General features: G+C 36.0%; 1 pseudogene; it reads left to right on the plus strand.

The window, feature by feature from the left end:
* The first annotated feature begins 31717 nt into the window (after window positions 1-31717).
* Window positions 31718-173734, plus strand: LOC129083533 (60S ribosomal protein L9-like; annotated as a pseudogene).
* Window positions 173735-288358: the final 114624 nt, after the last annotated feature.

A 288358-nucleotide genomic window follows, 5' to 3' on the forward strand; every position in this document is an offset into this window, starting at 1 on the left:
CTCTTATTTCCCCCCGATCCAGCTAAGTCCTATAACTTTGTTTCGGTCAGAGTAGAATGCCTACTGTAACAAACACTCCCTAAATCTCAGGGGCTAAATGCAACAGTTTTTCTAAGGCACCATCCAGTGCTACAGTAGATGAAGAGGAGCAGCTATGTTCAATTATCCATGAATCCTGAATTCTTCCATCTTGCGTTTCCGACATTTTCTTTGCTTCTAAACAACAAAAGTCGAAAGAAGAGCTTAGGAAAGCCACAAATGCTCTTAACAGCATTGGTCTTAAAATCATATATATCATTGACACACATATTGATCGACATGAAATAGTCACATGGCCCCATCCAGATACCAAGGGGTCTGGAAGTACAGTTTACGTGTGCTGAGAAAAAGAAAGATGAACATTGGTGGGCATATTAAAGCATTTTGCTAAATAAAGAGGGTTTCCTTACAAATAAATTCTCATCTCTGAGGGTAAGAAAATTAATTGATCATATGCTGCATTAAAAGATATTCCACATTTTGAAATCAGGAAAATATTCAACAATATTTTATAGTTATTTCATAATTTTATTATTTACATTTAAATATTGATATCCCTGGAATATTATTTGGTGTGCAGCTTCAATCAAATTTTATTCCAAAAATTCCATGAATTATCTAACACCATTTAGTGAATAATCTATTTTTAACATTTCATGAGAGAGAGTTACTTCCTGGGATATCAATTCCATTTGTATTCATATTTATATTCTCTTGGAAAAATACCATTATTATTACTGTAGTATAATTTATTTTGATACATACTATTAAAATACCCCTTTATCATAATTGCTTATAACATGTTTCCCTCTTCTGCTTGTTTTCTATACATACTTTATACAGATCTAGTTTTGTGTCTGGGGCCATATTCTTTTCACCTGAAGAACTTCTTTTAATAAATCTTAGAGCATAGGTTGGTGGATTATAAACTGTCTCCACTTTGATATGTTTACCCTTTATTCATATTCATTTTATAATGCATTTGCTTCTGTTGCTGGAGAGGGTATTGTTTTGTTATTTCAACTGAAATTTTGATTGAGATAATTGTAGACTCAGATGCAGTTATATTGGGTTGGCCAAAAAGTCCAGTTAGTTTTTTTGTAAAATAAAAGACACATTTTTCATTTTCACCAATAACTTTATTGATTTGGATATTTTGAGTATATTGGCTATCTCCTGCTATTGGCTTTTAGTGGTTATAGGCCAGGGGTGCTGCTAAACATCTTCCAATGCATAAGATAGCCCTACAGCAAAGAATTATTTGGCCAAAATGTCAATAGTACCAAGAAACTTCGCAAACCACTTTTGACACATATGATCAGTCACAGCACCTTTTCCAAATACTGCAAACATTATATATATTTCAGTTGCATTTTTACCTTCCTTGAAATAATAAAGCCTAATATGCTGAAAGTATTGCATATTTTCTTCCACCTTCAATATTAAAATGGCTGCATAAAAACTCACCATTTTTAAATGCATGCTGATATCACAGCTGTCACAATATAATCTAACAAAATTGTTTCAAATGAAGTTAGAGACAACTAAGCACTACTAGAGCCATCTTATAGAAAAAAAACAAAAACTTTTTGGCTAACACAATAATAAATAATCAGAGAGCTATCACATACACTTTGCCCAGTTTCCCCCAGTGGTAACATTTTGTGAACTACAGCAAAATATCACAATGGGGATATTAACATGAATACAATATGCTGATCTTATGGAGATTTCCTTAGTTTTCTTGCACTCATTTGTGTGTCTATGTGTGTGTTTGTGAGTGTATGAGTACATTAAATTTTACAGTTCCATCAATTTTATAAGTCTGTAGATTTCTCTTCTTTTTTTGAAAAGTATTTTTTTTTTTCTGGGCATAATTTTCTTTAACTATTTAAAGGTGTCATTCAATTTTCTTCTGGCTTCTCTGGTTTCTGACTAGAAGTTAGCTACTCCTCTTATATGAGTATTTTTCCTCTGTAGATGCTGTGCTTTTTTTTTCTCTCCCTGCTTTCAAAGTTTTCTTTATGTTTGGTTTTCAGCAGTTTGAACATGATATTATCTAGAAGTTTGCATCAGTGTATGTGTTCATAGAGAAGGATAAATTCCAACCTGTAGACTTGTGAAAGGAATAAAAATTCATGAATAGATTTGTTACCCAGAGGACTGGAAGGCATTAATGCTTCCCCCTGTGAAAGGACAGTCATTCTTTAACCAAATAACAAATGAGGTTGTAATAAAGGAGGTTGTATATTTTGCAGCTGAGGGTTTATTTTACTTCACTTTGCTTCACTTCACATTCATCACTATTACATCACTATTCTTTGAAAGATTTCCTCACACCTTATCTAGAGTACTTTCACTGTAAGAGATCCACCCTAGAAATACCATTATTTCCTTCTTATCTTGAGCAGACTAAGCAAACAGCCTATCTGTAATGACATTTTTTACATTCTTAGTGACATTCCACAAATAGAGAATACAATGACAAATTGATAGTGTATTTTGTCGTGATTTATGTTTACCTTTACAAATTTATGCTTATCATTTTCATCAAAAATCCTAAGCTGCATTCTAAAGCAGCTAATGATGACTATGAACCATAGAAACATAAAAGCATTGCAGCGTAAATATTCCTAGGTCTATAGTCAAAGAAAAAGAAAACTTAGCAGTATGCAATGCCAGTGACAATTTTGAGAAAATCATAATGAAGCCACAAGGCCTGATCACCCACACTCCCAAAGAGCTTGCAGGATACACCACAACATACGACTCTCTTCTAGAGGGAACAATGATCCAATCTCCATACCTTTATGTCCATGAAAGAAAACCACTGTTTCCCAATATTCATTCATGCACTGAACAGATACTTATTGATGTGTTGATTAAAACACAGTTATTTATGAGCTAAGTATTTAACATGATTATCCATAATAAGTGAACTGCAAAACCAAGCTACCTGCTCTCATTGATTCTATATCTAGTAGGGAATTTTTATGAAATTATAAATCAAATACACACATATGTAAATTTTAACAACTCTTTCTCTGCTTTCTCTGCTTTTCTAGTCTAGGTAGTGATTCAAATCCAGTGTCTCTAACTTCCAATATTTTCCTCCTAAAAGATATTCATTACTTTCTCACCCTTGAAAGAAACATTTTGAACTGTGAGACACCCCTCGTATTATTTTTCCTTGTCAGATAAAGCAACAGGAGAAAGTAATTACATATTTTGACAGAAGGTAAACTTGCTTAACAACTGAATACTATTGGCAACTCTGAAGAGAACACAAGGAGGAAGAAAAGTACCACGTACTTGGACACCACGTATATTTGTGATGTCCAAGAAACTCCAAGGACAATTAAAATTTAAGATACATTGAATATATCCAAACTCTGATAAAGTTGTGGTTAGACTAAGTGGTAATTAAGAATAGTTGCAAATGTTCTTATTCTGAAACACAGAGTATCCTTTGTTCCGTACACTGAAAAATATAAGACACTAATGAGAGAAACTGTAAGAGACAAATAAATTGAAAGGCATTACATGTTTAAGGATTGAAAAATTAATATTGTTAAAATATCCTTACTGCCCAAAGTAATTGATAGATTAAATGCAATCCTTATCAAAATTCTGATGTCAATTTTTACAGAATAGAAAAATCCTAAAATTCATATGGAAGCACAAAATACCCTGTATAGCCAAAGCAATCCTGAGAAAGAACAAAGCTGGAAGCATCATACATCCTGATTTCAAACTATATTATGAAGTTATGGTGATTAAAATAGCATGGTACTGAATAACGACCAACAGAAAAGAGTACCCAAAAATAAACCCATGCATATATGGTCAACTAATATTTGACAAGGGAATCAAGAATACTTACTGGAGTAAAAATAGTTTCTTCAACAAATGGTGCTGGGAAAACTGAATACATGCAAAGAATCAAACTGGATCCCTCCTTATACAACTCACAAAAAATTAACTCAAAATGGATTAAAGATTTGAATGTAAGACCTTAAACCATAGAACTCCTGGTAGAAACATAGGAAAAATGCTACTTGACGCTGGTCTTGACAAGGATTTTATAGATATGACACCCAAAGCACAAGCAATAAAAACAAAAAAAAAAACAAAAATAAAAGTGGGACTATAGCAAACTCAAAATCTCCTGCACAGCAAAGAATCAACAAAATGAAAAGCAACTTATGAGATGGGAGAAAATATTTACAAAGAACATATATGATAGGGGATTAATATCCAAAATATGTAAGGAACTCAAAGAACTCAATAGCATAAATAAATAATCCTGTTATAAAAATCGGCAGAGGATCTTAATGGACATTTTTCCAAAGAATATAGTCAAATAATTGACAGATACATGAAAAGGTGTTCAACATCATTAATCATCAGGAAACTGCAAATCAAAACCACAATAAGCTATCATCTCACACTGTTAAAATGGCTACAATCAAAAAGACAAGTGGTTACAAGTGCTGATCAGAATGTAGAGAAAAGGAATCTTTGTACGCCCTTGGTGAAAATGTAAATCAGTGCAGCCACTATGGAAAACAGTATGAAGGTTCCTCAAAAAATTAAAAATAGAACAACCATATGATCCAAAAATCCCACTTCTGCATATATATATTTGAAGGAAATGAAATCACTGTCTCAAAGAGATATCTACACCCTTATGTTCATTGCAGCATTATTTGCAATAACCAAGACATGGAAACAATTTAAATAGCCATCAGTAATGAATGGGTATAGATAGATGATATATAAAAATCACTACATTTTACACATTACAAAATTTTAATACTATTTTTATGAATGGTTATTTATATAGAATTAAAATTCAAAATACAAATGTGAAATAGATTGATACTTGCATCTGCATGGAATGTAGGACTCTGGGGAGGACTCCATTCTGAAGCAGTCAACAAGAATGTCAATCACAGCGTGATCTCCTTTCGACCCAGTGGGAAGCACAGTGGCTTAAACTAGTAAGTCATAGCCTGAACACCACCAACTTACCCAGATTTTGGGGTAGCCATTTGCCCAAATTGGAGGCCACGATTTTCTGAATAAATAGCCTCTGTAGCGTGTAATTCAGTAAATACAAATGTAGAAAAATGACAGCAAGTGATTTGTAAATTTAGTGAATGTCTCTTAGGAATGAACCCCAGAAGAGAGCCCTTAATTTCTAATAGCCAGTCTACAACCTGTTGGGAAGGAACGCTAAACCCTTCTCTATGCACTGAAGTGGGATTTCAAGCATGTTAAGACTCTTCTGAAGCATGAGTCATTCTGTTTAGCACAGACTAAAGCCTTATTACAAACACAGACCATATAACTAGATAACTAGGGAATGGATATAGAGTAAATCCGAGATAGAAAGTTGAGACTTAACTAAAGAACAAGGCTGGGTTGGTCTACACTGTTACAAAGACCGCCCCCCCCCGCCCCCCCCCCCCGCCAAATTGGAGGGCAGTATTAAGGGTTAAAGGAGTATCTTTTTTCTATGTTTTCCCCCACCCCAAACAGTCATTTCTGCCCAGATTAACTCAACAGCTACCTACTGTCCTTGTCCAGTCCTGTCCTACTATAATATATTCTATACACTTCAGTGAACATTCTGAAATGTAAATCAGATCACATCTTTCCCCTGCTTTAAAATTCATACTCGGTTCCCCGTACCTAGAGGATTAAGTACACACTTTATCATTGTGTATTAGTTTTAAACAAGTATGTGGATACAGGTTGGTTCTTTAGAGCTGATCCCAGGAAGCACAAATGGACCAGTGAGACAGGGAGGGCAGAAAAGTCTATAAAGGATGTATTAACAAGCAGGTCACCTCTGCGGGTAACTGGGACTCAGTCCCACTGCAGACCCTCTGTGTATAGAACACACCTTATAATTGTGTTGCGGCTGGGCTTTTTTACTCATCGACTACCACCCCATTTGTTGAGAGTGCTCTGAGGTATAGTAACAATGCTTCCAATTTGCAATTCTTGAAAGGGAGCCATCTTCCCTGACAGTAGAGAAAAATCTCAGGCACAGAAGACAGAAGCAGATACTTCTGTAGTGGAAAGATGTCAGTGTTCCAGAAACTCATCCTTCCGCTGCAGAGGTCACAAAAGCTGAGGAGAGACGGCTGGGGCATTCATGAGTTTGCTTCACATGACACTAAAGAGCCTCATGTTCTGGCATGGAACCTAGTAAACTTGCCTCTATTTGATTCTATAATTCACCTACATTAAACTATCTGCTGGTTCTTGAATGGCATCCACTTTTTCAAAATTGCAAATTCACATTTTGCAATCTGATTCATTTTTCTCTGTTGACACTGCAGGATGATATATATTTTATTAGAGTGCTTATCTAACATTATAAACCAGCTAAAGTCTTCATACCAAGTTTAACATAGACAGTAGCATAGAAGGACACCCAAATGTTCATTGAATGAATAATAAAAAACAGAACAATCACTTGGTAGGATTGCTGACAGAACAAATAAACATGCTTAGTATGATGGCATCACACAGAATAATTGCAGGTAGCAAACGGAAAGACAAAAACAAAAATGCTTTACCAGTGTATTGAAACACAGCAGGAATCTGTTGGACAACACATGTGACAGGTAGACAAACTAGATCCTTAAATGTGGCAAAGAGAAATAAGTTTTCAAGTTTGGGGTCATCTGTGAGTCTGAGGTTCTTAGAAGGGCATGAACAATTCATCTCTTTTATTTATTATCAAAGAGGTATTGTTAAATATCCAAACTGCGTGCTTTCTCCCTGGTAGACATGGAGAAGGCTCAAGGTGCCCCACTACTACTGCCAGTTGGCAAAGTTATCACTACTGCCTCCAAAAACATACAGTAAATCAGAAAAGAAAAATCCAGTTGGAAGAATCAAATACTCAGATTCACTGAAATTTCACAGTGGAAGGATGTTGTGTCAGGTTTGTAGGATGACTCATAAACCTGTTGACTTTAGTTCTAAATCTAGGAAGCAAACCTATTTGGCTTCATTTGAACTCCATCCTATAATTGGCCAGATCCCTTTAGGCTGGTGATGGGTCTCAGCAAGATAGTCATGTGGGCACCAACAACAGTCACAGCACTTTTCTATTTCCTTCTGGCTGATTCAGGAGGTATGTTGTAAAGTTGTAGGAATAAAATATGTAGGTACTTGTGTTTTGTGTGGGTAAAGACAGAAGATTTTAGAACGGATGGATCTTAAATAAAACACATCTTTAGTAGAAAAGAAAACAAGCTGTCAAAGCCAGGCTTTTTAGCCAATAAACTGGGATTTCTTTTTTTTACTTTCTATTTGAAAACAAAACATCCTTTTGCTACTGTAGGCACCAGTGTGTTCACAAGTGTCTTGGAGTCAGGGTACTGAGCTATCCACTGGAGAAGTATATTCAAGGTTTCTTTGAGTAAACAGAAAACCAGCACCTGGACTCTTTTCGCAATAGTGCATGTGAAACAAGAGCTACTTAATGATTCTATGAAATACTCGCCTAAAAATAAATTCCCTAACAAGGCACTCACAGGCAAAACATAGTTGATAAAAGTGACAAAGGGATAGGTGGATGACACTAAAGAGCAGGGGCAAGGCTTTCACACAAAATGAAATCTTTCATTCAGACACAGAATGGTAAAGAAAAGCACATGACCTGATGTTTGTGCTAAACAAATGATAGAACACAATATACAAACTCAGCTCAAATTATTGCTTTTGTAGTGTGGAATGTTTGGGAGTTAAAGTTCAAAAGGCCAACATATAAAATTGTTTTAACAATATTTCTTTTAATGTTTAAATGAATGTTAATCATCCTCATTTATAGAATCTCATAAATGCTTATGACCAAAAGAGAACAGAATGTGTTAATGACTAAACTCTGACTCATCTTCCACCCTGTACATTTATTTAGTTTATTGCCAAAACCTATCCCTTCTTTCTCAAAATGGCTTTTATAATTATATCTTTCCTATCTAGCATCTATGTGGTTTATAATACACATACATGATGTCAGTGGAGTCTTATAACAGCACTGAGACACCAATTTATACATGACCGTATTTTGCTGTGTATAATGTGTACTTTTTTGGCCCAAATTTTTGAGGGAAAAATAAGGATGTGCACTATATGTGGATATAATGATTACATACAATGGGTATAATAATCCCATGTATAATAAGCACAAAAAATGTGGGTGCACATCATACATGGCAAAATACGGTAATAAAACTGGGCACCAGCAATATTAGAAAACTGGTTCAGTGTCAAAGTAAATAATATCATCTAAATTTCTCATCTGGAAGATTATCTTTGATGATCACACTTTCCTTTTTTCCTTTGTCTGCTACTGTCTTAGTATTAGGCTTGACCATTTCTCACCTAGGCGACTGCAATTACCTCTTTATCTGACAGCAATAACCTCAGGAAACAAATCTTCATTTAGCCCTCTCATTGTGTCACACTCTTGTTTGAAACATGATAATAGCTCTCTTTGCAATTGTTATAATAGTTGGGATATTCAGCCTTTTTTTTCTAACCTCCTATTAAAGACTGAATTGTATGAATCTGGCACCACCCACTCAGGCAAGGCCATGCCCTCTTAGTTTATCATAACTTATGAACTTATTGGTTCATATTTGCATATCCCACCTTCATGATCCCACCCTATCCCCACCCTGAGGTTTCACAAAGTTGTCTGATGTACAAACATATGCATTTTATTTGACTTCACCTAGTGGACATCAGCTTCTTCTGCTTCTGTCTTCATTTAAATAACATTTCAAGCCCCTCTAAAAAAAAAAAAAAAAAAAAATCAAGCTCTCCCAACTCTTTACTTGACCTGGCCTAGTCCTGTGTGAAAATGGAAATAGCACAGTATGCTGTCAGCTACAGACAGCAAAGTCCCATAGAGCAACAACAAAGCATATTTATCTGTACTTCGTAGAACAGAGAAAATTAGCACTCAAAAATGTGTTAGATAAAGGAAAACAAACATTTATTTTGTTGTTATCTGTTACGTTTACGTGTGATGTTTTGGAAATACTTTTGCTCAAAATACAAATTGAAACAAATCTCAAGAGGCTTTAACACAGTTATTCTAAAAACCTCTCTCTGAAATTGAAGCCTCAAGATATTTTACTTCGGTGGCACGATATTTAATGTAAATTTGTGGAAATTTTACATAAGGATGTATTTGCCATGTTTACTTGTACTATTTAAGGTGTATGAAGAACAGCATAAAAGTGATGTTATTTTTAACATGTTAATATATGCTCTTTCCTTTTTGCATTGTGGGCCTGTGCATCAGAAATACAAAGCGTAAAGAATCTTCCAGACTAAATGGAAAACTACATGTGGGTAGTAATTTAGCATTGTTTTTGCTACCATTATATCCCTGGAACCTTTTTGACTTAGAATAAGCCCTCAATAAATATTTATTAAACTCAACTTTAATAGAAAATGCATTTTTAATTTCTAAGTAATGAACATGACACAAGTTTTAACTGTAATGCCAATTCTGTGCATGACACTTTCTCAAAGGCATGGGTGCTAATTTGAAGATGACTGGTCCAGGCAACTAGGTTCAGCCCTCCCTAACAGTTTATGCAACTCCTAAAAACAGAATAGAAGTGACTACTGGTTAAATACTATATCCAGGTCACCATAAAAATTCCATAGCTTTCTTACTACATGTTTTCGATCCATTTCTCATATCCAGTAAGTTTCAAAAGACAAAAATTTCCCTTAAAAAAAAAATGTTCTTCATGGCCATGCTTTTATTTCCAACTCTAAGACCATTTGCCTGATGCAAGTCTGCCATCTTCTTACACAGGAGTCATTGTAGCAGAACCCTCAAAGACTTCCTGACTCTCAGATTCTCCAGTTCTGATTCATTATTCCCAGTATTGTCCAACACATTTTTCTTTAAAAAGTATAGTCCATCAATACACTTCCAAAACTTATTATGAGTTATGATTTTACTGTTCATCAACACACAAACTCTAAATTTTTTGAGCTTCCTGTGACCTAGTAAAAGAAATCTAGGCCCATCCTAGACTTCTTTCTTTTTATTACCAACTCTCTTCCCAAATTAAGCTCTGACCTATCACTAAATCCTATCTATTCTACTCTCAAGGTCAAGATAATAGAATATCACAGACTACAGCATGTCAGTATCATTTCCTGGTTTTTACTTACAGGACAGAACAGGGAGTAGGAGCAGAGACTGCTTCAGTTCAAAGCCTAGTCTTGCCATCTATGAAACATGTAAACCTGTTTAAAGTAATTGACTTCTTAGTGGCTTAATACATTCATCTCTGAAATGATGGGATAATGGAAGGACCCAGGATGGCAGAGGAGTAAGTGGGAGCTACACTAACCTCCTCCCAGGACTAAACTGTAATTACCACTGAATTAAAGAAAATAATCCTGAATAACCAACTGAATACTAGCTGGAGAGAAGCCTTATAACCAAGGGCATACAGAAGAAGCCACACTGCCACATTTGGACAGGTAGCGAGTGCAGAGTTGCAGGATGGCTGGCTGGTCTCCGACGGAGAGTACTTAAGTATTAAGGGGATATTTTAGCAGTGGGGGTAGTTCCCCTGAGAACTGTGGGGTCTAAACTGAAAGCTGGGCTCCCCAGCCTACAGCACCAGAATGAGGAAAGGAACCAAAATAACATCCAGCTGTGGAGAGCAGCAGGGTTTCTGTCTGCAAAGAAGAAATGGCTGGAGAAGCAAAGAGCCTCTTAAAGGGTCAAAACAAAATTCAGTTTACGCCCACTTTCTGACTTTCAGATTTTCCAGTTCTGATTCATTATTCCCAGTACTGTCAAACACATTTACCCTGGGCTCTGGCAGAGGGAGGGAAGAGTGGACTAGAGACGCATGGGGAGACTCTGGAGTTGGTGGCTCTTGGGAGACAGCTGAGACATCAACCGCTAGGATCCCTGTGCTGAATATTCTCCATACTACAGTAGCCAGGTTTCTCAGACACAGCACTCTCCTCCAAGTGGCATTAGCCTGAGGGGAAGCAATAGCCCCATCTACTAGAATCCCTCTTGTCCAACTCTGTAGAGCTTAAGTCAGGCTACAGAGGAATGTAGCTTGGGACAATTTCAGTGTCTAAGCTTAACAGAAAGCCTGCAGGCAAAGGCAGATCTCCAGGAGTCCTGACACTTTAGCTGATACTCCTCTGGGCCCAGTGTTGGTATAAGCTGACCTTGGTGTACAGCCTGGTTCTTTCTGTCCCCACCTAGGTCCACCAGAGGGAGCCACAAGCTGTGGATAACTGATAGCTCCAAACAGGTTGCCCAGGGCCAGTCACAAGCAAGTAAAACATAAGTCTGCACCCAAGTCTTTGCAGATCTACCTAACACATACAAACAAATACAGAGACACAGCCAAAATGGGAAGACAAATAAACAGGCCCCAAACGAGAGTACATGAGAATTCTCCAGAACTAGATGGAATAGAGGCAAGCAATTTATCAGATACAGAGTTTAGAGTAATTATTATAAGGATACCAACATCATGAAAAGACATAGAAACCAAAAAAAAGGACTAGTCAGAAATAAAGAATGCAGTATCTGAAATAAACACTACATTGGAAGGAATAAACAGTAGTTTAAATGAAGCAGAGGATAAAATCAACAGTTAGGAAGACAAGGTAGAAAAAACACAAAAAACACCCAGACAGAGAAGCAAAAAGTAAAAAAAAAAAAAAAAAAATTTAAAAATGCGGAGAGCTTAAGAAACATTTGGAACAACATGAAGTGTAACATCATCTGCACCATGGGACTACCTAGAGAACAAGAGAGTGCATAAGAGATTGAGAACCTATTTAAGAAATAACGATCCAAACCTTATCTAATCCGGTGAAGGAAAAAGACATGCAAGTCCGGGAAGCCCAGATGGTATTAAACAAGATGGACTCATAGAGGCCTACACCAAGACATCATAATTAAAATGGCAAAGTTTAAAAACAAGGAGAGTATCTTAAAAGCCTCAAGAGAAAAGCAGATAGTTACTTGGAAGGGAGTTCCAATTAGACTATCGTCTGATTTTTCAACAGAAATATTTCAGGCTAGAAGGGATTGGCATCAAATATTCAAGGTGATGAAAAGCAAGGCCCTATAACCAAGGCTACTTTAGCCAGCAAGACTATCATTTAAAATCAAAGGAGAAATAAAGAGCTTCCCAGACAAGAAAAAGCTAAAGTGGGTTGTTAACACAAAACCAGTATGGCAACTAATGCTTTAAGAAGAAGAAGAGAAAGGGGAAAAAAAAAACAAAACAGAAAAATAGTTAGAAAATAAAATGGCAATGAACATGGACTTATCAACATTTACCTTAAATATAAATGGCTTAAATGCTCCAACCAAAAAAACACAGGGTAGCTGAATGGATAACAAAACAAGATATATATATAGATATATCTTGTATCCAACAGACCCAACTCAGATCTAGAAATACACACAGACTAAAAGTAAAGGGATCGAAAAAGATTTTTCATGGAAATAGGAAAAAAAGTTTGGGTAGAAATACTTATATCTGATGAAATAGACTTTAAAACCAAGGCTATAGTAAGAGACAAAGGACACCACATATTGATTAAGGGAACAATCTAACAAGAGGATATAATCACAGTAAAATTTATGCACGCAACACTGAAGCACCTAAATATGTAAAGCAAATCTTGATGGACATAAAGGGAGAGATAGACAGAAATATTGTCATAGTCTGGGATTTTAACACCCCTTTGACTTCAAGGGGTAGATCTTCCAGGCAGAAAGTCAACAAGGAGACAGCAGCCTTAAACAATACACTATATCAAAATGATTTAATTCATCTTCAGAGCATTTTACCCCAGAGCAGCAGAATATGCATACTTTTCACATGCATATGGATTGTTGTCTATGATAGACCATGTTAGGACCCAAAACAAATCAATAAATTTAAGATGATTGAAGTCATATAAATCATCTCTGACCATAATTCCATGAAACTAGAAATCAATCACAAGAAGAACACTTGAAAACACACAAAGACATGGAAGTTAAATAACATGTTATAAAACAATGAAGGGGCCAACAACAAGATCAAGGAAGAAATTAAGATACCTTGAAACAAAAGAAAATGAGAACACAACAACCGAAAATCTGTGGGACACAGGGAAAGCAATCCTAAGGGGGAAATTCATAGCATTACAGGGCTATCTTAAGAAAAAATAAAAAGCACAGATAAACTAACTTTACACTTAAAGGAACTTGAAAAAGAACAACAAAGCCAAAAGTGAATGGAAGAAACAAAGTAATGAAGATCAGGGCAGAAATAAATTAAATAGACTCTAAAAATGTGAAACAAAATAGCAAAGAATCTAAGTGCTGGTTCTTTGAAAAGATCAACAAAATTGATAAACCTTTAATCAGACTCATCAAGAAAAAAAGAAAGGACCCAAATCAATCAGAAATGAAAGAATAAATAACAAGTGACACAAAGAAATCCAAAGGACTGTAAGTAAATATTATGAACAGTCATATGCCAAAAAATTGGACAACCTGGATAAAATGGATAAGTTCCTAAAAACATACAGTCTTCCAAAACTAAATCAGGAAGAATCAGAGAATCTGAATAGACAGATTATACTTAATGAAATTGAAGCAGTAATAAAAAAAGCTCCAACAAACAAAAGCCCAGGATCGGATGGCTTCACAGGTGAATTTCATCAAATATTCCAAGAACTAACACCTCTCTTTCTCGAACTATTTTATAAAATTCAAGAGGAGGAAAGTCTCCCAAGCTCATTTTACAAGGCCAGCATTATCTTAATTCCAAAACTAGATAGACACTACACTAGAAACTACAGGCCAATTCCCTGATGAACATAGATGCTAAAATCCTCAACAAAATATTACCAAACAGAATACAGTAATACATCAAAAAGTCATACACCACAATCTACTGGGATTTATTCCAGGAATGCAATGTTTTTATAACATTAACAAATCAATAAATGTGATACACCACATAACAAAGTGGAAGATAAATCATATCAATAGATGGAGAAAAAGCATTTGATAAAATCCAGCACCCATTTATGATAAAATCTCTCAGCAAACTGGGAATAGAGGGAACATACCTAAACATAATAAGGGCTATATATGACAACCCACTGCCAACACCATACTCAATGAACAAAAAATACAAGCATCCCCCTTAAGGTCAGGGAGATGAGAGGGATGCCCTCTTCTATCTCACTTATTTAGTATAGCACTGGAAGTCCTAGCCAGAGCAATCAGACAATAAGAAATAAAAGGCATCCACATTGAAAAGAAAGCATTGTCTTTATTTGCAGATATTATGCTATATATAGAGAACCCTAAAGATTCCTCTAAGAAGCTACTAGAGCTGATAAGTGACTTCTGCAAAATAGCAGGATACAGTATTAATATCCAGAAATCAGTTGCATTTTTTATATAGCAACAATGACCTATCAAAGAGAAAAATTTAGAAAATCAACCACATACATGATTGGTTCAAAAATAATAAAATACCTAGGAATAAATCTAACCTATTATGTAAAAGACCTCTACTCAGAAAATTATGACACTGAAGAAAGAAATTGAAGAAGATACAAATAAGTGGAAGTACATACCATGTCCATGGATAAGAAGAATTAAAATCATTAAAATGTCCATACTACCAAAAGCAAGCTATATATTCAATGCAATTCCTATCAAGATACCAATGATGTATTTCACAGAACTAGAACAAATATTTCAAAAATGTATGTGGAACCATAAATGGCCCAGCATATCAACAGTGATCTGGAGAAAAAACAAAGTTGGAATAATCATACTACCTAGAATCAAACTATAGTTTAAGACTATAGTAATTAAAACAGCATGGTACTAGATAAAAACATACACACATAGCAATGGAACAGGAGAGAGAGCCTAGAAGTAAACCCACACCTTTATAGGCAATTAATATTAGACAGAGGAAGCAAGCACATACAATGGGCTAAACATAGTTTATTCAATAACTGGTGTTGGAAAAATTGGACAGATACATGCAAAAAAAATGAAACTAGACCACCTTCTTACACCACACTCAAGAATAAATTCGAAACTGATTAAAGGCTTAAGTATTGACCAGAAATGATAAAAACCCTAGAAAAAGAACATAGGCAGTAAAATCTTGGACATTGCTTGTAGCAGCATTTTATCTGCTATTTCTCCTCAGGCAAGGAAAAAAAGAAAAATTGACAAATGAAACTACGTCAAACTAAAGTGTTTTTTCACAACAAAGGAAAACATCAACAAAATAAAAAGACACCCCACAGAATGGGTGAATATGAATATATTTACCAATACATCTGATAAGGGGTTCATATTCAAAATTTAAAAAGAACTTATCAAACTCAACACCAAAAAACAACAACAATCCAATTAAAAAAAAAGGGCAAAGGACCTGAGTAGACAATTCTGCAAAGAGGACATACAGATGGCCAACAAACATACGAATAGATGCTCAACATCACTAATCATTAGAGAAATGCAAATTAAAACCATAATGAGATATCAACTCACACGTATCAGAATGGCTATTAACAATAAATCAACAAACAAGTGCTGATGAAGATGTGGAGAAAGGGGAACTCTTTTGCTCTGTTGGTGAGAATGCAGATTAGTGCAACCACTGTGTAAAGCAGTATGGAGATACCTCAAAAAATTAAAAATCGATCTTCCTTTTGACCCAGCAATCCCACTTTTGGGAAAATATCCAAAGAAACCCAAAACATTAATTCTAAATAACATATGCACCCCTATGTTCATTGTAGAATTTTTTACAGTTGCCATGATATGGGAGAAGCAGAAGTGTTCCCCAGTTCATGAGTTGGTAAAACAAGTATGAGATATTTACACAATGGAATACTACTTGGCCATATAAAGGAAGGAAATTTTACCCTTTGTGACAGCTTGGGTGAAACTGGAGAACATTATGCTGAGTGAAATAAGCCAGTCAGAGAAAGGCAGTAACCATATGATTTCACTTATATGTGGAATCTAATGAACAAACTGGTCTAACAAGCAAAATAGAAACAGACTCATAGTTAGAGGGCAGGCCAACAGTTATGAGGTGTTAGGGTGCGCAGGGATCATGCAAAAAGGAAAAAGGACCCATGGACATAGACAGCAGTGCAATGCTTCCAGCAGGTGGGGCACATAAAGGGGATAAATGCATGGGAAAAAATACAAGAAGAAGATATAAAAATAAAATAAAATGATGGGACAGTAACAGTACCTACTTCTTAGGTCAAATTAAATGAGAATTAAATTAGTATTTGTAAAGAGCTAAAATATTGTGTGACACATATTAAGTGCTCTATATAAAGTTGCATGATGGTGATGATCACTGTTCCTCCAACTTACTACATAAAAAAAGAGAATCTTTTTAAAATGTCATATTTGATTATATTCTTGCTTAAAATGCTCCAAAGAATTCTGATTAATAGCACGTAGAACAAAATCCAGATTCTCCACTCTGCCCTCCGAGTCCAGCGTGACCCATGTCCTGTCTATCTAATTCATCTTCAGCCATTTGCTCTAGGCTTTAAACTTCTTTTAGTTTCAGAACCCATCAATCTCATTCTGTTCCCTCATCACCCCAGACACACTGCTGACTCCTTTCTCAACCCTTATATCTTAGCTTGCAAGTTATCTCCTTCGAGATACTTTCCCTGACCTCCCCCGACATAAAATATCCTCCCATTTCCAATATTCTCTGTTGTAGCATTTAGTTCATATGTTCCTCATCATCATATTATTAGCAGTATTATTACTGCTATTATTGCTTACCACACATTTGCTTCTTTATTTGCTTACTTTTGTTGTTGTTGTTTTGTTGTTTGCTGCACCCACTAGAACATAAGTGGCATGAGGTCAGTATTATATCTGTCTTGTCCACCACTGGATCACCAGCATGGACAAAGCCTATGCAGGTCATCATAATTTGTGGCACATCCTATCAATGGTTTTATTTTATTCAGTTATTTGTCTCTACTCCCAGATTCTTTCTCTCCACTGCGTTCAGGCCAATCACCTTCTTTCTGTATCAATGTCCACCCTTTTCATCTCTAAGGTTTCACTCAGCCACCTGGACAGTAATAGTCAACCATTGCAGCTGGGTGTATCAAAATTCTGAGGAAGTCTTTAACACTTTCATGAAAACTCTTGCCCTTACTGATCTTTTGCTCCTTAGCATTTCTACATCACCTAAAATTTCTCCACCAAATTCTAATCCCTATAGGCACAAAATATTCTAATTCCTTAATATGTATTACCATCATTTCCTCACTAAACTCTGTGTGTGTGTGTGTGTGTGTGTGTGTGTGCACCTATAGTGTTCCTTGTGAGAGAAGCAGATTCCAAATTACTGATCAATTCAGAATCACGAGGGTCTATAATGTTCTTTGTATAATGTTTGGACCTATTTACTCCTAGAATGTACACTGTCAAAAATGTAGATAAATTTAAATTAGATAATATTATATTGGAAGAATGGTAAAGAAAATTATAACCTATATGTATATTCTAAAATTCTAAATAACCCAGTAAAGATTTCAGCTCAACACCTTCACATCTATTTTTTCTTAATACATTCATTTCTCTAGCCAAAAAGATTCTTTTGTGAGTTTTGTAAGAATTTAGTTTTGCTTGGGTGGTGATGACACCTAAGCTTCCCAAAGTATTCCAGACTCTAAAAATTGCAGGAACAAAACATATTGGAGACCATATGGAAACAAGTTCTGCAAGAATTCTGTGTCGTTAGCATCTGCTTCTATCAAAATTGGTACAGAAGCTGATAACCTTGACTTTTTATTTCTCTTAGGCTAATGCCTAAAGAGCAGTTTAATCCTGGAATACTATTAGAAACTGTTGTTCCAAGGTCTTAATTGCTGAATTATTTTTAAATTTCAGTGATAACTCATGCTTAGTTCTAATTTAATTCAAGCTGGTTAATGTCTTTTGACCATGCCACAGTTTCGGTACAAACACCTGCTATTCTAAATATCAGTACTGTTGACTCATATTTCCTTGCCTAACATGAACTCAAAGATCAAGTATAGCAGCAACTTTAATAAACATTCTGAACCCTTGAAGACAAACGGAAACACACTTTTGTGACCGAGGCACCTGTCTCTCAGAGTAATATGCAGGGCTGTATAACCTCAACTTCTCCTACATATCAGTTTTGCTCTAGAGATCCCTTATCGTCAAACTCAAAATAATTATGGGAAAAAAAAGAGAAAAATAAAAGAAAAGTTACGGGCAGCCAACTCAATGCCAGGCACTCTTCTGGGTGCTAATGCTAGTGAGGGTGAAGACAACGTTCTTCAAGGGGATTCACTGCCTTTCATTAGTAATCTTAGCTCATTCTTCTCTAACACAAATGTTCATCAGGATCTCAATTTTTCCCTGTTGAAAGACAAAATAAAATCTCTTTCTCCAAAATTTACCTCCTACTTTTCTTTGTAATTTATATTTTCTTTTAAATACTTAGATATTTCTGATATTAATAATATCGAGTTCATGAATCTACGATGCTGACATTATAAGAATACATCATTAGCCCTGGCTGGGTAGCTCATTTGGTTTGATCGTTGTCCTGATACACGAAAGTTGCCAGTTTGACTCCCAGTCAGGGCACATACAACAAATAATCAATGAATGCAAAGATAAGTGGAACAACAATTCAATCTCCCTCTCTCACTCTCTTACTCTCTCTCTCTTCCCCTTCCTCTTGCTCTCTAAAACCAATAAATAAAACTTTTTAAAAACCATACAATTATATTATGTACCACTAAAAGGAAAAAAATACTACTGCCAATTAAATTATGTCATAATGCTTTTTATCACTTGTAATTATATATTACAAAAAGATCTCACTTAAACTTAGACATAAAGGCATTATTATATATAACTGGTATGCATATAAAAAGAAATAAGTATAAATTACTTTTAATGTTTCTTCACATTCAAATTCCAAATTACTGATCAATTCAGAATCACTAGGGTCTATAATGTTCTATATAAAATTGTCCTGTGTCATCCAGATTTTGGGTGAAATAGCATTTTTTAAAATTGTGCTTCACTATTGTCTTTGGAAGTCCCTTGCAAGCTATGCATTATAGAGATAGCAATACCTAGATACCTATATAGAGCAATATACATATATAGATATATGAATATATAAATACAAAAGTTTTCATGCCCACATGAAGGTAATAACTACATCACAACTGCTGCCTAAATGACAGTAAGTATATGACATATTTTGATTTCACACGTTAAAATGTAAAAGAAAATGTAACTCTCAGAAATGATTAAACATTTCACACTAAAAACATAGACCAATCTTAAAAAAAAATACACATTATAGCTACAAATTTTAAAAGAAAATTATTCCTGATTCTATTCAGAAGTATCCACAAGGGCAATGTCAGTCTTATGCAGGTAAGCAAAATATAGTTAATTCCAAACCTTTGTTAAAAACTGCCAACAAATGTGATCACTTTCATTAATTCCTAAGGTAGAAACAAGAAATGTGTTCCCCTTCAAATGTTACCAGTGTCTGCTGTTTATTCTGAGGAAAATGGCTCAAAAGTAAAACACAGATCTGAGACTGCCTACAGAATCAGCTTTGCCAAGAATCTTAATTTAGCATCATAACATCCTAGAAATGGTAGAGAATTTGTAGATTGTCTAGGTCCAATACCCTCCTTTGCCCCTGAGGAAACCAAGGCCTGCAGTCACAGAGATAAACCTCAAGTTTCCTGAACCTTGTGCCATTGCTCTTTCTACCACACATTGCTCATCTTCTTCGGGAGTAATTCCAGCACTTAGGTAGTAAGTACCCCATTTTCCCCATGTGATAGTATTTGGCAATAAAAGGACACTTACTGCTTTGCTGTACATCTAAAACTAATACAGAAGAATACTGACTGTAAACTGTAGTTGAAAAAATTTTAAAGTAAAATTTTTTAAAAGAGCACTTACTGCAATTAGCTCCTCTGGGTTAGATTGAAAATAACTGAAAAATGCCTTTAAAACATCCCCAAGGCAGAATTTGAAATGAGTTAAGGATGTAAATATTTATATCCTTAGCTCATTTCAAATTCTAAGGACCTCTAGGAAATACAGAACTAATGAGCAGGAATCAAAACATCTAGAAGAAAGGTCAGTAAACTAATTTATGGGCAAAATTCCACCTGCAACCTGTTGTTGAAGGTAAAGTTTTGTTGGAACCCAGTCATGTCCATTTGTTTCTGTATGGTTCTGAAGCTATAACAGCAAGGTTGAGTAGTTACAATAGAGACCACATGGCCCATAATGCCTATAATATTTACTGTCTGGCCTTTTATGGAAAAAAAGTTGGCTGTCCCCTTACTTAGAAGATAGGCTGTTAAGGACAGAGGCAGGAATAATAACAGGCTGCAGCTTCAAGCTCCAGTACAGATTACAGTGGTTGATGGTATGCAAAAGACTATTCCCTTTAAACTTATATGCAACCCTAATGCTTGTTATCCATATTTCATACTCATAATTCATCATCTCCTAGGATAGAACATGTATATACACAAACACACATGCACATTTGCAGAATAAAAAGGGTGGCTTTTATTTAGTTACCTGTCATAGCTCATCTTCTGGTCATATGCCAATTAAATGATACATTTCTTTACCTACAAAAAATTTATCATTTGGTGTCTTGATTCATTTTGTTCCTGAAACACTTGACCAGTGTGTTTGAGTTCTCACTTCAAAACTTTCAACACTCCCCTTTCTAGATCATCTGAAACAGCAATCTGCCCTCTATATTGGCTCTGAAACAAAATTCTTGTCTGAGAGACAATGATACTTGACTGCATGTATCTGCAGATAGAAACTCTCCATTGCCATAAGTAGGCTACATAAATGGTATTAATAAAAAGATTGGAAATTAAAAATACTTTTATTTTTTTCCAACAAATTAATGAATATGTATGGCACCTTTCTAGAATATAATCCTATGGCCATCCAAAGCTAAGACCTTTGGAAAAACTGTTCTCACTTAGCACAAAAATATCCACTATGCTAAGCAAATCCAGAGAATGCCTTGATAGTGAAAACTCAAAAGGACTTTCTTAGCATTATCTACAAAAATGAATAAAAAATGTAGCTCACAAAAGAAGAATCACTGGATTTATTTGTAAATTGATTTCATGATTTTTAGATAAAAAGTAAAGATCATTCTTTAGAAAATTTTATGAAAGTTATGAAATTAGGATTTGGGGAATGGTACAAACTTCCAAATATGAGGTAACCTACTAGATGGAAAATATATACCTAAGTGGGTGCTTCTTGAAGTGCAAAATCTCCCATTGCCTTCAGTGCAACCTGCTATTGTTTTACAGGCAGCCCCTATGAGTAGAAGCATTTTTTTTATTGTTGTTCAATTACAGTTGTCCCAATTTTTCCCCCCACTGCCCTCTCCTGCCCTGCCCACTCCCAGCTCCCATAGTCAATCCCCACCCTGCTGTCCATGTCCATGGGTCCTTTATACATGTTCCTTGACTAGACCACTCCCCTCCTTTACCCCATTATCCCCCATCCCCCTCCCTTCTGGTTACTGTCAGTTTGTTCCTTATTTCCATGTCTCTGGTTCTATTTTGCTTGCTTGTTTGTTTTGTTCATTAGGTTCCACTTATAGGTGAGATCATATGGTATTTGTCTTTTACCCCATGGTTTACTTCACTTATGATAATGCTCTCCAGTTCCATCCATGCTCTCACAAAGGGTAGGAGTTCTTTCTTTCTGTTGTGTAGTGTTCCATTGTGTATATAGGTGCCACAGTTTTTTGATCCACTCATTTATTGATGGGCATTTAGGTTGTTTCTAGCACTTGATCATTGTAAATGCTGCGGCTATGAACAATGGGGTGCAGAGGTACTTTTGAATTGATGTTTTGGGATTCTTGGGGTATAATCCCAGCCATGGGATTGCTGGGTCAAAAGGCAGTTCCATTTTTAGCTTTTTGAGGAAATTCCAAACTGTTTCCCACAGTGGCTACACCAGTCTACATTCCCACCAACAGTGCACTAGGGTTCCCTTTTCTCCACAATGTTGCTGGCACTTGTTGATTTGTTTATGATGGCCATTCTGACCAATGTGAAGTGACATTTCATTGTGGTTTTAATTTGCATCTTTGATGGCTAGTGATGTTGGGCATCCTTTCGTATGTCTATGGGCCTTCTGAATGTTCTCCTTGGAGAAGTGTCTGTTCAAGTCCTTTGCCCAATTTTTAATTGGATTGTTTGTCTTCCTGGAGTGAAGTCATGTGAGTTCTTTATATATTTTGGAGATCAAATCATTGTCCTAGGTATCAATGGCAAATATGTTTTCCCATATGGTTGGTTCCCTTTTCATTTTGCTGGTATTTTCTTTAGCTGTGCAGAAGCTTTTCTGAAATGTAATTAATTAAATGAGTCCCTCAACCATACTTTTAAAAAATATTCTGAACTATAATTGATTCTGCAAACTTTCCAACAGAGAGCTTTATGTATGCTAATAGAGTGTTGGCCAGCAAATATCCCCAATAATTTTGCTTGGGTATGTAAACCTGAGAGAGTTTGGCAGCCGTCCCCACTGATGTTCTCCTAAGCCTGCAAGAATACCTTTAAATGCTGCAATTGGTGAAAATGGTCCTTTAGGTATTCACACTTAACAGTCCTTCATTTTCCTCCCAGCTTGATTTATCATATTTTGGTTCATTCATTCTCAATCCAAAATAAAATAAACTCATTGAGGACTAAAGGAAAAATAAAAGATCTAAGGATGCCGAGAGCACAAGAGAAAGAAATGTGGCACTGGAACATTAGACAAAACTTGCGATAGAGATGCAGAAAAAAAAGGATAACTGATTTACTTGAATAAAAGTAGGATCTAAAAAGAAAGAAGCCGGATGGACTGGGAGAGGAGAGGGTGGGGAACAGAGGAATCAGGGCAAATACAATGCCCAGATGGAACAGGACTCCTAGCTGTTAGTGCTTATAAACATTGCAGTGATTTAATGATCTCCTTGGGGGAATTATAAAATGTTTTGTTTCTGGAAATGTTTACATAAAAGGTAAGCTGATGCAGAGAAGTAATTTAGTTGACATCCCTAGATGTCCTTCCAACTCTGATTCTGTGATTTTGTAACTTAAGAATGACTAAGATGATGCCAAAAAAGAAAAAGAATTCATGCTTATGTTAAGCATACACATAAGATTTATGGCCTGCCTCAGAACTTGATTCCAGACTAACATGGAGTGAATTTCAAATGGATTGTTCTCTGCTGGTAATCATTTGTTTAAAGTGCTAAGAGTGACTCAATACAACTGTGTAACAATATTCATTCTATACACGTCATTGCCCTTCTGGCTCCCTTTATATTTTAAGTCCAATTTTCTTCACCTCCAAATTGAATGTGTCTAATCAGCTTTCCAATAGTCTTCTCTAAAATATCACAATTTCTACCCTGACCAGCATGGCTCAGTGGATTGGGTGTCCACACTTTGATTCCTGGCCGGGACGCATGCCTCCCATTGGGGGAATAAAAGAGGCAGCCAATTGATGTTTCTCTCGCATGTCGATGTTTCTCTCCCTCTCTTTCTCCCTGCCTTCCCCATTCTCTAAAAATGAATAAATAAAATCTTTTTTTAAAAAAAATCACAACTTCTGCAGACTCTACTAGATTATTTCCATATTATTAATTATAGGGCCTACGCAAGTTAAACCAGCTCCAGAACTTAATGCTTATCAATTTGACAAAACGTTGCCTCCACTCTAATGTAATTTTACTCTACATTATGAGGTACACTTTCCTGAGAAACTGCAGCATACTTATGCTTTCATCTCCAAGTGTTGTAATGGGTTAAATTTGGGGAATGAAAGGATAGTGTGTTTTGCTTTTTCTCTCATCTGCATTTTCAATAATATATGTATCTATTTTCCTTCAGGTTTGTTACACACACACACACACACACACATTCAAATATTCATGTTAATTTTCTTCCATGCAAACGAACATGACACTAACAACAATCAAGTTTTAAGGTGGAAGCATTCTTCCAAATTTTAGTCTGTATTACTAATTTTTAGGCCTGCTTTATCAGAGGTAACATTGTATTTCGAAGGCCCATGTTTGATTACATATGGTGTTCAAAAGCTTTGAGATATTCAGATTTGGCTGAAATTTTCACCAGGATTATATCCAGACCCTTTCCCGCTATTGTTTTACATGTGTTTTTTTGTTGTTGTTTGTTTTGGTTTTTTTTACCTACTCTGAATGATACTCAACTACCCATTCATTATTTCTTTGGCCACCTCTGCTATTTTCTGTTCCCTTCCTCCTTTTACTTCAGTAATTACTTGCTTTCAGTTCTTTTTATAGGCCAACCAATTCATCACATATATTCGGTATTTTCTCATAATTTTCACTCTAAATAATGTCTTACATCTTGCCAATATCCTATTGGGTCCCACTATTTCTGCATTTATTTGAATGCTAATTATTTCAGTCTTGAACATTTTGGAAGAATTAATGAGTATTTGGAAAAACTGGTGGCTCTAAAATTTTAAGGTCAGCTACATCATCAACTTTCAGAAAAGGTCCTTATAGGAGGGAAGGTGATTATCATTCTGATAACATCTTTAGTTTTTTTAAAAAAGGACCTATCTTCTCTGGCATAGCTAGGATTCATGGATTTAAAACAAATTTAGTAAATGTCAAGAATATTTTAAGACATTATTTATCAGCATACTGTTTTAATTTTACACAAGAGAAAATAAATAGATTAATTTCAGTAATTAAATACAAGACAGGAGAGAAGGAAAAAAACACACAGTTTGAGAACAGTAAACTTTGGATTTTTTTTTCCTTGGACATGCAACAGAGCCAATCAAGATACTCACAAGGACACAACTTCACAAATTTATGAATTCTCTGAAAAACAGGAAGAGTTCTGCAGTGAAGTGTAAGCAACTAGCTGTTTATATATGACTGCCTGTGACCTTTGCTAGGCACTTGCATCTTAGGCTCTCGTGTAGCATTTCTCTCATAAAAGTTTCTCAACTCCCTGCAGTTTGATCAAACTCTGCTCCTGAGCCAGGATGGCAATCAGAGCATCAGTTCCCTCTCACACCGTGATAGGAATTGAAAATTGCTTAGAAACAATGGCTTTGTATACACACAGTGAAGTTGGACAAAAAGTGTAAGGACCTACTTCTCTCATGTCTTTTTGATGTGACATCAGAGAGTAGATCCTTACTCTCTAGTGAGAGAAGGTGCCCCATTAGTCTTTGGGCACCTTCTCGCATCTGGCACAAGATGTTATTGAATCTTCTTGAACTCTCCCTGTCCAGGCCTGAATTCAGCCATTTCTCTTGAGAACTCTCATTCTTTTCTGTTTGGGAATGTATTTAGAAAACAAATTCTGAGCACAAGGTAGGCTCATTGCTTATAAGGATGTTATTATTTCTAGGCCTTTCTAATGTATGGAGCAAGAAAATACACCTGTGCTTTTAAGTCAAATTCAACACAAGCAGGTCAATGAATGATTTATTGTGAAGCTAATGAGTTCTTTCTACGGTCCTGCACAGACTTTTGTAATATTTACCTTTTTCCTTAAAGAGATCCTCCAAAATGTATAAGCTTCAAGTCTCACAAAAACTGCATTTAGCCCTGTACCCCCATACCCTAACACAGGACCTTCTTCATATCCTGCAGTACCATTTTTAAAAATCTGCATTGTTCCACAATAAAAACCCTGATTCCCCATAAGATCAATATATTAACTCATTTGCTTTATCTTCTAATATACATAAAATAGTTTTGGAATAACAGTAATAGTAGCAATGCTTACAACAAACCTGCAAAGTTTAGGCTTTTATTGCCATTTTGCCCTCAGGATATATTCCACAAAAATTTGTTTAAAGTTACTTGAATTAAATTTTTACTTTGTGTAAAAAAGTAAGTTGACTGTGTTATCAATTAACATATTAGGTTATGTGTATGTTAAACATATAAGTGTATGTTTAATTTTAGGTTTTTTAATTCTTGTATTATTTTAAGTAAGTAAAATATTTACATGACTCAAAACTCAAAATAATAAAACCACAGATATCACTCCTCTCCTTCTTTCTTCCTTCTGCTCCTACCCATCTCAGGCCTCCAAAATGTCACATCATCCCTGACTACTAGGCAGAACAGCAACTCTACTCCCTATTTTTCCTTATCACACTTAACTTGCTTTAATGTTTTTAAGACTACCATCATTATGTGACATAATCATATATTTTTCATTATCTGCATGCTTTAACCATAATATAAATTCTGTGAAAATAGTCTGTTTCATTCATCACTGTAACCCAAGCACCTAAAGTAATTCCATGCACAGTGGGTACTCAGTACATATTTGTTTTATGAATTGTGTGAATAACATTTTTATTTTATACAAATTGTTCAATCTTATAAAGACTGTTTCTTTGGCTTCTCTATTTCCTATACTATTTTTAACCTCCCCCTGTCTGTATTATGCCTACCAATTATGCTTCTTATTCCCTGTACCTTTCCTCACTGATAATCCTCCATGTGATCTCCATTTCTCCGATTCTGTTCCTGTTCTAGTTGTTTGCTTAGTTTTTGTTTTTGTTTTTTAGGTTCAGTTGTTGATGATTGTGAATTTGTTGTCATTTTACTGGTCATAGTTTTTGAACTTCTATTTCTTAGATAAGTCCCTTTAACATTTCATATAATAAGGGCTTGGTAATGATGAACTCCTTTAAAAAAAAAAAAAAAAGACTGTTTCAAGTCTTGTCTTTTTCATACAGTACCTCCTGATCATCTCACAAATTTTCCACTTATTTTTGAATGCCTACATAATATTCCATGGTAATTAGTTTATTTAACCTGTTCCTTATCAAATGACATCTAGGTTGTTTCCAGACTTTTGCTTCTACAGACCCTACTGTAATGAACATCTTTTTACATATAGCCGAGATGATTTTTATATTTACTATATTGTGAATATTAATATTCAACAAAAATTGGCATATAATGAAGAAAAAAGAATAATCTAGAAATATTTTAATGAATAAACATTATTTCAAAGATATTATTTATGATAGCCTCTTCAGATGTGGCTCTAGGTTGATAGAGATGCATATTTGTTTCACACATTCTAAAATTACAAATGGTACTGTATGTGAGTGCAAATCCTTGAGAAGACTAGAATGAACTTACTTCTGTGGTTCCATGTTCATCACCAATACTTCATGGTACCATATGCTTTGTTGGCTCTGTAGAACATACCAGATTTTTTTACCTGATTTTTTTAAGGTATTAATTCAACAAAAGATACAAGTCTTCTAAAATATTTAGAGCATTTACATGTATAGGTAGTATTAAGTTTCTTTAATTAGTCAGGTGTTTTACAGCAAAAATGGCAGTAATGTATAACATTAGTGTTCTTTTTTTAATCTGAGAAAAGAGAAAAGGACAAGAGGGGTGTGTGTATAAAGTAAATGTGCAACATGTTAACAATTTGGACATCTAGGAGAAGGTATTCAAGTATTCTTTTCAAAATTTAAAAAAAATGGGAAAAATAATGAAGGTGAATATGCAAAGCAAGGAGCATGTACTGTACATGGTGAGGGATGCAGACATCTCCTACTTTCTCACTTTTCTTTTTCTCACCCCTACATTCCCTCTAAGAAAATTACAGTAAATTGCCTCCTCTGACAAAAGCAAACATAACCCCATATACAGTTTGCTATAAATAATGCATTCTATAAAACTATTGCATTTGAAAATACAAAATGTTACATTTTGTGATTTCCTGGGAAGTGGAATTGATATTTGATAAAAATTCAAACATTAATATAAATACTATAATAGCTGGTTATTTTATGTTTATTTGATGGGCAAACTGAAACACTATCCTAATTAAAAGCAGTCCCTATTGAAACGCATTCTGCATACATAATAGTAATAACTTTAACAAGACATTAGCATTTACTCCAAAGTCCAAGGGTGATTTAGGTAATGTTACATATTATACATTCCAGGAAAGTGTCAAATTAAACTAAGCAGGGCTGGCCTCAGGCAAAACTGTGACATGGGCAAGTTTACTCTTTATTCCCAGGCTTCTCACTTTTAGATGATTCCCACAGCTCCTGGGTTGCCATCTAAAGCAGGTGTTATTTATTCATTTAATTCGTTTCTCCTCACCTCTGAAAACTTCACTGTGTCATGTGCCTGTGCTACTAAACCCCATGCTCCCTGATTCCCACAGCATTGCACAGAAATTTACTTTTTTTTTTTATCCCTTTCCTTCATGGTCCACAGTATTTGCTAGCTAACACTATAAATCATTCCTGCTTAGCATGCTAATTAGAAGAATAGGTGACCACTCCATACAAGTGTTAATGGAGGACAAAACCATGACTTTGGTCTAACCCTCAGTTACATCAAAGTTATTCCTTACCTTCCTCTGTGAACCAACAGTCCTTTGACCATCTTTTTTTTTTTTTTAACATACATTACTTTATACTGTAATCATTTCTCTAGGTCTTTATGTCATCCAAATTAGACCAAGTTTCTTAAGGGCAGATATTACATCTTGAACACTTTTGTATCCCAACATGTGGCCTGATACTTAATGTATTATAAACACTTACTAAAAGACTATTGAACTTAATTATCAAATTGAAAACAATTTGCAAGCATACCTCATTTTATTACTGTTTGATTTATTATGCTTCACAGGTGTTGTGGTTTTTGTTGTTGTTTTGGTTTTGTTTGTTCTTTAAAAAAAAAACTTCATAAACAAGACCCTCCATGAGCAAAAAGATTACAAATCACTTTGTTGTTATCTCATTTAATTACAGTGGTCTGGAACTGAACACACAATATCCAAGATACGCCTGTATTTCTGGAAACACTTCAGCGCAGAAACAGGCACTGCCTATCAGAGAGAATTCTTTGTTTTAGGGAAAAAATAACAAACTAATAAGGGCAATAATGGGTAAGGCGGCCAAACACCAGAAGCCTTTCCCAGATTCAAAACAGCTTTCTGGTTGAAACAAAGGGTAGCTTTATAGGAGGAACATGCTTAGTACCCAACCTTGCGACAGTCCAAGAACAACATAAGCAGTGAAATGTCAGACATTTCTTGGAGCATTATTTTTTTGATATATTGTTTCAGGCAAGGGAAACAAAAGAAAAAATAAACAAATGGGACTACATCAAACTAAAAAGTTTTTACACAGCAAAAATAAAAAGACAACACACTGAATGGGAGAACATATTTGCCAGTGATACATCTGATAAGGGGTTAAAATCCAAAATTTATAAAAAAACTTATAAAACTCAACACCAAAAAACTGAACAATTCAATTGAGAGAATGAGCAAATGACCTGAATAGACACTTCTCCAAAAAGGTCATACAGATGGCCAATAGACACCTGAAGAGATGCTCAATGTCCTTTAATCATCAGAGAAATGCAAATTAAACCACAATGAGATATCACCTGATACCTGTCAGAATGACCCAACAATACATCAGCAAACAAGTGTTGTAAATGATGAGGAGAAAAAGGAACCCTGTTGGTGGGAATGCAGATTGGCACAGCCACTGGAAAGCAGCATGGAGTTACCCCAAAAACTTTAAAATGGAACTACCTTATGACCCAGTGATTCCACTTCTGGGAATATATCCAAAGAAACCTGAAACATTTGATTCAAAAGAATATATGCACTCCTGTCTTCATTGCAGTGTTACATACAATAGCCAAGACTTGGAATCAACCCAAATGTCCATCAATAGAGGAATGGATAAAAAAGCCATGCTGTATTTATACAATGGAATACTATTTGGACTTTAAAAAAAAAGAGCTCACATTTTGCAGTAGCATGGATGGACCTGGAAAGCATTATGCTAAGTGAAATACACTCATCAGAGAAAGACAAATAACCATATGATTTCACTCACATGTGGAACCTAATGAATGGACAAACAAAATGGAAATAGCCTCATAGATACAGAGAACAGACTGATAGCTATCAGAGGGGTAGGGTGTTCAGGGGCTGGGTGAAAAAAGTGAAAGGATTAAGCAAAAATAAATAAATAATAAATAAAACCTCATAGACACATACAACAGTATGGTGAGTGCCAGAGGGAAGGGGGGGGGGCAACGAGGTAAGTAGATGAGGGTATGGGGGGGGTAAGTGGCAATGGAAAGAGACTTGATTGTGGTGGTGAACACACAAAACAATATACACATGATGTGTTGTAGAATTGTACACCTTAAACCTATATGATTTTATTAACCAATGTCACCCCAATAAATTCAATAAAAGGAAGGAAGGAAAGAAGGAAAGGAAGGAAGGAAGGAAGGAAGGAAAGTCTGTTTCAGAACAAATAGATTTGGAGCAATTTCCTGTTGAGCCTTTGCTTTTAACAAGGTGATTCTTCTTATTAAACTCAGGTAACAAAAAATAAACTTTACCAAACAACTTTTTAATAAGAAAAGTACAACATATTATATATGATCACCAATTTCCTCTTGGAACTTAAAACCTTAATCTATTTAACATCCTGGTCCTACAAAAAGCAGCAATGCCTTTAGAAAATAAGGGAAAGGGAAGAAATTTTGTTTTGAGGAAAACAGCAATGATAGGTTGATATCTACAGTACATTGCAGTAAGGTCGAGATTCTAAAACTTTCAGCTCTGGAAAACGACATACTATAGTTCTCTAGACCTGAGAGATTTTAAGAAAGAACACTGGAGTAAAGGCAGAGGCAGAGCACCTGAACTCTAGACCCAGTATCAGCACTTCTGTTGCCTTGAGCAAAACATGACTTACCTGGACCACCGATTCTCAGTTATTTCAAGGTCTTTTTAAGATGTATCATTAAATATTCCATGTTTGATTTGTCTTCTTTGAAAATAAAAAAAAATGTAAATTTCATCAAAAACTGTATCAGCATGTACAAGTTTGTAGTAAGTCCAGAGCTTCACCATCCAGATCTGGCTCCCCAGACCAAGGCTGAGATCTCGCTGCTTTATTCTCGCGATTTTTATGATCGCTTGGAGCTGAGGGGAATGCTGGCTGCAGAAGGCTCACAGCTGAGTCCCTCTCAAGCAATTATCCTCAGGTGCAGGGAGTTCACTGGCAACAAAAGCTTCTTCCCAAGGAAGAGTTGCCCCCAGCTACTGATGACTGCAGACATACAAGGATACGTTCAGTCTGCTTGCCTCAATTTGGGACAACTTTCAAAGTCCCCTCCAGGTCTAGAGCAACTCAAGGATTCTAATGAAATCTAATGCAAATAGAGCACAGCTTCTCTCCCATCTTAATCCTTCTCTCACTTCCTTTCGGGTATTGCATTGCATTCCCCAATATCCTGCTGCAAACACTCCTGCATCTCAAGGCTGTGTCCCAGGAAAGCCCAGGGCAGATTGTTCGCACTGCAAGTGGTCCTAGGAAGCAAATTATAAAACAGAATTCGGGGAAGCTGATAATGAAGATCCTTTTATTGGTCATAGCTGAAATATGTATTATTCTCGGCGTGCTGTAGTGGTGCAATTATTAAAACTTCTACCTGCGGTAAATTGAAACGAGACATCAGTGCATCAGAAAGCAGCAGCAGGTACAGTATCTTACATCTTTGAGAGGCTTCAAAGGAAAAGCAATTATAAGAACTATGGAATCAGACAACATTTGCTGGCTACTACCAATGAACTGTAAAAATTCAATGGCACTCTGAGGGGGATTAATCTTAACTTTAAAGCTAAATATGAAAGTCAGAGGGCCTCCTTGGAAGCATGTAAAAAGATTCTCATCTACTGCAGACAGAGGAAAGAAAAAGCTTAAGGTCAGCCCCAACAGTGAATTATAGGGAAAGCAGAGTCCAGCTAAGAGAACCTGAGTTCTCAACCCTGGCAGGTATGACACCCAAGCTGGGACTTGGAAGGAGGACATCTGGGCTGGCACACTTGAGAACCTTGACCCCTCAGATCCAACTCCACTTGCTAGCCCTGCAGAAGTGGCTTACTCTTCTCAAAGCTTATTACCCCTGACCTTGCTTGAAGATGCTGCAGAGCCTTGATAGAGAATACACACCCTCTCAGATTCTCCCCCATCGCTAACCATAACTATAAGACTAATAACTTGGGTTAAATCGCAGCATCGCTCAGCCAAAAAAGTTCTGGGCCTCCAAGGGGAGAAGAGGGATGCCAAAGCTGCTGCAAGCCCCAGTGAGCGTGACTCAGCAGGAGGCAGGAGAGTGCTCATAGGGCTGAATCCTGAGGGTGCCGGATCAAAGATATGGAGCATGAAGTCAGATAAGAGAGAGTTTATCAAGTTTATCAATATGGGGGTGAAGCAGTATAGGAATAATACTAGATTCCATCATGACTGAAAAAACACTTTCTTAGAGGCTTGACTATGACTGCTTGATTCCAGTAAAATTTCGTAGTTGAAATTAACTTAACCACATCCTCAAAGGAAAGAATATACCATGATAACATCCTTTCTTAACATCATGTTCTGCAAAATGGTTTTGTCCATTAAATGGCAACCAGAATGTTTGTGCAAGCATTGTTTTATAGGTCCTTGGAGTGGTCCTCTGTCCATGGAAAACATCTTGTGACTACCCCAGGATCAATTGCCTCCAGATGAGCATGGGACAACTGACCTCATGCTCATTCTGAAGCCCTAACCACGATGCAAGGCCCCAGTATAAGCCATCCACAGGAACTCCTCGGGGAGTTTCTCTTTTCTGGTTGACTCCCTTGTGCACAAGCTCTTTTCAATAAAATGCTTGATCTTGTACTGAGTTCAGTGTTGATTTCTATGGCATTGAGACTCAAGAACCAGGCACTCAGGGTCTAGTAACAGGGCACTCTCCTGTGACACAGGACTTAATAATCTGACAAGAACCCTGGGAGGTGGTGCAAACACACTACTTAGATGGCTCTGAGAAGGCTGGAAAAAGCCATGTGGCTCACACTAAGAAAACTAAAAATGTCAAAATGTCTGTGATAGTGAAAAGGGCTCAAAATGATCGGGAAAGGTAATATGATAGGCAGGACATTCTAACAGAAGAGGGAATATGAACCATTATTCACTGGCCAACTGTGCGCCACAAATAGGTGTGAAGGGCAACTCTTCACTGAAACAATGGGGAATGTGCTGGTGAGAAAAGCACCAGAATCGGTGAGAAACGTATTTCTGGCTATTCTTTCTAAGACAGGACTAATTGTAGGAAATGCTGTAAGGTATTGACCTACTCAATAGTAATAGGAATTTTGCCTTCTTAAAATAATAAAAGCCAGGATACAATACTTCAGAAACAAGGGGTATGCAATTATCCAAATGAAAAGCAAGGTGGAGTTATAAGTTTACCTTATTGGGTTCACTATTTTTTAAAAATTATTCTAAATCTCTACAGTTAAATTACTTTGAAATGATTTGATTTTTGTAAGGATTTCTTTTAAACTATGTTAAGAGAGACCAAAGCAGCCTATAGTCTAAAGTTCAGTTTTGCCTCACTAATGAGGCAATAAATACCCTCTGAGTACCTAACCCCACCCCCACTGCCCATCTGGCTGTTGGACATACCGACAATTCCTTTCCCCTCTTTGTGCTCAGGGGATTGTTTTGCCCGTTCCCTTTTGGTCGCTCTTTCCCAGCCTTGAGTACTCAGCTGAAGACCAGGGGGTTCTCACAGATGTTTGGAGCCGTGTGTGTATGTGTAAGGATTTCTCCTATTCAGTATTCCTCCTCGAGAACTTTAATCATGTTGGCCTTCCAAAACTCTCAACTCTGTCTCCTCAGCTCAACATATTTACAAGTGAGAACAGAAAACTATATTAAGAAAATGTGACAAGACAATCAAATTGACCAAGTTTAGGCATCTACTCATGCAAATCTGTGCAAATTTTTTCAAATAATTACTAGTTGGTGTGTTACTCTTTCCCAGAAATCTCAGAGAGATCTGAAATACAGAATAGGTGTTACAAGAGAAACTCTAGTTCTTCTTGCCAGCACAGTAAAGAATTATATATCAGCAAGCCTATTAACGAACATGCAAAATTTATTAGTGCTAAGTTCTAATGGGAGAGAAAAAGCAAGGTGGTAAGGGCACGAGCGGCAAAAGCAGGGTGGCCAGAAGCCAGGTGGCCAGCACCTTGATGGCCAGCACCCAGGCAGAGGTCCTGGGTGGCCAAAAAGGGGGGTGGCCAGAGGCCTGGTGGTAGAGGTCTCCAGCCCAAGGCCAAGTGGCCATGGACCCCCCCATGTGGCAAGAGAGCCATGAGCCAAGAGAAGAGGCCAAGGGCACAAATCTTTTGTTCTGAAGACTTAAATAGTTGGTGGGGTGGGGGTGAAGAAGTTACATATTGCTTGATGGGTAAAGTTGGTGCCAGCTTTCTGTGGAGATGTGACTGCCTAAATGTAGGATTGGGTGGGGATCTGGTCGCCCAAATCTTTATCTTGCTCCCGACTGTATTTGTTCATTTTGCATATGTGACGGGGATCAGGCAGTTAACCAAAGTTATTTTATGGATTTTTTCTTTGGTTACGGTGGAGTCCCTCCCCATCGCCCTTCCAGGCCTTGAGATGAATACATAGTCTTAACGTTTTCCTCTTCCTGCCAGTGGAGATGATACACATAGACTTTCAAAGGCTTTCCTCCCTCTCCCCTGCACTATCATAGTTAACTTGCGTTGTTTGGAACACCTGGAAGTCTTATAGGACCAGGCTCAGGACTACTGAGTTATGTGTGAGGCATGTTTTTCTTTTCTTTTAGCCTCCTTTATTAAGTTCTATGATAGATTGCAATGGTAAGGGCCCTGCCTTCATTTCCCCTTTGGCCACCCATTTCTAGCTGCTACCTAAGTGTTAAAAGGTGTTGCCTGGCAACCAGGATGCTATAGTTGCTAGCCAGCAACAGCAGAGCAGTCTCAGGTCTCTTCCTACGCTATCTCCTGCAACATAGGTATGCCTCCAGGAAGCTTTATTAAGATATTTAATTAGCAGAAACTACCATAAAACACATTTATATAACCATTTAAATTTATTGGGTTATTTCAATCTGCAAAACTCAATACTCTTATACTGTGGATAAATTGCTAATATCTAAGCTTCCATATTTTTCCTGTGGCCTCCATATTGCATGTCTTTGTAGTAAACAAAGATGGAATTCCTGGCCAAACAATACCGCTATTTCCAGAGACTTGTTGCTCACTCAGAGTGGTGGAACCCTGCAGTCAGGTTGGACTCACATGCCCTTATACCACAAGGGGTAGATATACAAATTTCTACCTACCAGAAATTTGGAATGGGACATAGAGGTACCAATTAATGTCTTAAGTATATGAACTGAAGTGATCTTTACAACTGCCTATAGCTGTCACATGGAAAAGCAGGGAAAGTTGATCTACAGAGAGATGCAAAGAGAAACAGACAAGTTGGGAAAGAGTAAACAAGGTTATTGATAGCTTTCCAACTCTTGGTAATTTCCTTGTATGAAATATATCTATGTTTCCTGACATTGAGTTCTAGTAAGAACCCATTTCAATAAATTCTCCGTTCTCCACTTAAACTAGTATAATGTTTAAATTGACCTAGTATGCCTTGTGGGGTATAATCAAAATGCATCTTCATTTGTTTCCCATCGTCCCTTTAAAATTTATACAATGAAGGAAAATTCACTTTTGCCCTCGGATGAATTGTTTCTCTAGTAGGTCCCATAAGTTTTTGTTCTCATCTAAGGTATAAAATGTCCTCTGGTGTCTAAAACCCAAAAATCATCTCAGTTCTTTTATTTAAATTATCCATGCCTACATAATAACCCAAATTCAACTTTTCCCTGAGATTACTACTAAAGGTTAGGTACTTGTAAATGGAGAGGGAGAGAAGCAAAGGGTGCACATCATCTTCTCTACTAACCATGTCTTCTCCTCTCCTAACTATAGTTTCTGACATCCCCAGGGTTGAATCCAGGAGGAAAAAGAGCATGGGGTCAAAAGCAGTCACATATGGTGGGCACAGGTTTCGTTTGGCCATGAGTACCTCTAAGTGACAAATGTACTGATGCTGACCTATTCCACCAGAAACTTTGTGAGCATTCCAGAGAAATACTACTCACCCCATGCTAAGTCCCTCTGGCTGCCATTCCTGTCATGTGATAAATACACATATTCTTCTGGTAGCCCTTTCCTCTTCACCGCCTCACCCCTCGGATTCCCAGTAGTCCAGGTAATCCATGCCACACAAAATTCCCTCTTGGAATACTTTTGGAGGCTCTCTTGGGCATAATCACAAATGACTCCATCAGTCCTGTCTTTCCTGTGAGGTCCACCCTTGGTGCACAGGAGGCGTGCATTCTTTGCACAGGTGCCTCTGGGAGTGGGTTGTTTTCAAACAGCCCTCTGGTCTCTCTCTGCACCCTGCTGCCACCTGCTGAGAGCAGCCGCCTCTTTCCTAGATCAGCAGATACATCTTATGTTTTTTTCTGAATTATCCTATTGGAATACACCATCCTAATCTCTTTCTCAAGAAGTGGGGATCACAAATCCTTTTTTTTCCTTCTATGCAATTGACCTGGGTCATGGTCCCTAAGAGGGGCCAAATGGACCAAGATATATTTGCCCACTTACTTTGAATTTTTTCATTTCAATATCGCACTTTCATTTCTGTGAAACATCCATCGCATCTAATTACCATGGTCAAGAGTTAAATTTTATCACATAACATTAATGTTAGTTAGCTTCTGTTACTATTCCTCCCACTCCTGCCAAAGAACATTAATGAAGCACTCCTCCAGTATTCATAGTAAATACCTTCATCACAGGCTTTAATGAATCTATAGGCAAATCTCACTATTGAATGACTGTGAAGGTTCATGCAATATAACAATTTGCTGAGTCAAGAATTTAGCTAACAAGTGAACTAGCAAACTATTCAACACCCTTCTCCATATGTGATCTTGATTTTCCTTACCCATAATGGGATAGAAAATAACTTTTGTGAAATGCTTTAAGAAAAAGATCATTCCTCTTTAGAAAATAGAAATCAAAGACTGTAGTGTAGAATATGACTGCAGCTTAAATCCATGGCTTTTAAACCACAAGATCTTCCATTCATTGAATAAAATAATAAGTGAGCACCTAGCATGTACAAGCCACTGGGATGGGTTATAAGACTAGATGTTGAATAAAATGCACATGACTCCTGCTCCTTTGTTGCCTGCTATCTATGTTTGGTCTGGCTAAAAAGAAAACCAAAAAGGAGATTCATGAAATTATTTCCACCAATGCCCTACTTACTTATCAAAGGAGAATGAAAACTGTGATGAAAGGGAAAATCTGCTTAACTTATGATGTGCAAATACACACAGGAAAGATGTGCCTTGAGTAAAAAATGTGAATATTTAGAAAGCCAGGTGCCTGTACAAGTTCTTTTCATAAGGCAAACAATTGAACTGACCTATAACAGAGTAATGATAAAGACAGGTTAAGAAATATTTTTGCTGCGCATAATATAAAGTTGACAGGAAAAATAGAAGGTTAACCACAGTTCTGCAGAATTGCTCTGTCCCAATCTGAAGAAACTAATGAAAGATGAGAGCTGTAGCTTGGAACAAGTAAGTACTCAGTGTCCGTTGGAGAACAATGCCTTCTCAAACACACACACACACACACACACACACACACACACACACACACACACACCCCCCCATTTGTACTAAAACAAAAGCCCTCCTCGTTCATCAGTGCTGCTTTTATCTTGTACATTCAAGGAGGTTGAAGGTTAATATTATAATAATGATGAACTATAAAATACTGTAGGGTTTATTTTGCACAGAAATCTAATCTTAAACTTCATGAACTACCTTATTCCTTCATTTTGGGGTTAAACATTTCAATTACATGTTGTTCGATTAGAGAGATACATATGGCATGGAGATTTTGAAGAATCATCCCTAAGATTATCAAGAGATCTAACTGTTGTCTGTATATATTGCCAGTAGGTACTGATTTCTTCCAATGCTGGTACCTAGAAGCAGTCAGACAAGCCTCTTAAGTCATGAATATTTAATAACCTACTTAAAAAAGACTTTACCAAAAATGAGTGCTGGAAACCTGCATTGGTTTTCCTGAGTACTTTCCTGAGTACTTTGCATGTATCTTCCAAGACCCACTATGATTAAATACTAATTGGTGATTTCTTCCTGGATTGTGGGGACCTGAGCTGTGCCTTGAGGAACAACTCCACAGTAGGACTAAACTATAACCCAGCCTAGGGCACTCTTGAGACCAAAAGTGGGAGCTGCTAATAAATATGCAAAAAAAAAAAAAAGGAGTTTAAACTAGCCAACAGCAATTTATGGTGACTCGAGCTGAGTCTTCAATCAGACTACCTGAATGCAGAATCTACATTTGCTTCTCTTGAATCACAGAAACAAAAATGCAATTCCATAGACAAGAGGAAAGATGTCAAAACGTGAGGACACGTACGAAGTGTGGAGACTCATGGCTGAACCGCGTGTATCCTCAACTGCTGAAACTGCTGAATGTGGTAGCAACTGAAGAGAGGAAAAAGTTTTGATCTGACACTCCCTGCCCACACACCATCCACATCCCCCAGGTACAAGTGGTTAACTCACAGGATCCCTCAGTGATTAACTAGAGCATTCAGGGGCTATTGCCCTTACTCCTGGGAAAGAGAGATACAGCTGTATTTGAACAAATTACTTTTAAAGATTGTCTTGGCTACTGATCCCATATTGATATAGAAAATCATGAATTTATAATATGTATTTTTCTCCTCTTTATTCATTTGTTCATTCACTCATTCATTCAACCAATATTTGTGCCTATTACATACTAGGCATCGTGCTTGGTTGTAAGGACAAATGATGAATAAGGCACAGTGTGGCTTCTGCCCTTATAAGAGCTTTCCACCCAGTGAATGAGACAGATCACGAGCAAGTAAACTAGCCAACAGGTACAAGGCTATGGCCTGAGTCACTAAAAAATAAAATGGGGGCATGTTTAGATGGAGTGGTCAAAGTAGGCCCTTGGAGGAATTGAAATTTAAGTCAAGACCCAAAAGGAAAGAAAGTCTCCACTTGCTCCATTCCTTGTTACTACCCTTCGATTTTCTCTTTTCTGTTCATTTCTGCATATATTTAATATTGTGTTGTACCACCTTTGCACTTGTTTTCTTTCTCATCCATATTTATTCTACACTCTTATCTTGGCCACTTTGTACGTGGTCTCTAGGCAAGATCTTAATAAAATCCACCATTTTTCTCTGGAAGATAGAAATTTAAGTCAAATCTTTATTCATCATTAACCTCATGTTCATAAGTTGGTCTTATTATACCAGAAAATACTGTTTTAAGATATAAAACAAGGATTAGAACATATTCTGTAACCTTTTATTTGAAATTTCTTGTGTGATTAGAATTGCTTTCGACAGAAAAAAATAATAATTGTATCAGTTGGTGAGGCTGCTTGTCTCATGAACATAGCCTGGGTTCCTTTTCTTCTTTCCTTCTGGCTCAAGATTCTTATGGCAGACCCCTGAACATTCGCAAAGCATCTGCAACATAGGACATAGGCATAAGAAGTTATTTCTGATCATTTCTTGTAACCGATTCAACAAATTCATTAAACTCTGTGCAATGGGGAATACAAGCACAGCCTTGCACTCCAAGCTTATCAGCAGGCAGAGCAGTGAAATTTGCTTTTATTACTATGTAACACAGATTTTACCCGGCTTTATTAGTCTAGTGGTAATAAATGCAGCTCATATTAACAGTAATAACTCTAATTTCACTAATTCTTGTCTAATTGCTGACTCATGGCCTTCAACCTCATGCTGAGCCCCCACTAATGTTTTTGCAGTCGTGTCTTCCGGGTACTCTTTTTTGTTCCTTGCAAGTGGCCCTGGTGCTCTGCAGTGTCTGACAGCCTCTGTGATCTCACACAGGGAGCACGGTTTCCTCAGTGTTTGTATATAACCCTCTCTTCTTCCTAGTGCCCAGCTTTCTTATTGACCTGGCTTATTGTGCCTGGCTCCTGCTTTCCTTAGCACAAGTGCTCTCCAACGGACACCTCGGGCCCCATGCAAGCAGATGTGAGCTGTCAGCTCATCTAAGCAGGTGGCTGCAATTGGCTAAACTAAACAATAATGGTCTCTGTTTATTCTGACCATCCCAGGACTTTCACAGTTGTCATCTGAAAGGAAGGGCGTGGAGTGATGCTCCACTTCCCCTGAGTTACTAATCTCAAGAAAGGCATGAAGGTGGAGTCTCCACATTTGGTGGAAGCTCATTCCTTTACTAAAACTGGAATTAAGACCATGCCTCCTCTAGATCTTCTACTCTCTTTACCAGAGGTCAGGAGGAAGGCTGTATGATGAGACTAAGACCACATGTCAAAATAGCTTTAATTAACACCTTGACCTAATTTTTCTATTAGTCAGTCCACGAGGGAACCCCAAAACCCAACAATTTCTTCTCTCCAAAACTCACACCCTTTCCACAAGCTGTGTGGATTCAAGCAGGACTAACCTCATTATTCCTTTTGTCTTTATAATGTTATCATAACAAGCTAGGTCTCCAGGATATCATCCATCACCCATTCTCTAATCTCCACTAGGAGATGCAGTCACATCCCCTGATTCTTTCCCACATCACCACTCCAACTTCTAAAACTTTTCTACTATGTCCTCTGAAATTCACCATTCATCATCACCAAAATCCTGTATCTTAACATTGCTTAATGTTTACTTCATTTTCTGGATCGAATGAAAATCTGATTATCCCCTGTAGGCTTATTTTTCCCTTTCAAGAATTTCAAGTCTTGGATTTTCTTTTCTTCCCAAAGTCGTTACAGTATTGGTCTTGGTGATTCTCCTTGTTCTCATTGTCACTTCTACACTATTCTCCATATAACCTCCATGTTAGTAAATCCAGCACTTAATCTTCGTCTTATGTCACCTCTCAAATATATTTGATGGAGTGAATAACTTGCTCTTTCTCAATATACTTATCTCATATGGCATTCAAGACATCATCCTCCCTTGGTTTTCTTCCAACCTCTTCTCTACTTCCTTTGATAATTATTTTTCTTCTCAACTAACTCTTAATGGAGAAGAACCCTGGGGGTCTCTTCTCTATAAACACATTCTTGGTGATATCACTTATGTTGTGTATTGTGTATGTGTGTGTGTGTGTGTATCTCCAGCTCAGATCTCTTTCCTGAATTCCAGTCTTGTATATTCAATAATTCTCTCTATAGTTTCACTTGGTTGTCTAATTAATACTTCAAAGTTACCATATTCCAAAATGAACAATTAATCTTACCCTCCAAACTTGCTCTATCACACAACTTTTCCTTTCTCATTTGAAGGTAATTCCATGTTTACTGATTCTCAATTTAAAATTTGTAGAGTCATTGTTGATACTTTCCTTCACACCTGTATCTAAAATACCGGCAAGTTCTATCGGAGCTGCCCTTAACATAGACAAAAATTTGCCCACTTCTTGCCTCACCCACTGCTTCCACCCTAGTTCTATTCCACATCATTTCTGGCATGGATTTCTGCTTTTCATTTTTCTTCCCTACTGTCTGTTCTCAACCCAGCAGCTAGAATAGTCTTTGTAACATATACGTCATCTATCTGTCACTTCTCTGCTCAAAATCCTCCATTGCTTCCCCATTTCTCTCAGAGTAAAAGCTTTGTCCCTGATGGCCCCTATGACCGCTCTGACTTGACATCCTTGCTTTCTTCTCCTTGCTATAAAACAGGCACACTCAGAAAGGGGGAATTGTACTATCTGTTCCCTTTTCCCAAGATAGTCACATAGCAAATATCCCCATTTCCTTCATGTTTTTTGTTCAAATTATCTCCTCAAGGAGACTTATCTTACCCATTCTATTTCAAATTTAAATGGCTCCCTAAAACCACCCCAGAACTCCTGATTCCCTTTGCCTTGATCTCCTTTTTTTAATTTTCCATAACATTTATCATCTACTCATGTAACTTATTTTAATGTGTATTAGTTATTATCTGCCTCTTCTGCCCAGAAGGGGAGGGATTTTTCCCTTGTTCACTGATACAGTACAAGTCCTCAATACAGTATCTGCCATATAGTATGTGCTTATCATATACCTGTTTAATTATGTTAAAGCTGATATCCCAGAAGAAGTACAGTAAAATGTGGTATGTGTTTTCAAAAAGGGTAAAATATAATATTTCTAAGATAAGGACAAGGAGATTTTATTTCTCCTAGAAATACCAAGTAAAGCTTCATGAAAAGGTAGAATATGATTTGGAGTTTGAGAAGCGGGTAAGATTTTTTTTAAGTAATGATGATGAGAGAAGTATATTCCAAAATAAGAAAAAAGATTAAGAATTAGACAAAAAAAAAAACCAAACAAAAGTGCATGAAGTGGAAAGTACTTTCAGTTGGCTAGAATGTAGAATTTAGAGTAGGAAGACTAAGATGTACAACTGAAAAAAATAGAATAAGATAATTTGGTCAATGGACTTTAATGTTACAAAAAAAGGTTAGATAATATATATAGTATGCCACAAATAAAAGCCTTTAAACACACCAAGGGACTGGGATGATGCATTGGAGCATAGAGAAAAGGGAAATAGAGATTCTCCTGGAAAGTTATTGCAATTTTCATGTGAGGAAGTATGAGGTACTTAACTAGGCAATACTAGGAGGGAATTTTTTTAAGAAGCTATAAGCTTGATATATTCAGAGAGAGTAGAATTAACAAGCCATAGAGATTGAAAAAATTAGAAGTGATGAGAGAAATGGAAATGGCAAGGTTTCTATTCTGAGTGACTGAGTATAAGAGAGAATACAAGATGAAGAAGATACATGAGAGAACTTTGATTCAAAATTATTTTTGAGAAACCCAGGAAACATGTTGAAAATATGTGTTTGAAGCTCAGGAGAGAAGTTTAAGCTGAAAGAATAAATTTTGATTTTGTGGTTAATGAGCATTACTGTGCAGTATCTGACCACTGAGGTCAGAATTTACAGAGAGAAACAAATAACAAGAGGAACTACCTTATAAATATTGAGAGAGGTGATGGAAATGTTGCCATAACTCACTTAAAGAAGAGGAGAAAAAAATGGAGGTAGGAGAAAGATAAGAGTAGTCAGGGAGGAAATGTCAGTGTTCCAGGTCCTTGGTAGTCAAATCTAAGTGACAAATTCTATATGCTGAATAAAAATAGATTAAGGTCATTAAAGTAGAAGGCACAATAGACTGCTGAGATCAGAATGATCTTGAGTCATTAACATGAGTGCTAAAGTCTGAAAGAAAAGTGACAAAGGTTTGGGTGAATAGGAAGACTTATTTACCCACAATGTATAAGGGCTATAAATGTGGAACACACCAAGCAAAGTGATAGAAACATGATTTATATCTGTGCAGTTCCTTAAGCAGATGATACAAAGGTATCAAACAGCTTTTACATTTTCAAATTAATGATCTGACAAATATATTAAATGGCACTGCTCCAAAAGTGTTACAGGGCTCTCTAATATTAAGTACATAGGAAAATAATAAATTAGCTACCTTATAGAATCATAAAGAAAAATTACGACTTTTCTGTGATCACACATTCAAATGTCAAATTTGTTTCATAGGATTTAATTTCTTATTATGTGGTGTTTTATTTATGTGAAATGTTTAGCCTTTATTAGTGGGATATAAATAACTGATATAAATATGGCCTTCTATGTAAATAAAACAGAACTTGATTGTGATGAATGCCTTCAATTACATTCAGAACCTAGGTTCAATTGGTGACTCTGGAGATAGAAACATACGAGTTCTACAAAAGATGAAGCAACATTCTCATATGTTTTTTAAGTCCCAGATTTGTATTTTATGAGTATTTCACTTCATGTCTCTATATGTATTTTAAATTATTAGGGTTTTTTTCAGTATTTTCTTAAATCTTTCATTGTAGTTCTCCACAAAAGTCACTGGCCAAGTTTTTTTTTAAATCATAAATCCATTTTCTATTTGATGTCTTAGTGTGTAACCATATGATTCTCTATAATTATGAATGATGATTTTAAAGCTGAAACTTATACAAAAGCACATCTCAACATTAAACATTAAGACATCACTTTAAAAAAGTAAGAGGCACAGGCAGCAGCAAAGATAATTAATACTACAAGGAAAGAACTAGACAGGAAAATAAATGATCTAAGGATGATTCTGGGCTGTCAAAATTTTTTTTCATAATTTGAAATAACAGAAAAACTCAGGTCCTTATGTTCTCATTACTCTCTTCCCTTACTCTGTTGATCCAATCTGCTATCAGTCTCTAGTGCTCAAGACAACCCTTAGACCTCAAGTAAATATATACAGATTTTCTTTAAAACTTTTTTTATGATTACTTTGCCTTCAGAACAGAAGAAATGGGAGTTGCCGGTTGTCAAGTATGTTTATGTAGCAAATGTTTTATTTGTGAATATCTTGCCTTAAGGAAAGAAGAGATAGAAGCTTTGAGTTGTCACATTGATTTTAGTGTTGAATATATTACTTCAAGAAAACAAGCATAGCTTGTATTTGTCAGCAATTGCTAACAATAAAAATGTGTCTTTTTCTAGCACGCCTGCATTTATCTCACTAAGAAGTCAAAAGCTAATGAGTTGGTAAAAATAAATCTCCCATTTATTGTGGTTGAAGTAGAAAAAGACATTCCAAGGTCAAAATCTGTGAGCAGAGCAGAACTGTACCAAATGGTCTCTCCCATTGGTCTGGAGCTTGTAGGAAATCCAACACAATAGTTCCACCTTTCAATGAACGTTAGCACCATGACCACTAAGTCAGATACAGGCCAGTGAAATTCCTGACTGTCACATGCACTGCCATCTCATCTAGATGCACACTACTAGACCCTGCTTACAAATGTTTTCATCCCAGTAGGGGAAATAGCAAACTGGATGATCCAACATTCAGTTTTCTACATTAACATCCATACTGCAATAGTACTAATCTTTGAATAGTACTTATTATTCAAATAATAAGAAAAGTGAAGCTTGGATTTTCCTTAATGTCTCTCTTTTTCCAAGATTTTATTTATTTACTTTTAGAGAGAGGGGATGGGAGGGAGAATGGGAGGGAGAGAAACATCAGTGTGTAAGAGATACATCGATCGGTCGCCTCTTGCATGCCCCCAGCTGGGACCTGGCCTGCAATCCAGGCATGCGCTCTGACTGGGAATCAAACCAGTGACCTTTTGGTTCATAGGTCAGCACTCAATTCACTGAGCCACGCCAGTCAGGGCTGCCTTAATCTCTTGATTTGGGAAAGTTTAAAAATAAAAATAAAAAAGAGGCTGCAACGATTGGAACGTTCACTGAAGCACCCTCTAAACTCTTTATCAGGACTGTGAAGTAATTTTGGGTAGTACAGCCCAGAAAGGTCAGCAGTGCACTTAGTTCCCTGAGTCTAACTGATGACAAGTGACCCTCGATGCCCTGTGCTCCCCAAGGGGCTCCTATTAGTTCATGAGGCTCTGCAAGTAACAAGGATCAACTTCAGAAGTTGCAAAAATTATTCCTATATTTGGTGAGGCTTGTCTGGAGACCCTCTTGGATCAGCCCTGACTCTTATTCATAGGCTGGCTTCACATTCTGAGAGTGAAGCCCTCCATTTCACAATATACGCTTGAAATCTAACAAGGTCAAATACAACTCCAAGAACAAACTTCTCTCAGTAACAATATTTTGTATTAATCTCTCCCTCCACATGACTAAATTTAAGAAATCATACTCAAATGAGAACTTAATATTTTTCTACTCACAAAAATGGAAATAACGTATTTGTAAATCCACAGGATTAAAGAGCTCTTTTAAGAGTAGAGGACACAGTGTTTCATATCTGAAAAGTATTTTATTACACAGCAGTATTATTAATCTTGCTTGCTTCTTCATCAAACTTGAGTGATCAGGCGTCCTGTCTGTTGCTTTCATTATAATGTGTTCTTCAAAAATGAGCCAAAGATAGATGTCAAGAGTGAAGAAGAGGTTCATTTACCTTCATGCACTTTGCAGGGAAAGCCTTGGATGATTATGTAAGACACCATCAGAATTAATTATCAAATGGATGAATGAATTTTAAAATGATGTTATAATTCATTGACCAGATTCTTGTTCACCATTCTTCAATTATGGTGGGCCTATTCCATCTCAGATTAACATTCTTCTTTCTCCTTAATTGATCTCTTGTCATCTTCAACAAAAAGTCATTTGTTAGTACAGGGAGCAAAGTTAAACAACGAACCTACTGATGTTGACCCACCCTGACGGCACACGTGTTTGTAGTGGATAGAAATGGATATCACACACACACACACATACACACACATATCTCATGTTGGGATTATGTTAACCAAGGTTTATATTCAAAATATGTAATAACTAGTATAGCATGGATCCAACCATCAGAATGAATGAAATGCTTAGTCAGAATGAACATGGCATAATCCACTGGTATAGCCATATTAATACATTTCAAATATTACCTTTGAAAAATATAATTTGTTCTCATCTTTATTTTAATTTAAAATTAAAATGTTATTATAACACTCAAGTAGGATTCTATAATTATGTAATCTTCATTGATATTTGCAGTGTAAACTGGGAGATGCAGCCTCATGTGCTATAGGGGCAAGGCAGAAAGAAAAAGGCAGGAAGAGCATAAGAGAGCTGGGAGTGGGAAAGTGTAAAACATATGAGTGGATTTCCTCAACCAGAAATATTCAAATTCTTCATGTTCAAACCTATGAGCATGACAAAATCCAATTAATACCTTCGAATGCTATAATGTTTCCCAATCTAACCAAGAACTTCTGAAATGCACTGCATTCCTCATGATGGGCTATGTCATTAGTCAAGGGGGTGGAAATATTTATAATAAAAATAAATAAAAATCAAATATAAAAATTGTCCTAATATATCTCTTAGACAATAAACTGGGAGGTTAGGGATCATGTCTTATAATCCTTAGACCTTCCATGGTATTACTCTGTCAATATAAAATGAGTACAGATTTTTTTTCTGTTTGCTTGTTGTTTTACTATTTTAACATAAGAAGGTTTTGATTTTTCTAAGCGAATGATTTTATAGTAGAAATAGGGAAGTGCTTCACAAAAACCATTAAAAATTCTAACGGGTAACATAAAAATGTAATTTTATGTTACCTAAATTACTAAATTTACTAAATTTACTAAATTACTAAATTTATATTACTAAATTACAGGTCAAATTACTCAATACTCATAAAGGCTATATGGAGAAGGAATACATATGATCACAAATGCTAAAATTTCTTTACCCTCTCAGAAAATTGCCAACACCCTGTGACAAAACACTGCTATAAGCATCTTGAAACCTACATATGAAGCTATCCAGGTTTGACAAACCAATATATTACTCATTCATTCCACAGGATTTCATGAAAAACACAGAAAATTTGTTAAAACATCATGGAGTCAATAAAGAAATTCCTTGAGTAGGCCTCAATCCTAAAGGGACTTAAAGGAAATTCTTTCGGTCATGAAATAAAGATGAAGAAACCCACAATTCACGAGGGACCACTAGAATAAAATATAGTACCCATTTCTCCAACAAATCATGCACAAAGGTGTCATCCAATTAGAGAAAAATACAATGCATATTATATTTACCAAGTTCTCAAAACCAAAAAGTCTGAGGATTTTTTCATTTGATTCCAACATCCTCCTATGTGTATGTCAGACCTCAAATCTGCAATTTTGTGGCTAAAAATTAACTCAAGGATTTGAAGAAAGTAGAGTGGGAGAAATACATATAAAAAAAGGCAAAAGGATTCGGTTAGCATAACACAGTGACGTTCATGCTTGATCACTTGATAAAAGTCTAATGATGACCACATCCAAGGTCATTGGACGAATAATAAAAATAAAATGCAGAAACTAACACAAGTTCTCTCCAAGGCAACAGCAATTAGGACATTGATCTCATACCAAGAAAATGCACCAAATAAAACACTTTATGAATCTTAATGGTACAGAATTAGAAACTATACCATATACTCATAATTCATATTTTAAATGTATTTTGAAATAACACTGGTCTATTACACAAACTGATGGTGGTTCATCTCTGACTACAATGGCAGCATGTATTTGTGGTAGGTAATTAAAGACTATTGTCTCCATTTTGACAGTTGATGCAATCTGAAAATATTTCTTACACAGAATATATAATAACAACAATAATCAATTTTCAAATCAGTTGATTCTCAAGATGATACCACAGGTTTTAATCCATCTTTTTACTATCATTTCATAAGGAGAAAAATACAAGATAATGAGTTTAAGTTTCTATTCTAAAATAGCTGCCAACTTTTAAATGCTTTGATATAAGGGAAAATACCAATTGCTTCAAAAAATCTTATTTTCCTTGCATCTTTGTATTGTTGGTTAGGATCCACTTTTAGGTGAGATCATATAGTATTTGTCTAGACCAGCAACACTGAAAGGAAAAGAAATCAACAGAGACAAGAGGGGGGGGCGGGGACAAGGAAGGGAAGGGGAAAGTCAAGGAACATATAGCAAGGACTCATGGACAAAACCAAAGGGGAAGAGCTGAGGGAGAGATGGAGAGAGGGGGCAAGGGAAAGTGGTGGGGGGTTGGCAGAGACAAATGTATTTGAAAAAATAAATTAAAATAAAATTTTTAAAAAATAAATAAATAATTAATTAATTAAAAAAATTTTAAAAAATCTATCTCGAAGATAGAGCATTAGCTAGAGAACTTCAATATAAATTAGAAAAAAGATATTATTCTAAAAATATTAACAAAATTGTACTTAGAATTATGTCATATCCTGAAATGAGCATATATACCTACCTTTGCAAAATAATTACTCAGATTGATTTTTATTCACGTCAACAAATTTCACAGTCAATTCTAATTAATCTCTTGAATTTCTGTGGATTGAGTAAAACAAAGATTTTTATAATCTAGAAAAATACCAACATTAAAAACAAGTATACATGCAGGCTCCCTACTAAAAAGAATAAAAATCTTCCATTATTTTAAAGAATAGAATGCACTATTCTCACCAAATGACCAAACCCTAATATAGAAAAATGTTAATATTTTGAAATGTATTCTCTAATACATAGAAGATAATTGAAATAAATGTTCTTTCCAAGATTCAGATAACTCCAAATTAATTTATAAATTCAATAAAATCCTAGTAAAAATTCTATTTGGATTTTTTGAGGAAGTTAACTATTCTCTAAAATAAATATTGAGGAATAAAGTCCAGAAATAGCAAAGTCAACCATAAAAATGCATGTGGGCCACTTAATTTATCAGATATTAAGAAACAAAGTAAGCCACAGAGGGATGGCTATATATAACATTGGTCCAAAAACACACAATTAAGTAAGTGGGATATAAAAGAGAACTGAGAAGAGAAAATGGTTGGGTAAATAATAATAACAATAAAGGCAGAGAGAAATCCTGAACTGTGAAAAGAATCACAGCCCAATACGAGAAGAGCTTATAACACCAGAATAAGCTGAGTTGAAGCAAGATTAACCAGGAAACCCCACTCAGATTGTGACTTAAGCCAAAAAAAATAGTCTAACGGTCCACAAGTTTCTGGTGGCTAGCAGAGCTCCTAGGAGCCAATGAGTAAATGCAGGACTGTATGAACCTTGGAAGACCCAGTGCAAGATAAAAATGTGGATCCCGAAATGCTGGAGAAAAAGTGTTGTTAACAATATTAAAATATAAAACTTCTTCCTTTCCCATTTTCTCTCTCCATGTGTGATGATGTTTTTTACTATGTAATGTTATCCTAAATAAAGAAACATTTTAAATGTAAATTATTAGTATAAATTTTACCATTATTTTTATATTTGGCAATGCCAGTCTTAAATGCAAAATCAAGAGCATTTATGTCAATTAAATAAATTACAGAATTATATTTTACGTAGCTTGCATATGAATACGTATTATATTCTCATAAGAGCAGTGGAAAATCTGCATAAAATTGACACAAATTTTTATGACATACTCACCCCATCAATATTCTTTAACTTTGGCATATTAATGAATAAGGAAGGGTTGAAAAGAAAAGAAATTATGGGTTTCATTACCTGTCCCTTTCTTTCTTTCTTATCGTTTCCTATAAAAGCAGTTGGCTAATGCAGGGAAGTAACATGAGGAAGAAAAGTCATGACAGAGTTCCTTGGTTGGTTGTGTTTCGGAGAGTCTGTCAACTGAATTATTTCCACAGTCAGGGCAAGTTCATTTGAACAGAATGGATGGCTCTTGGGGCTGTTTGTGTGCTTGCTCTCTCAGTTCTCAATGCAACATGCTTACTGTATATTCACTTTGAATCTTTTGGAAACTCTACACATCATAGATGGTGGGTAGAATATTAAAATAAGCTGCCCCTGGTTGCACATACCCTGTATAATTCCCTTACTTGAATAAGGTGGGGCATGTGAGTGTGATGGAATGTCACTCCCATGACTATGTTACATTATAAGATAAAGGGAAATGGGCTTTGCAGATGTAACTAATATCCCAAACCAGTTGACTTCAAGTTAATCAAAACGGTGTTTGTCCCAGGTGGGCCTGAACTAATCAGACAAACTTTCAAACTCCAAGCAATAGCAGAATGTCTCTCCCTCTCTGTCCCTCTCTCTTTCTCTCTCTCCTCCTTTCCCTTTCCCACTGCTTCTCTTTCTTCCACTCTCCCCACTGCTCTGAGTCTTCGAAGAAGCAAGCTTCCATGAATTCTACTGTCACAAGAAAATGAATGTTGTCAACAATCTGAGGAAGCTTGAAAGCAGATCACTTCCTCGTCAAGCCTCCAAATGAGAATGCAGCTAGCCCGCCTTAAACACAGGCTTGTCTGCCCCTAGAGAACCCAATATAACAATGCCTAGACTTGACCTACAGATACTGTTGTACAAAAAATGTGCTTTTTTATACCTCTAGGTTTGTGATAATGTATTATGCAGTCTATACAACTGCATAATATATAAGTCCACTAGAACTCTTTGCTTGTGGTGAGCTGTAGATGCTGTATGAACAGGGCAGTAAGGAACAGTAGCAGAAGCACATATTATGTGCATCTTCCTTTTCTAATACATAAGCTCCATTGTCCCATATAAATTTTCTTTCAAAACACAAGCTCAAAAGCAAAATTATTAAGAAGTTAAAATTAGGACCAGTAAAGCATTAAAGCAAGCATGGACTCTTTTGATCATGGGCCTCTGTGCAATATTCATGGAGTTGAACTTGTCCAAGTAGACAAGGACAAGGGACCAAGAATGATTACTCCCAAGGACAACAACTCCTCTGCCTAATGACGTATTTCATATTACTTACTCTTCCCTTGCCTCCCCCATAAAACCAACACTGTCTTAGGCAGAGTAGTGAGCAATGAAGATAGCAATCTAGGTACCAAGCATTATCCAATTGAACTGTATAAATAGCCACATCAAACTTACTTTACACTAAATTTTATACTTAATTACTTCACTGCTTTCTTTCCCCCAATCCCAACAAATGAGCTCCAAAAGGAATGCCAGATTTGTCATTAACAAAATTGCAAAATTGCATTTTCTCTGAAATCCTAGTTATAATGTCAATAATGTACTCTGGCCCCATTTCACTCATATCACAGCTCTTAAACTATTTTCTAACAAACCCTTTAAATTTATACAATCCCTTGAAGGGTGAATACATTTAACTCACCCTCTAGAATTGTATTCAATCATCCTTCTCAGATGATGCGGCCCCTAGAGACTCAATAAGGACAGACAATGTTATAAAAGATTCATTGAAGAATTTTAAGATTAGCAATCTAACATCATAAAATCAACAATTTCTAAATGTTTGAAAAATCACAAGATGAGCTTTCCTGGCTATTCCAAAGGCAGAATTCATACAGAAGTTTTGTTTTTTAAACTGCCTTGGCATTTGGGAAAATATAGGTGCTAAGCCCTAAGTTATTTTATTCTTCCAAGGGAGAGAAAACAGCTGAAGGAAAGCATTCTGATAAAAATATGCCAGAGTAATTTCAGTCCCCAGACCTCTCTCAAGAGTTGCAACCCATGAGCAGCAGATCTCAAGTGGCTTGAAAAGTTCCAAAAGTCCATCTTTTATACTCACTCTATCAAGAGTTGATTCCATCTACAGTCAGAATGAATGAATGGTTCAGCATCCATACAGAGAGAAATCTAATTTCTTATGTCAAATTTCTCCTGCTTTAGGTCTTAGAGTTAACATTTATTTTTTTCTACTTTTGACATTTTTTCTTCCCTTGACTCAACTTTCCTTTATCAATACATATCTATTTCTTTTTTCCATTATGAAACTTAAGACTCACCTCATACCTGAATCACTTCAATACCTTTTTACCTTCCTAAGGTTCTTTTTTCTTCTGGGACACTTAATAGAACACTGACAGATCAATTTCTCTAAAATGCCATCTCTGGAAATTAGCCAAGTGAAATTGTGCATTAAAATCTCTCCTTAACTAGGACTCTACCCACATTTTTACCTTGGTGGTTTCCTATGCATTGAACACCAGGAACTAGCCCACATAGCTTAGTAAGTTTCTCTGAGAAATAATATTTCTTATAGGGAAATTCAATCCAATTCTACATTTTTAGATTCAACTAAACAAATATTTTTAAGTTCTCAACCATATGCCAGGCACCAATCTTGACACTGAAGAGGCAACAGTGAGTAAGACATGACCCTGCCTTCAGAGGGCTCATCGTGGTCAGGAGAGTTGAAAGCACCCCCCACCCAGACACACACACCGCCACAACTTATGTGGCAATTACTAGAGAATAGGATGCATAAAATTCAATGAGATCGCAAATGACAGGAATAGTAGGAGTAAAATTAGAGAGAATGAACCTAGAAAGACCATGTAGGAGACAATCAAACAGGTCATTTGTCACGCTGATCAGGTAATTAGGGCTTCTACATCTAAATAGTATTCGAAATAAGAGTAAAAAGGTCATCCTCATAGCAGGGCATGTATACAAGGTTGTGGGTTTCCATTGGCAAGGGATGGATACCTAAGTTAAAACAAAAGATGCAAAGAGGGAAAGTCAGGAGATAAACCACTATAATAAACAACTTACAAGATTGTGACCAACAATGTGGGAGAGAGCATGAGAGAGAGAATAAGTTGGGCTCCAAGTTCTCAGGTCTGGGTGTCCAAAACGAAATAAGATCTCAAGGCAAAACATTGAGAACCAAACCAGGGCTAGAGAGAGGGAAAAATGTGACATTTTAGATACACTGATTGAAAAGATGCCTCTACCTATGGCGGCAATTTATAGATGAGACCTAGAATGCAGTGTTGGTATATATTTGGGGACATGATGAAAAGATTAAGAAAAAGGAGGAGGGGAAGAGCAGGGAATGGAATACCAGGATTCAACCACATTTAAAGTCAGCAGGATCTGGTGAAAATATTGGAATAAAAGTAAGCAGGAGCCATCAAAAAATTAAGAGAAACAGGACATAACCGATGACCTGTCCGTGTTTTCAGATATTGCTTTAAAATAAAGATGATGAATTACTCTCTGCTCTAGTAAATTCCCTCACCAAGAGAGTTTTATTTTTTTATTTTTATTTTTTTGGCCACTCATTTGTTAGTGGCCATGGAAACAGAGGTTAGCTTTTGAAAATTCATTTCAAAATACAAAGCAGGGAATTTTTATAGTATGCACAGGTATGTTTTTCATTACAAAGTAACAGTATGAAAGAAAATCTGATGAAATACACTATGTAATTCACTTTCATTTTATGGCAAAAAATAGAGACACATGGCTTCTCTCCAGCTTGTTTGACTTGTTTGAATTGCCACACTGCTGTAAACTGCCACCAGCAAACCTTAGACTTCAAAACAGTCAAGATAAAAACCATATAAAGATCTACATAATAAATATAGGACTGCATTTAAAGCCAGTGTGTTTTATATTTTCAGGCCTAAGCAGAGGCCTCTTTCTTATATTAACATTGAAAAGAGCTACCAACAGTTCATAAATCCAAGCCTGTAAAACTGTATGCCTCCCACTGATATTCAATATTACAGTTTTTATAAGCTCTTTCTGGAGCAGAGCCCTCAACTCCGCAGGACACACACACACACAAAGTGCTGAATATGACTGGCCTGTGTCTATAGGACAAAGACTTCAAGTATATCTAACTCAATATATTAGTACTAAATAATTGAAATGTAATCTAACCAACCCACACATTAGATATTTTTTTCTTTCTTAAACGGGAAGCAGTAATATTTGGAGTCAAATGGATGTCCAAATTCTAGTTCTGCTACCTAATAGTTACATGACCTTGAAGATGTTAGGGACTCCTGGTTTCCATATATGAGAGATGGATGCTTTTCTATAAGTTGCAGGGTCATGGGGAAGGTTAAATGAGGTGCATATATAAATTACCTAAAACAGGGCCTGCTACATACCTGCACTATATAATTGGGTGAAATTATTTTTAAAGAATGACATTAAAAATGTTTGCTCTTCTTTACCACAATTTTATTGAGTTTTACTACCAAGAGATAGAAACATTTTTGTAATATGACATTTTCAAGATTCCACATGATTAACGCAATTTCCGCCAAACTGTGTTGTTAATTTCTCTAGCCTTTATGACCATCTATGATTAATGATTTCTTAGCTCGTAATAAATGTGATAATGTTATGAGTTCTGTAACTTGAAACATTATAAGTAGGACAAAATGAGATGATTAATGCAATCAAAGACAGGTAAAACAGCACATACTTGACCCTCATTCAAGAAATATAAAGTAATTTATGATAAAAGTACAGGACTATTTAGGAGAGAAAAATACATCATGCAAAGAAAAAGAAACTATATTTTTAAAAGGTAGCACGAGCCTTAGTTGATTATAAAATAGAGCAGGATCATTAACAACATCCCTGGTTTTAGACACATGTGCCACAGGAGAGTCATTGACATTCTCTGTGCCTCAGTTTCCTTGTCTGTTAAATGCCAATAGCAATATTTACTTCATAGAGTTTTAAGGATTAAATGATTTAATATATAATAAGGTACATAACTGTAAAGAACACAGTTATTTCTCAATAATTGGTTATTGTTAGTACTCTTTCTTGAATTCATTAGAATACTGGGAAGAAACATGAAACATCCCCCACTGGAATTATGAAAATTCTGAACTATTTTCAGAGGTGTGGGCAGTGAGATAGTGGGGAACCTGGGGACTAGCAATAGTCAGAAGCAACTATCACAAGGTCTGTAGAGGCAAGCAAGCAAAGGACAGTGTTACCATATATGGTAGACATAAAGAGACACAGAGCCACACGTTGGGAAAGGGAGGGGAGTAGTATCTCTATTTCCAACTGACCAAACCCAACAAGAAAGCAGAGGGCAAGGAATTAAAGTGCGGTGGTCCATGGGAATCAGCACCTAGGGCTTCAAATAGGGCAGAAAAGGTCACAGAATGGAGTGGAAGCCTTTATTTTGAGAAACATAGTTCTCTTTTACTATTCAAATTTATAGTAAAAAGGAATAAAATTCTTGGTTATCAAAAAATGCCATAAGCCTGATAAATCTAAGTTGTCTATATGTTCATGCAAAAGACAGAGGTGTCAAAATCTAGCAAGCCTTTTAACATTTTTCAGTGATTGCTTAGCAAACAGAGCAATGGCTCACTTTAATTGTGGTCATTTACTAAACTCTCCTCTAGGTGGTGATTCCTAATTCTATTGGGTTTCAGGGCAGGCTGACCCAAAATACACCAAAGTGGCATATTAATTTTTTTAATTAAAGTTACTTGAGGAACAGCTGGTACAAAAAGAATACTCTGACCCTCCTGTCTCTGTGCCCTAAAAACAACACATAAATCTCATGAAGGGTACCCTTCCCAAACCAGGAGACAGAGAGACATCCTTATTGCCAGAGATAGGGAATTCAGGGCTGGGAGGCTCTACACACAAATCTTGCTACTTCTTTACTAATTAAGAACCCAACCCTTTTTTGTCTTGTCAATTCCTCATAAATTTATCATTTCTTTGTCTAAAAAGTATAAAAGCTGCCTGCATGGGTCATTTCTTTAGGTCTCATATCTATGAGACTTCCATAGATATGAAATCAAACTATTAGTCTTATGTCAATTTAATTTCTAAACTGACTAAAGAACCTAGAAGATAGACGAAAAAATTTTCCCCCTCATCAATTCCAAAACCCAATTTTAGCCAAAGATTTTACATTCAATCATCAAGCAGCTTAATGAATCAGCCTGAATCTTAGTATTTGATAAAGACTCTCTCCTTAACCCTTAGTCAGCCTCCTCAGAGTTTTCTTTTTGACTAGGATTTTCCCTTGAGCTCTGTCCTTTGCCTGTTCAGTCCAGTTTTATCAAGAATCCTGCATGGTCAGTTTAGCAAAAATTCTTCACCCTTGGTATCTGATCAAATTCCTTATTCTCCACCTTGGATATCTTATCACACTGAAGCTTTTAGTCAGTTTAGCCAGAATCCCCCCTTCTCCCTGATATTTCCTCTTAGTAATTTTTCATTCATTGACTCTTACTCTGCTTTTTAACTATAAATATCCACTTGCCTTCATATTCAAAGTTAAGCACCATCTTTCTCCCCTACTATAAAACTCACTATAGTAGTCTCCCTGAATAAAGTATTCTTTGACAAGTGTCACAAGTAATTTTTTTCTTTAACATATTAGTAGTCTGAATAAATTGATACACATTTTAATTTCATGTGTTAATAATTGTTATTATATAATATAAAATAACACATGAAATAAAAATGTGTGTGTGTATATCCCCCAAAAATGATTAGTGGAAGTCTTCAATAGAAAACTAGGCACTTTCTAGGGCATACCCTTCCTAGCTATTTAATTCTAATATATCTATGTCTTTCATTGACTTTTGAGATTTTTACAACTCTGTAAATTGTAGCTATCTGATTGAAATGGAAATAATTCTTGACCATAAACATGCAAATGAATTCCTTCAGTAGAAAGACAGAACTCCCCACCATTCACTTATGGAAAAAGCCAACATCTTACATATTTGTAAATTTATTAAAATATTCTGGATTACCTATATTTCTGCGGTATTTTAAATTCTCCCTTAAACCTGTTGTAATGTCCTTTTGTTCTCCACAATAATTAATGAGTAAATAAAATCTTTGGCACATGTTTATTTTATGTTTTTATAAGAGTCATGATTTTACCTTTTTAAAAATATTATTTAACAGGTATGACTAATATTCCCCAGCTTTACAAATGGAATAACTGAGGCTCAGAAAAATTAGGTAACTAGCCTATGGTGGAACCATTAATAACCTGAACTCATGATTCTTAAAGTCAAAGTACTTTTCCCAAACACTATAATTGTGTTAATATAAACAAAATCACATGGAGTTTGTAGTTGTAGCTAGAGCACTGACTAGAACATTGGATCATATACAGCATGGAAACCCAACAGCTAATAATTACTACTGATTAGATAATTACTGACTAGAATTTCTAATTATATTTCTACTTAGTTGCTGTATAGTAATAAAAGCAAAAAAATAATAGCTTAGTGAAGCATAAGGAAAGGAGCATAATGCAAATCCAACCATCAAATATATCAATAAATTATTTTAATTGGAACTTTAAGAAGTCTCAATTACATTTATCTTCTCTGCCTTGATTCCTGGGGTTATCAGAGACCATTGGCAGATTTTGATTGGTTTCATGCATACATAGTAAAAGAAAAGAAGAATCAGAGATGAAAAGAAAGTAGATGAAGAAAAGGAGCAGCAGACTTCAACACATGATAAACTAAAAACTGCTCATGTATGAGTCCAGAATTATGTTTTGCTATTCTATGACACTGGGAAAGTTACTTAATCTGAGTTAAGTTCTTTTCATATAATAAGGGCATAAGACCACCTAGCATTAACCTATGAAGATAAAATGAGATAATGATTATAAACTGTCTGGCACATACGTTTTCATTACATTTTAATTCCCTTTGTTTAACACTATACCTGCCCCAGGTCATCCATTCAAAATACTGTAAAGCAGTACTCAGCAAGAGTTTAGAATACATTTTACTATTAAGTAGTGCCAGAGATCACACAGTGAAACTGAATGTTCAACTAGATTTTGTTCCTACTCTGTACCTGTACAACATGAATTACCAGTAACACATTTACAAAACAAGTCATTTTAATACTTACATTGTAAATGTAATGAAAAATGTGTTTGCTTCAAAAGAAATGTTAGATAAATAAATGCCAAATGACTTAGAAGTTCTGATCTCCATCAAAGTGTCTGAAAGAAAAATTCACAGTGGTAACAGTGTGACATCCTGGAGGGACAACTTTTATGTTATGGGTTTTCTTTGCACACAGCTGAAGTGACAAGTAATACAGTCTTAAGACTATTTAACATGATACAGTGCTCTGCATTTCCCTGGCTGGGTACAGTTTTTTTTGAAAGGTAAAGGGATAGGAAAGTGTTTGTTTTGCATCACATTCCCAATTTAGTTCATGGAGTAGAAGTGGTGAAATATGGAGGACATCAATTCTTATTTTCTTAGCTTCTCACATTGTTCTCATTGACTTTTCTAATTTCCCCTTTCCCAACTCTCCCAGAATGTTACACCCTCATGAATCTCTCTTGAATTAAATAAGCATAGTAACTAAATAAAATAACTCTATCTAAGCTTTCTGCTAATGATCCAAAACTATCTTCATACTCTATACTAAATATAAAACATAAATGTAAAATACTAAGTAAAAAATTGTTATTACTATTATTGTATTGAGTGGACAATTCATAAATTGTTAACAACTTCTTTAAGGTAAATAGAGTTTTCCATAACATAGAGGGAAAAAGAATTTCCACAAAGAAAACACAAGAGGAGAACATAGGCAATGAGCCATTCCCTGGATCTCTGGCAATCAACAATAGAGTGAAAAGCCTTATTAGACATAGAGATATTAAACATGAAGCCATTTCTTCTGGGGAAAATTTTATTTCAGGTTTCCTGTGATTCAACTGAGTTTGAACTCATAACCATGAGGCTGCCATAGGATAGCCAATATATGTACATGCTGACTGTATGATCTATATTTATTTCCTCAAGCATTCTTGCTTGCCTGGATAGTAGAGAGGATCGGTCATACTGATCCATCACCAGCAAGGGCAAGGACAAAACCTCTGTCACTGGCACCCCTTTTCTCAGTGGACTGAATACCACAGCAAGTTCACATGGGCACTTAGCCTGATGCTAGTAATACTCATAATGCTGATCATGGAATTATTGGGTTAGCCAAAGAGTCCATTAGGTTTTTCTGTACAATGGCTCTGGTAGTGCTTAATTGTCTTTTTCATTCAAGACAATTTTGTTGGATTGTGTTGTGACAGAGTCATATCAACATGCACTTAGAAAAACTTATCAAAATTGGTGAATTTTTGTGCAGCCATTTTAATATTGAAGATAGAAGAAGACACACAACATTTTCAGTATATTATGCTTTATTATTCCAAGAAAGGTAAAAACACAACTGAAATGAAAAGAAAAAGATTTGTGCAGTGTATGGAGAAGGTACTGTGGCTGATCGAATGTGTCAAAAGTGGTTTGTGAAGTTTCTTGGTGCTATTGACATTTTGACCAGATAATTATTCACTGTGGGGCTGTCTTATGCACTAGAAATGCTCAGCAGCACCCCTGGCCTCTACCCACTGGAAGACAATAGCAGGAGATAGATGACATACTCAAAATACCCAAATCAATAAAGTTATTGATGAAAATGAAAAATGTGTTCTTTATTTTATGGAAAAAAATGTAATAGAATTTTTACCCAACCCAATAGTTCAGATGAAACTATCCAGCTATACCTAGTCAGTTAGTAGACTACCTAGAAGTACCTTAGTAAATAACTGAGATACAGAGTTCTAAGATTTAGAAAATAGCTGTATCTGCTAAGTGCCTTGTTATCTTCAATTAACAAAAGATGTGTCAGTGGGTGATTTAATAATACACCATTCTTTCAGGGTTTTCTGTTTCAATACCAACTAGTCTAACATCAACTAGTATACTGAAATTGAGTTCTGCCACTAATTATGTGGAATTTGTGTAGACCCCACATGTTCAAGCCTCACGAGAATGTCTTTACTTCAAATGCCAGCCACAGGTTCAAGTGATCCTCAGGCTGCCTCTACTACAGACCAACTGGCTACACATTTGAGAGTTTCCATGACTCCCCACACATTTGATAATTTGCTAGAATAACTCACAGAATTCAAGAAATCACTAAACATAGATTTAGTTTTATTAAGATGGATAACTCAGGGCAGCTAAATAAAGAGACACACAGGGCAAAATCTGGGCAGGCCCCAAACCCAGAGCTTCCATGCTGTCAGCCTGTGGGCTCAGGATGCATTACCCTCGAGGCACACCAATGGGTTCACCAACCAGGAGGCTCTGCTGAGTCTCAGGTACAGAGATTTTACTGGGGTTATATTATATCCTCGGCCACAAAATTGAAATTAACCTCCAGTCCTCCTCCAGCTAGAGGTTGGACTGGTCAAAGTCCCAACTCTCTAATATCACAATTGCCTTATGACCAGCTTCCTTTCTAAAGCTATCTAGGGGACAGCAATAAGTCATCACAAAAGAATAAACTCGGGAGTGTTGCAGGGAACTCATGAATAACAAAGGCACTCTTATTATGCAAGAAATCCCAAGGATTTAATCCCCTTCCCAGGATTTAGGGACAAATGTTAACCAAATCTTTATTATACAACTTGCGGACATGTGTTGTAATTTCAAATGAACCCAAGACAAGTCCTGGATGTGGAACTAATGATTTAATCACATATTGGGAAACAGTAGTCACCCCTTCTTCTGTACCAGAACAAAAAAATAAAAATGGTGTTTCATCTGTAAAATAAAAATTATGTCACCTGTAAAATAAAAACAATATAATTATACAATAGTGATAAAATGTCATATGTAGGACTTTGAGGCATTATGGAAGATAGAGTTGTTAAAACAGGAAGAATCTTGATTTACTCTGAAGTCATTGTGTTCATCAAAATGGTCATTGGCTATTTTTTCTGACAGACTGTTTTGGGAACAATTTACAATTTACACAGACACACATATACACACACTGGACAGACTAATTTTGGGGAGCTCTAACAAAAGTTCACTATAGAGTGCTGATGTGTATTCAGCAGTTACATCCCCACCCTTGTCAAAGCAAGTAGGGATAGATAATAAATCTGAAAATGTTTCAAAAACCTGCCAAAAAGGAATCCAAATACTATGTATTGAATGCCCAAATCTTGACCCTACCTATATAGCTCCTTCAGCATATATTCATGCAGAGATAAGTGGGCTCTCCATGGTAAATCAGATACTTCAATTTTCATCCTAAAAATGCCAAATCCGTCCCCTATATTCCTGATAGCTAAAGTAAAACATCCATAACCACCAAATATCTATATTTACAGCATTTTTCAAAGATCTCAGTCCAGAATTGACAGCCAGGTAGTTCTAACCAAAACATTGACTAAGACAATATTTGAGAATGTTAGTAAGCTGTGTGTCTGTTATTCTTTAACTTGCATCTCTTTCTGCGCTTTCTCCCATAACTTCTGTGTGTTTGCACTAACGAAAGATATTTTCAAGACCTGAGATGTAGGGATGTGAGAGGGAAATCTGCCTCCACTTGAGAGTAGTGCAAGAAAATGTGTTCCCCCTGAAGACAGTCAGGTTTTGAGCAAAGGAATTCTTTGCGATAACATGAGGATAAAGAGAATTTTCAGACAAGCAAGAAGGAGTTCCAGAGGTATGTGGAAGTTTGGGAACAAGTTTGGAAGGAGGTTCAGATCAGGACTGTGCAAAGGAGTATAGAGAAAGGATTCCAGGTGGTGACAGATGGCAAGGGAGGCTTGTACTTCTGGTGGTAAATGAGATAAACAGAGATGTGAAGCATGGGGGATTTGTTCTCTAAGTGAGGACAACCAATACTGCTACTCATGTCCAAAGGGAGCCTATAGGAATAGCTACCCTGAGACTGCAAAGCCTCAGCATGATGGGGCTACAGTGAACCTCTGGAGGCCCTACCATGCAGCGTGATAGCCTACCCCAGTATCAGCTCCCAAAAGTATAATAGCCCTCTAGACTGCTGAGATGGAGGAGGCAGGAGAGTGGGGAGGTTCGGTCAATGTAATGGTGCTCGTGACCAAAGGCTCATATTCTATGTATATTCCTTTTATTGCAGGCCAGCTTTTAAAGGTATTCCTGTAATTTGATGGTATCAATAATACATAAGATTAAAAATATAAAGATTTTTGAACTAACAAAGAATTCTTTTACCAGCCTGCTTTCCAACTATGGACCAAGAAAGAAATTAATGAATTTAGTTGGTTAAAAGGATTTCCACCTAAAAACAACATTAGACGTCAGTTAAAATGTTGAGAAATGTTTAAGAAATATATTCATATTTGCAAACGTCCCCCTAGAAATAAAGAAAACCACTATGAGTTAATGGGAAAAGATATAGTCAGAAACCATCATTGTTGAGGGAAATGATGAGGCTGCAGTACTGAAAATTCCCAGTTCTATTAGGATGAAAAATGTTTAACAGCACATATATCATTCAACAGTTATACTATATTAACTGAATAAAGCATTCCATTCCTGTCCTCTGAGCATTTGTTTTAACATATGTTTCACACATGGAAGGATCTACCCCATGATAGAATCTTGTCATCAGTTTTGCAAAACTGAAAAAATACAAAAACATGTTTCACTCTTTAACTTTGCATATTTGTCAACTTAGGGACTTTCCTATGGCTTTATATTATATGTGTATAGGAGCATCTACCTAGACAGCTAACTTGTAAAACATAAATGACAGCCTTGACCAATGTGGCTCAGTTGATTGGAGCATCATCCTGTACCACAAAAAGGCTGTGGATTTGATCCCTGTTCAGGGCACATATTTAGGTTGTGGGTTCGATCCCCATTTGGGGTGCATACAAGAGGCAACTGATCAGCGTTCCTCTCTCATATCGATGTTTCTCCCTCTTTCTAAAAAAAAGAAAAAAAAAATCAATAAATGTATCCTTGGGTGAAGATTTAAAAAAACACATAAATTATAGCCTCATTGTATAATTCTTCTATTGGCATGGTGGTGGATGTTAAAAAGAGATTAAATACATAAATGAGTATATATGTATATGTATATTTATATGTTATATATATATGTATGTATGCATATATATGTAGAGAGAGAAAGAGGGACAGAGGGAGAGAACCACAAATGACTCAAGTTATGAAATCTTTGGTGCCTCTCTCCATGAGTCCTGCTGGGTTGGGTGGCCCTCACTCAGACTTCTGCCCTGTGTAATTGAGGAAATAGCTTCTCTAAATGCCTTCCTCAGCAGTACTCATTGTCTCCGCCTCATTTTCCTGTAACAACATTGTAAAGCAAGACCTTCACAACAGTTCCCTGGCTTGCAATGGATGGGTACTCTTCCTCCTCTGCCCCATACCCCACCCTTATACATAGGTTCTTAGAAGGACTGAAACAGTCAGTCTCTGCTAGCCCACACTACAGGAGACCTGCATGCAGCTGAAGAATTGCATCTACAGCATATAAAGAAAGATGCCACTGAATTTGGCTACTAAGGCTGCTCCTTGGCCAGATGGTGTTTGCATCATCAAAGGAGAGAATTAAAACTAGGAGGCTGGCATCTCTGTAGGGAGACTGAGAGATATAACATGGCTCTAACGTGGCATCAAGATACATTCCAAAGTGTGAGGCTCCCATAATTTTACTTCTTCATTACTTCTCCATTGGTGAGGCATTAACCAGTTGCTTTCACAGAAGAGTCTTCAAATATCGAAAGGGTAAATAAAGTGAGACTTTCCCCTATACCAGGTCACCCTTGCTGAATTGAATGGGGAAGAAAGAAAGTCCTGTCTCTGGAACTGCCTGTGAGCACAGGGTAGAGAGAACACCATGGCAGCTGAGATACAATGAGATTAACAGGTGTAACTGCAGAAAGAAATGCCGTAGATCGGATGTCCCAAAGCATGACTGTGGGTTTGCTAGATAACCTCATAACTAAATAAGTGTTATAGAGCAGCACTGAGAATGTGGTTGCTGTTTTTAACTGAGCTTTAGGCCAGCTCAGCGCCTAAATATTAGAGTCACATATAACAACCAACAACTCTTTAGGAAGTGGAATACTTTATGTAAGCTTCAGATGTACAGGGAGAAAAAAACAATAAACTAACCAAGGAATCACTGATAGTAGCCTTATCTTTGCAAATGAGAAAAAGCAAAATGATCTAAAGCTATGCTGCTTTGAGGATCTGAAATTCTGCCCTACCACCATCTAATGGGGATATAAAATAACTCCCACTTTCAAGACAGAAATGTTCTTAAAATCAAAAAAACAAAACAAACAAAAAAAACCCCATGATCTTATCTGCTAGAGGCAACTGCTATTATTTTACCTTTCTCCCTTTTATTGTCTAAATATATTCTTACATGGTTGATATACTAAATATGGAACATTATACTGTTTTATCAGTTATTTAATAAATGTCTTCTAACGGGCTTTATATTTTAATACTCCTGGTTTACTTGTCAGACATTATTTCTGTCATTTTAGGTTATACAAAGTGCACAGTAGTCTACCTAATAAATGTAATGCCTAGTGATAAATTACCAAACAGTTTGTGAGCTCTTGCTAGGTTAAAATAAGGAGGCTAAACAGAAGACTCTAATTTCAGTAGAATTTCTGCCCAGCACAGTCACAAGGAACCCCAGAGACACTCATACAAATGAAAAGTTTTAAAAAACTCAGGGAACTTCCACCCTTGCATTGTGCCAGTCTTTATTTTGGCTTGTTTATTTGCAAATGGAAGAAAGCAAAAGACCTAAGCATTTTTTATGATTGTTCTCTGTCAACCCTCTACAATGCCCTGGTGTCTATTAAGACCAACTTCCGATATCACACTTCTACAACACTCCCTGATTCCTTCTCCTCCAGGAAGTCTCAATTGCCCCTTGTTTGTGCTCCCATGGAGCTTTAAAGAAAACTCTGTAATTCATTACATTCATTATATTATTGATTTGCTGCAATTAATTAGCCCTTTCCTGAGTCTATGAACTCTTTAAAGATAGAAATGTTTTATTTATTTTTTCTCAAAATCTAACAATGACTAGTAGAGAATATGGGCTCAATAAACATATTTTTGGGTAAATTGCCATTGAATAAATTTAAAGTATGTAAACGAAAGTTAACTTTAGACTGAAATAAAGAATAATAAATATTTACTTAAGCAAATGCAGAAGTAGTGTGGGAGACAGAGATTCAGGTAGACACCTACATTTTTGTCCTACAGAGACAAAGGGGAATGTTCCCACTCAGGTTCTTAATTAGCTCCATTTTATGTAAAAGAGGTATCCAAAGTGTGCATTTATGATTGGATAGGGCAGGTCTCAGTCCATTAGTGGAAAGATAAAACCGGGATTTTCCTACAGTGATTGTCTCAGACAGCATAAAGAAGCAGGGTGTAGTATAGGAAGCTGGAGTTCAGTCTGAGGTTCTTCCTGGCATAGAGAGTAATGAGTATCTGTCAACAAATGGCCACTAGACTCTTACTAAAATGTGGGACCTTGGTTGACCATCCCAGCAGTAAATTCTTTCTTGGGATTCATGTCAAATGAATCTTTCTTTGGGGTTCACAAGCAAAACCCATTTTCCTGAAAATTTGATAAAGTAATACTGCATACTTTTAATTATTAATAGAGATAAATATATCCAAATATAAAGTTGTTTTCAAACTACATACTTTTGTAGAATTCTTAAATCACTCTTTAAGGTCTCTTCTCTTTCACTTCCTGAAATATGCAAAAAATGCATAATAATACTTGTGTTTCAAAAGAATTAAATGGCTATTACTTCTTCTGTCAGCAACTTGGCATTGTGATGTTTAAAGCTGCCAAGTCACATAATGACGGAACCCACAAGACAGACAAATACTTTCCAGCTTAACAGAAGTTTAAGAAAGTTTCTCTTTAAATCTAGATTGCCAAAAAGTACCATAATATTATTCATCACCTTTTTCAACTGTCAAACTGCCATATCAATAAATACTAGATCCTGTTCAAGAGGACAGCATAGAACAGAGGACAGCTTAAATGGCTTATCTGTAATCACATAAATCTGGAAGGAAGTGGTAATCCGTGATTATATGACATTTCCTCAAAAGGATTTGGGACTTCTTGCAGTGATTTGAAAAGCTGTAATTCACGGCGGGTAAAAATCTGCTCTGATAGTTAAGAGGAATCTTCCAATATTGGTTCTTGATTCTTTTTATCCCTTTTACTTTTTTCTGACTTTGTTTCATATTCTTTTATATTTATTTTAAATTTAAAGAAGACAGCAATAATTTGTACATAAACTGCTATATATTATAAATACATATTTTATAAATAACATCAGAATGTTGAAAATTGATATAAAAAATATACTCAATATATATGGCATACTGTGCAGGAATATATGAGTTTCCTCACAGACATCCATTTAACTAATTCAATTTAAAACTCACCAAATAAGTTCAATTTTAATTTTGCTCAGTATTGATCCCAAGTGAAGTTAGTTCTGACTCTTTGGAGTGGAGTTATCTATTACAGCAATCACCAGCGCAGAGAACCAAAGAAGCAATTGAATTAAAGAAACTGTTTGCAAATGGACAAATTAATAATTTTTAAAGAAATGAACTCTAACACAAAGAAAGTATAAGCCCTGTTTTCTATTGACAGCGGTTTCTCGTTAGCCAGATAGTAGGAGGCTGATTGTGTTGTTATGGCAAAGCCATTTAAAGGCAGAGCAAATGTCTCTCTGGAAATGCCACTGTACTCACTAGCCCTGGGACAGCACAGACATCGCTGTACACCCTGGTGCTGAGACAACTCTTTCAAACTAGGGACTTTCCTTAGGCAGCTTCCTGCTGGGGATATTATAAAGACTCCAAATCTGGCCAGAGCTACACTTTCAGGGCTCAAGAAAGACACAACTTTCCCAAAAAGAACTATCATTAAGATAGTTAAAAAAACTATCTTAAAGAGCCATCATTACAGTGGAAGGCATTTGGGCAGGGCAATTGGAAAACAGGGTGTGATTGCTGATTGGAGAGCCCTGAGTAACCATCCCAGTCTGATTTAAGTATAGGAGGTTATAGCTCTACTGGGACATTTCAAATAGCAGAAAACATAAATCAACAAACAACTCTCCTTTTTTTTTTTTTTTTGCTATTACAACAGCCATTCTCATTGTCCACTTGGAACCAAAGCTGAAAAATATAGCAATCTGATATAAAGTATTCAAAGTTACATACATGATTTTCACCACTTTAAAAATATTTAAAATATTTTCCTGCCCTTTATATACCTTTTAGTGAACTTTTAATTTTTTAATTTCCAATAATAACTGAATTTCAAGTAATGTCTCATTTAACTTCATTTGGAAACATATTCAATGATTCTCAACTCTATCAGCCTTGGAAAGAAAAATCCTTACTCTTATTTTTGTTTATAAAAATGTTAATTAAATAGATGCAAGAAAGATTTATGAGTATATATTTTAAATGTAACAATAAAATGAACACTGCATGTCTTCCACCCAATTTAGGAATAAAACACTACAAATGGATTTGAAGCCCCTTATGTACCTATTCCCAGGCCCAACCCCTTTTTTTTCTTTGCTACTTAAGGTAACCACCAACCTGAATTATGTATTTATCGATCATTTACTAGTCTTTATAGTGTACTATATAACTATGGATCTCTAAATAATATAGTAGTTTTCCTCTTTACATAAGGAGTAACGCAGTATGTAATCTTTTGTATATATCCATTCTGGTATTGACAACATGTAGGCTATTTTCAGTTCCTTGCTGTAATAACCAAAGCCACTATGAAGTTGCTTCTGGTTGACACTGTTACAGGAGAAACTCCCAGAAACTTGGCTCTTTTCACCAACGTAGTAAAGAATTACAGGCCAGCGAGCCCACTAGCATACAAGCAATGTTTATTAGTGCTAAGTTCTAATGGGAAAGCAAAGGCAAGGGTGGCTGAGTAAGGGTGGCAGAAGTAGGGTAGCCAGAGGCCAGGTGGCCAGCTTCCTTTGTTCTGAGGACTTACATAGTTTGTGGGGTGGGGGTGAGGGAGTTACATTTTGATTGTCATATAAAGGAGGTGCCAGCTTCCCCTGGGGTGCCATGACTACTGAAAGGTAGGTATGGGTGGCAGTCTGCTAGCTGAGTCCTTATTTTGCTCCTGATTCTATTTGTTCATTTTGCATATGTGATGGGAAGCAGGCAGTTAACCAAAGCTGTTTTACGGGGTTTTTTTCTTTGGGCACTGTGAACCATCTCCTCTTCTCCTTTCCAGGCCTTGGGATGGATATACAGTCTCAAGGTTTTCCTTTTCCCAGCTAGTGGCGATAATACACACAAATTTCAAGGTCCCCCTCCCCCTGCCTCCTGCACTACCACAGTTTCACTTGTTTGGGACACCTGGCGGCATTATCGGCCCAGGCTCAGGATTCCTGGGTCAATGTGTAAGCTTTTGCTTTTAGCCTCCTGTGTTAAGTTCTTTGTTAGATTGCAGTGGTGAGGGCCCTGCCTTTATTTCCCCTCTGGCCATTGATTCCACCATAACATTCTTCCCTCAAGTAATAGGGACCCATATCTTCAGGGACTTCGGGTCCAGGGCTACTGGGTTAATGAGTGAGCAGTGTCTCCCTCCGCCTCCCTGCTCTGGTTTGCTGTCTATCCTACCTAACATCATTGGCAGTCACTTTTCAAGGATATATATCTAAAAGTGAAATTTATTGAATAATGCCAAATATTGTCCCAAGGAAGTTGAAATCATTTATATTCCCACCAGCAGAATATATGTTTCCATTTTTCTACATCTTCATCAACATTTGATAATAATCGATATTTTAACTTTTGCCAATCTGGTAGATTTAAACTACTATTTTATTGTGGTTATCACTTGCACTTGAGATTGAAGGGTCTTTTAATATTTTTGCCCATTTCCTCTTATGTTACTTGCTTTGCTAAAATTTGTACTTATTTCATAAAGATTGCCAATTATCATAGCAATTGTGTATTCTAGAAAAATGTTATTTTGCTGATATTATGTGTCAGAAATACCTTCTCTCAGTTTGTGGCTTTCCCCCCCTTTTTCACATTTTTCTTGCAATTAAGTTCTTAAAGTAAATGAGTTTATCAATAAATTTAAATGAATTTTAAAGTAAATAAATTTTATTTATGGTTTGTGCTGGGTTACTTTCTGTTTTAAAATTTTTCTTCTAAATCCTGAGTTCATAAACACATTCTCCTATATGTTCTTCTACAAATATTTCAACTTTTCCTTTCTCATTCAGGTCGTATTCCTTTTGGAACTAACCCCTCTGAATAATATAAATTAAAGATTCAGCTTTATATTTTTAATATGGATAATCAATCTCAGCACCATTTATTAAGCAATCCATCCTTTACCCACTGACCAGCAAGCCACCTCCACCATGAATCAAATTTTCATATACTCAGGAGCTACTTCTAGACTCTTTATTCTGATTTATTGTCTCATTTGTCTTTGTATGCCTCAATATAACCCAACCTAATTGACTATAGATTTGAGTAAGTCTTGGTTAGTGGTAGAGAAAGGCTCCTGCATTATTCTTCATCGATATCACTGTTGTGAATAGAAACTGCCAAGGTGGAGTCATTTATGTTGAGGGAACTAAACTGGGGTTGGTCAGCCATGAAGAGGTTTGTCTTACACACGTTTCACCCAGCATGTTTCTCCATGAAATTCTGAACTTTTTTAGCTGTGCCTGAGCTTTAATCTCCTCACCATGACAACCAGGCTATCTCCCCACTTCCGCCCCCTCCCCCCCCCGCCCCCGCCCCGCCCCGCTTTGAAAGGAGCCAACATGTTTTGCCAGCCAACATCCTTTGTTTGCATATTGGGCTCAAACAATTAACACAACCAGAACCCTTCATTTACATAAAGACTGGATTGAGGATAGTATATACAGCCCAAACCTTTACAGACCCTGCCTTTCTTTTTTCTCTTCGGAGTACACTTTAGGTTGCTACCTGATTCTGTGCCCTGGAGTGCATATTTGCCCAAATAAACCCTTTTTATTCTTTATTACAGCCTAAATATTTTTTTGTTAACACTATTTTAGCCAATCTTAGCCAATTATTTTAGAATGAGATTTTCAAGTTCTGTAAAACTTTTCATAATTTTGATTCAAGTCATATTGAATTTATAGATTATTTGGAGAATAAATAATTCTCCCTCCATAAACATGATACATTTCTACATTTATTTTGGTATGTATTACCTCATTTAAAGAACTTTCTATATTTTCCTACATGAATTTCTACATCTTTTGTTAGATTTGTTCTTAGATATCTTACATTTTTTTATCCTGTTTTAAATGGTAACTAATTTTTAAATTAAGTTTCTATTTCTCCCCTGTGTATGTAATTAACTTTTTATATTGATTTGCACCTGGAAAATTTGCTCTCATCTATTCTTCTAGTTTTTTAAGCACAATTCTATTTTTTCATGTAGACAAATATAATACTTTTAAATAGTACTATTTTTTTTCTCTTCCAATACTTAGATGAATTTTTTTCTCTTGACTTCCTTTGTTATTCAGGATTTCCAGTATACTGTTGAGTGGAGATGATAGAAAGAATCCTTATCTAAAGTTTAATTTTAAAGGAATTGGTTTTAATAGTTCATCATTATACACAATCTTTTATTTAACATTTTTTAATCAAAGTTTATTGTAAGTTTCCTCTATTCCTAATACCCTAAAAACTGTTATTATAGTGTATTATAAAGATTATTGCATTTTTTTATTTATTGGAAAAATGTTTCCTCCTTAAATCTATTTATGTAATAGAACTAGATTTTCTAAAGTTAAACCAACCTTGTACTTCTGGGCTAACCCCAAGTTGATCATTATGAATTATCTTGTTTATATAATGCTGGATACAATTTGCTAATGAGTTATCTAGGACACTTGCATCTTTAGTCATGCATGAGATTAGCCTGTAATTTTCTTTCCTGCTGCATCCCTTGACTGGTATGTGTCAAGGTTATATTAGCCTTATAAAAAAGAGTTCGAGAGTGTTGCCTATTTTGTTCTTTGGAAAAGTTTGTATAAGATTAGAAAGAATTGTTTCATGACTGTTTAATGGAATTTGCCTATAAATTTGAACCTGAAGTTTTCTGTGTGGAAAAAAAATCTAAATTATTTGTTTTACCTTGTTGGCTGTTACAGAATTCAGAGTTGTACTTGCTTAAGTCAATTTTGGTGATTTTTTAAGTTATATTTTTCCAAAAATTCTCCATTTTAAGTTATAAAGTTTTTATAATATTGCTTTTTCATCCCTTCAATCTTTATTGTATCCATACTGTGAAGATTAATAAACAGAAACCTCAGGTAAATTAGAGTTGGAAGGGTCTATAGGGAAACTCTCAACGTTCTACCACTCATTGTGAATTATCTCAAACAGGAAGAGCCATACATGTAGCTTCCAACAACAAGATGTTTTTCTATTCTACTCCTCTAGCGGCAAGAAGAAAGATCTCCTCACCCCTCAGATACTCAGCCAAAGAAAGACTTACAATTCAGCCAATGAAAAGCCACTGCACTTTGAACTCCTATTTTCCTCTAATGGACTCTTTGTTTACAACAGCCTGACTGTATCCCCCACTCCTTTCCTCTGGAAAAGAATATTCCTCTCTTTTGTTCTTGGACTTGTGCATGCTTTGCCATTAGACCACATGTCTCTTATTACAGTTCTTTGTTGTTCCTGAATAAACCCACATTGTTGGAGAAATATCTGGCTGTCCATTTAAAGTCAGCAATATGCCCTTTATTTCATTTCTGGCACTGTTATTTGTGTCTCCATTTTGCCTAATATTTTTGCCAAAGTTTTGCCAGATCTCTTCAACTTTTCAAATTACAAACTGTGGACTTCTTCAATCTTTTCTATTGTATTTTTGGTTTTTGTTCATTCATTTCATCTTTTATATCTCTAATGTACTGGATGTGAGCTTGTTCTGCTATTCTTTAATTACTTTATAAATTTTCTAATTTCTTAAATTTCCTGTTTAATTTTCCACCTTTCTTCTTTTCTAACACAAGCATTTAAAGTAATAAATTGACCTACAAGTATTGCTTCAACATTTACAATTTATTCATGTATAATTCCATAGAATAAAGTACACAGAGTTTGTCTTCGTTTTGATGAGTTTTGAGAACTGTACGTGTCCTTGTCATACAATTCATGTCAGGATCCAGAACATGTCTGCCACACTAGAAAACTCCATCATGCCCCCTCTCACCAGTCTTCCTCCCAGGGATACCCTGCACTCTGCTATCCTTAACTACAGATTAGTTTTGCCTGTTCTTGAATATCATATAAGTGAAATATTATAGTATATATTCTCTTCATCCATATATATTGTTTTGTTCTATGTATCAATAGCTTGTTCCATTTTATTGCTGAGTAGTGTTCTATTACAACTTGTTTATCCATTCTCCTATCAATATTGAGGCTGTTTTCAGTTCAGGGGTCTTATAAATAATTTTTATAACATCTTTTTATTTTTATCTATTTTTAAAATCCTGCTTTTTTTCTTGGTATGATTGTGAGAATTTTTTACATTTTCTAGACATAGTTCTTTATCATATTTAAGTTTTGGTAAATATTTTCTTATAGTCTCTTGGATTTTTATTTCCTGAATGATATATTTTAATCAGCAATATATTCAGTTTTGAGGAAGTCCAATTTGATTTGTGGGGCAGGTAGTGTATTTCTCAGTTTGTTAAAATATCTTTGACTACCCCCAAGGTCATAAATATATACTCTTATGTTTTTCTTCTAGAAGCTTGATTACTCTAACTTTTATGTTTATATGTAAATGATCTTAGATTAGTCTGTGCATGGAATGAGCTATAGGTCAATGTTTTTATAGAAACATGAGTAGAACAGGAAAACATCTTCCTGTTGGAGCTGGAAAGTATGGCTCTCCCTGTGTGAAACAATTGACAGTGAGTGGTAGAGTGTGACAGCTCCTCCTATAGGCCTTTCCCACTCTAACTTACATAAGGTCTCAGTTTATTAATCTTCACAGTATAGATCCAATAAAGAAGAAAGAGATGACAAGATAATGTTATAAAGAAGTTTATAACAAATACAATGAAAGAATTTAAATATAACTTTTTAATCTGTCTATTGAAATTGTATTTATTACATTTATTTCAAAAATTTTATTTGGATTGTTTTTAATTTGCTTAATGAGTTTCATAATACCTTCATTAATATTTTTATACACTTATCTTTTAACATCAACAAAATTACTTCTTATTCTGTGGCTATTGATTCCAATAACTGAATTATTTGAGAGTCTCATTTTTGTCATTTGTTTCTGCTTTCCTTTACTCTTTGACTTTAAGGGGTCCTGTGTTTAGTGATTTTCTTTTCTTTTTAAAACCGGAGCTCTGCTTTCATTTTGGAGCATTCTTGAGGCCTGTTGTTTTTTAAAATAAAATCTGCCCATGTTTCTGTCAGATGCTTAGGAGCACTACTAATCAACTGTCATTTGAAATAAAAATTTAGATGAAGGATTTTGTTCCCATATGGACAGTGTGAATTTTGACATTAAGCCCACACAGGACAGGATTTTGCTTACAATTTTTTTCCTTTGTATACTATTATGCTTGAGTTAAGGGAGTTTCATTTCTACCTGCCTCGGTGGGTAAACTTTTCCTTTTACTGAGGATGTAGCTTTTTAGGGTCCTGGGTTTAGTCAAGAGCCTCCTTTTAGATTTCCCAGTGTACATAGGCTAGGCTTTATATTCTTTCCCTAAACTTTGTAAGATTTTTTAATTGGGTTTTCAGAGTCATCATTCATTAATAATTTCCTTAAGATAACCAGCTATATTTTGTGCTTGCTTAATTTTCTGGATTCTTGTGTATCCTCTATTTTTAAACTCTAAATATTTTTACTTTCTTCCTGGTACAATAATGCATTTAAAATATAGCTCATATTTTTCTGTGTCTTAATTTATTTTGAGTGAAAGTTTTATTGAGAATATCCAATACACTATATTATCAGAAATTGAAAATCCATATTTTCATTTAAACTGTTTATGACCTCATCAACTAACATTGATGCGATTCATATAGTTGGCAATAAAAAAATACAAAACTAGATATATAGTGGGTAGTTTAATAGTTCACTAATTTTTATCTAAATATGATATCTGAGGTTCCAATTACCATTAAGGGTATTTCAAAAATAAAATATCATTTTCTTCATTCAGTATATCCAAAGACAATACTAAAAAATGGCACATGTACCTGTTGATTAAGAAGAGAAAAACAAATCAATTAAAAAAAATACAATGGGCCTAGTGGTGTAGACTTGCTGAACGATAGCCAATGTGCATAAAATATGATTGTGAACCAAGAGTAACCAGAGATTTCTGTTGACTGAAATATTAACACTACATTTGATGTATAACTTACCATAAAAATGAGTAGGAGGAATTGAGCAAAAAGGAAAAAGGACTCATGGACATGGACAACATTGTGGTGATTGCAGGGAGAGGAGACATAAGGGAATTAAATGGTAATGAAAATAAAAATTAAAAAAAATGAATAGACTACCCTTCTAGTTTAAAGTCATAGACATTTACCAGCCTGAATGCAAGAATCTGTTATAAGGTCTCCGTATTTGCAAACAAAATATCTATTACCTGAAAAAAAAGAAAAGAATAAAAAAAGGTATATGTGACTTTAAGAGCATATAGTGACTTTTGACATAGCCCCTGTGTCACAGGGAACTCTTGTTCTGAATAAAGATGGCAGTCAAAAGAAGGCAAAAGATATGGGGTAACTGATGAAAGTAGTACATCATAGGAGGGGCCAGATATGAGGAAGTTCCAGTGTGAGCATTTAAAAGAGAGGAGGCTGAAAGAGAAGGGATTCCACCATGAGGCCTGGTGTAGGAAGGAAGAAGGAGCCATGCAGTTTGTAGTGAAGAAGTCGAAGTCATAGGGGCTGAGAGAGAGACAGAAGCAACCATGAGGGAGGAAAGGGTATAAGGAGAGAGATGATGGAGCTGTGCAGCGACTGGCCTAACCAAGTGCAGATTGAACTGTGACCAGGAATGAAGACTTCTGTTTCTCTGAAGGATGTACAAAGAAGTTACTCTCATGGCATGTGTGCCTCCTTGGACTTCACCATGATCCAGTGTAACATGGCACATGTTTTCCTGAACATGAAAGCTGAAAACAACCTACCCCAGACCCTGAAGGAGAGAGCTACTGTGAGAGGATGATGACTCTGAAACCCGCAAGTGCACATTCCAGGAGATGGAGACCTGTTTGCATGACTGGCTTAAGAACAGATAAGTATATCAGGAACTTCTGGGCATGGTTTTGGCTTATCGCCTTTTGGGGAGCAAAGGAAGTACTGAGTTTTGCCCAAGAAGAGGGCTCTGAGCAGGAGTGTTCTCAGCACCCTGAGGTTGGAATCCTGTAAATAAAAACCTGTTTCCCTCAGCACTAATTGTTGGGTCACATATCAAGGTGCCAGGTTGCTAAGCCCTAGTTTGCTTGGTTACAAAATGACTGAACACATTATATTTTAACTAAATGAGCATAAAACAGAAATATAAACATATTTAGCCACATTTACCTTTCCTTTAGCAAAACCTCTATACAAATGCATTTTGTTTATACTTACTGTTTAATCTTTTATATTCTCCTCCCTCAACTTTATACATTTTTTTCTCATCAGTATATTCATACCTAGCCGGCCTTTGAAATCTGTTTTGTAGATTATCTTTTTGGTGCATATTTCTCTTTGGAGTGTTTTGCCTCTTGATGTTTTAATGGGGTTGGTTTTGTGCAATGGGCAGGTTCTTCTCCCACTTGGGTGTAATCACGCATCTAATAAAGACCTATGAATGAGCAGCTTATAAGTTCTGCTTTAGATCCCAAGAGGAACACTAAAGATGTTCTATTCCTCTGGCCTGCATTCTGCAAACATTCTGAATACTAGAATATAACCCTGTGGGAAATGTGCCAGCAAGGCCTACTTTCCTATTAGGCAGGAAGAAAAACCCTTGGTTCATATGTACAACTGCCTAATTCACCATGGTCAGGGAAGCCTTATAGGTCTTTGGAGGCAAAGCCGTCTGGCAATATCTTTCCACTAGGGGAGTAGCAAAACAAGGAGAAGGCCCCTACACATGCATCCACTCCCCTCTAAGTATAGAGATTCTAACGTCTAAAGAATTTTGGTGTAAATAAAGGTGACATAAGAAAAGAAAATGAAGGATAATTTAGTCCAAAGCCTCTTTTTTATATCCCATGTGAACCTGAAAAGAAGATAGAAGACTGAGGATATGTTGTTTCAATGTCTAAGCAATCTCTCGTAAATATGCTATGTATGAAAAAAATGAGCCATGTTCATAAAAAGAACAAAAAGAACAAAATTAAAACTACCTTCACTAAACTATTATACACAACAATAATTACTCAAATACATATTTTAATTCTCATTTTCACATTTATTTTTGCTTAAAAATATTACCTTGGGTGATTAGCACAATTAATATCTCTAATTCTAAAAGTCCCATCTCTCTTAAGGTGTTACATCAAAAACAGACAGGCCCTGGCTGGCGTGGCTCAATGGATTGAGCGCCGGCCTGTGAACCAAAGGTTTGTCGGATCAATTCCCAGTCAAGGCACATGCCTAGCTTGCAGGCCAGGTCCCCAGTAAGGAGTGTGCGAGAGGCAACCACACACTGATGTTTCTCTCCCTCTTTCTCTTCCCCTCTGTCTAAAAATAAATAAATAAGATTTTAATAAAACAGACAGGACTCACCTTATTATTCTAAGTCTCAAAAGAAACTATCCCCAGTCCTTTCTAATCATCAATGAGCTCACTGTTTACAATCAATTAACTTTTAATTCACATGAAACACTTTTGCTCATATCACTTTCAGAGATACATACATCAGTCAGGCAATCTTCATTGCCCCTTTGCATTATACTTCATTTCTACTAACAAAACAGAAGTTTGGAGAGTCGCCACACTCCAACAGGAACCTGTAAAAATTTAATGGAGATTTTTCACAGTAGACCAAAGTCTGAAATACCACTGGCCCTCCTCACCATGAGAAGCCAACACAAATTATGGCCATGCTAGTATACTTGAAATTGCAGTATAAAGATTCAAGATTGAGCACAGGATGATGAACAGTGTATTCAAGTGCCACCTACAGGCTATACCTCTCGTATAGTCTTTTCTTAGGACAAAATTAAAGGCAATGTACCAGAAGGGAGATGAATTATACTGCTCAGGAGAAACTAAAACTGATTCTTTTACTTGGGCCCTCCTGTAGTTCAACTTATTTTAGTGGTCTAGATTATTCTTCAATGGGCATAATTTAAAATAAAACAGAGACAAAAGTTTTTATATTATCAGAGGAAGTAAGTTAATTATCAATTCTATAGTATTGTGGTGAGTTTAAAAGATGAAAAAAATACTGAAATACTAGTAGATTGGCATTAATATTACTATTACTTCTTATAGTTTTTAACTTTCTTTTTAACCTTTGGTTAAGTATCTCAGTACACACATAGACTAAGTCTACATAGCAGTCAAGGAGGTGCTTAGATGCTATTATAGGTAATTTGTATAATAATTGAATAATAACTTATTCTATTAGTTATACTATGAAGTAGGCATGATAATAATGTGATGTGATAATACAAAAAATCTATTCTGGAGACTTGTGTTATACGGTTTGTCTATCCAAGTTAAAGCATTACAAAATGTACCTATCTTTATTGAAATTAAATTACTAAAATGTAAAAAGTAAGCAAACATTTGTTGAGAGTCTATTATGTCCCTAACACTGAACTAGTTAGCTCAAGCTGTATACTGCAATACAAAGAAAATTCCTTATTCCTATTATCAGATTGTTAACAATTTAACTGAGGAGAGAAGACATATAGAGATGAAAACATAAGGAGAGTTCTGGGGAGTAAGTGTTATAAGAACTGAGAAATACAAGAAATTATAGAAGAAATAGGATTTTAATTGAGGTTAGAATGGATATACTGAAGAGGAGAACAATAGGGGAAAATGAAAAAAAGGTATGGTCGCATAAACACATGCAGTATATGTGCTCAGGAAACATTCATGGCCAAACCACATTTCTTTAGCACCTTCTCTGTGACAGAACTTCTACATACTTCTTTAGGTCTCACAAAAACTCTGGGAAGTGGCTACTGTTATTATTCCTACTGTATAAATGAGGATATTGAGGCTGAGAGGGGTTAAGTAATTTGATCAAAGTCATTGAACTGCTAAGTAGTAAAATCAAGATTCAAACCCACAGCTTTATCATTCCAAAGTGGGTGTTCTGAACCACCATGCCAACAATAAATAAACCATCTGTCTTTAAGGGATGCAGTATACAGCATGAGATAAATTTAGGAAGTGTAACAGCCAGGCAACAGATGGCACATTCAAATTAGATTATTCAAGTTAAGTTGGATACAGAGAATATTTACAAAGGTATGCGCAAGGTAAAGGGAAACCACAAGAATGAGGTGGCATCCTAGCCCTACTAAAACCATTTCTACCCCTCAGTCTGAAAGGTGGAGTGGAGAGTGGGAGTTATCAAACTCCAGAAGGATGGAGGGATGCCAGACAAGATGCCTGACTTTTAGTAGGAAGGAAAAATCTGGGGGAATAAATTTCCTGACTTCATTCTCCTCCTTCCTTCTTATTTTCTGCTAGGGTTCCTGTTGATACAACTCATTCAGATCAGCCCCTGGGGCCACGGAGCGGCTGAAGAAGGGTGGACAATGGATCTGGAGAAGCAAATGGAAACTGGGAAACACTCAGATAGTCTGTGAGGTTCTTGGGTGTTTGGCTAAATTATTTAGACTTCATTCTGTTGGGAATAAATGGTCAAAAAATGTTGGGGGTGAGGGAATTATTTATGAAAGAATTGCTTTAGGAAAACTAAAGTTTTATTAATATGGATAGAATGAAAAGGCTGACAACAAGAATGCTTTGGAAAAGGCTTTACAGAAGGTTTGGTAGAAGAAATTAAAGATAATCCAAATAAATGGAAAGATATGGTGTGTTCATGAATCAAAACATTAAATATTGTTGTCACTTCTTGCCATATTGATCTGGATTCTCAACACAACTCCAATTAAAAATGTCACCTTTTTTTTTTAAATTGACAAGCTGATCCTAAAATTCATATGGAAATGAAAGACCAAAAATAGTCCTAACAGCTTTAAAAAAGGAGAGTAAAACTGGATTTCTTACACTATCTGATTTTACAACTTACACAGTAATAGTGACAGTAATCAGTATAGTGTGATTCTGGTGTAAAAATAAATAAATCAACAAAGCAGAATGAAGTTCAGAAATAGCCCCACACACTTACATAGTCAATTGATTTTCGACAAAATTACAAAGGAAAATTCAGCAAATAAAGGGTAATTTTAAATGGTGCTGGCATAATGGAACAACTTTATGCAAAGTGCAATCTCTACTCCAGATTTCTGGATCTAGAAGTGCCCTACTTATTAGAGAACACCTCTGGTTATTCTCATAGAGACTAAGTATTGCATTAAGTGATTATGTCATCTGAACTACTTATCATCACAGTTCTACTGAATTGTAAGGTCAGAGGGTTGTAAAAGCAGTTCATTTATTATAAAAGGAATACATTCATACCCAGCCTTGAACAGGTCCCTGAGTTTAAGAAACCAAAATTTTTATAATGTTTTTTGCTCTTAGAGAGATACTATCTCTATCTTCCAAGGCTGTTTGTTATACAATGATGTCTAGTAACAAAAATATGTCCAGTCAAAGGCAATTAGTACTTCTACTCATATGATGTGCAGAAATATGAGACCCACGAAGAATCTCTCCCAACGTACAGCTAGTGGGATGGAGAGATTCTGATTAATTCACAATGTGCCCCATAATAGAACACTACTTCTTTACTAATGAAGCTAGCTTACAATTGTGATTGTCAAATAGGATTGTCTCCATTGCCCTTAACTCCCCTATCTCCTCTACCATGAGCACCAAACCCATAAGACATCAGTAACGGAAGCAGCAGAGAAAACATTGTGGAGGATGTTCACGAGAAAGAGAGAATAAGCTGACAGCATTCCACCCATTCTCCAGATCATTCTACGTTTATCTCACTCCAGCTGGAGGGAGGCAGCATGACATTGATTTCTGAATGAATATTGGCATATTGACTATTATATGAAACTAGGTATTCTAGACTGATCTTTGTACCTTAAAATAACTATGAAATTCAAGTAATTTCATAAGTTTCCATCCGGGAAGGAAAAAAAAAAACTAATCGCATTGAGCACATTAAAAGGCTATGGGGCGGGGCGGGGGGGGAAGCAATTTGCTTTCCACTTGGATACTACCAGATGTCTTGATATCAACATGACACTAAATACACACAATTTATGCATTAAAAAAAATATCTTCAAGGGAATTCTCCTGGGGAATTAAAATTTTATTATTTTACCTTATAGGTTGCAGCAGTGTTTGAATTTTTTAATAAATAATTTATATTACCTTACTAATTTAGAAAGAAATTATCATGTATTGAATACAATAAAATAAAATAAAAACTAGAAAAAATTTATATGCCCAGAATAAATTCAGGAGTTAACACCCTCTGAAAAAAATCATTCTTTCTTCAAACATCATAATCTCATATTAAAGGGCCCTTAAGTAGAGTTGGAAATATACTTCGTCAGCCATATTCAAGAAGTTAAACTGCATCCAGCACATATCTCAATTCTATAACAAAGAAATAAAGCCTTGTTCTAGGAGAGCAAAATCAGCTTCAGCATGTTAGCACTTCAGAGAAACATGTCAGATTCTGGGGAAGAGACAGCTGAGGACTGGAATTTCATTAGCCGTTGGAAATCAACAATGCAGAAAACAGAGAATCTAGAAGCATAGCATGGAAAATAGAGAAGGCAAAGCAAATGTCTTTGACATAAGACTCCATTTTGACTGCAGCAGCCCAAAGCAGCTTCTCTCTGAGAAAAAGTAGAGCTTCTGATATAAATGTCTATGGGAATCCATTTATCCATTGGGCTACTCTAACTATTACTCTAATCAGCAATTCTATATACTATTATTCAATGTGATTTCCTGAATTAAACTGAAAATTAATGCAGTAGCACTTAATTTTCATACCCAGATTCACTCAGAGGCACGGTATTTAATATATCAACACAAATGCTCACTAAGAACCAGCTTCAGCAGGATGCAACAGGACACTGATTCCCTTCCATCCTGAAAGAAATTGGTAAGAATGATCTTGTCTAACTAGAAATGTCATGAAATGTCATCACCTCTAGTTACTTCATATACAACAAACTGATAAGGCAAAATAGTTTCCTTGCAAATGAAGCCCACCTATTGAAAGACTGATCTAAATAGTAATGTTTCACAAATACTAGAATTTTTTAAAATCTGATCAAATCAATGCCAACTGTACTTATAATACCTCCACCGATCAGGTTTTAATTTGTGCTACAATGAGATAAAAAACAAATAAACAGGAGTTCCTGCTTTGGGGGACTTGAGAATTATGTCAGTAAATTGGGTATTTTAAGGACATAACAGAATAATCAGTGATCCAAAAATTTCACTAACATACATTAATAGAAAAGGAAAAACACTGCATTGAGCTTTAGTCAAAGATTTGAAAAATAAGTATATTGTGTGGGACTGGTAAACTGATGAGTGTTACTTGTTTGGAAAAGCTAAACTTAAATTCCTGATAACTGAGAAATTCCCACTATTCATGTGGAAGTTGTCCTATCTCTTATCCTGGGAACACTGGAGGCCGATCTCCCAGAGAGCAGATTGTTTCCAAATTCTAGAACCAAAATACTCTCTGGGTGCAGAGAATCTTGTGTGTTAAAATTAAAAGAAGGTGCAGAACCAAAATCATGCAGGAGAGACAGGACTCAAAAAGGCAGAAAAGGAACCTAGAAAGCTCCCCAGATTAGAGGACACCTAAGGGAGACGTAAACACTCAGGCACAGGAACAAGCATCAGAGCCCAGGCTGCCGAGAGCAGACGCAAAGCACTCCGGCACGAGTGATGTGGGGTGGAGGTGCTGAGCAGCTCATAGAACTGTGAGGTCAGGCTCACTCTGGACCTGTCTCACTGGGTGTGGCCAAGTGGGGTGTTTTCTTCACAGCAGGCATGGGTGTGGGAGGTGGTCTCAAGGAGAGTTATGCACACTTACCAAATGCTTAGAGAGGATTCTTGGTCTGTTTTTCCAGGAAACAGGGTGAAGGGGGAGCTCCCCAACTGTTTTCACAAGCCTGGCACACAGGTTAGGTTTGAAATAGCATATAACATAAACATTAAAAGGGAATTGTGTTCTTTGCAGAACAAAAACTCAACATTTTATATAGGATATATGGCCTGATAAGGTCTTTTTTTATTGTATTTTTTTCCACGATGATTTATTCCCCTTGTCCCCCCTCCCCACAATCACCACACTGCTGACCATGTCTATGAGTCCTCTTTTTTTTTTTGCTGGATGCCTCCACTCCCTAAACACACCCTCCTCCACACTGGCAATAGAGCTATTCAGGCCAAATTTTCTTTCTCTTTATTTTGAGGATAAGTGGACATTTATTTCTAACATATACTGGTTATATGCAAATACACGTGAGTCATGGCCCGTTGCTGCAAAACACACTTCTGGAAGCAATGCATACTAATTAAGTAGTTATTGAAAATCACCATTTGACAACTATAATTTTGCCACCACCTTTCCAAATCATAAAATGAGAAGTATTTTGTAACAAATATATTTTAACTAAAATGTACTATATTGCAGCTGCTAAAAACCTCTGATGCTGAATCTTCTCTTATGAACAATGTTGATTCCAAGAAAACAAAATAAATCATAGTAAGGGATACCATATGACATTTTCAAAATACTAATGATTCAACTGCCCAATAATTGTTTATTTTTAAGACTAATACCCCTCCTGGGTACACATGATAATTATTAATAACAAACGTCTATAAAACAATACCCAATTAATATTTATTGAGGGCAAACCACATCACAGGCATTGTGCTAAGCAGTTCCCATAGATCTATCCATTACTCTGTCTGTCAAGTTATTTATCATCTTATCTATCTGTCTAGCTATTGGTGCAAGCTAGATAATTGTTCTTTTTTAAAAAATTATTATATTTTATTGATTATGTTATTACAGCTATCGCAATTTTTCTCCCTTTCCCCTACTCCACCCAGTGCCCCCCACTCCCTCAAGCAGTCCCCATCCCATTGTTCATGTCCATGAGTCATGCATATAATCTCTCTGGCTACTCCATTTCTTGTACTGTACTTTACATCCCCATGGCTATTCAGTAACTACCTATTTGTACTTCTTAATCCCCTAACCTCCTCACCCATTACCCTATACCCTCCCATCTTTTAGATTCAGTTGGTGACAGGTATGTATTTAAAGCCATTTTATTGTTCTTAGTTTTCATCTTCTTTTCTTAAATAAGTCCCTTTAACATTCATATAATAATGGTTTGGTGATGATGAACTCTAGTTTTTTCTGTCTGGTAAGCTCTTTATCTGGCCTTTGATTATGATACCAAGAAATAGAGTCATAGCAGTTCTACCCAGTACATAGAAACAAACACAAGGAGGCTGCCAAAATGAAGAGACAAAGAAATGTGGCACAAATGAAAGGACAGATCAAAACTCCAGAAAAAGAACTAAACAAAATGGAGATAAGCAATCTATCAGATGCAGAGTTCAAAACACTGGTGATAAGGATGCTCAAGGAACTTAGCAAGGACCTCAACATCATGAAAAAGATCGAGTTAGAAACAAAAGATACACTAATTGAAATAAAGAACAATGTACAGGGAAACAACAGTAAAGTATATAAAGCTGATAATCAAATCAATGATTTGGAATAAAAGAAAGAAAAAAACAACCAGTAAGAACAACAAGAAAAAATAATCCAAAAAAAAAATGAGGGTAGTGTAAGCAGCCTCTGTGACAACTTCAAGAGTTCCAACATTCAAATCATAGGGGTATGAGAAGAAGAGAAAGAAGGACAGATTGGAAATCTATTAGAAAAAATAATGAAAGAAAACTTTCCTAATTTGGTGAAGGAAATAGACATGTAAGTCCAAGAAGCAGAGGGTCCCAAACAAGATGGATACAAAGAGGACCACACCGAGATACATCATAGTTAAAATGCCAAAGGCTAAAGATAAAGAGAGAACCTTAAAAACAGCCAGAAAAGAAATTAGTTACCTACAGGGGAGTTCCCATAAGACTGTCATATGATTTCTCAAAATAAACTTTGCAGGTTATAAGGAACTGGCAAGAAATATTTAAGGTCATGAAAAGCAGCGACCTGAAGCCAAGATTGCTCTACCCAGCAGAGATATCATTTAGATAACTCTTTTCAACTATAATTAATTATAAGCAATTTGAAAAGAACCAAAAACATAAATGACAGAAAATAATCCAATTCTCTATAAGTAAACATATTATAGAAATTGACTAAAATATAAAAAGCATTCCCTAACTGGTGTGGTTCAGTAGGTTGGGCATCATGTTGCAGACTGAAAGTTTGCCAGTTTGATTCCTGGCTACGGCACATGCCTGGGTTGTGAGCCAGTCCCTGGTTGGGATGGGGCAAGATGCAACCAATCAATGTTTCTTTCACACATCGATGTTTCTCTCCCTCTCTTTATCCTTCCCTTCCCCTTTCTCTAAAAATAAATAAAATAAAATCTAAAAGAAGAGGCTGAACAATTTCAAATGTTCAAATAGGCATGGTTTACTTAGCATGATGATAAACGATAATAAACTATCCCTTACAGCAGATTTCAAAGAGAAAGGTTTTCAAAAACAAAACACTTCAAGTTGTCATAAAAATATTCGAAATACTGGTAAACATTTCCATTCATTATCCCAAACAGTATATAAAATAATCTTGGGGAAATAGAGGCACTTCGTATTCTTATAATTTTTTTGTCTTTGAGTTTTTTTTAATTTAACTAGTTAAACCTGCTAACATAACAAACATAAAACAAAACTACAGAGCAACTTATTTATGAATACATGTTAAATATCTCCAAATATTAATAAAATATTAGCAACTGAGTGCTGCAGTAAGGTAGGTATAGTGATTATACATAGTATTTTATTGTTGTATAAAAGGTATACATTCTTCTTGTAAAAACTAAACAACTCAGGAAAAGCAAAAATCACTTGAATTTCCATTACCATGATATAATCAATACTAACGTTTGACAGTGTAGGAATGTTTATGCATTCTTATATTAACCAAGAATTCATTTGAACACCAAATGGGAAAACTATTATTACTATACCTAAAAACTAATAAAATAACTAACTAAAAAGTAGAAGAAAATAATTATTTGTTGAATGGGGCTTGCCCATTAGCTATTATTCAAAAAGAAGCCTCCAAACAGTGATTTAAAACATGGAGTATTTACAATTGCTCACAAGTCTATGGGCCAGTGAGGTGGTTCTACTGAACCGAGCTAGGCTCATAACTGAGCTTGGCTCAGCTCATTCATGCATCTGAAGGCAGTTAGGGTGTTGGCAGGGAACTGACACTTCAGGAGGGCCTCTATGCTATTGCAGTTATGGGCTTAAGCTGAACAGCAGGGTCGCCAGGGTAATGAGTCTTTTAGCATCCAGCAGGACAGATTGAGCTTTTTCAAACAGCACAGAGAGAGAGATCCAAGAAAAAGAGCAAAAGTGTTAGGTCTCTTGAGGCCAGACCTCAGAACTGAAGCAATATCACTTTCAATGTCTTTTGGCCAAAACAAGTCACAAGGCTAGGCCAAATTATAAACACCCATCTCTTGAAGAGAGAAAGTGCAAGGTCATATTGCAAAGGGCGTGGATTCAGGAAGGAGTAAAATATATCATCCCGTTTCTAATCCATTTATCACATCTCAAAAGAAAAAGGAAAAGAATTCTGATGGTTTTCCCATGTGCAATGTTAACATAGATCATATAAGGTTATATACATATAAGGCATTTTTTCTGAGAACTGCCCACCCTAACTATAGAGTATGCTGTTAATAGCCAGGTCTTTTCTTCTTTTATAAAGGAACATGACCCTCTAGCCAGAGTGAACATATGATTCAAGATGGGCCAAATTATCACTCAATAATTTGAATTAGATGATTTAGAGACCGGTACTTGAGATTAATGGCTGAGCCCTAGTATAGGGAATATATATTAAATCTTCTGCTGAGATTCATGGACCTGGTTTGGACTCCATCTTCTATAAGATCTGATTATTAATATTTCCTTTGCTTGTGTGACATAATCTAGAACCATGCCAAAAAATTCCCTTTCTTGCATAAGCTTGCTTATATTGATTTAGATTACCTAGAACCAAAGCAGTTGTGAAAAAAATAATGTACATGGAGTTGAGTTTTTTCATTCATTCACCTTCTCTTCATTTTAACGTTTTTCTCCTAATACAAAGCATCTTCACAGATATTAACAAAGGCAAAGAAGTATCTCTTTGTCTACTTATTTTTATCTATTTTTGATATTTTTTAGTGATGGTATTTTTTTACCTTGATCACCAAACAGAATTTACTTATAGTATTCTGTTGTTAAATAATTACAAATATTCTAAACAGCGATGTCCAGACTTTTGGCATCTTTGCACCACACTGGAAGAAGAGTTGTTTTGGGCCACACAGTAAATACATCATGACATATAATCACAAAAAATTCTCATAATGTTTTAAGTAAATTTATGATTTTGTGTTGGGCCACGTTCACTGCCATCCTGGGTTGCATGTGACCCATGGGTCACAGGTTGGACACCACTGTTTAGAGTGATAAAATGGGACTGTTTTATAAATGCATAGAATCTTACAGGCTACAGAAATAAAAATTGAAGTGATTTACTCCAGATCGCAAGAAATTAGTGGAAAAACTGCTTCATATTCCACTGATGTTTCTACTACCTTCATGCAGTGAAGTGGTTTTCATAGGCCATTTAAGGATTTGGCAATTAATTTAGCAACCAAAAATAATCTTTGTTGTGACAACTACTCTATATCTGTATTGCATATAAAACAAGCATAATAAGAATACTTACAGGGATGTTTTGAGAATTCAGAATGAATTAATACATGTAAAGCTTACTGTATAACAGTGGTTTATATAACAAGTGCTCCATACATATTACTACTAGGCATTTTCACCTGTTGTTTAAATATATAATTATAAAAATCAACTTCATTGAGTATAATTTACATACAATAAAATGCATCATGTTAAATGTAAATTTCAATGAGTTTGGACAATTTTTTATACTTTCATATATGCCAATCACCACAATCAATATAAAATGCATTTTCATCAATTACAACTTTTAACATGCCACTTCTCAGCTGATCTCCACCCCAGGAAATCATTGATCAGTTTTTTGTCACTATAGTTTAGATATCTATTTTCTAGAGTCATTTGTGTCAGGCTTCTTTAACTTAGTATTAATGTTTTTGAGATTCAATTATTTTTATTTGTTGCATAGTTAACTCCTTTTCACAGCTGACCAGTATTATTTTGTATGATCATACCACAGTTTGTTAAACTATTCATATGTTGATATGTCAATCTTCCCTTCAAATTGTTTTAGCTATTCAGACTCCCTTACATTTTTATTTAAACTTTAGAATCAAATTGACAATTCCAGCAAAGAAGATTCTGATGTTTTGATTGGAACTATGTTAAATTTATCCTCAGTTTAGGAAGAATTGATATCTTAACACTATTGAGTCAGCCAATACATGAATATGGTGTATCATTCTGTTTATTTAGGTATTTATAAAATTTCTCTTAGCAATGTTTTCTAGATTTCAATATATAGGTGTTGAATACATTTGCTTTAATTAGTCTTTAATTTGGCTTTAACTCTTTAATACTTTTTTGGTGTTATTGTAAATGTCTTTTATTTAATTTCTAATTTTTCTTTGCAAGTAGGCAAAAATACCATTTTATATAGACCTTGTACATGTCTACCTCTCTATAATCACTGGTTAGTTTTAGTAGTTTTTGGTGAATTTTTTGTGAATAAGAAAAATTTAATCATTCTCATCTGTATGTATTTTATATAAAAATCTTACCATATTATACTACCCAGGATCCCAGCAGTAAAATAATGAATTACAGAGTTTTTACCCATGTAAGGGTTTAGCAGTCATTATTTCACCTTTAGGTATGATGATTGTTATGTTTTTTTATAGTGCTCTTTATCAGATTAAGGTCTTAGGTTACTAAAAATCTACCATAAATGTGGGTTGAATTTCTGTGGAAAATGCTCCTTAACATTGATCTCGGAAATAATTTTTTTTGATATGACACCAAAAGCACAAGCCACAAAAGCAAAAATAAGTAAGTATGACTATGTAAGCTAAAAAAAAAAAAATCTTCATAGCAAAAGAAACAATCAAAATGAAAAGGCAACCTATGGAATAAGAAAAAATATATGGAAAACATGTATCTGATAAGGAGTTAATATCTACAATATATAAGAAACTCATGCAACTCATAGGAAAAACACAAACAATGCAATTTAAATATGACCAAAGAAGTATTGGTGAGGATGTGGAGAAAAGGAACACCTGCACACTGTTCACGAGAATGTAAATTGGTGCAACCATTGTGGAAAACAGTATGAAGCTTTCTCAAAATATTAAACATACAACTACCATGAAATCCACGATTCCACTTCTGGGTGTTTATCTGAAGGAAAACACTAATTCAAGAACATATATGTAATCCTATATTCATGCAGCATTATTTACAGTTGCCAAGACTTGGAAGGAACGTTAAATGTTCATCAATGGATGAATGGATCAAGAAAATATGCCGTATGACCCTGCAAATTTCCTTTCTGAGTAGTTATCCAAAGAAACAATAAACACAAATTCAGAAAGATATGTGCACTTGTATGTTTATTGCAGCAATATTTACAATAGCCAGGATATGGAAGCAACCTAGGCTAGCATTGATAGATGAATAGATTAAGAAGATATGGTACTTGTATACCATGGAATATTCTTCAGCCATAAAATAAGACTGAAATCTTCCCCTTTTGTGGCAACATGGATGGACCTAGAGGTTATTAGGCTGAGTGAAGTAGATCTGACAAAGATAAATAATTTCACATACATGTCAAATCTAAAAACCAAGACAAAAAGAGAAATAAATTCATATAAAGAGAAAAAGCTGATGGTTAGCAGATGGGGTGGGGGAAATGGGCAAAAAAGGTGAAGGGGGTTAAAAAGTACAAACTGCAAGTTATAAAATTAGTCATGGGGATATAATAATGTACAATATGGGGTATATCGTCAATAATATTGTTAATAAGCATGTACAGTGACAGATGAGTACTAGGCTTACCATGGCGATCACTTAGTAAGTCATATAAATGCCAATCACAATTATGTACATGAAACTAATATAATGTCATATGCCAAAATATAAAAAACTTAGACCTCAAGTATTTAGTGTGTGAAGAAAAACTACAGCAAGGAGCTGGGGTGAACATTGTCTATATAATCAAAATGGTAATCAGTTATGATTTTATTATACAAAGCATTACACTTTTTTCTTTAAATTCAGAATTTCTCAAAAACAATAAAAATGAATCAGGATAGGGTCTTCTCATGGAGAACTGTGTCCTCCAGGACTATTTTTTATTTTTCGCAATCTCATCCACCTGTCACATATGCTTGATTCTGGGAAACTTTAATCGAGAAAACAAAGAATTTGGTATCTATGTGTTTGCAGATTCTGTTCTGAACAGAAATATGTATAGTTGCTTTTATGTAAATTAAAATATCAAGATTCTCTGGTAAAGGCCACTACAAAACATAATCTTAAGGTTGACATATTTGGTTTCTGTATTATTTTTAAAATCTCACATTTCCAATTCAGCTCTGAAAATAAATAAGTGAGACTACATCAAGAAATCAGGAAGAATATTAAAAGATAAAAACCACACAGAATAATCCCTGGTACTCACTAGTACAGCCAACATGTTATAGATAAGCTAATTTGAGAAGATATTATAACAATATAAAGTGTTCTAGACAACAAATTTGAGCCTTATCAAATTGAAATGTCTTTAATTACCAAATAAAATATTTTGGTCTTTCTGAAATACACAATTTATATAAATCACTTATTAACTACCAACACTTCATAAGACTCCATCTAATTACATATAAAAGAAATATATCAAAAAATCTTCAAGGATATGTAACACTTTAAACTTTAAGAAGGATATTTGATTATGGTTATTATAACACTAAAAAACACTTTTACAAGAAGTTATGTACAGAAACATGTTATTAAATTAGAGGTGGAGGTAATATTTACAAAATTAATTAATATATTAATCTGTGGAATAGAGGAAAATATTAAGGTGAAGAATGGTGAAACCAAGCTTTTATAGCAAATAAATGAACTTACTGCTCCTCCCCTTTTTAAAGAATAAATTATAACATTTAAAAATAATGTAAAAGAAGATTCAAATAGAGATGTTATTTTTTAACAAGCCCTACATGTGCATTTGGTAACTCAATAAAACTCAATTTCTATACTATAGCCTGTAGAATCTTTTGTTAGGGCAAGGTCAAAAATAAGAGGTTTGGAAATAAGATTTCCAAAATTGTTTCATTGTTGAAATGTATCACTGGAAAACAAATTTGATTCAATTTGCACGATTAAAAATGTCTGAATTGATAAAGAAATAGGCCCCTTTTTGCTCAATATTGATGATAGGCCATTCATAAAAATAGTTACTATTTTTAAAATCTTATAGTCACTTAGTTTTCTTTCCAGATATTAAAAACTGTTCTTCATATTTGATGTGTGCATTCAATGACTATTTCAGCAAATAATATTTATATTTAAAAATAAGTAATGAATAAATTTCACATTAACTTTTTATACAGTAATTACTTAAAATGCTACAAAAAGCAGTACATTATAAAACTCCTTTTTTATGTGTTATGGCACCAAAAAGTAGCAATGACATTTATTGATGAACTGTCCCAATAACTATGTGTAATATATTCCAAAATGTCTAAATTCAGCCTAAACTCCTTGATATAATACAAAGTTGTGTTACTCAAAAGTTGAAACTCTCTTGAGCAAACACTTTTGCCTCATTATGCAGAGCTGAACAATATAAAGAGCTCATGAAAGCATGGAGTTATCCAAAAGAAGTACTTCCCTCTGAAATTTTAAGTGGAAAAACTAAAAAATTGAGTCTAGAATGGAGAGAAAAACTTGCTTACATTATTATTCCACTCTACTTTTTAATAAAATGTTCATCAGATAGCACAACTTCCTTTGGCATTTTGAAGAATAGGTCTATTATCAGCCACATGTAAATTTTTCCTCCTCCCAATGAATATTTTAAAAAGCTTAGTCATTACACTAATGGAAAATACCTTGCAATAATCAGAGAAAAATCGTTTTTACAATGGCAGATTGCTTAAAGCAAAACTAAAGTGTTTGTACAATAATTCTTAAACTTGACAAATATTAGGGAATATAAATATGTCAATACAAATTACATCTGCTATTTTAAATTATATTTTATGGCCAGAAGGAGTAACTTTTACATGAAATAATGACACCATAAGAATGAGACTACCAATTTAATCAAAAGCACAGTTTAGCCAGGGTCTAAGTTTAAGTAAAAGCTTTTTATTAATGCCAGTTTTGAAAGTATAAATATGTTATTTACGTTAAATTAATTCATAACTCTGTTTATTTTGATGCTCCTCCAAATTCCAAAAATTATTTGAAATGTAAGATCCATAGATCTTACAAATTGATTATTATATAAGTATTGATTTTCAGTCTTTTGAAATAGTTAATGGAAGTAGCACTTTTAATTAAGCATCAATTATCACTAAAAATAATATCTGTTTTTAAAAGCTATATCACCAAAGTAAAATATTGGTGTTAGCTTTTTAACAATATTTAATTTGTGTTGTCTCAAATGGCTTTCTGTTCTAAGCAATTTTCTTTTACCTGCCCCTTAGAAATTATTCAGTGAATAAAAGGACAGGGCTATAAATATATATAGAAATTATTGTTTAAATTTCTATGGAGTGTTGTCCTAAACATGTTACTGAAGAACTATGGTGATAATAAATAAAAGTTATCTGAGGACAATAACACATATTTACTTCTAGATTCCAAAATCCTACTTTTTACTGGATTGAAAGTTAATATTGACTGATACCACAATTGCCAATGCCATGTTTTTCTTATGATGAAAATGCTAGATAAACTAACTTTTCCTATGCAACTTAAGGAGCCTCATTTGCCGACTACATATAAGGGAAAATATACAAAATAGTTTACTTGTAAACAATGCTTCAATGAACATAGGGTGCATATATCTTTGCAAATAAATGTTATCAAATTTTGGGGGTAGATAACCAGAAGGAGGATTGCTGGAGTATATGGTAACTCTATTATTTTTTTGGTGACTCTCCATACTGTTTCCATAGTGGCTGTACCAGTTTACATTTCCAACAGCAGTGAATGGAAACAACCAAAGTGTCCTTTAATAGATGATTTGATAAAGAAGATATGGTACATATATACAATGGAGTACTATGCGGTCATAAGAAAAGATGAAATACTGCCATTGAAGACAACATGCATAAAACTTGAAACTATTATGCTAAGTGAAATAACTAAGTCAGAAAAGGCTAAGAACCACATGATTTCATTCATACGTGTACATAAAACAAACGTATAGACACAGACAATGGTATGGTGGTTACTAGAGGGAAGAGGGCTGGGGAGGGGCAGCAAAGGGTAGTGGGGGTCAAATATATGGTGATAGAAAATGATCATGTATTATACAAATGTACTTTTGAAATCTATATGATCTTATTAACCAATATTACCCCAATAAATTATTATTTTATTTTATTTCACTTTTATTGTTTATGCTGTTACCGTTCCCACTTTTTCTCACATCCTCCACCTCCAGCTAGCCCTCCTTAACAAATTTAACTTTAAAAATGAATTTAGCAATATGTTTCTTGTACTTTTTCATATTCTCAGCATTGGAATACCCACTACTGATAGTTGCCAAGGGCCAAAAATGGAATTGGACTTCAAGATCTTTCAAATCTACTGAGAATAATTAAGAACTACAAAAATAAATAAAATGTAAAGCAAAATAAGAACTATGGTCCATGAGACACATGAGTACATGATAGAAGTTTACAGGGAAAAAAGATGGTTTTTGACTAAGGGGCAAGGAAGGGAAAATCAGGAGACACTTAAACAGAAATTGGTTTGCACATAGCAAACCAATAAATGAGAAAAGTCTGGACAGTAAGTTTAAAGATACCCAAATATTGAAAAAAAATGAAAAAGAAAACTTCATGGCATGCATTTAAGTGATTAAAAAGTGTTTATGGCCTTTTTTTATGTGTATATTTAGGAAACCAAGATTTCACTTTTCTCCAAAAGAACAAAAAAAACACATTATTTCATTCATGTATCCCTTTCAAAGATGCATCTTGCCTATAGCAGTTGCTCAACAAATCAGGGCTAAACTAATGAACTACCTAATGGAAACCTACTTCATGAAATATTTATTTAATAGTATAAATAATAGGTACCAAGAACTAGATACTTCTATTATAGACATCAATTTATTTATGCTACTAATTTGCATATTAGGCAAATCAATTAGTTTTAAAATGCTTTATAATACTATATTTCTAGCTTTTCAACATATAAAAACTCCATGTTTTTATTGAGAAAACTGGATGTTCAATAGCTCAGGCATTGTACATTTTATGTTGTACAGAGTTTTATAATGAAACTGTCAACTTTTTTCCATTTGGGTGAATATGCAACTAACCTCATTTTAAAACACAGACTTTGATGTCTCTGTGTGTACCATGCGTCACAAATAAAGAAGACTTGTAGGTATGAAAAGTAAAAGAATGTTGGCATTAAAACATAAAAAGCAATAGCAATGAATTCAAGAGCTATAAGATAAATTATAACAAACTTATCCTCAATTACATTTATTACTTCCATGAAACATAAAGTCTACCAAATTCAACCTAAGACAGTCTGTGTATTGCTTCTCAAATTGGGTGAGTAAACTTTTCATGGTGGGTGCTATTTTTATTTTGAAATATTAACAGTTTCTCACTTGTTCAATATTTCAAGAGCAATGAATAGAATACGATTATTAACTTTAATAATAAGAGAACTATAATGTTTTTCCAACAGTAAACTTTGATATAAAATAGTTCATATAATGGTATGTCTTTTTTCCTTTTTTATCCTTCAAATAACATACTCAAACTTAAGTCCTAAAATTACTTGCTAGGTTACAGTTAAGTATTTTTGAAGAATAACTATTTCTGTATTTTCCTCCACGATCAAATGACTCAAACAAACTTCCTTTTCAGGGAGAATTAAAGACTGGCTACTAAGACTGACTTCTCACTCAAACATTATTTTTATTGTAAGCTAAAGCATTAAAATAATCATTTAAAATACATTAATAACTTTAAAAAAATGAAATGGTTCAACACCCCTAACACATACACACAAAAGGAAAAACATGAATTTAAATAGGAAAGAGGAATACTGAATGCAAATATTCCATGGAACATTTGTCCCTGTCATTGGCCTTGAAATTTGGTTATCAATAACATAATGTCTAGGGCCTAAAAGGAAAGAAGAAGGACCTTCCCAATATCTAGATATCTAATCCAAGAAGCCCCCATGAATTTAGACTCCAGAGTTGTGCTATCCAATAAAATAGCTACTACCCAATGTGTTTATTTAGTATTTGAAATCTATCTAATGAGATGGAGGAACTGAATTTGTAATTATTTTTTATTTCAATTAATTTTAATTAAAAATTTTTTATTCAGTTATTTGAAAACTTATGGCTATGTTTGAAAATTTGTGTATTCAAATATACTTGACAATTGTACACTTTTATTTTTATTGATTTTCCTGTGTTTTATTTTTAAATATTTATTTATTATTTTTGATCTATTACAGTTGTCCTAATTTCCCCCCCTTGCTCTCCCTTGCCCCATCCATGCCCTGTTCCCACACTCAATTTTTAAAAACATAAACACAGAGAAGTTAAGAAACATATAGTGTGAATTTATGCATCTTAAGTATAAAATACCATATTTTAAAGAGAGTATAACATGTAAAAACATCAGTAACTGGTATATTGATTATGTATTAAATAGCATTAAATAAAATGTATGACTAAATTAATTCTACCTATTTCCTTTTAAAAATTAAATTAATCAGGTAATATTGGTTAATAAAATTACATATGTTTCAAGTGTACAATTCTGTAATATATCATCTTTATATTACATTGTGTGACCACTGCCTAAAATCAAATTATCTTCTGTCACCATATATTTTGTCCCCTTTGCCCTTTACTCAGGTAACCACCATGCTGGTGTCTATGTCTATGAGTTTCAGTTTTATATCCCATATATGAATGAGATAGTATGGTTCTTAGCTTTATCTAACTTCCTTAGCATAATATTCTCAAGGTCAAGCCATGTCGTCACATTGGCAGTACGGTTTCATCTTATATTTGAGTAGTATTCCATCATATTATATGTACTACATCTTCTTTATCCAATCACTTGTTGAAGGTTACCATGTCTTGACTGCCATAAATAATGCTGCAGTTTAAAATTTTTAATTGACTTTCATTTTGAAATATTAAGTATGAGATGTAAAATGTCTAGGATAACTATAAATAGAAGTCACATAGGGTGTATAGCTTCTACATAATAAGAGGTTTAAAAACTAAAGGGAAAAAGCACAAAAACCAAAATGCAAAGAAACCTAAGATGGCAGAGGAATAAATGGAAGCTAAACTAACCTCCTCCCAGGATCAATCAGGAAATACAACTAAATTGTAGAGAAGTCATCCTGAATAACCAAGTGAACACTAGCTGGAGAGAAGCCTTATAAGCATGAACAGACAGAAGAAACCACTTCACCAAATGTGACTGGTGGGGAGTGTGGAGGTGGCACAGGATGGCTGGCTGGGTACCCACAGGTGACAGATTAAGTTCCAGAGGGATATTTGAGCAGTCAGGGGGTTCCCTCTAAGATATGTATAGTTAAAACACCAAGCTGGGGTCTCCAGCCTACAACACCAGACCCAGGAAAGGAACCCAGATAATATCCAGCTATGAAAAGCAACAGGGTTTCCCTCTGCCAGGGAGAAATGGCTAGAGACACAGAAAGACTCTTAAAGGGCCAATGCACAAAATTCTGTTTGCAGCCACTTACCCTGAGCTCTGGCAGAGGGAAGGCAGAGTGGACCAGCTATAGATGAGGAGAGTCTGGGGCTGAAATGCTTCCACCAAAAGACATAGGGTAGCTGAATGGAAAAGAAAACAAGACCCAAATACATGATACCTCCAAGAGACCCACCTAAGCTGAGAGATACACACAGACTAAAAGAAAATAGATGGAAAAAGATATTTCATACTAATGGAAAGGGTAAAAAAGCTGGGGTAGCAATGCTTATATCCAACAAAATAGACTTTAAAAACAAGGCTATAGAAAGAAACAAAGGGCACTACATAATGATAAAGGGAACAATTCAACAACAGTATATAACCCTACTAAACATTTACATACCCAACATAGGAGCACCTAAATATGTAAAGTAAATCTTGATGGACACAAAGAAAGAGATTGACAGAAGTACAGTCGTATTTGGGGATTTTACCATCTGATTTACTTCAATGGATAGATCTTCCAGACTGAATATCAATACGGAGGCAATAGCCTTAAACAATACACTAGATCAAATGGATTCAATTGATATCTTTAGAGCATTTCACCTCAAAGCAGCAAAATATACATACTTTTCAAGTGCACACAAAACATTTTCTAGGATAGACCACATGTTAGGACACAAAAGAAGTCTCAATACATTTAAGAAGGTTTCAATCAGATCAAGCATCTTCTCTGAACACAATGCTATGAAACTAGAAACAGAAAGAACACTGAAAAACACACAAAGACATGGAAGTTAAATAACATGTTATTAAATAATGATTGAGCCAACAACAAGATCAAGTAGGAAATCAAAAGATACCTTGAAACAAATGAAAATGAGAACACAACAATTCAAAATCTGTGGGACCCAAGGAAAGTAATTTAAGAAGGAAATTCATAGCATTACAGGCATACCTCAAGAAACAAGAAAAAGGTCAAATAAATAATCTAACTTTCACTTAAAGGGACCTGAAAAAGAACAACAAACAAAGCCCACAGCGAGTAGAAGGAAGGAAATAATAAAGATCAGAGCAGAAATAAACTAAATAGAGTCTTTTAAAAATGATACAAATGATCAATGAATCCAAGAGCTGGTTCTTTGAAAAGGTAAATAAAACCTGCATACCTTTAACCAGACTCATCAAGAAAAAAATGAAGGACACAAATAAATAAAATAAGAAATGAAAGAGGAGAAACAAAAACTGACACCAAAGAAATACAGAGGATTGTAAGAAAATATTCTGAACAGCTATATGCCAACAAACTGGATACCTGGATGAAATGGATAAATTCCTAGAGACAGACAAGCTTATAAAACTCAATCAGGAAGAATCAGAAAACCTGGATAGACAGATTACACCTATTGAAATTGAAGCAGTAATCAAAAAATTTCCAACAAACAAAAGCCCTGGACCAGATGGCTTCATAGGTGAATTTTACCATACATTCCAAGAAGTACTATCACTGTTCCTTCTCAATCTTTTTCAAAATATTCAAGAGGAGGGAAGGCTCCCAAGTTCATTTTACAAGGCCAGAATTATCATAATTACAAAACCAGATAAAGACACCAACAAAATGAAAATTATAGGCCAATAACCCCAATGAACATAGACGCTAAAATCCTCAACAAAATATTAGCAAACTGAATACAGCATTGGATCGAAAAGATCATACACTATAACCAAGTTGATTTATTCCAGGAATGCAAGGTTGATACAACCTTCATAAATCAATAAATGTTATTCATCACATAAACAAAATGAATGATAAAAAACCATATGATTGTTACCAATAGATGGAGAGAAAGATTTGATAAAATCCTGTACCCATTTATGATGAAAATCTTAGCAAAGTGGCAATAGAGAAAACATACCTAAACATAACAAAGGCCATATACAACAAACCCACTGCCAACATCTACTCTACAGGCAAAAACAAGTGTTCCAGTTAGGATCAGGAACAATACAGGGATGTCTGCTTTCATCTTTTTTATTCAGCATAGTACTGGAGGTCCTAGCCGTAGCGATCAGACAAGAAAAGGAAATAAAAGGCATCCAAATTGTAAAGGAAGAAGTAAAACTTTCTTTATTGGCAGACAACATGATATTGTATATACAGAACGCCAAAGATTCCACCAAGAAACTATGAGAACTGATATATGAATTAAGTAAAATAGCAGGATACAAAATTAATATCCAGAAAACAGTATGTTCTCCCATTACACAGGCTGTCTTTTTACTTTGTTGATGGTTTCCTTTGCCACAGAAAATCTTTTTAGTTAGAGGTAGTCCCATTGGTTTAATTTTTTCTTTTGATTCCCATGTCTGGGGAAATAAAATAAACCTAACCAAGGATGTAAAAGACCTGTACATGGAAAATTCTAAGACACTGAAAAAAAATTGAAGAAGATACAAATAAGTGGAAGCACATGCCATGTTCATAGATAGGAAGAATTAACATCATTAAAATGTCCATACTACACAAAGCAATCTATAGATTCAACACAATTCTTATCAAGATTCCAATAACATATTTCACAGAACTAAAACAAATACTGCAAAAATGTATATGGAATTACAAAAGTCCCCACATAGCAATGGCATTCTTGAGAAAGAGAACGAAGTTGGAGAAATCATGCTACCTAATATCAATCTATACTACAAGGCCATAGTAATCAAAACAGCCTGGTGCTGGCATTAAAAATAGACACATAGATCAATGGAACAGATAGAGAACACAGAAATAAACCCACACCTTTATAGTCAATTAATATTTGACAGAGGAGACAAGCACATACAATGGACTAAAGATTGTGTATTCAATAAATGGTGTTGGGAAAATTGGACAGATACATGCATAAAATGAAACTAGACCACTTCTTACAGCACATGCAAGAATAAATTCAAAATGGATTAGACCCTCAGATAATCAGCTGGAGGGAAGGACCCAACAAAAAATGACCAAACAACAATCAAAACTCAATTACTTCCAGAGAGCCAACATAAATAGCATAAAAGGCATTCAAAGAGCAGCAAGTTCAGGAGATCAAGGAGGCTGTACCACTGAATCTCACAGGTCTCCTACCATAAGAAGTTTACACCACAAAGCCAGGAAGTCAAGAAAAGTTAGTTTAAGAAGCAGAAGCAAAAAGAAGAGTTTCCAAATAATGGGAAGACAAAGAAACACCCCCAAATCAAAAGGAAAGGAGGGCTCTCCAGAAAAAGAGCTAAATGAAATAGAGGCAAGTAAACTATCAGATATTCAATTCAAAACAATGGTTCAAAAGAACCTCAATGGGTTCAGTGACTTCAAAGAGAATTACCGAAAACTACAGGGAAATTACAAGGAACTTACGGCAAACTACACCAGCATGAAAAAGGATATAGAAACTAACAACAAGAGGCAAAAGGAAATGAACAATACAATTTCTGAATTGAAGAACACAGTAGAAGATAGTAAAAGCAGACTAAATTAAGCAGAGGATTGAATCAGCGAGGTGGAGGACAAGGTAGAAAAAAGCTCCCAGAAAGAGCGAGAAAATGAAGAAACTCAAAGAGAATGAAGAGGCATTTGGGGAAATGCAGGACAACCTGTAACGTAATAATATCCATATAATAGGAATACAAGAAGGAGAAGAGGAGCAAGGGATAGAAAACCTGCTTGAAAAAGTAATGATGGAAAACTTCCCTAATTGGAGGAGAGAAAGAGTCACACAACTCCAGGAAGTAAAGAGGGTCCCATTCAAAAGGAACCCACTGAGGCCCACTCCAAGACACATAATCATTAAAATGGCAAATGTCAAAGACAAAGAGAGATCTTAAAGGCAGCAAGGGAGAAACAAGTAGTAACATACAAGGGAGCCCCAAAAAGGCTATCAAATGACTTCTCAACAGAAATACTGCAAGCAAGAAAGGAGTGGCAAGAAAAATCCAAGTAATGAAAGGCAAAGGCCTGCAACCAAGACTGCTCTACCCAGTAAGGCCCTCAATTAAAATGGAAGGTGAAATAAGGAGTTTCCCAGACAAAAGAAGGCTAAAAGAATACATGTCCACTAAACCAGCACTACAAGATATGCTAAAGGGACTACTTTAAGAAGATGAAGAAAAAGAGTGAGAAAGAGAGGAACACAGGTACAAAAGGAAAAAATGAGTAAGTACCTATCAATAATAACTTTAAATGTAAATGTATTAAATGCTCCAATCAAAAGACATAGGGTTGCTGAATGAATAAGAAAATATGACCTGCACATATGTTGCCTACAAGAAACCTGCCTCAGAACAAAGGAAGTAGGCAGACTGAAAATAAAGAAATGGAAAAAAAATATTCGAAGCAAATGGATGCGGGGGGCGGGGGGCGGCAGGGAAAGCCAGGGTACCAATACTTACATCAGACAAAATAGATTTCAAAAGAAAGGTCATAAAGAGACATAGAAGAACACTTCATAATACTCAAAGGAAGAATCCATCAAGAAGACATAAACATTGTAAACCTATATGCACCCAACAGAGGAGCACCCAAATATATAAGGAAAATTTTGGAGGAATTCAAGAAAGATATAGACAGCAACAAATTGATAGTAGGGGATTTTAACACCCTAGTGTCAAAAATGGATAGGTCTTCCAAACAAAATATCAACAAGCATATAGTGAACTGAATGACACATTATATCAAATGGAATTAACTGATATATAGAATCTTTCATCCCAAAGAAGTAAAATATACATTCTTGCAAATTCACATGGAATATTTTCAAAAATAGACCACATGATAAGACACAAAGCAATCTCAACACATTCTAGAAAACTGAAAACATACCAAGTATTTTCTCAGACCACAAGGCCTTAAAACTAGAAACCAATCTCAAGGAAAAAAACTCAAAAACATTCAAACTCATGGAGACTGAATAGCATGCTATTAAACAATGAATGGGTCAATAATGAGATCAAAGTAGAAATCAAAAAGTTTCTGGAAACAAATGACCATGAACATACAACAGTCCAAAACCTATGGGACACAGTGAAGTCAGTCCTGAGAGGGAAGTTCATAGCAATACAGGCCTACCTCAAAAAGATAGAAACATTTCAAATAAATGACTTAACTCTATATCTTCAAGACCTGGAGAAACAACAGCAAACAAAGCCCAGAGCAAGTAGAAGGAAGGAAATAATCAAGATCAGAGCCGAAATGAATGACCCAGAGACTAAAAGAACAATTCAAAGGATCAACAAATCCAGGACCTGGTTCTTTGAAAAGATAAACAAAATCGAAAAGCTTTTAAGCAGACTAATCAAGGAAAAAAGAGAGAGGACCCAAATAAATAATGTAAGAAATGAAAGAGGAGAAATTACAACTGATACCACAGAAATACAAAGGACTGTAAGAAATTACTATGAACAATTATATGCCAAGAAATTTGAAAACCTGGGTGAAATGGACAAATTTCTAGAAAAATATAACCTTCCAACACTGAATGAAGAAGAAGTTAAAATCCTGAACAGACTGATAACAGATGGTGAAATTGAAGCAGTAACCAAAAAACTCCCAGCACACAAAAGCCTGTGTGCAGAAAACTACACGACACTGAAGAAAGAAATTAAGGAAGACACAAATAAATGGAAGCATATACTGTGTTCATTGATTGGAAGAATTAACATCATCAAAATTTCCATACTACCCAAAGCAATATATAGATTCAACACAATCCTTATTAAAATACCAATGGCACATTTCACAGATAGAGAACAAACATTTCAAAAATTTATATGGAACCATAAATCACCCAAATAGCTGCAGCAATTTTGAGAAAGAACAAAGGAAGAAGGATAACAATACCTGACATCCAACTATATTACAAGGCCACTGTAATCAAAACAGTCTGGCACTGGCATAGAACAGACACATAGATCAATGGAACAGAATAGAGAGCCCCAAAATAAACCTATGTCTCTAGGGTCAATTAATATTCGACAAAGGGAGTAGGAGCATAAAATGGAGGAAAACTAGCCTCTTCAACAAATGGTGTTGGGAGAGTTGGACAGCCAGATGCAAAAAATTGAAATTCAACCACCAACTTACACCATACACAAAAATTAACTTGAGATGGATAAAAGACTTAAGTATAAATCACGACACCATAAAAGTCCTAGAGGAGAACATAGGCAGGAAACTCTCAAATATTCCATGCAGCAATATTTTCACTGACATGTCCCCTAGAGCAAGGGACATAAAGGAAAGCATAAGCAAATGGGACCTCATCAAATAAGAAGCTTCTGGATGGCTAAAGAATACATCAGCAGAATGAAAAGGGAACCGACAGTATTGGAAGATATATTTGCCAATGATACATTGGATAAGGGTTTGATCTCCAAAATATATAAAGAACTCACATGACTCTCTTCCAGGAAGACAAATAATCAAATTAAAAAATGGGCAAAGGACCTGAACAGACACTTCTCCAAGGAGGACATACACTGGGCCTAGAGACATAAGAAAAGATGCTCAGCATCACTAGCCATCAGAGAGATGCAAATTAAAGCCCCAATGAGATATCACTTCACACTGGTCAGAATAGCCATCATAAACAGATCAAGAAACAACAAGAGCTGCTGAGGTTCTGGAGAAAAGGGAACCCTAGTACACTGTTGGTGGGAATGCAGACTGGTGCAGCCACTGTTTGGAATTTCCTCAAAAAGCTAAAAATGGGACTTCCTTTTGACCCAGTGATTCCACTGCTGGGATTAAAACCTAAGAATCCTGAAATGCCAGTTCAAAAGAAATTTGCACCCCAATATTCATAGCAGCACAATTTATAATAGCCAAGTATTGGAGGCAACCTAAGTGTCCAGCATAAATGAGTGGATCAAAAAACTATGGTACATTTACATAATGCAACACTACACAGCAGAAAGAAAGAAGAAATTCCTATCCTTTGCAGCTGCATGGATGGATCTGAAGAACATTATGGTAAGTGAAATAAGCCAGGGGATGAAATACAAGTATCATATGATCTCATCTATAAGAGAAACCTAATCAACAAAACAAACAAGCAAGGAAACTACGACCAGCAAGATTGAAAGTAAAAAACACTGACAGTAACCAGAGGGAAGGAGGGAGGAGAGTAATGGGGAAAAGAAGAGGAAAGGTCTAGTCAAGGAACATGTTTAAAGGGCCCACGGACAAAGCCAAAGTGGAGAAGGATTGAGGGTGGGAGGTGGGGGTTGATGGGGCAGGAGAAAGTGGTGGCAGGAAAATGGAGACAAAGGTATTTGGGGGAAAAAAAAATTAAAAAAAAAAAAGACTTAAACATTAGACCCATAACCATAAAATGCTTCAACAATGGCAGCAAAATCTCAGACATTGTAGCAATATTTTATCCGATGTATCTCCTCAAGCTAGGAAAACTATATATATATAGTTATATATGTATGTGTATATATATGTGTATGTGTGTGTGTATTATATATGTGTGTGTGTATGTGTGTGTGTGTGTGTGTGTATATATATAGCTAATGGGACTACATCAAACCAAATTGTTTTGTACAGCAAAGGAAAATATCAACAAAATAAACAGATAACCCACAGAGTGGGAGAACGTAATCCCTGATACATCTGATAAGGGGTTAGTATCCAAAATTTATAGAGAACTCATAAAAATCAACACCAAAAACACAAACAATCAAATTAAAATATTGGCAAAGGATTGAATAAACACTTCTCCAAAGAGGACACACAGATGGCCAACAGACATATGAATAGGTGCTCAACATTACTAATCATCAGAGAAATGCAAATTAAAACCACAATGCAATAGATATCACCTCATACCTGTCAGAAAGGCAATCATCAGTAAGTCAACAAACAGCAAGTTTTGTTGAAGATGTGTAGAAAAGGGGACTCTTTTGCTCTGTTGATGAGAATACAGACTGGTGCAGCCACTGTGGAAAGCAGTATGGAGATACCTCAAAAAACTAAAAATACTCCTTTTGACACAGCAATCCCGCTTTTGGGAATATATCCAAAGGACCCCAAAACACTGAGTCAAAAAAAACACACCCTTAGGTTCATTGCAGCATTATTTATAATTGCCAAAATATGGACACAGCCCAAGTGCCTATCAGTATATGAATGGATAAAATAACTCTGGGACATTTACACAATGGAATACTACTCAGTTGTAAAAAAGGAAGAAAATCTTACCCTTTTTGACAGCAAGGATGGGCCTAGAGACACTATGTTAAGTGAAATAAGCCCGTCAGAGAGAGACAAATACCATATGATTTCACTGATATGTAGAATCTAATGAACAAACTAAACTAACAAGTAAAATAGAGACAGGCTCATAGATGGAGAGCAGGATGACAGCAGAGAAGGTTAGGGGGAGAGGGATTGAGCAAAATGAAAAAGGACTCATGGACATGGACTACAGTGTAGTCATTGTAGGGGGAGGGCATATAGGGGACTAAATGGTAATTGAAAAAAATCCATAAAAATAAAGTAAAAAAAAGAAAAAAGAAATAATTTTTTAAAATAAATAAATAACCAAAGTTCAATAGAAAAATACAGAAAACATAGAAAATGGAGAGAGTACAAAATGTATGAAATAAGACGGTAGAAACAATTCCAAAACAAAGGCGATAATAATAACTGTAAAAGGGGGGACCCAAAAGAAACTGCAATTATTTTCTGGAGGGAAGATGCCTTGTAGTACAGGTTTACCCCCTAGGTGAATGTTCTAGGATCCCATCTGCATCAGTGTACCAATTGGTGTGGTGAGTCTGCATTTGGCTTCAGTGAATTTTTTCTGAAAACTCTTTCAACACGTTTGCCCATTTCATGATGGGTGGTTTACAAGTGAAGCTACCCACACCATATTGAGTGTTCAGCAGTTTTTGAAAAAAACAACATGGCTCCTGTGCCCCACCCTATTCACACGATCTCACCCTGAGAGATATTTTTTTTGTTTTCCGGATGAAAAAAGTCCTCAAAGTAAAATGTTTTGCTGATGTGAAAGAGGTGAAACAAAAAATGGCAGAAGCACTAAAAGGCATCAAAGTATGCAAGTTCAAAAACTGCTGTGAACAGTGAAAAAAAGTCTCGATAGGTATATTGCATCAAATGGAGAATACTTTGAGGGTGACTAAAGTTTAAACATGGAAGACTATACACACAATTTATAAATAAATTCTGTTTTAGGGGACTCCCCCCTTGTTAATGTAGAAAATTCTCCTTTTAAATATAAACTTAAAAAACTGAATATAAAAAATATCCAATTATTGTCAGCCATTAAAACATAATGATAAAGAAAGTAAAAAATACATATGTGGCAAATGTTAATCAAATAAAACTTGTATGTTTTTTATTAGTATCAGGAAACATAGACTCTGGCAATAAAAGCACATTTCTAGACATAACACAGGTCAGGAAGTTTTAGCATTTCTAACATTAAATGCTTCCAAGGCAGTTCCAAAATATGTGAAGCAAAGTGACAGATAATTTCTTAAAGTATTAATAATCACCTCTTTTAGCTAGACTTTCATAAATATCTCTTTAATTTATAAATCAAGAAAAACAATAAAAGCTATAAAGTTGGAGAACAAAGAACATAATTTCAAATTTGAACTAATGGCACATACAAATGAAAAATACACATTCTTTTAATGATGTCTAGAATGTTATGAAAATTGATCACTGGATCATTAAACAAGTCTCCTGAAATTGGAAAGATTTGTATCATAAAGGAAGTTGTTTTCTCTGTCCTTAAGAATTTTCATTTAAAAATCTAATAATCGAAAGATAACCCTTCTAAAAATTTATAAATCATAGAAGAATCATACTTAATACAAGAAAATGGAATTCAGTTGTAATGAAAAGACTACAGAAAAATTTATAGGATGCAGCTATCATGGATATGCACAAAAATACAGTTTCAAATGCTTTTATTAGGAAAGAGGAGAGCCTAAAAATTACATATCAACATTCACATTAAAAGATTAACAGATACTAACAGAGAGTAGCCCAAAGAAAATAAGAAATTAAATAATAAACATAAGAGGAAAACCTAATAAAATACAATACATATATATTAGAAAAGATAAACAAAATGAATAATGGGTTCTTTGAAATCTATAATGAATTAGACTAACATCTGTCAAAATGTACCATAACAAAAGGAGACAAGGTATATTAACAATGTTGGGAATTAAAAAGGGAAATCCACATAATTATGAATGCAGCATATACTAAACAGATAATAAAAGAATATTATGACTACTTTATCTCCATAAACATTGAAAATTTAGGTGAAGCTTTGTTCAGTGGCAGTATCATAGTCAATGAGGTTTATCTGAGACGTGAAAAGAAATTTAGGTGAAATTAAGACAGAGCATGTGGCAAAATAGCTGCAACTGATAAAAGCTATGAGTTCTCTCAAGATAGTAAGACCACCACCTCCTCTAAGTTTACAGCTTAAAACTGACAGAGACAGTTTGATCCAACATCAATGGGGACTTCCTTTATGATACAATGGGGACTAATTTCACCTTGTGATAACCCTTAGCCTCATCATACATTCACTGGAATACGTTAGCCTGCAAAACAACACCCCCACCCCCAGCTACTGTGATCCTTAACAGAAAGCGAATGCAAGGGCACAAAATGGCCAACAGAGCTCCTCTGAGAATTCCCCGCCCCTTTCCCCGAGAAGATTCTGAATATTCCTCCCCTTATTGAATACAGTAACCCCTAATTAAATAAACCCGAATAAAGAAAGCAAATTTCTCTAAAGGGATACTGCTCTGTCTGTGAAGAATCCCACTCCCTATCTCATCGCTTCACTAATAATCTCACTTTCATTTTAAACTGTATGTTGGCTTGAATTTGAATTCTTTCCTGTGTGAAGACAAGAACCCAGAGTGGCAAAGAACACTCTAACAATTGGGTTACCAAATTTCTAGAATTCACACATCAACATTGACAAGTTATGAGAAAAAATTTTCCAAAATTTACTCAAAAATAAACCAAACTCTCCTTCCAAATCCATAAGCAAGAAAGAAAATAAACTAATAGTTTAATATTTTTCCAGGCAGTTCTACTGGTGAAGTCAAAAACTCAGAACCAAATTATTGCATTTATATATACTATGACAAAAATATAGGAAAAAAAGTAAATAGTCTCTAACTCAATGTAAGGAACTAGTATAACCTTGATAACAATGTCTAATAAGGAAAGCATAAGAAAGAAAACTGCAGGGAAATACCATTCATGAACACTGATGCAAAACTCCAAAATATATAATAATGACCATAATTTAGCAATGAATAAAAAAGATATTATATTGTGACTTGGAATTTTCCCAGCAATGCAAAACTGCTTTAACATTAAACAAGCAATTAATGTAATTTACCATATTAAAAGACTAAAAGAGAAAAAATAATGATTAGTCCTATAGATACAGAAAAGTGCTTAACATTCACTTGTTATTATCAAATATGAAGGAAGCTTACTTAGATAAAGGATAACTATAAAAAGCTACAGCAAGCAACACAATGTTGAAATTATTTCTTTTGGCCACAAAAACAATAGAATGTACTACTATCAGTGATGTTTTAATATTATTCTTAGCAGTACATTAAAATCAAACATTTTTAAATGGTTAACTCATTAAAAGGTGTAAAATGTGGAACAGGAGAAATAAAATGTAGTTTTTCACATACAATAGTATTGTCTACACAGAACCAAAGAATCTACTGATAAACTGAACCTAGAATAAGCAACTATAACAACACTGTTAAAATTAAAATTAATATACCAGGTATTTGTCAATACATTAGTAAGACTCAATTAGGAGAATGTAATTAAAAATAAATGTCTGAGGGAGGGGCAAATGGAGAGGAATTAGCTGAAGGGCATAAAGTTTCAGTTATACAAGTGAATAAGACTTAAATTTCTACTATAAAGCATAGTGCTCATATTTAATAATACCATATTGTATACTTAAAAATGTAAGAGTATAGATCTTAACTATTCTTACCACACACACACTCACAAATAATAAAATAAACAGTATCTGAGGAAACGTCTGAAGGTAATGGATGTGATTATGGCATATATTATGGTTATGGTTTCACAAGTGCATACTTATTTCCAAACTCATCAAGTTCTATACATTAAATATGCACAACTTTTTATGTGTCTATCATAGCTCAGTAAATGGTTTAAAAAATAAATAAAAGTCATTGTAAGAGTCAGTCTTCAACTAACCCTCTCATAGATAACAGCTGTAAATTTTGTTTAAAATTTAACAAATAAAACAACAACAAAACTCTTGGAGGGCACTGGAGAATGACCAAAAGCAGAGAAACACTAGAGATTACATGACCTTTGAAGAAGCAAAGCATACAGAATAAGATGCCCTTTGCTGTAAACATGGTCCTTGTTCTTAAAGACACTTGTCAGTTCTCATGTTGCAGAGGTCAGAACTCAAGCTTGTGATATCAAAGGATGGATCTGAGACTAGAAATTGAGCAGGAAAACATCAGGAAAGATGTAAACACAGCAGGAAACTCTAAAATCTGCATCTGCACATGGAGATCTAGGAGGATCAGTAGAAAATATCAACTGGCAAAGTTGAAAGAAGTCAGGAGAGATGCCAGCTGCTACTCACCACACAGGTGACAAAGTTTAGAGAATGAGTTTCTGGACTCAGAGGGGTTTGGTAAACATCCAGGCCTCCTGTAGACTCGCCCTAGCACATCAATGTGTAACACATTGTCAAAAAACAAAAAACAAAAAATCAAAAACAGTAGGGAAGGAATCTAAGATGACCCAGATGATAAAATTAGGAGGAAAAGAAATTTTTAAACATCGAAAGAGCTGTAGGTTTAAGGGCATAAATTTTTTAAAAAAATAGTCATAAAATTAAATGTAATCTAATTTGAGAATGGAAATTTAAAATTTCCAAATGGTTATTATAGAAATGAAAAATAAAATAATTAAGCATAAAAGTTTCATGGAGAAGTTTAATAGAGGATTGTGCATGGCAGTAAAAAAGATAAAAAAATTGAAGTTCAATCAAAGATTGAAGCTCTGGAGCAACATTAAAAAGTCTATCATACATCTAATTGAAGTGTCAAGAGAAAATGAGAAAGAGAATGAGGCAGAAAAGCCTTGGAAAAAATAGGCTAATAATTTCCACAACTTGGTAGAAAACATGAACACATAAATGCAAGAAGCTTAGCAAGAAGAAAAATACAGAGAAACACCCAGTCATAGGTGTGTCTGAAAACAATGAATAGAATGTTGAAGCAACTTCCTCCATGTACAAAGTAGCCAATTGTACCCCAGGTGCCACATCAGTAAACCAAATCTTAGATAATGTTTATGTCCCTGTAAATGCCCCAGTATGTCCAATCAGCCAGTCCACAAACACCATGCCAACTCAGCAACTTCTCCTCCTAAATAAGGATGACTATGTGGCCCCAGCCAATTACATAATTCTATTTCTCTCTTCCTTGTTATTTACTTTTTTGTCTTATAAAACTTCTTGCTTTCTACCTCATTTTGCAGTTCTCAGAAAGACTGTCCACTTAATGAAGTGTTAAATAATTTTGTTTGTATGATCTAATTTGTCCTCTTTATTTATTATTTTAGTAAGAGAAACTTAAAAAGCAACAAAAATCAAAAAAGAACCAAAAGCCGAGACTTGATGATATGAATGATTACTGACTTCTCGTCAAAAAATGATGAAGAACTAATTCTCTGTTTAGGATCTCACAAGGCCAAAATTCTCCTATCTGGACAGAGGTGATGCAACCAACTGGAAACTGTCACTCAGAAGCAGATCTTAGAGACCAAAGAGGGGCTGGCCTGAGGAAAGGTCCAGGCATATTATATCCAGCTCTCTGCAATGACAGTGAAGCTGAGGGCCAGCAGCCTGGAGGCCTCATGTCTTCAGGAGCTGCTGCCGTGACAAGAGCATGGGCCAGCATTCCTCCTATACGGTTGCTATGTCAGAGAGGCATGCAGGCTAAGGCGGCAAGGCTAGGTCTTCCCTAACCCAACAAGACAATTGCAAAGAAAGTCATCCTGAAACAAAAAACCAAAAATCAATTAAAAATAAAGGACAAAAAACAAAAGAATAATACCTTTAAAATGCTGAAAGAGATAAAAACTGTCAAACCAGAACTCTATTTTTCATATAGGAGAGTAAAATAAAAATATTTGCAAATAAAGTAAAACTAGAAGAATTTGTCACCAGCAGACATGCACTACAAGAAAATGAAGAAATCCATCAAAAGCTGATGAGGCCATTTTAGTATTTAAAAAAGGAAGCTTTAAGGAGAGAAGCATTACTTAAAAACTAAGAGGGAAATTGCTCAGTGAGTAGCATTGGTTCTTAATGGTAAAATTTCTAAATGTATATGCATCTGAGTGAGATCAAAACATCCAAAGCAACGCCTGCCAGACCTAAGAGGAGAAATAGATAATTCCATGATCATAGTTGCATATTTTAATATCTATTTCATTGTAACTCATAAAAAACTCACAAAAATCAATAAAGATATTAAAAAAATTTGAACACCACAACCAACTACAACATGTATTCAAGAAACAACAGGTACAGTGAGAAGAACATTATCAAATGAAAATTTTAAAGAAATTTCCCAGAACTTTAAGGATGTGAGTTTCTAAATTCATAGGGCCTAGAATTCATCCAAGATAATGGCTAGAAAACACCCACAAGAAGTCATGTCATCACAAAATTGCAGAACCCTGAAAACAAAGACCTGTAACTAAAAGCTCTCAGAGACAAAACAAAGAAAAAAAATCCTTCTATAAATAATTTAACATTGAACAAAATATATGAAGTCACAATTTTCAGGAATTACAATATAAAGCTATGATTCTGAGAGAAGGGAAAAACACAGTGAAACCTACATCCCCCCTGGGGCCAATTTCCTTGCCATGAGGTGGGGCCCAAACAGAGCAGTGGTCTTGCAAGGAAAAGGGACTGGAATTTTCCACTGCTGTAAAAATGACCACGAACTCAGGGACTTAAAACAACACCCATTTATTATATCCCTGTTTCCAGGGGTCAGAAGTCTGGATCAACTTGTGTTGATCAAAGTGTTGATCAACTAATTCTGCTCAGGGACCTCACAAGGCCAAAATCAAGGTGTTGGCAGGGCAGAGCTCCTTTCTGTTGTAAACTCGGAATAATGCATGGCCAAACACATTCAGGTTGTGGGCAAACACAGTTCCTTAAAGAGTTAAGATCCTGTTTCCTTGCTGGCTGTCAGCCTGGAGGTTCTCTAAGCTCCTTAAAGTCACCTGCATTCCCAGTCACATTGCTCCTTTCCATCTTAAAAGCCTGCAAGGGTGTGACAAGTGCTTTTCGCACTCAATTCTCTCTGACTTGTCTTCTGTCAGATCTGACTCTCTCCTAGAGAAAATGCTGTGATTTTAAGGGCTCAAGTAATTCGTTTGGGTATCCTTTGATAATGCAGAGTCCTCTCCCTATTTTAAGTCTGTTGTCTTAATTACACCTGCAAAATATATTTTGCCATGTAACTTCACATATCAATGGATGCCAGGTATTAGGGCATGGATTTCAGCAGAAGATTGTTCTTAAAAAAATAAAAAATAATAAACGTTATAGTTTCCCTCTTGAGTTATTGACCAAACAGCAAACAGCTTGTGTTTAAGGAAGAAAAAAACAAAAACAAAAAAACACAAAAAACACAAAACTTTGTAAAGTAGGCCAAGGATATCTATCTACTGAGGAACTATGAGCTGAAGGGAGATTGCAGAGGTTGCAAAATAGTGGGCAAACTCACTGAAAACTCACTTCCTTCATCTATCAGACTTTCAAAACTGGTCTCCTCGTTGTATGTGCCCCGACCTTCTTCATGCACACTGTTCAAGTCCTTCATGCATACAGAACTAAAATCCTCTTCATCCCCTTCCAGGGGAATAATATTCCCTATTGTCTAGAAAATTACTATCCATTCCACAAGCATGGTGGTAAAAAGAATAATGACCGCCCATCACCCACCAAAGATGTTTATGTTCTAATCCCCAAAACCTGTGAATATGTTATGTGTTACATGTCAAGAGTAATTAAAGCTGCAGGTGGAATTAAAATTTCTAATCAGCTGATAAGTTCATTCTGCATTGTATAGGTGAGTCCAATGTAATCACAAGGGTCCTTTTCAGTGTGAAAAAAAAATGAGGCAGTAAAGCCAGAGTCAATGATGCAATATTACATGGACTCAACCAGCCATTGTTAGTTTAGATGATCAAAGGAGATCCTGGGCCAAGGAATGCAGGCGGTCTCTAGAAAGTGGGAAAAGGCAAGAAAATGCATTCTCCCGTAGAACTTCCAGAAAGGAATACAGTTCTGCTGTCACTTTGATATTAGCCCATTAAGACCTCTTTTGGACTTCTGGCCTCGAGAACTACAAGATGATACATTTGTTTTAAGACACAGGAAGTTTGCCATAATTTGTCACAGTAGCCATGGGAGACCAATGCAAGTATCCAAAACATTCCTTGGAGGAGCTATTCCTGATAACCCTGATCAAGATGGAATCTTCTCTTCTTTATTTCCATTAGACCTTTCACATACACATTGCATTCAGAATATTTTATTCATTAGCTCCATTCTGCAAGGCCATATACCTGTCATGTTCGTCATTCTACTTCTAACATCTATTGTTAAACCTGGATGACTGTGATGATAAAACATGTCATTGAATGAATTAATAAGTGAATTAAAGCATGACAAAACTTATCTTCTTCCAACTACCATATAATATATATTTTCAAAAGACATAATTCTTAGTTACTGTTGAGCTTTAAAAATTGAAATTAAAAAATACATCTAAAAAAGTACATGAGACAACTGCAATCTTTGAGTTAAAATTGGTTGTGCTTTATTTATTTACTGTTAAAAGCTTTAAATTGTCTAAAGAATAAGTGGAACTGTTTCTCTGATAACCTAAAGTGTGATGAGAAAGAGCTTGAAAATCACAGACTTTAGATCTCGTCTTAAAAATAAATACATAGTTAGTCCTTCACTTTATACATCCATTTGGATCATATTAAAAGGTGTTATATGTAAACACCATACTGGCATGAAACAACATTATTATTATACTATTTTCCAACCTAACCAATAGAAATGTAGCACTATCTTAAATATCTAAGCCAGTGATTCTTGTGTCTGCTTCCATACTCCTATGGAAGAGGAGAAGGGAAAGAGAAAACTGAGAAAGGGGCAGGAAGAGATGCAAAGAAAAAAATAAAGTAAAAGAGGCTGAAGAAATTGCAAGGTAATTTAAATAACTTAGGTAGCATGAGTTTTCTATGTTCAATATTATAATATATGTAGTATGTATGTACACATAGGAGTATGTTAAATATACAGCGTCTGACACAAATAATGCCTCTCTTTTATTACAAAATCTTTTATGACAAAATCATAAGCATGTAATTCTGTAACATAACAATATCACACTCAAGCACACTATATGACATTTTAGGTGAAGTGTTCAAATTAAAACTATACATTATTACACCCATATTATTACCCTACCAACCACACTCAAACAAATGTTATTTTGGCTGGACCCTGTATATTTATGTTATGTATAATGATGTTCAGATAAGATACTGGTAAACTGTACTCCATTTTCATTGAAGAAGAAGCAGGAAAATACTAGTGAAGAAAGACTATAAGAAAAATAACATGTGCATTTGTCATGGGTTTATCTAGGGTCTGTACATTAGAAGTGTATTTGGTAATGAGTAGTAGAATATCTATTCATACAATAATATGCTTCAAGTAATGATGGGATAAACAATAAAAACATTTAATTATCTAGCCTAAGAATTAAATCTGGAGATAGACAGTCTTTCATGATGTCATAAAATGCTCATCAAATACATTGGCATTTATTTGATTTATTGAGGGTCTTCCACATGTTTGGGCTAGTTTTGATGCAAACAGCTTCAATTGGATGTACAATCACATAAGGCATAAATAGATATAATTTACCCCAATCTTATCTCCATTCTCCCTGGAGCCAGGGAGTCAGTATATGGCCCCATAACTCACAGGAAAGCTGCAGAATTAACAAGTTCAGAAACATAAGATTATTTATTTTTAGCTCATTTTTCTTTGCTTATATCACCAAAACTAACATATTATTTTTCACAGTTTCTTTATTTCTCCTTCCTTCAAGACACTATAAGTTTTATTCAGAGAACTACATGTGTAATTGAAAAACTGAAGCTCTTGTAATCAGATTTCAACCTCCTTGCTCAGTTTAAACCTTGCTTCTGTATTAGGCAAAATGCTGTCATGAACTATATATTCCTATTGTTACCTAGTTTTATAGGATAGCAATCCTTCCCTGTTTTTTACATTTTATATTTAATATCCTTGGGTTTCATGTAAAGGAGTTAATTAGCTCTATATGCACTTTCACACCTAAGACTTTCAAATAAACAGGGCACGTTTAAGATTGTGGGACTTGGTGCCATCAACACGATGTGTCGCTGAGGGCACACAGTCCTGTTCAAGGATAAACATGATAACAGAGACATCTTAAGGATCTTGAACAATAGCTGTTTGTAATCAGAGTATCATCATTTCCCTTTTCTCTGGCACAAAATTAGGGCACTTCAGAACATTCCGATGTGAATACTTCACATCAAAGCTGTGGTTCTGAGAGCAGTGAGTAGCCCATCTACAGGTCTGCCTGGGGGCCCTTCATCAAGGCTTGGCATTGTTTTGGTCTGCTTGTTTTTGTTTTTGTTTTTTTCCACAACAGCATTTTAAATAGGCTCTATTATTTCCACAACCAAATGTCTGATGAAACTCTCTGAAATAAACTCTACGTACTTCAAAAAGTCTAAATTGAACTGTGATATTGTTCAGAAAATGCTTCTGGGTGAAGGAAAGACATGAGGTTGACTGTAAAGCAAGGAAGGATTTATGTAAGTAAAAGATGAGGGGGAAGGGACATCTTTAGGTTAAACAGCAAGGGCAGATGCAAAGTAGCAAAGTGTTAACAATATGTGAAAAGAGTAGCAAAGTGTGACCCAATTTCATCAGCAGTTGCTGAGAAATTGAAGGGTAACATCAGCTCAAAATGACAGTCCACCAAAATGTCATACCCATGAAAGGCACCAAGGACTATGAAACATTTTTGGGTCTTGAGCAGAAAGAATCTTGACGAAGGTGCTTCCTTCCAGCAGATCCTGCAAGCTATATTGGAGGTAATGAGACAGGAACCAGGAAACATGTTAAAGGTACAAACTAGATAACAATAAAATCAAGCCACTGAAGTTTTGATTGACTCAACAAAACGTGGAGCAAAATGCTGATGTCACTGTAGGCCATACAGAAACCTGAAAGATGCTGAATACAGCTTTTATTCTGCAAATTTAACAGAGAACATCAGCTTTAAAATCTTTTCATCAACAAAATCTGTTTTTAAACAATTATTAACTTAGTTTATTTTTCAGTTATAGCGATCACTGCCCCTTAGTCTTACCACAAGAACAAGACCAAACAGAAGGTGACAATGACAGCTTCATAGAGTGGCAATTGGGGTGGAGGCACAAATATTTAAGTGTGAGAATTTCAGAAAACTGAGAGGTCTTCATCTTGGAGGTTAACTCTTGGGTTGCTGCATAAACCAGATTCTCAAGTCTACCAAACTTTTTGGACAATGGTAATCAGATTTCTCTATAACAAAACAGAGGTAAGTCTTGAATATTTTTTAGTAGACATTGGTTTCCAATGCAGAGATTCAACACAACTTATCAGAAAAGGAAATGTCTTAGAAAGAAATGTGAAATCTAATGGAAATCTGAACACAATAATAAGGTACTATACCAACTGACAAAGAAAATGGACCTAAAAATTCTTTTATGTCCTCCAGGCCTGTCAGTTCTCCTCTCTTCTTCTCCCTGAGCAGCTGCTCTGACATCTTATTCTCTACACACTCTCTCTGCTTCCATAGGTGGTGTCTCTGATCCTTTTCACTACTGTGTGAGACACAACTTTAGTTTTCCATTTTGCTGAATCTGGTCAGGTTACACAATCTTTTAGTTCCAGTTCCCGCTCTTTTCTATTCCTCCTATTTTTATCTGATTTAAGATGTTTTAAATAACAATTCTATAAATAATTTACTCTCATTGTTTTAAAAATATCATATAGCATATACATATCAAAGGGAAATAGTAGAAAATCACCTGAAATTTTGAGGTAATTGATACTAACAATTTGATGACAGTCTTAGTTTCCTAGGGCTGCTATAACAAAATACTACAGACTGGATGACCTAAAGAACAAAAATTTATTTCCTACAGTTCTGGAAGCTGCAAATCCAGGATCAAGATGTCAGTAGGTTTGGTTTCTCCCGAGTCTTCTCCGTTTGGCTTGCAGATGGCAATATTTTCATTGTTTCCTCAGTTGACCTTTTCCCTGTGTACATACATCCCTGATATTTCTTCCTCTTCTTGAATTGGGGCCCTATCTTTGTGACTTCATTTAATCTTAATTACCTCCATAAAGGCCCAATTTCCAAATATGGTCACATTGGGGGTTAGGGCTTCAACAAATGAATTTTGAGGAAGTACAATTTAATTCATACAGTGACCATAATTTAAAACATCTCTCTTGTTCTCACATGTATGCATACATTTACACATATTTAGTTATACTTTTGCATGAATTAAATCATATAGGGTTTTTTTTTTATTTTGTTTTCTGTTTCGTATAGTCTTATCTTTGGTCTCTCTTTTTTTCACTTCTTTGCCTGACAAACACAAGTCAAATAACCAACGTAAATAACCCTATGTGTTTATTTCCACATTTTTCCACGCATGTATAACAGGATCGAAAGGATTTTTGACATTGTTTTTTTATTTGGTCATATTTGATATATGCTTCTGAAACTTGCATTTTACATAAAAATACATCATGGAAATTTATGCTAGCAAAGCTCTAGTGTTATAAAGTTCTAATCCACTCTTTATAATTGATGTATAAATTCTGTACAATGGATGTACTACAGTTATTCAATCATTCTCCTCCTTAATTGACATTTATTTCATTCCCAATTTGTTGTCACTGTCAACTATATAGCACTTGACATATACCCGCAGATTCTTTATGCTAGTATTATAGTTTATTTAGGATAGATTTCCAAGAGTTCTGTTGCTGGAGCAAATTTTATGTGTATATACAGGTCCTGCCAGATTACTCATTTAAAAGGCCATAACAACTCATAGTTCTATTACAACTTTATTAATGTACACCTTTTTCCAGTTGGCCATATCAGCATAAGGAATTACCACTAATTTAACTATTTGCCAATCTGATGAGATGAAATGAAAGCTCACTGTTACCTTAATTTCTGTTTCCCTAAGTACAGTGAGACTAAGTGGAAGTTTACCAGCCATTGTCTTTTCTATAAATTTTTTAATATACATTGCCCATTTTTCATGGGGTTATTTGTCTTGTTTTAAACTATTTTGTAGGAACAGTTTGTACTTTATTGATATTGTCTATTCACCTCACATATTATGCAAATGTATTTCACAATATATTTCTTAAGTTCTGTTACTATTATCAATATCTTTGGCATGTAAAAAATACATACTATGTGATAGTCACATAGATCTTTTTAACTCCTGAATTGCCAGCCTGTGTAAAAGTCTCCTCAGATATTCAATTACAAAATAGTGTCTTGTCTCTTCTCTTCTCCTCTCCTCTCTTCTCTTCTTTATCTCTTCTCTTCTCTTCCTAAATTAACCAAACCAAACAAGACTCTAAATATGCATCTCTCACCCCTATAATCTCAAGTATCTTATACTGAGAAAATTGGCCTTCTGTCACTACTGAGCCCTCTCATAATATCTACTAGAAAACCCTGTATCTAAAAAGTTTTATCAAAGCACTCACTCAAGAAATCCAGGCATTTACCTAGGAATTATTGTTACTTAGATAATATATCTAACATATTATTTTATTTCTAATTTAGTTTTACCTGTTAAAAATGTTATTCACTATGAACCTTATAGTTAAAAGAGATTTGGGCAAAAAATTCAATATAAATTTTGCCTATTAAATAAACCTTGAGAATTATTGATAATCAAGTTAAATTACTTTTTGTTGTAGTCAAATATTTTAAAACATGTCTTCAAATTGTAGTTACAATAACATATTTTCAACTCAACTTCACTTTTGGAGGGCCACATGAAGGTCCATGGCCACAACACCACCTGAAAGGGGAAGAAGTATAATGGAGGGAAGGTTGCAATAGAAAGGGACAGTGATCTCAATTTAATATAGTTATTATAACCTGCTACTTCATGAAAGTGCATGACCAGCTGAATGCTTTGCTATGGTATCTCCAAAGGGACTACGTAAGCTGAAGTTTCACTGGTTTCATTGTAAACCATACTTTGGAGATCTTCTATATGTTAGGACACATAACCTCTGCTCTACTACCTGACAACTTTACATATAACAAAATCTATAGAATAACTTTTTCTTTTATGAATCTGTGACTTTAAATTATACCCAAGATATAGTGCCTGAGACTGGATTTATAGTCTCACCCAAAAAAAGATAAAACCTGAACAAAATTCTTGCAACCAAGGCTCAAAAGTTATTGGGCATCTACTATGAAGAAGGGATGTGAAACAAGAGTCTGTCTGTGATTGTCCAACTGATTGCCTTCAGAGAGTTTCCAGGCTGAAGCACAGGAAAGGGGTGAACCCAGAACATTCCCAGAGATGAAGACACATGCCCAATAGACCAGGAAGACCAAGACGCAAAATTTCACAGTGCAAAGCACCAAAGAGAAAAGAGATACACAGAAAGAAAACTCCAGAGATTTGCATAAGATTCTATTCAATATTAAGCAGACTATGCTAAAGTGATGTATGTGATGAAATTATGAAAGGGCAGGGAAAAAAACAACAGAAAAGTTAGAGGGAAAAAGAGCAAGCATCCACACAGGACTGAGAATAACAGCTGTTAGCAAGAGCCAGACTGAAAAACCACATAATTCATGGGGGAACTGGGGTAGAGGATTCATAACAGTCTTGCCTCAGACTTGGAAAATAATTATCCCTAACCTAAATACAGCTCTGGTACGGCATACTAAATATAAAGGCAAGATGTAAAAATATCAAAGTTTCCAAATATTTAATCACATTCTAGAATAAAAGTCAACTACAGATAGTCCTCAATTTACAATTTGGCTATGTCTCAAGAGACCTATAACTTGAAAATATTGTAAGTTGAAAACATTTTAAAAACCTAACCTACTGAGCATCATAGCTCAACCTAGCCCACCTTACATGTGCTCAGAACACAGTATCAAAAAAATGATGGCAACACAATACACTGTAGAGTGTCAGTTGTCTACCCTTGTGATCACATGCCCGATAGAGCTGCAGCTTGCTGACACTGCCAGGCATTATAAGAGAGTGTCATTCCACATATCACTAGCCTGGGAAAAGGTCAAAATTCAAAATTTGAAGTATGGTTTCTACTACATGTATATTAGTTTTGCACTATCATAAATTTTTAGAAAATCATTAAGTCAAATCACTGAAAGTTGGGGACTATCTGTATATTTATAAGACTACAAAATCTTAAAGCACCCAACAAAGTAAAAAAATCAAAATGGCATCCAATCAAAACTTAGTGGGCATAAAAAGAAGTGAGAAAATACTGCACATATTGAGAAGAAAATCAGTGGGTCAAAACAGACTTAAAACTGACATAGATCATGGAATTATGAGACAAGAACATTAAAGTGGATATTATAACTGCACTTCATGTGCTCTAAAACTAGAAGATTGACCATGTTAATGAAAACCTTGAAGGTATAAAAAAGATGAAATTGAACTTAAGATAAAAACTATAAGATAAATTAGATGAGTTTAAACTATAATATCTAAAAGTAAATATATCCTTGATGGGATTAAGAGCATATTATATATTGCAAAAGAAAATATTAGTAAACTTATACATATAACAATATAATTGATCCCAAATAAAACCCAGAGAATTTTTTAAAGACTTAAAAACAAAAATGAATAGGTAATCAGTGAACTGCGGGACAATATTTAGTTACTATATTATATATACATATATATATATTGGACTCTATATATAATAATATAATAATATATAATATGTTATATATGTTTTATATATATTTATATATATTAGAGTCTCCAAAAAAGGGATGGGGGAAGAAGACAAAGAAGATACTTAAAGAAATAATGGCTTAAAAATACCCAAATTTGACAAAATCTACAGATATGAATCTCAACAAAACCTAAGCACAAGAAACATAGAGAAAATGACATGAAGATACATCATTATTTAACTGCTCAAAAAGAGTAAGAGAGAAAACCTTAAAATTAAGCTTTAGGAGAAAAAGACATATAACAAAGATATAACATATCTTATCAGATACAGTGCAATATCTCTAAAATATTTTAAGAAATACTTTAAAATATTTTAGTACTGTTGACCAAGAATTTTATACCCAGGAAAAGTATTTCTTAAAAAGGAGATGAAATATGCTTTCATTCATATATATAAAAACTTAAATAATTCATTTGCAACAGACTTTTACTGTAAAAAATGTTAAATAATATCCTTTAGGAATAGGAAAGTTACATCAGATGGAAACATAACTACACAAAGGAATGTAAAACACCAGCTACCTTTGTGATTATATAGATTTTACCAGCTATTACTTAAATGATCTTAAAAGAATATTGATTGTTTAAACAAAATCATATGAATGTAATGAGGGCTTTAAAGCATTTACATATAGATGAAATGTAATGAAAACAATAGTACAAATGCCAGAAGGAAGAGATAAAAAAATACTGTTACAACATTCTTGTCCTAAAAAGGAAGTGACATAACTATCACCTGAAAGTAGACTATAATAAGTTTTAGTTGTATACTATTATAAAGCAATCTCTACAATAGTATAATAAAGAATTATAGTTATTAAGACAACAAAGAAACTAAAATAAAACAGTAAAAATAATTAGCCAAACAAAAACAGAAAAGAAGAGAGGGGAAAAACAGACAGGAAAAATAAAATAAATAACAACTAGCAAGGTAGCAGATTTAAACCTTACAATATCAAAAACCACAATAAATGTAAATGGCTTAAATAACCCAAATTAAAGACAAAGATTTTTAGATTAGATTAAAGCAAGATTCAACTATAAACAGCATATAAGAAACTTACCTTAAATATAGATACAGATAGGTTAAAAGTAAAATAATGTAGAAACGTATACCATGTTAACACTGGTAACGAGAAAATTAGCATGGCTATTGTAACATTTGACAAAATAAATTCAGTGAAAAAAAAATGTTTCCAGCATCGATTAAGCTCTTTTCCTCATAATAAAGATGTCAATTCTTCAAGAGAACCTAATAATGGAGTTACAAAATACTTGAAACAGAAACTGACAAAACTGCCAGGGAAAATAAACAAAGCTACAAATTTATACTCAGAGATTTCAATACTCCTTCCTCAATATTTGCAGAATATACACAGAAATTGAGTAAGTATATAGAAGAATTAAAGACCACTACCAACCACTTGACTTAATTGATATTTATAGAATATGTCATCTAATAAGTGAAGAAATACACATTCTATTTAGGTTTCTATGAAACATCTAGCAAGATAGATCAAATTCTTGGAGATAAAATAGAGATAAAACATGTTTGAATAAATTGAACATGATTTGGGTCATACAAAGTATGTTTTCTGATCTCAATGGAATTGATTAGACATAAATAACAGAATTCTAACTATAAAATATCAAAATATACAAACTAAATAACATACATCTAAATAATTATTGCATTAAAGAAGAAATTACAAAAAGGATAAAGAGAAATTGTCAAAGTTTTCCCTAGTTTAATTGAGATATAATTGACATACTGCATCATATAAGTTAAAGGTGTTCAGTATAAAGATTTGATTTTTAAAAAAGATTTTTTTGAGCTGAATAAAAATATAAAGGCAATATATATTGTATGAAATATCTCTAAAAAAGTAATTAGACGGAAATTTATAGCACTGCATGCTACATTATAAGGGAACAAAGGTCAAAAAACAATGGCCTCAGCTTCTACCTTAGGAACTAAAAATAATAAAAACAAACAAACCCAAAGTGGTCAAAGGATGGAACATAATAAAGATCAGAATGAAAAATAAATAAAAAATTATAGCAATAAAAAATCGATAAAACCAAAAGATGTTTTTTGAGATGAATATATGTATATACAAACTTATGGCTATATTGATCTGAAATAAATGAATAAATTACCAATATTAAAAGACATGAAATTATTACAGATTATATAGATATTACAAATAATAAAGGAAGATAAATTTGACAATTTAGATAAAGTAGATAAATTCCCTTTAAACACAAACCACCAAAGCTTATTTTTAAAAAAGTAGAAAACCTCAATAGCCCAATGTCTACTAAACATATTAAATTTATAGTTAAAAAATCTACTCACAAAGAAAATCCCAGACTGAGACCACTTCACTGGTGAATTCTACTAAACACTTAAAGAAGAAATAATACCAATTCTACACACACACACAAACTGTAGTAAAGGAAGTATTTCCCAACTTATTTTATGAGGACAGCATTACTCTGATACCAAAATTTTTAAAATAACTAGAAAAGAGGACTACTGACCAAATTTTCCGATGAATACAGATGCAAAAATTCTTTACAAAATATTAGCAAATAGAATCCAATTTATTTTTTGAAAGGGGCAATTTATCATAACACAGGGTTTATGCTAGGAATGAAGTCTTGGTTTAACATTCAAATATCAATCTATGTAATTTCGCATATTTATATTAAGATTACGGTATCTTTTCAATACATGCAGAAAAAAGCATTTGACAGAATGCAAGATACATTAACTCTCAACAAATTATAAAGAGTGAATAAAATCCTCAAACAGATACAGAGCATCTTTTTTAAAATATCCTATACTAGCATCATACTTAATGGTGAAAGTGTGGTTGTTTTCACCTTAAAATGATGAATGAGGCAAAGTTGCCCACTATCAACATTCTATTCAACACTGTACTAGAAGTCAGAACTGATGTAATAAAATAAAATAAAATAAAATAAAATAAAATAAAATAAAATGCATATAGATAAGGATGAAGGAAGTAAAATTATCTATTTTTAGAAATAATATGACTACATAGACATTAATAAGAAATCTATAAAACAATTACTAAAAAGTAATAAGTGAATTAGCAAAGTCATGGAATACAAGTTTAATATTTAAAAAACCAATTAGATCTTTATACATTAGTAACAAAAATTGTAAAATAAATTTAAAAATACATTCTATACACAGTAGCAGTAAAAACCAAAGAGTATTTATAATTAAGTCAAATGTCCAAGACCTATACACTGAAATATAAAAAATATTATTGAGCAAAAATAAAGATGACAAAAAAATTAGTGCTTTATCATGTTCATATGTTGTAAGAGTCAATATTATTAAAAGAGAAATAGTCACCAAGTTGATCTATAGATTCTATATAATCTAAATAAAAGCTGTAGCAGCAGCAGTGTATTTTTTTATAGAAAATGAACTGTTTCTAAAAATTTTATGGAAATGCAAGGAATCTAGAATAACCAAAGATAGTTTAAGAAAAAGGGACAATATTTTAGGACTTACCCTCCCTGCTTTTATGACTACCTATAAAATTACAGTAATCAACTCATTTGAGTATTAGCAAAGAAATAGACATATATGTTAATGGAACACTACAGAGGTTTCAGAAACAGTCCCACAAATATATGTTCAAGCTTTCAAGTGATGTTAAAAAAAAATGTATCAATGTCATTCAGTGGGAAAAGTTTCTCAACAAATAGTATGGCTCAACTAGATATCTAATGAGTTACCTTTATGGACACTAGAAACATTAAAATTAGAAATACAAACTACTATGGTAAGTGTTGGTGAGGATCTAGAACAGCTAGAAGCTTTAGACACTACTGGTAGGAATTTTAAATTGTAGTAGTGTTATGGAGTGAATGATCCTAACCCTCCAATTTGATGGTATTGGAAGGTGAGGTTTTGGGGAGATGATTAGGTCACAAGAGGGGAGTAACACGACTAGTGCCCTTGTGGAAAGCACCCGAGAGAGCTCTCTCCCTCTCTTACCACAATGTAAGAATACTGGGAGAAACGGGCACATCTGCAACCCACAAGAGGGCTTTCACAGAAACCCAACCATGCTGACATGGTGACCTTGGACTTCAGCCTCCAGAGCTGTCAGAAACAAATGTCTGTTGTTTATAAGTCACCCAGTCTATGGTACTTTGTTATAATAGCCCAAACTGAATAAGCCAACTTCTTTGGAAAGTCTTTTTAAGTTTCTTAAAAAGTTAAATATTTGCTTAGTCATTCCGCATCTCAGTATTCACGGAAGAGACATGAAAGCAGAAGTCTACACGAAGACTTACTGTATATGTGACAATTCATACCAGCTTTATTGAAACAACCAAAAATTAGCAACAAATCATATGTTCAGCAGCAGGAGAATGGATAAACATATTGTGGTATACATGCATACAATGGAACATTATTCAATAATAAAAAGAAATAAACTGTTGATGTAATACGTATAAATCTCAAAATAATTACGCTCAGTGAAAGGAACCAAACAAAAAGTGCAGTATGATTTCATGTACATAAAATTCTAGAAAATTAAAACTAATTTAAAGTGACATAAAGGAAATATGTGGTTGCTTGTACACAGGCATGGAATGAGGAATGAATTATAAATAGACACAAGAAAAATGTTGAGGTGATAGGTATATTCATTGTCTTGATTGTCCTGGTGGTTTCATATATATCAAAACTTATCAAATCATATCATTTGAAGTGTGCATTTTATTAAACATCAATTATACCTCAATAAAGTTGTAAAGAAGAGTAGAAATGTAAAAATAAAAACAAAAATTAGAGGAGAATGATTTTCAGCCTAGATTTCTGTGTCAAGCCAAATACTAAGGCAATTTTAAATGTATAAAAATAGTAAGTTTTTCAAGACAGAAATGATATTGATTCATTTTCTATGTATGTATCACATTTGCTACCACTATTACTGATAGATATCTAACTTCTGGTGGAGCTTTTAGAAAATATAACAAGTACTATGCAAAAAATATGTATGCAGCTTTTCTACATTACTTTTAGTAGACATCATTTCTATCAGGTAAAGAGAAAGATTTGTTACACACCTGTATCCCAAAATTTGAACTCATTTGCAGGTAGAGGAGATAGGAGACAAACCCATAAGTCACTGCTCTATATGCTTCTAATGTCCTTACTATTGAGAATATCCACACTTTATCTAAACCAAGTATTGCCATATAGGAAATCATTGACCTTCCTTTACTCCAAACATAACAGAATGACTCATTTTTGCATTTTTGTTGTTATTTTGATTGTATGTTTGTTAGGAAGATATGCCTCCAGTTTTCTTTATTTAAATTTATTAACTGCTTCATTTTTCAAAAGATATATTTTAAATAAATGAATATAAAAGACCTCAAGTTAATTTTATTATGTAGACTTTGTGTCACTTAAGTTCCTCAGGGTTATCCAGTAATGCTGAACGTTTATAAATGAATTTCAACAATTTTCTTTCATGTTTTCCAGTAAAATTATGATATAATTTTTGTGACATTTAAATGAAGTTATTTTTTCTTTAATATTTTTGATTGTAGTTTACATTCAATAGTATTTTGTGTTAGTTTCAGATATGCAGCATATTGGTTAGGCAATCAGACACTTTATAAAGTAATTTTAACTGGTATTAACCCAACATCATACCTAGTTATTACAATATTAGTGACTATCCCCTGTGTTGTACTTTACATCTCCATGACTATTTTGTGACTACCCATTCGTACTTTTCAATCCCTTCACCTCTTTCACCCTGACCCTCCACCTTCCTCCCCTCTGGCAACCATCCACATGATCTCACCATAAACCTCTTTTTAAAATTATAGACACATCAAAAGCTTACCTTCATCAGCTTTAAGCTGTGAGAGACATTAATGTATTCTTTCCCTGAAAAAGGGAAATATATGCTCAGTGGGCAGTGGTTACCAACAAACTACATTGCTACAGAGCATCCTATTACTACACTAATTAACAGTAATTAAGTGATTTGAGAAACCAACTGACTGCAGGTATTTGTTCTAAAATCTGCATAGACCTAAGTTGTTAATTATTTCCACTATGCCTAACAGCAATTTCAAAGGCTCTATCTGCAATAAAAAAGCATATGTAATGAACTTGCCAAGGAGACTTTTATGATGCATACTAAATGCAATGAAAATTTGAGAGATGGAAACTTAAAAAAAAAAATTTAACACTGGGAACATTGCAAGTTAAGGGTCCCCATATTATTGCTGATTTCCATATTATGCATTTGTCAGATTAAAGTCATGAAATGAGTATTGCGTTGACTATGTAGAAACTGAGAACTTGATGTGAACACATAAATCTGTGAAGGGCACAAAACACAGTAAAAAGCATTACTGAGTATTATTGGGAGTTATAACTAGAAGCATTAAGAGGGCACTTCTTACAAAACCTGATGGATGAATTCAAAGTTCTAGACTTTTCTTAAAGGCTGTTTGGCAATCCTTACTGTTTCCAAACTTATAATAAGTCTGGAAATTACAAAACAGACAGTAAACTCAATAGAAGAGCATAGGATTTGGAGGCAGAGAGCACTGATCATTAATTCTCACCTGCCTCTACCATTTCCTTATTGGGTGACATTAGGCAAGTAACTTAGCTTCTCAGAACCTCAGTTCCTTCCCCCATACAAAACAGGAATAATACCTTCCCCAATAGATTGTAATAAAGATTAAATTCAATAATAAGCATGTGAACTACTTAACACAATGTTTGACACATAGAACTTAAAAAATGGTACCTGTTATTATGAAGGTTATTTTATTTTTTTTGTTTTTTTTCAAATTCCAGAACCACACTGTTGAGCCAAATCAGGAAGATGACTGAACTTTCTAGATTGACTTTATATTCTGCAAAACTGAAATATTTAAGATACAAGTAATCAAATAGACAACTATTTTAATCATTTAAACTCAGTGAGGGAAAAATATTTCTTACAATTATTTTGTAGTCCAATAAGAGGACACTTTGCACATATTAAGTACTTAGTAAATTTTGGTAGGTTAAATTCCAAACTAATCATAATTCATCAATTCTCTATAAACAAGTATTACTCTATAATTTTATAAATTTTGTATGAAAAAATATGCATAGAATATTCCAAGAACATAGTTATCTTAGGAATTTACTGAAAATTCAGATGTGAAAATATAGGTTGGGGATTATACAATTCTATTTAAGTCTTAATACACAGCCTAGATATTATAAAAACATTATTTCATCTTTCATTTTCTTCACTTTTGTATTCATTCAATTCAAGCTCAGAGATACCTCAGACTCCACCCACTTGTCTCCAACTGCCCCACCACATCCCAGTCAGGAGCCATGGTTCTTCACCCAGATCTCTTTAGTAGACTCCTACTTATTCTTCCTCCCCACTTTCTCTCAATCAATTTTATACATGGTAGCTGGTCTGAAGTTCCTAAATGGCATGTCATTTTTCTCCTTAAAATGTTACAGGGCAGTCATTTTCTTTCAGATAAAACTCCAAAGATAATTGCATGACATATAAGGCCTTTACAATGGGCTGCTCTGTACTTAGAGCTTGAATCATATCCATTGCCACACCCCCACCCCAACTCTCTGTCCCCAATACAAATTATACTCCACTTAAACTACTTTAGTTCATCAAATAAACCATTCTTTCAAGAACATTCTTTTCCTCCATCTGAAGCACTTTTTTTCTTCATCTTTGGCTGGTTAACTCCTACTCATCTTTACAACTAGGCTTAAAAGTCACTTCTTTAAAAAAAAAAATCGTTCTAGATTCCCTAAATTTGGATTATGTCCTCTATTATAAGCAATTATAGCTATCTGTTTTTCATTTGTTCAATCATTTATCCTCTCAAGAAATGTTTTTTGAGTGCCTCTTACATATAGGCTTTGTTCTAGCCACTGAGATTTAGTAATACACATAAGGGAAAAGCTCTCTAAGAACTTTTATCATAATGGAGTAGGCAAAAAATAAAAATAAACCTTTAACATATGTCAGATAGCAATTAGTGCCCTGAAGATAAAAAAAAAATTAGATTAAGGGAAAGGGATTTGTCAATTTAAGATGTCACGTTCACTGAAAAGATATCAAGGAAAGCTTCAGATAGAAGATGCATTTAAACAGATTTTGAAATAAATGAGATAGTGAGCAAGGTGAATTTTGAAGAGAGGGAGTTGCAGACAATGGGAAGAACACCTGGTGTGGCCCTCAGGTAGCGAAGTGCTTGACAGCTTCCCTCATTGGAGGAACAGCAAGGAACCTAGTGAGGCTGGAGTAAAGAAGGGAGAATAAATGAGGTCAGAGAGAAAACAGGGGAAGGGCCGAGCACTTCAGGCCTTGGAGGTGCTGTAAGGTCTTTAGATGCTTCACTACATGAGGTGAAAAGCCAAAGGAGAATTTGAGGAAAGCATATAAGAGGGACACTCAAGCCAACTTACATGGGAAGAATAGAGCAGGGGGCAGCTATAGAAGGAGACGTGCAAGGTTGTAATACACATGAGAACTGATGATAGTTTAGACTTGACTCCAAGTAGCAAGAAGTGGTCAGATTTTGGATATATTTTGAAGGTAGGACAAACAGAATTTACTGATAAATGGGATACGAGAGATGAAAACTAAAAGTGTCTCTGAGTTTTTTGATCCAAGTAATTAAATGGATAGAATTCCTATCACTGAAATGGGAAGTGCTGCCCTAGAAAGAAGCAGCATGGGAAAGGCATAAAAGGTAAACAGGGGTATCCAACAGTCACTGAAGTGATAGCATCAAGAAGTTGTATAAACAAATCTGCAGTTTGGTAGGGAATTCAGGATACAGATATTTATTGGTTGATCATTGGCAGTCCTAGATGAGATCACCTATGGAAGGAGTGGAGATAGAAAAAGACGAAGCACAGGAACTTAGTGCTCATTTGGAACAATGTGGAGAAACTAGAAAAAGGAATTGAAAAGACACCATTGATGAAAGCAATATGAAGAGAGAGTAACATTGTAACCGAACGCATGTCTGGCTACCTGCTGCTTTGAAAGCCAAAACTCGAGAGACAGGTGCTGGTGTAAAGGAAAGAGGTTTATTCAAGTACTGGTCACCCAAGAATATGGGGTGCTTGTATCTCAAAGCTCATCTTAACTTCTCAGTGCAGGCAAAGGTTTTTATAAGAAGGGAAAGAGAAAGTAGAACAAAGGGATCAAGGGGAGGGGTTTGAAAAGTTCTCTGTGTGTAGATTAGCACAGTCAATTTTGATAAAGGCCAGAGAACTGGCCAAGTGATGGTCTAGTGTGTGTCACCCTGGTTTTCATCATTGTGGTTTTACATCATCCTGGTTTTATGGCTAAAGGTCAGCAAATGTTCCAGAGCTTAGATGACTGAAGCTCAGTCTGTGTCTTCTGAAGTTAGTTCCTAGGATCCTCATACAAATATACTGTTTATCTATAAGCTACATGTTAGTCAGAGTCAGCATTTACAGAAACAATGTCAAAAAAATGATAGGATGGGCTATAATTCCTCACTGTTACAACTCCCCACTGTTGCAATAGCCTGAAAGCTAAATGAAAATAGGGCTTAAATAGGAGAGAATGATCACTATATCGAATAAAGCTGACAGGGAAAGTAAGATAAAACTAAGAAAATAAACATTTAATTTGGCAACATGGAGGTCACTGGTGAAACTTATGAGAGATATTTTGATTGACATGCATGGTTCAGAAACGAATAGAAGGAGAGGAAATGGAGTCATTGAGTACTGACCAAATTTTCCAAGGAATTTCTCTATAAAAATGTATAGTGATAATAAGTATGGCTGGAAGAAAATGTGGGTCCAAGAAAGGACCTACATTCTCTGTTAAATAAGGGAGTTAAAAATGTTGTAGCACTAAAATAATTTACATTATTTACCAAAGGGCTTACTAATAATGAACATCTCTGGTATGCCAAAAATATAAGCATAATCTGTGATCAACTTTTAAGTACAAAAGTTTTTACTATTTGCAAAACTATAACAGTAAAACAAACAACAAAGAGGCTATAGATTTACTAGTAGTTTCAAAAATTTGTATCTGCCTTGTAACATAAGGATCAAATAGTTCATTTTCCAATATTAAGGCAATATATTCATAGATTTCATTTCTATCACTATTCTCTTTAAATATAAACGAAGAATAGAATCTGTGTACTCTTTTGTCTTCCATAGCGAATTTTTTATTATATACATCAAAGGCTTTGAGAGATAAAGGGATCAAAAGATAAGGAGAATAGAGATATAAATAGTCACTTATCTTTGGATTTATAATGCTTTATTTATCCTAGAGATTTCTTAGTGATTATCTTAAAATTTTGATAAGATTAGTAGAAATGTCTTTCTGAGAATCCATGTGCTGTGTCTTCTAGGAATAATGGTAAGAAGCAATAGGGGTCATCTGGGCCTAGTAATAATTCAGCTCATATAAACAGAATGGCAGCCATAACCCCAAAGACAACAATTACCAGGTACCAAATATGTGCTATCTGTTCTTTGCTGTGGTTGGTGTTTTTCAAGCGTTGTCTCTACTTTCCACAAAGACTTCTGACTGTATATTATTACCTCATATACATGAGGAGGAAACTCATATTTGGAGAAAATATATAACTTGATCAGTGCCTCCAAATTAGTAAGATATAGAGCTGGAGATTCAAACTCAGGACTGCTTGGTTCCAGAAACTACCACTTTGCAACATGCCATGATGCTTCTCCATGATCAAATTTCTACAATTAAGTAAAAATCTATGGTTAAATCTATGTGTAACTCTAGAAGACCTTCTCTCCCTCCCACTCTTTCTCTCTCTTCAGATATTTTTTTCTAATATCCATGTTCCCCTCAAGCCATTCTACCATTATTGCAGATTATATATATATAGATATAGATACACACACACACACACACACACACACACACGTATATATATATATATATATATATGCCAGTCCCTAATAATAAGTATCTGTCCTTCTAGGTTTCCATTGTCTTGAAGAGTATAAAATAAAGGCAACTCTGCTTCACACTTGACCCAAACAAAACTGTGATGCCCATAAAGGGCATATAAATTAGAATTTTTATTACTATGCCATGCACCCTTTAACTATTCTGAATTTTTCTTTCTTACATAATTGCATTCTTAGAAAATATAAATATGAAACATTAACAAACATCACATTACTGTGACAACAACAGGCATTTTTTGATCAGTGACAATGAAGGAAGTTACAAAGTAGGAAAAGAATGGTCTCAGTGCAGGCTTTTATAGGCATATAAAATTTAAATGACAGAGCCCTTTATACTCCTGCCAAAATGTAAATTTGAATATATGAGAGACTAAAAGCTTCATCTGTATAAAACTGACAAAATATATCAGACTTTAATTGGCAGTAGAGTGATAATGGAAAGGAGATGTGGGTTAATTGGAGTTCTCTTCCTGAAAAGACAGAGCTTAGTAGTGTCATTTTAATTATTTCTAGCCATTAATCCTGCAATTAACTATTACTTTCTCCATATATTACACCAGGAAACACTCCCTGCTATAATGCTATGGTATTTAAAAGCAAATGCCCAGTGAGAACAAGGCTCAGACTAGATTCATTGCCTCAGCAACTGCTCTAGAGAACCATAAACTGACTTTTAAATCATGAATGGTTGGGACGGAGAATATGGCTAATTTAATAATTAACAATAAATATTGATTCAGATGTACATTTAATCATTACTTCTGTCACAGTAATTATTTAAGTAGTTAAAGTGATACTTAAGATTTCCCTTTAATGTGAGTCTTTGATTATTCCTACACCACTTTTACACAGCTGGATAAACATATCTCTAAAAACATACCGCAATAATGGCCACTTGTAGCAATTGTAACTGATATTCTTCCCCACAATGAGAAGTACTGTAAGAGGAAGGTCGTCAACATTTTATGAACCATCTCATGTATAAGTCACAGTAATTACATTTTCTTTCCTTTTGCTTTTTCAAGGACTTACAGATTTAACAGATTCTTTTTAGAAATTTGACTACATCTAAAAAGATAGGCTGCGTAAGACTCCTGTACTCACTAAATTGAGTGAGGACTCAATCCACACTGAGGTCCACACATTTATCTAATTCCTGGATTTCCATTTTGCCTGACCATTTTTCCACTTCAAATATTGACAACATATTCATAGATTTCACTTCTACCACAATTTTCTTTAAAGCTAAAAGAAGAATAGAATCTGTGCACTCCTTTGTCTGTGTACTCTTAATTTAAATTCAGTTCACAACACTTAAATTTATACGTCTATCCATTTTTAAAGGTCAATTTATCCAATCAGTATTTCACTTCCAATCATAGTTTCTAGTTATTCAATAAACTTAAAATCCATAAAGGAATCGTTACAATAGAAATATGCAAACAAGAAAAAGTATATTTTAGTGGGAATCGAATGTAGCCTCAAAATGTAATTAACTTAGCTTTTCAAGTTCCCTCTCATTTCCCCAGTTCTCTTTGTACAAATTTCCAGATTATATCGAGTCTCCAATATTAAATTAAAAATTAATGTTTATTGAGTTGCACAGAGTTGACTGATATCCCAAAGTGCTTCCACACCAAAAATGTATGTCTTCCTATTGTAGAGAACCAAATGTAAACTACTGATGGGTATTTAAAACCCTTTAGGATTGGAGGGAACATAATATTGAATTAAAGATGCCTTGGCCAGAACCTACTTAAATAGAAATATCCTCAAATATTAATGTTTTCTAAGAACTCTAGTATGATGGAAAAATATTAGAAAATTATTTTAATAGCCAATATGCAAGATAGTTGCTGGTGTAATTACAAATTCAACCTAACTTCCTACCTCTATGTTCAGTCTTCTAGAATAAGAACACACACCTAGACATGAATTTCATATATGGAAAAATCTTCAGTGTAGGTAGAATTGAATTATACTAAAGAATTAAGGCACAAAAGTGAAATCATCTTACAGAAATTTTCAACCATCAGGACTGAAGACAAGGAGGATCTTTCTGGCCAACCAATCACAAGCAGGGAGTAGAGTAAAATATGAGTGACTGTTCTGGACTACAAACACCTGAGTTGAAAGCCTGAGCCATGACCTGCTGGCTGTTTAAACTTAGTAAGATAATAAATTTCCCTCCCTGCCAATTTCATCTGTGAAAGAGGATAATAATTACCTCAATTTCACAGAATTAGTGTGAGGATTAAATGGGATAATGAATATACAACCAACACCTACAACAGTTCCTAGCACATAATAAAATTTCAAATAATGGTTAAATATTTATAATGATTATGTAATTTTTTTATTCAAAACAATTTATTCTGCATGTATTCTTACTACTTCAGTCTGTGAATGTGGTATATATTTCTGGTCTATACACAATTTTTAGAATTTATACTTCTAGAAATATTAACCCATAACACATGATAATGATTTTTTTACATTTCAAAAGTAGCTTATGAATTTTGGAAATAAAAATAAATGAAGAATTTTACCATCCTCTATCTCCATCTCTATTTCTCAGATGTAAACAAATCAATGAGTTTGGTATGCAGTCTTCTAAATATTTTTCTATGTTCTTCATTAGCTGTATAATGTATAAATCTTTTTTAGATCATGGTTTATTCTACAAATAAAAAAAACTAAGAGAATGTTAGATTATAACTGTTTGGCAGAGTTTGTATTATTATGGCTTGACTTTTTTTAGTCTTAGTCATTTCTTTATCTCTTCACTGTAGCACACATAAAATAGTCTAATTGATCATGAGAAGAGGTTAGATAGAATGGGCATAAGGAGACATGCCAGGAAAGAGTAAGACTGTATTGCTTATTATAATATAGATATAAAATAAAATGAGAGCCAAACTATAAAAACCAGAAATTTTACAAATAGATGATGTGCTTGTGAAAGGGACATAAACCCATAATCACTCCCATGTACTTCAACAGACATTTAATAAACACTCAAGTGCTGTGTTAGTACCAGGAAAATGAACAGGAAGAAAATAGAGTATCAAAAGTACCCACTCCCACAAAATGAAATTACCAACATAAACTTGACAATTAAAGGATGAATTACTGCAGCACAAAGCTGCATAAAATAGGCTATTATGTGGCCTGGAAAATTCACTGTAAGAAAGCAAGCTGGAATTTGGGTACTGAAATTGACAGTTACTTCTCTGATTTCAAATTTCTTTAGCAAAAGAGACTGGATCCTGAGAACACCCTAGAAATGCTTACAGAACAGAGAGCAACTTCAGTTTGCCTTTATTTTAGCAAAGGGGAAAACAATCACATTTGAAACTATTGTAAAGTAGTTCTCAAATAAATACAAAAAAACTAAATATGTATAAGCTATATACATGTTTGTTTTTAGAAACACATAATATCTATGAACTATTTTAATTAGTTACATAACATAATATTTGCTCTAGAGAAATGAAATGAATCATTTTTAGCATCTACTTTTCATTCGCTCCCTTTAAGATTTAGTTCAAATATGTGCCTTTATAAACCCCAGAACTCCATTGTTCTAATTTAACTCTGGAAGAGAAATCTTTAGAGGGTACACCAGCTTTTCTTGAAGTTAAAAAATATTTTTGAATATTGGATTCACAATAGTTTCATGAATTGTGACAATTAAAGCAGTGATTAAAAAACATTTCTCAATGCCAGCAAGTCTTATCTAGGGGTTTGTGGTAAGATGGTTGAACTAAAACTGCTAGGCAATTCAACCATCTTATCAAAATGGAGAATTTTACTAGATGCCTTCTAAGAGTTCTCTTTATGCTGTGTTTATAAGTCTAACATGTCGGAACTTTGAAAGTCCGTGAAATGAACACAAGTAGTATTAAATGTGTTAGTTCTAAAAAAGCAAGTAATCCCTATGAGGCCTTTTAAGAGGTCAGGTTTTTTAAAAAAGCAAATTGATTATGCTTACACATACATTGTCTTTCAGCCTATTGGTTAATATATAATAAATTTAGACTTTGTTACGTTTAATGAAATAATTGATTTCTTAGTAATTGACAAGATCAAGGCCAAAAGATTTCATAACATTTTGCTTCAAAAGCAACCAAGATGAAAAAAATCTATTGGCTATGCAGGATAATCTAAATAAAACAAGGAACAACTAATTTTTAAACAATTATTTTGCTGCGAGATCAGGTGTCCTCCTGCTGTAAGAATCCCGCCTCCTCGGACACCCCTCCTGACCACTCACCTTGGAATTGCCCCCAGATGCCAGCAGCTATTCCTCCGATTCACTAATGAACTGTGTACTGCTTGCCTATAGGGTGCTGTTTCCATGACATAAAATGCAGTTGCTTCTTTCCTCACTGTTTTCTTATTGGGAGTTTCTTTAAGGCTCGGCTCAAAGGGCCATATCTTCCACGAGACCTCTCAAATTTCCTTCTTTGCCTTCTGACCTGAGCATAAAACCTTCTCTGGGAATCCACAATACTCTGTTCATGAGAGTCCTCAGTCATACCAAGGATTTCCTTCCATAAAGACCTTCAATAAAATATTTCTGATCTTTTCAAATAAAGGGAATAAAGGCTGGTTACAACATAGCTGCCAGTTTATGCACTTTGAGTCACACAAAATTTCAGACAAGGTGAGCTAGAGATTAGATAGGTAAAGGGCATAGGAAGAATAGAGAACTAACAATTCTTGAGCATAAACTTTGTGCCAGAATATGAGCTAGCTATTTTATGTCTATTAATAACTTTAACTCTTAACAATAATCCTCTGTGTTAGATAGAATTACACACATTTTCTTGAGTAGAATATTAAACTCAGAATCATTTGCCAGCCTAACCGAGTGGTGAATCAGGGTTGCTGATTAAATGAGTTAAAGTGTAAATTACCTTAGTGAAGACTGATAGGCACTATGGCATAGCAATTAAAAGCATATGTGATTGTGAAAGCAAAAAAAGAAACTTAGGTCTGGTCTCAATTTTGCTGCTTGTGAGCCCACAAACCTTAGACAACTCCCTCTCAGCCTCAGATGCTCTGATTGCACTATGGGTACAACTTTGGTACCAGCTTCTCAGGGATTTTGTGTAGGGTATCATGTTGAGATTATTGGCGCAGCACAAGTAATATAATGTCAAGTCCTTATGAAATACTGTTTCCTTCTTGTAAAATTTCAAAGGAAAAGTTGCTGTGCTGAAGAGTGATTCACCGTTTAAGTATAAGGGATATTTCGAGGAATGTAGTCTATAAAGTTATAGAAGACAGGCCTTCCTTCTTACTGATTCTTGCCCTATAACCTCCCTCCTATTCACTTCTTAAGCCAAATGCAAAAACTTCTTTTGGGATTAAAAACGAAGATTGGTGAGCACAGGATTAAAAATAAATCATGTGCATCCCTAAGAAATAGAGCAGGAGATGACTTTATCTGAACAGATTTTATGGTGTTTTTTAAAGCTTAAATTTGATGTAGAGTTTAGTCCTTTCCTTATAATACGGATGATCCCTCACTAATCCAGAAGTTCACACTTTAGAACTGCATTTGCGATAGGGTGGTTGAAATAGAAGGCAGCCCAGAAAAAAAAGTAGCTGGGCTCCAGATACAGTGGCCTCACAAATGTCTTCAGCTCCTAGGATAGTTAACCAGAGGACACGTCTGAGGTTGTCACCCTGCCACAAGGATTAACGTACCACTAAGAAAACAGTAAGTTTAATCAAAGGAGTTAAAATGTGCTCATGCCACCATTGCTAATCCACACACACTCATTTGAAGTCTGGTTGTTACTCGGAGCTCCTGAGTGATGCCCTTCCATCAGCTCATCACTGTGATCCTGCTTGACATTAAGGCAATCATGTTCTGCTCCACAGTTTCTATTTCACTGAGATCTAGAGGATAATAATGAGATTGCCTGGGTTAAATCTTAGGTTTCTTTTAAAAGACCTAAAACTGCATTACTATTGTTAAAAGATCAAATGAGACATATTAAAATTTTAAGAAGTTATTTGAGAATCGATTCCAATCAAGTAATGCCAAACCAGGAGAGGCCCTGTACCAAAAGAAGCTAGGGAAAAAACTTTTGTAAAGAAAAGAATCAAGCAATGCAAGAAAATCATTGATTGTCTATACCTTAAAGCCTTGTGGGCTGTTTGTGATTGGTTGTCCTCAGGTTTCAATTTTGTAACCCGAATGTATTTACAGGCTTAGGGTTTGGTTTATTTAAGTAGGAGACATGGCATTAGAGCCAACTCAGTCTAATGGCCTCCTTGTTTAATTAATTTAACATGATTAAAGGTGTTTGTATTTTCCAGTTACAGTAGATGAGACACAAATTAATTTTAACAAAAATAAAAATAAACAGGTGTCATGATAAATTAAAAACCACACTTGCAAGAAACAAGGGGAAAATGTGCTATGCTTAAGGAAGTATTTAATAAAGAATGACTAAACTTAAAAATGCCTTGGCTGTTTATAATAGCAAAAGAGATATTTTTACAGGGAAGATAGTCAGTTGAATTTATTCACTTTTATATCTATTTAATCATAGTCAGAGTCTTTCTTTCATATCTACTATTAAGTATTCATTTCTCCAAGCTCCATTTGAAACATAAACCACGATTGGGCTAGTACCTCTCCCCTGCAATGACCTACTGTATCCAAGTTTAAGTTATTCAATAGCTGTCACATTAATTATGTCTATCTGTTAAATTATTCCCACAAGTCCTATAGACAGTCTTTGAAATAGAGCATTCATTTGGAATTTATGCATATTTCATTATGTTGTAGAGCATTTTATTAAGAAAAGGAAGCATAAAATTGACTTTTATGATAAATAACCTAATATTCACAGTCCTTCCTTTATGCTTGCTTAGTCATGCTCATTTTCATAATGTTATGTGTTAGAAAAGAGGAAAACTGTTACTTATCCGGATTGCCAATCTCCTACTTCTTTTGCCACATTTGCTCTGTTGTTTCTCTTGTGAAATCTCACTGGAAGCTATAATGAGGTTGATAGATATAACTGTTGAAAACTACTATTATTTTCTTATTTACATCATAGAATTAGTTTATAAAGAAATCCAAAATGATCAATTGAGTCTATTTTTGGAGTATTTTAGACCCATGATATTTCTTGTGTATTTGTTCGATGGTAGAAATGGCAAAAAAATGTGTATATAATACATATATACATGATATAATATTCCATATAATGCATACTATACCATGTGTATGCATATATAAAATAAATATTTATGAATATATTTATATACACATATACTTTTAGATGCTTAAATCAAGCATATTTGAGGTGAAAAAATGGGGGAGCTTTTATTCATCTAACCAGTATTCACTTAACTCCTACAATTGGCAAAGCATTGCTCCAAGCTCCAAGCAGAGGGGTTACAAAGTTGAAAAAGACACAGCACAACTACACAGGTACACATCGGATATTTGAGAAAACAAACTGAAAATTTATTTAGCCAAAAGATTAAGAGCAGTTTTCCATGGCCCTCCAACAGAGACTTAAAGTTTAAATAGTTGTACCAAAAAGTCTATGGAAGACATTTAAGACAAGGAACTACAACAGTGCCCACTGCTTTTAATCTCAAAGTTTTCAATGGTAATTTAGCAAAATCAAATTCAGTAAGACGGTGGAGGCAGAAATCAGAAAGACAGGTGAGGAAGATATGTTTGGAAAGTGAGCAAAAGGGGACAACAAATAAAGACTACTTCTATAAGAAAATTGGCTATAAAAAGATAATGAAGGAAAAGAATGAGTTTTGTGTTTCTTTGTTGAATATGGGCATTTATCTATGCTGAGATGATAGAACTAGTAGAGAAACAGAGGTTTAAAATTAATAAAGTTAATTTATTAATTTTAATAAAATTAATTAATTAATAAAATTAAGAAACAGAGGTTGTTAATTAATAAAGTTCCTGAAAGAATAGGAGGGCATTGAATGATTTTATTTAAAGGAAAAGTAATAGTCTTCTCTTAGATTTAGAGGAAAAAACTAGAAGTAACTGTAAATAAATGAACTTATGCACATAAAGAATGGAAGTTAAAGAACTCAATACCTCATTTTCATTTTAAAAAGAGGTAAAGTTGTCTGCTGAGATGGAAGGGAGTTAGGATGTTTAAGGAGTATGATAACAGGGAACATACAAGAACTCTGAAATATAAAAGGTTATCAACTAGCTCTAGGGACCCAAATCAACTGAGGTTGTAAACCATCAATTCACAAGGGCTCTAACTTTTATATTTATAGCTCAGCAGATGGTAGATTCTTAGGGAAAAAAGGGAGGGCTTAATTTTAAGGCTATTGGTAATATAATGGTAGAAGTCATTATGGAGACATGAGTGGTTAAAAAATGAGTCATGAAGAAATGATAGCTCTAGAGAGCAAACAGTCCAGCACTGGAGATCTTGAGGTTTAGTGATTGGGCTGAAGAGCTAGAAGTCTGAGTTTTATTCACACATTAAAATTACAACACCCAATACCTCAAAATATGACTATCTTTGGAAATAATGTCTTCAAAGAGATAATTAAGTTAAAATGGGGTGGGGTTAATATAATATGACTGCCATCATTGTAAGAAAAGGAGATTAGGACACCAATATGCACAGAGAAGACAATATGAAGACACAGGGAGATCACCATTTTCAGGCCAAGGGGAGAGGCCTAAAAAAAATTTACCCTGCCAATATCTTGATCTTGGACTTTTTACCCCAGAATTGTAAGAAAATAAATTTCTGTTGTTTAAGCCTGATTCCTTGTTATGACAACTTTATCAGACTATTACAATGAGCAACAGAATCTCCTGCAGCAATGAGGAAGTCACCCAAAAGACCCTTCATATTTCTTGCCACCATTAGCAAGGTGAAAGACAGTCACAAAAACAGAGATATCTTAACAAGCTTGTATCATCTGGATATTCTAGTCACTGACTAAATGTAGTAAAAACTTATTTTAGGGTAAATGTATGCAAAATAAATGTGTTGATACAACTTTGGGCTTGCATGCTATGTTTTGTTTGTTTTTCCATCTTGGTTTTATGGCTACAAGTGCCCTGAGAGCTTGGTATTTGTCAGTATTTTTGGTGTCTTCACAGTACCTGCACAAAGATACCAAAAATTTGCCAATGTTAGTTAAGTTAAACTAAAAGATACATTCCTTGGAATATAAAAGATAGTGTACTTTATTTTAATAGATGGTCCCAGAAATAATACACGTAGTAATATATGCTAAAGTGCTTAACTTATATTGATAAAGTTTATTATCTAAGCTCTTTTGGAATCAGAGGTAACAGAGCTTGTAAACATGTAATTTGATATAGTAAATTACAGTAAAGGAAATTTTACAAGATGAGTTGGCTATCATAACCTTAAATGCTGTATGTGTGTTTCTTCATTCTTTTTAATGGTAAAGAGAAAAAGAAGGTCAGAATGATAAATTGGTATTTTCACTGTTGGCATGTTCCTAGGCACCCTGGATAACATGCAAAGTAATAAAAGGTTAGATGCTATCAGAGACAGTAGAGTAGAATTGTTCATTAGCAAGAGAGGTGGCAGACCATGTAGCTTTCTAAAAGATCATATATAATACCTTTAATCTCCAGATTTATTGTCAAAAAGTCCTTGATCATATTAATGCCACTGCTTTTTGTCTGTGTTTTACTGTAATCATGATGGATTTTCTTAAGATATACACCTTTCATGTTCAGGTACAAATAGCTTGAGATATGATTAATGCTTGACACGAAATTGGATTTTTTTCCCAAATGCGAGAAAACAATCATAAGGGAGACAAGCAGCCACATTAACATTCATAAGAGAGTTGCTTTTTCAAAGAATCAGTATAAAGTAAAATATTGAAAATCTAGTACACTGTCAAGTTTATGTGGGGGAATTAGAAAGTAGCTGTCTCAGTCTAAGTCTCATGCTTTGAAACTGTACTGCTGCTATTTTGCATTAAGCCTGAAAGGTAGAGCTATGTAAGAGAGGCTAGAGCTCTAGATGAGGTACAGCATCCCCGGAGACCTCTGAGTCTGGCTCACTTAAAGTCTAATCCCTGTATTTACAGTACAGTGCCCCCAATGAACACCGTCTGCTTCCTAGTAATTCTACCAAACCACTGCACTAATAAAAACCAGAAAAGAAACAACTTTAGGGAATTTTTTCCTTCTAAACTCAATTCAAATTAAATATAAAAAGAATAAAGTTATTTTGGAAATGAAAGTTGAAGGAATTTTCAAATGATCATCGGATTTTAGTATTAGCAGTCATGTTAGAAGGCATTTAGACCTCTCTCCCATCCAAAGGTCTGAAGAACCCTCTGAGATCAGTAGTTCTCAAACTTTCAGCCATCTCAGAAACCTGTTAAAACACAGGTGACTGGGCCCTGTTCCCAGTGTTTTTGACTCAGTAAATCTGGGGTGAGACTGGAGAATTTGCATCTCTAACGAGTTCCCAGGTGAGACTGGCAGCTGGTATGGGGATCACACTTGGAGACCTTCTACTCTACATCACAATTTTAGTCTTTGATCACCTTTACTGATCGGTAAACTTTTCCTGTTATTTGTGTGCTCTAGCACGATGCCCATCAGAAAGCAGTCACTTGATAACTACTTGTTGAATTGAGTTAGTGATTCCTTATCTTCTCATGAAGAACTATTAAATAAATAAGGTGGTCTCAAGACCCAAAGGCAGGCAATAATTAACCCAATTTATGCTCAAATTGAGCATGATGGTACGACAAGGGAAAAACTTATAAAGCAAGAACCTGTAAAGCATAGTGTTAAATAAAAGTCTAGATACAGCATACCGTATGATTCCATTTATGGAAAACTCAAAAATAGGCAGAATAATGGGTTACCTTAGAGCAGGAAGACAGGATTGTGGTTGAAGGAACAGAGGGAAGCTTCTGGAATGTGGCAACATCCTATTCTATCACATTGGTAATGGCTACATGAGTATTATCTTTGTGATCAATCATTCACTGAGATGAATTTTCATATACTTTTTCTGTATGTGGGTTATACTTTGTAACAAAATAGTTTTAAAAAATAAAAACAACTTGTATAAACTTCCCTTCTTCTTACTTGATCAGAAAATCTGCTCCTATGTACTTTTATGGGCTTCAATTCTTACAACTCACATGAACCTGGACCACTGTGGATATTATTTGGGGGTCAAATAATCTGTTTTCCAGGTGAAACAGAAAACTTGTCTTAATTCAGGTAACACAATGGAGATCAGAATTGAGGCAAGCAGAATAAAGTAGTAAAATAAAATAAATTCAAGAGAGTTCTTAAAAATAGCCCTAATAGTACTTAGTGACAAATTAAGAACAAGATAGGGTAAATTTTTCAAATAACTCCAAAATTTTAACTTCAGTGACCATGTGGCTGTTGATGTTCTCTACCAGGATAGACAAAATCTGCAATGTTAGTTCTCCTCTCTCTGTCATGCTACCTACTAAGCTATAAATGTGTGCATAAAGGTAAAAATTTCCCTTTTCAATGAAAGATTCCATTTTGCTGTGTTTCTGCCTTGGGTGGAAAAAAATTGATTGCTAGCTATACTGAACTTGGAAATGCTTTAGCAATGGCTAAGAAGTGCTCTGAGCCATTTTGCTTTGTTTTGTTTTTACTCTCATGTGTCCCAATTGATATAAACAAGATGCTGAGTGGTTTTGAGACCACAAAATCCAAAAGTCATGCAGCTGAATCATGCCCAGAATAGAGAACTTTGAATTCCAGCTATACTCAGAACCAGTCCTCCCCCTCCCACCCCTGCTTACCCACACACACAGGACCAAATGACAAGGACATAACCTAAAGTTAAACACTCGAACGCTTTCAGAAGCCCAAGGGCTGCCAATCAGGAAGATACAGTGTTGATGTCCCTTTATCATAAATGACCACGTTCTGAGGTCCTCCAGTAAAACTTGCTCCACCAGCACCTCCACAAACCTATTCCTTCTACACCTTTAAAAACCCTTGGCCTGGTCCAGCAAGGAAGATGGATTTGAGACACAGTTAGATCTCCCATCTTCTCAGTTAGTGCATTCTCAACCAGTAAACCTTTCCTTACTCCAAACTCTAATGTTTTGAGTTTTAGCCTTTCAAAGCCTTGGACACCCTGAGCTTTGGATCCATAACACAAACACGTAAGGAAAGACAGATCAGAGATGGTCATGGATTGAATCAGGAAAAGAAAAGGAGGCAGTGAACAAATAATGACACTGAAATTGGATGCAAATTCTCTCCCCCTAAAAATATCATTCTGCCTAATACCTGAAGTTCTATTGTTAGAGATCCATTCCCTGCTTAAGTATTTCCTCCTGCCTGATGTTCTTCTTGAAAGTAAAAATTTTCAGAGGAGTGTTGTGATGAGTCAGCCATACAACTTGCATCTTTTATTGGCAATTTGGAATAAACATACACAAAATTTTGTGGAAATTAAAATTAATTTAGATATTATATTTAACATAATGGCATGGATATAGCAATTGTTAATTATTATCTCCAGCCCAAAGGTCAGAAAGTAGCAATTAGAACACTTCTACCTTTCAACTCTTTTAATTTATTGCCAGGATTGTTTGAATGACTTCTTCTCTAAAGAATTTAAATTAAAAAGTAAACAACTGCATCCTTCTGAGATTACTTGAGCAAACTCAGAAGCTGGGAACACCAATAATTTGCTCTAAATTTCCACTCATAACACTATTTAGTGTACTTTTAGCTATTTGGAAATAACTATTGAGAAGTCACATTAAACCAATATAAATTTAACAATTAAGTAAACACCAAACTAATCTGTACACTGGCAAACTAAAATATATTTACAAAATCTCCACAGGGATTGTTGCTTCCTAAAGAGACAGAGTAAACTATATACCAAAATTTTAGAGAGTAAAGCAGTGGTTCTAAAACTTTGCTGCACATTAGAACTACCCGGGGAGCTTTTGAAAATCCCTATGCCAGGTAACCACTAATGCCAATTAAGTAGGAATGTTTGGGGGTGAGATCTAGACATCAATAGTTTTAGATATCCAGCTGAGTTCAATGTGCAGCAAAATATGGGAACCACTGGAGCAAGTTAACAACTTCATATACTTATACCTGTTAGGTAGCATTAGAAGTTGTTTACTAAAAATTTACTTTGGAAGGGAATGGAAATAACTCCTGATCCCTTTCACTGCCACTAATTCATAACCATCATCCTCCCCAGCCTGTTCCCTTGGTAATCCAACATCATCTGACCTTTGGGAGAAGAGAAAAGAAGATCACAGATATTATAAGAGAAATTATTAGGAATATTAGAGAGTTTGCCATCATACAGTACTAAAGGGATTGGAGTATTACAACTCTGATTCTCATATTATCTCATGTCAGCACTTTGGGTTCAGCACTCTGGTTGGATTTTGGTTCCATGTTCCCTTGTCTCTGGCCCCAGTCAATCAGATTAAAGTCAAGGTAAGAAGCACTAGCACACGAATGGCCACCTGTAAGCTCAGCCTAGACTCTTAGTGGGAAAAGGGACATGACTAATAGCACAATGAGCCATTTCTACATCTCAAGGGTCTAGTTTCCCCTCGTCAAGCACTTTATCAGGATCATAAGCCATACTTTAGCCTTCTGTTGTCTTCATTGTGTCATGAAATGCTTTATTTTGTTCTTATTAATAGCTGAAAGGAACTTCCCAGGAAATGTAGAGGGAGATTCCAGTTTCATAATTTCTAAAATTGTTTCCTTAACTAACTATGGTTAACTCCTATAGCAATAGCATTCATAAAACTAAATATTTAACAATAAAATGCATATGTTTCCCACATGTTCATTCCCTTCTGGCCTTTGAAATAAAAATGTACCCACAGGACCTGGTGATGCACAATTTATCTCTATTAGGTTGTATTGAAAGAAACATCTAAAATCTGCTCGGCTGGAGAAGAAGCCACAGGAGTCAGTAACTGATAGGAACTTTCAGTATTAATTCATAAAATTACTGGAGTAAGAAACTCTTGGGGGCTGCAATCTAATGAGGGGTTCCCACAGTTTTGTAGGCCTTTCCTATAGGAACACCACCAGATTCTCACAGTGAAATTCCTGGAAAGATCCCTTTGTAGCTCTGACAGAGGGAGAGGAAGAGTAAATGCTGTGGGATATGCCCAGAGCTTACTGCATAACTAAAGCTTACTCTCCTAGGGGAAAGACGTTAGGAAAGAATTCCTGCCACGCTATGCCCCCGAGGCTTCCTGTCTCCCCTAAGAGGGAGAATAAAAGTCAACAGAGTCATATATTCAATGAAATATACTGGGAATGCTGCCCGGTAGTGGTGGTTGTGGGGAGGCCTTGCCATAGCCCTGGAAAAACAATTGTGAAGGTAGAAAAACAGAAGATAACAGAACGCTCTTCAACCACTGTATGCCTACACATCTGATGACTTAGATGAAATGAAGCAATTCCCTGAAAGACATGAATTATCAAAAGTCATATAAGGAAAAATAGATAACCTGAAAAGTTCTATATCAATTAAATAAATGACTTATTTTATATATTAAACTCGTAATTAATAACTTATAATACAAGAAAACACCAGGCCGAGATAGCTTCACTGGTATTATCATTCAAGTGATTTAGTATTTCAGGAAGAAATGATAGCAACTTTTCATAATCTTTTCCAGAAAATGGAAGCAGAGGGAGCCCATTGTAATTATTTTACAAGGCCATAGCTACCTTAATACTCAAAAAACACACAGGTATTAGAAGAAAACTACTGATCGATATCGTTCATGAATGTCGATACGAAAATCCTCACCAAACTATTAGCAAACTGATGCCTACAATGTATAGGACTGAATGAGATTTTTTTTTCCCCAGAAGTGCAAAGTTGGTTAGTTTCCAAAGTCAATTAATGTTATACACCACATCAATAGAATAAAAGACAAAAGCCACAGGATGATCTCGAGAGATGCAGAAATAGCATTTCACAAATCCAATACTGAGTCACGAGAAACATGTTTTCAGCCAACTAGAAGTAGAGGGTAACTTCATCAACTTTACAATAAACATCTACAAAAAAAAAAAAAAAAACTCCTATAGATAACATTATATTTAATAATGAGAACTGTATCCTTTCCCCTAAAACCAAAAAGGAAAAGATGTCCTCTCATACAACTCCTACTCAACATTGTACTGAAAGTCATAGCTAATTAAGAAGATAAAAAAAAAGAAATGAAAGGTATAAAAGTGACACATGAAAAATAAGGTATAAGCAGTGTGATTTTGTTATTTGACTATTTAAAAACATATTAAATTATGTCTGTCAAAATACTAACAATGGTTGCTTCTGCATGGTAGAATTATACACAAATTCTTCTAGTTTTTTATATTTTGCATGTTTTATGATTTATCAGGTAGGAATCTATTATTCTTATAATAGTAAAACATTAGACAAACATACCATTGACCTACTAAAATGCAAAGATGTTGAGGATGAATAAAGTCAGAATTTAATTTACCATGTTTTCATTACCGTTCAATTTATGACAAGGCAAAATTTATGTCTAGTGTGCCCTAAATTGTGATTCATGGTTGTGGAGCTTTTCAGAGCTCCATAAAAGTCCTACAGCAGATTTTCAAGAAAAAAAGAGCTATCATTAGAAATTTTAATTTTGCTTTGGTTAAATTTTTCCACATACCTTGAAATATTTGAGAAAATGTTTCCAAAATTGGCACACGAGTTCTTCTGGGGTACCTTATGCTATGTCTAAAATAAACAAAACCATAAGATAAGTACATGACATTTCCATGAAATATGGCTAATTTTATCTAATGGTAATTTTTTTAATGTGTACATATTAAAGGGTTTAACAAAAAATAAATCCATTAGATTAATCTATAATGACATAAAGCAGATCAGTGGTTGGCTGGAGCTGAGTACTAGGGGAAATAGACTAGGAAAGACACACTAAAACTTTTTTAGGTGAAGTAAATATTCCATATTTCAAGGGTAACAGGTTTAAATGGGTAAATTTGTCAAAACTTATACTTAACATGTGTACATTTTATTGCACATAAGTTATATCAAAATAAAAATTTTCAATAACCAATTGCATGAATTTGAAATATAAAACTTGAAGAGTTTTCTTCACCTCTGAATCTCATTTCTTCTTGTGTTGGCTTGAAATATTAAAGGAGGCAGTGTATGAGAAAGCATCCTACATGATAAAATTCACATTTAGGTGTTCAGTAAATGTGTTTCCCTTCCTGTTTCCTTAAGAAATGTTATTATTTTAAAATGTGAGAATCTTTTATTATTTTATTTATTTATTTTTAGACACAGGGGAAGGGAGGGAAAAAGAGAGTGAGAGAAGCATCAATGTGTGGTTGCCTCTCGTGTGCCCCCTACTGGGGACCTGGCCCACAACCCAGGCATGTGCCCTGACTGGGAATTGAACCAGTGACCCTTTGGTTCGCAGGCCAGTGTTCAATCCACTGAGCCACGCAAGCCAGGGCTAAAAATGTAAGAATTTTAAAACTAAAATTCCTACAATTTTAACTTAATCACAAAAATTATATTCTGTGCCTTATACTTCAGCACAGATTTAACAAACAAAACAGTTAACTTCAAAGGTAACTTCTTTACCTTCCTAATCCAATTTATCCTTTAAGACTACATTTAGGAGCTATTTCACCTAGGATGTCTTTTCTCACCAATAGCACCCCTCAACATTTCCCTGCTAGAAGAGTGGAGGTATTTCTTCTCGCTGTTTCCATGCCAATATCTTTTCACATCAATAATGCATGTTACCATCTGTCTGCTACCTTGCACAAAGCCTGAGACAGAAATTGCTGTGTAAGTGATTTATCACAAGAGTGTGCTTAGAAGGAGGGGAGTGAGTGAAGGAATATAGTAAAGCAAGCGGAAAAGCCAGGGAAGGATTTGGTCTTGGGTCTCAGCTGGAGCCTAGCTTTCAGGCCAATACCCTGGGGAATTCTAGAGCATTATTTGTATTACATGGTTTAGCCCACCCATTATTCAAAATCATTACCCCTGGGCTGTCCTAAGTGAACAGCGTTAATCTCCTTGATGAGATGGCAATTCTTAAAAGAAAGAGGCAGCTGTGAGCCTTTAGCAACCAGTCTCATAACAACAGGGGAGAGAATGTGCTGGGCCAATAAAGGGAATCAGGGCCCAGAACCAATAGTATCCACTAAACCATTTAGCACCACACTGGAGTATAGGCAATCTTGATTCAGATTGCCTATAGATTTGAATTTTACTTATAGTTATGCATCTTTTGGCGAATCACTTAACTTCTCCATATCTCAGTTCCCATGTCTATAAGCAGGGGTAATAATCATGATATCAACCTCACAGGGTTGTCATAAGAATTAAATGAAATAATATATATAAAGTGCTCAGACCAGTGCATAGAACATAAGAACTTAATATATGTTAGTTATTATTGTTACTATTGCTGTTGTTATTATTATTATTTTAATAACAAACTCTGACAGACACAAATTCACTGAACACTAACAGCGGGGCTTGCTGTCATTAGGAGACGGCCTGGCATCACAGCTCAGCCATGGCACATTCCTTTCCAGAAATTAACCTCGCAGAGCACTGACATCAGACAAGAGAACCCTGTGACTATAATAAAGTGAGATGAAAAAGATCATTCTGTGCTCTTGTCAGAAAATAAAGATTACAATGCAACAACAAAAATTCCAAACATTCTTTTCTCTCAGATAACATGAGTATCAACTGCTTCTTTGTCAATTAAAGTCTTAGCCTCACTTAATTCTTCCTGCCTTTGAGATAAGACTCATTAAGATGCCAATTTTATACTTACTCTGCTCCCTGACAGCACTCAGTCCAGGGCAAACACTACTTTCCTAGACTTTCCTCAAAAATTACCTGATGCAAGTGCAAATCCTGTAATAAGTTCTTCTTAACATCCTTCTTTGCAGGTGTTAAGGCCCATGTGTTCAAAAGGTGTGGCCTCTCTCATTGCAATAAGTCAATAAATAAAACTTCATTTGACTACAGATATATTGCTGATGATCTTTGGATAGAAGGCTATGACACAGAGATTATTCATCCTTCTACTCCCAGTGCCTAAGATGTAGTAGGCATTTCATATGAGTTTTTCAAATGACTAAATTAACCCCAGATATGAATGAGTTCCAAATCCTGATTGTCTTTAATGATTGACACCAGTGCTTTTCACATTTACAGTCTGTGCAATAATTGAGGACACACAGACACTACCAAGCATAGACCAACAGTATTAGGCAAAATTGAGATGCACATTTAAAAATCATAGTTCTGGGCATCTGGTCAACAATAGCAGTAATGAAGAACAGTTAAGACTCATATAAAACTCAAAAATGGCAAGCTCGTAAATGGTAAAGATTCTGCAACAACAGATGCTACTACAAATCAAAAGATCATCATTCTCTTATGTGTATTGTATAAAAAGAGCCATCTAAATGGATATTCCCAGGAGTCACAGTTTTCTTGGAAATTACATCTGGACTATTGCCATCTTGGTGCAATGCTTTTTTTTTTTTGGTCAATAATTGTACCTAAGAGAAAATTAACTTAATGACTGGGATCTCCATGCTCTTTGCTCAGTAGTAATGAACAGGCAGCCGTTCTAGCCAATAGAAAATAGTTTGATAGATGATTGATAGATAGATGATAGATAGATAGAAAATAGTTAAATACAATGTAAATTAGTTATAGAATATACTTTTTTTGCAGCAGTTGGAAGAAACTCTCATATTCACATTATACATTGAAGTACTGTAGTATTTCTGAAAGGAGTGACAGAATTCATTATTCTGCCACCACGCTAAGCCCCATTGTAACTTTTTCCCCTTCAAGTCTTTCATAGAGGATAAAATTGTTCTGCATTAAAGTTTGATTCCTATTAAATCTGACCTATAAGATGGTTTCTTTGATGATACTATTTTAAAAAGAAAGAACTTCTGTTATATGTAGAAATGAGAATTATTGCTATTTTTAAATTAACTATGTCATAATGGCAATATTCTAATGTAAGTTTACCTATATATTTGGAACAATATTTTCTTAGAAATACATTTGGAGTAATGATATAATGCTTGATTTATACTTTGATCTGTTGTCATGTTTTTATATGAATTGTGTACATACTGTAATTTGCAGCAATGACAATATGATATTAGAAACACTTTTTTTTGTTTAAAAATTACTAGAGGTTATCACAAAGAATAAAATTGAAACTACCCATAAATCCAACATTCAAATATTTCCACAATTAATAGTTTGATGCCTATTCTTCTTCATTTTATCTGCATATAACCATTCTATTTTCCAAAATAGTATCTGCTATATAAATGCCATTTATAGCCTTAAATTTTACTTAATAATATCACATAAATGTTTTTATTTCAATAAAGGCTTCCTATACCATCATTATTTTCACATGTGCATCCCCTTCATATTAAGAGATTTTGTTTGCAACTTAAAAAAAATTTATGACTTCCAGAATGAACCAGTTTCATAAATCAGCATCTTACCTTCTCCTTGTAGAAATCATCCAAAGGCAACAGGGGAATTTTTAATGCAAACACTATTTCCAATAAAGGTAGAATAATCCTATTTCTAAACTACATGTAAGGATTGTCAAAAGTTGGGGCTAAGGAAATAGAAGGACAAGAACCTTAGAATAAAAATTCAGAGTGAAATCTCCCTAATGAAGAACATAACTAAAAGTGCTATCAAAATACATTTTAAAAGTAAAAAGTTCAGATTGATGTTCAGAAAGTATAAAGCATATAGGGAGTGCAAAACCTTGGTTAAAGTGTGCTAAGCAACTGAAATTCCCTTTGTTTTGCTTCAGTAGCATAGAATAGGCAAGCTACCATATATATATGAAAAACTACACTTAAATGAAGTGGTCTGCTTTTTGGCAACAGAGTGGAAAAGAACTTTTGAGTTGTGAACAGCAAGTAGAACTAGAACATTACATGGACCTCTATCTGGCCTGCTCAAGAAATCTCTTGAAAAGAGAAATTTCAAGCACCCTGTTTAGCAGCCTCTACGACCTCTACCCTCAAGGTGCCAGTAACATGTGGTCCATCAGTTGTGACAAAATATCTCCAGACATTGACAAATGTTCCTTGTGGGGAGAGAGGACAAACACATTCTCAGTTAAAATCCACTGACTTAGAACAATTTTCTCTGAGGCTTTCAGAATAAAAGTTTTCTTAGTTATACTCAATTTCCTCAACTCTTAAGTGAAGATAATGAAACATATTTGCCAGGGCTATTTTGGAGAATCAGAGTGATGCATAGAGTTTTAGCACAATTTCTGTTCAGGAAAAGTTTTCTATTTTTATAATCACTATTATCCTTTTTATCAATATACTAACTCTCCTCAAATCCTATTTTATCTATAATGGAGCTTATTTATTGTATTACTTATCATTATTGGTTCAATTAATTTATTTGATACAGCATATGCATTTTATTTTGCATTTCTTACACTAACTTCTCTTTCCCCTAAGTTTTCTTTTTCTATAAAATGTTGATTTTCTATTCCATATCCTCCTTATTCCATATACTGTTGTCCTTTCTTCTACCCTTTACACTAAATTCATTTAAAAAATAAATCTGCATTCACTATCATAAATACTGTCCATATCTTTCTATATGGCTCCTTTTCTGGTCACTTTTACTGAAATTTCTCAAAGATCTGCAATATAGTTTTATTTTAAAAAATTTTTATATCAAAATTAAACACACACATAGGTTAAATAAGTAGTTTTCTCCAAGCTTGTAACTAAAAACAAACAAACAAACAAACAACATCCAATCTTCTCATCCGTTACTCCCCACATCAATTCTGACTTTATAGGGTCAAAAATCTTATATTATTTTAGATGATTCCCCAGGTAATTATGTTCATATATATGCATACCATTCTGTGAGGTTAATTTTATGTCAACTCTACTAGAATGAATGTACCCAGAAATTTGCTTATACATTACTTCTGGATGAGTCTGTCAGAGTGTTTCTAGACAAGATTAGTAGTTAAATCAGTAGACTGAGTAAAGCAGATTGCATTCCCTGAGTGAGTGGGCATAATCCAATCCACTTGCCTGAATAGAACAAAAAAGTAGAAGAAAAATGAATTCTGTCTCTCTGCCTGACTGTCCAGCGACTCTTATACTGGGAGTTGCACATCAGTGACCCAGGTTCTCAGGCCTTTGGACTGAGATTGGATTCACACCATCTATCCTCTTGTTCTCAGTTTTTATGCTTGGACTGGGTAGACACAACTGGCTTTCCTGGGGCTCCAGTGTGCAGGCAGCAAATGATGGGTCTTCTCAGCCTCCATAATAATATGAGCCAATTCCATGTAATAAATATCTTTCTCACTCTTTATCTCTTATTGGTTCTATTTCTCTGGAGAATCCTAATGCATATACTACATTATACTTTATTTTACTTTGTTGACTTTAGATATTATTTATTGACTTCCTGCTCTAGAAAAAGAACATTTACTTTTCTCATTCTCCCATACCATGGCACACACACATATATTCCCTGCTGTTCTCCTGCCACTTTAATAATACAATAATTTTTTGTGTTTGCATTATGACCATGTAAGGTGAACTGACTGGATTCTTTTATTGGAGAACCTCAAGTTATTAGGCTTTTCCTTTCTTTACTCTTGTTTTGGTCAATATCCTTGCAGGGGTGTTGAAACTTTTGGTGTCTGTTGTCCACACTGGAGGAGAAGAGTTCTCTTGGGCCACACATTGAATACACAAACACTAACAAAAACAAAAATAATCTCATAATGTTTTAAGTAAATTTACGATTTTGCATCGGGACACATTCATAGCCATCCAGGGCCACGTGCAGCCTGCGGGATGTTGGTCAGACACCTCTGTGAGGAACCCTCCAATCTTTAGTCTGGGAAGAATAACACTGACTGTTGCTCCTTCGGCCTAAGTGAATGAAAAGGGGACAAGTGTTTTACCATTCACTATATGGACTTTCACCTCAGCCTCTTGTTTTCTATATGATGTTCCCATCTTCAGCTGGGTCTATTATCCTAAATTCACTCTCCCTCTGCTTTGCATTGCCAGGGAATAAATTTTGGGGCTTCTATTGTGTGGAGCAAGGGCAGTTGACTGTCAGTGCAGAGTGAAGAGTGAAATGTGGATTTTTAAATGCTTCTTATACTGGTGTTCAACTAATCCTCTATTTTCCACCACTGACTTTATGATCATTTTTTAGGAATAACCAGTGTGCCTGATTCCTGAGACTCTCTCCAATTCCAAGTCATGAGTGCATCTCCTCCCTGGCTTTCCCACTGCTGGCTCAGGTTTTCAGCTTTCCCTGTCCTGCTTATAGTTACTGTCCAGCTGTCTGCTTTCCAGATTCTAATTTTGTTACTGTCACCTCCTGTCATCCTTGCATCTTTATGCATTTTATCTGTTGATGTATTTTTTTCCTTTACTTTCATTTCAGTCCAGGTATGTAGAGGAGCTCTTATAACCAGAGTGTTCAGTCCACCACGTTTAACATGAATGACTCAGTGACTTCCTTACTGCCAAATCTAATGGCTCCTGTTAATTCTGATTCCTCTTGATACCTTTATAGAATGATTAATATTAACTCCTCTCTTTGTAAATTCTTTACTTTCCTCGCTCCTTTGATATTATTTCAATGTCTCATGCACAACTATGTTCTGGACATTATATTAGTGGATAGGGACACAAAGAAGAGAACAGCATTTGCAATTAATGTGATTGACGTGAAGAGAGGTGAATTATAGTGCTGTTTTGAAAATTCTACAATAATGCAAAGAGGAATATTGGAATTGGGGGAGTTAGGGAAAATATGAATTCACCAAGCAAAACATTAACAGAAAGAATTCAATCAATAATAAAATAATAACAATGGCTATAATTATTTATACTTACTCTATTCTGGGCACTGGATGGAACTAAAGCCTGAGTTTTGCACCACTTAACATCTTTCTTGCCCCTGCAGAGGAATAGCATATGTACTAAAACACTGACTTATGAAGGTATTTGTCCTGTCAGAATAGCGGTGCGTATACCGTAGAGAACCCACCTAGTCATTCAGTTTTCCATTATCTATTGAGAACCTGGTATGTGCTAAGTGTTGTTCTAGTTGCTGGGAATACAGTATTCAAATGACACAGCTCTGGCCTTAACTAGGTTAATTTAGGAAGTGCTACCATAAGATGAGTAGAAGAGAATGCTGCCTCTGATATGGAATGTGGACTAGAGCAGGGAGAAGCTGGTGGCACAGGGACCAAGGAAGGAGCTGATAAAGGTTTTAAAATGGGATATGCCAAAGGCTTGAATTGAGGCAATAAAAGTAGAGATGTAGAGACAAGCTTAGATTCAAGAGACATGTATATAAATCCAATAAATTGGTGAAGAATAAAAGGAGTCGAGAATATATTTTTTCATTCCTCACCAAATCATTATAATAATATATATTTGAGGAATTAATGGATGATAAATGAATGAGATTGGACAGAAATTCAAGAATTAGAAAAATGAAGCAAAGTCATGACAATAATTATGGAACAGAGAGAGCGCTACCTAAAGCCCTGTAAATCCCGGAGACTTTTGGGTGCAGAAACAAGGTGGAGAATTGGGGTAAGCATAGGGTACTCTTAGCTGGATGACAAAAACAACAAAGGTATTGGTTATAGAAATTGGTCAAACAGAAGTAAGTTGGTTTCTGGTAAAGATGATAATTTTATGTCTTGAGCGTGAGAAGATGACATGGTAATATAAAGCTGAAGCTTATGCAAAGATCAGAGCTGGAGAAAATTGTTTAAAACTCATATAATAATAATAAAAATGGAAATCTACCATGTGCCAGGTATTATGCTAAGCAGATTTTTCATCCCCCTTTGTCATAAAACCCTTGAACTATGGTTATTTTTTTCCCATTTAACTTATGAGAAACTGAGGCTTGCTCAGGGCCACACAGTGGTTAGTGTATACATGTCACAGTTAAGAAATTCTTTCCAAGCATTTTTGAATAATCAACAAAAAATACATGTCTGACTGACACAAAGGGGCACTCTTCATCTACTTGTCCACAGGAGATCATTGGTGGCTCAAGCAAAAGTAGTTTCAGAATGGGTTTTGCCAGTACTCAACCTTTAATAGTAATTGTGTACTTAACTATTATCTAAAACAATTCTATGACAATGTCCCTAAGTTTTTGCTGTATCTTGGGGACGTCATTAGTCTGGATTAAAGAACTGAACTATGTGTTCATTTAATGAAGACAATAAGAGCGCATGTTTGTACAAAGTTTTAAGTTTGACGGCACTGTGCCCCTGGAAGATCTCTCTTACCAGTTTGGATGGGTCTGATCTATTGTAATTGCAACATACTGCATAAACAAAAAAGGCGAAGTTATAACAGTGGTAGCAGTGTAAGTCCATATGAAAGTTTCCAGGAAAGTAAGCACTGACAGTAGGGAAATAAGGCGTCATGGATTGAAAAGCCCCAAGTTTAGTTATGTTAGTGGTAAGCCCATCTGCAGAGGAACTATAGGGGAGTACCTACCTGAAGAAGCTTTCAAGTTCAAAGCAACTTTTTTTTATCAACAACTCACACCTTCACTTCTCTGACCACAGACACCCCAAAGCATAAACCACTGCCTACTTATCCCCCTTTCTTATGGTGATGAGAATGTCAAAATCATGTAGTCTCCTCATTTTCAGGATTTATTCTTCAGTTATGATTGAGGCATTTGGTTGATTCATCCATCCTGCTGTTATTTTTACTGGTTTTTATTTTATTTTTTAACACAAGACACTACACATTTCCAAAAATCCATTAAAAGTCCCTTTTATAATACATGATATATATGTTTATGATTTGGTCTAATAACCTCCTCTACCACATTACAACAGATTTCCTTTTTGGCCACTAACGATGCACGCCCAACACTTTCCATGCATTAATTCATTGAATCATATATCCCAGTCATCAGGCTTCCATCACTTTATTGTCTTTTTTTTTTCAGGTTTTAAGAATTCTTTGATAGAGAGGACAACAGGAGAATGGGACTTAAAAAGAAGCTCCTCTTTATCTCTTCCATCTGTTAACATTACACCATCTGCTTCAAATACTATGCTTTTGAAATGAATCTCTGTTTCTTTTTCTCTCTTGCATCCTTTGTGATTATGTTGTCAGAAACTCCCTCCTGCCTCCTTCCCTTATTTCCCCCTCCCCTTCCTTCCTTTATTGAGTAGTTTAACATCTTACACCAAGAGATCACATGTATTTTTCATATGAAATGCTTGAAAAAACTTATTTAAAATCCAGGATAACTGATTGTACTGAGGGTTCATTTCTTATACTCCATGTGTATAGGCACACACACGTATGTGCGCTCTGGCATGGGCTAGAAGTGGGGGATGGTGGAATGGGGGGTGGCTTGTAGAAAGACAGAAACCAAGTATCTCCAGTCTGTGTTCTTAGTTATTTGTCTTGCCTAGTGGCACCACCATCAATCTAATTGCCCCAAGTACGTATTTTCATGTCCTTTAAGACCTCTGACTTCTCATTGTGCATATTTAGTTAGTCCCAAATTCCTGATGATTCTACGCCAGGTATCTCTCAAGACTGACTTCTTTTTACCCCACTGCTTCCCTTCTCCCTTAGTTTCAGTCCACCTAACCTGAACAAACATGTGACTTCAGACTCCACAGACCCACTTTCTCCCATCCCTCCTTTGCATGCTGCCTACTCTTCTATCTAATCCCACATCCTCTTTATCCCCATGGTTACTCTTGTCATAACTGTAGACAACTTCAACATCCACCTAGATAATCTAGCCAGCACCAGGCCTCTGATTATTTCTACAACCTCATTAACTCTATTTTTTCTTTGTTTTTTTTCAGACAACCACTCCCATAGTCATCACCAATAATTCTCCTGCCTCCATAATCTTGATTTCAAACATTTCAGTCTCCCACCACTTCCTATGCTTTCAGTTTCTTTATTCCAATATTTCCATTTGAACAATTCTGATCCTTATGAAGCCTTCAGTCCATAGGCCTCACCTCTTCTTCACTTGTCATATTTTCATGAACTTTCTTTTTAATCCCTGTATTAGTCTTTTCAGAAATAATTTTCTAGTTCCATGATGGGAGAGAGTAGCTCATTTATTTCTCTAAATAAGCGGGTCTTTACCCAGCATCTCAGATTCGCAGATTGTAAGGTCTGAACAAGCTTTATTATTGTTGTTTATCCTTTTGGGTCCTAGTAGGATTAAAAGGAAATTATTCTAAGACAAGCAAAAAAGCTAAAAATTACACTTCACTACATTTCCAAGCAGGATTTGGACCATGCTAACCAGAGAGAGAATGGGTGGTTATTCTAAAAATTTACAGGCAGCAGGTAAAATAATAGCAGCATAGACCAATACTTCCTAGCCTAAATCTAAGAGGGTCTTTCATATAGATCTCCCTCTCATGAGGCCAGCTGGTTTCTGACTCTTAATGAGTACTTCCAGACAAGGAGGGATTATAGACTTCCCTTGGTGTTTGCACTAAAGCAGACATTGCTTTGATGTAAATATTTAACCCACTAAACTTTTCTCAACATATACGATAGCTAAAAGTCAATAAAATGTTTACATTTCAAGTGTAGTGAGTAACTCCTAATTTCAAACAGCTTTTGTATTATGGATTTTTATTTATCAGCTTCATTATCCAAGATCTTCAAACTTTAACGGCATCAGTAGATATTCTGGTGACTAGGGAAAGAGTTTCTCTGCATTGTAGTTGTCTAACAGACCCCTTACCAAGATAGGCTGTCATATTACTTGACTGGTTTGCATCATTTGGCAGAAGTAACCTCTCTCTGTGTATGAAAACACTTGCTTTTGTAGGTTCCTATAACACCAGACTCACTTAGCTTTCTTCCTATTTCAATAGTCAATTCCCTAGTCCTCTTTTCTAATTCATTGTTCTTCACTAGACTATTACATATTAAAGCAGGCCTTGAATCTGTCCTTGTCTTTCTAGTTTGTAAATAAGACTTATTGGTTCCCATTTTAAAAATATATCATGAGACAGAGGAATCAAGATGGCAGAGGAGTGAGTGGAAGTCACACTGACCTCCTCCCAGGGACAACCTGGAATTACAACTAATTGTGGAGAAATCACCTGGAACAAACAACTGAACAATAGCGAGAGAGGAGCCTTGTAACCTCGGAGATAGAAGAATCAGCTTTAGTGCAATATAACTGGTAAGGAGTGTGGTAGAGACTCAAGAAGGTGGGCAGGGCACCCATGGGTGGCAGCACCAGAAGGATACTGAAACGGCCAGTTGGATCTCCCTGAGAAGAGCAGGATCTAAATCATAAGTAGAGATCTCCAGTCTACAGCACCAGAGCCCAAAAAAGTACACAGAAAACAGCCTGCTGCAAAAAGCGCCAGGATTGGTCTCTGCCGGAGGTGGGCGGCTGGAGACGCAGGGAGCCGTTTAAAGGGCCAACACATAAATTTTTATTTACAGCCACTTACCCTGGTCTCCAGCAAAGGTGGGCGCAAAGTGAGCTAGAGACACCTGAGGAGAGAATGGGAACAGAGGCTTTGGGGAGAGAACTGAGAGTAGACAGCGAGATCCCAGTGCTGATTCATCCCTCGTTTGGCAGCAGCCATGTTGCTCAGGCAGAGACCACTCCCCCTGAGCTGCAGCAGCATCAGAGACCCCAATAGCCATGCCCCGAGGTGGGATTCCACCCTGCCCTGTGCTTTCTAAGCTGCCTCCTGAGTGCAGAGTGGCAGCCACAGGTAGTAGAGCTCAGGCTAAAGGGGACACAGAGTGGTCTGGAGACACTTGAGGAGAGACTGGGGATGGAGGCTTTGGGAAGAGAACTGAGAGAGTAGCTGGGGAACCCTGGCACTGACTCCTCCCCCATATGGAAGCAGCATGAGAGGACCCAATAACCCCACCCCCTGGAGGGACTCTGCCCTGCCCTGAGCTGTCTAAGGCGGATGGCTGAGTGCAGAGTGAATAGATTAACAGCTGAAGGAGAAAGCCTACACTAACAGTAGATTCCTGGAAGTCTCGTAAAGACTGCCCAAGGGACGACATCTGACATCATCAGAGGCAGATCCAGAAAGTAAATACAGCAGTCTCCTACCATTGAAGTTCACACCACAAAGTCTGGAAATCCAAACAGATCAACTTAAGAAGCAGAAGCAAAAAAGAAGAGTCTCACAAATGATGGGAAGACAAAGAAATATGCCCCACACGAAGGGAAAGGAGGAATCCCTACAAAGAGAACTCAATGAAATAGAGGCAAGTAAACTATCAGATATGGAGTTCAAAACAACAGTTCTAAGGAAGCTCAGTGAGCTCAGTGAGCTCGGAGAGAATTACAAAAAACTACAGGAAAACTATGAGGAACTTACTGCAACCTATATCAGCATGAAAAAGGACATAGAAACTATCAATAAGAGACAAGAGGAAATGAAGAATACAATTTCTGAATTGAAGAACACAGTAGAAGGAATCAAAAGCAGGCTAGATGAAGCTGAGGATCGAATTGGCAAGCTGGAGAACAAGGTAGAAAAAAGCCCCCAGAAAGAGCAAGAAAATGAACAAAGAGTCCAAAAGAATGAAGAGGCATTTAGGGAAATTCAGGACAATCTGAAATGTAATAATATCCGTATATTAGGGATACCAGAAGGAGAATAGTATGAAGAAGGGATAGAGAACCTGTTTGAAAAAAGTAATTATGGAAAACTTCCCTAATTGGAGGAGAGAAAGAGTCACACAAATCCAGGAAGCACAGAGGGTCCCACTCAAGAGGAACCCAGTGAGGCCCACTACAAGACACATCATCATGAAAATGGGAAATATCAAAGACAAACAGAGAATCCTTAAGGCAGCAAGGGAGAAACAGGTAGTAACATGTAAGGGAGCCCTGGTATGGCTAGCAGCTGACTTCTCAACAGAAATACAGCAAGCCAGAAGGGAGTGGCAAGAAATATTCCAAGTAATGAAAAGCAAAGGCCCACAACCAAGAGTGCTCTACCCAGTAAGGCTCTCAATTAAAATGGAAGGCGAAATAAGGAATTTCCCAGATAAAAGAAGGCTAAAAGAATACACTTCCACCAAACCAGCACTGCAAAATATGCTAAAGGGACTCCTCTAAGATGAAGAAAAAGAGTCTATGAATACCCAGTTCCTTTCCCAGTTGTCAATACTGGATATTACCAACATTTCTTAATATGTATTAATCTGATTGTGACAATGATGGGTTATTTTGTTCCTTTATTATTTGTTGAAACGAAACCTGTTTTTGTATATTTCATGCCTATTTCCATTATTTTTAAAAAGCTTTAGATGACTGTTTGGTATTCTTTACCCATTTTTTGATTAAATATTTGTAGAATTTTTTTCCCTAAAAAACAAAACAGAACAAACCATTAATCCTTTTTTAGATGTGTTGTAAATACTTTCATATTCTATTACTTGTCCTTTAACTTTTTCTATATGTATATTACTATAGAATCTTAAATGTTTAATATAGTCATATTGTCAATATTTTACTTTATAGCTTCTGGATTTGAATATTTTACTTCATGGTAAGAAAATTATTAGTTTATATTTTCTCCTAAAACTCCTTAGATTCTACATATTGATTTTTAACTCACCTGAATATTTCTTGTATGATGTGTGAAATAGAGCTCTATATTTGTTTTTTTAAGTACTAGTAGTCCATGCACCTTATTTGTTGAATGACTTATTTTACCCATTGATTTGAAATATCAACTTAATCACATATCACATTGTTAGACAGATATATACATTTACCTCTAGAATGCTTATTATATTTCATTGATCTACTTGATAATTTCTGTGCTGGTGTCATGTTGGTTTAATTGCTGAGACTTTATAAGGGTTTTAAATTTTTTAATATTTTAAAGTTAACTTTGACATTTAAAAATAAATAAAATCAATCTTCATTAAGAAAGAAAGAAAGAAGGAAAGAAAGAAAGGAAGGAAGGAAAGAAAAGAAAGAAAGAGAGAGATGGAACTCTTACCTTTTGCAACAACATGAGTGGAAATGGAGAATATTAAGCTAAGTGAAATAAGCCAGTTGATGAAAGACAAATACCATATGATCTCACCTATAAGTGGACTCTATTCAACAAAATAAACTAACAAACAAAATAAACCACAGGCATAGAAACATGGAGCAGACTGAAAGTGCCCTGCTCCATGGTGGAAAGAAGGGGAACGGACTGGACAAAGAATATGTATGAATGAACCATAGACATGGACAACAGAGTGGGAATTGACTGTGGGAGTGGGGGATGGGGGTGAGATTGGTGGAGAGGGGTAAGGGGGAAAAAATTGAGACACCTGTAATAGAATAAACATGATTTATAAATGTAAAAACTAAAAATATTTTAAAAAATAAAAATATATCATGAATCTGAATACTACTTATTACCTCCAGCAAAAATAGCAATTTTTGTCCTAGTTGCAATCCTCTGTCACTTCTCAGTTATCTTTAAATACCCTCCTAACTGATGATCTCTCTGCTTTAATTTGTGCTTCCCTACAAAGATAATAAGATATGTTATAGCTCCAGTGAGTTTTTTAATGTATTAATTGGACTATGGATTTCCCCTCTAAAAATCCTCCAGTGGCTTCCCATTGCAATCTGAATAAAACTCAAACAAACTTTTTACCCTGACTAGCACCCTCTGGTCTTCTGCACACCTTTCTGATGTTGACAATTTCCGTGCTCTGTCTTATTCACTACAATCTGGCTACAATGCCCAGAAAATTTTCAAACTCATTTCTTTTTTTTTTAACTACTTCTTCCTATTATTTTCTTAAGAGCCTATACTTCATAACTTAAGTGTTATTTCAAATATTATGTCTTTTTTTTAAATTAATTTATTTACTTTTTAAATACATTTGTCTCTGCCTTCCCCCCACCTCTTTCCCTTGCCCCCTCCCACCTTCCCTCCCTCAGCTCTTCCCCTTTGGTTTTGTCCATGAGTCCTTGCTATATGTTCCTTGACTTTCCCCTTCCCTTCCCTTTCCCTGCCCCCCGCTTCCCTCTTGTCTCTGTTGATTTCTTTTCCTTTCAGTGTTGCTGGTCATATTTTCCTTGCTTCTTTGCATTGTTGGTTAGGTTCCGCTTATAGGTGAGATCATATGGTATTTGTCTTTCGCCCCCTGGCTTATTTCGCTTAGCATGATGCTCTCCAGTTCCATCCATGCTGTCGCAAAGTTTAGTACTTCTTTTTTTCTTTCTGCTGCGTAGTATTCCATTGTGTATATGTACCATAATTTTTTGATCCAGTCATCTACTGATGGGCATTTAGGTTGCTTCCAACACTTGGCTATTGTAAATTGTGCTGCTATGAACATTGGGGTGCATAGGTTCTTTAGTATTGGCGTTTTGGTGTTCTCAGGGTATAGTCCCAGCAGGGGAATCGCTGGATCAAAAGGCAGTTCCATTTTCAGCTTTCTGAGGAAATTCCACACTGCTTTCCATAGTGGCTGCACCAGTCTGCATTCCCACCAACAGTGGACTAGAGTTCCCTTTTCTCCACAGCCTCGCCAGCACCTGTTGTTTGTGGATCTGTTTCTGATGGCCATTCTGACCGGTGTGAGGTGGTACCTCATGGTGGTTTTGATCTGCATTTCTCTGATGGCTAGTGATGCAGAGCATCCTTTCAAATGCCTCTGGGCCCTCTGTATCTCCTCCTTAGAAAAGCATCTGCCCAGGTCCTTTGCCCATTTTTTGATTGGATCGTTTGTCTTCTTGGAGTCAAGTCGAGTGAGTTCTTTGTATATCTTGGAGATCAAACCTCTATCTGATGTATCATTAGCAAATATATTTTCCCAAATGGTTGGCTCCCTTTTCATTTTGCTGATGTTTTCTTTAGCCGTGCAGAAGCTTCTTATTTTGATGAGGTCCCACTTGTTTATTCTTTCCTTTATGTCCCTTGCTTTAGGAGACATATCAGTGAAAAAATTGCTGCATGGGATATCTGAGAGTTTCTTGCCAATGTTCTCCTCTAGGACTTTGATGGTGTTGCGACTTATATTTAAGTCTTTTATCCATCTTGAGTTTATTTTTGTGTATGGTGTCAGCTGATGATCCAATTTCAATTTTTTGCATGTAGCCATCCAGCTCTCCCAACACCATTTGTTGAAGAGGCTGTTATTGCTCCATTTTATGCTTCTGCCCCCTTTGTCGAATATTAGATGTCCATAGAGACCTGGGCTTATTTCTGGGTTTCCTATTCTGTTCCACTGGTCTATTGGTCTGTTCTTGTGCCAGTACCAGATTGTTTTGAGTATAGTGGCTTTGTAGTAGAGTTTGATGTCCGGTATTGTGATCCCTCCTACTTTGTGTTTCTTTCTCAAAATTGCTGCAGCTATTCGAGGTCATTTATGGTTCCATATAAATTTTTGAAATGTCTGTTCTATTTCTGTGAAATACGTCATTGGTATCTTAATAGGGATTGCGTTGAATCTATAAATTGCTTTTTGTAGTATGGACATTTTGAGGATATCAATTCTTCCAATCCATGAGCACGGTATATGCTTCCATTTATTTGTGTCTTCCTTAATTTCTTTTTTCAATGTTGTATAGTTTTCTGCATACAGGTCTTTTGTGTCTTTGGTTAAATTTATCCCTAGGTACTTTATCTTTTTTCGTGCTATATCGAATGGTATATTTTTCCTGATTTCTTCTTCTTCTATTGCATTGCTGGTGTACAAAAACGCCTTTGATTTCTGAATGTTGACTTTGTATCCTGCTGTTTTGCCAAATTCACTTATTAGGTTGAGGAGTTTTTTGGTAGAGTCTACAAGGTTCTCTATGTACACTATCATGTCATCTGCAAACAATGATAGTTTTACTTCCTCCTTTCCTATTTGGATGCCTTTTATCTCTTTCTCTTGTCTGACCGCTGTGGCTAGGACTTCCAATACGATGTTGAAAAGAAGCGGTGAGAGCGGACATCCTTGCCGTGTTCCCGATCTTAGTGAGAAAGCTTTCAGTTTTTGCCCGTTGAGTATGATATTGGCTGTAGGTTTTTCATATATGGCTTTATTACGTTGAGGAATGCCCCATTGATTCCCATTTTGCTGAGTGTTTTGATCATAAATGGGTGCTGTACCTTGTCAAATGCTTTTTCTGCATCTATCGAGATGATCATGTGGTTTTTGTCTTTTCTTTGATTTATGTGGTGTATCACGTTTACTGATTTGCGTATATTGAACCATCCCTGCATCCCTGGGATGAATCCCACTTGATCGTGATGGATAATCTTTTGAATGTATTGCTGGATGCGGTTTGCCAATATTTTGTTGAGGATTTGAGCATCTATGTTCATCAGAGAAATTGGCCTGTAGTTTTCTTTCTTTGTAGGGTCTTTATCTGGTTTGGGGATCAGGGTGATGCTGGCCTCATAGAAGGAGTCTGGCAGTCTTCCCTCCTCTTGGATTTTTTGGAATAGTCTGAGAAGGACAGGGGTTAGCTCTTCCTTAAATGTGTTGTAAAATTCTCCTGGGAAACCGTCTGGCCCTGGGTTTTTGTGTGCTGGGAGTTTCTTGATGACTGCTTCAATTTCCCCAACTGTTATCGGTCTGTTCAAGCTTTCTGTTTCTTCCTCCTTCAGTGTTGGAAGATTATACTTTTCTAAAAATTTGTCCATTTCATCCAGATTTTCAAATTTCTTGGCATATAATTGTTCATAATAGTTTCTGATGATCATTTGTATTTCTGTGGTATCAGTTGTTATTTCTCCTCTTTCATTTCTGATATTATTAATTTGGGTCCTCTCCCTTTTTTTCTTGATGAGTCTGCTTAAAGGCTTGTCCACTTTATGAATCTTTTCAAAGAACCAGCTTCTGGATTGGTTGATCCTCTGAATTGTTCTTTTTGTCTCTATGTCATTCAGTTCTGCTCTAATCTTGACTATTTCCTTCCTTCTACTTGCTCTGGGATTTATTTGTTGTTGTTTCTCCAGTTCTTCAAGTTGCAGTGTTAGGTCTTTTATTTGAAATGTTTCTATCTTTTTAAGGTAAGCCTGTATTGCTATGAACTTCCCTCTCAGGACCGCCTTTGCTGTGTCCCATAGGTTTTGGACAGTTGTCTGTTCATTTTCATTTGTTTCCAGAAATTTTGTGATTTCTTCTCTTATCTCATTATTGACCCATTCATTGTTTAATAGTGTACTGTTGAGTCTCCATGAGTTTCCAAGTTTTTGAAGTTTCTCTTTGAGTTTGATTTCGAGTTTCAAGGCCTTGTGGTCTGAGAAAAAGCTTGGTATTATTTCAATTTTCCTGAATTTACTGAGGCTTGCTTTGTGTCCTATCATGTGGTCTATCTTTGAAAAACTGCCATGAGCATTTGAAAAGAATGTGTATTTTTCTTCTTTGGGATGTAAGGTTCTATATATGTCAGTTAAGTCTCTTTGATTCAGTGTGTCATTCAGCGCCACGATATGTTTATTAATGTTTTGTTTGGAAAATCTGTCCATTTTTGACAGTGGGGTGTTGAAATCCCCTACTATCAGTGTGTTGCTATCTATATCTTTTTTGAAGTCATCCAACAATTTCCTTATAAACTTGGGGGCTCCTATATTGGGAGCATATAAGTTTAAAATGTTGATGTCTTCTTGATAGATTCTTCCTTTAAGTATGATAAAGTGCCCCTCTGGGTCTCTCTTTATGGCCTTTGCTTTGAAATCTACTTTGTCTGATACAAGTATGGCAACGCCAGCCTTTTTCTCATGTCCATTTGCTTGGAATATTATTTTCCATCCCTTTACTTTCAATCTGTGTAGGTCTTTTGCTCTGAGGTGGGTCTCTTGTAGGCAGCATATGTGTGGGTCATGTTTTCTTATCCATTCAGCTACCCTGTGTCTTTTGATTGGGGCATTTAGTCCATTCACATTGAGAGATATTACTGATAGAAACTTACTCATCTTTTCTCTTTGTACTTGTGTTCCTCTCTGTCTCATTCTTTTCCTTCATCTGCTTAAACCAGTCCCCTTAGCATATCCTGGAGTGCTGGTTTGGTAGAGATGTATTCTTTTAGCTTTCTTTTGTCTGGGAAACTCCGTATTTCTCCTTCTATTTTAATGGAAAGCCTAGCTGGGTAGAGCAGCCTTGGCTGTAGGCCCTTGCTTTTCATGGCTTGGAATATTTGTTGCCATTCCCTTCTGGCTTGGAGTGTTTCTGTTGAGAAGTCAGCTCCTAGGCGTATCGGGGCCCCCTTGTATGTTACTTTCTCCTTCTCCCTTGCTGCCTTGAGGATTCTCTCTTTGTCTTTGACATTTGCCATTTTAATGATGATGTGTCTTGGAGTGGACCTCCTTGGGTCCTTCTTGAGTGGGGTCCTCTGTGCCTCCTGGATCCATGAGAGCCTTTCTCTCCTCAAATTAGGGAAATTTTCCATCATTACTTTTTCGAGGAGGTTCTCTATTCTTTGCTCCTCTTCTTCTCCTTCTGGTATCCCTATTATACGGATATTATTGCATTTCAGGTTGTCCTGCATTTCCCTAAATGCTTCTTCATTCTTTTTGAGCCGTTTTTCCATTTCTTGTTCTTTCTGGGAGCTTTTTTCTACCTTGTCTTCCATCTCACTGATTCGATCCTCAGCTTCATCCAGCCTGCTTTGGATTCCTTCTACTGTGTTCTTCAATTCAGAAATGGTATTCTTCATATCCTCTTGTGTCTTCTTGATAGTTTCTATGTCCTTTTCCAGGCTGATATAGTTTGCTGTAAGATCCTGATAGTTTCTCTGCAGTTTCTCATAGTTATCTTTGAACTGGCTGAGCTCATTGAGCTTCCTTAGAACCATTGTTTTAAATTCCATATCTGATAGTTCCCTTGCCTCTATTTCATTGAGCTCTCTCTGTGGGGAGTCCCCTTTTCCACTCATTTGGGGGGAACTTCTTTTTCTTCCCATTTTTGTGAGGGTCTGTTAAGTATTTTTGTCCTTTACTTTTCTTTCTGGGCTTGCCTCTGATGATGTCAGTTGTTGACCCTATAGGGCCTTGGGTTGTTTGTTTGAGCCTTTCAGGAGTCTAATGCCTGTGTCTGACTCCTGCTTGGAGCAGCTCTGTGACCCCTTCGGTCAGGGCTGGGCTATTTTTTGGGATCTCTCTGCGCTCTCACGAGAGCTCCTTGAGCGCGTTCCCAGCGCGGCAGGGTCCCCCACCTGCCTGGGCTCGCATGTGTTTGCCCCAGACCAGGGGGGCTTATTCGGGACCTCCCGTGCTCATCTGGCCTCCCTGGCACGCGAGCTTCGCGGCACTGGTCAGTTTAGGGTCTTCTATTGTGTGTTTTCCCCGCTTTTGGCTCTTTGGGTGCGTTGCTTGCCCTCGCCAAATGGGGACTACGGAAATGGGAGGAAATCAGCTCTAGGACTCTCCGGTTAATCCTGTTTCTGGTCTCTCCTCCAGGGACTCTGGGCAGCTCTACTTATTTTGTGGGCCGCTCCGCAATCGCGGCAGGTAGGTCAATTTACGCCTGCCCTTGCCCCTCTGTGCAATCCCTCGCAGGCCGTATGGGTGCCAGTCTGTGCGAGGCCTTGCCGGCAGGTGGAAGCGTTCGCCAGCCCGCGTGGGTCACACACATGCTCGCCAACCCTCGCCAGTCACTCGGCGCAAGTGTGCGCGCCTGCTCTGGGTGTTTTGGGGGTGTCTATGTTTGCTTTTCGGCTTTTGGCTCTTTGGGGGTGTGGCCTCTTCCCGCGCAATGCAGACTTCGGCAAGGAGAAGGAGTCGGGACTCCCCGGTTCCTCCTCCCGTTCTTTCCCCAATGCCTCCGTTTCTAGCCTCCCCTCAGGGGCCTCTGGGCAGTTCTGTGACCCCTTCGGCCGAGGATCCAACTCCTGTGCAGACTGCGTTTCAATCGCAGGCAGTCTGGTTCATACGCGCCCCCCTTCTGCCTCTTTGGGGTCGCGCCTTTCCAGCCCACAATGGAGACTACCGAACGGGGAGGGAGTCGGGACTCCCCGGTTCCTCCTCCCATTCTTTCCCCAATGCCTCCGTCTCCAGTCTCTCCTCAAGGCTCTCCCAGCCAGTCTGCACTCAGCCCCGCAGCTCACAGGCGTACAAGCTGTGTGCGGAGCGCACAAAAGGCAGGTTAATTGATTCCCTTATGCCTGAGCGAGATGGTAGCTGGAGAGTGGGAAGTGCGTTATCACCCGGGCTCCACCGGCCTCCATGTCGGTTCTCTTCTCAAAGTTTTCCTCACCAGTCTTTTCCCAGGCACCAGCCCACCCTGCTGCAGCCTGTACCCAGCGATCAAGGAGGGTGGCTGCCGCTGCAACTTTTGCGTTTGCCCTTTAAATGTCTTTTTGCATCCCCAGCCACCTGTCTCTGGCAGAGAGCGCCCCTAAGCTTTTTGGGGTTGCGTTTTGTCTGTATTTTCTCGGCTTTAGCTGCTGTAGTTTAGGGGTTCCTGTTTATGATTCAGACCCTGTTCTTCTTGTGGGGGGGCGCTAACTGGCTGTTTCAATGTCCCTCTGGTGCCAGTGCCCGTGCGCACCCAGCCCACCCTCTCGAGCCTCCACCGCAATTCTCACCCGTTGGGATGTGTGAGAGTCGAATCCACTGTCCACGGCACCAAGGCTCCTCTCCCACTATCGCTCCACTGCTTTCCAGGTGATTACTCCATTATTTAGTTGCAATTCCAGTTTGGTTTTGGGAGGAAGTCAGCGTGACTCCCTTTCACTCCTCCGCCATCTTTCTCTCTCAAATGTTATGTCTTTAAAGAGATCCTTGACTACTCTAACTAAAGCATTCCCCCACCATTTTTCTGTAGTTGTAGGGCTGAGGTCTTCATATTGGCCTCGACTGCTCTCCTCCTAGATGTTGTCCTGTCTCCTATGATTCACAGTATGAATATTTTGTCTCTTCCAGACTAGTCACATTGAATCTCTCCACTTTCCTCTTCTGTGACTATCTGGAGAAAACTCTTTGGTGTTAAAGAGTTCATCAAATTAAGTTAGGTCCACTCAGCATAAACTTCCTTTTGTCTTATAATCTAACATAATCTCTCGTATGATGTCTCATCATATGGACAGGTTTCCCCCATACTTAAAGGAAATATGTAGGGTATTTAGACCAGGGAAGGAAATTTGGGGGGGCTATCTTAGGATCTTGCCTGCCATAGTCCTATATCTATTAAATGAAATAAATTAACTCTAAAGAAACTTCCAGTGCAGAAAATTGCAGACCCAGTTGATTTCATTGAAAAAATGCTACCAAACACTGAAGGAAAAATTAATACTAATTCTATATAACTCTTCTAGAAATATAAGTAGATGGATTATATACCAACTCATTTTATGAGTCAGACAATACTATAACACCAAAACCAGGCAAAGATGAAAGAAAACTACATGCCAATATACCACATAAATATATTTTAAAAAACTTAACAAATATTATCAAATAAAATCCAGCAGTACATTCAAATGATAATGAATCATGATCAAGTTTACCACAGGAATATAAGGGCTTTAACTTTTAAAAAATGAAGTGTATCATATCAATAAACTAAAGAGCAGGTAATTATCTCAAGAGATACAGAAAAAGTATTTTAAAAAATTCAGCCTCCAATTACACTTACAAAAATAAAACAAAACTCCCAGTATACTGCAAATTAATTGGACCTTCTTCCAACCAACAAAGGGAATCTACAAAAAAACCTACTTTCAACATCATACTAAATGGTAAAAGTCTAACCACTCACTCCTATTTAACATTATAATACAGATCTTAGTGCACTGAAGCAGGAAAAAAATAACAAAAGGCATACATATTGGAAAGAAAAAAATAAAGGCATCTTTATTTGGAGATGACATGATTACTCCTTAGAAAATACCAAAGAAGGTACAAAAAACTATTAAAACTAATAAATGCATTTATCAAGGTCACATCAGACAGAGTTACTGTGAGGGTGAAGACCACTCTCAGCAATCAGACTGTCGACATCCCAGAAAATGTCAACATCACTCTAAGTGGCTGCACAGCTATTGTGAAAGGCACCAGAGGCACCCTGCAGAGGGACTTACAACATATCAATGGAGAACTCCGTCTCCTTGGAAAGTAAAAGAAGAGGCTGCAGGAAGACAAATGGTGGGGCAATAGAAACTGGCCACTGTTTGTCCTATCTGCAGTCATGTATAGAGCATGATTAAGGGTGTTACTCTGGGCTTTCATTACAAGCTGAAGTCTGTATACTCTTACTTCCCCATAGATGTCATTATTCAGGAGGATGGTTCTCTTGCTGAAATTAGTCATTTTTTTTGGTTGGTGGGGAGAATATATCTGCAGGGTTTGGATGAGTCAGACATTGCTTGTTCAGTAGCTAAAGCCCATAAAGTTGAGCTGGTTCTTGAAGGGAATGATACTGAACCTGTATCAAATTCAGCTGCTTTGATACAGCAAATTTTCAGAAGGAAATATAGGATAAACTCTTTGTGGCATTGGATGAGACAGTATTTCTTAAAGCAGGACTCAAACACCATAAAATACAAAATATTGTTAATTTTTTTATCAAAAAAAAACTCACTTTTTTCTGTAATATAAAATGTTACAAAAGTGAAAAGACATAGACTTGCAGAAAATATTTGCAAAACGTATCTCAAAGAAGACTTAATAAGTATAAATGACTCACAATTCAAAAAGACTCAATTAAAATGAGTAAAATGTTTGAATAGACACTTGGCCAAAGAGGATATTTAGTGGCAAACAAGCATGTTAAAAGATTTTCAACATTGTTCAACATCATCTTAACATTCAAAATTATTTTGCATTGGGGAAATACAAATTAGAACCACAATGAGAAACCACTACACCTATGAGAAATACTAAGACAAAAATTCTTGGTTAGTATACAGAACAGCTAGAACTATCATGCATTAATATTGTGAACATAAAGTAGTCAAAGACTTTGGAAGACAATTTGTAGTTTCTTATAAAGTTAATCATACACATACCATATTATCCATCAATTCAATTCCATTCTTAATACTCAAGAGAAATGAAGATCTACATAGAGATCTGCACAAAAATCTCTGTATAAATGTTAATAGTAGTTTTTTTATAATTGCCCAAACTAGAAATGACCCAAATGTCCTTCAACTGATGAATATATATTCAAAATTTAAGTATATCTACAATTGAATATAACTGCAATAAAAGGAATGAATTACTGATACATATAACAATATTGATGAATCTTGAATGTATTATGTTAAGTAAATAAAGCCAGACTAAAGGCTACATAATGTATAATTCCATTTATATGACATTTTTGAAAAGACAAAACTATAGATAGTAAATAGATTCATGGTTGCCAGGGCTGATGTTTCATTTTTTTCTATTTTTCATCTCAGACATTGTAGTTTTTATTTCTATTAGTTTGATTTGGACCTTTCTATATCTAATATATCTCTACTTTTTCAAAATATAGAATGCAGTTATAAGTGTTGGTGCCCTCATCTGGCAATTCTAATGTATACATTAGAATTTATATTTATTAGAATTTAGTATTTATAGGTGGGTTATGATTGATAGTTTTGTTTTATTTCAGATTATATTTTCCTCCTTCTTTTCATGCCTGGTAATTTTTGAGTGGATTTTAGACATTGTGAATTTCATTCTTTCTAGTCTTAATTTTAAGCTTTGTTAGGTGGAAAGCTTTGTTAGATGGCAGAGCAGTGTTTGTTCTAGAGCTATTTAAACTCTATTATTGAGATAAGACCCTTTAGTATACCCTATACCAGGGGCTCCCAACCCCCAGGCCAGGGGGTGAGCACCAGGTGAGCAAGCAAGGCTTCATCTGTATTGACAGCCACTCCCCATTGCTCACATTACAGCCTGAGCTCTGCCTCCTGCCAGATCAGCTGTGGCATTAGAATCTCATATGAGCATGAACCCTAATGTGAACTGAGCATGCAAGGGATCTAAGTTCCACGCTTCTAATGAGAATCCAATGCCTGATGATCTGAGGTGGAGTTGAGGCAGCAATGCTAGTGTTGTGGAGCAGTTGCAGGTACAGATTATCATTAACAGAGGGGTTTGACTGCACAGAGACCATAATAAATCAATTGCTTGCAGGCTTATATCAAAACCCTATCAGTGAGTGACAAGTGGCAATTAAGCTGCATCTGGTGGCAGGCTATAAAGCCATCGCTGCCCCCCACACCAGTCCATGGAAAAATTGCCTTCCACAAAAGCAGTCCCTGGTGCCAAAAAGGTCCAGGACCACTGCTTTACACAACACTTTGTGAATCGAGAATTCCCATTTTCATTCGTATGAATATGCACTGTCTCTAAATTTTGTGATCCTTCAGCAAGGTTGTCACTAAAACTTCCAGATGACTCTTTCCTCAGTCTTGGCAGTTTTCTTATACATATACTGATAAATACTCGGCTGAGACACAGGAGGATCCTCCGCAGATCTCTGGGGTTGTTTCACTGTGCAGCTCTTTCCTCTCCAGTATGCTGGTCTCTCTCTGATTTCTTTGTCTCTGAGATGTGCCTAGAACCTCACACATAAAATGGGCAGTAAACAACAGAGCTCACCTCATTTTTTTCTTCTCTCTCAGGAGTCACTGCCCCTTGATGCTTGATATCCAGTGTCTTGAAAATCATTTTTAAAACATTTTATCCAGCCCTGGCTGGTGTGTGTCAGTGGATTGAGCACTAGCCTATGAAACAAAGGGTCACCAGTTCAATTGCCAGTCAGAGCACATGCCTGGGTTGCTGACCAGGTCCTCAGTAGGAAGCACATAAGAAGCAACCACACATTGATGTTTCTTGCCCTCTCTTTCTCCTTCCCTTCCCCTTTGTCTAAAAAGAAATAAAATCTTTAAAAAAAAAAAGAAAAAGAAAGTTTAAAGAAATATATATACATTTCATCCATTTTTTCTGGTATACTAAGGTGAGAAAACAAATCTGGTCCCAGTTACTGCATCCTGGCCAGAAATAGAATTCTATGGTATATGTGTTTGATGTTGTTATGGTTCCTCCTTGTGTTTTATCATTGAATCAATGGGGTTTTTTCCTACATCCTACAATATGCACAGAACAGCCCCCTCAACTGAGAATTAAATGGGCCCTCATGACAATAGGCTGGGGTTGAGTAGCTCTAATTTAAATTATTCCTAGAAAGATTGGAAGAAATAAGTGGTAAAAATGTACAGGAAAATAGCCTCAGTGATTAGATCTAGCCATGATAACTGTTACCATGAGGGTTGTTCACAAATGCGCTGACTCAAAGAGGAAAACTGGCAACCCACAGCCAGATTAAAATCTTAAAGAAGAACATGCATTAATATTAAGTGTCAAGATAAAGGCATGGCAATAGATAGGGAAAATTTTAATGTAGAAGGTTATTGAGAGAATGAAAGGATAGAACACAGAAAATGTAATTCTGTAGATGCAGTCCAACAGTTAAAAAATAAAATGTATGAATATTGGACATTGGAGGTCACTACAATTTAAAATAGGGAGCAGGACGCCTTATCAGACATAGAGCAATGCAGAGTAAAATTGAGGGAGTTCATGTTTAATTCTTTCTATTTCTATAGAGCATGAAGATTCTAGAATTCTGCAAAAATAAATGGAGAAAAGATTAGGTGGAGCCTAAAGAAGAATAATAAAGATTAGGGACATCTAACATAAGTAAAAGGAAAAGAAAAAAATTTTAGAATGAGTAAATTCTGATAAGCCAACTTTTGAGGGTTTTGCTGAGTATAAATTGCTTAGGAATATATTTTAAAAAAAGGAGTTATAGGATTTTTTCTATTGGCCATTTGATATTTTTTAAGAAAAACATATTTAACTTCTTTCCATACATACTAAGAAGCAGGCAAAATATATGAAACAATTGCTTTCAGACATTGGACAATAAACATTGTTCATATATAATCCCCAGAGTAGAAAAACAAAAGAGTGAACCTCAGTATCACTTTGGCTTTTCATCTGGTGGGACATTCTGGATCATGAAGCTAGGAAGAGAATCACAAGCAAAATACAAAAAGTTTGTGAATTTCAAGAGACAAATACCTGAATTTGGAGAACAAAGGGGCTGGAGGTTGTGAAACAGAGAAGGAAGTTATAAAAGAAAAAAAAAAAAGATGAGGAAGGCAAGGAGGGGGAGAGAGGGGAGGGAAGTCAGGGAGAAGAGAGTAGAAAAAGATGCAGAAAATGAAGATGAACAAGGAAAATAGGAAGTCGTTCAGAAATTTGCATAAATTTCTTTGACTATGAAATGAGTACTAGCTTGTGCATGTACAGGCATGTGGAGAATGGCCCAGGAAGGGAACGAAGGATTGAGGATAACAAAATTGTTCTATACCTCAGTGTGGGGCTGGCTACACAAATGTATATATTTTCCAAAACTCATCAAACCATTCAATTAAAATGTAGTTTTATTAATGTGAATTATACTCCAAGAAAGTTCATTTAAAAAAAGAAGAGAAATACCATAATCACATAAAATAAAACACAACTAAGAAGTTATAAGATGAACAATTTTCAGAGCTCATAGACAACAGAGAAACATTCAAATCCCAGAAATCATCTGGGACATCAAGAAAAATCCCAGATGGTCAGGCCATGTCTGTCTCCCTCAACACAAGTAATGATGAGTAGCTGGATAGATACATAGGGTAAAAAAAAAAAAAAAAAAAAAAAAATGACCTGTAAGAATTAAAAATGGTCAATATCATTAGTTATCAAGAAAATAAATACTAAAATCAAACTAAGATACCACTACACACCTCTTAGATTGGCTAAATTAAAAGGACTAACATACTAAATGTTGACAAAACTGTGAAGCAATAAATCTGTCACCCATTTCTGATAGGAATATAACATTTCCCAACTATCACTTTAGAAACTGCTTGGTATTTTCATCGAGTTAAATATATACCTATCATAAGCCCAGACATTTCACTTCTAGAATTTACCTTAATGGATGAAAACATATACCCATTCAAAGATTTGTATAGAAATTTTTATAGCAACTTTTATCATAGCCAAAATCCAGAAACAATCCAAATGTCCATCCATTTGTGAGTGGCTAAACAAATGTTGGCATGTCCATTCAAGTTCTATTCATGTAAAAAAAGGAACAAATTACTTATACATACAACAACATGAATGAAACTTACAGATATTATTCTGAGAAAAAAAAATGTCACCCAAGAGTCATAGTGTATAATTCCATTTTAATGAAGCCTTAGATTGCCTATATGAAATTTTAATCTATAGTGACAGATAGCAGATCTGTTTGCTTGGAGAGTGGGAGAATGAATTTCCCAGGAAGGAGACAAGGGATTTGAGGATGATAAAATAGAACTGTTTTACACCTCACGTGCTGGATGGTTAAATAAATGAACACATTTGTCAAAACTCATCAAATTGATTGATGAAAATGTATGTGTTTTATTTATGTAAATTATACTCCAAGAAAGTTGATTTAAATAGAGAAAGAGGGAATTCAATTGTGTTGAAAATGAGAGAATGCTCCTGCCACAGCAAACAGGATTCTGTTAAGAGCTTCATGCATTTGCATTATCAAGAACAGAAGCTATCTGTAAGTTGTACAAAGCATTAATAGTGGTCAAGGAAGGAGAAAAGTGGCAGGCACAAGCAGACATTATGTGCCCATTGATGAGAGTATATAATATCACCTATGACTTATTCTTGCCATAAAGAAAGTTAGTAAGTAGATAGATGACAGATGATAGATAGATAGATAAAAATTCAATTTGACAAAATATCTCTATTTATTTGGCAATTAGCATTAAATGCAATAGACAAGGAAGTTTATTTAAAAGACAACAGAGAGACACACAGAAGCATCCAAACTGTAAGAAACTCTCCAGGGCAAATAACACAAGTTTTAGAACTAGAGGGAGAAATGCCTAGATTGAAAGAGAATTCAAAGACTTATTAGGCAATCACAATGATAAACTTTGGATCTCAATTTGAACAAATCTTTTTTAAATCCCATATAAGACAACTGGTGAAATGTGAAACCAATTAAATGATATTAAGGAGTTATTGTGAATTACTTATCTGTAAAAATAGTATTACAGTTAAGTTTAAAAAATTATTTATCCTAAAGAGACATATACTTAAATATTTACACAGGAAATTATATGATATCTAGGATTTGATTAAATATAATCTGGACAGTAAGAAAAGGGTAGGAAGAGGATTGGTCATACGCTGATGGATACATTGAGTTATTTTGTCATTCTCTCATTCTATATTTAAAATTTATCCACACTATAATAAAAAAATAAAGTTACAGGGGAAATTGATGACTACAACAGCTCTGGGAGATTCAGTGGAAATAGGTGCTGTGGAAGAGCATGGCAGATGCAGTTAGCTGCCTGGCCAATACCTGTCAAACCTTTTTTTTTAGTACATAAATCAGAACAAACTAGGTTATATTGCATTAAGAGACCTGAAATCTCAGCTTAAAAAAAGTTCACTTCTCGTTCATGCCATATATCCCACATGGGCTGACAAAGGAGACTGGGCTGATGAAAGCTCCACCCTCTTATACATGTACTGTCTGAAACACACAGCCTCTGGATGACCCCAGATGTGAGGCAAGATGGAAGAAACTTAAATGAACTTTTGACTTCCTCATTTAAAAGTGACATATGTGACTTTTGCTCACATTTCATTTGCCCAAACTGATCACATTGTCTCACCTGATAGAAAGGAAGCTAGGAGTGCAAATTTCATTGCATTACGAAGGGCAGAAGAATTAAATGTGGTAAACACTGGTCATATTTACCACATTTACCAACAGAATCAGAATCTTTTGGTTCTGAATGGGAATGTACCGGCTTTAAGTATAAGGCTTTTCTGACTTCAAGGCTCCTAGGACTGACCATATGACATGAATGTGGCAAATGAGATATAAGTGGAAATTTCCTCCTGGAAAGATTGATGTAGGAGATAGACTCAGCATGATTACTTTGTCCCTCACACACTTTTATCCAACCAGGACATGGGCACAGGCCTGAAGACACTGCAACCCTGAGAACAAGAGCCATATACTGAAGATGATGGAACAGGAACTTTAATTCCTTGATGACATTGTGAATAGCCAAAATATCCCTGAACTGGTTACCTCCAGACGACTATACAGACTTCAAACTACAGACAGACAAACAAATATATAGATAGTTACATAGATAGATAATAGAGATGATAGATGATAGATAGATAGATAGATATCATTTCAGACTTTATTAAGCCATTATACACAGGCTTTTGCTATATGTAGTCAAACTCAATATTAAATTATATAAAAAGATTCTCCTAGATTCAAGAGAAAACAAAAGATTCTCCTGATTTCTCTTCAATTAAATAATTGTTACCTTAGTGGAAAAACAAGTAATTAAAAATTAACAAGAAATTAATTACAAATATTTGGAGAAAGATAACTATATAGTCATTTGGGGACAAGTTCTCCTTCAGCTGATGAGGGAGGGAGGAGGTATAGGATGCACAGAACATTCTGTTGCCTGAGAGAATGACAGAACAATAGGAAACAGGTAGGCCATGGGAATGTCACAGAGATTGCACACACAGGATTACAGTAACTTCTCACTGAAAGGTAGCATGTTTTCATTACACTCCGGGCTGTTGAATGACAGCCTTGTATATGAGGCCCTCAAGGTTTATAGCCTATTGATGAATAAGTATCCTGTTCAATAGCCTCTCTGGTTTGTCTCCCTGATCAAGGCTAGGAGATGCTTATTAACTAAACAGGTTGATTTCTGACCCTCCTAATGAAAATGCAATTTTCATATGTGATACTTATATATTCTGAACACAGGTAACTCAGATTCACATCAATATTCAGTGATCTTGGGAAAATTATAGCCTTTACAAGTCAGTTTAATGGAGAAAGGAAGCCCAGTACATAAGCTCATGGTTTCTCCTTAACCCTCTCTTGACAACTAAAAGAAAATAGGAACACACAAATTAATTTCAAAAAGATACTAGGCTGTATTTCTATATACTAGCAACAAATAATTGGAAACTGAAACCAAGTAAAGAATTGCTTCACAATAGCATCAAAAACAATAAAATACAAATGCATTTAACAACGGAAATGTATGATGTGTGTACTAAAAATGGTGTCTTTAATGCAAGAAGTTAAAGATAATCTAAATAGACACTTTCCATGCTTATGGATTAGATTCACTATTATTAATACAGTAGTCCCCCTTCTCTGTGGTTTCACTTCCTGGAATTTCACTTACCTGAGATCAATCATGGTCTGAAATATTAAGTGGAACAGAAACAGAAACAGAAAATTCATAAATTTTAAATCAGGAGTTGTGCTGAATAGCATGCTAAAATCTCATGCTATCTCATGCTGTCCCACCCCATCCAGCCTGGGACATGAATCATCCCTTTGCCTAATGTATCCCCACTGTATAGGCTACCTGCCTAGTTGTCAGCAGCCATCTGGGTTATCAGATCTACTGTTGTGGTATCATGGTGCTGGTGTTCCAGTAACCCTTACTAATGACCTCAAAGACAAGAATAGTAATGCTGACAATTCAGACATGCCAAAGAGAAGCTATAAAATACTTCCTTTAAATGAAAAATTGACTATAGTACAATAAGATATTGTGAGAGACCATATTCACATAACTTTTATTAGAGTATACTGCTATAATTATTCTATTTTATTATTAACAATTGCTATTAATCTCTCACTGTGCCTAACTTATCAATTAAACCTTGTCATAGGTATGTATGTATAGAAAAGAACATATAGGTTTCCATGCTATCCGTGGTTTCAGGAATCCACTGAGGGCCTTGGAATGGATTCCTCATGGATAAGAGGAGCTACTGTAATTCTACTCCTAGGTATCTGCCCAAGAGAAATAAAAAATACGTCCATACAATGACTTGTAATTGAATGCTCAAAGAAGTATTATTCAAAATGACAAAAAAAAAAAACTAGAAATACTCCAAATGTCCATAAATAGGTGAAAGGATTAAAAATTGGCATATCTGTCCAATGGAATACTATTCAGCATTAAAAAAACTTCCAGTTAAGATGGCAGCATAGGGAAACACCACTCACCTCCTTGCACAACTACTTCAAAATTACAACTAAACCATAGAACAACCATCATTCAAAACCACCAGAATTGAGCTGCATGGAAGTCCTACAACTACAGAAATAAAGAAGAAACCACATTAAGACTGTTAGGAGTGGGGAGATGCAGAATGGGTGGGTCCCACACCAGTGTGTGATGGATAAAATTTGGGAGGAATATCTCAGAAGCGAGGGGTAGCAACCCCACACCAGGCCCCCCAGCCCAGGGTTCCAGTACCAAGAAGACAAGTCTCCATAATTTTTAGCTGTAAAAACCAGTGGGGATTGAGGCTGTGGAAAACAGAAACTTCTGGAATTCCAGGCAGTTCCTTTTAAAGGGCCCACTCACAGACTTACTCAGTCTCGTTCCTTCTGTGCTCCAGTGTAGGGGGAAAAGATCAGAAGGCATCAGAGACATATGAGGAGGAACTGAACTGTCCCGCACTAAAGCGAGAAGTGGGGGGCCACATTCTTCAAGACAGAAGTACTAGCAGAGATCACTGTCCCTTTTTTGAACCCTACCCCCACAGAGCCAGGCAGGCACCATATCTGAGACTCCGTCAACCTAGCTCACTCTGTTTGCCCCATCCTGGTGATTCCCTGAGGCCCTGTCCCATCCAACTTTAGGGCCCACCCAAGCAGTTTCTGTGGCTTTTCATATGAATGGCTTGTCTTGGCCCATGCTTCAGACATTCCTAAATTCTCTCAAACAAGGAGCATGGGTCTTCAGCAAGCCCTTCACTTCTCGCTATGTTGTCCCAGGCCTGGCAGTAGCAGCATCATGCCTTGGTTCATAGGTTGGCCCCGCCTGGGTACCTCTAAGCCCAGCACAAGTAACAGTCACCTGCAGATCACTTTGTAGCTAATGTTGTGTGACTCTAGACATGCCAATAGCAATCAAGGCTCAAATACAAGAATAGGGTGTACACAGCCCACACATTGGATATACCTTGAGTACCCAGCTTGGGTAATAGGGGAGGCTGTGCCACTGGATTCTACAGGACACTTACTACATTAAGCCACTTTATCAAGCCTGGGAGATATAGTAGCTCTACCTAATAAATAAAAACAAACAGAGGGAGACTGCTAAAATGAGGAGGCAAAGAAACATACCCCAAATGAAAGAACAGAACAAAACTCCATGAAAAGAACTAAACAAAATGGAGAAAGCAATCTATCAGCATTAAAAAAGAAAAAAACTATGGTACATACTACAACATGAGTAAATCTCAAAAACACTATACTAATGGAAAGAAGCCTGACACAAAAGACTTCATATTGTTTGGTAACATTTACATGAAATTTCTTGAAAGGCAAATTCATACAAAGAGAAAGTGTATCAGTGATTGCCTACGACAAGGGACTGACTATTAAAAAAGCACAGGAATCTTCAGAGTGATGGAAATATTCTAAAACTGGATTGTGCTGTTGATTATACAACTCTAATGAAAATACCAAAAATTATTGTATCATATACTTACAATGGATGAATTTTATGGTATGTAAACTATATCTTTAAATTATATATAAATTATATAAATAAAGCTGTTTTAAAAGAAAAAAAAGAAAAAGGAGGAGAAAAACCACAGGGGAACATATTAAAAGCTTGTATGGAGAAAGAATTAAATTTATTTTGTGCTTCCCAATGAAAAGAACTAGAACTAAAGAACAAAACTAATTTAAAAAAAAAAAGGTAGATTTTATTTGCTATAAGGAAAAATTTGCTGATCACCTTGTTCAAAAGAAATAGCCTCGATTATAAGATTGTACGCCACCCCTGGAAGGTTAGTACTCTCTGCAAAGAATATTATAAAATCATATTAGTAAAAAAATTGAAGTATGAGTGTGACACCTTCCAAAGTTATGATTTTATGCATCTGAACCTTAACAAAGCTATGTACATACAATTTCCGATTATGATATCTTAAAATGGCTATATGTTTAAATAAAAAGTGATTTTAGAAGAAATGTTCTATGCTTCAGTGGTCTGTAAATCTGGGTTCTTTCTTGCTTTAATCCAAGCTGACTCCAGGCTAAACTATCTCTGTTTAGAACAAGTGTGACATTTCAGATTTCCATTTTACAAGTAAAGTAATAAACTCTTTGGTTGTTAAATCATGGATGATGATGATAGCTCATGGATCTTATATAGGCAAATCAGTTAAATAACTGATCTATAAATATCTTTTCTCTGAACCTCAAGGAAGAATGAATTAGCACTAATGAAGAAGATTTCTCAAGCACCTAGTACAAAAAAGTCCTATATTAAGTATTGCAATGCCTCTCAAGAATCTCACAGTTTAGTGAAAATTAGAGCATGCAATTATAACACAGAACAAATGTGATTTTTCAAATGAGATTAAAAGTTACAGGTAAGATATTAAAGTTTAATAGAAGAATCCTGTCAATGAAAAAAAGAAAAAAAAGATCCAAGCAGCTCCAAACAAAAAGAAATATTTTCAAATATTTGTTCAATGAATGTGGTTAAAATTCAAATTTACCCAGATAAAAATAAAAGGCCTCTAATCTCACAGCACATTTATAATTAGAAGTTACACCATGAAATATTTAGTCATTTCAAGTTCAAGTTAGAAGACATGTTTTTCAATTGAGTTTCTAGAACATAAACCACTCTGCTTTCTGGTGGGAAACATAAATGACTATATAAGTTGAATATAAAATTCATGAACATCTGGAAGCCTGCTAATTGCAGACAGAATGTCACATAAAACAAGAAATCAAAGAACTTCTTTCTGGCTCATATGTCTTTAGGAGGGAGAAATCACTTTCCTTGGCACAAGTACACTGCATAATTGTCAGAATGTTGAGATGGCACATTTCACCATATGTGCTTCCTTGGATCTAATCAAGTCCCATGAACGCTGGAGTCATAAACTCTACATTTGGTCTAGGGCAGTATATGATAAATTCTTAAATCACTGTCATTAAAAGAGGTAGAGCAGAAGTTTAAATACAGCAAACAGACAGGAAACTGAACTGCCTTAGCCAATTAGGATAGACTAAACTCCTGAGAAAGAAACTCAACTGGAAGTGCATTGGAGGCAGGTCTCCAACATGCTAAGTGAAATATCACTTCTATTACAATAGTACACAAACTCACATGCAGTCTATAGACCTGTTTTAATTGTCCAAGAAAGAGTTTTCTCCCCGAAACTTAAGACAACATTTAAAAATTTGAAATTTTCTATAGAAATACATATTTCTGCTTTCTCTTAGAAATAAGATCTGATAATTCCTGCACAGCTACAGCTGACGGGTCCGCATAACAGACCTCACTTTTGGCGGAGGGAGGGGATATGCTCTCCAGGTCACACAATCTCTCAAAGCCCCAGTTATCACCACTTCTCTCACAATGAACACGTGTCCAGGCCTTTGTTACCCTTTCCTTATGCCTTCCTGGCCCTCATAGTCATTTGAGATCATACTCCTGCATCAGAAAAGAGATGATAAGTCAAAATCATCATATTTATTCTGTTTTTGAAAAACAAAATCTCCCTTGTCACTTAACATCTGAAGCCCAGGAAAAGACTCTCCCTGCTCACTGAACTGTTGTCACATCCACTGTTCACCTACATCAATTGGTACTTCTCTATATCTGTTAGGGTTTGGGGATGATAATCACACTCTTGTGTCTGTAACCTCCCTGAGTTGAAATATACAGGGTCCAGCACAAACAATGTCCCTTTTTATCACAAAATCTTTTATTACAAAATCACACGCATGTAATTCTGTACCATGACAATATCACACTCAAGCACACCATATGATATTTTAGGCAAAATGTCCAAATTAAAACTATAAATTATTACACCCATATTATTACCCTACCAATCACACTCAAGCAGGTGGTACTGCTGCTGGACCCTGTAGACTAGGGAGTCAGGGGAATAAATGTAAAAATTCAACTTTGTTATGGATAACACTGAACTGAAGGACATGGTTTGAATCAGTGGCCAAGTGGGCCTTCTAGTACATTGACCTTCATTTGAATTCAACCCCATTCAAAACTGCAGACCACTCTGCTTCAGGGACCGAATCTGCCCTGCTAAACTTCCTATAGTGTGTGCTTCAGGCTGCTTCCAAAAAACAAAACAAAACAAAACAAAACAAAAAACAAAAACCCAGAAGGAGTAAACCTGATCATGCTCAGACCTTTTTGCAAATTCACCAATTCCAGAAGTCAGCACTTGAATCTTCATTAAAAATAAGGGTGTGGAGAAAGAGACTTTTCCATATTTTTCCTCCTGGGAATTGTAATACATATTATTTTCCCTTTTATGGAAACATAAGGAGAAGGGAATAAGTATCCCAAGTGTGTGTACACATTTCTCTACTTTTTGTTCTCTTTGCCTATTTGGTTTGACAATCAATGATCTGTGAGAGGTTTATCTCATACCCCAGGGAAGGGATGAGTTTGAGGACCCTTCTCTCCCTTGTTCATGAGGTTCTCCTCCAAATATCAACCACAGCTGCACTGTGGCCAATTTAGCTTTTTCTATGATGGAAATGAATTGGGTAAGAACACTGTATTAAGTAAATATTCCAAAGTTACACTGCAATTTAGACTAAACTTCACTCCCCATTGTGTTTCTTATTCTAATTTGGCTCCAATTCCACCAATCATGCATAGTGCAATCATCATACGTAAAGATTACCTAATAAAACTAAACAGAAGCATAGCTATTCTCTAAAAATACAGTGTGAATAATATAAAAGTGACCCATAGTTATGCAATGTACATGGCTATGCTGTTTGAATATAAATATTCTCTCATTATGATGTATTCAGGAAGAAATTAAGGTTCCAATGTTAAGTTGTCCTGGCTTTTAAATTAATATCAATCAACCAATATTAGAAAATATTTTCCTCAACAACTTTCTGTATCCTCTAGAAAAGACCTGACTAGTTGGGTTATAGTTTGAGTTGTGTTCCATGGAAATGACTATGGTCCCTTCAAAATATCAGAAGTTAGGATACCTTGGACAAGGGTTTGATCTCCAAAATATATAAAGAACTCACATGACTCCACACCAAGAAGACAAACAATCAAATTAAAAAATGCGCAAAGGACCTGAACAGACACTTTTCCAAGGAAGACATACAGAGGGCTCAGAGACATATGAAAAAATGCTCGACATCACTAGCCATTAGAAGACGCAAATTAAAAACTGCAATGAGATATCCATTGGTCAGAATGGCATGATTAATAGATCAACAACAAGTGCTGGCAAGGTTGTGGAGAAAAGGGAACCCTAGTATATTGTTGGTGGGAATGCAGACTGGTGCAGCCACTGTGGAAAGCAGTGTGGAATTTCCTCAAAAAACTAAACATGGAATTGCCTTTTGATCCAGTGATCCCATCATTGGGACTATATCCTAAGAATCCTGAATCACATACTCAAAAGAACCTATGCACTCCAATTTTCATAGCAGCGCTATTTACAATAGCCAAGTGCTAGAAGCAACCTAAGTGCACATCAGTAAATGAGTGGATCAAAAAACTGTGGTACACTACACAGTGGAATACTAAGCAGAAAGAAAGAAGGAAATCCTACCCTTTGTGACAACATGGATGGAACTGGAGAGCATTATGCTGAGTGAAATAAGCCAGGTGATGAAAGACAAATACCATATGTTCTCACCTGTAAGTGGAACCTAACCAACAACACAAAAAAATGAGCAAAATATAACCAGAGACATTGAAATACAGAACAAACTGACAGTGACCAGAGAGGTTGGGGGAGGGGGATAACGGTGGAAAGAAGGGGAAGGGGCAAACAAAGGAACACGAATAGAGAACTCACAGGTGCAGACAATTGTGGGAGGATTGACTGTGGGAGGAGGGGAGACGGGGTAGAGGTGAGCAATGGGGGAAAAGGCAGGACAACTGTAACTGAACAACAATAAATTAAAAGACATATATTTAAAATGTTTTTTAAGGTTTTATTTATTTATTTTTAGTGAGGGGAAGGGAGGGAGAAAGAGAGGGAGACAAACATCAATGTGTGGTTGCATTTCATGCGCCCCCTACTGGGAACCTGGCCAGCAACCCAGGCGTGCGCCCTACACTGGGAATCGAACTGATGACACTTTGGTTCTCAGGCCAGCTCTCAATCCACTAAGCCGCACCAGCCAGGGCTATTTAAATTTTTTTTTTAAAGATATCAGAAGTTAAATTCTTTTGCCCATGGACTCCATTACTAAGAATGTAAAAAGAGTTAACAGAATGCATAAAATTTATTAAAGTCCCAGAAGAAGAAAAAAAAAAAAAAACCCTAACCCTAGCTCCAAAGCAATTATCCCCAGGAAAAACTGAAAAAGAGTGTCTTCAGTAACCAATATATAGTGTTCCCAAAAGCCATAGCAGAGGCTCACTGCTATCTAAAAAAGGAAAGTGAATGCAGAAAAACTTAATTTCTGCTACATCAAACTCCCAGCTCATCAGCTTCACTTGTCCATGATCCAAAACCAATGAATCGTGAAGTCTGTCACAAGGAGATTATGTATAACAAGCATGAAGGGGAGGGGAATCCACTTTTGCATTCTCTATTCTCAATCAGAAAGTGGTAGTAACTCCTGGCAACATTTTGAAAATTGCAGTGGTCTCAGACTCAGTCACCAGGTCTTATTGAAGTTCTTTCAATCTCATTCAGCATATTAAAAACTTTTAATTTTACTTCCTATCCCCACCCCTACCCCTACGTGCTGCACTTAAAGATGAGATTTGTCTAGGCGGCAGACCTGTTCCACAGAAACTATTGCAACTTGCTCTGGAATGCCCAAGGCCTATGAGACTTCCCTATTAGTGAAGCTTCCTTTTATACCCCAACATGGTTTCTGAGGGAACATCACCCTCTACAGTCTCTGCCTTTTCTCAGCTTTTGAATGTTCTAGACTTTGAGCAACAGCCCTTTCTATTACATATTTTTCTGTTTTATTTCTATATGCTCTTCTCCTACTCCAAGATGTCTCCAAATATTTTAACTTCCTTCTTAAATTGACTCCTTTCCTTCTCTACCACATGAATGGCTAGTCACATTTGAATGTCTGCTTTGTTTTTAATTTCTTTTCATTTTTAAGCCCAATTATCTGCTCTTCTGACATAATTTTCTCTAGGCTTTGTCTTGTCCTATCATGAGAAATATAGTCAGTGAGTTCTGCTACTGCCCAGAACATCCATTGTTCAAACAAATCTTGTCTGGCTTTGCTTCCTGAGTTAAATCATCCCAATGACTGTCCCATAATACAAGTGTCAACGTAGGCTGCATCAGATCTAGTATTGTCTTTCTCTGTCAATGTATATTATCTCCAATGCACTTCCCTTCAAGCCTTTATGTCATAAGTTTTATTCACTTGGGAGACAGGCATTATCTGCATCCCCACGTACAATAATTGTTTATCTTGACAGTCAGTACTTCATATTTTAGACCGATTTTTCAGTCATACCACTTCAAATCTATCCAAGTGTTCTGTACCCATATAGCTAGTTTTCATTAAAGACTCCCTATTTACAACTTTAAGAGAACATCTTTTCAAGAATCTGTTATATCTGGGATCTCTCAGAATAACAATTTCATTAAACTCTGTGATCCTGCTACTATGCTATAGCTATTAATCTTTAGGCCCCAATTACCCTCTTTAATGTTAAGGCAACTGAAAAAAAAAATCTCTCTTTTGTAGTTCCACTTCCAAGAGCAATTAACTTGGGGCTTATTTTCTTTAATTTGTCATATTTAGTGAGGCAGGCCTTTAAGATTTCAATCATTCTCTTAAGACCATGTCTCTCTCCCTGTAATTTAATTTGCCTGTTCTACTTTATTTTTCTTTTCATTTTCCCAAAATTTGTGTTCTAATAATAAAACCAAAGCATATTTTTAAACCAAGATATTCTTGAATTCCAAAAAAAGGCATTTCAGAAAGACAGTGTATAAAGTACCAACTATTTTAATTTCCTCTTTACATTTTTTGTACTCTTCACTATATACTAAGAGTATCTGTTCTTTTTGTTCTTTAGTAAATTTATCCAATCTTCCAAGGGTAAAATCAGAATCTAGGTCTCTGAAATCAAAAACCATTGTCAAAGTTGATATAATTAGTATTTTCAGAACCCACGTGAGGCCATGAAGTGGGATGGCAGTACTCAGTGCACGATCCACGGGATTCTAAGCAGTTAGCTCCTCCACAGTTCCCTCCCTTGGTGCTGAATGCAGTTCACATAAATAGGAATGCAATTGGGGGCAGCTGATCAAGCACTACATTTGTGTGCCAGGCATAAAATTTATGCTGGTTATTTGTAGCGTACATGGACTTAGCTGCCTTTGCAAACCCTACCCTGGATGATAAATACAATAAAAACAGCACAATTATTCCACCCACCGATGCTTACTAAGCATGTATGCTGAAGCTATGCCTGTTTTGATGTGAACCTTAATGAAAAGTAAAAGTTCTTTTTTACTGGGATAGGAGTAAGCAATAGACCTGAGATGCTTAGAGTTTTAGCCTTCTGTTCAACTTTCTGGAGAGATCAGAATAAACATAAGTGTTGCAGAGAAAGGTACACTGGTTCTTCATAACCCTCTTCCATCCAAGTGATTAGTGATTTTCACCCAGTGAGCAAGACCAATTATTCCTTCATAAAAATAAATTCCATATCCCACAAGGATTACCTTAAAATAATAATTTTTATCAAATGACATCTTAAGAGATTGAAAATATCAATACTAGCTATACACTGGGGAAAAAAAACACTTATAAACATAAAAACTCAAAAATTCATGTCAAGGATACATATTAGGACCCCAACAAAACAATAATAACAGAGCAAATAACCCAATGGGAAAATTAGACAAAAGACATGAAAAGGGATTCCACTAAACAGGAAACACATATAGTCAATGAATTGAAGAGTTGCTTAATCTCATTTATAACTACAGGCTGCAAATCTAAGCCACAGTAAAGTATCACTTTATTTGACTCAAGAAGCAAAAATCAGTAAATCTAACCAAACAAGTGTAAGAGTATGGGAAACAATTTTTATGGAGTGATGTCATCTCCCTGTGGAACCAGCTGTGGTCCCACCTATCCACAGTCCTGCCCCTTCTGCCAAGGGATGTAGGAGAAGCCACACCTGTCATTACCACTAGTAACAGAACTATTGGCCTTGGGTGTGACTGCTGTCCCTGAGCAGCTCCATGACCCAGCCCCAGCCCTGTTTTACCACGGTCCAGAGTCAGTCCTTCTTGCCCAGGGATCTGCCCAGGCACCAGCCTGGTGACCCAGTGGAAGCCACACCCACCTGCCCCTTGGTAACAGGGCTGCCAAACACAGAGTTATATATTTATAATTTTAACATATATATATATATATATATATATATACACACACACACACACACACACACACTATAAATCCAGAAATTCTACTTCATGACTATAACCAATAAATATCTTCCAAATATATACCAAGTAGGGTGTCGAGATTTTTCATAGAAGAATTTTTCATTATATCAAATATAAAAACAAACATGAAAATTTGCAGTAGAACATGCAGTAATGAAAACAGGTAAATTCTAGCTTATGAAAAAATAAAAATACCAGTATAATAATATTAAGTGAAATAAACCCCAGAGGACTATAGACAACATATTTTTCAGGAGGTCAGTGCAATGGAAAAAAAATTTGTAAAACTAAACTTAAATATTATATGGTTTAGGAATATAGAGTAAATATAAGTTTGAGAAAGTGCTTATATCAAGAGGAAAACAAGAAAGATAGGTTAGGGGAGTAACAGATAGAATTATTACTATTTTTAAATCAGATAGTAGTTTTATGAATGTTAATTTATTATAAAAAACAATCTTAGTTATAAAACAAATAAAAAATGACCATGATAAATTAATAATAAAAGTATGCCATGGATCAAGGATTCTAAGTAATTCAATCTTGTGTATCTAAAGTACAGTGACAGAAATATGTACCTATTTATGCATATATAAATGCATTATGTATATGCATTGTATCCATATACAATGATAAATTATTTACAATAAGCAATAACTTTTGTTTTCATTTGTAATTTTCTGAAAACTGGAAATTATATGTTTATTTTTTCATTTATTTTTTATTGTATTTTTCCCTGACTATTTATCATCCACCTTTACCCAATCCCTTCCCCCTGCTATCACATATTGTTGTCCATGTCCTTGAGTTCTTTCTCTCTTTTTTTTTTTTTCATTTTTTGCTTGATCCCTCCAGGAAATTATGTGCTTTAATTATTTAAAAGTTGAGTCTTCATAGGCTTTTAGTCAGTATTATACAATGTTCAACACTATTTTAGCAACAGAAAAACTCTATAGTTGCCAATTATGTTCTACACTACAAACATTTGATCAGGAAATAAAAATTATATCACTTGAACTTCCAGAAGAAACATATATGATATTAGCTGAAATAATCCTGGTATTAAAAGACTCATTGAAAGATATAGCATACTGTATTTTCCTTATTACCAAAAAATTCTATGGAATTTCTACCTGAAAACCTTGAAAGGAACATGTTAAAAATATTGTTAAAATTTTTTTTGTTATGTTGTAGTTCTGTATCACTAGTAAAAATGAAAAAAAAAAAGTACAGTAGATTTCTTCCCCCACACTCTTGATGTTAAAAAAATGAAAACTTCACAAGTACATAAAAATGGGAGAAATTTCAAAGATAAAATTTGGGAGATTCACTTCTAATAATGGAAGACCAGATAATTTGAACCAGTTTCCTTGTTAAAAGAAAATAGAAACTTTGGAGAAAATAAAACTAAATGTATGTAATGGCATCAAAGAACTCCTAAGGCAGTGAAGTCTTAAGGGGACAAGATCCAGATTAATAACTTGGACTTTGAGGGCTCTTTGTGTCCTGAAGGTGTTTGTCCATTTTAATAGAAAAGCCTGAGATGGTGAGCAGAACTTGCAGTGCATTCATGAGGCTGAGGACAAAAACTGGAAATCAGGAATCAACCAAGGTCAGAGAAAGGAAGAATGATCTGTTAAACCATCTAAATGATGGGCTGGAACTGCAAAATTTAATATCTTGAGAATAAATAGTAACTAGAAATAAGACAATTTTCATACTGACTGAAGCCCAGTGTTTAATTGCTTTAATATTTGATTGTATTAAAATGACCTACAATTGCTAGTGTCCCCAACTATATTCTAGAAACAAATATAAATATTCTCACAAAAGATATCATCATAATCCTCAAATTAGATCCATAATTTTTATATGAAATATCCAGGACTTGATCAAAAATAAATAGGAAATATACGTGATATTGTGTGTCTATGTAATTTTAGGCAACACAGTGTTTCTAAAAGCCAAGAGAAATAACATATCAAAGAACTAATCACACAGGGGTTCCTGAGACAAGAGCGTTACGCTAAATAGGCCTTATATAAGGAAGTAAGTAGGATAGAGCAAATAACTAAAGCCATAACAAAAATAAAACAAATGGAAATTCTAGAATCAGTATACTTGTTTCAACAATACAAATATGGCTATAGAGAGAACTAGTGTCCTGGAAGAAACGTCAGAGCAAAATATCCTAGCTAGGGTCTGAAAACAAAAAGGAAGATACAGAAAGAAATGTGTAAATAACAAATGGCAAATGGTGGAAATGTATTAGAGACATATATTTAGAGACCCAGAAGAAGAAAGATAAACAATATTTGATGATCTGAAGAGGTAAAGACTGTTAAAAAACAAATTAGTAACAAATTTCAAAGGCACTATGAGCACTAAGCAGCATAATTACAAAAAAAGAAAAATCACATGTAGGCACATGCTACTCAATCTGATGAAAACTTAAAGCAGTAAGAAAATCTTAAAAACAGCCAGAGCAAAAAAGAATAATAATCTTTTCAGTGGATAATATTATTAACCAAAATTGACCATTGATAAGTAGCACTCATTCAATTTTTGTGCTGCCTTCAAAAAGTCCAGAGTATAAACACTCTTCTATCAATTGTACATATTCACTGAGTCTACTTGACAATTCCAGTCAAGATGCTCATGTTCCCAGAAACAAACCAATTGAGAATACCATTTTAGCCAGGTTGTGCAACATTTTATAATATGAATACACAAGAGAAAACATAATCTTTGACTTCCTCCTTATATCTTATTTCACTTTGTCTCCAGCCAAAGCTTATCCATTTTCATAGTTTTGACTATTAAAATCTATTTGAACTATTATATATCCTTTGTATTTGATAACCTTTTATTCATCGATGTATCTTGAGAATCCTTATGTTTCTCAAAAAAAGAAAACATTTTTCTACTTATGTTCTTTTATTTCATCTCACAAAGAGTGACTTAAATAACATCTAGAGGCTATGTGGTGTTGACATTTCAATTGAAGATTAGTGATGCTAATGGTTGGGAAAGAATCATAAGAGATGAGTGGTAACCCAAATTCTTTAAGCCAACAACTATATGGAAATAGCACTGAACCAGAATCAGGAAACCAAGTTCTATTTCTGGCTTTGTTCCTAAGTACCTTCTGGCAAGTTTCTGAGCCTTTTCTGGCACATTTCCGCATCTGTTAAAGGATCTCTTCAGTCCCCCCAAATTCAAATATTCTATGACATAATGCAGAGCAATGCACACTCTTCAGCAAAACATATGCGATATATACTCTAGAATATCTTCCTCCAAACTTTTCATTTAAGGTTATATCTTTCAATTCTATAATATAAACCTGAAATAGATATTAAGCAAATGCTAATGATGGAAGTCTATAACCATCATAGTCACCAACTATTATTTTCTACATAACTGCCAGACTACATAAATAATATATACTTGTTGTTCAATGGTACTTCCTATTAAGTTCAGAAGGTCTTCGAAATTTACACTTTTGAAATCATTGCCCCAATTATTCTCTCCCTCATTCTGTCAGCATGACAATGGAGGAACATTTACATCTATTAATTCTAAAAACCTGTTATTTATATCTTGAAGATTTCATTGAAATTTAATGTTTAACGTAAGAATCATATCATTTTTTAACTCTCCTGAACAGGTCTTTCCAATGTATTAGCGACATCTAATTATTAAACTTGAAATTCAAAAATGTCTGTAATTGACAGATATTTTCAGAGCTATAGCATTACATGGATTGCTTATAAAATATTTACTTAAGTTGAAAATTGCTTATAAATTATAATTCCACACAATCTGGACAAAAATAGAAATATCATTTTGAAAGATTTTTCTTAAAAAGCCATTCTTTATGTAACAGCTTCAGTGTGTTTCCTTGACAACATCATTGCTAAGAATGTCTCTTGAGGCAATAAAGAATCTGGTAAATGATTAGCATCTATTTTAAAAATAGAACGTGAACATGCCTTGAGTAGTTTGAGTATTCAAACATGACACCATAGTCATACAACCAAGTATAAGTTGCCAACATATTAGTTAAAGCTATGTTAAAAATATGAAAAAATAAAATAAAAATAAAAAAATAAAAATATAAAAGTCAACATGAAACTTTGAAAGTTACATAAAATAATAAATTCCAGAGTAAACAGATGTGCTAATGTCACAGGTATTTTAAATGTAATTGATGTAGACCCCAATATTTTCCAAATGTTGACATAACTGTTGTAAACTAAACTTAGGCATCATTGAGGTGTTCATTCATTCATTACCAAGTTATGAACTACACTAGGTTCTGAGCTTTAACTGATGAAGACTCCTTGAAAAGTAATAACCAGAGAAAGCAGCATCTTACTCGGAGCAGTAAATAGAGAAAATCAACATTCTTCCTTCATCTCACACTCAACACATTAAGACATGGAGATACTTCAAAAGATTACTTAGTCCCTTCTCCTGCCACAGGGTGGAACTAACAACCATCTGTTTCCTAGATAACTTCCCAGGAATTGCTCTAATGCTATAACTTAATATTTAATTTAGCATATGTGGTTGATGTTCCATTTTGGAGTCAATAAAAAATATATAAAACAGCTGAACTTTCCAATTGCAGGAGGAAATGTAGTAATAATGTATTTTTTCTTTAGATAATATTTTAAAAGCACATTCATGCTTACTTAATTCTCTACAGCTGGATGTTAACATGCAAACGATAACATTTCAGCACACTTTCCTACAGCTTGAACTGATCAGCTGATGCAACAATTACAATGTGCAAAGGCCATCACCCTGAATTAGGATGCAGACCTGCTGAGTGCATTACAAAACAGAATAAAAAAGGTGACACTGTCCTAAAATCACAGCTCTAAAATCACCTGGAAGTGTAAACTGGTCAAGTTGATATAGTGACTTCACACTTTCAACTGCAAAGAGAGAGATGATGTGTAAAATATAAAAGGAAAAAGGAATTGTAAATACACATTATAGACATCTCTATCAATTTGAAATGGAACACCTGTCAAAAGGATAAGAAGGGGTTAAAGTAGATTTTCTGTCTCCCAAATTTCCAAGCAGGCAATAGATGCTGAGAGTAAGAGGAATTTTTAAAATTCTCCAAAAAAAAAAAAAAAAAAAAAAACACAAAAATAGGGTCTGAATCTCCAGTGCAAACTTCCACCCAGTTGTAAGGAAGGGCTATAAAAAAATTGTTACTAAATATTGCCAGGAGCAATACCTCATGCTGTGCTCCAGGTTTAATGTGGCTGAAAACAAATCTTTTAATGGCTCTTCAATCAGCAACTAGAGAACTTGGTTTGGGATGCAGTCAAAAGAATTTTTCAAGATAATAAGATAATTGTTCTCAACAAGAAGTCTGAGTTCCGAAGGCCATTCGTCAGCATCCATGAAACTGTGTCTACTTTGTCAGCTTGAAGATAGGATAAAAACTCAGTTTCTTATAGTTGTTATTTAGCTTATATTCTATAATCTTAATTCACACTTTCTAATAATACATTGCTTCCTAGTCTCCTCCAACTAAAAGAAACATCAATGAATTTTTCTATCTTCCCCCAAACCATATTGTAACATAAGAACTCAACTTTTTTAAAATAATACTTTTATTTATTATTTTATTTAATAGTACCTATTAAATATGTACAGTGCACTAGGTACTCTTCTTACAAATTTGTAAGTATGCACTCATTTAAGTAGTAAGGGCCCTAAAGTATGAAGTAGACATCACAGGGTACGTCCTACAAGTAAGTCAGAGTAGGACACAAAAAGGATCCTCAGCATTTGGAAGGTGGATGATTGGTGGTTTCCACAAGTGTTTGTTAAGCATCTACTATGTGCCCAACACCCTTATCCACATAGGTGAAGAGACCATCACCAAACAAGAGAGAACTCCCAACTTATACCAAAACTCTCTAATTACTCCTGTGCTTTCATCAATAATCAATTGAATATAGTTCTCATCATTGGAAAAGTCATTCTCAAAACACTATTGGTAAAAGTTCTGAATTCAAGAATCCTTCTAAGAATTGTAAAATATAGATGTAGAGAGTTAAGCTATATAGATATAAATATGTACATATATGTATAGATATATCTATATGTATATATATACATATAGAAACATATTTAGAGAAATATAAACATCCAAGGTATGTCCAGAAAAAGTCCAATCATTGTTAATATAAGGAGAATGGTTTGTGCAATATGATGTAAGCTGGCAGGCAAGGAGAGGACTGGAATGCGCATGTGTGAACAATGATGACTTCACTGTACTATCAGTAGGGATGATAAGTGCTGTTGAGTGAATATGTGTACTGTGTGGCTGTCACATTCAAAAAGACTGAGGGAGTAGAGCAACAAATCTTCATCAAATTTTATATTAAGTTTGGACATTTCTCCACAGAAACTATTCAGATGATTCGGAAGGCCACAGCTATGGGCAACTGGTGATTGGCAGCTTCATCATGACAGCGTACCACTCATGCATCACATCTCATGCAGTTTTTTGGTGAAACATCAAATCACATGGGTGACTCAGCCCCTCTACAGCCCAGATCTGGTGCCCTGTGACTCCTGGCTTTTCCCGAAACTAATGTCACCTTGAAAAGAGAAGAGATTTCACACTATTGATGAGATTTAGGAAAATATGATGAGGCAGCTGATAGTGAATGGGAGACCTGTGTGAAGTGCCAAGGTGCCTACCTTGAAGGGACTGAGGTGTCATTGTCCTATATACAATATTTCCTGTATCTTGTATGTTCTTCAAGGAATGTCTATTTTTCACAGTATTGGGCTGGATACTTTCTGGACAGACCTGGTATGTAGACATATAGGTGTATGAAATATAGATTTTATATGTATTGACTTTTATACATAGGTAGGTAGACCCATCCTGCCTTTAGACCAAGATGCTCATGGGGAAAACAAAGTGAAAAACCACCTTACATAAGGCTGATGAAGATAGGCTTATTTTTGTCTGATTTGCTTCATGTTGTAAAACTTGCATTTCATTTGTAAAACAAGATGTGATTCTTATAGTACTCTATAAGAATTCCATGGTGAAAGGCATTGTATAGCAACATAAAAGGAATCTTTCATTTTATCATAAGCAATGCTTGTATCTTTGTACTACTATTCCATATTTCATGCTTTTCTGAAGGATGAAATCTCAAGTTACATAAAAAATAAATAATTGCAATCAGTTTTTTAAGTAATTCTTCAATAGGAATTGTTTTTATACAGTAATTTCCCATTGGTCATTAACATATATTATCAACTAACAGCCATTATACATAAACAGATCTTTTTCACAAAGAAAAGTATTTATACACAAACCATCATGAGAACTTTTTCAACAGTCTGTACTTGATATCAATAAGAATGAATTTTTCTTCAGTTCTATCATTGTAGATAAATTGTATCCTATTTCTGCTCCTTGTTTTTTTCCCTTTTCTTCTTATATGGTCATCAGGGCCCTAAATTGTATATTTGCATAGCACATTACATATGCTGAGCATTCATCAAATACATTCAATAATTGCCTTCTTTACATATGCCACCTACTAAATAATACTAGTCACAAAGCTGTTACTCTTTCTTGTTCATTCTACCACCCACGAATACTTATTGAGCACACAGTATGTTCCAGGTATGAGGAGCCATAGATGAACAAAGGTCATAGCCCCTATCCCCTCTGAGTCTGCAGACTAGTTTTTGGGAAGAAATGTAACCCAAGATAAATCTGTGATAGATTTCCTTGAGTTAATCCATTCCATCAAACAACTAAAATTACAAATTTTTCCCAATAAGACATATGATCTTTTCAAAAAACAAAACTACCCAATCATTAATACCAATTGCTTTTATGGTTTGGGAAAAAAGCCAGTAATCAAACATTACAAAACTGCCATTTTATTGCAAAATTAAATCTCCTAACTACGTATACATAGACCCTGTTGAGTTCTAGAGCCTATGTAATAATATTTTTTAAATATTTTGATCACGCTATATCTCTACCATCATCAAAACTGAAGAATTGCCTAAATCTCCTGAAAGTTGAGTTATCATGACATCTTAATAAAGCATGCTATCCGTTGGTAAGTTTTATAATAACCCCCAAATTTTGCCATGATTGTGCCTTTTACTGAAAATAAAGCTTTCTTTCCTGACAGAAAAGATTTTTTTGCTTGAAGCTACCAGTAGAAACTGAGAGAAAGATGATAGTGTCTTAGTTTTATGGTGTGGCTCTCAAAATACAATGGAAAGATAAGATCAAAACTTGCAGTTTCAATCAGTGACTTCATTCCTAGTAAAGACACTGACCTCTACAAGCTCCTTGTTTGTGTAGAGGCTGAAAGGACAAAACTCGTCAGCGTCACTTGCTCCTACAGAGTAGCTGTGGGAAACAAACATTCTAATTCAAAGGTAATGATCAAACAAAAAACCACCACAAAAAAACCAACGTCATTAGAATCATTACTCTCAGATGTGGAAAAGGATAAAGAGAAAGGACAACATAGATGCTTAAAATCCAACAGACTGCTCTTGCCTGAAAAAGTACTAACTGGTCTTTAAAAATGAACTCAGTTTTGAATACATAATGTAAGCAAATTCCCTTCACACTGTTGCATATTAGTGTCCTTCCTAGTCATTTGTTCTTAATTACTGTTCCTGCACCTCTCAGGTAATGCCTAAAGCAGATGGCAATTCCTCCCATGGAGCAAGCATTTGGCCAAACAGCACAACAGAGTCTATTTCTAAAGTTTGATGGGTACTCTTCATTCTGGTTCATCTCTGTATCATAATTCTTTAGATACATGGCATCTCTGAGATCATTTTATCAGATTTAAGTCTGTCCCTCTCCTCCATTCAATACCATCTCATAAATGTAGAAAGATGTGTCAAGAATTAAGGAATTTAGAACATTTAGTTACCAAAAAATCATATTCATGCAATGTTCCACTTAAATATGTTTAACACCAAACTTAATAAACTTACTATAAACCAAAGAAACTATTTCTAAAATTAAAATACAGAGAAATGCCATTTAAACTGTACCTTTCTGTTTTCCATATTGAAAGGCTTTATCCTTGGAGAGTATATTATATAATCATTTTCCATTATTATTCTTTTCTATATTACCATGAACTACTTTTTCTTGGATCAATGCAAAATATTATTGTTCCTAGTGATTACCTTTTAAGGTAACCATCAATAGTTTTATTCATAGTCACCAGTACATATTACAGTAAAAAGTTAAAAACTATTTGATATATTTTGTCATTTTCCAATATAGCATGTGAAGCAATTGAATGTAATCATATTAAAACAAGGCATATACGTTGGACAATAGAACATTTTAATGAAATTAAATTTCCATTTTGTACAGGCAATATATGAGCTGAGTTGAGAGAGATGAATGTTTAGAAACTATAAATAATCCTTTCAAACTATGACAGGCAATTTTACTTGCACACAAATGGATGAGTTTTAAATGAACAGAGATTCGCTTTTGGTAAGTACTTTACAAAAGATCTAGTTTATACCATGAAAAACTATTCAATTAAATATAGAAATGGCCTTTACATGTTTCTACCCTAGGAAAATCTTTCTAACCAATGAGAATATTTTCAATCAAGCAAATCTTCTATATTTCAGTTTTCACAATTAACCATTTCCTATGAGTATACTCTCACATCAAAACCTAGCCCATGAAATGAAATGCAAAATAGAGACTAGAAATGTTCAAAGAAGCAATACTACCAGGTACCCTTAATCTCAGCTCAATGTCTTTAATATCTCCAGTTCCAGTTTGTTAGACAGAGAAGTTACTCATCCTCACCAGTAAGAACCAAGTTAAATAATGGAGATAAAGATCATTGCCATTTGCCTGCTCCCATGTCACTTCCCTTTCTTCCAACACCCAACTTCATTGCTTTTCTTTATTTATTCCAGACCTAGGTATTAAGCACCAAGTATGTGCCAGGGATTTTCCTAAAATGTGAGGACTCAAGTGAAAAAAAGCAGACATGATCTGGACACACCTTGTGGAGTGTATGGTTTAGCAGAGAAAACAAACAAACTAATAAGAACCCTAACAGAGGGGAAATGAATACCCGAATTAAGTGCCATACATGAAGGGAAAGTCTATGGTGTCACGATAGCTCATCACAGGAGAGCTTGCTATAGTCAGGGAGGAAAGGTACGGTTTCTCTGAGGCAGTGGTCCTGGCATGGACATTTGAATTTGTCAGGAGTAGGCAAATGTGGAAGGATGGGGGAAAGAGCAGACAAAGCATCTCAGGCAGAAGGAACAGTATGTGCTGAGGGAGAACAATCAGGATGCAGTTTAGGGAGCCAGGAAGCAGACCTGGGGAGGGAATAAGGTCTCATGGGGAGGAGGTGGGGTGTGGTCATGCAGGATCTTAATGTTTACATTAAGGATTTGGATCTTTATTCTAAGAGCAATGAGAAGTCACCAAAAGATTTTTCAAGCAAGAGGATGAGGTGGTAACATTTGAACTGAACATTCTCACTACAGATTAAACAACAGAATGGAGGAAGGGAGGTAAAGACAAGAAAAATAGGGAGAGAGTCACATAGAAGTGATTGAAATCGTTCAGAAAAGAAGGTGGTAGCTTGAATAGGACAATAAAAATAACAATGACCCAGAAGTAGAGAGATATTTGCAGGAAATATTTAAGTGAAAAAACTTAAAAAACTCAGGGGTAGATTGGACACAGGATACAGGGATTACACAGGTAACTCTAGGTTTCTGGCTTTGGTGATGTGAAGAATATAGCAACATTTACTGAGAAACAAAATGGGAGGGAAGGATTAGGTTTGATGAGGAAGTCAGGGAGTAAAGAGGAGGGCAATTTAAGAGTTGATTTGGACATAACTTTCAGATGAGGTGAAGTCGTCAAGAAGACAACTGGACAGATGAGTCTGGAGCCTGTAGAAGAGTTCTGGCCTGAACTGCCTATTTCCAGATCTTCTGCACAGAGGTGAGAATTAAGCCTTGAATGAAGATTAGGCTGCCCAGGGATGGATTCCAGAGGGAATAAAAGAAAGCCTAGGGGATGGCTTTGGAAAAACTCAAGATTTGGTGGCTTGACAGATAAGAATTGCCTGCAAGGTGACTTCTGTCTCTCTGGCCTCCTTCCTGAAATTATGTGACTTAAAAGGCCAACCAAGAGAACAGGGCATCCTGGAAACCAAGGGGAAAGATTGTGGAAGGAATGGTGTCACAAGGAGCATCATGGTGGAGCACAGGGCTCCTCATCTGAGGGTTACTGTCAGGAGCCAGCTGAGGTGGGAGTGGGGCTCTGAATCCCATAGAGCCCACCCCAGGATTGTCACAGATGGAGGGAATAAACACGAGTCATTGCAAACACTTCTCTGTTTGCCAAGAAAGGGGACATGGCTCTTCCCTCTAGTGGAGAAGGCCCCAAGCCCCCATTTCCAAAGGCTTTTATTGAGAACCATATGCACAGGGGTATGGATGCAAAGCTCATCAATCAATATCAAAGGGCTGTGTTTACAGAAAACAAATAGGTAACAATTGAAGGAACACAAGAGATCTGCCTCAGGTAAGGGTCTATGAATAATGTAAATCTCCCTCCCAGTACGAGCTGGTTATGATAGCTTTTGAGGGAAGGACAAAGGGTGCTTAGAGGAACTTACTTCTAGGCCTGATTTCCCGCTGGGAACCACCCAATCCAGTTTAGGGTTGTACCTGCCTTTAGTATTGTTTCAAGCCTGAGCCAGGCAGGCAGGGCAGAGCCACCAAGAGATATGTAGACTTCTTTCAGATAGAATGAGGACCCTGGACATCCAAACTGAGGAGTGCGGGCCTTTTTGCCCTTTCTCTGTGTCCCGCAAGTCCTTGTCTGCTGCCCATACAGGCCGTGTCTGTCTTAGGTCATCCCTCCTTGTGGGAGATCTTACCCGTCTTTGACTAACTGTGATGTGAGGGAGGCAGGGGCTGTGCCCTTGCCAGGGGGACAGGTTTTGTCACCTCAGTGGCCTGTTTTCCCAAGGCCTCCTTGGTTATTTACAGCTTTGGGGCCCTCTTGCCTGTCGGCGGGGCTAGAGTCCCTGAACCCAGATGGGGCATTTCTCAACAGAATGGTAGAGACATAATACACACTGAAAGCCAGTGAAAGGCCAAGTAAGATGAGTGTTGATAAAGCTCTCCTGGGGAAGAATCTGTGTGAGCTATATTGGTATGAGTAATATATCATCAAGATGAGTAGAAATCAAACCAGAGTACATGGAAGAGTGAACAAATTGAGGCTCTTAACAAGTCTGACAGTCATGGCCTCCTGGAAGTAAAGAGGGGCCTGCTCCTCAGAGGCCAGGCCTTCCTACAGCAGCACAGGGATCTAACAAAGCTACGCCTTCACCTTAGGCCCATGTATCTCCACAACAGGATGCTTAGATGTCACACAAAACCCACTCGTTTAGACTCTCCAGCTACAAAAATTTGGCCTTATTTTGCTATGTTGCTAGAATCAGAAGGCAGCTCTAACCTTACATTGTAACTCAGTTTGCCTCAAATTTCAGGCACTCTTACACCACTCTCACAATTATTATCATGTACATGTACCACCTGTGCTATCATTTACTTATTATATTTTTTTAAATTGGCCCACTTTAAAACAGATTAACTTATCATTAAAGGAAAATGTATGCTAACACCATAGATGGAAAACCACCATTTATTGGAAGGTTACTGTAAATAAATTAAAATAAATAGTGAAAGTAAAATGTTACTCTTTGAGGATTCTGAACCTGACATATGTTTTAAAATAAACAAAAGGTGAAGGGTGCTGGTTAGCAAGAGAGATGCTAAAAATACACTCACCCCAAAACACAGTTGAATGTTTTCATTAGGTGATGTGCTTATTCCCTGCACAAATTCTAAAACTGTGGTATCTTCCCCTCACTGCTGTGGCTCAGTGGATTGAGCACTGGCCTGATAACCGAAGAGTCACTGGTTCAATACCCAGGAAGAGCACATACCTGGGTTGCAGGCCAGGTCCCTAGTAGGGGGTGTGCCAGAGGCAACCACACATTGATGTTTCTCTCCCCCTTTCTTCTTCCCTTCCCCTCTTTCAGTTTATTTCATTTTAATTCAGTTTAAAATAAAATATTTTAAAACTGTGGTGTTTTAACCTACAAATTCAGAGATGTGAAAAAACAAATGTAATCTTTTTTTCTTAGTTTGCTTTATACTGTCTAATGTCATAATGGTCATGAGAACTACGTAAATCTCCTCCCTATAGGGTTATTCATACAATAATATTTGTCACAGCCTTCAGCTAGTTATCCTTACAGGCAAATCTAAAGAACTGAACATTATAAAAGGAAGTGTCAATTCATTCAATAAACATTTAGTGAGCAATGTCTATTCATGGTGCTGGGTTCAGACATGAATAAGACAAAATCCCTGTCATCTAAGAATTTAATACCAAGAAAACAGATGCACATGTAAACAAATTACAATTCAGAGTCAAAATCACAACAATCAAGTTTAGAAAAGAAAGCAATTAACTATTTAACTACTTGAACTTGGTGGGAGGAAGGAGGTGGACAGGATATCAGGAAAGTTTTCCTGGAAGACATTTATGCACACACCAGACTATCTTTGCTTATTATATAGTAAACATTTTTAACTGTGCATATATATGCCTAGAGCTACTGGATATATTTCTCATAAATTTCATTTTACTTATTACTTATATGAGGTTGAAACAATATTTCACATTTATTAGGAGTTTCCTTTCTCTTGGGGGAGATGGAGCTTTCAATGAGCAAGAAGGTGTGACCTAGCTGAAGAGCACACTGCACCCAAGTCAGGAATCCCAGCGCCCTGCCTAGGACCTGCTTGCTATGCACATGACCTTGGGAAGCCACAATCTTTCTTCTTTTATAAAATAAGGGTTAGAGAAGCTGAAATGCTTTGACATAATGTAGTCCAGAATTTCTATTTTCTTTTTGTGCAATTAATTTATTGTGAAAGAGAAAAATGCTAAAGAGGGATAATTTAATTAACAGTCCATAGATTCTAAATTACAGAATGATTATCAGATAATTATGAAAAGATATCAGACATGACATCAGCTATCTTGAGAGAAAGAATTCAGTCTACATTTATTTCAGTTAATTTGGGGGAAGAAATTTATTTAATATTGCCTAGAGATTTAAAATACGATTTATCATCTTTCCAAAAAACATGCTATATAAATAATACATGGAGCATAATCCCATTTGTTATAAAATAAAACAAACCTTTAGAATTACATTTGATTCAAAATGAAATTTTTTAAAAGTCCACTGAGCTACATACTAAACTATTAACATCAATTACATATGAGGAGGGGGTTACATTTAGCAAAGGTGAAACGATGAGAAATGAAGGGAAAGTAAGAGACTAAGGCAGATTTTTAACTATATAATTGTGTTTTGCTTGAGTCTTTATAAAAAGATTTATTCATATCTCATTTAGCTAAATGAGACAAATTTTAAATAAGTAGTGTCTTGGACTCAAGTAGATAGATTAAGCATCCACATTCCACCAAAGATTCTGTTGAAATTATTTAATAAATACACAAAATTAATAAAATAATAGCAATGCCAAAAATGGGGCATGATCATCAGCCCACAAATGATTTTATCATATTTCTAGGAGATGGAAAGCAGGTTTAAGTAAGTTGATGGTATAAGTTCCATTTTGAAGGCAGGAGAAAACCAATGTCCTAGCTCAATGGCAGAAAGAATTCTTTCTTATTCAACCTTTTTTTAAATTTATTAATTTATTGTTCAGTTACAATTGTCTCCATTTTCCCACCATCACTTTCTCCTGCCCCGCACACCCCCACCCTCAGTTCTTTAACCTTTTACTCTATTCAGTTTCTCAATGCATTGGATGAGACCAACCCACATTGTGGACATCAATCTGCTTTACTCAGTCTACAGATTCAAATGCTAATCTCATTTGGAAACACCCTCACATCTAGGAATAATGTTTTACCAAATATTTGGGAACTCTGTCACAATTGCGCTATTTAAAAACCCAAAGACAATAGGGAAGACCAAAACAAGGACCCCAGAGGAAATTTTAGCCTCTGCCACCACAACCACAGCAAACAGTAAATGGAGCCTAACTTTTAGACAGATAAACATAAAACATCCCATTAAAAACCTACGTACCTCAGTTTCTTTACCAATACATCATGCCTGCCTTTCAACAAAAAATTACAAAGTGTGCTACAAAACAAATAAAAAACTTCTTAAAGAGATAGCAAGCATCAGAACCAGAAACAGATACAGCAGAGACTTTTTGAATTACTAGACTGTGAATTTAAAATAACTATGATTTATATGCTAAGGACTTTAGTGAAAAGTGAAAAAAATGCAAGCACATGTGGGTAATGTAAGCAGAAAGATAGACTCTAAGAAAGAATCAAAAAGAAATGCCAGAAATAAAAATAATGTAACAGAAATGAGGTTCATTTGTAGACTGGACATAGCCAAGGGAAAAAAATCAGTGAACTTGAAGATATGTCATGAATAAGAGTCATGACACCAGAGTGTAGCAAACTAAAATGTTCATCATTTTGTGAAATTGCTGAAGCAAAAGAAAAGATACTGCATTTGGCCTGATGCTACTTTCTCCCTCATGTGGAAGGGGGTAATTACATTAGATTCACAGAGAAAGAAATGGAAACATAAATATGGCCATCAAGATGAAAAACTTTTCATTAGTTTTCAGATTTAAGAATCAACCCATAGAAATGAACAAGACTAATTATGGTTACAGAATAAATAATAAATGTTTTCAATTTGAAAAATCTAAGGGTAGAGGTATAGCTGTCAAATGGAGCAAAAGAGAGGTATATGAAAAAAGTTAGCAACTCAAAAATATCCATGTTACAGAACAACGGTTCAAAGGAAACTACTGAGAATGGATGTCATATATATGTGACTGGAAATTAGAAGAACCAGTAGAATTTTTTTTTTAATGTCGTAACTCAGAAGAAATAGAAAGAAGAAACAAAGAACAAAGAGGCAGGAGTTATACAAAGGAGATAGATTCTCATCCTTAGGAATGCAGGTAATGTCAGTAGATATTCTCAAATGATCATAAATTAAAAATAAAGGAAGAAGCATATTATTTAGAATTATGGAGGTCATGACTAGAAGAAGTAAAACAGAAACAATTAAAATAAATTAGCTGCTTCTGGTGAGTAGAACAGGGAATAGGACAGAGCGAAGGCAAAAAAAATGTATTATAAGCTATTCTGTCTTTTTAAATTTTTTTTAACATGCAGATATATTTCTCTGATAAAAAATAAAACTTTAATGACTTTAAAAAGAACATTTTAAACCTTCAGTATTACAAGAGACTTTCCATGAGAAGCCCAGTAAAAGTGCCTTTAAATGGGCCTCATTCATCCAAGCAAGCAGCACAGAAACTTACCAGAGGAAATTCCTTTAGGTAGTTGTTTTTTTCAAATACCCAAAGAAGGTATAACATACTTGACATATCCCTTAGCAATGTGTGTTCAGTACCAAGGGGGGAAAATAAAAGCCTGCCTGTAAAGTAGTGAGAGAGGATGTTCCACAGAGAAAACACTTCTCAATAAAGGACACTAAGAGTGAAAATGATTAACACTGGATTTTGCCCAAAAGTTTGAACAAAAAATGAGGAGGAAAAAAGAAACCTGAAGATACGCAGTATAAGATTGTGTTGCAGATTGTGTTACAACTGATACAGATACTTGGGCATCAAGAATGGAAATGCAATCATCATGTTTTAACTACTTAAAACTTGAAGAATGTTACAAATTTATAATTATCAGTGGGTTGTGATAAGGAGACTAGTCTATAGTAGAAATGAAAGAAAAATAATTTAGAGTTCAAGGGCCCAGGTTTAGGGCATAGTTTGCAATTTATGAAGTATGGGACATTGGCCAAGTCACGTAACTTTTCTGAAACTTATTCATTTCCTTTTCTGTCTGTATCTCTATTTCTAGTACACAATAACGGTACTAAAAGTAGCAGTAACAACAAAAAGAACTATCCCAACATTTCTCCTAGGTTTATTCTAAAGATAATATGGTATGATAGATAATTTTATGTCTGTATCAACTTGACTAGCCACAGGGTGTCCAAATTAAACATCACTTCTGGTTGGGTCTCTGAGGGTATTTCCAGATGAGATTAACATTTGAATTGCAGGACTCCAGTAAAGCAGATTGCCCACCCCGATGAGGGTGGCCATTTTATACCCCTTTTGAAGGTCTGAAGAGACCCAAAGACGGAGGAAGAGGAATGTGCCCCTGTCTCCTGCCTCACTGACTGAGCTGTGACACCTCACCTCCTCTTCTCTGGCCCTGAGACTAGGATTTATACCACCCACCCCGTTGGTTCTCAGGCCTTTGGACTGAATTATGCCAGCTTGCTGATGGCAGGTCTTGGAACATCTCTGCCTCCATCATAATGTGAGCCAATTCTTATATTTCCCTTGGATACTGAAGGTATAATCCTACTGGTTATGTTTCTCTAGAACCCTAACTAATAAAGTACATGGGCTATGTACTTTAAGCTAAGCAAATCTTATGCAAATATCAGTTACGATCATAGTCATCCAGAAGCAGGCCCCCTCTCCCTGAGCCTTGGTTGACTACAGTGCCTCTGTCCCTTCTGGGAGCCTATATTGTGCTGTTCATATCTGCAGGATACTATGAGAATTACAAATAAACATAAATACTATAATCCATCAATATAACATAGAAATATAGTTGGCAAAACACTTTCTCATGTATCCTTGAGGAATTTATAATTTTAGGGATGGGTAGGCAATTTTGATCAAAAGGTAAAACTATTGCATAGAAGGAAGAAATAATGAGAGTGTGAAATTAATTTTTAACAAGTAGTTTGTAACAGATTTTGTAGATGAAATGTTATAACTGTAACTTTTTGGCTTATGTTTATTTAGCAGAAATAAAATGTGTTAATATCTGCCATTCCACAGGGCATTGGGAATTCAGACAAGAAAAACAGGCAATGTGCAAAGAAAGGATTTATATTCTTGTGATCTTAAGTGTTAGGTAAGCCAAGAAAACAATTTAAAGTTTAACTAACTAGGGCAGAAGTTTTCAGTGACTAGTAACAATAGACAAGGTTATGCTGCAGAAATGAATACGTCCCTGTCTCAGTGGTGAACATAAGGAAGTTCTTTTTCTTACTCAGAGTCCACTATGGGTCCAGGTGAAGCTCTGAGGATCTGCCTTCCCTGTGACAGCTCAGCCATCATGCTGCTTTCATCTTGTGTCTCCATGGTCAACATGGCAGGGAAAACGAGAGCTGCAAATGCCTGTTTAAACAAGTCAGTGTCTTGGGCCAAAAGTGACTCAAGTCACTTCCACGCACAACCTGTTTGCCATAATTAATTACTGGCCCTGCCCAATGTAAAGGAAGCTGAGAACAGTACTCTCTAAGGTGTCCGAAAGGACAGAAGAACCAAATATCCATGAACACTAGTAAATCTTAAATGAGCAGGCACCATTCCCTATTGTTCTGCTTACAGACTACTCTCTCCCATGAATGATATTATGTGCAAATTAAGTAAATATAGATAAGTGGCAAAACATGAGGTCTAACTAGCTAAATTGATGGGCGGAGGGACGTGGAGTCTTGGGATTAGTCTAGATTCGAGAACCGAACAGATTAAAGGAATCTTGGATACTGAAGATATAATGCTGTTTCACTGATATGACTGTGATCAATGTAGATAAATCGAAGGTTTCAGAACCCATGCTGCCTCTTCTCTTTATCACTGTCTTCAAGGAACTCATTCTTGACTTGATGACAACAAAGGACACTTGTGCCCTCACCGCTCACTCAGCACCTTACTTCCACCAAGGAGAATCTAGCACACCAAAGGGAATGAGTCTTAAAAAGTAAACAAGAACAAAATCGGAAGTTGAAGTGGAAGATGATGTTACTTTGCACAAGCAAAGCTTGAGAACAAAAAGGATTAAACTGCACCAAAAAAGGAAAATGAACCAGAGTTTACAGAATGTTTCCAACTACAACACTTGCTGTATCTTACCAGCAGCCAATCGACACCAGCATTAAGCGCTCTGGATGATATGTGAAAAGCGAAAATTCAAATAATTTAGGTAACTGCACTTGGTTTATGTTTGTTTTTCGCCATACGGCTAGATGTTTGCCTCAGTTTATGAGGCTGATAAAAGAGAATTTGGGGTTTGTTCGGGACATTTTCTGTGCTATGCTTGTAAACGTTGCATTTATGTGCTGGTAGCTTTTATGGTAGGTTTTAATTCAAGGTCATTTATTTATACTGACATCAGTAGCACTTTGAGCTATGGGGATATATAAGGTCACAGATTACACCACTACATTTCCTCCTGACTCCTAAGACATAAGCGTCTTCCCTTTAGGCTTGATTTTTAACATCTTTTGCAAAGGCAGAAATTCCTTGTTAAAAAGTCTCTTTAAAAAAAAAGAAAAGCCACTTTCCCAGAAGTAGGCTTTTTCAGCAACAGAGGACTATTTCCCTCAAGTTCAGAAAGCCATTTCTTGACCCCCAGTGATAATTCTGATGGCTGATATGGAAGTGTTAACAAACTTTACCATAAGGGAGAGAAACATAGTAAAACCCAAGAAATTCTCATAGCCACAATCCCACTGGGTCCAGTTCCTTTTTTTTTTTTTTTTTTTTTTAATACTCAAGAGGAAAGTAGAAGTTACAGATTGATTCCTATCATATTGTACCTCATACCTGCTTTATAAGTAAGGATGTTTCTTGCCCTTCAACAAGCCTCAATTTCCTTACTGGTGAATTAAGACCATTGAATAAGATATCTTCTGTGGATACTTAATGTAGCAAAAATCTATAATTCCATGACATGGGACTTTCTAAAGAAGCGTGTGGATTCATTGCCAACAGCCTCCTTTTCATGTAAGTCAACACAAACTACCACTTCAAAATGAGATCCCTAAATTCCTGGTGTGATAGTGGTGGTCTCATGGGATTTGGGGACAGAGGATACTCTAGCAGGTCCAGTGTCTTGCATGAATCTAGTAAATGACATCTAGGTTTGCCCAGGAAGAAGTACAAAATGAGTATTGGAAAACCTATGTTTTTAAGGGCTCCCAAACATAAAGGCCAAGGCCATTAGAACTTGAGAGCACATGATAATTCAAGAACCCTCAATGTTCTCCCTCCTTCTGAAAACAAGAACCTCACATGGAGGCAAAAGTTGGGGCTCCTATCATGTTTATTATGCTGGGCATTTATTTCCACATTCTACTTTTTTTCTTTTGTTCACCATCATCAAATGTGATTTTTCCAAGGGCATCTCTGCTTGTATATCACTCAAACTAGATCATCTCGGTAGATCTCTATAGGTCCTGCCATGTTAGGATTCAAAAATTATAAAGCACATTCCAGCTGTTTTAAGTCAGCCTCTGTTCATCCTTAAACCCATTCTGAAGACTCAAACAGGTTATGACTCTTAATTAAAGAACTGCTGTAACTAACAAACTTCAAATTTCTTAAAATATTCACCAAGAGTTCATTAACGAGTAAACTCAAAGCCTAACAGAATATTGCCTTTATACAAATGACCTTATTAACCAGCATACTTCATATATTTGGTAGGCATGGAGCATTTCCTTAAGGAATTTTCTATATAGCTTGATAATCTAAATTAGTATATTTCTACTGAACTGTTTACATGTTATTACTGGTAAATCTCATTAGCCAGTCAATGAACATATTAAATTATCAAAACAAATAATCTGAACTGAACATAATGACCACATGTTGCATAGGTGCTTTCTTTGTTGTGACAGGATATTTTCAGTTAATAAGAATATTTTTGATCCTATGACTTACAAATCTGTAACAAATTTTTTTATTCTCTATACTGGATTTACTAACCAAATTTCACAGATTGTCCTCTGGATACCTTTATTTTTGCTGTCTTATTGCTTACAAGACTCAACTGGCATTTGGTTACTTCATTCAGCCACCATTTATCAAGCACTTCAGGGAGGGTCCCTGTGGAAGTGCAATGACCTCCTAACTCTTCCACCCACAGTAAACTTGAATGTTTCAAACTGCTTTCCACTCTGAAGCCTGAGGCTGAGGCTTCCCAAGGCTCTTAGGATGAAGACCAAAATGCTGATCTTAGCCACAAGGTCTGGCCTCTACATCTTTCCAGCGTCACTGAGAACCATATTTTCCCTCGGTCTGTGTGCTTTAGTCACAACCATGTCCTCCTGAATGCTCTTACTTGCCAAGTGTATTGCTGCCTCTTGGTCTTTGAGAGTGTTACCTGCTCTGCCTGAAACACCCTCTCATCACCTTTTCTGAATCAACTCCTAATCATCTTTCAAATCTCAGATCAAGTAACGCTTCATTAGCAAACTCTCACCCACCTGAGTGAATTATCCCCAGCACATGTTCTTAACATATCACTCCCTGCTTTTGTCTAAATGGTCATATTTGTAATGCTAAATCTATTTCTGTGATAACTTAATGTCTGTCTCCCCCGCTAGACTCAAAATTCCAGGAAATCAGGATCACCATTTCACCTTCATTAAAAACCACAGTGTTTGGCACATTATAGGCTTTCAATAAGAATATTTATACAGTGAATGAATAAACAATAAATATCAATATATTTACAATGTTTGAAACTCTTATATGATTTAAAAAAGCCAAAAAAAAGGATGAGGAGGAGGAGAAGGAGAGGCTTCACACAAATTGGCAGACTGTCATTTGTGGCTGCCCAAAGACTTTTGAACACTGTCCATTTTGATAGTTCTCCATGTTGTTGATCCCCTGCCATTCCCAGGTTGACTAAAAATGTATATTTCCTAGAATCTCTTTCTTGTAGTATGTAACCTTGTGACTAGTTTCCATCAAACAGATATACCAATGGGAGATTTGGAAGGCAGATTTGAAGATCATGAGACTGGTAGGCTCTTCTAGCAAGGACAGTTGTGGAGAGATTTGATATTCCACACCACCTACAATGGGTGTTCTGATACTTGGTTCTAGTTCACTGGTATTGCAGAACAGAGGCAGCGGTGGGATTTCTGCAACACTGGGTTTAGGAGGAGTTTGGGTTTTTCTCTCAGCTGTATCACTTCTAAACCTCTATGGCCTTCCCTGAAGATGGTTTGCTGGCAGTCTTGGAAGCTGTATAAGCTAATTAATGGTCCTTCAGCCTGAGCAACCTAGAATAGATTCTTTTATCTGCCCAGAAACCCTAAACTGATACCCTTTAAAAAACATTTACAATGTACGCAAAGATTTCCATGTAAAGAACTTGCACAAATCAAATTTATAATTATAGACAACCCAAAAGAATATAAATAGGCAATTCATGGAAGCATGTAGACCAATAAACATATGAAAATATGTTCAAACTTACATATGATGAAATACATATTAAAACAATAATAAAATAGTTTTTTATTTATGAGACACACAAATATGGAAAAGATTGAAATATCCAGCATAAGCAAGGATAGAGGTGCTTTCATTAATTATTGGAAAGGAGAGAAAAATCTATAGCCTTATATTTATGTGTTCTCATAAGGTACAAACAAAACAAAGATACACATTATCATCAATGTTATTCGAAATCGTTCTGGAAGTCCTAGACAATGTATAAGACTAGAAAAAAGAGTAAGCAGTATCAATGCTGCACACTTCAATATGTTTTACTCACATATAATTTTCTACCTAGAAAAGTCAAGATAATAAAGTATCCTAATTTGTAAGAATTTGGTGATGTTGCCATATTTAAGGTAAATATGAAAAAAATCAACCTTTCTTATATATCAGAAATAATTAGAAAATATAATGAAAACAATGCCATATGCAAAGGCATTAGAACTCATTATAATATATAAGAAAAAAATTATGAAGCCTCATGAAGACCAAACTATAAAAACATACTGATAGACATTAAGAAGAACTCTAGATAAATAACATAACGGCAAACATACATGCTTAAGGATATTTATTATATCATTGTTTGTAGTAACAAAAAATATTGGAAATAAATGGCTATCTGTTGTACATATGATTTTATCATATTGTGATACCTCAACACAATGAATCCTCTAAAAAAACAACTATTAAGAAGAATGAGATAGAAATTCATAGAAATAGAGAGTAGAGGAGTGGCAGTTACCAGAGGCTGGGAGGTAGGGGAAAATAGGGAGACGTTGGTCAAAAGGTACAAACTTCCAGTTAGAAGATAAGTGAGTTCTAGTGATCTACTGTACAACATGGTAACTGTACCTCAAAATACTGTACTATATACTTGAAGGTTGCTAAGTGAGTAGATCTTAGATAGTGTCACCACAAAAAAGAAATGGTAACTATGGCAGAGATGTTAGCTAACACTATGATGTTAATCATCTCACAATATATAAGTGCATCAGATCAATACACTGCACACCTTAAGCTTATACAATGTTATCTGTCAATTATATCTTGATAAAGCTGAGGGGAGGAGAAAAAGAATAAGGTAGTTCTATTAAGTAACCAGCCATATTTTTAATTATTTTTTTAAAGATGTAGAACAAAGTGTGTGATCTAGTTTTGTTTAAAAGAAATGCCTAATTGTATTTGTACAAAATATAGATAAAATTCTACCAGGATGTTGTATCAAACACTTCTGACACATGCCCCAAATCACCTCAGCACCACCTTTTCCTGCAGCCATTGCTCTCCCAGGCCTGAGGAGCCTTGCACATGTGCCCAGTGACTGGGCCTCCCTTCAGCCCACATGGGGCAGACCTAAGCTTCCTCCTCCAGGACACACAGTTCTGAGACACATTTCAGATGGCTCCTTAGAGTCTCAGGAGGCAAAGGCAAAACAGAAACTTCGACCTTCTGCTTTACATACTGTGTTTGGCTTCTATATATTATTTTTTTTAAATTATTCATTTTTGTAATTTATAAAAATGTATAAAGTGTAGAGAATCAATAGGACCTATTAAACTGCAAATTTGATAATGGGGTATAAAAAAGGAAAGAGTCTAGCCAGGTGGGTAACTAGGATAAGTTGAAAGATTGCAGAGCTTTTCATAAAGGCTGAAAACACAGGAGTGGTGGTATTGGTGAAGATGATGGAGTTTAATTTTTGACAAAATTAGTTTGAGGCACCTGCATCAGGTAGTAATGCAATAACCTGAAGACCATTCTTCCCACTAGCCATGTAAAAGAAGAACCTAGGGAATTTACTCATACATAAAGAAACTAGGCATTCATTCTGATAACCTGTTTAAGCAGAATTTCATCAAAATATGAGTTGTTAAGCAATTAAAAATATTAATTGCATCATAATATCTTGAAGATAAAGTTTTTAAAACTAAAACCTGTCCCAGTCTTCAATTCTGATCTTATGGAAATAGGTTTGTTACTCAGTTCTTAATCATGTCACTTGATATAGTGTCTGAAACTAATGTAGCTTGTGTGTTTTAAATATAGCAATGTTATTCTACTCAGTTGCTAAAGCAGGTCTTTTAAAGCTGGACTCAAAATTGATTTTAGGAGCCAAGATATTTATTTATTCAGTTTGATCCCACACACGTATTCCCTTTACTTCAATTACCCCGCATGTCATCATTTTCTATGTGACCCGTGAAGTGAAAAGGTCAGGTCTCACTGGGTTAAAATACCCAATGTAGCTAAGTTGAATAATTAGTTAAATTGTCCATTGCTTTATGAACCTGTTCAAGATATTGTTCCATTAATTTTTGTTAATAGCATATCAAAATGCTATTTAAGGACCCAAATAAAATATGAGGCATATATCCCACTTGAAGCCTTTTTAACCTATTATTCTATAGAAGAAAATATGAACAATTTTCCAATGTAGAACTCCATAAGATCATGGGACTGATGATATGCAAAAGTTCCCTCTTGCTGGTCCTTCCTTAGCCTCCATTTATTACAAGCTAAACTAAAATTAACTTTTCCTTTCCCATCTACATAACATTACCACATTGCTTTGATATGTCAAAGAAACATTTATCAACAATAAAACTCATGTCGACACGGCTAAATGCTTGGCATGTGTTAAAACTGTGAGGGCAAAAATAGTCCTTTGTGAAGAGTAAAAAGGGTTAAGCATGGTTTTAGTCTTTCCTGTCCTACAAACTAAGCCACCATCACCACCTCCTTTCTAGGTACCCAGTGACCTCAGATTCTTCCTACCTCCACTCCATCAAAATAAGTTCTCAGAAAATTACCTGATTAACTCATTTAAACCAAGGGGAAAATCTGTGATAATCCTAGTAAATTATCTCCCCAAAGTATATATGCATTTTTACAAAAGAAACAACTTAGGAAAAAAAAAAAAAGAACAGATATTAGCCTCAGGTTGTTCAAGTATTTGAGGAGAAACTTTTTCAAATCTTTGAGTTTGTACTAGTTATGTGGGTTGCCGATTCATCCATTATTTCTATAACTCTCTATGATGGAAAATAATCTATGAGAGGAAAATAAAAATACAACTAGAAGAATGAATTATTATTTTCTTCAAAAGGAAAATGAATTTGTGCATAGCCAGTTGTGTTCATCTTGAATTGGCTAGCATCTTATTTTTCTTGGTCCGGCTACTTTCCCCTATGTCCCTAAGTCCCAATCCTGAAGTCATCAACATTGCCCAGAGTTGGGCATTGGGAATAAACCATTAACCAGAGGCACTAGTCACCGTGTCTTCAATAGAGCTGAAATACAAATGTATACTTCCTTGCTTTGCAGCTTGACCTACACTGCTTCCTAAACAAAGGATTATAAATACTCTGTTTTTCACATTAGACGATCATCAAAATCAAGACTCATATTCAGTGCCATTTTCTTTTTCAAATATACAACTCTTGAAGCTCAAGTAGTGGATAGTGGCTGAGCCTTCCACCACAATGCATCCCCTTTCAAAAAGAAACAGAGTCCACTATTTTCACTCCAACCCCTTATCTATTTTTCCACATGGAATAGACCCAGATGTCCACACAAAAAGATCACAACATCTAGACTTGGAAATGAGGAAAAAAGTAAGAGTCACATTTTGTCTTCAGATCCCAGCTGCATGTCCTGTTCCAAGTTGAACACTTAGGCTGCTGTTGCTGTTCTTTCACTCTCGCTTGGACAAGAGATGAATAATTATGTTCTCCCAATACACTTCTAAATTAGTGTAAATAAAGGCTAATTCAAACTTTCAGTTTCACACTTTAGATTCACTAATCATTATATTTTGGGGGGGAAAAAAACCTTCTAAAGGTCATCAAATGTTTTGAGCCATAAAAATTGGTTCCCAATTCTTTGAACAAATGTATTCAAGATGCAAGGATGTCTGCAAAGCTGGGAGACTGCCCACCTTAAGCTCAGCAATGATGCAAAACATATCTACAGGTCACTAAAGCCACCTTCAAGTTGAACTGCCTGTTATCTGAAAAGAATAATGCTTTTAATATATCGTAACAGCTATATTTAAAAAAAAAAGTGGAGCAGAAGAGAAAACTGTTTATTCCAAACAAATGTTTTTACTTTGTCCGCAGTAAAGGTTTCTGTGAGATAAGAGCCTGAATTAAAACAGCGCAGAGATAGAGGTTGCGGCCCATGTAATAAAATGTCAGACTGAAAAAAGAGAGTCATCAGGGAACTTCATTTGAACTTTGATTCCATAAATCAGTCACTGAGCTCAACAACTTCACTGTACCTTTGCAAAAACTAAAAGCAGATAGTCTAAAGCCAAAAGTAAGAAATGAGGTCATGTCTTAAGGTCACCAACACCCTCCCCATCACCCCCATCCCTGCCCCACCATCCCCACCTCTACCCTCACAACCATACTGAGACCCTCTACTCCTCATATTTAACCTTAGGCTCCTGTCAAGCACAAAAAGGGAATTCTTCATTATTTTTATTTTCCCTCTCCTTTCCCTTCCTTTCAGATTATGTAGTTGATCTAAACTTTATAGTTGGTGACAATATTTGCAAACCTCCTAGTACTACCAACGTAATTCTGGTTAACATTTAAACATTTCTAACATCAGGCTGATTTAACATAGCAAGTGGTCTGCATATTGAAAGAATTAATAAGCAACTCTCTAATTAAAACAGGCAAAGTTTCTCCCCAAGGTTCTTGTAACAGAATATTAACTAATGTGAAGGGTTATCTGGAGTTTTCTCATTTCTCTTCCAAGACATGCCATTAAATAAGTACCATAATTTAAGAAGTGCAAGAAAAAAATAAATCAGATCTTCCCTACCATTGCCAATTTAAAAATATATATATAAAACCTTAGTTTTAACCATCAACTGTTGATTAGGTAATTAACTTATCTGTACATCTGCAACTCTTTTGTGAAATGGGAATCGATCTTGTTTAGGAGATGCATGTGTAAGCACAGCTATAAAAATAAGAGGCTGAATGAGTGAAATTTATTCTCGTCTTTTTTAAGCTGTTAGTGGGTAACCTGAGATGTGCCTCACATTCTGGTTTAATGGTTGTTCAATAATAAAAATATTTTCTTCCTCTACAACCCTTGTAGAAAGGACTCTGGGTTGAGAGAAAGTTTTGCTTTTAATGATATTTCCCCAACACATTCATGGACAAGCCCTCTAGAGGGCATGTGATTATGGCCATTTTGGGGCTCCTCCAAAAAAGAGCAAGTGAAATAACTCACATGAATGACTGAATAACCACTTGGCCTTCACTGTTTCAGTGAATAATTAACCCAACTAAATGTTAGGCACATATTTAATACTCAATAAATATCTATTGATTGATAAAACATGCTATTTGAAGGGTGTCACTATTCTTAAATTTGCTGACTTTCATTTTATTTGGCTTTAATGGAACAATCATCCCTTATGATGGCTCTCCATTAATTTTGTATTCCTTTCCTCAATAGAGATCATAAACTAATTAGGTCATAGACATTGACTAGTACAAATGCACAGAAGTGTTTGGTTTACCCACACTGTATTTTACCTTAAGGTTTATGACCCCTGTTTTAGATCATCATCATCCTTATTGTCATCAAAATATTAATTAATACTGCACATGCCTCCTTTGTATCAGGCACACTTAATATTTATCCTATATTAATTTACTTAATTTTCACAACTACCATTGAATTGGTCATATTGCAATCCCCATTTTTTCAAATAGATGAGTGGCTGAGCACAGAAATTACCTAAGGACATAGGGTTTGTGAAATATGTAGCCAGAATTCAAACCCAGTCACCTGGCTCCCGAGCCAATGACCTCACACCAATACATAGTGTTGCTCATGAACAAAAGACCTAAGTTTATCACCCCACCTAAGGGATGCACACTTTCCCCAACTGTTTCTGGTTTATCCACATCTGATTCTGTTCCTACCAGCTAAACTGGCACTACGTTCTCCTTGGGTATGCTTTTGGCCCCTAACTACTAACTACTAACATAGGTTCAGATTTTGAACCCTTAGAATATTAGTCACAGACCCAGACGTGGGAGAAGTACAAAGTCAGAGAAACCTGTGAACAGTGGTCCCGTGCTTTAAATCTTACTTCCCAGATAAATAATTTTTAGTCAGCCATTGAGATCCCAAGGTGGTTTAGATCAACCAAATGATCACCTGTATACTATGGTTAAAGGCACCGCGTATTTTATTCACAATGTCTCAATGAGAAAAAAAATAAATCTACAACCCACGGCGGTATATCATGGATCAGGGAGCTCCTCCACGCCCAGGGTGAGAGAGAAAGAGAGTTTAAACCCAATGGTCACTAGAGACTGAGAGTTAACATCCACACAGGGAGGAATGAAGAGACGATGACACAAAGAGGAATATTGCAACTGATACCATGGCTTGTAAGCCGAGACGCACCAAGAGCTATCACTGCCATGAAAGGGGGGACTAGAAACACTCAAACCAAGCAGACCAAGGAGATATGAGTTTTTCTCGGGGGCGGGAGAAAAGCAGGACCCTGGTGGAAAACTGGAAGCCCAGGCCTGTACCTCACATGGGTTTAGAACCCACGCACACGCTTCTTAGAGGCGCAGAAAACTCCAAGCTGAAAAGTTAATGTAAACTTGGTCTAGTCTATTCCTGGGGCGTTTGGCAGGAGCAAACATAAGCCTGTTCTGGAGAGAAGCTCCCAAAATCCAGGCCACAAGGAATTTTCACTGGAAAAAACACAAGCACACACTAAAAATAATCACACATTTTAAAACTATAAAGCTCATGAGGAAATAATTCCCTTAGACACATGAATCCTCAGAATAGACTCAAAATCTTCAGAGACAATTATCACTAGAGGAAAAAAAATGTTCTGAGATCTGACTTCTTTGATGGAAGTTTAAAAAATGCCTTATGCAAACAAATAGAACTCTCTGCTACGCCCCTCATATACTACCCTTCCCCATCCTGGAACTAACTCAAGTTGAACTTGAAGCTTTTTTTATTATTACTTAGCAATGTTTTATTCTAATCAAAGTAGGGTATTCCATTTCAGCTGGCACTTAGGTCAGTACAATACAAAAGGAGAAGTCATAACTGTTAGAACAAAGAAAATCTTCTGTGTCTTTTCCTCTGAGGAAGCTGACACAGAAATTTTTTTAAATTGATCTTTATTTTGTTAGAGCCTTCTCAGCATAGGAACCAAATATTGCATAACATTTACATAAAAGTTCATATTATGTTTACCTTCACAATACAATAAATATTCAGTGTATGTTTACCACATGTTTACTTGTGCTAGATGCTGCAGATTTGCTGCTCAGGTTACAGGGCAGGACTGAAAATATTTATGAAGAGTTAAACTGAGCATGGACGTGACATTCAAAGTCAAGCCTATTAGTAAGTTCTCAAGGGAGTGAGACTATACAGAGAAAAGCAGAGTCCCAAAATGTAAAAGAGTGATTAAAGTTCAGATGTAATAGGAAAAATATAAGCCAAAGAGGAGTCCTATTTCAAAGAGGAAAGTGAGCATAAGTTACTGAGAATTTCAAGAAAGTACAAAGTGCAATATCAGAACAGTTAGAGGCCAAGTGACTGGTAAATCATTGCAGACACTCATTAAACAACAAAAATTAAGACATTTACAAATAAGAAAAAAATGAATAGTAAGAATATGAAATAAATTAGTAGAGAGCATTTATTCAAGAAATTTACCTGTGACTCTGGCCAAGACGGAGGCAGAGGTATATACACTTTGCCTCCTCACATAGCGAAAAGAAGGACAACAACAAATTTAAAAACAAAAAATAACCAGAACTTCCAGAAAACTGAATGGTGTAGAAATCTGACACTGAAGAGGCTAAAGTAAAAACATTCATCCAGACTCACAGGGGGGCTGGAGACTGGCAGCCGGGGCAGAGAGGATGCATGGCAAGGCGGCAGCTGGCAGTTCCACATTTGTGTGTGGGTAAACCAGGAGAAACAACAAGGGAGCAAGAAAGACCACACAACCCAGGGTTCCAGTGCAGGAAAAGAAAACCTCAAAACCTCTGGCTGTAAAAATCTGTGGGGAATGCGGCAGCAGAAGAAACTACTGTGTGTTCTCTGGAGAGACCCACAGGGTCCTAGAATGTACACAAACCCACCCACCAGGAATCAGCACCACAAAGGCCAGATTTGCTTGTGGGTAGAGGGAGAACTGACTGAAAGCCCACCAAGAGCCAAGCAAGCGTCATTGTTCCCTCTCTGACACCTTCTCCACATACAGCATCACAACGCAGCACTGTGGGTTGCCCCACTCTCGTGAATAACTAAGGTTCTAACCCTTACAATGTAACAGGCATGTAGAAACAAAGAAATATGACCCAATCAAAGAACAGATCAAAATTCAAAAAAAAAAAAAAAAAAAAGAACTAAACAATGAGGAGAGAGCCAACCTATCAGATGCAGAGTTCAAAACACTGGTAATCAGGATGCTCATAGAAATGAATGAGTATAGGTCACAAAATAGAGGAAAAAGTGAAGGCTATGCAAAGTGAAATAAAGAAAAATATACAGGGAACCAACAGTGAAGGGAAGGAAATCAGGACTCAAACAAACAATTTGGGGCACCTGGAAGAAATAAACTTTTAACCAGAACAGAAGGAAGAAACAAGAACTCAAAGAAATGAAGAGAAGCTTAGGAACCTCTGGGCAACGTTAAACGTTCCAACATCCGAACCATAGGGGTGCCAGAAGGAGAAGAGAAGAGCAAGAAATCGAAAACTTACTTGAAAAAAAATAATGGAGAACTTCCCCAATCTGGGAAAGGAAACAGACTTCCAGGAAGTCCAGGAAGCTCAGAGAGTCACAAAGAAGTTGGACGCATGGAAGCACACACGAAGGCACATCATTATTACATTACCCAAGATCAAAGATAAGGAGAGAATCTTAAAAGAAGGAAAAGAAAAAGAGACAGTTACCTTCAAAGGAATTCCCATAAGACTATCATCTGATTTCTCAAAAGAAATCTTATAGGCAAGAAGGGGCTGGAAAGAAGTATTTGAAGTCATGAAAGGCAAGGGTCTACATCCAAGATTACTCTATCTAGTGAAGAAAGCTATCATTTAGAATGGAAGGGCAGATAAAGTGTTTTCCAGATAATGTTAAAGGAGTTCATCATCACCAAGCCCTCATTATATGAAATAGTTCCTCTTAACCCTGAGAGGAAGAGACAGCTCTTCCTTAGGAAGAGTTCTCATCAACATTTAGACATCATACAAGGAGACCATGGAAGCTTTGGTGAGATGGCTCAATTGTTGCCACAGTTCCTTATAATGTTCAGGGGATGGAGGAGATTTGGGGAGTGCCATAAGGAGTTCACAGGCCCTGTTCAGGGGCAACAGCAATCTGTTGGATAGACCACAGCTGTGTACCTCTGGTGGCCTCTGACACCCTCTGGATATTTAAGAATGAATAAATAAATAAAGCTAAAATAAAAATAAAACACCAGTTGGAGGCAGTGATTCAGGATCTATTAATTTGGCCTGCAAGGTGCTGTTCTAAAACTAACTTCAGGTATGGAAAATAAGGCTCTCTCATTATTTACAAAGCAAGAGAGGCTAAGACAGAGAAAGGTTAGCTGGAGCTACTCCCACCCAAACAAATAAATATGCAAACAACAACAAGAAAAAAATTTTCTAGAAAACAATTATATAATGTCAGTGTATGATACTTCTTTTTGCAAATCTTTGAAAAATATTACCATATGCAGCTTCACTTTTCTTTTGCAAAGAAGAAGGACCCTAAGTTAAAAATGTTTCTACAAAGTTCAGATGCAAATGAAAAGTAAGGAACAGGGAACATGAATGTGTGTGTTTGTTGTAATAAAATTAAATCTGCAAGAATGACGAGGCACAAGAGGCACTTTATACATGGCCCTGGATCAGAGCAAAGCTTGAGAGTCTATTAGCACTAAGGATTCAGTAGCAAAACTTAGTAGAATATGCAAAGGGACATCAATGATTATTTTTGTAGGACAGATATGATGAGGTTAGTTGTTTGTAAATATGACTATAGTTTACATTTTTAAACCTAAAGTATGTCAAGCCTTTATCCCTTTAAAAAAATTAACTAAGGCTAATTTTTCCTGCATACTGAGTCATTTCTGACATCGGCTGTGACTATGAAGAGTCTTTCACTGTCTTGGAAAAGCTTTGTCTGTGACTGATATCTAGACAATAGTATTTAGTGCCAGGGCCTTAATGTTTATTTGTCTGATTTGTTTTGGTTTTTAGTAGTTGTTCTGAAATACAGGTTTTTCAAGAAATAGTCACTTGAGAACAAACCATGCTTCCTAAAAATGAAGAAAGAACTGGGCTGCTCTCTAAAGGCAGTGACTTTTTTATTTTGTCTGTATTTTATCAGCTGGAAGCTGAATATTTTATATCAACATACACAGGTGAAAAATCAAAATGCAGCAACAATTCATCCATTGAGACTAAGAGATAAAATGCAATTTGCTAAGTTTCCCATATACTCAATCACCTGCTTTTAGTTCTGTTTGGTAGTATTTTTGAAAAGTCTGATATGCCTGTCAGCAAAGCCCAACACAAATTCAGCAATGCCAAGACTGTCTTTATGTTTGTTAGTTTTTTTTCCATTGGATTTCTATAACTGTGACCATTCCTGAAGCTTTGAGGTTCATGCATGTGCATGCGCGTGCACACACACACACACACACACACACACACACACACACAAAGGTTCTCAGAAAAATATTTAAAACAGCAAATAACTGCGATAACATCAAAGAGAAAAGCCAGCAGTATTTTTTAAAGCATTCACGCATTATTTTTCCATCTGGATAAGCTCCATAGAAAAAGCAGGACTTCAAATTCAACTGGAATCCCATTTACATGGCCTTAGGATCCCATTACTGCATAGAAAGAGAAGTCATCTGTAAAAAGATATTAATCTGTACTCAAGGGTTTCCTTATCTGGGGAAGCTTTCCTAACCACATCATAATAACTAACCATTTGGACTTAGGGACCTACCCGTAGTCAACTCCTTTGGTAAGTCTTTCTTTAGTTTAGTATTTTATTTATATTTCCAAAATTCATTAATGTACTATTTTTTGTCTTGGTTTTACTGTTTTTGCTGGCATAGAAATTCTATTAAATGTTAAAAGGTTATTTTTCCTATCCCTCCTTTTGTGTAGGTGGCCCTCAAGATCACACCCAGCTTCAGTAATTCACTTGGAAGTCTCACAGGACTTAGCACATAGTCATATTCATGCATGCTATTTATTAAAGCAAAATGATACAAACAAAATCAGCAAAAGGAAAAGATATATGTGGCAAAATCCAAAGGAATCCTGGTATAAGCTTCTCACAGTTCTTTCTGGGTGAAGTCACATGGAGCTTAATCTCTCCAGCACTGAATTGTGACAGCACGTGTGCAATGCGGTCTGTCTACCAGGGAAGCTCATGAAGGCTCAGTGACCAGGGATTTTATTGGGGACTGGTCACATGGACACCCTCAGCCTCTGCCAAAATTTCAAACTCCCAGAAGTCAAACAGGTGTTGCACATAAAACATTTACACAAACAAGCTAGGCAAAATGAGCCCCTCTTTTATGTGTTAGGGATTGGTGGGAGCACTCCAGAAACCCAAGTTCCCAAACACCAGCCAAGAGCCAGCCCTGCAAACAGGCCTTTTTAAGGATAGCAGTCCCAGGTCTGCTATACTATCTCTTTTGTGCACATACCCCTTAGAAGTGAGGTAGCCAAACTTTTGTGTCTAAACCTAGAACCCTGAAGAAAACCTCAAGCTTTGGAAGGAATGTAGATCCATGGAAAGATAAGGTAGATCTTCTCTGAGGAAGGAGAGATGATGATGGTGTTGAATTGAAAAGGAACAATAGGTTCATTCCCAGTGTGCCTTCTCTGAGATGGAGAGAGGATGGCCTTGTGGCAAGTGGAAGGGTTCAATGCTGGGTTTCCAAAGCAGCAGGTTAGGTATGGCAGGACTTCTCTCGAGGGTGAATGAAATGCTCGATACCCTGAGATCTCAACATTAAGGGTTGTAACTGAAAACCAAATCTAAAGAAACGAGCATATTCTTGGAAAAAGAGGAGTACAAATTTTTTTCATGCTGTTGTGGGTTTGAAATCTGAAGACCCTAGTAGCAGCCTACATATAATTAAAGACCCATGTCTAGGTTTTCCAAATTGTATTATTTTTCGGGAATTTTTATATAAACTCCCAGGAAAAAAAAATCTCCTTTATGCCAGCAACCTCACTGAAATTTTTTAAAGATAAAGGAATTGATATTAGGCATGTATACATATATATGAAATACAATAATGTGTTTCTCTTTGAATTTCTTGTGTTAGAGCAAACTCATTAAAGTTAAACATTTAATTTCATGGCAGCCTCATGAATGGGTACTATAAGCATATTTACTGATGATGAAACTGAGGCTTAGGAAGATTAAGCAACTTGCTTGAAGTCATAGAATGAGGTAATAGTAGATCCAGAGCTCAACTCCATTTTTACTGCCTCTAGAAGCTATTCATGTAGCAAGTGCACGACTATCCATTTTTTTAAGCATACAACCCAATAGAATTTAGAAAAACAATGTGTGCCCTGACATTTTAAGATAACATCTATTTTCCTTATAAAATTGATTAATTATGAAGGATGAACTGTCTTGTGTATTATAAACACTGACACTTCACATATATTATTACATTATTATTTAAAATATATCTAATAAAATCTCAATAGTATTGCAATTTCATTATTATTTTCCATCTAAAGAATAAGTGAACATTTTTTTTATCAGTTGGCAGTTTTGAATTATTCCTCTTATCTTTGACTTGTATTTCATTCAACATCTACAGAATTTTATCCTAATGTAACAATCTTTGTGTTTAAACATCTTACATGAATCACTCCATATGACTTTGAAATAAAAATATAAGGTTCTATTAATGAATAGTTGTTACCTCTGTGGAATTCTAGGAAGTAAACAAAATTTTTCATGAATGGCCAGTTTGTTTAGAATGGCTTTTCTAACATAAAACTATTGCTCTTTTAAGGGGGTGTTACCATTACTCACTTTCTCAGCGCCAATGCTAAGATTTCAAGTTTTCTTTTTGCTTGGAAGCTTAAAGATGTTTGCACCCAGAAAAATGAGATGTTATAAAACTGAGTAGGTGAGAGGTTTACCTTTCTCTATAGCAGAAGAAAAGACTATTGTAAAGACACAGATCACAGGCCACATCCCCACCCACACACCTTGACCACACTTTACCACTTTAGGGCAGATCAATTGAATAAATTAGAATACAGTACAAATGAGAGTTGAGAAGCTGGAAGAGAATTGCTTTAAATTACTCTGAGTGCCCTGGGAAAATTTCTACAAACCTTCAAAAATCATGTACTCCTGTTTGAAGAAACATCTTACCTATTTTCTGCTTCTATTCTATTATTAATATATTACATTGTGGTTATGGGTCTGATTATATTTCCTCCACCTTGAGCATAAAATGTTTCAGGCAGAAGCTGTGTCTTCTTTAGCAAGTGTCTTCTAGAACTTAGCTATTTACTATAGTACTTACTATATAATACATGGTGATTAGATATTTATTTGATGAGTAAATAAATGCTTGTTACAAAATAAAAGAATCAGTTGACTGTCATACATTAGTAAGTTAAAGTAGATCACAAATAGTGTTTTGACTATGAGCTCACATTGGTCAAAAGTAGTATGTGTAAAATATGTATACATCTGTATCAGTAGATATTTCTAGGTGGATAAAGTTTTGGCCACTTTCTTTTCAGCAATCTCTATTTGCCAGTTTATGTATATATAATCTAGTCAGTTAAGTTTTATAACATCTAATAAAATATACAAGCAAATAAAGCAATAAGTAGAAAAGATAGAACATAATATCCTGCAAACAGCTGCAAGAGGGCATAGACCCAAATAAAGGAAAACTGTTGGTTAACAAAGAATATGATGTCCCCTGTCCCTGATTTTCAAACAAACTCCAATGGTCAAGACATGGGCCTGGGCAATTAATTTAATGATATCCAATAAACAAAATCCCAGAAACCCAGGGCAAGCACTTAACCCATGTTCAAGAAGTAGCTTGTTTAAAATGAAAAGATAACCTACTGAATGGGAGAACATATTTGCCAATGATACATCTGATAAAGGGTTATTATCCAAAATTTATAAAGAATTTATAAAACTCAACATGAAAAAAAAATCCAGTTGAAAACATGGGTGAAAGACTTGAATAGACACTTCTTCAAAGAGGACATACAGATGGTCAATAAACACATGAAAAGATCAAAGAACAGAACAAAACTCCAGAAAAAAGAACTAAACAAAATGGAGATAAGCAACCTATCAGATGAAGAGTTAAAAACACAGGTTATTAGGATGCTCAAGGAACTCATTGGGCACTGCAAAAACTATGAACGTTAAAATGGCAACAAATGCACAACTATAAACTATTGAATCTAAAAAACAAGCTAAGCAAATAAGCAGAACAAAAAGAGGATTGTAGATATGGAGATCAATGGGAGGGTTATCATTTGAGAGGGGGAACGGGGAGAAGGGGGAAAAAGGTGCAGGAATTAAGAAGCACAAATTAGTAGGTACAAAATAGACAGGAGGATATTAAGAACAGTAAATGAAATGGAGTAGCCCAAGAACTTATATGAATGACCCATGGACATGAATTAAGGAGGGGATTGCTGGTGGAAATTGGGGTACTGCGTGGAGGGGACAAAGAGGGAAAAATGGGACAACTGCAATAGCATAATCAATGAAATCTATTTTTAAAGAAAGAAGGGAAAATATATTTATTCTTAGATGCACTATGACCAAACATTCTTAACCTCACATTATTGTACTCTTTTCAATAAAGTAAATTTGTTAAACCTATAAATAAACATTAATTAATGTTGACAACATTGAAAGATTTTTCATAGAAATAAATATACAAATCAAAAAACTTTTAATTGAATCAATGATAGTCAATTATATAAATAAAATAAACATGACCATAATATTGCTCTCATTTCAAACTACTTCTAAATTTACGTTGTTTTAGACATTCAGGAAATTAACAACTAAATATAATCTGACATAGCTCAAAAATGATCAGGTTTTTGTTGCTGTTTTGTTGCTGCATTTTAAGCAGATGAATTCTACAAAGGATTGAATATTTATGACCCCTCCCCTCAAATCTGTACATTGAAACATAATCCCTAATGTAATTATGAAAAAGAATCTGGCATCACCTAACCTTCATCCACAAAATGAAAAATATAATATCAAATAGGAAAATCAAACATAACAAATGGAAAATACAAAAGGATGCCATCTACATGTCAAAAAGCTAGACTTTCAACTAGAATTTCTACAAGCTATATCATAGATGAGTCTGTGGAAGAAGGGCTAAACTGTGTCCTCTCTCATGTCCTTGTGAAAGAAGACTAATAAGCCCAGGAGTGAGCAAATGAAGCACTAGGATAACCACACCACCACCCCTGCAAGGAGAGGTGAAGCAGTTGAAATTAAAGGCGCAATCAGGGTTCATCAGAATCATGGAAGAGCTACTTAGCCTTAGGCGACACTGAGAGGGGCATCTGAGCCACGTATCTCCTAGCATGTAGTTGACTCCATGTTCCTAACTGCTGCTGCCAAACAAAACATGCAGAGAAACTCTTCTAGACAGAGGAAAAGCTCTTCTGAAACTACAACCAACTACTTTACTCCAATGTCTTACCTCCCTGCATTCCACCACTACCCACGAACCTCGGCTTCCTGATTCCTGATCTAGAAAAGTAATTAACAATGTGAAATTTCACCTTTATTTTGATGTAGGCATGAAGTGCTTAAATACGGACATTGATTTCTTACCAAAGTCACTTTATCTGCCTGTTGGGACAAATACAGACTTCCTTCTGTAAGGATAAATAAGGAAATTTTAAAAATCATGAGTACATGATGCAGTTCAAGTGAGAGATCACTCTGCAGAATCATAACTAATAATTTCCTGGCTAATAAATGAATTACTAACTTAGTATAGATAATATATTGTTAAATACAGGGTCTGACACAAATAATGCCCCCTTTTATTACAAAGCCATAAGCATGTAATTCTGTAATAGAACAATATCACACTCAAGCATACCATGTGACATTTTAGGTGAAATGCTCAAATAAAAACTATAAATTATTATACCCATATTATTACCCTACCAACCACTCAAGCACCCTGCTGGACCCAGTATTTTAACTTGAATTTCCAACAAGTTTCAAGACAGGATTGTGTCCATAAATCTAGATCAGATAGTCATTATAGAAACTATACATATCCAAAATCATATTAAACTGCACACAAAAATTTAGTAGAAAATTTAAAACTGTGTGAAATCTAAAAAGATAAAATTAGTGACCATAAAAACTGCAAATTAGTGAAGTAGACAAGCTCACATTTTTCCTAAAAGTTTTTTTGAAAGATAAAGGAATAGAATAATGAAAGATAGATGAGGGCTTAATAGGGAATAAAGTTGCTAGGAGAGAAATCTTAAAAGTCCTCAGCACATACACACAAAAAAGGTAATTGTATGAGATGATGGGTGTGTTACCTACCCTTATGGTAATCATTTCACAATAGATATGTATTGCAAATCATCGTGTTTATACCATAAAGTCACACAATATTACATGTCAATTGTAACTCAATAAAGTGGGAAAAACTAGCAAATGACTGCCTGTTTAACTCTATTCCGGTTTACTTTATACTTCCTTCCTCTTTTGGGGAGATTTTATATTTTTTCAGACTTGCCATTGCAAACAGCTCTGTAATAAATACTTTTGTACATAAATCTCTGTATGTATACGATTAGTTTATCAAGTTAAATTCTTGACTGAGTAAGAAGAAACATGTTTTTGTAGCTCTTGATACTCGTTAATAAAATTTGTTTTCTAAAGATACTCTCTTTTTATACTTAACATTTGTGAATAAGAGTTGGGTGAGGCACTGTCTATACTAGGAGGTCTGGTGCCCTGGGTAAGCTTTGTAGTTGGGTGGGCCTGCTGGCCTCTTCGCTTAAGAGGGTCACTGGGTGGACTCCCTGACCATGGAGGCTGCCACTGTGTTTTGCGGTCGGGTGGGGCTGCTAGCTGGGCTCTCTGATCACCTCTGGTTGGACAGGATCACAGGCTATGCTCCGTAGGAAGGAGGTGCCACTGGTTTGACTCTGATTGGGCAGGGCTACAGGCTGGGCTCCATGGTCAGTCCTGGGTGGGTAGGTGCCCAGGCTGTGCTTCCTGACCAAATGGTGCCACTGGCAGGACTCCAGGTTCAGGCAGGGCCGCAGGCAGGTGCTGTTGTTCAAGAGGCTGTGCTGTGCAATCAGGTGGGACTACGAGTTGAGCCCTGAAGTTGGACACGGTCACAAGCTGGGCTTCAACATAAGATCCTATAGGACACTTGCCATTGTCCACTGTAGGTCAAGTGCCTGGCTGCGCTCACAGCTGGAGAAGAGCCTACCGCTGTATCCTGCAAGTGGATGGAGGTGGAGACTGTGCTCTGTGGAACCCAAGCTCCCTTGCTGGCTGCGGCCATAGGCTAAGCTTCATGACTGGGCAAGGCCACTGGCTGGGGTTCCTGCCTGGGTGAGCCCACAGGCTGTGTTCAGCAATCGGGCAGGGCCACAGGCTGGGCTCTACTGCTGCTTAGGGCAGTAGGCGGGACTCCCAAGTTCTGTGCCCCGTAGGCTGGGTTCCTTAGTCATGGGGGGAGGGGGTGGCACAGAGGATATGATTAACAGTTAGGGCTGTTGGCTTGGCTCCCTGCCCAAGTGGGGCTGGAGGATTGGCTTATGGCTGCCCAGGTTCTCTGACCAGGCTTCTGGATGGATGGGACCAGACCCTATGCTCAGCAATTGGGTGGAGCTGACAATTTGCTTCCCTGCCTGGGTGGGGCGGTATAACAGTCTCCACTGCCTGTACAACCCACTGACTGGGAACCCAAATCTGGCAACCTGGCCAGGTGGGGCCACTGACTTGGCTCTGCAGATGGGCTGGGATCTCTGCTCTAGTGCCACTCAAGTCAGGATTTTTCTGCCAAGATTTGAGGGCTGATTACTGTATGCCCACCCTCTTCTTGGTTCCTTTCTGATCCTCCGTGGCTGAACCCCACAGGTTCCCCCATTGATGCTGTTGAAGCAAGACCAGAGTCCCCTGGGAAGTGTCCCTCTCATTTGGGAAGCTGGATATCCACCTTGGGCTCTCTTCCTCACTGGAGACACCACAGGCCTCATGGGTCCCCGAGGCAGTGTGGCACTGTGAGGACCTGGGAGGGACCGTGTAGTGAGTATCTGGCAACTCTTACCCTTCTAATGTGGTCTGGCTCTGTCTCTGTGGTCCTGTGTGGTCCAGGGGAACTTTAGGCTCACCCCAGGGCTCTAAGATTTTCACATGGTGTTTGTTTGTAGATAGTTGCTAGTTGGTCTTCTTGTATGGGGGACTGACCTCAGGAATGCCCTATGTCCTAATCTTGATGACATCATTTCAGGATCTCATGTAGTTATTTAAAATAATGTTTTTGAATTACATTTATGATATTTGACAATGCCACTATATAATGTTAAGTGGAAAGAGATTTGTAAACAAAAAAAAAAGACAAACATAATCCACCAAAATGTTAGCTGTACTTATCTCTGGACATTAGCTTTAGGGTGTTTTTTTATTTTATTAAGAGTCATTCAGTATTTTCAAAATTACCCATGAAATTTGAAAAGAACATTTTTATAATCCATGTATAATTTATATATAATCATAAAATATCCTTTCGACTCAGAGCAACTTCTGTCTGTGTCTATTATATTCAAAAGGCCTCCCATAGAACAGCTTTCAAATAATATTAAATGCTCTTTTCCCCCATTCCTATAGGTAAAATTACATATTGTATATTTGTAAATATGTTATGCTTTTTTAGATATAATCTGTTAACTCTAAGAATAAAATATTGTCCGACCTGCATGATTCATCTTAAGAGACAAAGAAAAAGATCTCATAATTCAGTTGCACAGAATGGTATGTAATGGATAAAGATTACATCATGCTAAGAATCTCATGAGTTGAGTTTGGGGTAAATTACAGAATTTTTTTTCTGCACAAAGCAATTTTTCTCAAACCTAGCTTTTATTGATGTTCACATTGCTCTTATTTTCTCTTCATTTAATGGGAAATTACCAAGTTATCTGAAAGCAATAATAAGCTAACTTCTCATTAGATCTTCTAAGGGAATTTTTTAAATTACAGATTGGAAAAATAAATGGAAAAAAGTATCCTTCAGTATTTCTGAAGTATTGGGTTGGCCAAAAATTTTGTTTAGTTTTTTCCATATGGTGGCTCTAGTAGGTCTTAGTTGTCTTTAACTTCATTTGAACCAATTTTGTTAGACTGTATTGTGACAGCTGTCATCTCAGCATGCATTTTAAAAAAACATCAAAATTAATGAATTTTTGTGTAACCATTTTAATATTGAAGATGGACAAAAATACACAACATTTTTGACATATTATGCTTTATCATTTCAAGAAAGATAAAAATGCAACTGAAACACAAGCGCACATACAAAAAGATTTGTGCAGGATGTGGAGAAGGTGCTGTAACTGACTAAATGTGTCAAAAGAGGTTTGTGAAGTTTGTGCTGATTTTTCACTGGACAATGCTCATGGTTGGGTAGACCAGTTGAAGCTGATAGCAATCGAATCAAGACAGTAATTGAGAACAATTAACATTATACCAACATACTCAAAATATCCAAAAAATAAATAAATAAAGTTATTGGTGAAAATGAAAAATGTGTCTTTTGTGAAAAAAACAAAACAGACTTTTTGGCCAATGCAATAGTTTGCATGTTATTGCTTCCCTTTTTCTCATTCCCCCAATCAAAGCAGTGTTCTCATTGTTCCATTAACCATCATCACTTTAACAGCATCTCCTTTATTCCCATGAATGCAGTGGGCACCAATTATGGCGTGATGTCAGCAAACAGTAAAAATATTATGTCATTAACCCACTACCATTGAAACAGGCACTTAATGTCAAAATGTAATAAATTTCAAATTGGAAGGCAGGCTTCTCCATCCCTACAGCCCCTAACCTGCTCTGGATCCTGTTTGAATTTAAAATCAGCATCACAACTGTGATGGACCTGATTCTAAAATGCAACAAACTGAACTCTCTCAAAGAGATTAAAGATATGAGGTGTGTGTATACCACAGCCTTCTATTTCAAAAAGCTGCTGAGCGGGGTGAAAACTGACTTCTTTAAAACGAGGCCTGTGGATCTCCAGGTAGGGCCTCAGGAGGTAGTCGCCTGTACCAGAGATACTTCAGGGTCAGGATAATAGGTCAAACTAACGGTGGTTTTCTGAAGGACAATTCACTGAGGCTGACCAAGGTATCAAAAAGAATACCGATTTGTTAAGTAGCTAGAAACGTAGCAGCCTAGTAATCTCTACTGCTTGGCAACCTCCCTCTGCAACAAGAACACCCATGTGGGGAAGCAAATGCTACAGTGAAAATATTCTCAGGTGAGCTATATAGTCAGTGCAATGAGAGCTAGATGGATTGGATGATCGCAGGGGCACAAGAATCACCAGTCTATGCTTCTACCGCCATTGCAGAGGAACAGCAACTAAGTCACATTGAGAGTGGTCTCTGTGGGGTCTCAGCCACAGGAAAACATGAGTACTTCTTGGCCATTGGACATCCTATCCGGACTATAGAGTTTGGAGCTTTTTAAAAAATTAAGTCATAGTTTACAAACAATAAATAGTATTTATTTTAAGTATATAGCCTGAGTTTTGACAATTTTATGAGCAGATTTAATCTCCACTTCAAGAAAACAATTCCATCATTCCTATAATTTTCCTCATGCCCTTTTCTAGTCTATTGCCCTATCCACAAAGAGGCAACAATTATTTTGATTTTTATCACCATCATTCTGTTTTGCCAGTCCTTGAAAGTCACATATATGGAATCATCCTTATGTCTTATTTGTGTCTGAATTCTTTTGCTCAGCTTAGTATTTTTGAGATTCATCCAGGTTATTGCCTTTATCAGTAATTTCCTTTTATTGCCAAGTAATATTCTATTATGTAGATACATTATCACAAGTTGTTTATCAATTTTCCTGCTGATGAACATTTGATTTGCTGCCAGTTTTTGGTTATTATGAATAAAGCTTCTAAGAATATTTTTATAGGTCTTTTTGTAGACATATAATCTTGTTTCTCTTGAATAATTTTTAGGAAATTCTTAATTACATTTAATAGCCAAAATTCTGAGTCATATATAGCATCAGCTTTTTGTACACAGGCATAAGAAGCAGCCTCCTATTCTATGCATATGTTCTTGTCTTTATTGCCCTCTTCTGCATTTTTTCCTTCAAACTCTTTTTAACACTCTGGATCTTAAGATAGAGGAGGAAAAGCAAAAGGAAAGTAAAAAGGGAGACTCTTTTGACAAGTCTTTAATGCTTTTGAAACATTCATTTTTCCTTACTAAAGGTCATAGAAAGCAAGAAGCAGCCAGCATCTGAGCAGCACAAGCAAGAATGAAGTAACACATTCTCCTCAGAGGTGAGGAGCAGAAAGAGAACAGGAAGTCAGGATGTCAAGCAAGGTGGATCTTCTCTTCTGCCAGCCCCCCAGGCAAATTCTCCACCCTTCTCTACCCTGCATTTTTCCTCAGCAAGCTGACTTCCACTGGTGATGCCATATTGGCTCCCTTGACCTCTGCATTGGTTTGCTGATGATTGGTACTGGTAAGAGATTGGGAGTTGAGCCTCGTCCCACCGCACTCCCCACTGTGCACCTCTGCTGGTGGGCAGAGGCTTGGCAAGCACTATGTTCTTTCCCCAAGGTGACACCTCCCATCACATGATCCCTTTCCCAGGGTTGCAACTCTCCCCATCTTCTCATAACCAAATCCCTTTGTCCCCTCAGGTCCAGAATTAGCATGTTTCACCAAAGAATTTTTCACCATTTTTGTCAGTTCCCTTAAGCTTACTGACACCATTACAAATGGCCCCATATTAAATTTATTTTTTTAAGGAGAGGTAAATGGTGATGGCTAGGGACTTGACTTGTGGTGGCGGTGAACACAGCACAGTGTACAGATAATGTATTATGGAATCGTGCATCTGAAACCTGTGTAATTTTGTTAACCAGTATCACCCCAATAAATGCACTAAAAGTGGAAAAATAGTTTTAATAATTTAAAAACAGAAAAATAAAAAATAAATACTATTTTTGCCATGTATAACACACACCCAGGTTTTTTGTGTGCATTATATATGGGATTATTATACCCATTATCATAACCATGGGATGTAGTCATTATACCCATGTATAATGCACATCCTTATTTTTCCCTCAGAAATTTGGGCAAGAAAGTGTGCATTATAAATGGCAAAATAAGGTGATTTCTGAAATGTATTCAGTTGCATTGAATTTTCTGACATGCATATCAAATTTTCAGGCAAAGTCATTTACAAAATTAAATAGACTATCAAAAATCCAAAATCTGTGCATTATATATCCTTCTGTATCTTGGCACAAAACTTCAAATTTTATCTTTTAGAAAATAAAACTAGAGTAAATTTATAAACAATATTTAACTTTGAAATATTAACCAAGCCAGTCTTTAAAAACAATGTTTGTGTCTATAGTTCAGGCTAAAAGGACTTGGTAACTGCATTTTTCTCTCTGAAACAAATTAAATTATTCTGGACAAGCACGCAGTGTTTTGTTAGAAAATTGACGCCACTTGAATCTGCAGTGCAATTTTACTGATTGGCACATACATGAAGTAGAGACTGAAAAACAAACATTTTGCAGGATGTTTTCTATTTTCACAAAAACACCCACTCTTGCTAAGAATGAAAAATTTAGACCTAAAAGTTTCTCCTAGAAAACTGAAAGTCCTTTAGTTTGATCAATTTTTCTACATATTTTTCTAATTTGGGGGGACATCTGTATGAAAATATGTTCTTTGATTTAGCTATTCATTCTCTTAATAACCATAATTGTTAGCATTTTAATTTCCTGAATAGCATTCATTAGATTCTCCTATAATGACATCAAAGCCTGTTTTATATTTTTCCTGAAGCCCTCATCCACTTAAGAGTCATTCTCCATCCTGATGTTATTTGTAGCCATATGCAGCAGACCTCTTGTTTGTCTGCATTTCAGTTTTGTTTTGTTTGCCTGTCCTGTTCATAGTCCATTCTTCTATTATCAGTTCCCAACTGTATTTGGGGGAACCTCTCTTTCCCACACCTGGGGTTGGTGGGATTGACTCCATCTTAAGTTCTAAAAATGGGCATACAACTCCAGCCTGAGAAGTCAGATCACTGTACCTCCTGACTACAACGTCTAGTTCACAAAGGAATAATGAATCAAGTTGAATTCACAAGAATGAGCCCAGAGACATGTGGGAACCCTTAGAAAAGGTGCTCTCTTTGCATTAGGATTGGTAAACAGGAAGAATACAGTTCAGAAGCTTCTGGAGAGAGTCTACCTGAGGAGGAAACCAATTCAGGAAAGCAGAACCAAGAGGTAGAGAAAGGTTTCCGATACAATTACTTTTGCATCTAGACTCAGAGATGCCTTCTCTGAATTTTTAATTATGTAAGCCAATCATTTTTTAATTAGCCACTTTGTAAATCAATAATATTTTTAATTAAATCCATTTGAATTGATTTCCTGTCTCTTGCAAATGGAAGAATTCATATCTGGTATGCGATGGAGTACCAGACACTCTTGCACTGCCTTCCCCACTGAGAAAAGACCAGTGTCAGTCTGGCCTCCTGCCCCTCTACAGCATCTGTAGTCATGGCCAAATATATAACTCTCATCCACAAACTCAAAAAACCCTTTCGGGCTTTATTCAAATTATCCTCTGTTTCTTTCTACAGAACAGTGCACTGTGCAATGTCATTTTTTAAATGTTGATTTACTGATGTATCCCTGAATGTGTTTTTATTCATTCTGCTCTTTTCTGTTTCCCAAAATAAGCTTTAAATTTTTAAATAGGCAGTTTAAATAGTCCGAAACACAATAAAACATATAGAAATAATTTACAACAAACATAAAATTAAAAAGGTCACCGAAGAGGGGCTTCGAGATACATATTTGAAATATTGGTGATTCTAGAAATAGGCAGAGCAAGTAGTTAATACAAATGGACCACCATTTATAAGAGCCCCACCTCACCCCCAAATTGTAGTCCCTTCATTGCCTATCCTGCTTCCTATCAAACCACTATTAATAATTCTACCATTTAAGTTTTAAAAAGTGACTTGGGCAGTAAACACATGGACCATGTTTCACACATTAAAATCCAGATATTTGTCATGTCATCCATGAGTATATCCATGTCAAAAATGTAAAATATACAAGTATCCTAGACAATCCACTACACGTGAACTTTGAAAGATACCCCCATTCAGCTCCATTTTGCATGTGAATAAAATTTAATTATGTATGACTGATATACTTCAGAAGAGCCTGATCTTTCTAGTAAAAGTTTTAAAAAAATGAAATAGGACTTGAAATAAATTACTCTGCCTAGCTTCCCACCCAAAACTGAGATGAATAAATTTTCCAAGCTTTATTTGTTTTTCATCAAGGCTGTTGACAAGGGACATTAAATTATTTCTAACTTTTATCTCATTATTCAGAAAGGGTGACTGAAGCAGTCAATAATACATCAATCTCATCAATAAAACTTCTGCTGTACTCAAATTTACATTAACTACTTATGGGAAGTAGTTGACCACACAAAATTTACTGTGGGACTCAGCTGATGCTGAATAAAAAAACACAGGGAGATTGAGGAGGAAGGCCTGATGCATGGTTATACATGTTGCAAAGAAAGCTGAGTGGTCCTCACAGGAATAAAAAAGTTGGGTCTACTTAAAAGCGCTCAACATGAAATTAAGCTTTAAATTTGGAATAAATAAATGTCTTGCTGGACAGAAAAATCTAGTGCCCCAAATCCAATGGACACATTGATGTCTGACATCAATGTCGTAACAATCAAAACCTGGTTTACTGCCTGATTTTACTATCCCTCCTCTTATAGCACCAGATTCCAATCATTCATCCAAGGTAACAGTGCTGGGGAGTGCTGGCAAGGGCCAGCATCTCTGATACACAGTTAATTTTTAAAGTTTTTATTTCAAGTGCAATACTGAACAGACTTTTTAAATGCATGAGATCACTGCCACTCCCAATTCCATACAATATTCCTGACAGCTAGTTCAAAATGCGCATGAAGAAGGGGGTTGAGTTACAAATTTTAAAAGAGTAAATGTAAGGTTATAAGATAATACCAGTATTCCTTCTTCCCCAATTATGTTATTGGACAGTGAACATCTTTTAGGGTTTTTTTTTCAGTAAAGAGTATACTAATCAGAAAGTTATGCATTCCTTTGCTTTAAGTAAAGCTCAAAGATGTATGTTTTACCCTTATCCTAGAGACTGGAAATTGAAAAAATGGCATATAGAAGGTATAATTTTTATGTATAACATAATATATATTAAGACAGAGTCTGAAGGTCTTAAGGTCTAGGAACTCAGATGGCTTCACAAATACATACATGTACATACATATTTTTAGACACCCACATACAGATTATTCAAACCTGAACAAAAATAACACTTTGTAGAATGCTCTCTCCTCCAGCAATCCAAATTCTATCCAATCCGGAATCCCTTTTCAAGTTCTACCTTTGCTGTGGTCTTCCCTAATAAATCCAGTCCACATCCTCCCTCCTTTCTCAAAATGTGATTTCTACTTCACCACCACCATCACGTGTTTAATGAGTACCTAACTAAAGGATAGGCACTTACTTCTGAAGTCAACAGGCTGTTGTTCCTAAACCTGAAACAGTTTAAAACTAGTTGTAAATACAAGATACAGATACCAAAAAAAGTATAAACAACGGCTCACAGTAACTGTGGATCACATAGGCAACCTCAGGAATGTGAAGGAGCCTTCACCAAGGCTGCGCTGGTCAGAAATGGGAAGGAGAAGATGAAGTTTAAGTTTTTCCCTTGTAGGAGGCCTCTTCTCACACAGCCAGGATGGAGGAGGGGGCCTAGGCAACATGAATGAGATATAGAGGCAGAGATAGACCAGTACAGAACAATCAGGAAGGCGTACCTTGGGCTGCAGCTAGGAACCTCCATTATAGTTCACTTGTTCACTTCTTCTGTAGATTTACTCATCACTAAATGTGGTATCACCTATGTGGGGGGTAAACATCACTAACCAGAGCCGAAAAATGTAATAGCATATACTTCTAAGATAATGTAGTTTAGGTAGCATTAGAAAGACAGAAAAAGGACACCAAACTGATACCAACACAGATTGGGGGTGATTTATACTGTTTGTCTCAACATGGACCATAGCATAATAGTTAATGGTGAATGAGTCCAGTTAACTCTCACATTTGAGGTAGGAGCCTTTCACTTATGAGCCATAACACAGACAGTAAAAGAGGGAATAAAATGTCCTTAAAAGCCACAATTGAATTTGAAATCTCCAGTGTGTAGGTTGAACTAAACTAAAGCAACGTGAAAAAATAAATGAGGCTTACTCCCAAAAGCCAGGGAGATTTATGTCTTGCTAAGAGGTAATCTGCAGACACCAAAGTTTCCCTTCACAGCCCAGTGAGTCTAAATCTTTGTTACGTATTAAAGGCACCTGGGGAGCTTTAAAAACCCACCGACGACTGAGCCCCACCTGATCCGCTAAGTCCGAATCTTCAGGCGTGGAGCCCAGGCAGGTGATTTTCACATGCAGCAGGACTGAGAACAGCTGACATCTCCCCTCTTACAATCATCAATGGCCTTACTAGGTTAGGAAGGGCTTACCAATCCCCCTGTTTACTAGCCTTTTGTGAAGGCACAAAATCATTCATGGCACAGCATAGATAAACTTGGAAACTTATGTAAGCTTTTGTCTTAGCTATCAATACTTGGCATAATTCACTAATCAGTCAGTAGAAAATCAGGAAAAAAAATCAAGCAAAGTAGGCACAACTTTTAAGGAAATTAGTGAAAGAAAACAATAGAGACAAAAACAAGTCAAAGTAATTTTAGAACTAAAAGTTCCTGAAATTTACCAGTAAAGCCAATATTAACTCACTCAGATACATATATTAACCATAATGACAACAGTAGTAGCCACCACTTTTTATTTCTTACTAGCACCTACTCAGAGTACTAGGTGCTTTACATATTAAACTCAATCTTACAAACACTCGATGAGAGAGAAGACTCCATTTTAGAGATGAAAAAATAAGGCGCCTGATGACAAAGTCATTGTGCCTTGTGTAACCTAACTAGTGACTGAATTAGGTTTTAAACAGATTTACTGATCCCTAAAGTGTCTCAAAAGCAATATGGTTTAGTTACCATAACCCACTATCACCCAAAGGCTCAGCCTACAGCCCTGAGCTATAGCTGGGGATGGGGGCGGCGGGGGTGGGGGTGGCTATGAATTGCTATAAGTGACTTTTGAGTCTATTTAGTCCTAATTTAGGGTGAAAATCACTTAATTTTTAAGTTGTTGAGCCAGGTTTAATTTCTGACTTATCAGATGGGCTGTTAAAATGTCATTCTGGCCAGCTTCAAACTGCCTTTCCTATAGGCCGCTTCAGCTCGTGGACCCAGTTTGTCAAGAATTCCCAGTATTTTTGAAGCAAGGAAAACTGATACTTGATTTTTAAAGCCAATTTTTTCCATGGTGCTGGTCTTTAAACCGTCATTCTGGATAGTAATGAGCCAGGCCATCCAGAAATCAACACAGATCTTAAGGTAAAGGATAATATTTCAAAGTTTCTTGTAATTATTTCAATAAGTTCTTGAACGTGTTTATAGCATTAACAGAGATCTGTAAACGAGAGATTGTATTCTGTCCATAGAAGGAGAACTAAGGGACACACTCCAGCCTAACTCATCCGAGGGCCAAAGCAGAGAATTAAACAATCCTGCATGCAGGGCACTAGACCTATCCTACAAGAACTGTGCAATTTAATTTGAAGCCTGGCTCACTCAGCTTTCCCGTCCAAATACCAAGAGAAAACAGGCCAAACAATTCCACCTTGAAGATTACAATGGGGCTCTCCCACAGAGACTGAAGGAAAATCCACTCTAACACTGAAGATAAGGCCTTTAAAATCTTAATCTAGTTTTCTTATTTGTTGCTTGGCATGTCAGCTTGCTTTTCATAATTTATTCCAGCTGTTTCTCCTGAAAGTATGGCCTGTGCAATTTGCCAGGGGCCTCTAAAAGCACAAAGAAATGTAAATCATCTAATGCTGATAACTAAGTCAAAGGACCAGATATTGCTTTTCCTAGGGGAAGACAGAAATTACTATTATATAGCTATAGTAATCAAATAATAGATGAAGTGTTTTTCTTAATGCATAAAATCCTGACATTGTCATGATTATATACTCAAAATATATTACACATTCAAAAATATGAAGGATATAAACTCAGAATATGTTGTATTCTGAATATGCTATTCTTAATTGCCACAAAATTTGCATTTCATATGATTTTAGTCTTAATATGAGCATATTTGTTTGATTCAGTAGCAATCACAATTTTTCTTTATTTTGCTATCTTCACCTTTGATTTTAAAAGAGACAGAAATCTAATGCTAAAATCAGAATTCTAAAATTAAAATCATTAATTAAAATCTGTCATTTTTCTAATATCTCAGGCTTAAGAATAGATTAGTATATGAGGTCTGTACAGAAAAAGTCCAACCATTATTAATACAACAAGAACAGTTTGCACAACATCTATGTTGCCTGGCAGCCAAGGAGAGTGGACTGGAATGCGTATGTGCGAACAATAACTTCAGTGTACTAGTCAGTGGAGGCAGTAGACGCTATTGAGTGAGCATGTGTACTGTGTGGCTGACGCATTCAAAATGACTGAGGAAATAGAGCAATCTGCATCAAATTTTACGTTAAGCTTGAACATTCTTCCATGGAAACTAATCAGGTGACTCAGAAGACCACAGCTATGGGCAACTGGTGGTAGGCAGCTTTAAAACGACAACATGCCCACTCATGCATCACATCTCATGGCAGAGTTTATTGGCAAAATATCAAGTCTCCCAGATGACTCAGCCCCTCTAACAGCCCAGATTTGGCACCCTGAAACTTCTGACTTTTCCCAAAACTAAAATCACCTTTGAAAGGGAAGAGATTTCAGACAGTTTATGAGATTCAGAAAAACACAATAAGGCAGCTGATGGCAACTGGGAGAACACTGTGAAGTCCCAAGGTGCCTGCTTTGAAGAGGACTGAGGTGTCATTGTCCTATGTACAATATTTCTTGTCTCTTGTATCTGCTTGAATAAATGTCTCTATTTTCATATTACATGGGTGTCCTTTCTGGACAGACCTCGTATAATCAACATTTTGTAGACCGATGAGTTGCGAAGCATAGAGAAGTTAAATTACCTAAGATTATAGGATTTGTAAAATATGTAGCCAGAATTCAAACCCAGTCACCTGGCTCCCGAGCCAATGACCTCACACCAATACATAGTGTTGCTCATGAACAAAAGACCTAAGTTTATCACCCCACCTAAGGGATGCACACTTTCCCCAACTGTTTCTGGTTTATCCACATCTGATTCTGTTCCTACCAGCTAAACTGGCACTACGTTCTCCTTGGGTATGCTTTTGGCCCCTAACTACTAACTACTAACATAGGTTCAGATTTTGAACCCTTAGAATATTAGTCACAGACCCAGACGTGGAAGAAGTACAAAGTCAGAGAAACCCATGAACAGTGGTCCCGTGCTTTAAATCTTACTTCCCAGATAAATAATTTTTAGTCAGCCATTGAGATCCCAAGGTGGTTTAGATCAACCGAATGATCACCTGTATACTATGGTTAAAGGCACCATGTATTTTATTCACAATGTCTCAATGAGAAAAAAAATAAATCTACAACCCACGGCGGTATATCATGGATCAGGGAGCTCCTCCACTCCCCAGGGTGAGAGAGAAAGAGAGTTTAAACCCAATGGTCACTAGAGACTGAGAGTTAACATCCGCACAGGGAGGAATGAAGAGATGATGACACAAAGAGGAATATTGCAACTGATACCATGGCTTGTAAGCCGAGACGCACCAAGAGCTATCACTGCCATGAAAGGGGGGACTAGAAACACTCAAACCAAGCAGACCAAGGAGATATGAGTTTTTCTCGGGGGCGGGGGGGGGGGGCGGGAGAAAAGCAGGACCCTGGTGGAAAACTGGAAGCCCAGGCCTGTACCTCACATGGGTTTAGAACACACACACACGCTTCTTAGAGGCGCAGAAAACTCCAAGCTGAAAAGTTAATGTAAACTTGGTCTAGTCTATTCCTGGGGCGTTTGGCAGGAGCAAACATAAGCCTGTTCTGGAGAGAAGCTCCCAAAATCCAGGCCACAAGGAATTTTCACTGGAAAAAACACAAGCACACACTAAAAATAATCACACATTTTAAAACTATAAAGCTCATGAGGAAATAATTCCCTTAGACACATGAATCCTCAGAATAGACTCAAAATCTTCAGAGACAATTATCACTAGAGGAAAAAAAATGTTCTGAGATCTGACTTCTTTGATGGAAGTTTAAAAAATGCCTTATGCAAACAAATAGAACTCTCTGCTACGCCCCTCATATACTACCCTTCCCCATCCTGGAACTAACTCAAGTTGAACTTGAAGCTTTTTTTATTATTACTTAGCAATGTTTTATTCTAATCAAAGTAGGGTATTCCATTTCAGCTGGCACTTAGGTCAGTACAATACAAAAGGAGAAGTCATAACTGTTAGAACAAAGAAAATCTTCTGTGTCTTTTCCTCTGAGGAAGCTGGCACAGAAATTTTTTTTAAATTGATCTTTATTTTTCTAGAGTCTTCTTGGCTTAGGAACCAAATATTGCATAACATTTATATAAAAGTACATACTATATTTTCCGTCACAAAAACTCAATAAATATTCAGTGCGTGTTTACCACCTTTTTATCTGTGCTGGATGCTACAGACTTGCCGCTCAGGTTACAGAGCGGGACTAAAGATAGTTATTGTCCGAGGTACAATGTTTCCTGTATCTTCTTCAATAAATGCCTCTATTTTTCATATTACATGGCTGGACACTTTCTGAGCAGACCACCTATTTTAGCATTATTAGGTTGAAAAAAATTAAAGTTGGACTTACATATATTTTTCTGTTTAAATCTGCAACCTCCTTTATATGCTTATAGGTTGATTTATTTCTACTTCCTTTTAAAACAGAAAATTAATTATACTTCCTGATATACCTTATAGATACCAATTGCTGTTAAAAACACCTTTCTGATTTACACTATGCTTTATTTTTGGGTCTGTTTCTTTGTATAAGTCTATTTTTCATTAGATTGTTAGAAGTTAATTTATTTGTGTAATGTTCTTCAAAGTAAACATAATATTATATTTGTCACAGGGAAAGCAGTAAATATGTGCCAAGCCATAGGAAATGTTTTAAGAGTAAGAGTAGGATAAAGGAAATGGATGAGGTTGAAGAAAACACTACATATGAAGGTTAAGAAAGGCCTTCTAGTTAGAAAGATACTTAAGCTGAGATCTAAACAAAGGAAGAAAGTAAACTAAAAAGATGCATGGGGAAGAAAATTCCAGATGTGGGAAGAAGCAGTGTAAAGTCCCTTAAAGGTGAATAATATGCCTGATATGCAAAGAATAACAGAGAAGCCATTGTGGTAGAGTGGAGTGGAACAGAACCATGTAAGGGGAGTCAGCAGAAGACAAGGGCATCACAGGAAGGCACAGAAGTGGAAGAGAGCAGTGAGCAGATCATGTGGGGCATTGTAGGCCAGGGTAAGAGTTTTAAATATGTAAAACCATCTGAAAATTTTGAAAAGAGAACTGACAACATCTGTTTCTCATTTTTTAATGCTCTATGGAATATAGGTTACAAGGATAGGACTAGAACAGAGAGATGAGTTAAGATGCTGTTGAAGTTCTAGATGATAGAGGAGGGACCTCAGGCAAACGCAGTAGTGGTGGAGGCAGTGAGAATTAGTTTGATTCAAGAGATGCTTTGAAGGAAGAACCAAGGAAAGTATAGATAGATTGCAAATTTTCACCTGATCAATGGGAAGAATGGAATTGCCAGATACCAAGAAAATGAAGAAAACAGAGGACAAGTGTAGAGAAATTATGAGTTTGGTTTTAAAGTATGGAAATTCCTTTAAAAATTAAAAAAAGAACTGTCATATCATTCAGCAATCCCACTCTGGGTATTTATCCAAAGAGCTGAAATCACTACCTTAAAAAAATGTCAGCGCTCCCATGTTCACCGCAGCGTTATTCACGACAGGCAAGACAGGGAAACAACCTATGTTTGTCAACAGATGCGTGAATAAAGAAAATGTGTATTTTATACACACACACACATATACATATATACATGTATATGTGCAATGGAATATTATAAACTATTTGTAACAACATGGATGGACCTTGAGGGCAGCATGCTAAGTGAAGTAAGTCAGCAAAAGACAAATACTATGTACTATTACTTATATGTAGAATCTAAAAACATTGAACTCATAAGAACAGAGAGTAGACTGTTAGTTTCCAGTGGTCGAGAGGTGGAGAAAATGGGGAGATGTTGGTCAAACATGTTAGTACAAAGTTTGAATTATAAAATGAATAAGTTCCAGAGATCTAATGTAGAGAATAGTAACTATAGTTAATACTGTATTATGTACTTGAAAGATGCTATAAGAGTATACCTTTACTGTTCTCAACATAACAACAATCAAAAAATGATAATTATGTGAGGTGAAGAATTATTGTGGTAAACATGTTGTAATACATATGTATATCAAATCATCACATTGTACATCTTGAATTTACACAATGTTAAATGTCAATTATATCTATAAACCTGAAAAAATCAATTAATGTTTTTAATTTTAAAAATTTTGGTTTTGGACAAATAACATTGATTTGCCATTAGTCATTCAAGAGTAGATACTAAATAGGCAGGTAGCTATGCAAGTATGGCATTTGGTAGGCAAAATCTGGACTAGAAATAGAAATTTGGCAATATCAGCATATAAATGGTAATTGGTTGGGATACAGTAAATGACTCTGGAAGTGAAGGATTATAGAAAAGACAGGGAGCTAAAGGTAGCATTGAAGACCCTCGTTTTTTGCACACCCAAAGAGGGCAAATGGTGAGAGAGAATGCCCAATTTCAAAACTTCAATTTCAAACCATCCTGCTTCTTAATGTCAGAGGGCTCTTTAATAGCTACACACAATTGGTAGTTATCTAAGTTCTCTCATTTTCAGAAGAATCAGTACTAATGAAGCTAACATCTTATTTATTTGCTTGCTAAGCATCAGCTGCTAGTCGCAGCTGATCTGAATCTGAACAAAATTAGTTCAAGCATCAGCAGAGCTGGGCTTCCCTAAAGGGAATTGTGCCTTTGAATGATGTCCTTTAACATAACCCAAAGGCTCTGCCCAGCCACCTGGTGTTTAAGAAATTGGTAGGGTTGCTCTACAGGGTATTTTATTCTGATGAAGGCTCCTCAAAGCTGGGTTTCCATCCTCAGCTGACCAGGTAACCAGCCTTGAAATAAGGACAGATTAGTAATTCACTTTTATCCCATTGTAGCCATTACTATAGCCCCAGTGATTCCAAATTCCTGGTATTAAGATCTTTGTGCTCCCCTTTCACATTGAATAGGACTGGTCTGTGTAACCAGTAGGATACTGTGGAAATGATGGTGTGTGACTTCAGAGGCTAGGTCATGAAAGATGTCAGCTTCTGTTCTTTCTTGAATTAGTCACTTGGGGGAAGCCAGATGCCACGTTTTGAGGACACTCATGCAGCTGTAGGGAGAAAAACCACTTGGCAAGGGACCGATGCCTCCTGCCAACAGCCAGTGAGAAACTGAGACCTCCTATCAACAGCCATGTGAGTGAGCCATCTTGAGAACAGATTCTCCAGACCCTTTGGATGACTGCAGCCTTGGCCAGCAACTTGACTATAGGTGCATGAAAGGCTCTTAGCCATTACCATTCACCTAAGCTCGTCCCAGATTCTCGATTCACAGACTCAGGAATAACAAGGGTTATTGTTTTTCTAAGATACTAAACTATGGGGTAATTTTTAATATAGCAATAGATAATGAATATTTCTATAGTCTTTACTTTCCTCTGCCTTTTTTCCCCTTTACCTACACATTTGATTTGGGTTTGATTTATTCACAGGAGAACAGAGGTTAAAACAATAGTTTTCAACATTAGCTGCATAATGGAATTTATTTGGGAAGCTTTCAGAATATGCACCCTTGGTTCCCAACCCAAGAGATTCTGATTTCATCGGTCCGGGATACAGCCTGGACATCAGAATTGGATCAAAGTTATGTTCAAACATATACTATATGATGACATATGAGATACGGAGCCAATCTGAGCTGTCAAATATTCACTTTTTTTCCAAAAGTAAAAGGCAAGATACATGTTTTATGGATCAGAGTGCTGTAGGTATAGACACTCTGAAAAAAAGTGTCAGCAATGAAGGTGTATCTCCCATCATTTGCTAGTGATCCATACCTACAGAACAAATACGGCTGTGGCCAGAAATACAGAAAGAAAAAAAAAGCCAGGTAGATATGGGCTGTTTTGCAACTGACTTCAGCTTTTATACTACTTCACACATGCTGCTATGTGCCTATAGTAAGAAAATAGTGCTGAACTGTTTTCTTTTCACCCAAACTTATCCTGTATTCTCTATCCTCCTTGTGCTCCTATATACATGCATACCACATCCATAGCAGTCAAGATACTTTTAATGACAAATAAAAGCTCAGAGACAGAAAAGTCCAGAGTTATTTAATGGGGTGGTTCATTGACATACACACACAGGTTCATTCCCTCTGTTATGTGCTCAGGTGTTCCCCAGTGGACACGTACGTCTTGCCTCAGCTCCAAGCATGAAAAGGAGAAGAAAATATCTCTTTCAGTGCTTCCGTTTTTATCAGAAAGGAAAAAAGGGAAACCTTTACACACACACACACACACACACACACACACACACACACACACTGAAGATTTCTCAGAGATCTCATTGGTGGTGTGAAGACTTAGTTACATGCTTATTCCAAGCAATCAACAGAAAAGAAAATACGAAAATATGACCGCTAAGGCTGGAGAGGATTTACCCCACAGAACTAAGATAGGATTACTCACATAGTCACACACACATACACACACTCACATGCTTCCTTCATATTATTGACATTGATATATTTCATCATTTGGAATATTTTCAATTCACATAACAAATATGTATCAGTTAGCTATTGTGAGCTGAAAACACGAATATGAAATTTCAGTGGCATAAAACAAAAACAATGTACTTCTCAGAAATTGGCAGGTTAGCATCAGACATTAAGTTCTGTTTACCTCAGCCAGACCCACTCACACATCTGTGGTTCTTTTAATGGTCAGCTAATAGAGGTTGAGCTTGGCTAGGTGATGCCACTTGAAGTTGTGGGCCAAGTGGACTTTGCTCCTCGCTGCAGGTTGTGCCGAGGTCTGTCTGTTGCACATGTATTCGCTCTGAGGCACATACAGAGGAGCAGGTACCTAAGGAAGCTTTCTCATCGCGACGGCAGAAGCATAAGGAGGCAGAGAGAAAGTGATGCTTCCTATATTCTCGACTCAGCCGCCAGAGTACTTCCACCCCATTCCACTGGACAAAGCAAGCTCATAGCCAAACCCAAAGTGAAGACATGAGGAAGTATGCACCACTTCTAACAGGAAGAACTACAAAGTCACATGGCCAAACGTTTGAATATAAGGAGAGGTTAAGAACTGAGGCCAGTATTTCTATCTACCACTGATACTAAATCTGAGTTTGTTAACCAAAAACAAAATTATTAGAAATATATTGGCTCACACAATTAATGGAAAGTTAATGATCAGGCTTAGAAAATAAATATCTCTGAAAGAACAAAAAGCTGAGAGCATAACAACCTTTTCTTAGCAAAAATAATCTGTCAGGAGACAATCGCCACTGGACGCTCTGCTACTGCTACTTCTGTGAAGGAAACCCAGCTACCTTTTCTTTACTTATTCAAAATATACAATCCTTGCAGAAGCATCCAAGCAGCTTAGTGTAGGTAATGCCCACACAGTACAATCAGGATCAGGGAAGAAAGGACCTAACCCTGCGTACTGAGAGGTGGACACTGCCTCCACCAAGACTACTCATGATTAGAGATTTTCCCACTATGTGAGGGGACATAGATGCCTAAGAGAAAAAGACACAATGTTAAGTGGCTATGCTAATGGGATAGGGATTCTGTGAATGGATAAGAGACATTCCGTTATAACACTGAAACACCCCTTGCAAAGGGAGGTCCATCATGCTCAATAACAGAGGGTGAATTATTAGACCATTCATGATAAATCGTCTGCAGGGTTGGCCAGCATTTACTAGCAATACGCATTCAAACAATTTCTTTTGCATTGTAGAAAAAAGAAATCTGTTAGCCTTGCAAAACTTTTTAATTGTTTTGTGCTGCTAAATGTACTCAAGGAAATTAAATATGTTCCCAGTTTTACACTCAACATTTAAATAATCTAATATACATGCAAAATATATGTAATTACCTCATGTTCAAACATGCTCAGGAACAATCATTGAGCCTTAAAATGTCCTAACTCAAAAGGTATTTTTTATGCTGAAAGATCTACACTAATGTGATAGGTATTAAATTCTACTTGTGGCTTTAGAAGATCTATAAATTCAAATAGCTATGATTGTGCTTAAATAATGTAAATTCCACTCAAGAGATATAGGCTGTAGTATGAGATTAGGTAGTGAGATAAATGGATTTGGAGGATCTCATTTTTTTTTCTCCCTAATTCACTTTTGGATATTACTGCGATGACAAATACGTTGAAGAGAGGTGGTTTAATAAGCAGCAAGTTTTATTAAATGTTTATAGTAAATCAAATCTATATCACAACACAGCCATTTGGTTGGTGAAGAGAAGTGCAGAAGGAGCAGAAAGGGGAGTTAAGAAAAGGAAGGGAGGGAAGGAGGGAAACAGGAAGGGAAGGCTGCCAGAAGGGAGGAAAAGGAGAGGCGAAAACAGCACCTGCCATCCCCTCTCACTACTTTAGGCGCACAGTGGTTCTGTAATGGGGCACAGCCAGGGCCCCCCCAAAGGGTATTTGTAGCAGGGTCCAGAAAACAGGGTGTCCAAGAAAAAAATATATTCTCCCCACCCCAGGGGGGCCTGTCATGGGGGATGGGAGCCTTAAGCAGGGCCATTGAGAGTCATTTTGCATGTCAATAACAGGATAGCTTCATTCCTCATATGCAAAGAGGGTTATTTTGCATATCACCAAGGCTAATCAGGAAGGTTTAAAAGACAATACAGAATGTAACTGGGAGAGGAAGGAGGAGAGAAAGGGTCCTGCGGGAGAGACAAAGGGACACAGACTCTGGGGAATAGTGTGAAGACCACGTGGGAAGAAAGAGGGGAGAAAGGACTCGCTAGTGGGCCAGGAGAAGGTGCCACATGGTTACGGATTAAGAGCTGGAGATCACGGCGAGGCAGCGGATGGTGCTAAGTACCGCGAGAGGCCTGCCTGGCCAAGCCCCAGACTTCTGTTCTTTTTCTTCTGAAGGACGGTACCCTGACTGGCCTGACTGGCCTGACTGGGCAAAGGGGGGAAGGCAGGACTGTGTGTGTGCTGGTGGTTGTTTTAAGGGGATTTTGAGATTTAAGAGCAACATTCAGCCATTTATCAAACCTGTATAACTTCTGAATAAATAGTTCCTTTTCTTTTCACCAAACTGCCATTCAGGGCGATAATTCCAAGGGCAGCAGGCCAAGGACCTATAACCGAGGGACCCAGGGGAAGGGGGTGGGGGGCGTCGTTTTTCCTGTAATAGCATCTGGGCACCCCATCCTCCCACAGGTCCTTTTGTTCAGTAACAGTTCATTCGTGCCAGATTCAGGGCTGTAAGATCGTCCCGGTCTGTGTGCAGAAGGTCAAATATGTTTTCTTAAGCAGTTTTCCTCCTAAGCAATGGGCCGCAGCAGTCAAATGGAACATTATGGCTCTTAGTCAACCACATCCACAACTGTAGCCCAGGCTCCTGTGATCCCAGCCTATGCTCCCCACTACCCTTTTTTTCCTGAAAATAGAGTGAAGATAACCTCATCTCAGGTGACTACTCCAATAAAGTAAAAAGAAAGGAGAGTAAGGAATGCAAAAATAGGGCAATATTCTTAAGACCAGGACTTCTCACCTAAGTAACTTTCTGGGCAGCTGTAGTTTTGTTTCTGTCACTGCTTTCCTACATGCACACGGTCCTCACGTTAGCTCTCTGGCCATTTACTTTTGACAATATTCAAGGAAGCCCCACATTCTTTCTCGCCAAACTCTTCTACTAAATAGGGCACCTGGGAAAGAAAAATGAACCACTATTCTCTATACTGAAAATAATAATAGTCTTAGGCATTCACATAATGAAGAAACTTGCCCAAAATGTCCCATAAAGTCACACCATAGAGGAAGGAAAATGAATAAAATTAACTCCATTCGGCTGCTCTGAACAAGTCATGGCACAATATGGAGTCTTCAGCAGTAAAATAAATGGCTTCCTAATTTAAGCTATTTTTAACTTATTAAATATAAGTACTTCAGCATATATACATTTAAACAGGCCATCTAGTTCTAATTAGATCTAAATGAGAGTAGAGAAAATAGCTGAAATGACTACAGTTTATGCTCAATAAACTACAGTAATTAAATTTCTGGATAGGTTCTTATCAAGAAAACTTTCTATTAAAAATAATGTACACATTCTTTATCTAAAGCAATCTGAAGATTCCAAATAACCAATTACAGGGTCATTCCTTTTCCACTCCTCACTGAAATTAGGCAGGCAGGATTGAAAATCATTTTACTTCTAGCCTGGACAACTCCAAGAAGTTATAGTTTTCAGTGGTCATTACTAATAATGAATTTTAGTCTTCAATTGCACTGGTGTTAAAAAAAAATAAAGGTCCTGATTCTAAAATAAAAAGAAACCTGCCCTCTTTTTAAATTCCAGAAAACCACTAAAAAGTATACAATTCTTACTTTCTTGTTATTTGTGCTTAGAGCCTCCGAAAGAATCTTTGTCATCATCCTGTTCCTTAATTTATTCCAATAAATGTTCCTACAAGATTCAAATTTACTCAATTATTTGCATGCTTTACCTCCACTATTCAAAATCCTGCCAAATTCCAAATTAATTCTATTCAGCATTATTTTCTATACTCAAACAATGAAAGAATCTTGTCTAAATGCTAATCTGCTGTTTATTCATTTTCCTTATACAGCTTCAGTCCCCCAGAATTTGACATTTCAATAAATCCTTAAAGGGGATTATAATGCTGCCTTGTTATATTTTGTTTTCTCCAATAAAATGAATTAAGAAACTTCCCCACCTTCAACCCTTTAAAAATTTAAAAAGAAACCTATCTTTCTTTCTCTAGAAAACAGGCTTGGAATGTGGAATTAATTCCAAGCATCTGGAATAAAGAATAGTCCTTGAGTAACAGAAGATGAGTTCTGGCAAAATCATTCCTAAAATATGTTTCCTTCAAATCACTATGATCACCCTCATTCTCATAGGGAGCTAAAACAAACAAACAAAAAAAACCCATATGCACTTATGCAATATTAAAAAATATCCTTGGATTTTTTTTTTTTATGCAACTCCATAGCCTTTGGGTTTTTCTGCCATTGAAAGAAATCTGTGCACAGTGGATTGAAAATGCACCCCATGATGTGATTCTCCTTAACATTACAAATGAGAAGACAGATTAAAATTTTCATCATGATTGAGGAGAAAGAAAACTTACTATGCAGGAGCTAATTAATAAGAAAACAACTAACTGAATTAAGAGCTATATACAGCTGGCTTGCTCAAACAGTGTAGGCTATGTGGAAGAACCAAACCAATCTTATTCTCCTCATGCCGTGAATTACCAAACGCAGTGAGCAGGTAGACCCTGAGTGTTGGGCATTGCCTACCATTGTTTGTGCTTTAACATTTATTCCATCAAGTTGTTCATAACCATACACGGATCAGATTTACTTTATAGCTGCCACAAATCATAGGGCCTCATTGCCTCTGGCACTCAGATGTTCACAGCAGGTGATCAGTCTTACTAAGGGAACAAACCCCTGCAGCCAAGGTGTTTCTACAGTTTTAAAATCTGCTTCCGTCCATGCAGGTGGTGAGTGCTAAAACACAGGATTTGTAAGAGTGGAATTTCCTTGAAGCTCCATGTTGGTTTAGCAAACAAACCTTTGCTTCAATCAAATGATGCAATCAAAAGCCAGTGTAAACCACCCCTTCTAGAACCATGTCTGTGAATTCGAGGATTCAAAATCCAGAAAAATGTTCAAAGTGGAAATCAATCTGCATCTCCAGTTTCATGCTGGAGTGCCACGTGCTAAGTTCCTACTGGATGACCGACTATTTTGTTACCACTTCCAATTCATGCCAGGCCGTGTCCTAGGGGCAACGAGGTAAGGAAACCACAAGTCTTAGTAGGGAATAACAGGTAGAACATGGAGATTTATAACCATTTGTTGACTTAGACAAGAATGGGAGTGTGAAGACTGACCAAGCCTAAGGAAGGTAGAGAACACACAGCATCACATGAGAGGTATTTTAAGGCAGGAGTCCCCAAGCCCTGGGCCATGGACTGGTACCTGTCTGTGGCCTGTTAAGAACCAGGTCACACAGCAGGAGGTGAGCAGCGGGCAAGGGAGTGAAGCTTCATCTGTTTTGATAGCCACTCCCCATTGCTCACATTACCACCTGAGCCCCACCTGCTATCAGATCATCAGAGACATTAGATTCTCATAAGAGCATGAACCTTACTATGAACTGTGCATGTGAGGTATCTAGGTTGCACCCTCCTTATGAGAATCTAATGCCTGATGATCAGAGATGGAACTGAGGTGGTGATGCTAGTGCAGGCGAGCAGCTGCAAATGCAGATTATCATTAACAAAGAGGTTTCACTGCACGGAGACCATAATAAGTCAATTGCTTTCAGATTCATATCAAAACCCTACCAGCGAGTGGCAAGTGACAATTAAGCTGCATCTGGTGGCAGGCTTTAAGTCAGAATCTGATACTTATTTTATTCTGCACATGGCCCACTTTTTATTTTATTTACTACTTCTGTCCGTAGCTCTTCCCTGCACTGTGCATTTGTCTCAGTCACAGTTTTGGTAAGCCCACATTGCTAACCCTAGCATGTGGTGAGTTGTATAATTATTTAACTATATATCACAATGTAATGATACTAGAAATAAAGTGCACAGTAAATGTAATGCGCTAGAATCATCCCAAAATCATCCCCTCAGCCTCCCACCATGGAAAAATTGTCTTCCATGAAACTGGTCCCTGGTGCCAAAAAGCTGGGGGACCACTGTTTTAAGGGATAGGAGGGTATGGGGTGCCACACTTCCAACAACATTTTATGGTCCTACTTAACCCAGAAATACAGTGTAGCCATGTGCCCAGGATAGGAAATAAGTGGATTAGGAAACTGGATTTCATGATCACATGACAGTCTTTGACACATTAGCCTAGAATTTAAACAAGCTTCAGTCTATCCATCCATCAAGGCTGTACTCAAATCCAACCCTCTTATGAAAGTTTTCAATTTCACCTCAGTCAGAGGAAGATTTGCCTTGCTTCTGAACACAAACCCTAGTATCTCATTTGGCAAATAACCTCACCTTGTGCTCTTTATTGCTACCCTATTGCTATCAAATTATCATGTTGTTTTTAATATTTAAGAATATCAGTTTTCACCCTGGCTGGTGTGGCACAGTGGGTTGAGTGCTGACCTGTGAACCAAAGGGTTGCCAGTTGGATTCCCAGTCAGGGCACATGCCTGGGTTGCAGGCCAGGCCCCCAGTTGGGGGCACATGAGAGGCAGCCACACATTGATGTTTCTCTCCCTCCCTTTCTCCAAAAATAAATAAAATATTTTAAAAATTGTTAAAAAATATGTTTTGTTTCTCCAAATAGATAATGAGCTGTTTATAGGTAGGGAATATATTTTATTTCTAGTTCAGACACATATAACATGCATACATACATGCTTGTGTACACATACCTTCTCTGTCCTTTTCTCATATTAGGTATTTTGCAGGAATATGGTGAGTGAGAGCATAAGGCTCAGAATCTGTAAAACTAATATATCAGTGTCCGGGCCTGGTGATTCAGTTGGTTGGAGCGTCATTCCATACACCAAAAGGTGGCAGGTTTAATCTCTGGTCAGGGCACATAACCTAGGTTACGGGTTCAATCCCTGGTCAGGGCACGTATGGGAGACAACTGATTAATGTTTCTCTTTCTCTCTCCCTTCCTTTCTCTCCAAAACCAATAAACATATCCTCAAGTGAGGATTAAAAAGAAACTAACCTATCAGTGATAAGCAGTTTTGAGGTTACAATGCAAAGTTCAATGTTTAGGGTACTAGAGATCCAATAGATTTTTACTGAAATCCACATCCTCAGTGGACTTTGTGAAAACAGATGTATGCATAAAGTTATTTTTTAATAGCAAATAGGAGTTTTCACATAAAACGGTGGTTTGGCTGCACGGATTTATCTCCTGAAATACCTTTAGAATAACATCAAGAAATAAAAAACATTATAAACCAAAAGGACAAGGAAAATGGAAAAAGAGATAATAGCAAACAGGATGTTTTCATTAAAACTTAAGACAGACAGTGGATTGGGAAGTGTTGAATGACTTGCATGAAGAAAATTAAAACCTGCAAAGCAGGATACTGATGAGAAGTAGCCTGAGAGAGCTTTTCGAATCCTGGAAAGCTCTCAGCAACTGGAGCACCAGGTACCTTGGAAGACAGAGACAAGGATGAGACTATATAAGAATTCATTACAGACTACATACCTCCTCTGCATTGTGCCAGGTGAGTTCTCTTCCCCATCCCTTCAAAAGAAGAGAAATGTACTCTCTCTTGAGAAATTGAATTCAAGAAGGCTTAGGTCTCAGAGACACTCTGAACTCAGCAGTGAGAGTAAGGTGCTGTGTTGAAAATGAGGAATTAAGAGAATGCTGCTTGTTAAAGAAAAAAAAATATTCTGACACTTGTTAAAGATGGTAAAGCAGACTTTATTCAGGGAGACTATTACAATAGGTTTTTGTAGTAGAGGACAGCGATTGGGTGCAAATATGAATCCAACAAGGAAAAGTAGGAATTTATAGCCAAGGAACAGGGTGGGGATCAGTGGATAGAAAATTACTAAGAGAAAACATCAGGAGTAAAGAGTGATTCTAGCTAAACCAACTTTACAGGATGATTGCTGAAAGCAGGCCAAGGCGATTAAGTTATCAAGGGTGGAGATTAAATAAAGAATTTAATCAGATATCAAGATGGTCAGAAACTGAAGTCAAAAGATGAGGACTCTTTCAGATGTCAAGGTTGGGCAATTTTCTCCGAACTGCTCACCCAGCAGGAGTTTTACTAAAATGGGAGCAACGGGGGCAATGGCAGAGCCCAAGAGTGAGGTCTAGTCACAGAGAAGACTCAGAAACACCTGACTAAAGTTCGGTTTTTGTCGCTATGAATGGTGAGGATGGCTGTTGGAGCACAGGTCAAAGGCCAAGGACTGGGGACAAGAATGGCATTATATTTCCCAGCAGCATGACTAAAAGTGGGAAGATAATGGAGTAATGTCTTCAAAATTGTGAGAGGAACTTATTTTCAATCTAGAACTCTATACACAGTTAATTTGATTCAAGTTGAGAATATACTCAAAACATTTTTAGATTAGTCTCAAAAAAATATTTTTCATACTTTTCCCCTTAAGAACAAATATATATATACAGGATGTGTTCCAAGTAAAGCTGTTAAGCCCGAAAAATACATCATGAGAGCTTGTTCCCAGGAGAAAATTATTTAGCTTTCCACAGTTTAGGGAAATTAAACCATAACAAATTATTTTACAAAGGATCTTGGAATAAGAATTATAAATGAGAGGAGATGGAAGTCTATAGACATGGGAAATAGTACTTTCCTCATGTTCAAATTTTTTAAAAAAAAAACTAATATTTTCTTTTATTAAACATGTTTTGCCAGAGCAATATCCATAAATGCTTGTGTCAATACCTTCTTCAGATCCTTTAGTTTCATTTTTGCTGGCACTAATTTTTAATAAAATCATATACTTGTGTGATTGTTTCTGAGGCATAGTAAGCTTCTTTTAGTTTTTCCATATAAATATTTCACTGTGTTCAAGGGAGCATGAGGATGGGAGCCTGCTTTTTGTTCACTTGCTATATTAGTTAAATCACCCTTGTCACATAACAGACACCTTACTCATGCTAATTTGGAAAATAAAGGTATTTATTGGATCATGTGGGTTAAAAATTCGCATGTGACTTGAGCTCAGGGCTCAAACTTTCTCAGCATAACCAGGTTCCTCCTTCTCTGCTTGTCCCCTAATGTGATGACTTATTCTCAGGATCTACAAAAAGGTAAGATAGATAATCTGTGCCTTTCATGTTCAAGTGTAGCAGAAAATAAAAAGCATCTCTTAGAAAGTTCAACTAAGAACCCAAACAATTCACTTTGATTGACACATTTAGGTCAGGTACACTTTGCTGAAACAAACATCATAACCTGGGAAATCAGGGTCACATTCTCTGTAGAGAACTCATCTAGACACTTGGCCAAAGAAAAGAAAAGAAATTGGGGTATTTTTTCCCGTAGATGGAAAGTGAATGCTGGGCAAGCAAAAATAGCATATATCCATTATACTTTTTAATACATTCAAAAATTCATTGTTCTACTGTCTCCACTGAGCGGAATTCCCATAGGTCTTACCCTCAACCAACTTAATATTTCTCTTGGTAAAAAAGTTAAAAAATGAATAAAATAAAATAAAGTTAAGGATTAACACATATTTTCCTTTTAGACTTATGTTTTTTTATGATTTTTTATGTTTTTTTATGATTTTTTTATTATTTTTATGATTTGATAATCACACAGATGTAGGTTTTTCAATTTCTACATAATCATTTGGAGTCTTTATTGAGTTTTGCTGAATGTTTGTAGTACCAGTAGCTTTGAAAGAAACCAACTGTAATTGGGCTGATAATCTGTGATTTTCTTTCCCCTGAGGGTCTGCATTTCTACCTGCAGCTTTTCCTTGGATATCTTCACACTCCACCCTCAGCTTTGAAGATGAAATATGAGAGTTTTCCTTCACATCTACTCCCCCTGGGCTGCTGGCCATGATCAGCCTCAGCAGGAAGCTGTGTATTTTGAAGAGCCCTGTCATGTGTTTCTGCGATCACGCAGGGGAGCAGCTCCACACAGGCCTCCTGCGTATTCCAGTAAATGGCTGACGTGATGTGGTTTAATTTCCCTCTTTACAAAGAAAGAATTTAATCTTTAAAAACTGGCACAAGGCTCTACTAGTCCCATATTCGTGTTAGAAAAACCACTTTTGCCATGTTTAACCACATCTGTCTTCAGAGCACTGGGGTAAGTTGTCCCTGTCATTGCCACCAGAAGGGCCTGATTAGGTCTTCAGGGCTTCATTTCTACAGAAACAATCCATTCTCTGCCATTGTATCTGAAGTTCAGTGAAACCAGCATGGCTTTTATTTTGAATCATTATATGTTCTTTTCCAAATGAGAACTTACTACATTGGTTTATTGGCAACCTGCTAGAATTGAGGGATCCCTGCATTTAAGGAGATCATAGTCTGGTAGAAATCCTGATTACGTAATTACGTTATACGATGATTTAGAAATGTACTCTGGAATCTTAGAAACCACCTCTGATAGCTAATCTACATAAAAAGTTGTTTTTGACATTAAAGAGCAAAAGTTTTTCATACCTTTCCTCCTGTTGAACAAATCCCTGTTCTCTGGTTTCATCAAATCATAATTACTATAATAATTTGCAAATTTCAAAATTAAATCCATTTTAAATGTTAATCCAAATTAAACTCATTTAAACTTCCTTCAGGCATAAGCAGTTTCATAACCCTACATATCTTTAGTTGCTAATATTAAGCTCTCATAATTCTTTCCTGATAAAAGTAGATTGGGGACAAACAAAAAGGACAACACAAGGAGAGAAGCAAGACTCCTTTTTATTTTTGTTTTCTGGTCATTCCTTGAATGGGATTTCCCATGTATAGTTTGGATATAGCAGCTAGGGAAGTACCTTGTGGAAGAAAATATTTAAGAGCTAATTGATGTGTTATATAAGACAAATAATAAGAAGAAACATTTATGATTATAAATTATAGGCTTTTCCCCCAGTATAGAGCCAAGAATAATAAATAGAAATAGAGATATATTTTCCCAGGGTTTAAAATTACCAAGAAGAATTTCCCATATGGAACTTGCTCTTGTGCATAGCATGAGATTTCTCCCATCATGTGTAAAGCAAGGGAAAAAAAATCTGAGCTGAACCAAAACTGCAAGCTTATCTGATGCCTTGGCCCTAACGGCTTTTTCCTACTTGCAAAAGCAGCTTAATCCTGTAGCCAAAATAACTACCTGCAACACATTGTCTGTAATTCTTTGCAAGGTTTTTAAAATACTTTCAAATGTAGTTTAACCAACCAAGAAAGCAATAGGTCAGATTAGGATTTGAGGCTACTATAGTAGCTACATGTCCACTTCTGGTTGTTTAACACATAAAAATTTGTCAGAAGTGGGCTGGTGTTAAAGTAAATTAAATTACAAGATAAACCATTGGACAAGTCCACTTGCACTAGACTTTTTGAAAAATAATTCAAATGATGAAAACATCTTCTACTACCATTTGTTCCACTGATCCCAAAAATCTTCACTCAGATATTAGGATCAGTTGAATATTATTTATCAGTTATATATTTATCAACTTGAGTGTGCTCTGAAAGGAAATCAATACACAGGGAGGAAACAGTGTAAGCTGGGACTTTAAGTCACTTATCAGGGAAACCACAAAAGTCTTTGAGAATCTACACTGAGTACAGAATTTAAAAATTTCACTGAATTCTGGAAGGCCGAGAAAAACCTAGGAAATGAAGTGTTAATAAATGAGGAAGTAGAAATAGGCATTGAAACATAACTACTTTGAGGACCTGTGTGACAGGATAAAGGAAACAAATGTCATCAATCTCAAGACATGCTTAAAAAGTTTTAATGTAGCTGGATTTTAAAATGAGACTGAGTATTCAGGTTTAGAAAAATACAGGGATACCTTGAAGATATTTCAGGTTTCATTCCAGACCACCATAGTAAAGCAAGTGTTGCAATAAAGTGAGTCATAATCTTTTTGATGGTAGAGAGTCTTGCCTTCAGTTTGTTAGAAACACATCTGTGAAGTGTAATAAAGTAAAGCAAGATAAATCTCTCAAACAAGCAGCATCTGGCTTTAGCAAGCCCCATACCTCTCACTAAGTTGCCCCTGGCCCAGCACTAGCAGCAGCCAGCCTTGGTTCACAGCGTGGCCTCTTACCTGGGCATATCCAAGCCCAGCACAAGTAGCAGCCATCTGAAGATTGCTTTATAGTATATGCTGTGTTGCCCTGGACAGAACATAGTCAGTGGTTGACCTTGGACGTGCCAAGAGCAATCAAGGCTCACTACAACAGGAAGGTGTACATAGCCCACATGGTAAGCACACCTTGAGTACCCAGCTTGGGTGATGGGGAGGCTGAGCCACTGGACTCTACAGAACACCCATTCATTCAGCCACTCTGCAAAGACCAGGATACTTATTGACTCTACCTAATACATAGAAACAAACACAGGGCGGCTCCCAAAATGAGAAGACATGGAACCATGACCCAAATGAAAAAACACAACAAAAATCCATAAAAAGAACTAAACAAAATGGAGACAAGCAATCTACTATATGCAAAGTTCAAAATACTGGTTAAAAGAATACTCAAGGAACTTAGTGAGGACGTCAATAGAATAAAAAAATTCAGTCAGAAATGAAGGATACGCTAATAAAAATAAAGAACAATCTATAGGGAATCAACAGTAGAGTGGATGAAGCCAAGAACCAATTCAGTAATTTGGAATATAAGAAAGCAAAACACAGCCAATAAGAACAGCAGGAAGGTAAAAGAATAAAAACAAAATGAGGACAATGTAAGGGGCTACTGGAAAAACTTCAAGTCTACCAACATTTGCATCATGAGCGTACCAGAAGGAGAAGGGAGAGAGCAAGAAATTAGGAACTTATTTGCAAAAATGATGACAGAAAACTTCCTTAATTTGGTGAGGGAAATAGACATACTAGTCCAGGATGCACAGAGAGTCCCAAACAAGATGAACCCAAAGAGGACCACACCAAGACACATTATAATTAAAATGCCAAAGTTTAAAGTCAGAGAGAGTCTTAAAAGCAGCAGGAGAAAAGCAGTTAGTTACCTACAAAGGAGCTCCCATGAGACGGTTAGCTGATTTCTCAAAAGAAATTTTGCAGGCTAGAAGGGATTGGGAAAAAATATTCGAAGTGATTAAAAGCAAGGACCTACAGCCAAGATTACTCTACCCAGCAAAGCTATCACTTAGAATTGAAAGATAAAGAGTGGCTCTGACAAAAAAAAAACAACAAAAAACAAAACAAAAACCCTAAAGGAGTTCATCATTACCAAACCAGTATTATATAAAATGTCAAGTGGTCTATTTTAAGAAGTAGAGGAAGATCAAAAATATGAACAATAAAATGGCAATAAAAACATATCTATCAATAATTTATTCTAAAAACAAAATAAACAAACAAACATAAAAGAAATAGAATCATAGATGCAGAAAACATTTTGATGGTTGCCAGGTGGGAGGGGTTCAGGCGATGGGAGAAAAAGATGAAAGGGCTAAGAAGTACAAATTGGTAGTTATAGAATAGTCATGGGGATCTAAAGCACAGCATAGGGAGCAGAGTAGCCAAAGAACTTACATGCATGACCCATGGACATGGAAAACAGTTGGGGATGGCCTGAGGGAGGGGGGAAGCCTGAGTAGAGAGAGGCAGGGGGAAAAACCAGGACAACTGTAAGAGCATAAATAATAAAATATAATTAAAAAATAAGCTAAAGTAAATAAAAACCAAACTAAAAAAAAAAAAGTATGTCTGTATCCATTTAAATTTATCTTCCCAGCTCAGTCCACTGAAATGGCCCAGAAGCTGAAGCCTGGAGCAAGTACACCCTAGGAGCAATTAGTACACCTGCCACCCATATCTTTATTTCTAAATACCATTCTCTAGTAAAAGGAACCAGGTGGCCTTGGAGGCATGGCTGATTCCAGGGCCGAAAGAGGAAAGGTACAAGGTGAACCTGAACATTTTGTGCCAGGAAGTAGGGAACAGCCAGAAGCAAAACAAAACTAAAAAAAAAAAAAAAAAAGAAGAAGTCAATAGGATAGACACAGAGAACCAGCTCAAAGGAGTTCCCAGTGGACAAGTCAAAGACAATTTGAGCATCAAAATTAATGATGACTGTAACGCACCATTACACATTGAATGAAATAATCTATGAATCCATATTGGTAAAAAATGATTGATAAATAGATTATATAGATAGATCTCTCTGTCTATATAGTAGTGACTAACAAATCTGGAAAGATTCAATTAGAAAATTACATGCAACTATCATAATTTATTTAGGCAAGATCAATCAATAAATTAGTATAGAGTATTAAAGATAGGGGCTAAGTTTGATGAGAAACAGGATATTTTTATAGTTCCACCCCACAAATTATCCTAATTATTCCCCCAACAGCAGAAAACCATCAATAGCCTACCCACAGTTAAAGTAAACCTGGGCTGTGGCCCTGCCCAACTTCAGGGTACAGCCTATGGTCCCACCTGATCATATAACAAAACCTCAAGCTCTGCATCCATTCAATGATCTGCCTGTAGCCCCACCTAAATGCAGAGCCCAGCCAGTAGCACCAACCTGCCAAGAAACACAGCTTGTGATCCTGCAGGTGACTGCAGAGCCCAGCTAGTAGCCCTACCTGATAGTGAAACACATCCAACAGCCCTGCCAGACTAGGGCTCACCCAGCTCCCCACTTGATCCTGGAACCTAGCCAGAAGGTTCACTCAATTGTGGAGTCCAACCAGCAGCCAGCAGTAACTCCCCTGACCTCAGACAGTGGCCTCACCTAAATTTATACAAGGAGGTAGAAGCTCTGTACACTGAAACAATGATGGAAAAACTGAGGTAGATACAACTAAATACAATGTTTCATGTTCATGGATCAGAAGAATTAATATTGCTAAAAGGATGTTAAAAGGTCCATACTACCCAAAGCCATGTATAAATTCAATGTAATCTCTATAAATATTCCAATATTTTTTACAGAAATAAAACAACTCTAAAATTCATATAAAACCACAAATACCTCAAAATAGTCAAAGCAATCTTGAGAAAGAACAAAGGGGGAGGCATCATAGTTCCTGATTTCAAACTATATTACAAAGCTACAGCAACCAAAACAGTATGGTATAGGCTTACAGTCTGACACATAGACCAATGAGACAGAATTTAGAGCCCAGAAATAAGTCTCCATGTACAGTGAACTAATATTTGACAAGAAAAACAAGAATACTCATTGGGTAAAAAAAAGATCTCTTCAATTAATGATGCTTAGAAAACTAAATATTCACATACAAAAGAATGAAAATGGACCACTACCTTACACTACTCACAAAAATTAATGTGAAATGGACTAAAGACCTAAATGCAATACATAAAATTGTAAAACTCTTAGGAAAAAAGTAGAGGGTAAGTTCCTTGACATTAGTCTTGGAAATAATTTTTTGGATATAACACCAAAAGTACAAGTAAGAAAAGCAAATATAAAGAGAAAAGAATACATCAAACTAAAAACTTCTGCACATCAAAAGAAGTCATTAATAAAATGAAATGAAAACCTAAGGAATGGGAGGAAATATTTGCAAATTATCTATCTGCTAAGAGGTCAAGATCCAAAATACATAAGAAATTCATACAACTCCATGGCAAAACCATCATCATCATCATCACCTGATTTAAAAATGGGCAGAGGACCTGAATAGACATTTTTTTTGAAGGAGGACATACAAATGTCCAACTGGTGCATGATAAAAGTGCTCAACATCACTAATAAACAAGGAAATGCAAATCAAAACTATATCCGCATAAGATATCATATCACCTCACACCTGTTAGAATGCCTATTATTCAAAAAAAAAAAAAAAAGGAGATAACAATTACTAGCAAAATGTAGAGAAAGGGGAAAACTTACGCACTGTTAGTGAGATGTAAATTGGTACAGCTACTATCGGAAAACTATAAAACATCCTCAAAAAGTTAAAAATAGAACTACCATATGATCCAACAATCCCATTTTTGGTTATATATCTGAAGGAAATGAAATTATTATCTCAAAGATATATCTGTAACCCCATGTTCAGTGCAGCATTATTCATAATAGCCAAGACATAGAAACAACCTAAGTTGTTTCATTGACAGATGACTGGCTAAAGAAAATTTTATATATATCCCCAAATGGAATTCTCTTATCTTTTGGAGAGTGGGCCCCTTGTAATACAGGCTTCCTCTGCTAGGCGAGTGTTCTAGGAATCCATCTGTACCAGTGCACCAGCTGGTGGTGTTGTGAGAGGCTTCCTTTGACTTCAGTGAATTTTTTTTTTTTTGAAGACTCTTTCAATGAATTTGCCCATTTCATGATGGGTGATTTATGAGCACACCTGCCAACACTGTGCTGAATGTTCAGCAGTTTTTTACCAAAAAACATATGACTCCCAAGCCCCACACTCCCTATTCACCCAATCTCAACCTGAGAGACTTTTTTTGTTGTTGCTCCAGATGAAAATAGTCCTCAAAGGGAAACATTTCACCAATATGGAAGAGATGAAACAAAAAAACAGCAGAAGCACTAATAGGTATCAAAAACAACTAGTTCAAAAACTGTTTTGAGCAGTGAAAAAAAAGTCTCCTTAGGTGTACTGCATCCAATGGAGAGTACTTTGAAGGTGTCTGAAGTTTAAACATGTAAGAATAAATACATACTTTTTTATAAATAAATTCTGGGGTTTTTGGTCCCCCCTCATATTAATATGTAGATATATTTGCATTTCCACCAACAAAACAGAAGCATTCTCCTTTTTCCACATCCTTGACATCAATTGTTATTTCTTGTCTTTATATACACAATGGAATATTATTCAGTCATTAAAAAGAAGGAAATCCTCCTATTTGCAACAACATTGATGAAACTTGAGGGCATTTTAATAAGTGAAATTAAGTCAGAGAATGACAAATACCGTATGACCTCACAGATGGGGACTCTTAAAAAATTGAACTCAAAGAAACAGAGTATAGATGGGTGGTTGCCAGGGGTAGAGGATGGGGAATTATATTGCAATAAAGATAGAAAAAACATTTTTTAAAAAAATCAGAATTTCTTCTCTCCTTCTCTCTCTCTCTCTCTCTCTCACTCTCTCTCTCTCTCTCTCTCTCTTTCTCATTCTTAACTCCTGCTTCTAAGGCCTTTCAACTCCTTTATGACCTGTCCTAGATTGTGCAGGATAATCTCCCATAGTTAAAGCCAGCTGAATAAGGATTTTAATTACATCTGCATATTCCCTTCACAGCAATAACCAGATTTGTGTTTGAATAACTAGGGATGTAGTTTAGCCAAGTAGACATATCACAAAGTAAAAAAGAAACAATCATATTATAAAAACCCATATATATGAACAAAGAGGTTGAAAAACATTATTTAAAATTAGAAACTAGTCATTCATTCGATACTTCTATCATAACATAAAAGCATAACAATAAAACTCAGTGAAACCTAGATTTTTTTTTCTTGTAAAAGACTAAAGATGTTTCAACAGGCACAAAACAGACATTTATGATAATTGTCAGGGTTTTTTTAGACAAAAGGAGTTATCAAAAAATAGTTAAACACAGCCATTTACAATATATTGTTTGTGCTTTCAGAAGAAAAGTTTTATCTTGTAAGTCAGGTTTACTATGATAAGGACCCAGAACTGGAAAATATTGAGCATCATAAATGACACAGTGGTTGAGAAACTAGAAGTTGTCATATTTTATCATGATCAAAACAAAACAACTTTCAGTCCTATGCTTTAAAGGGATAGAGGCTGGAAAAACATTAGCATTTCTCTTATATCCTTTCTAGCTTTAGAAAGAGAGGCCCCCGAGGATAAGCAAAGCCCTCTTTTTCCCCATGGTTTGAGGACAAAAGCATTTTATCATGGCTTAAGAGACTGATCCTAGTTGTTTGGTGGCAACTGTCTCTCCACTGACAGAGTTGAACACAGTGCTTTCCTAGGACCACGACTCTCTGTTCCTTCTTTACTCCAATATTGCAGTGGCTCCATGGGAGCCTTCGCTCCAGTGACCGTCCTTTACGAGCCACAGTTCATCATTGTCTTTTCTTTTTTCAAACACCTCACGTTGGGGTGGGGAGGAGCTGCACAGCAGCTTGTGTGAGTATTATCAGAACAAAAGGAGCAAGAGCAGGCATCAGTAGTACTATCTTATGGATAATGTTTATGAACTGAATGAATGTTCTTGGGAAGTGGAAGAAATTACGTAAAAATTTATTATGCTGAGAGAAAACCCAAGTTGGCTTCTGCCCCTAAGGAACTTTTTTTCCAATTAGATTGTTAGGTACTCCTCACCTTGATGAGGACATTTCTTAGTAAAACCCTTTAAGTGTTAACGATATGCTGTCAGATTTATCATTGGAATGTCTCTGTATACGATATATACAGTAATTCTACATACTACCGGTTCACTGAACAAGCCAAGGACAGGAGGATCCTGCTGAGATGGAGAGAGTATTAAGTTAGTGGCTGGCCCACTTTCTAAGAGGCCCACTCCTACCCACTGTCCTCCCTGGTGAGATCAGACTCAGGGCCTGTGCATCAGAAGGCAAGAAAGGCTCTGCAAGAGCTCAGAGCTGAACTTATATTTATCATCCAAACCAGCCCTCTGACAGGGGAGGGCAAGTAAACCTAAAGAGATGGAATTGCTAAGAAATTACTCCTGCAGTATATTCCCCTGGTAACACCACCAGAAATATGGAGCCGGTCACAACAAGAAATAGGTATTTCCTACTGACTGGTTAAAGGAGTCAGCATGTGAGATTCATAGGAAAGATGGTGAAGGACTCAGTCCTGGCTTTATAGAGAAAACAGGCCACAAAGAGCTTGAGTAAAGGTCACTCGATAGGTTGCCAGGACAGTGAGCTGGTGGCACAGCCCTCCAGTGCAGAGAGCAGTGGTGGGACAGGCTTTGTACAATGTCCTGGAGAGATGGTAGGAGCAAGGTTACAACAGACAGAAACAGTGGCACTAATCTTACAGAAAATCTTTTCCTTGGGGTCTCCCAGGAAACCACAGAAGGGGAAGGTTAAAGTCCATGCTTAAGCACCTGCTGAGCTCTTCGAGCTCACTGTGTCCCAGCTCCTGGGGTGGGGGGAGGGGCAGTGGGTACAGTGCTCTCAGATCCTTGTGACTTTTCAGACTTTCTTTGAGAATATCTTTTCCCGTACTGGGTCCAAAACCCGCTGGGTCAAACTGGGTTTGACTTAAGAACCAGACCAGGCCCCTGGCCAAACTGAGTCTGACTTAGGAACAAACTAAACTGAGTAGAGTGTGAGGCCTTAGATGAAAAAAGTTTTGTCTTAAATCTGAACATGCAGATTAGCCTTCCAACAATGACCTTGGATTATGGTAGCCACAGTGGAGAAATTATATAATCTAGGTAAATTTATCCATTTATAAGATGTCCTAGAAAAAAAGAGGTCTTAGCCACACAACTTAAAGTAAAGGACAGAGGGGAAATTACTTTTTCTCCACTCAAGTTTATGATGACTAAGACGAGAACCTGTGGGTCACCCCCTTCGCCCCTGTGCCTGCAGATGGGATCCTGGGAACACGGGCAGAAGCCAGTAAATGCGAGCATTCTCACCAAAGTCAGCTGTCCCAAATCTCGATCTGTGGAGCCTGGTGAAGACAAGAAGGCAAATTTTCATGTTATCATCTTCCTTTCCAAATACAGATTGGCAGGAAGAAAAACATCTGTAAGAATTAGATCTTTGAATTGAGACTTGTGAATTTGCTTTCAGGTACCCATTGGTCATTGATTCTTTCTCTCCTGGGCACAGCTCTTACCTTCTTGTTTCTCTTCCTATGCATCCTGAGAACTTGACACATCTGGTTGCTGGCCCCCAAACTACTGCCAGATGGAAATGTGGGTTGCACTTCAATTGTGACTAGGGTCCTACTGGCTGTTGTCAACTCTTGGAAGAATTGTCCAAATCTTTCTTTCTTTTGGTTATCTTTGCAAGTGGCTCTGGATCTTGGGAGGGTAGTAGTATCCTTCACATCTTCTTTGGGGATACCTCTTGCACCTGGGGTTGTTCAGTACTACCAGGAATATTTACTGTGTGTCACACCTGAAATGTGACTAGATATTTGAAAGTATTTTTTTTAAGTATCAATAGCTCTGTGACCCAAACATGGTCTGTCTTAAAAACCAGACTGGGTCCCCAGCCAAACTGAGTCTGACTTAGGAACAGAACCGATTCTGACTTGGAAACTAAACTGAGTCCAGTGTGAGGTCTTAGATGAAAAAATAGTTTTGTCTTAAATCTGAACAAAACTGGAAATTGGCCAAATTGGAAGTAGATATTCAGAGCCTGGTAGGAACTTTTTGTTTCAGACCTTTCCCCTGAGATAAATGAACTATGTATCCAGAGGGGAAAATACTACAAAGACAAACAGCTTTAAACCTAGAACACAGGAATGTTTTCATTTCCATCTTAGTTAAAGATCTTCTTCCTGATATAAAGAAGCAAAATGAAGATAATGTAATTGGATGGGTGAATCAGCCTCAATGTCCTTCAAGTTGCAACCCAATTTTCTGAGGAATTGAAAACAACATTTCTGTTCTTGTAAAGACTCAATTTGTAAGAACAGAAACTCAGTGGATCTATGTCTAATCGACAGTCTCTTTACGTCACTTCTGCCTTTTCTCTATAAAAGACTTTCCCCAAGATCCTTTGAGTGGAGCATTCCTAACCACTTCTGATTCGACGCTGCCAGATTCAAATCAATTTTTGCTCAGTAAACTTGTAAGGATTTTAATATGCCTCAGTTTATCTTTTAACAGCATGCATGCTTCAGTCTTTCACAGTAACCACCACTTTTTAGTAATTGTGTTTCACATTTTTGTGTCACGATATTTGAGCTTGAAAGCCTCTGCTGTGTGAATGCTCAGTGAGTCCAGGGGTAGGAGGTTCAAGAAAAGGCCAATTAAACTGTTAGCTTACTGCTGTTACTGCTCCAGTTAACACAGTTAATAAACTGCAAGCTACATTGTATTTCATGCTCTTCCAGGCCTTTCATTCAAGATTCCAAAGTTCACTACCAGAATAATATGTAGTCATGATTGTTCTCTTCTTATAAGATACATACATTCACAGAATCACAGCATACATGCATCTTTTTTTCAATTTATCTTTTTAGTTTGAAATATATTTTTACAACATAGAGCAATAGATGAAAAGTCCTGACACAAAAGCATCAAATATTTTTCTTTTAGCTTAGCAATGTACAATAAAACAACAAACGGAAAGCATTAAGAGCTGAATTATTCTGAAATTGGTCACAGAGTATCCAAACTACTTGTCAAAATACTTTAAGCAATAGATATTAGGAAGGCAGTGCATATATTTACATGAATCCAATAACATTTTTATAGCCTTCTATGATTAAAATACACTGGGCCATAACAAGCCTCCAGACAACACTCAGATTATTTCTATAATTTCAGTACCTTTTGCAATAACTTCATAGGACAGCACAGACATCAAAACATCCAATTTGTGCTGGTAGTGAAGCAATTCCATTATTCATTTATTCATTTCAAAGGTTCTTAGTTGCAAACCCAAGCAACTGTTCTAGCTCATTAAAGCGAGAGAAAAAAAATACTTTATCAAAGGGTATAAGTATCAGAAGCTTTGGAAAAGCCACCAAAACCGGCTTGATGATCATTCTTCCAAGAATAACCTCAAAGATAAATCTCAAGGCTACGCCAGCACCAGGGCGACCGCAGGCACAACACCGCTGCTTGCTGTGTGATCCCAGGTAGCAGAGACAATGCTTGGAGCCTCTGAGCTTGTGCCTTTGAAGGCTGATGACACTGCCTGGGTCATGTTTGTGCCTGGCTACAAAGTATGATGGCTAGGAAAGTAAATTTCTGGCCTCGGGCACTGTGAGCAGGGGAGTCATAAGACAAAGAATTCCCCAAACACAGGAAAGGTGTACTGAACTGCTGAAGAGTCCAAAGAAATGACCTATGCCCCCAACAAGCAATAGGACACTAGATGCCAGGGGAGGAAAAATAAAAATAACATGTAAATGAACAAATTTTGTGGAATTTGTAGTTTGTTGGGAAAATCAAGAGAAAAATTAAGCTCTTAATCACATTTATAGATGTATAATTACAAACTGCGTGAGTAATCCAAAGGAGATCTTGTTCTCTGAGAGCCTATAGCAACGGGACTCAACCTGAACTGTGGATCCAGAAGAATTCTTGAGAAAAATGATTTCTGACCTGAAGTCCGAGGAAAGAGTAAGAGTCAACAAATGAAGGAAATAGAAGAACATTCCAGAGCATTCCAGTCAGAGGAAGCACATATGCCATTGGGCCTGTGATGAGAGGGAACAGAGACCGTTTGAGGAAGTGGAAGGAACATGCATCTACTCTAGATTAAGGCTGGGATTGAAGAGGAGCATTGTAAATAAGATTTCAAAGACAAATGCAGCTAGATCAGACAATATTCATGTCTTCATTCTAAAAGCAAACGCAGACGGGGTGTGCAGGAGAACTCTAGAAGGCTCACGTGGCTTTGCTTGCTGTGTGCCGAATGAGCGCTGCAAGGCTATGGACATTGTGGGGCTCAGGAGAGAGGTAAGAGTAGCCCAACTTGTACAAGACACATGGGAAAAGCCCACAGGCCACTTTACAGAAGATTCTTCTTTTTTTCTTAGTGTTTAAGTTTGGTTTTAATCAGTTTTCCCATATTGGATATTTTGCAAGATTGAATTACATACATGTCTAAAAATGTTTCTGATTTTGAGAAGTTTAACACCATAAATATCCACGGTTCTTTTTTTTTGTGGCTGTTGTTTTGAAACTGCATCCAGGATGACACTACAGAATATTTTCAATTTATAGCGTAATGCATTTAGACAAGATGAAATTCCTTGTAATTTATACATTATTAGAAAATGCATTATGATTTCCAAGCAGTAGTAGATGACCAGGGAATTATATTATTTACCACTGTTTTTCAGACATCCACCTGAAAATTTCCTTTTCCTGCTTGTCGTATCTACTGACTCCTTGCTAATTAATTCTTAGTTAACTTTTGCATAAATAGCAATATAAATCTTTACAAGTATTTCATTGTTTTTCTTCAGTTGCTTGAAATTCAGTTAGGACTAAAGATTTCTTTACATTAAAGCAGACCAAAGCATTTAAAAAAGTAGAATTTGGAACCAGAAGCCTTTGATAACTTCTGTTTCTGTCACTTCTCAGATGTATAAAATTTTGAAAGTCATTTGGTCCCTCCCGTTCTCTGCTTTCTCAACTTTGGCAAAAGAAGCCTGACAGGGTATCTAGTTTAATTGTAGTGAAGGCTAAATAGGAGGATATTTTATCAAAGTGATTTGCATACTGGAAAACTAGAGAAGCATAAGTGGTCACTTAAACATGAAAATGATTTACTAAACCCCTCTCAGGGGGAGGGTTACTTGCTAGCGAAGACAGTATCAAAAGTTTTTGCAGGAGTGTAACAATATGCACAAAAGTACAGACCAAAAGTCTTTTGATTATGCCTGAGCTCCTTCTTTCTGGATTTTCCTTGCTGCTCTCTGACCTCAAGGTATGTGAAAACCCTCAATCAGCCCACAGCAGCATCCCGGATGGGCCGTACCCCCGCAAGGCAATCAGGGTGGCAAATGTAAGCAGAGGCAAGGAGTAAGCAAGGCATACATCTTTAACAGCTATGCATACTTTGGCCCCTCCAGCACATGGTTTTACTTTATTTTATTTTATTTTATTTATTCTATTTTATTCTACTTTATTATTTTATTTTATTTGTTCATCAGATATACAGGGCTGAATCAATAATACTTCTCAGCTCAAGGAACATTATTATCATCAATCCAAGTGTGATTCTCTAGCTTTAATATTTTTTCATTCCACCTTATCCTTATCTCCAAAGTAACAGTTCTGTTATGTTTATTCCTTTTTGTTTTAAAGTACCGAAAAATGTGATGTGTGATTTTGTTGGTATTATTTTAAACTATGAACATTTTTATAGATCTCATTCTGTTTCTACTTTTTTGGACTAAGCACTCTCTTTTTAAGATCCAGTCTTATATCTATGTATATACATCAGATATGTTCCTTTGAAAGCTGCATAGTACCCCGAAGTATGTATTCTCCAAGTCTTCCTATTTACCAAATGCCACAAACTTCCACCATTGTAAACAACATTGCAATAAATATCTTATGTATCTACTCCTATAAGCATATTTGGAATTTTCTTTGGCACAAATTCTCAGGAGCAGAATTTCTGTATCATAGTATATATGTATTCTTAATTTTCCTGCATCATGTCAGATTTTGCTCAAAATTGCTATACCAATCTATTTCTCCATGAAGTTTCCTGCATACTTGCTTCCCTAACATACTCAGCACCATCCCAATTTCTATTTTTTTCTAATTTAATATTGTTAATTTAACCTGCATTTCTTTGATGATTACCTTTACCATGCCTTCAGATACTTGCTGATTTTGATATATTTATTTTTCTGTAAATTATTTGTATGTATTCTTTACCTGATTTCCTACTGAAGTAACAGGCTTGTCAATGTATAGAAATTCCTTGCTAAGTATTAATCCCTTGCCAGTTTGATACATTGAGAATACCTTCTCCCATTTAGTCATCTATTAATTTGGTACATAGTATTCTTCATGCACAAAAATTTTAATTTTTTATAGAAGTATATTTATCAGTCTTCTGCTTTGTTCTTCTTTTTGAAATTTTTGAAGTGTTTTCCCATTCCTGGATTTTAAAAATGATCTTATAAACTTTCTTATATCAGCTTTATATTTTTTCCTTTCCAGCTTAGATCTGGAGGCCACCCCTTATGTGGGTTTAGGTAGGGATCCAATTTAATTTTTCTCCATATAATGAGCCAATTAAAAAAAAATTTCAACTAAGCCATTTCCATTGATTTGTGGTAATTCCTTTAAAGTTTCTTAAATTTCCATGAATACATTAGCTTCTTTCTGAGTGTGTTATTTTCCTCCACGTAATCTGTTTATCTGCTCTTATACCAATAGCTCATTGCTTTGTAACTCTAGCCTTCAGATTGGCTTACCATCTAACAGGGCAAGCTCCCTGTCTTTAGACTTCTCTTTAAGCAAAAAGCAGCCATGGACTTTTATTCCTCTCTATAAATTTTACTGTGAGTTTAGTAGTTCTTCTAAAATAACTGGAATCTTGATTGAAATTGCATTGCCTTTATATACTGAAGAAAATCTACATCTTTGTAATATGACTTCATCCTATCCAAGAGCATGAAATGTCACTCCATTTATTCAGATCATCTTTTATGTCCTTTACTAGAATTTTAAAGTATGTCTGGAAAATTATTTAAAATTTTGAAATAAGGCCCAAAAGGTCATAGCACATTCTTTCAATATCACACGGTGTGCAGAGTCCACAAGAGATTGCTACAGCATGTACTCAGTTTCTCACATTGTTGACTATTAATGAAAGTTCTCAGATTTAGTGAGGTTATATATTAACTCCTAGAATTTTGTCCAATAGATGCAAATAACTTTGTGTCTGATAAAAGATAACTCTAAAGATTTATGGTCTGTGGGACATTCATTTTATAACTAATTCAGCAATCTTATCCTAATATTTTTCTGTTATATTTCTGTATAAATCTCCAGCTTCTTAGGTGCTCTTTGACCTGACCATAACATCTTATTGGTTACCTCCTTAATTAATGATTTTAATATCTTTGACATGTGTTCATTTTATATTTGTGGGAAAGCCAGATTTTATCTTTTTTGAAAAGTATAATTTGGCAAATATCTCCTTAAAGTCTTACATAGTTGATGTTACATTAACTCCTGAATACTTCATAGTTTTATTGCAATTACAAATAGAATATTATTTTTCCAGAGTTTTTTTGATTGATTATTACTGATATAGGAGAATGTGAATTTTGTAGGTTGAGGTATCCAACGAATTGCTAAACTCTCATATTGGTTCTAATAGTTTCTCTCTAGATTCTGTTAGTTCTTTTAGGGAGACAATCATAATGTCAGCCATTAAGGAACAGTGAGATACTATTACACTAATACATTTTTAAAGGTAGATAAAATGGATAAATTCCTAGAAAATTATTAAATGCCAAAATTAGCCCTAATTTTACAAATGCTTCTGAGCGTGATCTTAGTTTTAAGTTCTGACTCAATAAAAATTTGTACTGCTTTCATGTTAATAACCTTATTTCATATCAACTCAAATCCTATGAGGCAAATGTTATACTCATATTCACAATACCAGTTGTGGTGGATCCTTGTCAAAAATCTAGCTCTAATGTCTTAAAATCTGGTGCAATTTTTTCCAACAGAACCTTTTGTGTGTCTTCCTACCTCTATCCTCTAGATCATTTTACTACCTAGAAAGTTCACAAAAATATAGTTGATCATAGCAAAGAAATGTTCATCAGCTAATACAGGAACTGAATTCACACAAGGGTTTGTTTTTGTCATCTTCGAATACAGGAAAGGAGACCAATTTGTTATTGGGGAAGAATGGGGAAAACATGACTAGTCATCGGGCATCTTGTTTTCTCTTTGGACTCTGGAGCACTTAGCCAGGTTCTTGTAACTGACTTAGCAGCTTTTAAGATCTGCTTGTGGTAGGGTTGCCAAGTTTAGCAAATAAATCTACAGAATGCCCAGTTAAATTCAAATCTCAGATAAACAATGGATGTTATTTTAGTATAAGTATGTCTCATGCAATATTTGGTCCATTTTTATAATAAAAAAACACATGGATTTCTCTTTTACCAAAGCTCACGTTGCTTAAATTCACTGGGTTCGGTAATAAACTGGCTTATGAGTTTTCATTTTTATGCAGAACAAGTTGTGTTCTCTACCATGCAAAAATGATTTGTGGTAAAATAAAGACAAAAATCAAAAAAAAATTAAAAAGCAAACAAGAAAATTAAAAAATGCTACATTATAAATGTGAACAAACACAGAATATGATTGTAATATCTGCCTCTCAGTTGGGTCAAGGATGGAATATATAATGCTGGAAAATTCTTTTACAATTGTGTTTTATCTTGAGTTCATAACAGTACACTGACTGGCCATCCCTCTTCATACAGACAGTCTTTCAGCAGGAGGAAAGAAATATTAGTTGTCATCTTAAAAAAAAAAAAAAAAAAGGTACTACAGAAAGGGAAAAAGATTTGGCAAAGAGCAACCCAATAACAAGTTGTAGAAAGGCATTACAAAGTCAGAGAAAGCTGGATAGATATTTGCTTGACCACAGTATTAGTAGGATAAATTCCTCCAGGCTCTTAAAAGATAATGAGTATGCCAATTATTTTCTGAGGGCATAGGAGCAAGACAAGGAATTACTGCTGTTTTCAGATGTAATAACCACAAGCTGAACAAGTCAGAAATGTCATCCTCAAGCAGTTGTTCTTATTTGAGCAAGGAGATATTAATCACAGGTGAGTCTTGCCAGTGGCTCTCCAATCACAGAAGTCAGGGTTTGTTTGCCGTTCAAGCATTACCCTCTCAAATCAAATCTGCTATTAACAAGACACCACAATGAGGAGACCTGCAGCAACCATAAATCTGTTGATTTTCATGTTACTTGTCTATTTGTCCTTGTTGGCTGCATATTTACCCTCCTTTCAGGACAGCATAATTCAAATGGACACCAAGACGGAGGAAGATAGCATTGATCCATGAACATGTGCTGCTGTTCCATAGGTCTTTGCACATAATAATAACTGCTATTTATTTTATACATTAAGAGTAACTTCCACATACAAATACTACATTCTGTTCAAACCTATTAAGCTTTCAAAAGTAACACAGGATCTTTGGTGGTATTGGCACTCTTCCGAAGTTCATTTGTTGCTTTTATGGTTTTTTATTGCTATTCATTTTGGGCTTTTAACCTTAATATTTTATTTAAAAAAAAATTAAAATCTACAAAACAGTTGAAATAAGAGAACAATAAATATAATTTTTCTAAATCCATCAAAATATTAACATTTTCCTTTCCCTTTTACTTTCTCTCTCCCTTGTTTTCTTTTTTCTATATCTGGGTTAATCTTTTTTTACATAAAAATATATATCCTTTTTGCTGAAACATTAGAAAATAAGGTACAGACACCATGATAGATCATCCCTAAATACCACACATCTGCTGAGAATAAAAGTGGTCTCCTATACAATTACAATATCACTTTCATATATTCACATTCAAATTTCTCCAACTGACCAATATTGTCTTTAAAATTGTTTTACTTTTTCAATATAAGATCAAGTCAAGGTTCACACATTGCATTTTGTTATGTCTCTAATACCTTTAATCTCTTCCAGAAAAGCACTCTGCTTTTTGTCTTAGTTTTTGTTCTCGGGACCTTGAAAAATTCAGTACAGTTATCTCACATTATGCCTTGTGTTCTGTATTTAATGTTTTTTATCATGAGATTAAGGTTAAATATTTTGGCATAAGTACTCCATAATACATAAATATTATATAACTTCCATAGTATCATGTAAACATTATAAAGGCTCATTTTCCTTGGCATTTAAAACCTATAATCCATGGGATGATACTTTGAGTCCATGTGAATTCCCTGTTACACCAACATTTTACTCAACAGTTTTAGTATTCTTTGATGATTTTTTTTTTCTTGAATCGCTTTTGGCTGCAAAATGGTGACTATTTAAAATGCTCTCCTTTTTTATCCACATTTATTAGAGACTGATCCTCTACAAAGAAGAGATTTCCCCCTTTATTTATTCTCTCTCACTCTCTTTTTTCACTTCTTTTCTTCTCTGGATTATTATAGGTTTATATTCAATGTGATATACTCTATCACCATCATTTTTCTTTTCAACGCTCAAGTCGTCCCATTTGGTAAGAGGAGGCTGCTTCATCCTGGCTTCTGTTATTCTTTTGACATGACCTTATTTATCTTTAAGCACTTTCTAGCTTTTGAGCATGACAAAGTATCCCAGGTTTCTTTTGTGTTTCCTTCACCCCAGACCTAGGCCATATTTCCAAGGAAAATTGGTTCCATTAAGTACAAGCCAATATCTAAGTTTCATAGCCACTCTGAAGAAACAGGTTGGGTACCTCCATACCAGCCTCCCAAATATTTTTGGTTGGAAAGTCAAGACTGATGGCACACCATGAGAGAGTATGAAAAGGTTTATTAGTCACATAATAAGGCTTTCTGGGGAACGCAGGGCAGGCCTCTCTAGCTGGTCTGAAATGTCTTGCAAGAGCAGGGAAAGGAGACTGGCATGGGGTTTTCTGGTGGCTGGAGGGGGGGCTGGCATAAGGGATCCTGAACACAGGCAGGTGAGGTAGGCACATGTGTGGTTTGACTTTGCCACCAGCACCACAGGAGGAAGTGGCCAAACTTCCCTACCAGTTTGTCTAGAAGTGGGGTGAAAGGAGACAAAGGAAGAGTGAGGCTTAAGATGCCAGCAGTTAAATATTGTAAAATGGAGTCATATAGCCCTGGTCAGGTAACTCAATTGGTTGGGGCATCATCATTATGCCAAGATTGTGGGTTCAATATCCAGTCAGGGCACACACAAGAAGCAACTAATGAGTGCATAAATAAGTGGAACAACAAATCAATTAATTAAAAAAATGAAGTCATAGTCTTTATCACATCGCTCTATACTTACACGCTTTTATGTAAGTCTATGAGACAGAGGTCTGTTACATGGACACTATGTATGCCCAGGTCTCCTTGACAGGGCCTGTATGAAGTACATGGAATAAAAACAAAGTCACTTCATGCCCTTTGAGGGAAAACAACCTCTATAAATATGTAGCACTATCATCAAAATCATTATTCCTTTCCAAGGTACTTGACATTTTCAAATTGTTTATAAATCAGTTATGGACAGGGCTATCAATTTTCTGTTTAGAAAATCATCTTTAGAAAGGTCATGCTTTCCTGATCTCAGAGGGCTCCTCAGATGGTCAAAGATTTTAAATGTATGTCTCAGGAGAACATCAAGATGATTCTCAGAGCCTTATATTTCATACAAAATGTTAGATTAATAGAAATGATCACTACATTTAAACACTCAGAAAATGAAGCTACAGATCTTTGCCTAAATGAATAATAATAATAACAATAATAATGCAGCTAACACATATAGAATGTCTTATGTCATTCACATAACAGTTCATTGGATTAAATATTAATATTTTCCCAATTTTGTAATGAGAAAATTGAAGGCTAGAGAATATATATATATAGTGACCAACATCCTACAATGGGAAGTGAAGGAATGAGGATTCAAACATGAAACAGAAAGACATTGAAAATTAAATATTTCAAAACTGAAAGTAGAGTACAGATTGATTTACACTAAATATCAGAAGTGCTAAACATGCTCAACTTTTATCCTAGTCAGGATGAATTTTCATTCTGTTCTGTTTCATTTTTACCTCAGAACAGTAGAGCTGCAACATCCAAGATAGCAAGTAGCCAAATGACTAGGCATTGGGCAGAGGAATGGTTTGGACATTCCCAGTCAAAAGAGTTACATCAACAATCAACTTAGAGCTCAGTCATGTATGCCCTGTTGGGTTCCCAAGGCAGTTTTCTTTTGCTGAAATCCACATAAAGTTATATAATGAAATGGTAGTGGAAGTGACTTCAAGAGGAGCCATAGAATGAATGATTGGTTAAAAAAGTTGTTCAACCACCATTTGACTTTCACCTCTGGAGATCTCAATATAATGTGTGTAATGTTATACTCTACATGATTTATATTTTTCTGAGAACTTTCACATCCCTCTCATTTAATTTCCTCAATAACCCAGTGCTAGTTATAGAAATTTTACTTATGCAAACATGGAACAAATATCTTATGAAATCAATGTGTACGTTGCAGCAAGGGTAGTGCATCAAATACCATGTGCAGTCCCGTGGCCCATCACTCTGCTCAGATGGCTCTAGCAATCAGATGTGGCATGAATATAACCTTTGACAAAATGACGCACCTCAGCTGTGCTGCCTTTGCTTTCTACCCCAGGCTCCTCTGCCCCGAGATTCTGGGCTAAGCTGGGTGATGTGCAAACCTGGAGCAATCTTTGATCAACAGGGGATAGGAACTGGTAAGGAAATACTCCCCTTTCCCCATCCCCAATGGATAATTCTGAGGCACATTTGGGTACAACTCCTGTGGGTCCTTGGCAACAATGAGCCCCAGTTGCCCCAGACACCTTCTTAAAAATGTACCTTTGGAATGTCTTCATTCTTTCGCTGTTTTGCTCTTCTCAATTCTTTGTGCCTATTATGCTCTATCAGGTTTGATTACAGTAGGTAATAAGTAGCTAATAGATAACAACAAGAAAAGGCATGTACCTCAGGACACATTCATCAGGCTCTTGTCATAGGATCTTCTTTAGGGCGGCATCTAAGGGAAATCAGAGAGTTTAAGTCACTCATAAAAAGAGTCAGTTAATGTAGTTACAAACTGGGTCTTCTGTAGCCTTTCGGGATTTGGCTAAAAGAATGTGCTCTCAGGTCAGATTCACCTGGCTTTGAAATGAGCTGAGAGATCTGGAGACTGTGCCTTGGCTTTTTTGAGCCTAAACTATTAAATTGGAATGTTAATAAAAGTAATAATAGCAATGGCCAATCTTTATTGAATGCTTCCATAGGTAGGTGCTGTTCTAATATTTTATATCTATTCACTTACTCTCACCATAACCTTGTGAAATATATAGTAGTATTATCACCATTTTACAGATGAAGTAACTTGGTACAGAAAGATTACTATGCACAAAATCACAGAGCAAATAAGTGGCACTCCAGGGATTCCAGCCTCAGACAATCAAGCCCTAGGGCTCACATATTTAAACCCTATTTGTTAGCTTTACTGCCTCCTCACACAGTCATAATAATAAAATGTAATAAAAATATAAAGCATTCAATCCAGCGCCAGGTACAAAAGAATTACTTAAAAATATTAGCTTAAAAATACTTTTTAAAAGTTTTAATCCTGATGAAAAAATGACAAAAACAATACTTTTTCATCCATTTATCTTTGTCTAACTTTTTTTCTCATACTCTCTTCCATTAAAATGTTACTGCCCTTCCATCTCTCTGACTTGTTGATGTTTTATCTTTCCATTGTTCCTGATCCCCAATCACCTTCTCCAACTTCTTCCATTTCTTCCTTTCAAACCTCATTTTTCTCAATATCAAGGCCACTGACAGATCAGTATGAGAAACATCAGAGATAGTTTATTTTCATGACATCCCCTTCAGAATGTCACCAGCATAAATGTTTTTGTGGCATTTGTGATAAAGAACCCTAAAATACTTGCACAGACACCATCAGTATTTTTCAGACCCTTCAAAATGCAAATGGGGGCTTCGGTGATTTAAAGGGATCAAAAGAAGGGTCTTCCTGGCAATGGCGAGTGCTACCTACAGTCTGAGGTAAAAGCAAAAATGGCAAATAAATTAAATAAACACTTTACTTGATTCATTGGCAAGCTCTCTTTCCTTTTAATTAATAGTCTAAATGCTCACTTGCTCACTTTAACCTTTCCTCATAAATGATACCACCAAGGATAATTTGCATATGCAAAAGCATCACATAGGGAGTTTTAATTAAGGCACCTGACAACTTTTTTGATTACTAAATTTTTCAAGACTGCCAAGAAATGTTGAACTACAATCTGGATTTTTTCTCTTCTTGCATAAGAATATTGTTTATAGAAATTTAAGTGATTCTGGCCACCACTAGTGAAATGTCAGCAGATGGCAAATAGATTGTTCCACTTTGTTTCTGTAGGCAACCTTGAATTATCCTAAATTTTAGAAAAGCAATATCTATAGTGGCTTGAGTCTTCATTGGGACTAAGCAGCCTATGAAGAAACATTCTCAGGTGTTATAAATAAACTTACAATTTAGTATCTTCCACTGAACAAACTTTTCAAAGTGATTGGCACATTGTCATTTCCAACATTTGTAGTAGTTCTTCTATTCCTGTGTCAAGGAGTTGTTTCCTCTGACTTGGAGGTGATGGTTAATTAATGGAAAATTAATCTACACATCGAGACTCCTTAATGCATCCACATTGCACACTGACATATTCCCCCATGTGAAGAGTTTACATATTGCTTACTCTTTCAGTCATCACTTGTTTCATTAAGTAATTGAAGGAAAAGCAGAATTCTCATGGTTGGTAGAACCCACATAGTAAATGTATTTGTGTTTGTCTAACATCAAGGGTGTGCATTTTCTTGTATTTTAGGCAAGACACTACTCTGGTGCAAAATACCAACCTCAGCGGTAATCATACTAACGTCTTACTTTGATCTTGTGTGGTTTGTTTTGTAGTTTAGTTAACTCAAATGTAGATTCCCATATTAAGCATTCTGAAACATTGTATCCTCTATAGCCTTATCACTTGAATAAGTTGTACTGTATTTTCAAATATAATGAAATAAAATTTTTTAAGAATGGAACTTTTAGCACCGCTTTTATAGAGCACTCTTGGTACAGGAATCAAAGTTATTAGCAGTGTCTTTTTTGCTTGTCTTAAGAGACTCTCCAGTTTTGGCTGATGGTTACATCTCCAAATAGATGTCATGCTCACTGCTTAGATAGAAAAGCACACATAGCTCTCTTCACATTCAAATAACAATCCCTCCACTCATCGTCATCAAAGTCCAATATTCCAGAACCTATTAAATTAACTACAAAATCTTTGCTGGTTTCTAAGTTCTCACAGAAAAAGTACATCTCTGAGGGTATTTTATTCATTAAATCCCACTATTCCACATAATGTTCTTATATTCCAGAATGTGCCTAAAAGATTTTAAAAGGTTCTTTCCTGTGATCCTTTGAATGAATCATAATGACTGATTTAATGACAAAAGAGAGTCCTACAGGAAGAAATATATTAGTGTGAAAGACTATTGATTAAAAAAAAAACAGAAAAAGCAAGCCCTAGTTTAGGGATATACCATCCATTAACCATGGGAAGTTCAATTTACTATAGTTCAAAAAACGAGGACAAGGTTACTTGCAAAACCTAGTGGAAGATGATTATAATTCAAGAGGAAATTCAGACCAAGGGAGGTGCCAACACCAAAGTTAAGTGGGGACCTGGATCTAATAGAGTAGCAACATTTGAGTTCAGAAACCAGGTCATTAAGCAGGGGTATCAGAAATGGGCACAGTAGGCAATCAGTTCAGAGGACACCCGCTCACCAGGTATGAACACCCCCACTGGTTCTTAAAGACCTACCTTGGCAACAGTGCTTGGCAGGAAATATGCAGGAGAGATTAAAGCTGTCTTTCTTAAGCTTTGATGGCTATCCATAGCCTTGTACTACCCAAAAGCACCCTGTGCTGCTAGAAAGCATGCAGTTTTAACAAGTAAGAAGAACTTTTTTTAATAAATTTATTTCTCTATTCTAGAATGCTATAACTGTAAAGGAACATTCTAAATAGAACTTACAGTTAATTCAGAACAGGGGGACTTACTAAATGCCAATGTTATTCTCACATATACTCATAATGTTGGATATGCCTCTCACTATACCACCTACTTCCCTCCTCCAAATATCAGTAGGAATCATCATCAATATTACCAAAAGTTACCAAAAATTTGATTTTAAGCTCCAAATGTTTTCAGATGATGTCAAAGTTGCTGATGCTGAGTGATCTAAGCTAATGCTTCTCAAACTGTAATATGCATACAAATCTCTTGCAAGATCTTGTTAAAATTCTTGGAGACCTTGTAGTTCTTGAGTGAGATCTGAGATTTCACATTTCTACCACATTCTCAGATGATGTCAAAGCTGCTGATCTAGGGGTCACACCACTGAGCCCTCATAATTGTCCAATACTCCTGATGCTCCTTCAGATTAGAATTTAGTATAGAACTGAAACAACTTCTCAAAGCAAGGGTTCCCAAACGGGTGTCCGTGGGTCTCCAGCTCTGGTGTCAGACTGCCGAGGTGCTCACCCCAGCTCTTCCACTTACTTCCTGTGTAACCTGGCAGCTGAATCTCTCTATGCCTCCACTTCCTCGCCTTATAGATTTATATAACATAGAACCTGGCTCATCAGGTCATTTCAGGGATTGAGATGACTCAAGTAACATGTCTCACACAGGGCTAAGCATGGTAATCAAAAAACAAAGAAAAGTTGTCCTTATAGGACCCTAAGATGAAACTTCAGGGCAACCTATGAGGACACTGAAATGATTTCCAAAATGTCTATGTGCTTAAGTTTATTTCCCCTAGACAGAATCCATGTCTTTCACTAGATTCTCAGTGGGATTCACAGCCCAAGAAAGTTTAAGAGCCATTGATTAGGGATGACTATGGGGCCCAGAGCTGTCCTAGTATTCAGAATACGGGTCTAAGGAAAAACGCACATTTTGGCCCAGCACTGCAAAAAGCCAAACCCCAGTGGGTTGGGGGGATAGGCCTAGAAGTGGACAGTAGACTAATGTTTTGCTTCTTTATAATTACTTAGTGTTGCTATCACTATAATGTTCTTAAGAGGTGTTTAACCTTTGGAATAAAATTCTCCCTGGAACTCAAGTGCTCCAAGGGCATAAAATAATATAGTGGGAAAATTTTCTCAGGCACCAATGGCCACACAAAGGTAACATATTCATTTTTTAAACAGCATCACCTGCTCGATCAGCATACCCTATCCGGCAGACCCCCGTGGGGACAGTTCTGTCACAGCATGACACAGAACTGTACACAGAGGAAGGATGATAGCACCCTACCAAGTATGTCCTGACTGACTGGGAGGACAGAGTCAGCTGTAAACAAGGTAGGCAGAAGGAACGATCTCATTCTTCCTGAAGAACTGAAGAATTTACAAAGGCTAATGATACATGTCAAAGGGAATAGCAAAGGAAGGTTGGAGAAAATTCAAAACACAGCCATGAACGAATTTATAAACAATAATCAGAGTTGAGAGAACAGTGTGGGTCAAAGCAGAGGTGAAGAAAAACAACACTTTAAAAACAAAACTATATCAGTCTTCTGCCTTACTATTTAGTGGGCAGAAGAAGCCCAGTTTCAGAAGCGAAAGATTTTTTTTTAAGTATCTATTATGGGGAAGATGTGAAGGCATTAAAGGAAGATTCAAAATACTCCTTTTAAAGTTAAAACTAGTTCAAAGCAATCCATATGACTACATAGAATATTAAAACCTAACACATAGGAGGAGACTTGACTCTTAAGACTGTGAAGTCGGCATATGAAGACAAATACATATGTAAAATAGAAGACCTTCAGTATTAAAAGAAAATATATTTATTGAACATAGTTATGAAATCTTAAGGTAAAAAACTGGTTTTCACAGATACATACCCCCAAACATAAAGTGAACTTGATTTTAAATCACAAGTAAATTTTATGCTACAGAAGATCACTAAAAAGTACCCAAAATATAACACTTTAATCAGGATTTCCACAACCACAACACCACTCCAGGATACATGTGGATGGGTACCATGAAAATGATTTCTACTTGCAATTTTAAGACCCATCTTTATGTTTTACAAGAAAGACTAAAGAATGATTCTAATAGCTTGATGCAATATACTAAATCAAACAATTTGCTGAATTTGTAATAAGCTTTAAGTCACTATGCATATCATAATTTGAATAGTTAACACCAAATCCCAAGGTTATGTTATTTGTATATACAAAATAATCCCACTAAGATAAAATTATCTTTTAAATTTTGGAAAGAGTATATCTTCTTCTTAATAATAAACTATATATCATTTCCCAGTTAATTTTATATTTCATCTGAAACTCTAAAACTGATAGAAGAAACATAAGGGAAAAGCTTCAGAACATAGGATTTGGCAGTAATTTCTTGAATATGACACCAAAAGCATAGACAACATGTAAAAATAGATACAATGGATTACATCAAACTTTAAAATTTCTGTGCAGCAAAGGAAATAATTAACAGGAAAAAGGAAACCTTTGGAGTAGGAGAAAGTATTTGAAAATTATATACTTGCTATGGGGTTAATATCTAGAATATCTGATGAACTTCTACAGCTTGACAACAAAGAAATAAATAAAAAAATTTAAAAATGGGCAAAGGACTTGAACAATTCTCCAAAGATGATATACAAATGACCAAGAAACGAATCAAAAGAAGCCCAACATCACTAAACATTAAAGAAATAAAAATCACAACTACAATAAGATATAATCTCACACTCATTAGAATGGGCACTATCAAAAGTACAGAAAATAACAAGTGTTGGCAAAATTGTAGAGAAATTGGGAGCTTTGTGTGCTCTTGGTGGAAATGTAAATTGGTGCAGCCATCATGGAAAACAGTATGGAGGTTCCGCAAAAAAATAAAAATAAAATTATCATATGACCCAACAATCCCACTTCTGGGTATATATCCAAAAGAGTTCAAAAACAGGATCTCAAGGCGATATTTGCACATCCATGTTCATAGCAGCATTATTCACAATAACCAGGAATAAGCAACCCATGCATGTCCATTAACAGATGAAAGGATAAACAAAATACATACAATAAACACAATAAAATAATGTGCAGCTTCAAAAAAAGAAGGAAATAACATGGATATAAAATTTCAGTTTTTCAAGATGAACAAGTTCAAGAAATCTGTTGCTAAATAATATGAATATACTTCACACTACTGAACTGTACATTTAAAAATGATTAAGGTGGTAAATTCAATGTCATGTGTTTTTATCACGATTTTTAAAATATATATTATGCCTGGGTCCTAACTACAGAAAATAATATCTTTTAATTTATCTGGGATACAAACTGGCCATTGAGCGTTTTTTAAAGCCGCCCAGTGATTCATCACTGCTATAGAGGCCCAGGGGCCTGCTGTTGTCAGATCTTCTGATCTTTTCAAAAAAAACTAGAATCAGGACTTTCATATAACATTTCTGATTTTTTAATGCTATCAACTAATTTTTAAAATGCTATGCAAACAAACAGCATTTGCAACCTCTGGACGACTGATGCCTAAGTTCCCTTTAGTTTAAAATATGTGGATCAAAATCAAGTTTGTGCTGTTTTCGTAGCTGGCCTCCTTACCAGGTGACACGCCTCTGACTTTGAATCTTCCCTCCGTGAGGTCATTCTCCACACGGAGGTGTCACAAGAGGTCTAGCATGGTTATTAGTCCTCAGCCTCATGTGGGTTACTGTTTTGCTCAGTAAACTAGATTGGGGATCTTCGAACAGCTAGTTCAGGCAGAGCACCTGTGTTGCAGCCTCTCTAGGCTGGGCAGGTCCACTCGGGGCTTAGGTAAGTGGAAGAAGATGTGTGGAGACGTGGGGATGCTTGACATGCCTGTGTTTATGAAAGTCACACAGGCCACAAGCCCGTGTCAAGGGAGTCACACAGGCTATAAGCCTGTGTCCAAGTTGGCACCCCAAATTCCCGCCCCATCCAAAGCTCCTTCCCCTGAAATACTAACCCTAAACAAAGCAGGCTACTGGCCAGAAAGTGAAAACTATCATGAGCTGCACATGTGAGCCTACTCAAGGCTACGGAGTAGTTTATCGTACCCGGTCTCAAGGCCGTGAGACCCAGGCTCAAGGCTGTGGAAACACTGCTTTATCAGACTCCTTTAAGGCTGTGAGAAGCTGATCCCTCTGGTTACCCATTGCATCTGCGTGAGAGAGCCAGATTGCCTCCACTGACCCTATAGAACCCTGTTGTTTAAGTTGAATGTTAAGTGAACCTTTGATACACCATTTAGCATATGAAGCTGAATTGCTTTGATATAAATAGGATTGGGGAAGGGGAAGTGAATGACCATGCACCATTTCCCACCCCACCAGCAGGCTTTTCCGTCCTGGGTGGACCCCTGCTCCAAACAGAGCAGCCGCTGCTCTTAGCTTTCCCAAGCTTCCCCGAAAACCTGTATTCAAAGGGGTTCAACTACTTTAAAAAAAGGAAGTTTCAAAACCCTGACTTAGATTAGCATATTTAGTATGTTCATCAGTTTTTCAGATGACACCAAGAGTGATAAAACTAACAGAACAAATAGAAAATATAAGCACCAATGAGTAGTGAATAAATAGATGGGGGGGAAAGTGGGATTCTGAGGCTATCGAACAAACCAAACAAAATGCTATTGTTTAGAACAGAACTCCAGTTTTAAGAAAGTGTAAGTAGAAGTCAGCATGGGGATATAAGACCCCTTAGACTCACAGCTTGCTCACTGGCCCTCCGTACAGAGCAGCACTCCAGTCTGTGGGAGTGAAGAACATGTTTAACAGCGAGGTCAATTAAAGGTCTATAATATGGAGTGTTACATAAGAGTAAAGTAACTGAGATTATTCTGTCAGAATAAAAACACCATGAAGAGATTTACTATGGAAAGGCAAAGGCTGCAGAGGCAGCAAAAGAAAAAAATTAATAAATTAGATCAAAATGTAAAACTTTTGTGCATAAATAGATGTTAGCAACATAAAAAGGCAACCATTAGAACAGAAGAAAATATTTGCAAATTATATATTTGATAAGGGGTTAATATACAGAATATGTAAACAACTTCTACAACTCAACACCAAAATACCAAACAACTCAATTGAAAAATGGGCAAAGCCTGACTGATGTGGCTCAGTGGACTGAGTGCTGACCTGCAAACCAAAGGGTTGCCCATTCGATTCCCAGTCAGGGCACATGCTTGGGTTCCTGGCCAGGTCCCCAGCAGGGGGGCACACGAGAAGCAACCACACATTGATGTTTTTCTCCTTCTCTTTCTCCCTCCCTTCCTCTCTCTTTAAAAATAAATAAATAAAATCTTTTTAAAAAAATTAAAAAATGGGCAAAGGACTTGAATAATAATTTCTCCAAAGAAAATACAAATAGCCAATAAGCACATGAAAAAATGCTTTACAACACTAATCATTAGGGAAATACAAATAAAAGCCACAATGAGATAGCACTTCACATTCATTAGAATGGTTATTATAAGAAGAGAGAGACAATAGGTGTTGGTAAACATGTGGAGAAATGAAACTCTGTGCACTACTTGGTGGGAATGTAAAATTGTGCAGCTACTATGGAAAATATAGTAGTTCCTCGAAAACTTAAAATAGAATTTCTATATGATCCAATAATTTCACTTATGGATACATGCCCAAAAGAATTGAAAACAAGGACTTGAAAAGATATTTGTTCCACCTACGTTTATAGCAGCATTACTCACCT

Source organism: Pteronotus mesoamericanus, unplaced genomic scaffold, assembly GCF_021234165.1.
Source record: "Pteronotus mesoamericanus isolate MK-2021 breed Mesoamerican mustached bat unplaced genomic scaffold, CSHL_Meso_final scaffold_167, whole genome shotgun sequence".
In the NCBI taxonomy this organism is placed as follows: domain Eukaryota; kingdom Metazoa; phylum Chordata; class Mammalia; order Chiroptera; family Mormoopidae; genus Pteronotus; species Pteronotus mesoamericanus.